The 256,093-nt window shown below is 41.3% G+C and overlaps 9 protein-coding genes across 22 annotated transcripts; 4 read left to right on the forward strand and 5 right to left on the reverse strand.

Annotated features, from left to right (window-relative positions):
• Positions 1 to 8,640: 8,640 nt before the first annotated feature.
• On the forward strand, positions 8,641 to 12,043 carry sec11a (SEC11 homolog A, signal peptidase complex subunit). Its single transcript, XM_018763387.2, has 6 exons — positions 8,641 to 8,813; positions 10,172 to 10,281; positions 10,376 to 10,525; positions 11,197 to 11,316; positions 11,660 to 11,717; positions 11,806 to 12,043. Exons 1-6 carry the CDS (start codon positions 8,763 to 8,765, stop codon positions 11,854 to 11,856), a joined length of 540 nt encoding a protein of 179 aa, XP_018618903.1. The 5' UTR covers positions 8,641 to 8,762; the 3' UTR covers positions 11,857 to 12,043.
• Positions 12,044 to 15,984: 3,941 nt separating this feature from the next.
• LOC114911881 (neuromedin-B-like) lies at positions 15,985 to 17,358 on the forward strand. Its single transcript, XM_029256282.1, has 3 exons — positions 15,985 to 16,268; positions 16,661 to 16,881; positions 17,197 to 17,358. The coding sequence occupies exons 1-3, from the start codon at positions 16,106 to 16,108 to the stop codon at positions 17,236 to 17,238; spliced, it is 426 nt and encodes a 141-aa protein (XP_029112115.1). The 5' UTR covers positions 15,985 to 16,105; the 3' UTR covers positions 17,239 to 17,358.
• Positions 17,359 to 21,819: 4,461 nt separating this feature from the next.
• On the reverse strand, positions 21,820 to 30,840 carry LOC108940773 (uncharacterized). Its single transcript, XM_018763128.2, has 12 exons — positions 30,732 to 30,840; positions 28,385 to 29,051; positions 27,399 to 27,458; positions 27,233 to 27,285; positions 27,002 to 27,146; positions 26,497 to 26,861; positions 26,145 to 26,373; positions 25,032 to 25,149; positions 24,810 to 24,930; positions 24,620 to 24,731; positions 24,081 to 24,193; positions 21,820 to 23,888 (listed from the first exon to the last, which is right to left on the reverse strand). Exons 2-12 carry the CDS (start codon positions 29,033 to 29,035, stop codon positions 23,819 to 23,821), a joined length of 2,037 nt encoding a protein of 678 aa, XP_018618644.2. The 5' UTR covers positions 29,036 to 29,051; positions 30,732 to 30,840; the 3' UTR covers positions 21,820 to 23,818.
• A 292-nt stretch (positions 30,841 to 31,132) lies between these two features.
• tspan3a (tetraspanin 3a) lies at positions 31,133 to 37,664 on the forward strand. Of its 2 annotated transcripts, XR_001966594.2 has the most exons (8): positions 31,133 to 31,574; positions 33,923 to 34,114; positions 34,405 to 34,479; positions 34,835 to 34,936; positions 35,031 to 35,183; positions 35,686 to 35,769; positions 36,118 to 36,261; positions 36,441 to 37,664. XR_001966594.2 is itself a non-coding variant. In XM_018763214.2 (7 exons), exons 1-7 carry the CDS (start codon positions 31,512 to 31,514, stop codon positions 36,208 to 36,210), a joined length of 762 nt encoding a protein of 253 aa, XP_018618730.1. In that variant the 5' UTR covers positions 31,134 to 31,511; the 3' UTR covers positions 36,211 to 37,664. The 2 variants fall into 2 exon arrangements, 1 of the variants encoding a protein (XP_018618730.1); XM_018763214.2 differs by having other exon boundaries at positions 31,134 to 31,574; positions 36,118 to 37,664.
• Positions 37,665 to 39,673: 2,009 nt separating this feature from the next.
• On the reverse strand, positions 39,674 to 50,575 carry LOC108940843 (proline-serine-threonine phosphatase-interacting protein 1-like). Its single transcript, XM_018763243.2, has 15 exons — positions 50,272 to 50,575; positions 47,729 to 47,829; positions 47,290 to 47,364; positions 46,515 to 46,549; positions 46,301 to 46,407; positions 45,659 to 45,721; positions 43,912 to 44,016; positions 43,405 to 43,450; positions 42,738 to 42,817; positions 42,091 to 42,189; positions 41,795 to 41,891; positions 41,159 to 41,264; positions 40,726 to 40,802; positions 40,344 to 40,456; positions 39,674 to 39,829 (listed from the first exon to the last, which is right to left on the reverse strand). The coding sequence occupies exons 1-15, from the start codon at positions 50,308 to 50,310 to the stop codon at positions 39,698 to 39,700; spliced, it is 1,275 nt and encodes a 424-aa protein (XP_018618759.2). The 5' UTR covers positions 50,311 to 50,575; the 3' UTR covers positions 39,674 to 39,697.
• Positions 50,576 to 53,428: 2,853 nt separating this feature from the next.
• On the forward strand, positions 53,429 to 150,688 carry scaper (S-phase cyclin A-associated protein in the ER). Of its 2 annotated transcripts, none has more exons than XM_018763772.2 (31): positions 53,429 to 53,741; positions 62,513 to 62,630; positions 65,180 to 65,256; positions 69,095 to 69,292; positions 75,503 to 75,603; positions 76,020 to 76,136; positions 77,888 to 78,033; positions 78,509 to 78,750; positions 79,211 to 79,420; positions 82,320 to 82,502; positions 82,635 to 82,701; positions 82,946 to 83,063; positions 83,366 to 83,477; positions 84,562 to 84,702; positions 85,687 to 85,842; positions 86,013 to 86,155; positions 86,975 to 87,056; positions 87,143 to 87,295; positions 90,095 to 90,202; positions 94,851 to 94,987; positions 101,294 to 101,359; positions 101,463 to 101,589; positions 113,442 to 113,557; positions 124,438 to 124,561; positions 128,039 to 128,265; positions 131,205 to 131,360; positions 138,529 to 138,763; positions 140,993 to 141,142; positions 147,873 to 148,064; positions 149,759 to 149,810; positions 150,071 to 150,688. In XM_018763772.2, the coding sequence occupies exons 1-31, from the start codon at positions 53,571 to 53,573 to the stop codon at positions 150,172 to 150,174; spliced, it is 4,329 nt and encodes a 1,442-aa protein (XP_018619288.2). In that variant the 5' UTR covers positions 53,429 to 53,570; the 3' UTR covers positions 150,175 to 150,688. The 2 variants fall into 2 exon arrangements, with proteins under 2 accessions (XP_018619288.2, XP_018619289.2); XM_018763773.2 differs by lacking the exon at positions 53,429 to 53,741 and adding an exon at positions 55,477 to 55,743.
• A 4,658-nt stretch (positions 150,689 to 155,346) lies between these two features.
• Positions 155,347 to 161,531, reverse strand: isl2a (ISL LIM homeobox 2a). The gene is made up of 6 exons (XM_018763444.2): positions 161,387 to 161,531; positions 160,385 to 160,574; positions 159,490 to 159,752; positions 157,313 to 157,599; positions 156,543 to 156,710; positions 155,347 to 155,883 (listed from the first exon to the last, which is right to left on the reverse strand). Exons 1-6 carry the CDS (start codon positions 161,442 to 161,444, stop codon positions 155,767 to 155,769), a joined length of 1,083 nt encoding a protein of 360 aa, XP_018618960.1. The 5' UTR covers positions 161,445 to 161,531; the 3' UTR covers positions 155,347 to 155,766.
• A 15,605-nt stretch (positions 161,532 to 177,136) lies between these two features.
• tmem266 (transmembrane protein 266) lies at positions 177,137 to 222,415 on the reverse strand. Of its 2 annotated transcripts, XM_018763801.2 has the most exons (11): positions 220,510 to 222,415; positions 217,580 to 217,698; positions 208,711 to 208,899; positions 189,861 to 190,015; positions 188,596 to 188,669; positions 187,303 to 187,359; positions 186,857 to 186,995; positions 184,518 to 184,633; positions 181,686 to 181,878; positions 179,003 to 179,065; positions 177,137 to 178,825 (listed from the first exon to the last, which is right to left on the reverse strand). In XM_018763801.2, exons 2-11 carry the CDS (start codon positions 217,591 to 217,593, stop codon positions 178,230 to 178,232), a joined length of 1,596 nt encoding a protein of 531 aa, XP_018619317.1. In that variant the 5' UTR covers positions 217,594 to 217,698; positions 220,510 to 222,415; the 3' UTR covers positions 177,137 to 178,229. The 2 variants fall into 2 exon arrangements, with proteins under 2 accessions (XP_018619317.1, XP_018619318.1); XM_018763802.2 differs by lacking the exons at positions 208,711 to 208,899; positions 217,580 to 217,698; positions 220,510 to 222,415 and adding an exon at positions 201,226 to 201,729.
• Positions 222,416 to 232,478: 10,063 nt separating this feature from the next.
• On the reverse strand, positions 232,479 to 245,139 carry LOC108941122 (tropomyosin alpha-4 chain-like). 11 transcript variants are annotated; one of them, XM_018763674.2, is made up of 9 exons: positions 244,756 to 245,127; positions 244,214 to 244,339; positions 239,747 to 239,880; positions 238,987 to 239,104; positions 237,811 to 237,881; positions 237,524 to 237,599; positions 236,347 to 236,409; positions 236,176 to 236,245; positions 232,479 to 232,705 (listed from the first exon to the last, which is right to left on the reverse strand). In XM_018763674.2, exons 1-9 carry the CDS (start codon positions 244,867 to 244,869, stop codon positions 232,623 to 232,625), a joined length of 855 nt encoding a protein of 284 aa, XP_018619190.1. In that variant the 5' UTR covers positions 244,870 to 245,127; the 3' UTR covers positions 232,479 to 232,622. The 11 variants fall into 11 exon arrangements, with proteins under 11 accessions (XP_018619190.1, XP_018619189.1, XP_018619192.1 ...); XM_018763673.1 differs by lacking the exon at positions 237,524 to 237,599 and adding an exon at positions 236,933 to 237,008 and having other exon boundaries at positions 244,756 to 245,117; XM_029256073.1 differs by lacking the exons at positions 232,479 to 232,705; positions 237,524 to 237,599 and adding exons at positions 232,712 to 233,368; positions 236,933 to 237,008 and having other exon boundaries at positions 244,756 to 245,129.
• Between the last annotated feature and the right edge of the window lie 10,954 nt (positions 245,140 to 256,093).

Below are 256,093 nucleotides of genomic sequence, written 5' to 3' on the forward strand. Positions count from 1 at the left end.
AAAAATAGAGCAGTCTGACCAATCCTTCGGAGCACATGGTAACTCCACATAAACAGACCCGGATGGATACTCACAATTCTGCAGCTATGAGGAAATAAAGAAACGTGTTGTGGGAGAGTCCAGTCCAAAGTATGAGTACAGTACTGTTATTTATTTTTAAATTTATTTCACCCAGTCATATAAAAGGACACACAGCAAAATATATATAGTAAAAACATGAAAAGTCCAAAAGAAAAGCGAAATGCCTTTTGAAACATTTAACAGTGACTACACAGACGATATAGTATGTACAGTAGTACAGCATATATGAAATATTGCAATGTTAACCTGTAGCAAACAACAAATTTTGCACACAAGATGTCAGTATTTCGCTACATCAATGCTTCATTTCGGGGTTCCAGGTCAAATGGGATTTGTGCGGAAAGTGTGTGACAATGGAGGCACTACCAGAAACACCAATGAGACTGGTGCCAAAGTTGTATGGTGGAAAACAGAGATATTGAAATGAGCTCATTATAATCTGTGGAAGCTCATTGTACTCGTGTTTTTTTCATTAGTGATACTCACAGTACCAAACACCAACTTGTATTTTATTGCAACGGTTATCTTTAACCTTGCTGACTTTAGCAGTTTCATTCTCTAAACAATCAGTTGCTAAGGAACCATGTGCTAGATTTAGGCAAATTGTGATATGGCTTATTACGTTGGAAGTACCTTTGACAGAACAGTAAATGAGCAGATATGCCTTAACTAAAGTAATAAAAATTTCAACAAGAAAAAATATTTTGTTCACCAACCATCAATATGTTACCCTTTTGACAGAACAAGCTGTTACTATAACTTGGGAAAGCATTGACCAGCTGGATGACCATCACATGTTGACCGGATACATCATTTATGAGTCAATTGCTCTTATAGGTTCAATCAGGCTGTTGGACACATTGACTCAGGTCTGGACCTTTAAGCTGAAGTGTGCTGAGTAACAGCCTTCCAAAGGTAGCAAGCACAACAGGCGGTGGCATATCTGAACCTCTTGGACTTAAGGGACTGAGCACATGGCACTCAGTGTTGACCTCTGTCAAACAGTTCTACTTATGCATGACTTGTACATATTCATTTACCTAAAAGGCCCTCTGATTGCACTATTGATTTGACAGCCTTTTACGTTAAAACCAAATCAGAAGCATCAAAGGAGAAAAACAGTTCCGTTTTGGTATTATATCTTGGTCCCTTATATAGTTCACCACTACACTCTTCAGATCCAACATCACTTTGGCTTTGATTAAATAAAGCTTTAAACATTTCTTAATTTCTTTGTTATATTGTGCATCCTCAGTTATTCCAAGGATTTAGGAAAGGATTGCCTTGCCTTAATTATATTAATTTGTAATCTAATTGTTAAATGATATAGTTCAAGAGGAGAAAACAGCTTTACTATAAAATCTCATGCTACGAGTAAAGATGTTAGTACAGTCAAAGTTTCTTCTTGTAAGTGCCTGAATAACGCCTTAACACTGTAAAACCCATTGTGGATTTTGTGGATTTTCCTCTGTGTGACATGCATCACCAATGGCTTACGAGTCATGACAATAAAACCAATTTATTTTATAATATATAAATTGTCTTTTCGGTTTAAGGTGACGAAGGGAAATTTACTCAATTCATCTTTACATTCATGTAAGAAAATATTTATCTGAGGAACATTTTCAGAAGGTAGAAATGGTGAAACGTTACTAACGGTTAATAGTTTACAAATAAGCTCATACATTTGTTCATAGTAGGACTAAAAATACAAAATGAATCAACCTGAACAAACTCACATGGTTGCAATGTATCACATACCAGTAAATATCATTAAAAGCATCTGACTCAGAGAGGATGGGGTTATCATGAGACCGTGTGTATGTTGCCAGTAGGTTTCAGGTTAAAGTCAAAAGCCTAAATGAACTCAAATTACAAATAATATCACAATTTTAAACACCAGGACTAGTCAGTGCATAGTAAATTTCAGGAACATATAGAGTAAATATTAAAATTTACAAGAGAAAAAACTGAAAAGGTTGGCAGATGAAAAAAAAAATTCAAATGAAATCCAAGTTAATAAGTATATAGAGAGTTTAATGTGATCTCTAAGGGAAAATCACACTAAACTTACCTTAATAGAATATAATTCTCAGATAATAGGTGTGAGGTGAATTGTTGTTGGCAAGGGAGTAATTGTGACGGCTGAAATAGATAGCATGAAAGCATGAAAAGCAGTTAAATGTCACAGTGTTGCTGGCATTTGAGTATGTTTTATCTCCATAACCGTGAGCCTGTCCAGGCCAGCCATTGTCCAACTGGCATCACCACGGTATGTGTCATAGCAGCGATAAACTACCACAGCTAGTGTGCTATTGCTCACTTTAAAACGCTGACATTCTGATAGGGATCTATAGCCATTACAGTGTACCTTCTCAGGAGCGAAACAGACTAAATGTACCTAATTAGAATGAAAACTGACAAATTATACAACAATCAAAGATCAAAGGTTGTTTGGTCAGCTTCATGAATTTTAAGATATTGCGGTGTGCGACGCTCTGGGTTTGGACAGGGCGAAGAGGGACGCACAGGCAGGGTTCACAATGAATTAGAACACCGCCACAAAGAGAAATAATGCTCTCGGTCCAAGGATCCTGTTTTCTCAAAGACTTACACCTCAAGCCAACCTTCCAAACCTCCTCAACATCCTACATAGTGTTTTTTGGCTGCTAGCGAATACAGTTACCCAATTATTTTCCCCATAAGTCACTCTACTGGTTGAACACCTAAATCACATTCTACCCAGAATGCAACTGTTTACAATAAACATTTTCCCGCTTAACCTCGCGGTAACACGGGTCGTTACAATATGCATGGAATCTTCAACACATTAATATGCGAAGACTACTAAAGTAATTAACACTTCTGATACATTGCGACAAAAATACGACAGATTTTCCTACTAAGATAAAATGAACTCCGCAGTGTTAATAGTGCTGAAAATAAAAACAACAACATAATGTTTATTGTATACGTGCAGCAATTGCTGTAGTAATAGTGCTTAACAAAAGAGAATAAGTGAGTAATTAGAAGTAGCAAACAAATATTTTATGCATTTCATTGGCTTTGATGACAAGTGGTTTCAGACAGTGTGTGTGTGTGTGAGTTCACAGCATTTCTCAACATATTTCTGAACACACCTGACATGGGAGATTTCTGTGTTCCTTCAGGATCCTTACTCTTTGCTTGAGAATGGCTTTCTTTAGTTAAGAGACACCTCCTCTTGCAGTGTGGTCTGGGGACTGGTCAGTGGCTGAGGTGCTACTCTCAGATTGCCACAGGTGTTACCAAAGTGGCAGTGTGGGGCTTTTGACACTATGGTTTCCTCTGCTCATTACTCAAGACCACCTAGGTTACACTGAGATCCTAGAGAATGAGAACTGTAGAAAAAGTACCTAACAAAAAAAATGGTACCACAGCGGTTAACGACCGAGACTTCTCACCACCATCCACACACTTCTATAAAAAAGGTCACTCATGGCAGCCTGTGAGAAGGTGAAGAAGATAGCTGACCTGGTCTCGACCAATCATAATTGTTCAGAAGCCTAACAGAAGCTGGCAGCTTTGCAGTGATTTGCAGGTTTTCACATTTAGTGCATACTGAGGGCTTGCAAGCAGCCAACATAGTCTTCGTCATTCCCACCTTTTACCTAACAAAGGGATACTGACAGCTCACCCCTGTTATCGTTGATAAGGAGAAAGTCACTTCGTTTTCTGAGCTTGGATGAAATACATTCTTTGGTGTGGCAGGACATAGCGTAGCGGACTGAGCTACCCGCCTGCACTTGAAGGACCCAGGCTGAAACCTCACCTCTTGCTGTAGTGCCCTCAGGACAGATACTACTTGCCTGAACTTGCTCTGCAAAAAAGTACCCAGCAGTACAAACGTGCAAATCATTGTAAATGGTTTCAACTGTAAGCTACTTTGTACACAAGTCTGCCAAATAATCTATTAACAAGGGATTTAATAATTATTGATAACATTGTAGTTGAGGTCATGCTGGCACAGCAAGTAGTGCATGTGCTAACAGCACTTGGACTGTTCATTTGGATATGGGTTTTAATCTGCTTCAGTCTGTGTGGAGTTTGCATATTCGCCCTGTGTATGTGTGCGTTGCCTCCCAAAGTCCAAAGGTATGTGTTTCAGTGGAACTGGTGACTCCAAATTGTCCAGTGAGCAACAGAGTTACACTACTGTGCTGTATAAACTGGTGAAAAATTAGCACAATAAAATGTGTATTATATCTAGCATTGCAAGCCACCTTATAAAGGGATCAGCAAACACAACTTCATATTAGTTTTCAAAAAAAGCATCAGGTAAATGTAAATGGTGCCTCACAGGTGATGACCGTAATTGTGTAAATGTAGTGTTCTTATTTTGATGTAATAACCTTTCGTTTGGTGTTTATTTCACCTTTACCTTCTGGGGTTTGTTGAGTAATGGAGATAAAAAGTCTAGTTGCTTAGACAACTCTAACAGTAATCATAAAAGTATGGCTGTGCTTATCCCATAATGTCATTTTTCAAAAGTTACTACAAAAATAGGTGGCCTAAGTTTTGGCAGAAACACAATAAATGTGACTGATTACCATGACAGCTTTGTTGACTACGTAATATGGCAGCACCAAGGTATGATTTTTGATTTTAATGCTAACAGTCCATATAAACATGCTTTTTGACAAGGCATTGAGAGAATCTGGTTTCCATGCCAACCTCACATAATGTTTTTTCCAGACAATGAGAAATATAGTAGGGGTGTGCAGTGGGCTTGGCCGGGTCCTGCTCTCCGTTGGGTCTGGGGGTTTGAGTCTTGCTTGGTGTGTCTTACAGCGGATTGGCGTCCCGTCCCGGGTGTGTCCCCTCCCCCTGCACCCCGTGTTGCTGGGTTAGGATCCTGTTTGCAGCAACCCCGCTTGGAACAAGCGGTTTCGGTGTATGTGAACTATAGTGACTCAGCCAAGAAATACAGTTCTCCTACCACTGAAAGATGAAAACTCCATAAGAGGTTATGCAACATTTACTTGTTGCTTTTCTCCAAAGCAACTTACAGTGTCAAGGCACCTACAGTCATTTCCCCATCTATACAGCTGGGTAATTTTTCTGGGGCAATATAGCATTTGTGCCTTGTTCAGAATTAGTTCATCTAGAGGTGGGATTTGAACCTGTGGGTTCAAAGTCAGCAGCTCTAACCACTAAACTACCAGCAGTAGTTTATTTTAGTATTATTATATATATATACACACACACGAAAAAAATGAACTGCTCAGCAAAGCAAAAACATATACATTATATTGGGGTTTAATGTCATGGCTGCTTTCTAAATATGTTTATATATGTGGAATTTGACAGAAATAATGAATAATGTGGTACATCACATTCTTTCCAGGTTCCAAACACTGCATTCAGATTATCTTTAATATTTTATTAATTGCAACACCTTAGAAACAACAGGAACACCACCACATCCAACAGGTTTTCTTCTCTATAAGTTGTATTGGTTTTAAAGTCACTTTGACTTTCAATAAAAATATTTTAAAAATTATATATTATTTAGGAAGGGGGTCCTGCTCTCTGGTGGGTCTGGGGTTCGAGTCCTACTAGGGGTGCCTTGCGGCGGACTAGCGTCCCGTCCTGGGTGTGTCCCCTCCCCCTCTGGGCTTACGCCCTCTGTTGCCGGGTAGGCTCCCGTTCCCCGCGACCCCATAGAGGACAAGCGGTTCTGAAAATGTGTGTGTGTATTTCTAGAATGGACACAAACCACCCCTTGCTAGCAAGCCTCACTTCGAGTCTTACTATATAACACTGTACTACGCTGCCTGCCAAAGAGAAAGTCACACGCTAAAATTTTGTTGGCCACTTTTTGCTTTGATTGCAGCACGCATTTGCCATGGCATCATTTCAATAAGCTTATGCAATGTCAGCATTTATTTCCGCCCAGAGTTGCATTCATTTCTCACCAAGATCTTGTATTGATGATTGGAGAGTTGGATCACTGTATAGTCTTCTCCAGCACATCCCAAAGATTCTCAATGGGGCTAAGGTCTGGACTTTGGTGGCCAGTTCATGTGTGAAAATGAAGTCTCAGACTCCCTGAACCACTCTTTCACAATCTGAGCCCGATGAATCCTGGCATTGTCATCTGGGAATATGCCCATGCCATCAGAGAAGAAAAATCCCATTGATGGAAAAACATGGTCATTCAGTATATTCAGGTAGTCAGCTGACTTCATTTTTTGGGTACATAACGTTGTCGAACCTAGACCTGACCAACTGAAGCAACCCCCGATCATAATACTGCTCCCACAGGCTTGTACGGTAGGCATGATGGGTGCATCACTTCATCCACCTCTCTTCTTACCCTGATGCACTCATCACTCTGGAACAGGGTAAATCTGGACTCAGATCACATGATGTTTTTCAATTGCTCCAGAGTCCAATCTTTATACTCCCTAGCAAACAAACCTTTCTCCCCCTGATAAGTGGTTTTTCTTAAGGCTACACAGCTGTTTAGTCCCAATTCCTTGAGTTCTCATCCCATTGTGCATGTGGAAACGCTCTTACTTTCACTAAGAAACATAGCCATAAGTGCTATAGTTTGTTGAAAAAAAAAAAAAAAAAAAAAAAATCTGATTTCACCAAATGTTTAAGTGATCTCCAATCACAAGCATTCAAGATTTTTTTTTTTCTCACCGCATTTCTTCCTTGAAAATGATGGTTCACCACTACCCTTCCAGCTTTTAATAATGCATTGAACAGTTCTTAACCCAATTTTAGTAGTTTCAGCAACCTCCTTAGTTTTTTGTTTGCTTGATGCAGGCCAGGAATTTGACCCTTCTGAAATAGAGTAATATCTTTCCCACAAGCACAGGATACATCTTCCAACATGGTTGTTTCAGAAATGAGAAGCTACTCATTCCATCAGTTAAGGTTAAATAACTTGTTGCCAGCTGAAACATATTAATCACTGCAATAATTATCCAATGGGAGGCTCTTACCTATTTGCTTAGTTAAATCCAGGTGGTGACTTTTTTTTTGGCCAGGCAGTGTATCTGATGCCTTTTTATGTAACACCAACACCACATAATCCACTGTTCTTTTCTAGTAACACAAATCCTTACAAGTTTGTAAATGGTACAGGTAACAAAATGATGGGTTTCTGTTGTCCTGAGGTGTAATGCACCACACGAGCACATGTCCTGTTGCTGGAGGACAGAAGTGTAGAACATGTGCGGTGGGTGGATGTCGTCAGGGGGGCCTGTTCACGTCAGGGAAGCTTCTCTCCAAACATCTTTTACAGTCTCATCAGTCAAAGTCAACTTTTTGTGATTCTGCCTATAGGTGAGTTAAACATACAAGAGGACAAAATTTTGTTTTCCTTTGTACCTCACTGCCACATAAAACAGTGTTTGTAAAAAAAAAAAAAAAAAAAAAAAGTGAATACAACAGAAAAGTGCAGAAACAAGACACAACAGTCACAGTGCAGTACACATATATATGATACCAGAGTCTGACAACAACGTATACAATATATAATATGCACAATGGTATAAAAGATATACGTAAACACAATACAGAAAAGGCTGTAAGGGACAATGTGATTTAACTGTAGACTAGAACAATTACGACACTAGACAGCTGGCCAGCTACAGGATGGGATATGTTTTAAAACGCAAAAAGAAAATGCATTTATGAAAAAAAAAAACAAAATGAAAAATCGAATGCAGTCTTATGTGGGTAATGCACCCTTCATATTACATTATTGTCTTGAAAAGCGTCAAACAACGTGCTCTCTCACTGAACGTGATTTAAGCTCAGCATGTGCAGATGATGCATAATGATTCTGCAAGTAGCTACGCATGATGATGCATGTTGACTGTGTGTGTCCCTGACAAAGGTGCTGCGGCCACATCGTCCCTGACGCGAATTGACGAAGGCTGCCTGGTTGCCTCATACGAGGCATAATTAATTGCTCCAATTCTCGAAGTGCTGCCAGTCTCTAGCGATGTGAGGGCTCAATGCAAACAACACCAGCGAATTAAAACAGTACTTAAATAGATGTACATTTAAAAACAGGTTTAAAACCGTCGAGCGTTTTCTTCAGATGCTGGGGAAAATTCCATCCTTGACTTGTGAATTCCATCCTTGACTTCGGCAGCTGTTTGTTTGGATCTATAATCTTTCGTCTTGTGTGAAATGCCCTTGCGCTTGTACGCCGCTCTGAAGAAAAGCGTCTACTAAATGAATAAATGTAATGTAAATATTTTTTTTTTTTCTTTTCTTTACAGTTAACGCCATTCACTGCAAGAAACGCCGGCAACATTTGAACAGGCACGCGAGTCAAACGCGTGAACTAACGTGGCAAAGAGCCCACGAGCCACATAATCCCGAGCAACGCCTCTAATGCATCTTATTGGCTATCCTTTGAAGTCTTCCTGAAAAGGAACGCTATTGGCTACGATCTATTTGGAGAGCCAATCATGGGGAACCTTCGACAAAAAAAAAAAAGCCTTCACACTGCCCACAGTGCTCCTCCAATCACATTTTCGTATAAGCGTAATTTCCGGGTGTATACCACCGGAAGCGCGCTGTAGACATTTTTTTTTGTCTTTTTACTCTGCATTGAAATTTTCGGTTATTGCATGTAATTTTATGCTAATAGAAAGTGTTAGAAGAAGTGGAAAATGTTGTCTTTGGACTTTCTGGACGATGTTCGGCGAATGAATAAGCGCCAGGTACGTGGAGAGCCCGTTAGAAAAAAGAGGAAACAGCAGCAGCAGCAGCAGCGATGCGTCTCGGTTAATAACACGTTGCCGGCCTTCACTTTCTAGTGCAAATATTGCACAGCCTGGGACAGTGCAACACACTATATTCTTGTACTACTGAGCTTTGTAAGTGTTTATAAATCAAGTAGCACATCTGTATACCATTAAGTGTATTTGGAGTGCTCACTCAGTGAGTTGTTACATTTTTTTTTATGATTTTTTTTTTTTCACTTAGCAGACGCTTTCTCCAGCGACTTACAATGGATACTGTAGTAGTGTTATCAGCCCACACACCTTCACCAACCAAGGTGACTTACACTGCTAGATACACTACTTACAATGGGTCACTCATCCATACATCAGTGGAACCCATTCTCTCTGTCACTCACACACTATGGGGACCTGAACAGCATGGAGTGTGGGAGGAAACCGGAGCACTCGGAGGAAACCCACGCAGACATGGGAAGAAGTGGGGATTGAACCCACCATGTCTTATTGCACCAGCCAGGTGCTGTGAGATAACAGAGCTACTCGCTGTGTCACTGTACTGTACTGTAGGCTTAAGGAGAGTCCACCTTGGCTTTTTCTTTAAAAAAAAAAAAAAATTAGGAAAAATTGGGCATGTTGAAATAGTCTTTTAAAGAATATCTTCAGGCTGACTTATTGAAGATGTCTTTTTTCATACAACAGTGAAATTGTTTAAATGGCCCTGGAAGGCGTAGATTATCCCACATCAGTTTTTCCTTTGTAGAATCTTTGTATGAACTGCTCTTAAATATAATGTATTTCTCTAATTTGTTTTGTTTTTTTTGTGAAGACATTGAATTTTTTTTAAAAAATGTTTATACAGTGATGTGAACATGTCAAATACTATGCTTTTTGATATAGCACTTTGTTTGCAGTATTTAGTTCAGTCCAGTAGATGACATATGGAAGGGAGCATGTCACTGAATGATGCTGTCCATTAAACCCATTTGAGGGTCCAAGGACTGCTGGCTTTTATATCAGCATGCATACTTGTTATTTACTGAAGTAATCTTTTGAATATCACTATGTTACCAGCCCTTATGCTCCTTTTCAGAATCACTTACTGGTGTTTCCAAAAAATCGCTGCACTTGTCATGGATTAAGGGTTTTGTATTAATCCTTTCTGGGCAAATTCAGAATGCATTGAAATTCTTATTACTGCACATTTTATGGAACTGAGTACAGAGAGACTGGGTAGTTTTCTGTGTGCACAAACCATCATCTGATGGATCAGATGTGATTTTTGAGTACCATGGTATTTATCTTAAATTGTGTGTAATGCTTGATCTCTTTCCATTCAGCTCTATTACCAGGTGTTGAACTTTGGTATGATTGTATCATCTGCCTTAATGATTTGGAAAGGCCTGATGGTTGTGACTGGCAGTGAGAGCCCAATTGTGGTAGTTCTCAGGTGAGTGCTAGAATTATCTCCATGTGACAAAAGCTAAAGAACAGTGCTAGCACATTATGACGTATTTCACTGGTGTCACTGTCGTTGCTCACAGTGGAAGCATGGAGCCAGCATTTCACCGTGGTGACCTTCTCTTTCTGACCAACCGAGTAGAAGATCCCATCAGAGTTGGTGAAATTGTGGTCTTCAGGATAGAAGGAAGAGAGATCCCAATTGTACACAGAGTACTTAAAATTCATGAAAAGTAAGTTACTGCTGGCATCAGTGGAAGAAATGCCTTACGTTAAGCTTTTTAATGAAATTTACTAAGATTAAGTAAAATTTTAAAAAAGGTAAATAAAATTTACTAAATTAGTATACTTCAGTAGGGTCTTTCAGGAATGGTATGTTGTGCTTATCTTTGAAGAAAACTTTTTTTTTTTTTTTTTTTTTTAAATTAAAAAACCTTTTAATTCAGATTGTTGTCATGAGGTGATGCCAGGGATCAGTCACATAAAGCCCAGGCTTTTCACATATTGGAGGTTCTTCAGAGATTTTTATTCCCTATTTTATTCCCTAAATTCTTGAAAACAAGTGGGAACTGCAAAATAAGTTTTTCCGTGCACACAAAGATAAAGCATTCGTAATTTGTGGGATTCTGACTTCCTCTTTGGAATGGCTTATGCATGTATGAGTCAATAATGAATTTGTGGAATATCATTCCAGTATAGAGTGATGGGGAGTTTTTAATGGAAATATTTTAGTACTTCAGTGAATCCAAGTAAAGCATTATGTAGCATCATTTGTGTTACACCTTAAAAGAGCTTAATTGGTAACAGTTTTCTGCTTTTAAATATTATAGTTATTACAATTATGTGGAAAAAATCTGTACCAACATACTGACTAATGTGATGCATATCTGAACGTGATTTGCAGAGAAAATGGAGACATTAAATTCTTGACGAAAGGTGACAACAATTCGGTTGATGACCGAGGGCTGTACAAGCAAGGGCAGCACTGGCTAGAGAAGAAGGATGTGGTGGGGAGAGCCCGAGGGTAAGTGCTGCTGTTGTTCTGGTGCAGAGCACTGCGAGCCAGTTTTATGCATTGCACTCTCACCCAGCAACACCGATTGAGTACATACGTAAACTGTTTAACCAGTTTCCTAGTAGAGATTGATTCTCACTGTTATCAAGTTTTTAATAAGGGTTTTTCAATGAAGTTTTTATTCTCATCAAATGAAGATGGGTGTTGAAAATGTTTGTGTGCTTCTTGCGGGAATGGATTGTTAACTAAATGGTATTATGAACTACATGGAGATTTGGCTGAAATATTAACTATTAAATATTAAAATTTTATGAAATATTAAATATTGCTAAAAATAAAATTTCTCTCTTAGGTTTGTGCCATACATTGGAATTGTTACAATCCTGATGAATGACTACCCAAAATTCAAAGTAAGATTTTAACCTATTTTTTCTTCAATGAAATGCAGAGTAGCTTGAAACATTAGTAGAATTCAACCTTTCTTTTTTTATTTTTCAGTATGCAGTTCTGTTCTTGTTGGGTCTCTTTGTCCTTGTCCATCGGGAGTGAAGAAAGTCAACATCAAGAACAGTGTTGTGAGGCTTACAACCACACATCTCCTGTTAGCTTTCTGTGTTGTTTCTGTATCTATCTTGCCAGTGTACCTATGAATAGGTAAATGGGCAGGTTCATGTCTGTGATATTTTTACTCTTTCACTGGGTTACCACCACCTCAAAACTCAGTCTAAAAAAGGTTACTTTTGCATTTGTTATAAAATCTGTTTCAATAAATTGTGCTATAATTATAATGGAATTTAATCTTTTTTGCCATTACTTCAGTTATTTTTTTCTGCACATAACATCACACATGATGGATTGTCCTAGTAAAATTTAGTAATTTGTGTAGAAGTTAATAAGGAGTCCCCTAAGTCAATAAATAGACTAAATGCCAACACATTAACACTGGGGTCAAAAGATGTTTGACAGTGAATATGCAGGGAGAAATTAATTTTCTTTAATACTCAGTACAGTAATTTTGCCCACATACACTAAATACAATTTAAAAAATGTAAAATGTTCACATCTGTTGTAGAATACTTGAAAATGCTATCTCCAAAAACATGAAAGCCAGTCTATACAGTGCCATCTTATATAATGCATATTTTTTGTACATTTCATATTGAAATGTTTAAAGTCCTTTGGCATTATTTTCAAGTTTACTTGACATGATTGACAGTACATAATTTTTGTGGCATACCAACGCAGAGACAAACATAAGCCTGAATACAAATATTAAAGGTCATGAAAGGAGCTGTGAAAAAAGCAACATTCCTGCTAAGTTTTATAATTCGCACGTAGAATGACGTATGCATTTAGTGAAAACTGTATGAGGCATCAGGGTGACAAGAAATTGCGCTTAATGATAAGAAGGAGGTAATGCAGTGTTCAAAGGCTGAAGTGTTGCGGCCGCAATTAGCAGGTCTTCCTGATCAAAACACAAATTGGCAATGACTCTAATCAACTACACGTGGTGTGATTCACTGCAGCAGTCCAAGCCCCAGGGGGATGGCAGGAGCACTACTGCTGCCCACTGCTTCCCCATCTGAGGAGAAGGTGTGTGTGCTTGGATTTGAGAGGTGTTGTAGCTGATAATGGACTGCATTTGCACCTTTTGCCCTCTGTATAAAGTGAGCTGTTCCTCCTGCGTCTTTGGCAAAGCCAGTGCGTGTGGACAGTATTGTCACTATAATAGCTTTGCTTTATCATTATCCAGAAATCTTCTTGTTCAGCAAACCAGTTTGAATGCAACGTACAGGGAACTTGAGAGAACTAATAGCTGATAACTGATTCACAGCTCCTGAAACCAATGTAGTGCTCTTTGTACCATAAATGATGTCAGTGAAAAGTGCAACAAGTACCTTAATGGTTAAATAAAGTGCCAGATGAACTCAATTACTTCTAGTTACTTTTACATTTACTCATTTAGCATACGCTTTTCTCCAAAATGACGTACATCTCATCTCGTACATCTACTAGTTATGCACTTAGGTTTGTACAAAAAAAAAAAAAAAAAAGTCCCCTCCCTCCGCTTAGTTATTCGTTTAGCTGATGCTTTTCTCCAAAGCAATGTACAATGTTAAGGTTATAATTATTAAAAGCTTACAGTTATTTACCCATTTATCAGGTGGGTAATTTCACTGGTGCAATTTTACAGTAAGTACCTTGCTCAAGGGTACTACAACCAGAGGTGGGGATCAAACCTGCTGTCACTTTTTGATGAAAATATTGTGCAGAAATTAGTTACATTTCTGTCACAGTTAATTACACCAAAAGTGCTCATAAAGCATATCGCATACATGTACTGGTGCGTACAGGTTCATTTCTTAACTGAAGCAGTAGAGTAGTGGTTAAGGCTCCTTCCTCACATTGTGGTGGTGCCTGTTTGGAATCCCACTCCTGTTGTTGTAGCCTTTATTAAGATACCCGGAATTGCTAGAGTAAGAATAACTTGTTGTATAACTAGACAAATCATGGCAAAACTGCTTGTCTATCACTGTCAGAACTGATGACTGCAACCCCTTCCCTGCTAAAAGAGCTCGTTTCCATTTGGTTTAGGTGGACCCTTACCTGTCCTTTCCTACTGTTATTCCAGAAGATTCTTCATGTGGAGGTTACAACTGGTCATTAACATACAACCACTGCTCAAAAAAATTAAAGGAACACTTTGAAAACACATCTGATCTCAATGGGAAAAAAAAAAAATCATGCTGGATATCTATACTGATATGGACTGGGTAATGTGTTAGGAACGAAAGGATGCCACATCGTTTGATGGAAATGAAAATTATCAACCTACAGAGGGCTGAATTCAAGGACACCCCGAAAATCAAAGTGAAAAAATGATGCGGCAGGCTAGTCCATTTTGCTGAAATTTCATTGCAGCAACTCAAAATGGTACTCAGTAGTTTGTATGGCCCCCACGTGCTTGTATGCATGCCTGATAACGTCGAGGCATGCTCCTAATGAGACGACGGATGGTGTCCTGGGGTATTCCCTCCCAGATCTGGACCAGGGCATCACTGAGCTCCTTGACAGTCAGAGGTGCAACCTGGCGGCGTCGGATGGAGCGAAACATAATGTCCCAGTTCTATTGGATTTAGGTCAGGTGAGCGTGGGGGCCATTCAATGGTATCAATTCCTTCATCCTCCAGGAACCGCCTGCATACTCTCGCCACCTGAGGCCGGGCATTGTCGCGCACCAGGAGGAACCCAGGACCCACTGCACCAACGTAGGGTCTGACAATGGGTCCAAGGATTTCATCCCGATACCTAATGGCAGCCAGGGTGCCATTGTCTAGCCTGTAGAGGTCTGTGTGTCCCTCCATGGATATGCCTCCCCAGACCATCACTGACCCACCACCAAACCGGTCGTGCTGAACGATGTTGCAGGCAGCATGACGTTCTCCACGGCTTCTCTGGACCCTTTCGCGTCTGTCACACGTGCTCAGGGTGAACCTGCTCTCATCTGTGAAAAGCACAGGGCGCCAGTGGCGGAACTGGCAATTCTGGTGTTCTATGGCAAATGCCAATCGAGCTCCACGGTGCCGGGCAGCAAACACAGGGCCCACTAGAGGACGTCGGGCCCTCAGGCCACCCTCATGAAGTCTGTTTCTGATTGTTTGGTCAGAGACATTCACACCAGGGGCCTGCTGGAGGTCATTTTGTAGGGCTCTGGCAGTGCTCATCCTGTTCCTCCTTGCACAAAGGAGCAGATACCGGTCCTGCTGATGGGTTAAGGACCTTCTACGGCCCTGTCCAGCTTTCCTAGAGTAACTGCCTGTCTCCTGGAATCTCCTCCATGCTCTTGAGACTGTGCTGGGAGACACAGCAAACCTTCTGGCAATGGCACATATCGATGTGCCATCCTGGAGGAGTTGGACTGCCTGTGCAACCTCTGTAGGGTCCAGGTATCGCCTCATGCTACCAGTAGTGACACTGACCTTAGCCAAATGCAAAACTAGTGAAAAACAGTCAGAAAAGATGAGAAGGGAAAAAATGTCAGTGGCCTCCACCTGTAAAACCATTCCTGTTTTGGGGGTCGTCTCATTGTTGCCCCTCTAGCGCACCTGTTGTTAATTTCATTAACACCAAAGCAGCTGAAACTGATTAACCCCCTCTGCTACTTAACTGACCAGATCAATATCCCAGGAGTTTAACTGACTTGATGCTATACTCTGATTAAAAAGTGTTCCTTTAATTTTTTTCGAGCAGTGTATTACACTGAACTTCATAAGTGCTCTGGTTTACCCCCACAGTTCAAAGACATGCTGTTCAGGTGTCCCCCATAGTGTGTGAGTGACAGAGGGAGAGTGTGTTCCACTGATGTATGGATGTGTGACCCATTGTAAGTAGTGTATCTAGCAGTGTAAGTCACCACGGTGAATAAGGTGTGTGGACTGATAACACTACATAGAGTTCATTGGAAGTCGCTTTGGAGAAAAGCGTCCGCTAAATAAATAAATATAAAGTAGGAAACCCACACTTCTGTGTTCTCGGTTCTCTCCATAGAGGCAAACGGGGGGGGGGGGGGACAATGGAAGGTGGATAGTTCAGGGTGGTCTCGCCAAGGGCTCGTAGCAGCAGGTCGTCGCTTCGTGTCACGGCGCTGGAAAGACCACCCAATGTGCGCGATATAAATGCCGGAGCGGAGGCGCAGTGGTGTGAGACGCTCGGGGGGCGCGGAGAGGAGTCACTCGACACCTCCTCGCTTTGCCACACCAGTCCGCAGCAGCGAGTGAAGTGCAGGAAGCGGAGCACCATGGGGGTGACCTGGAGTCGCGTTTGCCACCTGCTCTGCCTCTCCTACCTGCTGCTGCTGCCCTACCTGTCGGTCACCTCCTCCGTGAGCCTCGATTTAACCGAGCTGAGAAATAAAGTGGCAAAAATTAAGGTGAATCCGAGGGGAAATCTGTGGGCCACCGGTACGTTATGCTGTCTAATTTTTCGCCTCAGTTTTCTTTGTCTATGCGATTGGATGGTATTTGGTGTAGTCAAATGAAAAGACATAAATATATAAGTAACCTTTAATTGTTAATAATAATAATAATAATAATAGTAGTAGTTAGTGACTGAAGTTACGGGTAACCTTTAATGTAATTGTCTGAAACTAGTGCTTCGTTTTAGGTCAGCTGCCGGTTTGTTTTAAAAATGCATTGTTATTGACTTAGCAACTTGTCCGCCATGCAAAAACGTTATCAGAGTACTCAGAGCAGAGGTGTGACTGTAACTTAAGGAAATGCCGCCCCAAGTTATAAATGTGCTCCGAGTCAGAAAACTTGTGAGAAACTGCTTTGGTTTGTCTTCGTGCCTCCAGGTCACTTCATGGGGAAGAAGAGCGTTTCGGAGAGCCGCGTGCCGGACAGCCGCGAGGAGGCGGCGGCGGCGGCGGCGGCGGACCGGGCTCCTCCTCGCGCCGCTCCCGCGCCTCTGAGCGGGCGGGACGTGAAGGAGCTCAGCTCTCAGGAGGTGCTTCGGATAGCGCTGCAGACGCAGCTGCAGCAGGAGCCCTGGGCTCAGGCGGAGCCCACAGAGCGGGTAGGGCGGCAGAGAGGCGAGGGAGGCGAGGGAGACGAGCGAGCAGGAGCGCTGCCTGCTGTGGACAGGACTGTCGCTTAGGCTTATGCCATGCCATGGCATGGCATGGGTGGGGTGGGGTAGGGTGGGGTTCAAGAAGCAAGAACTTTGTTTGTAGGGAGTTACTCTGCTGTTTTCATTTATGTTCTAAATGCTTGCATATTTCTGCCCTGCTGCTATACATTATTATTATTATTATTATTATTATTAATTCTAGGAGGAGGAGGCCACTGTTTATGGGGAATACTTACATGTCAGTATTGTTCACCATTGCAGGAGACGGACCTATTAAGGAAAATTCTGGAAAACTACATCTGAACCAGAAGTGGCCCTCAGCCTGTAAATGTTCATCCCCGTAAGGTATACTACGTGTGCATGATCGTGCTCGGATTAGCCCTTTACAGAGCCACTCCTGCAATGTAACGTAAATGTTTATGTATCCCAAAAAAAAAAAAAAAAAAAACTGCTAGGAAGATGATTAGGAATTGTCAGTATTCTGGTAAAGTTTCATGCAGATACTTGTGTGATGAATGTTGGTGCATGTGGTGAAAGAAATAAACTAACTGTACTTAAGAATCACAGATCTGCAGCTATGTCTCTTTCTCCTAAGATAATGCACAAATTGTTTTTTTTTCTATGAGATGGACATCGCTTTGGAGAAAAGCGTCTGCTAAATGAATAAATGTAAATGTAAAGGGTGTAAACTCGGTTTGCCGTGTGTGTGGCTGTTGATGCCAAACACCTGCATTTCATAAGAGCCGAAGCCTGTAATATATAGTAGGGTTACAATGATCTTATTCTATATCTTATTTTTTAACAACTGTTACTGTCTGATTTATTTTATTTAATGTAAATTGGATTATTATTAAAATATTGCATTAAATCTGAGCAGCAGTGCCTGTATTTTTGTCCTCAAGTAGGCATGCACAACATCGATATTTATTTCCAAAGGGTATAAATGTCCGTTAGTTACAAAAACTAAAAATGCATTTAAACGATTAATTTGTTGAGCAGTGATCTTGTGACTTCAGGTGGTACTGATCTGCCTCTTGCAGGAGTGATGGAAATCCCTGCATATACTTCCAGCCACTGTCTGAAAGTCACACATTTTACCAGAGCAACATTGTCATTGTCAGTTCTTAGTAAGAACTGATTTGTTATGGGGACCTGCTTTCACCGGACCACCATCACCAAAAGCTGAATCTGGATATTTAGAGCATAGCCTGGGGGGGGGTGGGACTCCAGCCTGAGTCCTTTTGAGGGTTAGCATGTGTGTAGATTTGCAACAGCTCTCTAAATCTCTGACAGCCATAATACTGAGAAAAAGGTATTAATATGCTCACTCTTTTACAGGAGAAAATGTATATGTACACCAGCCTGCAGGACTAGTTCTACATCACTCGATCATACCACCCAGTTCTCTTCATTTGATATTAGACTTTCCCCTTCATTCACTTTTATAGATACTTGAATATTGAAATGGGAATTATACTTTTTTAAGAAGCTATTCAACCATATTCTTTACATCTATTTAAATACCAAGTCTTTTCAATATTACAGAAGATGATCTTAGCCATAAAAATAATGAAAGAGTACATTCAGAAGAGAAGGAGGTGAGCCATTCTTAATTTCCACCATCCTGATTCTCGACACCAGTCACCTAAATCCAGATGTTTACAGTGGATTCATGGATCCAGTTTCATTGTATGTGCACATTTATTTCATCAATTTGATATTTTCCTTAATTATCAAACTATTTCCTCTGTTATGTAGACATAACTGTATATATTGTTAATTTTAGATTTTTTTTTTTTGGTGTCAGTTTCTTTTTGTTCCATTCCTTGTATAATATTGTTCCGTAATGTACTTACGCTCATCACTGGATGTTTAGCGTGTCATGCAAGGTTCTTCCTGGTGTTATAAATACACCTTCAGTTATTTAAACTTAATCATACTGTTCCATTTGTCCTCACTTTTGTGCAATAAGTGGCATACAATGAAGCCATATCACAAGTCAAGCATTCCATCCCTACTGGTGTAGTGCTTATGTGTTCCTGTTAAAATTGTTTCTGAAACAGTATTTTTCAACAATGAAACAGGTCTAGGAAGATACACCCCATCAGGAACCCTAAGCCCATGCTTAAGAATATATTATTGGGAGGTTCACTGTCCACACTAAAAATCTGATGTTCAAATGATCCAGGAAGAATGCAGTTTGTTATAAAACTTTGATAGCTTTCTTGTTTTGGGAGATCTGTATTTCATAGCCATTTTACAAATAACTTATGCACAAGATGCCTAATTCGTACATATTTTAATTTCAATATTAGTGACCAAAACATAAAATCTAATTTTTGTAAATCATACTTAAAAAAACAGGCAATAAGTCATATGTGCTTTTTGAAAGACTTTAAAGCAAACCTAATTTGACCCCTCCAGTGCTTGCATTTTGCTTTGTGCCCCCAATACCTGACAAGTTATTATACCGAGATTCAAATGGGTGTTTTCAGAAACTTTCTATGTCTAACAGAAAATATGGCTGATAATGTTCTAACTTTTCTCTCACTATGAAAGGGCAAGCAAAGGTGCTAGGCAAAATCTACATTCAAATCATCTCAAGAGCACCTTCATGAAAGACCTGTCCATTTTGATTGAAGTGCTACCACTACAATGATAATTCTTTAAATTGCATGTGTTTTTTCCCTTTCCGAATGTATTGTTTAATTGATCTTTTGTTAAAAACCTAAAACAGTGACAGACACAGATACACACATTTCAAGAGTAATCAGTGGGATAGCTGGTAGCATAGAGATTAGAGCTGCTGCCTTAGGACCCAAAAGCTACAGGTTTGATTCTCACCTCCAGCTGTAGTACCCTTCAGCAAGGTACTTACTATAAATTGCCTAGCTGTATAAATGGTTAAAATCATTGCAGGTAAACTAGCATTATAAATTGCTTTGGAGAAAAGTATCAGCTAAATGAAAAAATGTAATCAGTTCTTTCTTACCATTCAGATCTATGTTTTTCTCAGGGACAAAATTTAATGTGCCTCTTTAAGAGCAAAATTATTATGGGATTTAAAAGAATATTGCTTTCAGAAACAATTTTCAGAATGACTTGAAAGTATATTCATACATTTAGCTATATATTAGGCTCTTTCAGAAAAACACATATATTTTGTACCACATGATATCAGTTTCTTGTCAGCTAAAAATCGTTGCATTATTTTAATGTCGGCATTTGGTATTCTTGATATAGGCAATGAAAAAAGAGTGAATGCGTAAAATAGGCCTTCTATTTCTTTTTTCATTCAATGCACTGACCAGCACAGCTAGGGGTAACCAGAATAATATTTAATCTTCAGTCTGTGGCTTCAAGCGCAGGGCAATTTATGATGAAGACCAAGTAATTCAATAAGATGTGATTGCCTCCACTGATGACTTCATTGGCCAAGATGTCCTGAGGGACAAATTGAAAGCCGTGCTTTGTTGTTCACCCACAGCATTTATTTGAGCAGGTAAGCATACCAGCAGCCAATCTTCTGGTCTTTCATGATAGTATGGATCAAATGTCTTGAAGGCCAGTTACAGCTGTTTAATTTGTCTTAAATCATTTGTTAGGCAAAAGTCACATATTAAATTGTGGATGCAAGACATTGGTAATTAATGAGATGTATGCCGCTTTGGACAAAAGCGTCTGCTAAATGAATAAATGTAAATGTAATTATAAGACAGTCAGAAATCATGTTCACAAATACCAAGGGTCTCACAAAGGGATAACATTTTGATTTTTCTTCTTCTTTCAGCATAACTTCTGACAGATCTTTCATCTCTCTAAAAGAAAGGTGGACTAATCAACAATTTTTTTTCACCAGAGTTTTTCCTCATTTTATTGTAGTACTGTAAATGCAAGAAAACAGGGTAACATTTTTTCTTTTCTTTCATCTGGTGTCAACTGATGATTTCAAAAAATGTGAACTGAGATGACTATTAAAAATGCGTACTTCAAATAGCATACACTGCCTTCTTAAAAGTCTACTCTAAAATACATAATCATTTGTTCTCAATACATTGGATTAATCAGAAATTAGAAAATAGCTCTGGAGAGCTCAATGAGCATGTCTTACAGTAATATTTTAATGTCTTGCATAAGTCATGTTAACAGTATAATTAACACTTTGATTTCATCTATTCATAGCATGATTAGTATTAAACTTGTTATACATCTAAGATTTTCATCACATTACACATATTCCCTACATAATGGGGTCCTAATTAATGGTGAGCCAATTACACCCATGCCTCATATAATGAGATTAATAAATTCTTTGAATTCACCCCATTAGGGGAATTCTCGTTTTAGGGGTTGGGGAAAATTACCATGATTCCTTAGGGTGAAAAAAATAATTGGTTCCTGAATGAAAAATATGTCAACTGAAATTAAGTTAAATACCAAAATAAATGGTATTTTTGATACATGACAATAACAAAAGCATATTATTTTACAATACTTGTAACAAAACTATCATTTCTAGCTTTTACTTTAATGCTATATTTTCATTCATTCATTAACAATAACTTGTCTGATACATGGTGACACAGGTCCAGTAGTCTAGGAAGCATAGAGCATGAGATAGAATACATCCTGGAGAGAAACATTTGATAATTTGGCTTGAATAGTTTTGCTGTTTATGATACAAAGAAATAAAATTCACAAGATCACTGCCCATGTCTTTCACTCTGCAAAAGATAAAAACACTACTGTGACTGGAGCTTTGTAGCATTACTGAAAATTTTTGAACCCCACAGCTGCTGCAGGACCCTTGAGCAAGGTAGTTTGCCTGAATTTCCCCCCAAAAAATTACCAGCAGTATAAATGGGTAAATCATTGTTAGTATCTTAATATTGTAACTCCCTTTGGAGAAAATTGTGACAAATGAATGAAAAACAATTGTATTAAATCTGCTATTCCATTTGTGATAACAGACCCACTTTTTTTGTGGCGTGTGATCAGTCAATAGGAAGTACAAAGCATTTACAGTGTATGGTATTGTTATGTAAGAAACATATCTGTGTGTTTTGCAGAGTGAAAATGTAGGCAGTGAATAAAATAACCATTGTGGAAGTAAAATGACTGTACCCGGGTAAAAATGCTGTTGTACTGAATAATAAGCCTCTTACACAAAAAGGGTACATATTTTTACAAGCAGTTGTAGCTCTTTTTGTTATATAAGACCCTGTTATGTGAGGGAAAAGTGTACTTGGTTCATAGGAAATAAATGTAATTCAATATCCTCACAATGGGAATTCACCTGATGGGATTATTTTGCAAAATGAATTAACCCCATTATGTGAAGGTTGGTGTAATTGCTACTCTGTATTCTGAAAAGCAATTGAGTGCTGCCATAACCTTAAGTCACCATACACTGACAAAGCAAGCAAAAAAAAACCAATCAATTCAGCTCATTTTAAAAGGGGAATCCTCTGAGAGAAAGCAAAAAACGCAGAGCCACATTCAACTTCTCAGTGCTCAACTGCTCATTTCAGGAAGTGCTAGAGAAAGACATTAGCTTTCCACAGGGAAAACTACAGGGCTGAAATGTGCCAAAATGAAACACTTCATTCCTCAATTTTGTTCAACTACTAAGCACTTATGTTAGTTAAACATATTTTCTATTTTCTGTCATTTCAAAATCACAAGCTTTGTTTTTTCAGTTATTCTGGAAGACATTACAACTGATGAACTGAACCTTTGAAATGCAAGATGTTCTCTATGTATGCTATTAACTCGCTATTGGGTTACAAGGTTTTCATTTTATTTAAATAAATCACAAAGGAAACATCGAATGCCAATAAAACAGGGTGACAAAATTGTCATTAAAGGTCTTACTCAGTTTTCCCCTGCGAACTGACAGTCCCATGGTCTCATTGGATGGTTGGTCCCATTAGCAACTTTTTACAATGCGGTTCTGATTGCAGTCTACTCCAGAGAACAAGCAAGAGATCCATGCATTTGCTAAAATTTACCTGCATGTTACTCATTTACTGATTATTTTGTTTGTTTGCAAAGGCCAAGTTAATGTTATTAATGACTCAATTAACTTATTGTCCATTTATAAACAACTTAATGCTGGAAGGCTGTGACACACAAAAGCTCTAATCCTGTAGACTAAGAATATAAAGTACGATCATAGCTACATGGGACATGAGTCCAACACAATGCACACACACACATATCCATGGGGGTAATAGAATGATGGTAATCAGCTTAGTTACTTGAGGAAAACGTGTAGGGAGATAGAAAAACATATGCAAAACCCACATAGAGTGTAGTTGTACATGCAAATCAGGATGCTTGAGCTGAGAAACACATATTTTACAAACAGTTCTCATACTCAAAAGGACAGCAGAGAATCATTAGAGAATCACAAATCTCTCTATTAAATGAAATGTTACAAAGCAGCTTGATAACACTTGGTGATTTGTGATTTTTTTTTAAAAGCCAAGTCTACATCATATTGTTTCTCAAGATGTAATTTATATGGATTTAAATTTTTTATGTCTCTTGCAGCAATTTCCACAATCAATTCAGAATTATTTTCAGTTTATGATTAGTATTATTGTATGAATTGGTATCTCACCACTTCTTGCAACTGCTTGAATTGAATAAAAAATTTCTCAATGCACTGTCTGTCCATTACTACCAAACAAAGCTACAAATACGACCAATTTTAAAGGTCACTTGCTCTTTGAAAAGTTGCTCTTGTAAAAGCAGACTTTAAGTAATGAAATTCAGCCTCCAGCAGCCCCCTGGAGATTGAAACAACATTTGTTACAGCTGGTGTGAGCCGATTTTACTTCAAAAATCACAAGTAATGAATAATCAGTCACCATTCCTTTCATTTCTTCTCACTCTTCGCCTTCCGTGACACTGTTTTATTTGTGCTGGAATACTTATGGTGGTCATTTCTATTTTAAGGGAGAAAAAAAGACAAAACACAAGACTAAATTAATTATCATAATACAATGCTGATCCTACTGGCTATAGAGAGAGATCAACCTTACAACATCCCAATATAGCAAAATATCATACATAATATATTGTTGAACATTGTAAAGTGAAGTAACCCCGGGTAAGCGCATGCATTCTCTTCAGAGTACCTGCTCATTTTCACTTTGTTCCTGCAGCCCTGGCCTCCTTCCCAGTGATTTGTTTGCGCTGATCTTGTCATCATACTTCCACAGCAGATACAAGGTTTACCGTTGCTGTACGGCTGCACACACAAAACCACACTGAGCCAAAAGACAAGTCCTAGAGCATGAGCAGGGCAACCAAAGTTGAGTTCCATACTGTAGGGCCTGTCTCCAGTATTTGTAATATCTGCGTTACAGACAAGTGTGGGTTCAGTCTGTGGGGAATGGTGTTCAGCTGTATATTAACCACCAGAAAGTTTCTAAAGGAAATTGTATTACTGCACGGGCAGCTTCAACAAAAATCTGGCCTTGGCTTTCTTTGCTTTTCTATTCCTATCATCATAAGATATTTTTTTCCATTTTACTATACTAAAAATTAGTGGAAAGTGCAATGTCTGCCATCTGCAAATCTTTAGTACTAGGAAAGGAAAATGAGCACATGATATCATGGCAGTTGTACATAACTTTCAATTACTGGTCTTGAGCTCTATGACACGGCTTCTCACCTGTTCTTTGGCACAGTAACCACAAAGCATTCGGCTGGCCATCTCCATTGGGTGGTCCTGATCCTCATCGTGGCACAAGTCGCAGGGGTAGGCACGTCCGCAGCATGGGAACCTTGTAGCAGAGATACTTCATGGGAGTTTCCAAGTCACACAAGCATGTGAAATGCCATGCAACTGGAAGTCCAAGTACCTCAGCCAGCGGTGGCTCTGTCTGAAGTGCTTGCAGGTGCCTTTTCCAGGTAGAGGCTTCCCCTTTTGTATCGCTGGGTCTCTGAGATACCGGCCATACGTGTACTTCTGTTCTCCCTGCCCTGTGGGTAAGAGATCAGCAGATGCTTAGATCACAAAGTCATTTTGTAGTGAAAAACAAACTAAAAGCAGACTAATCAGTATGTTAGGTAGGGGCTCTCACCAGTGTTATTTCTGAGGCGCGGCTGGATGAGCTGAAATCGAGTGCTCTCAACAAAGATGCCTAGCTTGGAATGACAGTGCTGGCAGTTCAACTCTTTGTTCTGGCCATATGACAACTTCTACAGAGAAAAGTCAGTAATACCAACTTGTTTTTGCATAATTTACCAAAGAAAACAAAATCATTATTTAATGATAAATATCAGCAAAGTTCAAAATGTTAAAAATGCGTACAACTGGAAAATAACTCTTACTCATTTAGCTGATGCTATTTTTCAAAGCAACTTACAATGTTACTTACAATTATTTACCCATTTCTACAGCTGGGTAATTTTACTGGAGCAATTCAGGGTAAGTACCCTAGAGCAAGGTACTACAGCTAGAGCTGGTGACTGAACCTGCAACCTTTGAATCCAAAGGCAGTAACTCTTAACCACTACACTACTTGCTGTCCCCCAAATTATGATAATGCATACAAATAATGCTGTCCTCCCAAAGATTAACCTATTAAACACTTTTACAGTGGTAAAATATTGTAAACATATTACATGACTTCTTCAGCCCATGAGTTGAAACTTTAACATACACTGGCTCCTCACTTTATTAACATTTGAATTATGAAATTTTAAAATATTGTTTGCTTTTCTTCAAAATTTTCTAAAAACTCCCTATTTGCTGTGGAGTGAATCTGATCCGTATTTATGTGGCCAGATGACAGACATCAGTGAAACACAACTCAACAGAATAGGAGTGGGACCACCTCAAAACGACTCACTTCAACTGCGTTTAGAGCTCATTTATGGTGTTTGTGAGTGGCGGTGATCAGTACCAAGATGAGGAACAATGCATATGTTCATAGGATGAATCGGTTAACAAAAGGCACTGAGCAGCAGTTTGTAGGGACAATGCATTTTTATTTTCATTCATTTTAAATTAGTTTTAACTTTCATGGAAGTCAAAGTTGCTAAAAATGTTAGGAAAAATTTGTATTAATTTATTCAGCTGATGCCTTTTTGGAAAAATACTTCAAATGTTAGGTTTGGGTTATAGACCACTTAATATTATTTTCTCATTTATACTCAGGTTAGTAGAATAATGGCACTGTATTCATACAGACCTGCAGTGGTCCTTCCTGAGAGCAGCTGAGACAGCCCACCACCAGCTCGCACTCCTGCAACACTAGGTCCGAAGGTACAGCGTTGTTGACGTCAAGGTAACCTAGGATGTCACAGAAGCGGTGCAGTACACTGGGTCGGAATGTCACGCTGATCCCGGTGCTGCACTTCTCACACTGGGCAGAGCAGGGCAGCCCTTCACTCACTTGCAGATCTGCTGTCACTTTGCACCTTGGCAGAACATGCAGCAAAAGTTTGTGTCAACAGTTAAGAAGAATTCTCAGGGCCCCAGATGTAAATCACAGCTTTCTTCAAAGATTCTTCCACATGAACAAAACCATAGTTTGTACGTACCTGTTACACTGCAGCGACAGAGTCAGCTGCTTGGCAGTAACAGTGGCTGTCTCCTCCCCAAGCCGTAGGCCAAGCAGCTTTACTTCCGTGCCTTTCCGAGGCTCCGCACTCCTGATATTCTCCACCTGGAGGGAACCCTTTTCCCCCTCAGAGGGCAGGACCTCCTCTTTTACCCCTACCATGTCATTATCACCTTCCTCTTCTGATTCATCATCCTCTTCCTCTTCCTCCTCTCTATCAGAGCAGCCAGTACCACTGAAGTCCACAGCAGTCGCTGGGCATGGATCCTTGCAGACTGCAGCTTGAAGCTGCTGGTAGGAGACAAACTGGATGCCAGATCGTTCAGCATCTATGTCTCTTTTCAACTGGAAAGCAAAAATAGGAGAGAGAGTATAAAAAACAAAAGCATATTTAGTTTTTGAAAACCCCTGAAAAATCTGAAGATCCACTAAATAATCACCTCAAGAAGCTCACAAAGAGCACAGCAGTCTGCATGGAGCCTTACCTGTCGAGCGCCGTCAGTGAAAAGCCGCTCCAAGTTGCGGTCTAGCCATCGCAAGAAAGGCCGGAAAAGTAGCTCCACCTTCCCCATTAACTCATTGGTAGCATGCCTGGCTTGCAACCACTCCTGAGAGGCATGCGCCACATGTCTGTGTGGTAAAAGCAAATCTTTAAATAAAAAAAAAACAAACATATTAAGCTGAAGCCAACATACAGAAAGACTGATTCTTTTTACTTTGCCATAATAGAGGGCAAGTCCTGGTCTTCTGGAATAACCAGCGTAAAAACCTGCAAAGGCAACAGAATATTCTTTTAACATGTCTGACCTCAGTATCTTTCCAATCCTGCACTCTCACTGCCAGAGGAATTTTATATTTAAATAAAAACAAAAAGAAACTTACCTCCTGGGGATACCTCTCTGGAAAGCTAACCATGATGTGAATTTCTTTCAAGTCAAAGGGCTGAAAAACAGAGTCAACAATTTGTGCACTTTTACTGGACAGAAAAACACATATCACTATTAGAGTTACAGGTATGGCACAGAGAACAGAAACCATGATAAACTACAATAAAGTTATCCAAGGCTTGTCAAAAGCTGTGGAAAAAAAAAGGTATCATTTGGAACTATATCAATGTAATTCACTCATGTATTTTTGTCTGAGATGTATACGCTTTAGAGAAAAAGGTCTGCTAAATGAATAAATGTAAATGTAATTATACTGAAATTAATGGCGACATAAAAAACTGGAGAAATACTGCACTGAAAAGAAATTAATGAAATTAGTGCAGGTAGCAGAAGGTAATGCTGGGGTCTCACAGCTCCTGTGCTGTATGTTCAGACATGGGTTCAAATCTGGCTCACTGTGTGGAGTTTGCATGTTTTCCCTGTGTTTTTGTGGGCTTTCTCTTATTGTTCAAAGAATGCCCATAACGTGTGTAATTGTCCTGCGATGAACCTTATCTCATGTCCTGTGATTCCAGAATAAGATGCAAATCGCTGAAACCATGCAATGGATAAGGGGTTATTGAGAACTGATGGCCAAAATAAAACTGAAACCCTCTGGAATAATTTATTCCTAGCTTGCGTAACTCAACCAGCACACAGCATTTCAACAAACTGGGATTCCAAATCTAGTAAACTACAATTTTCAGATTTCAATTAAAAAAAAACCTTCAAAAACAGTCTGTTTTTTATAAAAAAAAACAGATCAATATTAGAATTACAAAAAAAACTGCTAAATCTGTTGACAAATATACCATCAACATTCATACTACATCTTGCATCTACAGACATATATCTTTATACATATTTAAGACAATCACCAAATTTAGGATTATGTGACATAAACCATGATGTTTCTCATTTGGACATGAAGGAAATAATTACCCATTCAGGGTCTGTGGGCTGAACAACAACTCGGTAGAAGGTGAGCTGGCCATCTTCTCGCTCTTGAACAAACAGCTGGTCTTTGGGAATGCGCTTTATTAGCTGGTTGATTTCAGTGTCTCGGAGATGCTTGGCGACATCTGCTGTGAGCTCACTCAGTTTCACATTCTGAACATTGGATGGGTGATCTACAGGTGCTCTTGGCCTGAGGTCACTTCTCTCCTTGGGGCTCAAATTGGGTATAGGAGGCAAGTCGCTTGGATGCCAGAAGTGACACCTCTCTTCCATGGCACAGTAGCCAGAAAGGAAGTAGCGGCACGGATGCCTGATTTGGCCTTTTCTCCCCACCAGCACTCTGGGGTTGGATGGCAAGCCTGTTTCTCCAGAGTTTGCAGAGCCATCATGGTGTGTAGCATTGCCTTCTGGTTTTCCTAACCCCCTCTCTGCCATGCTTTCCATTCCTTTCGGAGTATGCTTGGGATCAGCCCTCTGGTGCAGAAAGCGGCATTTCTTCCCAAACTGGCAGTACCTCCCTTGGGAGTAAAAACGGCACAATCGTCTGTCCAACGTGCCACTCTCTGGGGGTCCCATCGGCCTCTCTTTTTCTTCTTTGGTTTGTGACACTGGCGAAGGATTCTCTCCGTTGTCCATATCCAGTTAATAATGCCTTTAAAACAACGCATGACGAGTCAGTGGCAGAAACAATACAGTCTTATTCCCCACTGTTACATGGTAACCGGTGAACAAGTCAGTCATTTCCCCATTACCATTTCACATGACCTCATGTCTTTCAAGTTGTAACTACTCACAGAATGTCAAGCGGTCATTAAATATAAAGGTATACATTATTACTGTATGTGTTAATAATAACTATGAGCCTTGATGAGGCTACATGTCTCTGGTGGCTTTGGTACTGGCAAACTGTCATACAGTAAAGGTGTCATGGCTGAAGGGAGACTGGGGTATTCAATAGATTTCTTATTTTTAGTAGAGAAGGCAGAGACATCGGTCAGACTAAAGTAACAGTCCGTCACATGATCCCTCTGTTCTCGCCATGTCACTGGGACAGCGAATGGCATTGACTTCCGAGCACCTCTGAGCCAAGCTCTCGGATCGACACCACATGCAACGTTGCAACATCACACACACAGTGTCTACAACCGCTTGTCCCGAGTGGGGTTTCTGCGAACTGGAGCCTAGCCCGGCAACGCAGGGCACAGGGCTGGAGGGGGAGAGGACACACCCCAGATGGGATGCCAGTCCGCTTCATGGCACCCCAAAGCGGACTCGAACCTACTGGAGAGCAGGCCCCGGCCAAACCCGCTGTGCCACCGTGCCCCCTGTTGCAACATCGATAAGACAATTATGCTGCAATAATCTTCCAGGCATGCCTGGACCAAACAAAACTGCTTAATTTGTGTGCATCATATTAGTAGACATACAGTATGAGATAAAACTACAAAAGGAGCCAATTTCAACAGAACGGTACACGACAGGACGATTTTAATGTGATTTTTGTGATGAGCACCCCCAAATCACCGATACACACAAGTGTGTTCGGGAAACAAAATTTTTGTTGTCCATTGTGATAGATGTTACAAAAATGTAACGGGCAACATGTAATTGTTGAAGTGTAATTGCAGATAATAATAAATTAACTATCATTAAAACATCACCACTTGCCCAAGAGCAAAAAATGTCGATGCCTTCATCCTGAGAGCGAAATAACTTGAGCTACATGACATGATGGGGTGAATTAGACTGTGCACCAGTCAAACAGAAATTAAGTTTACCTAAAGTTAGGAAGAAAAAAACTCACGATAAACTTAGGCACTGGTGTGAAATTGCAACAAGAATTATATAATAAGTAATAATGGCAGTGGCAATATTGAATATAATCTTTGTTTTCCCCCCACCCCCGCGGCATCGATACTAGTGGACAGACTAGTACAGTACAAGATTACCAAAATTTGTTGTCAAGAACTCATTTGCTAACACAAAGCGTGCTGCTATACACACACAGTCTGTGTGTTTCATGTTGTCAAAGTAACGACTTGACGCCCGTGTTCAGTAAAACACGCAAACACGGCGGGCGTTTACACGCCACCGTACGAACTCGGTCGTCTCGTCTGGGCAGACTGCGCAGACGAGGGAACACTCGACTCGTCAGCCATTTGCGTTTGTTTGTTTTTGTGTGTGTGTGTGTCACTGACGTCTCAAAGTCAAAGCCAACTTCATTTATCTCGCTGATCATGATCTATCATCGATATGTCGCTGGAATTACTGCGCCGCGCGCAGCTAAAGTCGCCGGCTGCTCTGCACGCGGAACATGAAGGAACGACTGTACCGTCGCTCAGTCCGTCTCGGCCTTGATCTCGCGGTGGCAGCGATGGTCTCTCGCTCTCGCGCAATGGCCGTCACTGGGCCTCGCTCTCAGTTTGTTGGCCTCCACTCCGCCAGCAGACAGGGGCGGGGGGGGGAGGAGGAGGAGGAGGGAGAGACATGTACTTCCGGGGGCCACACGGCGTGCGCTGTTTGACGTCTCCATTTAACGAAGCGTGTGTTTTCAAATGCACGGTCATAAAATAGTGAACATACATAGAACGCAGCACGCACCCCATAATCTTTAACAGGCTCAGAGGAAAAAAAAAAAAAAAAAAAAAAAAACAGTTGGATTGTTACGTCACAGTTCCTCGATGGAAACTGCATTTGCTTCATTTTTATTTACAACAGCTGTCAAAATAATCATGCGGTAGCTTACAATATTTTCCAAATGCTAATGTATTAGCATATGTATTGGTAATCAAAGTGTTCTTTTCTAGCAGACACAGCATTGAGTTTTTGCGCAATGCACAAGACCGAGGTTTCTGTGTAATTACAGTAACCTGCATTAAACTTTATTCTCTGCTGGCCCACTCAAGCTGCGTTTTTGCAGCAGAACTTGTGTTTAACTAAAAGTGACGCGTGAGGCACAGCGGAGCGGAGCGCCGTGCCGTAACGGTGGCGCGTGGCCAGTAAGCTGAGCGAACAGGTTCCGGGTGCCGCGCGCCGCAAAGCCATTTTATAACTAGAGTGCACACTTATGACATCGGCGCGGCGCAGCAGCGCGGATCTCTTGTAGCCAAAAATGGGCCAGTGTGGCATCACTTCTTCCAAGACCGTGCTCGTTTTCCTCAACCTCATTTTCTGGGTGAGTTAGAGTTTTGCTTTGGGAGCGAATGTGGGTTCGGCTCGGAGATTCGAAGTTATGCTTATAAGGCTTATGGCCTACTTTTTTTTTTTTTTTTGCTGTTGTACTACGACGCAGCACAGTGCGTTTAATTGAAGCACATGATTTTGCGGTGAGGCGAGGGGTGTGCTGTCATGGGAATTGAAGGCGGATGAGGGGACGAGTCGCGCGCGTGTATGTATGTATGTATGTATAATGTATATGTGTGTGTCTGCGGTGTTCGGGGGGAGCTGCTGCTGCTGCTGCTGCTCTGCCTACCGCGAAGTGCGAGGGACAGACATTTAACACGGAAAGCCGCGTCGCTCACTGACTCACTGTGGACTGGTCACTGCCTGTGTATGTGCGTTCTGAAAATAAACGTCACCGCGCTGCTGTGTCAGAATTAGATGTGCTGCATGTATAATAATAATAACGCGTGCGAAAAAAGGGGATGATGAAACATTCACATTTCATTTGTTGTTGTGTGAAATGCTCTGCTGGCACGAGTGACGAAAAAAAACGAGACAATTTAAAATTGAATTTTCACTCAACTCTCGACTTTACTGTAAGCGTAAATAATCTTGCATGATGCGTCGATGCACTTCGGTGAATTGAATAAGTCAGTGCGTTTTAATGATATAGTTTCAGCGTTTCGCCGCCTGTTTAGCAGCGAGCGGGTGGGCTGGCAGCCGAGTTACGTAACATTTTTACAGGTTAACTCACCTACTTCAGTCGAAATTAAATACCTTGTTTGTTAGAAAACGGTCAATTTCAAGCTGAATATATTTCAACAATTTCAAGCTGAATATCAGTATATTTCTGCTTACAGACACTGATCAGATTTGACCTACATTTTTTCCCCACACATGATGATGGATATATGGACATCGTTATCAGTTGTCATTGCGAAGTGAATAAAATGTATTTTGCTGATTTGTACGAACAAAAATGGATTATTTTAATGCTTTTTTGGACATTTTCAGTGTATGTGGGGAAATTCTGACCTTTGAATGGGTGAATTGAAGTGGACTGGACACGTTCCACAGCAGTCGATCCCTCCCTCACACTCTTTTACTCTGAGCTTCACTCTGTAAAGTACAGCTTGTCCCACAGGAGCAAAATGTGTGCAGGTTGGTTTACACTTAATGGAATTCAGTCTAACATTTGAAAAGGTGGGCTTTAATACCCCCTTTTTTTTTTTTTTGGATTTTGCTGCATTGTCCTGTTGAAGAGGGGGGTGCGGTGGCGCAGTGGGTTGGACCGGGTCCTGCTCTTCGGTGGGTCTGGGGTCCAAGTCCCGCTTGGGGTGCCTTGCAGTGGACTGGCGTCCCATCCTGGGTGTCTCCCCTCCCCCTCCAGTCTTACGACCTGTGTTGCCGGGTTCGGCTCCGGCTTCTCCCGACCCCGTACGGGCCAAGCAGTTCAGAAAGTGTGTGTGTGTGTGTGTGTGTGTGTGTGTGTGTGTGTGTGTGTGATTTCGCTGCATTGTCCTGTTGAAGAGGGGGGTGTGGTGGCGCAGTGGGTTGGACCGGGTCCTGCTCTTCGGTGGGTCTGGGGTTCGAGTCCCGCTTGGGGTGCCTTGCAGTGGACTGGCGTCCCGTCCTGGGTGTCTCCCCTCCCCCTCCAGTCTTGCGACCCGTGTTGCCGGGTTCGGCTCCGGCTTCTCCCGACCCCGTATGGGACAAGCAGTTCAGACTGTGTGTGTGTGTGTGTGTGTGTGTCATGTTGAAATGTCACAGTCTCGGTTTCTGACGTTGGTGCTGCCCTGGTGAATGAAACCTACGCGCTCATGAGGTGGAGACAGCAAGTTGGAACCATCCTTGCTCGTGCTGCCGGTTTCTTTCATTAAGGGGCCAATTGCAGCTTGTTCATGCTAAGTGTCTTACTTTTATTAATGCCTTTCAACCCAGCGGTTGTTCTGCAGGGTCCGTTTTATTTTTCGCAGTTTTTCCGCAAAAAAAAGAAAAAAAAACTATTTATTTGTTTTGAGATGACCCTAATTTGAATTAATCTGATATACGATTGACTGGATTCATCAAGTAGCTTTAACTGGGTCTGCTGGATGTTACACAAAAGACAGCTTCTCATGAACCACTGGAAGTCTGCTGTTAAGATGTATTTATAAAATGTATTTTATCCTTGTGTTATATGTTGCACATGTTGATATGTTTTAGTTTTCAGATAGTTTTGCACTGGTCTCGGCAACACTTGACAATACAGCTCCGCACAGTTTGGATAGTACACGCTCATTTCAGACATTTGTTTCTTGTCTTGTTGCATTTCATGTCCACGCTACCTGATGCCAAGCTTCTCTCTTTTGCTTTTTTCAGGCAGCAGCTGGAATCCTGTGTTATGTCGGGGCCTATGTATTCATCACGTACGATGACTACGACCACTTCTTTGAGGATGTGTACACGCTCATTCCTGCTGTAATTATAATTGCTGTTGGCACCCTGCTGTTCATCATTGGATTGATCGGTTGCTGTGCCACAATCCGAGAAAGCCGCTGTGGACTGGCAACCGTAAGTCCTGGTTTTATATCATACTTTGGTTGCGTGTGATTTTGACATATGAAGTCTTCGCTACGTCTCAAGCTTGGCAGATGATCGCTTTGTACATGTAGAATGTTATTTAGAAAAACAGGTTAGATACACGGTACAAATTTATAAATTCTGTTATTGTTTAAACATTTATCAGTAAAGCTAACTCATCTTGTAGTCATGTTCACCTTTCAAAAATAATGCATAATTTAAACAGGGTCCTTGCTTTTTATGAACGTTGTTTACTGAATTTATTTCTCTTTGCTTTGCAGTTTGTGATCATTCTTCTTCTGGTGTTTGTTACAGAAGTAGTTGTTGTGGTGCTGGGTTACATTTATAGAGCAAAGGTTAGTATTATTTCATGATGTGAAACTGACTAGATGGAGTAATTTATATCAGGGTGGAAAATTGAGATATCTGTTTATAATTATACCAATTGTGAAATGTAGATTTTATATAACTAAGTTTGCTTAATATGTTTAGATAATGAGTTTGCATTTTGGACTCAGATGTGAAAACCCTATAGAATTTATTAAATATGTTAGAGCATTTTATCAGTCAGAAAACTTTTCAGTAAATACAGTAAGTGCTGCGTTATGTTCAGTGGGTCGCTTCTGAAAAATATGATTGATACTTGGTAGGGCAGTTAATGTCTTACCGATAATATTTAAAGTTATTTAATGCAGGGAAGTGTTTTTGCAGGTTGAAGATGAAGTCGATCACTCCATTCAGAAGGTTTACAATGAGTACAATGGCACAAACACAGATGCACCGAGCCGGGCCATTGACTATGTACAAAGACAGGTGTGTGCATGTTCACATATGTATAGATTTGCGTCAAGCGATTTCTCCGTTTGTCTGGCTGGTTCACATGTTCTTTCTGTCATTTTCACAACAGCTTCACTGCTGTGGAATTCACAACTACTCAGACTGGAGAAACACACGCTGGTTCAAGGAGTCCAAAAACAATAGTGTTCCGCTGAGCTGCTGCAGGCCCAATATCAGCAACTGTACAGGATCCCTTAGCCGTCCAGGAGATCTGTACCCAGAGGTGAGAGACATGAGAGGCCTGTTGTCATGGGGGCCTTGCTGAGTTAGCCTGTTCTCTCATATAATCAGATATTTACTCTGTACTGACCTTCATGACAGGTTGTGTATGAGACCATGTTGTAGAGGCTTTAGAAATGGTGCTGGCTTTGAAAGCAGCATCATCTTCCTTACTTTGGTAGGAGTCCCAATTAAACAATCATCACCTATATATTACTTTAAAAAAAAAAACATGAAGAGCTATGTAAGGGTGGAGATTAGAGAGCCCTTGGTTTGTTTCTGATTACTTGCTATTACCCTTAGATCTTGCGTAATGCATGGAAAAACATACTGCCATACATATATGCCAAAAATGCACAGTTTTTATAACAAATTATTAGATTTTTTTCAGTGTGCTAGTCTCACTGGAAATGTTATAGCTTCTTTGTCTTGAGTCTGAATTTCTTCATTGCATATAATTTTAATCAAATTTGTTGTTTCAACTGTAACTGTTTTGTCTTTTTCAGGGATGTGAAGCTCTTGTTGTTAAGAAATTAAAGGAGATTATGATGTATGTTATCTGGGCTGCCTTGACATTTGCTGCAATACAGGTAAAATATGTTGAAAAGAATTCTACTGTGAAACAGTTTACGAGTTAACATTTCATGCATGTGTTCTGAAATGTTTTTGATATTGCAAGATACTGATTTGCTTTTTTACACCTTAACATCTTATTTTACCCATTTTACAACAGTTCAGCTGTACTAAATTTTTTTTTTCTCTCCACTGTTTTCGATTGAATTTAAAAAGGAAGTGCTGATTTTCACTTGCTTGTGAAAGCAAGAGATGCTTTTGGCCTTTGAACACAGAGGTCCACAGTGGTTTCCATGCCACGTTTGGGTCTTGGGTTTTCTTGGATGTTTTCAAGCTGTAATGATGCTTGTCGCTCTGCTCCCTAGATGCTGGGCATGCTGTGTGCCTGCGTAGTGCTGTGCCGAAGGAGCCGCGACCCAGCTTACGAGCTGCTCGTCACTGGGGGAACGTACGCGTAAGGGGTGGCGGGTCACCACGGGGATGCAGACCTCTGCTACCTGCCTTCTACAGTAAGCTATAAGCACATGTTGCACAGTACAGGACTGCTAATAGTGTACACTGGTGATGGGTACTGTAGCACGGCAAGTACACTATTTAAATACTTCTTAAGTTGGTGTTTGGTTTCTGCCTTTTTAAAGTCCTATGATGTCTAAGTATAAAATGGTAATAACTTTTATTGGTCTTTTAGTGGTCTCTTCGGTGGGGACAGTGGGGAGAATAGGAGCATTTCTCTTTTGGATGGTGGGGACGAAAAACCGCATGGGAAGATACTTGGAATGTACAATCTTTGTTTGAGTTTGCACTAAATGTAGGCTTTTAAAATATTTTATAAGTAGTTAATTATGTGTGTAAATATCAGACATGGAAAATCCCTATTTATTTATTAGATTGCTTTGTGCTACTGTACTTCAAGTCCCTCCCCATCACCAGTCTTTGTTGCTGAGAAGCTGATACCAGTGTAATGTAAGGTCCTTGTATAGATAAAAATATACAAGAGTTTTCAGTTGCACGTATCCAAACTCAGTGTGATTAATTCTAAATTGGAAATTTGATGACCCACTAAACAGGTGAAAGGGTTTTGCGAGAATAATCTATATGCACTACTTGTTCTGTTACGAGTATTTTGTTTAGTTTTGTTTTTTTGTGTGACGTAATGTTTAATAGGGCTCTTCAGTGGTCCTGTTCTGCTCCATGTTAGGTAAAATCTGGAACAATAAGAACCCAATTTCTGTTCTGATTTTACCAGAAAACAGGCAAAATGTGTAGAACCCTGTTTAATATGTATTTTAAGCTAATTTGTGTTTTTTGTGTAACAAAATAACAAAATTCATGTAAATTTAATGTGCATATTTTCTGCTGTAGAATGCAAAATGATGTAGTACAAGATATTTATACTCAATTTATATGGTATTGGCCAGTTTTGTCCTTTTACAAGGAAATGTTTGATCATAAGATCAAGAATGATCAAAACTCCTTCAGTTTGATACCCTGTTAAAAAGGCAATCGATTCCACTTTCAGCATTTGTTTTAGTTTATATTGACCTGTTTTGCAAGGGTAAGACAGAAAACTTTCATCTCAAGTGAAACCAACTGAAATTTGACTAAACTGAACAAAACTTACGTCTTTAATACTGCTGTTTAACTGTAAACATATTAATATTTTAATTTCTGTTATTACATGCCTCAGTGTTCATGTTCTGATATAGTCAGTTGTAGAAAATATTAGACTGTCATTAAACCAAGCATCAAGTGATCCATGTCAGTGCAGTATGGGGGATTGTGTTTAAAAGTTTTTCACTGGTTAACTTCCACAGGTAACTTGTATGACCTTTCTTTTCAAACTTTATACCAAGTATGCAGCATGCTGAGACTTCCAGTGACATCATCTTACTTTACTAAGTAAAGCAGTCTTAAATACTCTGTTCCTTGTTTGACTCATCACTGTGGCTTGTTCTTTTTTTCCTAAAATGGAATGAAACATTTTCTCTACATTGGGAAACATATTAATCAATTTTGTTATTAAACAATATTAATTTATTGATATTAATGATAACATTTCTGGAGGACATTATTTTTGTGTCCCTCTTGTGGTGTTGCCAGTTGAGTGACCTACCTGAATGGGAGACATACAAGTCCCCAGCATCTCAAGCATAAGGCACCAGTCAAAATCAGCATAAATCTCCAGGCACTCTGCATAGTGAATTGTACCTGTTTATTCAGCAGTTATATTGGTTGGCTGTTTAGATATGCTGTGATCTAAAGTTACAGATGTTGAGGTGTTGATCAGGGTCTGAAAGTCTCAAACCCAGATGTGTGGTATGTCGCATGAATTTTAAAATCCTGATCTTATAACTCCACTGATCTCATTGTACATTGTAATTGCCTTTATACCCATATGCTTTTAAATGCATTTTGGTTGCAAAATCATAACATGGGCTTACCATTTGCAGGAAACTAGCAAATATAAGCACTTCTTCCAGATCACAGATAAGGGTTGGATCTGTGGCAACAGCAATATTACATATTCATTAAATGTAAGAAAAAAGTCAAATGTGGTGGTGTAGACAAAAGCATGTTCATTCGTCAGACTGCATGACAGTGTCAAGTACTGTTCTCAGCCTGCACAGTAGTAGTATACAGTATAAGTAAAACAGGATGTTGCAGTGGAGAAGCTGCATATTCGGTTATAGAAGTGCAATGAAATAGTACATACAACTCCTTATGATGTGGAATGCTCAGAAGTTCAAGATACAAGTTGCTTCGATAAAAAAAATTTATTGTATAAGAAAATTCTACTGACATTTTGTTAAGGTCCCATGACTGGTAGGTGGCATGAATTATACAGCATATGCTAATTCAGGCACTAATTCAGCCTGGCCTACCTCAGTCCATATGAAACACATGCTTTTTACTCAGACCATGGAATAAAAAAAAAAAATCACAAAAAAATCAGCACCCATTCTCAGGTTTCAGTTTTTCAGTTTATACTTGCATCAAATGGCTAATAAATGCAAAAGTAATTATTGTACCAAATATTTAAATTAAGGCCTAATTTAAATACCTTTACAGTAGTTTTGTACTCTGTCACAGTACAGTCAACTTGGTGCATTATGATCATAAATCACAGGCAAAAGTGAGTGTAGTGGGTCCCCAACTTTTTGTCATTAAGAACCTTTTAGAGAAGTATTTATTTTTTATGAACAAAGCTGGCATACCAATTCAAATTGTGTGCTAAAGCTTCACACAAAGCACTCACAGATAGCATTCGTGAATAGTAAACACTGCCTTGTGGCTTCTATACCTAACAGTTTTGTGCCCATCAGTGAAGTGCTGTCTCTCCTTCATTTTCTACCTGTATGTAATACATCTAGCTCTGAGCTGATCAGCAGTGGTCTGTACTTAAATAACATGCGCTGTTTTTTAAATTTGTTAGAATTATGCTTTCATTTCTATGCTTGTATTCAATATTATTGAATTATTTTGTGTTGTGCAGAATGAAAAAAGTGATCCTGGAACCATAATTGAGCATAAGCATCCTGGCCAAGCTCTGGAAATGGTTCGTTATTGGGATCCCTTATTTACAAAATGTCATAAATACATCTTCAAGGGGACTCAATACCCAGGCGTGTGCAGGAGCTACCCACCCTGTGGAGCTGTCAAGGCTGCTGACGTTTACATTTACATCTATTCATTTAGCAGACGCTTTTATTCTGACGTACAGAACAATAAACAAAAGTGCATTTAACTAGTAGACAGTAGTCCAAAGAGTTACCACATTTTTTTGGCTGTGCATGTTACACAAATAGGTGCACACAGAATTGATGACAAGTCCCTTGCCAGAATATTTTTGAGTAACAAACTCAAAAATGATCTGAGTGAGAGGCTGTCAGCTGCATCGGTGTGTGTGCTTTCTGTGCTGTGAAACCTTTTTTTTTTTTTTTTGTTTTACACTTTGGCCAAGTAGCTCCCTGGGACTAGACCAGACTGACCATTCCTTTCCACTGTCCACCAGCCATCATTACCCTGCTCTAGGACTACTACCATGTCCCCCTTTGAGACTGACAGTTCATCCTGACCCTGTGGACAGAAGGGAGAGAAGAGAACATCAGCTGGACATGATGACATACCTGCACAGAGCAGGACTGTTCAATTAATATCCTAGGTAGGCGAGGATCTGAGGTTTTGGTTTCAGCTGGGCAGCCGGGCAGTAAATCACATTATTGACTTTACCATCCTGACTGAACTCATTTATCCCTTTCTTAGCAGGATGAGCAGAGCTGAAAAACCTGCTGAAAGTGCGCAAGTTTATATAATACAATTGTGAATGTTGCACTTTAATAACATTTGCTCTCTTGGCAAGTCTAGTACTGGTTTAATGAAGCAGAACCACAGTGAGGATTGGAGTCCTGACTTCACTTTTGTGGTATGCCTTCAAATTAACCAGGGCAGCAGGGCGAGGTTTCCCAGACTGTGGTCCAATGACACGATTTCACAATACAAAACAAATATTAAAAAGAGCTGCAGGTGAATTTAAAGAAATGTTGCCTCTCAGTAGTACCTTCCATAAGTTTCCGCAGCAGCTAAGACAAACCTGAGCTCTGTAGTTGTATAACACCTTATACCCGTCTTCTTCTGCTGCAGTGTCACTAAGATCCTCCTGTGGAAGGCCCGGAATAGATGCGTATACGCTGTCTGACTTGTCAGCTATGGAACAAGAATAGAAAAACGAAAAAGCTTTTGTGTGGTTGAACAAAAAGCAAAAACATTTTTAGTTGCTCAGTGCTGTCTTCACCTGATCTGTGCATTTTTTTAGTTATCTTTCACTTCATAACTGAAAGACACCCGATTACTGGCAAGATGATGTACTGAGTACAAAGTGAATATTCTTTATTGAGCAGGGTTTAAATGAAAATTTGCAAACTTATCTTCCCTCCAACACAACAGAACACAATTAAAATGCTGTCATGACTGACCATTGCAGGATCCTGTGGTATCGCTGACGTTCATCTTTGACCCACCAGAGCTATTGCCTTGCAAAAGATTAGAAAACCTAGATTTGAAAACAACATTAATCAGTACTGTATTCACCACTCAAATAAAAGATAACAAAAATATCTCTTTTTAAATCATAACATTCAAGTCTAACCCATAATAAATCAAGTTTACAACACTTCTTTGGGCTCAAGTACATACTTTTTCCTGAGCACATCCGGCATTAGATTCAATTCTAACTTCATCTGGGCATCTGAATTTGCAGAGTATGGTTAACATTTAATATGGATACCTGACAGCACGATAGCACCACTCCAAAAATTGCTTTTTATATAAAGTCTACCAGAAGCTAAGTCAAGCAGTTTTATTCAAATAGTGTGAGCAAAGCTGGTGTTGTGTGCAATGAAGTCTGACCTCTTCATCACTCCTCCTCCTCCTCCTCCTCCTCCTCCTACGCGTGCAGTGCCATTGCTGTTTCCTGGCAGGTCCCTCTCATAATAACTCTCAAAGACAATGGGAGCTGGGAGAAGATGGCCGTAAAAGACACTGGAGAAACTGAACGTCCTTTTTATTTACTGTGTGCCCATAAATCTGTATCCATGACTGAATGTTACACTCCAGCTGCAGTGAAAAATACCTCCTCTGTTAATTTCTTTCATAAAGTGTGAAAATAAAGTTTGTAAATAACCACCATGTTCAGAGACGGTACAACCTAATTTAAAAAAAGAAAGAAATTTTATGCAATATATACAAGTTATTTGCATGTATAGTTGTGGTCCCAGTTTGGAAACGTGTTCTGTGGCAGAGGTGTGGATGATGTGGTGTCACCTTTTACTCACACATCCTGCAAAATATACCTGCCACAGAGCCAAGACTATGAGTAAAAGTGTTTTATCAACAGTAACAAGTTATTCACCCACACATGCAGAGCTCTGCTTCAGTCGTGCCCAGCAGACATGTAGAGTGCTGTAAAGGCAGCCTCTCCCTATGCTTTGGGAATCTAGATGAGAATGACTGAACCTCCAGAATGTCCACCCAGCAGATGATTACCTGGTGGACTTGATCCAGTCTTCTTCAGTCCAATGAAACAGTTATTATCTGTTGTGATGTCACACTGCTCGAGAGTCTTCCTCACTTCCTCGTAATACTGTAAATACCATCAGGTTAAGTCTTACACTACTACAGCGCTTCCTGATACAGGTTCATGCAAAACACAGGTATGTAATAGCTGCAGTCACAATATCAGTTACACAATACCCTGCTCTTCAGTGTATTAAGTACAGGATTAAAAAATTCTTAAGAGAGCTGAATTGCCATATCAGCTCTGATAACAATAGCCAACTGACCTCATCATCCTTGACACACTGCAGTGAGAAATGGTTGCAGTGAGCCCACATTGCATTTCTCAGGAAATTTATGCGATCTTCTTCTTGCTGTTGAAAAACCTGAATGCCAAAACCCAAACACCCACCACCATCCCCCCACCCGACAAACCTCATTAATTGAAAACCACTGGAGTATTAACAGCAGTGAAAATGCATAACAGAAAAGAAATTCATGAGATTCTCACTCAGTCTGTGCACATAATTCAAAGTAATGTCTTTTTAACCACACATTTTCAGTGCTTCGCATTCTGAAAGGAGAGTGCTGTCTAAATGTTAACTTGCATGGTGTATAGTTATATGAAATACCCTCACGCTGCATCTTGAACATAATGTGTATTCAGTTGTTCTTTCCTCCAGGTCGAAGTCAAAGAGTGGTTCGTACCGTAAAATATTTCATGCTTATGCTGATACCAGGAGGCAGGCAGACTGGTAGGTAAATGGTAAGTTGGGCACTTTTAGTGATTTAGTGACTTGTAGTGATTTTTAATGTTCTGTTTCGTTTTACTCAGAAGTACGATTCTTCTTGTAGTGGTGGTGGTGGTGCTGGTGTGGGGAGGAAAAGGTAGGAAGCAGGAAGACAGTATGGAGAACAGGTTGTTTGCATCTACCTCACAGGTGCTTGTGTGTGTGTTCTCCCAGTCCTCCCGGATCTTGTCCAGCTGGTTAATGTTGGATATGTATTGCTTCTCTGAAAGAGATCAAAGTGGTTTTCCTCATATCATTTATCTTTAGCCAGTTGTCAGTTGCTGCTAACTGTACGTGTGTACTTAAGCAAAGCTTACAGTGAGTCACAAAATATACAGCAGTTATCTACCGTGTTTTTGGTTTTAGCACCTTATATCACCGTATAGATTTTATGGTTCATTGATTGAGAAACTCGGTAAATTGTCTGTAGCAATAAATGGAATGATTTTAGATCAAATAACCACAAGTCAGATGTTAAGATGTGAGCAATCTTTGCAATAATGCAAATGCAAATAAATCTAGTTCTTTCTGATGTAATTAAGTACGTGTGCGAATCCTATGATCAAGCTGTCATGTTTTTCAGGAGTGCCGGTCTTTCTCTATTCTTGCAACAAATTTCACACCAAACCACACATAGTTGACCTCTTAGGGTCATCCCCTCCTATTTTGCCTGCTGTTCGGTGGATTTCACAATGACTCAGTATCAGCCCAGGACAATAGGATGTGGAAGGAACTGAAAATGACATGAATGACACAACATCTCCTGATTGTGCTTCACGGTGCGTTGCTATCTGTACATGTCACACTCACCAGCCTCTTGTGCCGCCTCTCTGCACTGTTTGGCCTTGTGATGCACCTAATTGTCACCGGAAAGTAACAACCAAACACAAAGTTCTCTAATGAAATGCAATTTTGGGAACAAAAACAACTTGGTTCTGCTTTTGAAAGAAGAGCCCCTTGAGGCCTGAAGACTTAAAATGTATGTTGCTTAAAATAAGGATGTAACTTAATAAAACAACAAAACAAGAAATCTAAAAAAAAACATAATGTCAAATTTAAATCCAATTGAAAAAATACTTTATTATTTCACTGAAATGTATTTAATGGAAATATATTTAAGGGTTATGGATAGTGAGTGAATATATTTAACGGATAGAAGATTAATTTGTGCCATCACAAGAGCCTGAAGACACAACGCATGACAACATTTTGTTTTTAGTGTTGTGTAAAATAACTACAGTAAGTAAAATTACACTAATAGATGCTTTCAGCTATAGGCCTCTGTCCTTTTTTAAGTAGTATCAGTAGGGGATTCACCTTTTCTGCCTGCTTGGGAGTGACACTGGTGGTGTTGTTCACTCTCTCAGCAGCTTGTTCAGCCTCATCTGCCTCCCGGCACCTCTGTTCATAGAGCTTTTTTGCCTGAAGAACAGCAAGGGAATTACAGCGTGCACAGCTGTATACATTCCCTTTGCCAGTATTTACCGATAAGAACATGTCAGTAAATGTCATTTTCCATCCACTACTGCTTTGGAAAATAAGGAGAACATAAAACTCTAAAGAGTCTGAAGGCAACAGGGATGAAAATGCCTGCCTGTCAGACATCTCTGCGTGGATGTTGGATCACCACCTACAACTCAACCTCTCCAAAACGGATATCCTCCACCTCTCAGCTGGCCCGTCTTCCTGTCATGATCTCTCGATCAAACTGGACAACTTACTCATTTTGCCTACTTCCTCAGTTAAGAGTCTGGGAGTGTTGATCAACTCAGGTCTTTCTTTCTCTCAACACATCGAAGTCACAACCCAGACCTGCAGACACATCCTACATAACATCCGCAGGATCCGTCCCTACCTCACAACTGACTCTGCCCAACTGCTTGTCCAGGCCGTGGTGACATCCCGTCTGGACTACTGCAACTCTCTCTTGTGTGGCCTTCCTGCTACTGCCATCAAACCTCTGCAGCTGATACAAAATGCTGCTGCCCAAGTTGTCTCTGATTTGCCAAAGCGTTCTCACGTATCTTCCTTACTCATTTCTCTGTAGTGGTTTCCTATAGCTGCCCAGATCAAATTCAAGACCCTGGTTATTGTCTATAAATGCATGAATAGAACCGCTCCTAGCTACTTACAACCGCTACACCCCAACCAGACCCCTTTGCTAATCTACTTCTGCTCGCTTGGTGGTCCCGCGCACGAAAGGTAAAGCGCGGAGGTTCTCAGTTCTGGCTCCGTTGTGGTGGAAGGACCTCCCCCTCTCACTCAGAACTGCAGAAACTCTGCCTACATTTAAAAAGGGTCTGAAAAGTCACCTTTTCCAGATTCACTTCACCCATGATCACTTAAGCTCATGTATGGTGTAAATGTTTATGCACCATAACTTTATGATCATGCCCACATAAGCCTTTACACAGTCGCTATTCCTGAATTGTATGTAAATGTTTGTGTACCCTTTTAAAAAAAAAAAAATTGTAGGAAGGTGATCAGGAATCGTCTATCCTGAGTTTTGTGCACCTACTCGTGCGATGAACATCGGTGCATAAAGTGGAAAGAAACAAACTAGGTTTACTAAATCCCATGTCTGCAACTATGTCTCTCTTTCTGCTAATGTAATGCACAAATTGTATTTTCCCTGAGATGTACGTCACTTTGGAAAAAAGCGTCTGCTGAATGAATAAATGTAAATGTAAATGTAATTAACAACAGCACAGCTCTATGTCCTTTTAAAATGTGTGCATATGTATCCGTGATTGATGACACTTGGTGAAATTCTGCAGAACAATGATAAAATCTTTTTAAGCTTTATAGTAACTCATCACTGAGACTCCAAAGAAGCTTGAATTGTCTAAAAAAAAGATCAATTTCAACGTGTTCAAAATGGAAAAGAATCCTGAGTCACATGCTAATGCTGATATAACAAAATGGTTTTGAAGTGGGCTAAAGTGTGATGTTTTTCTCTTTTTAACTTTACTGTGATATGAATGTACTCTGATTTATGCTTCTAAAGTAGGAGAACAGTTTTCACAAACGGTCCCCTGAAATCATTTTAAAGTAGCCTGCTCACCTCCATGGTCTTCTTGTGTGTGGACACTTTAGTCTTCTGAATTTTCTCTATTATGCTTTCAAACTTAAGCGAAAAGCAAAAAATACGTGATAAACATGCAGAATGGCAATGTCATACAGTTATGTCATCATACAGTCATAAGTTTGTATTATGGATATTCGGGTTGTTTGCATCGTTTTAAATTCACTTACCTTTTGTACTTTTTGCAATAGTATATAAAGACAAATAAGAGTATTTATTATAAACTCACACATACACACATTATCAGAACCGCTTGTCCCTTACAGGGTCACGGGGAACCGGAGCCTACCCGGCAACACAGGGCGTAAGGCCGGAGGGGACACACCCAGGACGGGACGCCAGTCCGTCGCAAGGTACCCCAAGCGGGACTTGAACCCCAGACCCACTGGACAGCAGGACTGCGGTCCAACCCACTGCGCCACCGCACCCCCTAAATAAACTGTTCAAGGTTATTTAAAGGCTAAGACTGATATGTTACATACTTGTAAGTACTGTTAAGTACTTTGACGAGGCAACATGATTCGGTCCCTTCTTAAAACTTAAACTAGTGACCTTCAGTCGGTCAATGCACATACCTGGACAAAAAATTTTGAGACTAGAAATTGACATTTAAATTAGTACCTTCTTCCTCTGTTCTTTCTGCAGTTCTCGGAACAGTTCTATCCTCCTCACTTCCTCCTTCACCATCACAGAGAGCTGGATGTGCAAATTCCCAGCATTCTCAATTTCTGGAAGCATATTTCCATTTTTAAAAATCACAGCAGAGGAAGGCAACACGGAACAGAGAAGAGGGCGTCTCGTGAATACCCAGCTATCGAAGTTAACGTCAACTTACGTGCTTTCAGTTGATCAAACGATGCTTTCAGAGTACTGTTTAAAAAGAAATAGTAGTTATCATTTTTAATATACAACAGAGAGGCTGCTAAATGTTCAGATTATTATGGACTTATTCAGACCAAATTTTCTAAAATAAAGTCAACATTTTCTTTCATTGCTGTCAAGAATGGAACATTTTCCCTGTTATGGATCTGATAATTGACCTCAGAATATTCACCTACAACATGTCTTCATGCTTGCAACAAATATACTTCTGTTTGAGTAGGTCACTGATCAGATAAGGGGCTAATCTGAAAGTCCCACTGAAGCATGTCTGACATGCACACACAAACGCTCCCGTCGTCCTCGTGGATTGCTTTACGCTAATTTTCTCTTGATGGCTCCAGTCAGAGTGATTCACCCACACTGCTGTATATAGCTACTGACTCAGGGCAAAATGAAGCGCCGCCCTCCCAGGAAGGAAACAGCCATCATATGTATTTTAGGAGTTTGTTGTATTTCAGAACTACTGTAATTATTAATAAGTATTTTATATTTGCCATTTGAAAAATCTCTAAAGCAAATACATTTGGTTCTCTAAATATTGTATTTATCACCTGAAATGTTCACATCCTACAGATGAACTGTGGACATGCAAGTCTTACAGTTTTGTCATTATCAGCAAGTTTGTGTGAAACCACTGCACTCCACAGATAATTACAGATAAATGTCACCTCCCACATAGATACAAAAGAATTTTTAAAATCTCAGTTACATACATGCAAACAGTGTACCTGATCTCAGTTTGTCCTCCTGACTTGCGAGCAATTGTCACCAGCTCCTTCCCATACTTCTCCTCTGCCAGTGCCCTGTGCAGAAGAGAGTGCCATACATTAGGGGCCGCAAATAGCATTGTGGTCAAGCCAAAGACTGGAGGTCACTAGTTTAAGTTTCAAGAAGGGCCTGAATGATCTTGCCTTGGTCAAAGTACTTAACCGAATTGCTCTGTGAAAATATCTAACTATGTACAGGGTGAAACTGAATGTTGTTTTGAAAAAATGTGTCGGAAAAAAAATTATAAGGCAGTAATCATGATGCTCTTCACTTTCTTTTTGAAAGACAGTGTAAAACTTGTAAGCTTCCAGCTAAAACCCAAAAATACAAGTGAGACATGACATCTAACTCATGTTTATGCTGTTGATGAGTGTGTGATAAACCCTTGTAAAACAATACCTCATCTTCAGAAGATCCTCCATATCCTTGCACATACGTCGGCCGTCAGTGAGTCTCTGCATCAGGACCTCATATCCCATGTTATCAGTGAAATCCACTCCCTAGAGAAGTGGGTGTAGAGGAACTGGGGTCATACCAACAACAAAATGTAATCATTTACATAACTTATACAACTATGACATTTTAGCGGAATATCTTCAACAAAGTAAAACTTCCTATAAACACAGAATTCTGCAGCACGAGTTGTGTTTGACCTACCAAAGTGTTTCCATGTATCCTATCTCTTCACCTTTCTTCCTATAGCTGCCCACATCAAATTCAAAACTCTGGTTACAGCCTACAAAACCATCGATGCATCTTCTCCCTGATATGTACAGTACCTGACCACTTACTTTGCCTAACCAGACTGCTATGCTCTTTCACATCTGCCAACTTGGTGGCCCCATGCACAAGAGGTACAAAATGAAAAATTCAAATCCAAGTTCAAGTTTATTTGTCACATACACAACCATACTTCGCACGCAAATGTAAATAGCTACGGCACTGGGAGTATGCAAATCACATTTTCGGCCAAGGTTTAAAGAACAGTTTGAAAAATGTTTAATTTTCTAATAATTAGATCCCCTGTATTCGATTAACATGCTCACATATTTGTGGCAACTGAAAGGATGTCTCCCAGAAATCACTAATGCAGAGTGTGGACTCAGGCAACAGTGTGAGCTGGGAAAATAATGAACAACAAGCCTTACAATGAGCAGCCTAGGAGGAAAAAGGTCTCTTACCCCAATCCTCCAGGAGAAGAAAAAAACATTCAAATTTTGCTGTGGTTAGATCAAGATATGATCTCACTACTAGCCCAAGTCATTTTAAAAGTACAACTCAGAGGAATTCAACAGCATTAGGAACTTCTTAAGATTTAAAATGTTTCCAATTCACACTTTTAAAATGACTTTGAGGTTTTGGTCACAAAAGCCAATGGGCACGATATTAAACTGTGTACGTTAATGCTGAAAAATAATGAAGGTTGTTATACAGTGTCTCCAATGCAAATCAACCCAGAAACACCCACTCACTTTACAGATTACCGTTAAGCTAATGCATCATAGTCAAAAGATCAAAGACAAAAAAAGACTGGATTATGGCCAAACCCCCCTTTTACAGGAAGTTCATGTCAACATTGTGGCCATTTTCAAAAGAGCTTCAGAAATTCGACTGTGCACAATGCCATTACACATATATTGTGGTTAATGACACATGCATTTTTCATTAGGAGAGTGAATATGTCATTTATAATGTGATCAACTTCACATCTCTTGGAAGTGATCTTCTACATTACAATGTTTTTTCTCTCTGCTTTATCTATAACAGTTTACCTTCCTAAAGGCACGTAAGACATTATTTTATATTTGTATAAATTACTCATATGATATATAATTTTTCTCCGGTGAAATTAGTACAAGTAAAAAATTAACCCATTCACCTAGCAAATAATTATGTTTAAGAAATTCTTTAAACAGTGATTATGTAACAATATTACAAATGGAAAGTTAGCAGAAAAGACCACGTGTATTGATTATATGCCCCAACATGGATATCAGTAATTATATTATATATCTCAAGTTCAAGTTTTTATGGCCCACAGGACCATCTGCTCCCCAATACCTCCAAGACCTGATTGCTCGCTACATTCCAGCCAGACTGCTATTCCTCTCCACCTCTGGCTACTTGATGGTCCCATGGACTAAAGGTACAAAATCAAAAGGTTCTTGATTCTGGTTCCAATGTGGTAGAAAAATGTCAGAAATCTCAGACATGCCGAATCCCTCTCAACATTTATCAATGGACAAATTCATATCTTTTGAACTCATATCTCTCCTGATCGCCTGTCTACTTAGTAAACTTGCATTACTTCATCTGTTTAAAAAAAAAAACTGCACTCTCTGTCAGTTCTAAACACAGCTGCTTGTGTAACTGAACTGGAAGTCTGCATCTATATCCACGTCTGTTGGTGAAATGCACTTTTGTTTTCTCTGAGTTGCACATTGCTGTGGAAAAAAAAAATCATCTGCTAAATGAATAAACACAATATAAAATATTTCAAAGGGGTAAAGTAGTGAAACTCTTACTTCCCTGTAAAACAAATACAGTACTCTGCAAAAAGCAAGTACATGTACATAGCTACCTACCTAACCACACCTAAAAGTACCATACCTACCCATATATTTTTTGAAAATGTAAACAATATTTCAATCCAAAGGAGCCACAGAGGGCAACTTCAGACAGATGCATGTACATATATATTTATAGACATGACTGTACATTATTAATTAGTGTAAGAAACTGCACATCAATTTGACCGGTCAGGAATAGGAGCTGGTAGTAATACAAATGAAAGAAACATTTTCAATGAACTTGGATCTGAATAAAACATTGAGGTGCTGACCAGTCCACTGTGACTGTACAACTTCACTATCAAACATCAGTCCATTAAAGTGGGAAACTATGCAAACTGACAGGATAATTATAGCCACTCACTTACTTACCCAGAAAGCATCTTTGAACTTCAGCGCTGTCATCTCCATAGAAGCTCCCTGTGGACAGTAGTTCACCTGAAAGTGTCAAACTAAACGCTTGAAGCGGAGGTTCAGAAACGGACGTCGTCGGTCTCAGCTGTGTCCTTAAGGCAAATGGTGAGGAAAGTGTCCCCCGTGTCCTTATATGAGCGGCTACCTGTGGTGGCGCGAAATGAGGAAGGAGACTCGTCGTGTGTCGTCAGTCGCCTAGAGCCCGTTTTTAACAAGTCTGTTCAGTTCCACTTGCTAGTTTGACTACAAGATGAGATTAGGCGCATGATGCGTGTTCGCACTTCTGAAAAAAAAGTGTTTCTGCGGATTTATTACCCCGAAATCACAAAACAGCCCACAACCAATAATTCGTTCAGACCGTTACACTGTGTGTAAAAAAATAATGGCACTGACTGACAACTTTCTCATTATTATCCGACGTTGTGCATTTGCAGGATTATCTCCTAAACATCCTCATCATGTAACACACAGTTTACATTTACATTTAATAAATGATTTATTCATTTAGCAGACGCTTTTGTCCAAAGCGACGTACATCTCGGCAAAAAAGTACAGTTTATGCATTACATTAAGAGAAGGAGACAGCTGCAGACATACAGTGAAATTAGGAGATAAATAATTAAAATTGACAAAAATCGATAATTAAATCAATGATTTAACGGAACAATACGATAGGTATATTTTTTTTTTTTTTGTTTAACATTTATGGTAATATATATGGAATAACACACACATAACAGGTCTTGTTATTTATTGTAAATGGTTGACACACAGTTTAAAGGAAACCAGGCAAGAGGCCGAAGAGCTAATCTGTACAAAGCAGAAGTATTGGTGTGAAGGAAAAGGGCAAAGAAGCAGGGCAGTATTAGTATAAGAAAGCCATTTCACTCACGATACAATAGTGCCCTGCAGTGGAGTGTACAGTACAGTACGGAACCGACCTCGGTCCGGGAGCCGAGGGCCCCTCTTCTACACGATAACTTACAGTTACATACTCCATCAGCGCACCTTCATTACTCACTCATATAAAGTGGACTTTACGGGCCGCATACTATTTATACAAGAAATAAACATACTGTGGCGCCCCCCCCCCCATAGAGCTACTAGAAACTAGTTCGGGAATCAGGGTAAAAGAAGCGTGTTCTTCACCAGGCGCATACATGTCTTTCGTTTTTTTTTTTTCGAAAACTTTATTTCGTAAAGTTATCAATAAAATACACAACCAAAAACAAACATCAAAAAATCCACAGTCAGACGAACCCAAAACCATTTTCCTACAGCTGGTCAACAAAATTACTGAACAGCCATTACATAAAATACATTATCAAGAGTGACAGTCTTTTCCATAACAATCCCCCTTCCTGGCTTCCAAAAATATAACTGACCCATGAATTCCCCATACCAGCATACCCACGAAAGGACTGTCCCCCAAAAGCAGCGCAACCCCAGTCATCATATCACATACATCCTTCAAAACACAGGAAATACTTCCAAATTGCAGTATAAAACCCTAGCACACACCCCCCATATATATATATATATATATTTTTTTTTTTGTTAGCGATCATAATGAAGACACTACAGGCAGCAAGACAAGTACAAAACACTCCAGAATCCGCCTGGGTCATCCCCAGCCCTCCCGCTGCGCCCCATGGTTAAGGGGTTACCCCCGGAACTCCCCAGAATCCCACTCTCGAACACTGAACATAAATTAAACGACAACCAATCAACAGAAGACGCACACAACTCTGTACACACGAACACTAATATAAGCTATTTACACGACGCTGGTACAACTCCCCTAAGCGCCGTTACAATAAATAATGTACAGCTTGCTTGGGCTAAACGGCCCGGGATAAATCAATGCGGCTTATTTAATTAAGGTACATGTTTACAGTTCATTTACATTCCGAGGAGATGTTGTACTGACATTTATCTCATGCTTCTCTCCAAATGACTTCCGACATTGAACTACTTACAGTTATATTTATTTATATTTTAGGTGAAAGCCATAGCTAATCATTATAATATTATCGTTCTTGTTGTTGTTCCAGACGACCGTGGCCCTGCACAAGGTATTATGGATGATACTGTAAATTTATTATTATTTATTTTAATTATAGCTGTTTTCATACTATTTTAAATTGAACCAGCTTTTAAAGTTTTTTTTTTCAGCCCGTTCATTTATGTGCGCATCGTAACACAATGTAAGACGAATAAAAACGCAACCTTTCACTTTGTGTGTATTTCGACATTACTTTTTATTATGGATATTTATTTATTTATTTATTTAAATTAAACGAATAATTCAAACACGTATTAGCACAGAACAACCAAGCTCAATCGGGGGTATGTAAACATATAATAATAAAAAAAGAAACTACAGGTCACTCCAATGATATACTCGTCACCTGTTCCAGACTCACTTCCCCCATCATCTCTTAAATCCATGTGATGTGTAAATGTTTACGCTAGTATATAACTTGTGAGTCATAACTGCTGAACGATGGAAGCCTTCTTCACGCAGCTACTCGTGTAATGTAAATGGTTAACAGGAATGTGATTAGGAATTGTCGATATTCGGATTAATTTCATATGGTGGAAAGTTACAAACTACTTAATCACGCGTCTGCATCTAAGTCTTTCTGTTAGCCTAATGTAAATAATGCACACATTGTTTTTTTTCTATGTACGTCGCTGGAGAAGAGCGTCTGCTAAATGAATAAAATGTAAACGTAAAAATCTTTAAAAAAATTACAATAACTAACTTATTGTCTTAACGGCCTTTTTAATCGAACACACTTTAATGGATTTTCTAGTATACTGTTCAGAAGAGTAGTAGAAAGAAGACTTTTGCAAGCTCGAACCGATGTATCAAGATATTTCGCCAATCACTTGCACTTTAATGCAATAAATGATTCTAAACTCCTCCCCCCCGGAGGACGCACACGTACACGCACACGCTACCTGTTTCCTGAGAGACGGGATGACCCCATTTCAGCCCGTTTAGTCCCGCCTCACTGACTGCTCTTTGGTCGATCCGCGTTCTGGTCCCGCCTTAATTCTCAAGCACAGAGAGACTATTGGCTGGTATGCGTGTTTGTCATCGCGGGAAGAAGACGCTTCCTGCTTCTTCCTGGTCATGCTTATCCGAAGTGTTAATTCTGTTTAAAGTTGTATATAGTCGTCCGCCTTGGATACTCGTTAACTACGGCTTACGTCACTTCAGTGCTTTTTTTAGACCCGAAAGTTATCCGATGTCAAAGGAGGGCCGCAGCGATGGGCGGCGGCGCGGCGCTGCTGCAGCACACAGGTTCGGACAGCGGATGGGCCCTGGAGGGGACGGACGAGAGAGATCCGGGAGCAACAGCTCGGGCTCCTCGCACGGAGGGAAGAGCAGAAGCGCGCCTATTAACATCGGCCTCAAGGTACCTGCCCCCCTGGCTGCCATACACTGACTTCTCTGTTCACTCGTGACGCGCATTAAGAGACTAGACTCACCCGGCCGCTAGGCTGTATGTATCACACATACATAATCATATGTTTGCTTCTGAATCTGTCAGCAGTTTAGACTGACTGGCCCAAGGTCTGCACGCAACGACATAGGTAGGTTTTAAAACGACAGGTAAATCGATCTTAATAACACGGTTCTCCAGTACTGCGTGGCTGGACTCAGGTACGTAGTGGTGAGAGTTGCCGCCTTGCTCAAAAAAGGTCCCAGGTTTCAGTCACACCCCCTACTGTAGTACCCCTGAGCTGGGTATCTGGGTATCCTTGTGACTTTCTCCACTAAAGTTTACACTGCTCTATATATAATAAACGGGTAAGTCATTGTATCTTTTGTAGAAAAACGTCAGGGAAATAAAATGTGAATGTGCTTGAAATATGTGCAAGTTGTACTGTAATTTCCAATCTTAATGTTCCTGAGGAAATGGGCCAGCAGATGGCGTAGCGGTTAGAGCTCCAGACTTTGTCTGTTGGTTGATGCTTAATGTTTTGAATCTCCCTCCCCCTGTAATACCACAGATTAATGCACTTAGCCTGAATTGACTTGGTAAGAATATGATAAGAATACTCTGCTGTATAAGTGGTCAGTGATGGTAAGGTTGCCTTTTTTTTCCCCTAAGGTTGTTAATCACACTGGACGAAGCTGTCATCTTTTTATAAAGTTAATCACAAAAGAAACAGTTAGCAGACCACACTTAAAAATGCCTGGCATTAAAAAAAAGAAGGGGGGTGGCACTAATGTCACAATGAATCCACTGGGCCTGTACCTGACACTGGAATTATGTAGTGGTTATGTCATCTCCACACCCCACACTGTCTCGAGTGGTCAGTATTTATTACACTAATCAATTACATGCTCTGTTGATGTTAAATGTCCCTTTTTAAAATGAAGCGGCTGTCGGTAATAGTTTTTATGTGAACGTTATGAGTGTATCAAGTTCTTGCTTGCAGTGTAAACATGACCGACTCCTCGGCGACGGTGCTACAAGTCGTGTGTGTGTTCAACTACTGGAAATACACCTTTTTCATGGTATATTTTAGTTGATTAGTGTAAATGATCTGTGGGAAAGGGCAGCCGCTGAAGTGTTTGAATCTATTAAATAAATGTTGTTTATTCCATGAAGTGTTGCGCAGTTGGATTATAATGATTAATGGGGTGCATGATGATTAATATTCGAGTTTATTCATTCGCATTGCAGACCTCGTGCTTTAGCTGTTCCACAGATTGCTGTCGTGACATGAAACCATGATTCCTCTGTCTCCCTGTTTAGGGTCTACAGGGTACTGTAATCTTTCACGGATTTCCTCGAAATAATTCTAAACGGTGACATCTGAATAAACTTGGAATAAACTTACGCACAGATGATGCTCATAATTGTACACGAATGGCTGGGGAACGCTCCATATAATACAATATAATATATCGTGGGTGCCGTGTCGGTGGCTGAAGTCACATGTGACATGGTGTGTAAGTGGACCAGAGGAGAGGTGGACTATTTATTCGGCGAGCTTCCCTTCCCTTGTCCCCCCTGTGTGTGCGCGCGCGAAATCCATGTCCACGCGGCCCGCGGCGCAGCCCACGCAGTAACGAGCTCCATGTTGTGTAACCCGCAGCAGCGGTAAAAACGCGGTAGCGGCTCGTCGTGTACGTGAATGGGCCGCCACGGCCACGAGCCCCGCTCGAGCTGCCGTGGCGCGAGGACGGGGCGAGAGAGAAGCGGAGCGGGGAGGCCGGCGGCAGACAGAGGCGGGTCGCGCGCGGCGCGCGAGACCGACCCGCGCGGTTAGACGCTCGGTTCGCGGCGCGAGACGGCAGGGAGAAGCGCGCTCCCTGACCGGCGGTAATGTGATCCACTCCAGGGTACCATGGCGGGGCTGGACAGAAAAGAGGAACCTGCTGCTCACAGACACCACTTTTACTCTGTACGTACCTTCTACTAAATATATAGTTATAATGTATATGGCAGATGTGCAGCATTCATTTTGTCGATGGCGTTTTTTATGAAGAAAATGACTGGCAGCGAATTGTGTGTAGTCCAGCACACACCCGGCAGCAAAGTGTAAACGACTGTGTGTTTTAATATAAGCAAAGTAATATGGAAAGAAATCACTTGCTTGATTAAAATTTTATAAACGCAAGTCGTGGAGTTTCCTTTCGGTGCAGCGCTATAATATAGTATCTTAGGACTGCAGCAGCAGCAGGTACCGCGCGGGCAGTCACGTGATTTAGGGCGACGCTTGTTTGGTAATTACTGATAATAATACCATGATGTGCCGTTTTTTTTTTTTCTTCCTTTTTTCTTTAATTATGTTCCAGTCGGTCGTATTCCACTCCCTGTACACAATACAGATTAAAGAAAAGACCATATGGATTATAACTGTGAGAGAACCGATTCAAAGCAGTCTGATGTGAACAAATTGGAAGAGGTCCCATTTCGTTACTGTTTTTCTGATGCATCTGCACAGTACAAGCCAGCCAGTTTTCGTAATCATACTGATACTTTGAGTAGCGTTTCTCTGTTTTTATTTTTTTTAGCGCAAGTGTTTAATGGTATTTTCAAATGTACAGTCGGTAAGTTCTAGGACTTGCCCCTGTGTGGCGCTGCTGCGGTTACCATGGCGCCCTCATGGCGTTACGTGTAACACTTGTGCAGCAGTGGATTATATTCTGCGCATTTTTTGCGTGGCGGTTGCTGTTGAGTCGCCTTGACCGTCGCTTGTTCCGTGGTACCCATGGATGTAATGGCAAAATTTCGGATGCTCAGATGTGACCGTGTTAAAAAATGTCCTGATTTCCCCCTGCCGTTTTGACTTTTTCCACATTGTTTTGTCTTGAATTTTTAGGCTGGATATCACCTAAAGTCAGACTAAGAAGCCTGGTAGTTAGAGTAATAAATATTTTCATGTTTCTTTTGAATATGAAGCTGTTAGGATTTTGAACAAATAAACAAAGATACTAAGTGGGTCAAAAGTTGCGATATGATTAGTAAGAATTAAAATGGTGAAAAGCGCAAAACTGAATATAACAAACTCTTAAAATTTTTAACGGAAACGTATATAAACTCTGTAGAATTAAAACTTATTCCATGCCACTAAACACACTTGTGAATTTAGCCAGTCTTCGATCAACTTCACTTAACTTAGTAGTGTTTGACTATGACTAATAGACATTTCAGTCAACTAAGAATGATGGGGGAGGGAACTGAAAACTAAATAAACTGTTCCTGATTTTTGCGTAGACCTGCATCCAGGGCTTTATTGCCGGTGACCTGAATATGGACGGGATTCCTGGAATGATGGACACTCGTAGAAGATGCTTCTCACAATGCTAGCCTTTGTACCTGGTATGAAAAGGACAACCACAGACTTTCTGCCACAGATTTTTTAAATGAATAAGCAGCTATTTATGAGGGATCAGGATGACCTTGCTGTAGCTCTGCAATGCCTAATGTGACCAGACCAGTGAAGCATCAATCAGTGGAGTTGCTGTCTATACTCAAAGCCAAAAGTGGTCAATGGCAGGTCAGCTGCCAAGCACCAGATACAAGCAGTAAATATTTACTCTGTGAGTGACAGGCGGACTGGGACTTTCTGTGTGTGTTTACACACCGGTGTTTTTGTGTGTGTAGTTGTTTGTTGTGCGTCTTGTGGAGCTCGAGAGTGACTGCGCGCTGCTGTCCCTGTTTGCTCTTTGTGGAACACAGCACAGCATGCTCCCTTGCGCCTCATAAGTAGGTCAGCTCTATTAAGCAGTGGAACATTTAACATTTAAAGCAGAAGCTTGAAACCAGACAAGCGCAGCGTGCTGGCTTTTTTAGTTTACATCCTGATAAACGTTACGAATCTTCAGTGACTTGTTTCGATAAACCGCCGCTAGAATGACTTGCCCGTTTATGAAGCCGGTTGTTCGTACTTTATCCGTTGAGAGTAAATGGCTTGATCAAGTCTGCTAAAATGGGAGCGAGATGTAAACCAAGGACTATTCGGATTTCAAGGGACGATCTGTAAACGCTGCACTTTGTACAGTAGAATGGCATTTTCTTTGACCATGCTTCAGTTTAATCAACAATGTGTTCCTAAGCGAACTAATGTGGCTTTAATGGGTAGCACTACAGAGTATTAAAGTGAACATTTATTTATTTTCTCCTTTTGTTGTCATTGCATTTGAATGATTCTCTGGATCAGGGAAAGCTTATATACAACACCAGCCCTTGACTTTGTAGCCAGTGGTTGGTAGAATATTCTCACTTGTGCTGTCATCTTTCTTAGCAGCCTTAGGCCAGTAGAAAAGTAGCAGGGATTGCGTGATCCAGCAGCAGTTAGTCAGTCAGAGAATCTTTTTTCTTAAAGAATGCGGAATCTGGTTGTCATGGTGACAATAACATTTCATCGACCAGCAAAAATGTGTTTTATATAGCAGCGGCAGAGAAACTGCAGGGAACATTTTTGTAGATGGATCATAAAATAGGCAACTCTTAAGGGATTGACATGAACACTTTTCCAAATTTGCAGGACTTGTCCCATTATGGGTGGCGCAGCACTTTGCAGTGATTTATGGTGATTCTATAATGGTTTGAATGTAGCTCAGTTTGTATCGAATTTGCATGGGTTTCCTCCCATTGTTCGGAGACAATGTGTTTCAGCTAAACTGGGGGTTCTAAATTGCCCTTAGTGTCTCAGTGTGAGTGAATGAGTATGTATGATTGCCTTAAAATGGACTGTCGTCCACTGTGTATCCTGGAATAGGCACTGGAGCACCACAAGTCTGTATTGTACAACCAGTTATTGACAGTGGATATCAGAAAGGTGGATGTGTATCTCTATTAATTTTTTTAAATAAATACCATTGTCCATATTTTGTGCTTGAATCTCTTTGTCTCTGTCTCACAATCCTGTAATACCAGGTAAACACTGAACTCTTTTGGGTATGTTACCTTTGTTATTTTGACTAGCGGTATGCTGAATGCTGAAACTGTGATATTGTGTTTCCTTCTGATAAAGTTTTCATAAGTTCACCCTTTATGTTTAAGCTGATGCTTTCTCCTAAGCGGCTTACAGTGATTTAATTATCATTTGTACACCTGGGTAATTTTTACTGTAGCAATTCAGGGTAAGTACCTCTTGAAAAAGTATTGTAGGGGAGGTTGCCTATAAATCCAGGTCCTTGAAATTCGAGGCTGCTACTTTAACCACTATGCTCCCTGCTGTCCCCCCAAGGTGCTTCCTTTTTTTTTTTTTTTTTTTTTTCTCTCCTCCCCCCTTCACTTCTCCTTCCTTCTCTCTCATGTTTATGAACTGCTTGCCCTTGTGGTCTGGAGCCTGTCTTGGAATCACTGGGTCGAAGGCTATGCGGGTACACCCTGGATGGGACACCAGTCCATTGTGGGATAGCCACACACGCTCACATGTACACACAGAGAAACTCTACAATGTAAGCATATAACATTTTGTAGTTATAGTACTGTATTGTCTTTCAGTTTTGCAATATTAGATGCCTCTAGGAGATAATGCATAAAAAACCTGCTTATGTAACTCATGAAACAGTGGTATGTTGAAGAAGATGGATATGTTTACACCACTTAACTGGCCAAAACTGTTTTGTAAAAAGGGCAGCTGGTAGAATAGTGGTCAGAGTTGTTGCCTTTGGCTCTAAAGGTTGCAGGTTCGATCCCCACCTCCGATCCTAGTACCCTTGAGCAAGGTACTTACCCTAAAAATTGCTTCAGTAAAAAATTACCCAGCTGTATAAATGGGTAAATAATTGTAAGCTTGTAACTGTAATAATTGCAACCTCAAGATTGGAGCCTGTTTTGAAGAAAAGTGTCAGCTAAATGAATAAATGCAAATGAGAAGTCATCCTGTTAGCTAGGGAGGTTGGGGGTATTGCATCTAAAAATCACAGAAAACCCCAAAGAAAGACAATAAAAATAATGCAGTGATCACACCAGTATGTCTTGAATTGAATGGAAGATTTTATTGTCATTGTACTGCTGTGCAATACAACAAAATTATAGTGGTATTCCCTGAGTTCTTTAGACAACAATATAAAACACGTAAGTAAATAAAATTAAAAATTAAAGTTTAAACAGATAATACAGTAAATAGATAATACGGTATAATAAAAATCAAGCAAGCGTTCAGCTGTTTTGCAGCTTTGGGAGAAGATGCTGTTTTTCATTCTTGTGGTGTGAGAGTGAATTGTCCTGTATCGCCTTAAAGAGGTGTTGTGCCAGGTGAGTGGACTCCCTGATAATTTCGAAGGCTCTGTTCTGACATCTGAACAGATAAATGTATTCGACTGCCGGTACCTGTGTGCCAGTGATGTTCTGAGCCATCCTGATGACCCGTCGCAGACCATTCTGTTCTTCTCTTGTGCAACTGGCGTGCCATGCTGTAATGCAGTACATCAGTACGTGCTCCACCGTACATCAGTAGAAATTCACGAGAAGATCCTAGGCCCCTTCAGTCTTCTCAAGAAACAGGGGCGTTGGTTGTTGTGCCTTTCCAGTGACAGTAGAGATGTGTGTGTGGCCCACGAGAGGTCTTCTGTGATGTGAAACCGGGGACTCTCTCCACAGCCTCGCCCTACGGTATCTTATAGTTTGTTGCCCTAATTATGGCAAAGTACCTAGATGGATACGTTCTTACATGTGGTGCTCAGGAGTCTTGCAATGGGGGCTGTGTTTTAAACAGACTACATGTAAAGTGGACTCCAGAAATGATGTTGAGCTCAACTCCTACAGTAACTAAGGTGGGACACCCCAACATCATAAATTAATGTAGTTTAGCCCAATAAAAAATGTATACACTTGTACCTCGCGATACAAATACGAGTTACACTTTTTTGAAGATGCAAAACGTTTCCGAGTTTATTAATTTTTAAGTTGCATTTTCTTTGTTGTTCCATTTTCTAAAATTTGTTGCTGAGCAGAAATGGCCTGCATTTCCATTTTCTCCCACTAGTGTGAGGCAGAGACTCTTTCTTCCTCTCACAGATTTCATAGATGCATTTAATCCAGTGTTTATTATTATTTGAAACCACCTAGAAAGTTTAAAAAAAAAAAAAAGGGGGGGGGGGGCACTTGTCTGTTTTTGGACTCTAAAACTGCTGAACATGACTAAATGCTGACAAACATGTTTATGTAGTCATCTGGTGGCTTCCTTATGGCCAGTAAAATTTAGTTGGGTTATTAATGTTCTTCAGCTCACTCCTTTTGTTTCCCCCTTCTACTCCACTGTTTCATTTTAAAATAGAAGCTTAGTGATTTACCACATAACCAGTCAAGAAACTGAGGGATTAAGCTCTATTTTTAGGCTTTCACTGGTGGTGACATAGTAGGAGTACGGTGCTTAAGAACAGTTCTGGGCTACAGACAAGACTTCTGGTCCCGATTGTGTTCATAAACTGAGATACAAGCGTAGTCATTTTGCACAATGTTAATCTACCTACAATTACTTACCCATTTGTACAGCTGGGTAATTTTTATTAGAGTAATTTAGGGTAAGTACCTTACTCAAGGGCACTACAGCCAGAGATTTGATTTGAACCTACAACCACTGGGTCCAAAGCCAGCAGCTCTAATCACTTTGCTACCAGCTGAACCAGTAACAGCCTGTATAATGGCACAAATCCTGCTGTGTAGAACCAGAAACCCATCATGTGGGCTACTGGGTATTTATTTTCTTATGTCACCACAGTCTTTCCCCACCTTATTAAAGTAATACAAAACCCTTCGTAAGGCGAGTTCTTCTCAAAGACATAATTAATTTTATTTTTCGGGGGAAAAAATTATTGGGGTCCAATATTTGACTTTGGTTTGTGCTAAAATGTCACCAGATCCCATTAAAATGGACAAAATTCAATAAATAACATTTGTTATCCTAAAACAAAGTTTCCCTTAATGACTCTATAATACTCTATGAATATCTGCACTCATTGAGCTCTCTCATAGCTATTGTATACTTAACGAATGCTCATGAGCAAAACATACACGATACTCAATATTTATGTATTAATTCAGCATTTAGTAACAAACAATGGAACAGTAGAGCGAAAAGAAATTGGTGAAAACGATGCAGATGTCACTCAAGTCGGCATGGTGTCTCGCAGCACCTGTGATTGTTTGTTTGCATTTTGACTGTGGTTTTTATCTGTGTCTTTCCTCCCACAGTCCAAGGATGTTTCAGCTGCGTTGGTGACAAAATTGCTCGTACTAGTTGTCCGTGTTGCTTTGCTCAACTGTATGAATGATTGTAGAGTTCAGTGTATGTAACATTGTAAGTCATCCTTGGATAAAATTGTCAGATGAGTATTGGTCACTGTGGGCCACTCCTCTCTCTGGAATTGCATGAAATCCATATTTTGTCCTTGAAAATACAAGAAATGCCCTTTAAGGCAAAGTAGGTGTTTTCAGTGAAACTCTTTGTAAAGTTGAATGGTTGTAACTGAAGTAGGCATATCTCAGGAGATAAAACTGTATTTAATTTTTGTTATTTGGGACTCTTCTGGGGTAGGTGAGTTCCTTTAACTGGTTCTGGTGTGGATGGATGATGAAAGAGGAAATTTGATTGCCATGTGGTGGGGCTGCTGACTTTGTTAGTCAATGCCCAATTTTATGCCGTAGAGGAAGAACAAATGAAGTGCTGTGACTGTCATTGCATAGCTGTAATATGTACCCCATACTTTACTTAGGCCTCATTCCAACGCTCCAACAGCCATGACAAGGTGAGGAGGATCGTGGCCGAGGAAGGGCGCGCTGCTCGTAACCTGATCGCCTGGAGCGTGCCGCTGGAGAGCAAGGAGGAGGAAGGTGAGCACTGCATCTGTGGTACAAATTTACATGTGCAGACTTACTCACTTTTGCCAGGCTTCTTTCTACCTCCAGCCTGTCGGCAAACCCGTGTTCCCCCAGCCTCTACATTCGTTCTCCTCTACGTTCTCCCAGCATCTGCCAAAACTCACAAGCCTCCATCTGCCTTCGCCCAAAGTTACACCCACAGTTGCCCACTTTCTCACACATGCAAGGTCAGATTCACGTGGTCCCCAACCACATTCGCCCCTACCATATTTACTTCAATCGCACACTAATTTTAACTTTTTTTCTCAGGTATTCCTAGTACAACTTAAACTAACTCACCCTTTTCAAATGTATGTATCATTTGATGTTTGGATATCCTACATACAATTATTTCGAAGCTGGTGCAACAGTTTTTAGACTTTTTGAAAAGAGGTTTTATTATGACTGGATTTATTAGCATAGCATGGTCTGTTTTAAGGCTAACTGCTGAATATAATTCATAAGTACATGTTGAAACAATTAATGTTATCCTCAGGTTGCAAATGGTTAAGAATTTCTGTAGATGCAAATGGTTTTTTTTTTTTTAATTGCATTTTGTTTGTTTTGTTATATTTATGAAAGAGCAGACATGACTTCTGTTTTGTTTCCAGCGACAATTTCTAGCAGCACTAGTAAGAAGAGGAATACCATTAAGATGGGGGGTAAAATTGTGGTGAGATTTCTAGGAGCCCAGATCTGTAGAGGAGGCACACAAGATAATTTTGTTATTATAAAGCAGGATTTTACTTCAAGGGGAACATTGTATATGCTTATGGGATGAATATTTCTCTAGTCCTGGCTATATAGGAGTTGTGGGGGGGTGGTGATTTTTTTTTTTTTTTTTTTTTTTTTTTTTTTTTTTTTTTTTTTTTTAAAAGTAATTTTGACTTTATTCAGATGTTGCACAAACATAATAAAATGATTTTATTTATTGTACATTTATTTTTATTGTAACACAAATATTACGTTCAAAAATTGTATCTAGCAGTGATAGAAATTGAGGGATGTTTTTAAGAAACTTTTACCGATTGTGACTTGACTTCTAAACAAAATGGTTTACAAGTAGCTTTCTGTTCCCAATTGTTTATATGTTGCAGAACCAGTATATACTCTTCATCTGGCACCAGAACCCGGGACTTTCCGCTAGGGGAAAGCCTCTTGTTTTTGTTCCGTGGACAGCAAGTGACCCGCTGCTTCCTTATATCGTTCTGCCCCAGGCCCTAAGAGTGTTGTCATAACTGAAGGTCAGAACAGGGTGAGACTCAACTTATTGACACTAGGATGTCAGCCCAACCCTTGGTATGCAGGTGGTCCAGTTACACATTTGGATGCTATTAAATCAATAGGTCCCTTCAATCTCTGTCGCCTCTACTGAAGAAGAGTGGAACAGGGCCGGGTTTCTGGTCTTGCCTTCACCATCCTCACAACTTGGTGGTGAATGATAAGACTGATCGGTGAAGGCCGCGTATAGTGGCCTGAGAAACCCTCCTGAATCCACAGGAAACAGACTTATCATGATTGGACTCTTGCCCGCAAAATGAAAGATTTTTACTCAGATTATCAATTCAGGTCTACGAAGCCGAGAGATGACAGGGATGCCATATGTCAACTGCCGATCAAGTAACGCCAGTGGGTGGACCACAGGCCGTGGCGGAAGGAAAGCACAGGATATCTCACACACACATTGACTGAAACCACTTGTCCCGAGCAGGGTCACGGTGAGCTGGAGCCTAACCCGGCAACACAGGGCGTAAGGCTAGAGGGGGAGGGGACACACCCAAGATGGGACGCCAGTTCGTCGCGGGGCACCCCAAGTGGGACTCGAACCCCAGACCCGCCAGAGAGCAGGCATAGGCCAAACCCATCGCGACCCCCCCTATAGCACGAGATATGAAATGGCTAAAGAACCCCCAATGAAACATTGAAAGTGTCAAATTTTTTTATTATAGTGTATTCCATGAATAAAATGATGTTCTTGTGCTATAATTTTCCCTTCCTACAGTAATATACATTGGGGCACAGTGAAGTGATACAGACAGCAATGCAGGACAAGATACTACAGGGCAGTCTAGTAGTGTGAAGACCACAATACAATAGTACAATTTACAGTACATGGGGCATATAATTTATGAAGTGGATATTTACAACTTCAGTTCACAAAGCTGCCTTGAAGTAAACCTCGGACTATTCTAGAAGGCATGTTTGGCCTTTTGAAGAGTATACCGTAATAGTTTTGTCAAATGCAACACCGATGCCGTGTACTCTTGCAATAAGCCAATTACCGAGTGTTGGAGGAGTGTTGGAAGCGGAACAGAGGCCGATACCTTCCAGAGCTGATGCCCGAAGAGATCATTCGGTGCTTTTTGCTCTTGTGTGTACCTTGGTGTTGGGTTAGCGCTGGGGAACTGCAGGCAGTAGGGCTGTATACAACACATTGATTTAATCCCAGAGCTGGAAGTAGTGGAGAAACTCTCCTAACTTTTTTTCCCCCTTACTCTTTTTTTTATTTTTTATCTCTACAGGGAAGCCAAAGTCACATGCTGCAAGCAATCCAAGGGCACAGAGGATTAACTCTGGACTTAACAGGAGCAAAAAACGGGTGACTTCAACTCTTTCAATTGCCATTTTAAGCCTAAATTCAGAGTAATGAATAGGTTATGTTTTGTAAATATGCGCCATACAGTAAGTGCCACTGTGTGGCTGCATGCTACTGGTTGTTTTTAAAGGTAATCTAGTGAGTTGGCCATGAGAGGGAGACATAGACCACTTGAATGAGAAGAAGTGTGTAGCCCGTTGACCAGGTGTCACAACTAGCCTGTGGGCTATTTGCAAAGCCACTTGCCCCTTAGATGAATAACAGCCCTGTAAACTCAGTCCCCCCCCCCCTCAGGTTTACCATTAAACATTAGTTACCAGGTTTGGATTTTCATGTTACTTGAGATTTATTTTATTCAATTAAGGTTTCTATGTATCTATCTATCTATCTAAATGGTTGCTTTTTTAAATTTTTCTTTTAAATTCATTCAAAAGCTCTTTCGTAGTCATGTAACACTATAAATTGGCTGCTTTTGCTGTTGCCTAGTATTTCCCACTTATAGAACATGGTTAATGATTTTAGGGTTACTGAATTATAGATTAAATGCAAATGAATGCGTTTTTGTAAACTAAAGGACAGCATACACAGGCTACTTCTAAACTGCCTGATGTTATGACACACATGCTGTGACAATGAATTTTAGTAGGTGTCTTGTAGTTGTGCCGTTTTCAAAAACAGATTCTTAAATCTTTTTTTTTTCTTTGTTAGCACTCATTTCTATTTTTTCTCTTGTCCTTTTTTGGAATGTACTATGTTATATTATGCTGAGAATGTGGGTGGAAACAGATTCGAGAAAGCATGAAAACACATTGCAGAATATATGTTGAGATCATTTGCTGCCAGTGTTTTCATTCCAGAATTTATCCTAACAGTTTCGAAAAAAAGGGAGGAGAAAATTCCCAATCGCGTTGCTGAAGAAAACATTTGAAGAACTCTTGAGAAGCGTTTGATTAGATGTAACACTAGAGGGCTATATATCTTTATAGGATTTTAGGTGCGGTGCTTTAATATGCTGGGAATACTGGTAATGTCCAAACCTTTCAACAACCAGTATTTATAGTGCACCTGTTCATAAGAAAGTCCATAAAATTGTTTTTCCCCCAATCAAAGATGAAACACTGTTCGAGCTTCCCCCTGCGTTGCCCTAACAGGCAGCACTTTACACCACATAAGACCTCCCCTGCTTTTCATGGGGAAAGGAGACTGGGGGATGCTGCAAGTGTGACCCTGTTTGAGGGAGCTAATGGAGGATGAAATGGTGGGAATCAGCTGTGCAGTCAGGGTTTGGCGGCCGGGGGCCGAGTTGGGCCCATCGTCCCCAGAGTGGCTGTTATTGAACAGTGACAAGCAAGCCACTGGGGTGGGTTCTACTGACCTTTCCATTACCTAGCTGCTGGCTTATTCCGTCTTCATGTATTAGGTTACACTGGCAGGCTGTTGGTCCAGCCCAACCCCCACCCCGAGTGTGCATGCGGCTTTCCATCATTACGTCTTTGTGGCAGATGACTTTTTTTCAAATTTTTTTTATTTTTTTTTTTAATTTTTAATATGACTGATTACCTTCAAATCCCCCCCCCATCATTTAATGGTTGTTTTAAGAGTGATGTCTTTTAGTGTTCATTATAGCGTTCGGGCTGAAAAGATAGTGTTGAGTGGTGACTTTTATTTCTCCCTCTGAAACAGGGGCATTGCTTCCTCAGTGTCTAATGTTTAGTCCAGCGCTGGCACCAGGGACCTTCTCCCCCACCGCCCGTATGTCTGGAGGTGGCCGGGGAGCCCCCGGCCCTGAGAATGTATGAAAGCTCTGAGAAAAGGTGAAGCGGAATGTGGCGAGGTGGGCGCCAGGCACATTAGTGCAAACCTGTTACCATCCTGACAGATGGATGGCTAATTACGTGTGGGCTGTAGTTGTTACTGAGATGATCCGTAGTGGCTGTCAGAGTACAGTTGAAAGCCAGCAGCTGGGGGGGAGAGAGCAACAGAGAATGGGAAACTGGGGGGGGGGGTGAGGGCATTAACAAAAACAAAGCAGAAAAGCTGTCTGTGGTGTTTGCACATTCTCAGATTTTTTTCTTTATTTATTTATTTATTTTTTTGAACTCCAAATGAAACATTTATAAGCAACACCCAGGGGCTGAGGGCTTCATCGATGTCATTGTTGCAGCTCAGTCCACCCTCCGCTGAGACATGAGTTCATCGCATGATGCGGTGTGTTGATATGGATTTTCTGTTCTATGAATATTTTATCAGAGCTGATTTCAGAGGGGAATGCACACAAGGCAGAGGGCTGCGTGCGAATACACCTGCCTTTTGTGTGGCGCATCGTTGGCGGATTGGACCGGTTGCGTGGAAGCTGCCGTGGCTCCGAGGCGAACGCTGGTGCCCGGAGCCTTCGGTCCGGGTTCCCGAGTGGTCGGCCCGTTTGTTAAAGTGTCGTGCCGCCGTCCTGGGCTCCGCTTCCAGGATTCCTGCCGCGTGTGGGAACCTGGTGCGGCTGTCAACCTGCTAAGTGGGTTCAACCAGTTCGCGGGCAACAGGCTTTTCGCTGGGCTGCGCACGCCGCTGTCTGCGAGAATGGTGCGCGGGCAGGTCTCCGCACTAACGTGTCCTCTGTCATTTCCAAAACTGTTTTAGTAGTAATGATCTGCTAAATGGTTTATACCCTCATATAAACTTTGGGATCGTATTTATTTTAAAACTTGATTTATTTGTGTCGTTCATCAAATGTTTGTTTACTGCTCATATTCAGAGTACTTTTTGTGGTGAAGTCGGGCTCTGTTTTCTGTTTTCTACAACGTCTTCCTTTCCTTTTGGCTTTCTGACCTTGCTTGTTGAACTTTAACTCATTTCAACCTCTGCGCTTCCTTGCTGCTGAGCTGCCGAGCAGCTTGTAATGGCATGCATTTACATTGATTTATTTAGCTGAGGCTTTTCTCCAGAGCGACTTAGTTATATAATGATTTACTCATTTATACAGCAGGGTCATTTTTACTCTAGTTAGGAAAAATAATACATGTTCACCACAGCTAACAAACGTTAACTACAGAAGGTGCAGCATCCTATGACAACACTGCAGTAGTCTACTTTGGACAGCGCTCGAGTTTTAACCATATTTATTACAATTATAAATTTTATTTGAAACTTAAACACGTGAAATTTGACCACGATTGTGTTTCTGCCGCAGACCATCAGGGTGTTTATCTCATCTTCCTGAAGTCTGTGGCCGAAATGCATTCGCGTTTAAATTTAATATCTTAATAAATGTGGTTACAACTGTTCGTGTCATCCTAAGCATGCTGTAGTTATTACTGGAGCAATTCAGGGTAAGTGCCGTGCTCAAGAACGGGGGGGTGTGGTGGCACAGCGGGTTTGGCCTGTGCCTGCTCTCCGGTGGGTCTAGGGTTCAAGTCCCGCTTGGGGTGCCTTGCGATGGACTGGCATCCCGTCCTGGGTGTGTCCCCTCCCCCTCCGGCCTTACGCCCTGCGCTGCCGGGTTAGGCCCCGGCTCGCCGCGACCCTGCTCGGGACAAGCAGTTTCTGCATGTGTGTGTGCCCTGCTTAAGAGTACTACAGCAGGAGGTGAAGACAAGACAATAAAATAGTACGATTTACAGTACAGAAGACATGTAATATATGGAATGGATATTTACAGCTTCAATTTATGAAGCAAATTCAAATCTTCATACCTGTTGCCCCTATAGATAGAGTGCAGTGTGTATGTAGCATAGAGATGGAATGGACAGAATTGTACAGGACGTAGAAAAATTCTAATAGAACGTACAGATCCGTACTTGGCCCTGTCTTTTTATTTCTCCTCACCCTTTTATGTGTGTGTGTGCAGAATGCAGGCCTGGATGCCAAGCCTGTGGGTGGGGCCATGTTGGACAAGGCTGCTGAGAAGAGCCCCACAAAGGCAAGGCCACCACGCAAGGTGGACCTGCGAGCACGCTACTGGGCTTTCCTCTTCGATAACCTCCGCCGGGCTGTGGACGAGATCTACGTCACGTGCGAGTGGGACCAGAGTGTGGTGGAGTGCAAGGTAGGTCTCGTGCTTTTTGCTGGGCCGCAGTGTTTCGGGAGAAGCCTAAAGAGTGCCACGCAGATCCTTTCCGTATGAAGCCGAACACTGAGGGAATTGGGTTGTACCGGTGTAAATAACAGGCGTAACCTTACCTGCATCATTGGGTACGCTGACACAGCTCATGCATAAAAACGTAGTCTAGCTCATGGTACAGATGCCTGTTTGATGGCCAGAAGACGGTGCTGCTGAGGCTTTAGGATTTTACCCCGCCCCCCTTTTCCTGCACACATTCCTTTTGTTTTCTGGTTTGTGTCAGAGGGAGCTTTGAAGGTGTCCTAGTGAGAGAATTATCACTGGGTGCTCCCCTGGACATCCTGGAGACAGGGGAGATGGATGACTGTGTTTAAATATTGTGGCTGAGTGTTGGGGGAGCTGGTTGAAAGGTTAGGACAGAATGGCTGATTACGTCCTTCCAGACTGGAGGGGAGGCAGTGGCCTTGTATCCTGGGTCAGTGACGAGAGGAGCGGGAAAGGGGCAGACCTCAACAGCGTGACACCTTTTAATTAATTAATTCATTGATTAATTAATTAACAGCAAACACTTTTGAATTTAAATGAGAGTAGTAGAGAAAAATCGAGAAATTTGGATCACTGATTAAGTTCCCCTCAGCTACTCCTCTGTATGTCTTTACTGCCTTAAGCTGGGGTTAGGGTACCTACAGTTATTTCCCAGTACAATACAGTTATTTACCCCCCTGCTAGCCTTCAGTTTACCCACAAGGAACAGTTAAGTGAAAGCCTGAATTTTGAATCCTGGGAAACTTTTATTTCCGTAGAGTGTTTTTGCTTTGTTTTCAGAGATTTGCATTCCAGCAGTTGGGAGATGATTTGTTGCTTTGCCTATGATTTTGTTGAAGGTGAATGCGAATAACAATTTTTACAGTTTTACCCATTTACACAAATGGACTTGCTGCATTACCTGAATGTGATGGCTGCAGCAGGATCCAGAAGTCAGACTTGAGCCAGAAAATTGCGATTGCATGTCTGCCACATGGAGGCACATGGATCCACCTGTATTTGTGTGTAGAGCAGGAGATGTGCCAGTACGTGCGTTCAGAATGCCCGAAAATGATGCTCTTAATGCATTCCAGGCCCGTGTGTTTGTTTATTGTGAGACAGCTGTATAACCAGTACATCTGTGGCAGACTGTGGAGCAGTGTGCATGAGTATTGATCGCTGTGTCATGCAGGATAACGCTGAGTGTGGCTCTGGTGACTGCTTGCGGTCGCCGCCGCACGGATAGGTCTTGCGGTCAGACTTCAGACAGCAGGGCTGTGTAAAAGGATCGGCCGCTGTGTATGCCCCCTACCCCCTTCGGTCGGGTGGAACCTCAGGCCGTACCCCAGCCGGACGACGTAATGGCCTCCGCCGCCGCAGTGGCTCCTTCGCTGCAAATGCATCCCGGCTGCCTGTGCTGGGCTTCGTGCTAATGGAGGCTCTGATAGATAGCGGAATTTGCTTAGAGGGGCGGGACGGGGGGGCTCTGATTCTGCTTGTTGACGACACCCTGGAGCTTTATAAACCCTGCATTCAGCACTCGCGCATGGCGCGCGCACACAAACATTATCTGCTCGTGGTCAGCCGCAAGGAAAGATAGAACTGTTCTTACATATTGGCCAGGATTTGCTCTGAGCTGCCCTAAGAACTACATTAAGCTAGTAGATTTCCCATAGTGCATTTCTTCATATCTATTACAAGTCCTAGTTGCAAACCTAGAGTTTTTTTTTTTTTTTAAAAAAACATGCAAAGATCTTGTCAACTTTATTGTGTACGGTGGAAGACTGTGGCAGCGTAGAGGTTGTTTTCAAACCGATGCAGAGTGCGTTTTCTGTGTTCATCGTGCGGCTCCGTGGGGACACCAAAGATCCAGAATGTACAGGCCTTTCTTGGCAAATGTTATGAGAGCCCAGACCAGCCAATCAGTGACACGATGATGTGCTAATGCTGTTTGCAGTGTTGTTCTGAGGCTGTCAGGACCCCTCCCCACCCCACTGGGATGGTGGAAGATTGAGCCTGTGGAGGGGGGGTGGGGTTCTCTGTGGTCTTCTAGGATGGATGAAAAATGTGACAGGGTGGGAATGGTTTCCTGGAGGTGTGTGGTACTGAGCTTCTTTGTGTATTTTTTGGTCTCTTACTGCACCCCCCCCTCACTCCCATTACCAAATGAGCACATGCTTGTGGAGACTTGGGATGTTAACTAGCTCCAGTGAGTATGGGTGGTTCGTGACACATCTTTCACTAGCTGACTCCTCTATTAACTAAAAGCACTGCAGAGCTTTACTCCCAATTACCACTCCCTTCAGAGCAGTTGTAAATCATACCCCCCGAGTCCAGCTTCCGTGGGGGGGATAGGATTCGAGCCCTGGTGCTCTTGCAGGCTCCTGCATTAAGGAGATTGTACTTCTACTCCCAGCAGGCACTGCTTTCTTTTATGGCCACTCTAATGTATGTTCAAACTCCCAAGTGTGGGCAACCAGTACATGGGAAGTGGAACGTAATGCATTTTTATCTGTTGTCTTGTTTGCTGCATTGTTGAGGAGGTTATCTTATACATCCGGTGTAATAACAGTTGTAGATGCTCTAATGATAAGTCTGCATGTGTTTGAGCTGTTTGCTCAGTTTGAAGAGGAAAAAACTGAATCCCCTGTATTTTTATCTTGGGATCGATCTGGTCGTCCACGTCCAGCGGGTGCCAGCCACGACCTTCAGCAGAGGGAGGTATCGGTGAGCCATGTGACCTCGATGTTGAGCCGCCACACACGGCCACAGGGCGGGGCTCCGGGCTGTAGGCTGGAGAAACACAAGGTTCTTGTTGTCTTTGTTTGTCATCAGCACCTTCTCAGGCGGTTGAAGTTTCTCCCTGTGGAGGTGGGCCGCAGGCCGCTATTGATGTCCGGAGCCCCCCTGGGACCTGGCTCCCCGGGATTGTGTGTCAGTGGGACAAAAGGATGGCGCCATCCGTCCTGCTCTATGCGCCAGTAACTAGAATTAATTACAAACCAATCGAATTAGTTGCAGCCAATTGATAAACTAATTGGTAATTTCAGCTGTACATGTAGATGCTGTGATCGGTGGGATGAGGGATGCCTTCTCTAAGGCAGTTTTGTTCTTCCTTGTCCTGCTCAAACAGTGTGGCCTTCATCTCGATGGCTGCACCAGCTTTGCTCGGGCTGTTTGTCCTTCTGGCATTTCCTTGTTCGTGTCATAGGGCTCAGGTTACGACTCCGTGCCTCTCCCGACTCACGGCTGGCCAGGGACAGCACCATGATTACATCCTCCCAGCGCTGCTGAATGCCTCCAGTCTATAGTAGGCCTGACTGCCACTAAATTAATGATGACGTCGGAGGCAAGGCAAAAGCCGCAGTGTTGCCAGTTCACTTGTACATCCTGACAATAACCAATTTTCTGTTAACAGAACTGGATAGAGCAGTCAAAAGCAATATTGTACTCAACGAACAATTTCAAGAACCGCTTGTCCCGAGCGGGATAACGGAGAGCTGGCGCCTATCCTGGAGACAGTGGGCGCAAGGCTGAATGGGTGGGGGGAGGTGCACCCTAGACAGGACGCCAGTCCATCGTAGGGCAGTAATATTGTAATTAAAGTAAAAGTAATGTTTCTTAAAGAATTACAAGTGTTCATCTAAAAATCTGCTTAAGAAGAAGAGTGTGAAACTAGTTGCATGAATTAAACTTTGGCTTTTCAATGTTCAGAATAAACAATTTTCCAAGCTTGAATACAGTAATACCTCGCTCTACATTGTTAATTGGTTCCAAAGTGAGTGCAGTAAATTTGTCACATATCACCCTCTATGCAAGTATACATTACCTGAGTAGCCATGCTATATATTGGTTTTTCCATTATTGAACAAATTATTACATTTCTATCACATTTATTTATCTTTTAAGTAACTTGGTGTTAAGCTACCTGCAGTTATTTACTCATTTATACAGCTGGGTCATTTTATTGGCGCTATTTAGAGTGACTTGCTCAAGAGCTGCACCTGGAGGTAGTAACACAAAAAAAACAACCTGGAAACATTTGGTCGTACAACTATTCTTTTTTGACACCCTAAAAATACCTCAGACATGTATTTATGGGGTAGAGTGTCTCAAAATGTAAAATTTCATGTTTTGTTTGCTTATTTTTTTATTTATTTATTTTTTAAACATTTTTTACCAAACTTACTCCGTAGACTGCCAAAGTGGGGTCAAAATGACTGTGATGTGATTTAATGTATTCATGTAGCTGATGCTTTTCTCCAAAGTATCTTGCACTGTTGAGGTGCTTACAATTATTTATCCATTCATACAGCTAAGTCATTTTTTTTTTTAAATTTTTTTTTTTTTTTTTTTACTGGAACAGTTTAGGGTAAGAACCTTGCTCAAGGGTACTACAGCTGGAGGTGAGACTTGAACCTGCGACCTTTGTCATGTTTTGCAACACTGAACTATAGAGAACTCTATGTATTTTAGCAAAAAAAAAAAAGGCACGACATGGGTCAAAAATAAGCCATATATGTATATATGCGCCAGTTCATAAAATGGGTCAAAATGAACCATAAATCTGTAACTGTATGTTTTGATATACTAATCAGAATATTAATGCCACACACAACCCCAGAAATGAATCATTCTTCTTTAAAAGAGCATAGCTGAGACTATAAACCTTTTATGGGTAATTCTGACCAATCTTGGACATTTGAAGAACTGTAAATATTTTTTTATTTTATGTTGTCTCAAGTTTAACTTTGACACAACTTTCAAATTGTGACAAGTAAACATGTTCTTAAATCTTCATCGTATTGTTCAGCCAAAATCTCTTTCAAGGTATTATGTTCCACAGTAGTGTGTGTTTGTGTGTGCGCATTCTTGGGAGAACTAGGTATCTTGTGCATAGTAGGGTTATGGACTACTTAAGCAAAAAACATTCTAAGAATTATCTGAATTCTAATGGTGATTTGCATTGAGTATTTAAAACCCTTAATCTTTTTCAGACATGCAACATGATCAAAAAGACAATCCATAACTGAACAAAAATAGTTGTTGGCGGTGTTTTGTACGCATCCCCTGACAAGTGTTACTTATCTGTCATACAACCCCTGAGTGCCCAAGTCTCTCCCTTTTCGGACAAGCAGCATCCTCAGGTTCTAAAGCATGTGCCTGGTCACGTTGACCACAAGTTATATCCCGATAGCTGTCGCCTTGTGGGTGCCAGGGTTCCATCTTTTTAAGACTTGGTGTATATGAAAACCATCTGCGGATTGATATTCCTGCCCAGATGGCGAACCAAATAACAGACTTCCCGTACCTGTTCAGTCACAAAAGAATGAATGTTTCGTTGTCACTGCACATATAAGCAGTTGCTCAGGGAAACTGACACTAAGATAACTCATTACTACCCACCTCTGCCAATTTATTCTCCATTCACTGCCTAAGAGCACGTTAAACTGATGTAAAAGCTTTAGCTTTTAAATCCAACCTGTAAAGAAGTACAATGATAAAATTCCTAATGTGTAGCAATAAGGACGTGTGTCTAAAATGTGTCACGGTTTTGTGCTTGCCGAACATCTCTCCTGGCCCTCTGAATGAGACGAAGACCGCATAACAATAGCAGGATGATGTTTCTTGGCTCTATTATTATTTTTCCAAAATAAACAGGGTCTAGATGGGGTGTATGTGTAGCTATATAAATTTGACCGTTCTATTTTAATTGGAGCACTGTCTAAAAAAAGAAAAAAAAGAGCTGCTTTTAAATTTATTCATTTAGCAGACTCTTTCCTCCAAAGCAACGCACATGTCACAGAAAAATACAAGAATGCATTACATCAACAGAAAGAGACTTGGAGACATGTGATTCTTAAGCACAGTTAATTTGTCACATTCCACCACATGAACCAAACTAGAACTAGTAAGCAAATGTTCCTCAGTTACTAATTCATATGCCAAGAGAACTGGTGTAATAATTGGAAGTATCTGTGAGGGATAACTCTTTTATATCATTTCTGATCAATAAAAAAAATCAGTGACACTGCTTAATATTGCATTTTTAAGTTAAAATGACTGTCAACCAAAAGCAGAAGGAGGAAATTCACTACAGTTTACCCAGAATATGTCACGTCTTGTAACACTCATCTGAGCTGTGCCTGAAGTATTTTCATTGTGTTCCAGGAGGTGTTGATGATGTTGGACAACTATGTGCGTGACTTTAAAGCCCTAATCGACTGGATCCAGCTACAGGAGAAGCTTGAGAAAACAGATGCCCAAAACCGGTAAGACTGAGTGCCCTGGATCCTTGTAACCACTAAACCACTCCACCATCTGGCCATTAGCCTCTTACAAGTGCATGGCGTCGTAAACGGAGCAGGACAGTGCGGCAAGCTGTAATTCAAAGTGGTCTTCTAGTTTATTTGCTTCTCCTTAACGGAACATCACAGCTGCTATATATTGATTAAGGTATAAAAAGAAAAGCTTTCAAGTGGCTCTCAGTTTGTGACATGGGTATGGATCCTGTACTGATTGACTTACCTTTCTTTCTAGTACTCATGCTCATTTTGCAAATTTCTGGAAAATTTTTGGCCAAATGTTACATTTACATGTTTACCAGCAAGTAAAGCAGCATCAGGCCCTAAATTTACAGTGGGTTTTATCACCAGTTTGCTTTTGTGGTGTGTCTGTGACCTTTCAGACCAACGTCATTGGCTTGGGAAGTGCGTAAGATGTCTCCAGGGCGTCATGTTGTCCCTAGTCCCTCCACCGAGAGAATCCTCTCCTCACCAAATGCACGCAGGTCCCTCAATTTTGGGTGAGTCTGCTGCCATGAGTCACCATCTCACTGAAGGCCCCACATGTTCCTGCAGGCGTTAAGTTGGCAGCCGGCTTGTGGCATGGTGTAATATTTTAAAATGACCAAGAATTCTTCTGTGAATATAGCTTGGATAAAATACTTTGATTTTGGCTGTATTCTTTGAATACTCTTGCCTTTGAGCTCAGTAGTGCATAAGGGCTTTTTCATCAGTTGGTATTAATGCAATTAGTCAATTTTACTACTAAAATAAATTTTAAATTATTTTGTTAAATATTCTATGAAAATGATGTAAAGGCACTGCGAGTTCTTAGATAAGTGTCTCAACAGTAAATGTTAAAGTACCAAAAACTTGCTGCTATAAGTGTAATTGATCTAAAGAGAAAAACAATGACGCTGTGCCTCTTGTTAGAAGACATAGCAACCCGTATTCTCAACCTCTCGTTTCGATGGTTCTCACTTTGTCAGCTTTCCCTGAATTTGAGTCGTGTTTGTAAATGATGAAAGGTCAAACCACATGATGTTCACTTCCCGCTATTCCCTGAGATTTGTGGAGCAAGGGCATTTTGCTGTGCTGCTTAACTCTCCGCTCTCCCTGAAGTGCCCCGAGTGTTCGCACCTATTAGATTGTTAAAACTCATCCAGGAGGAGCAGCATAATTGCAAACTGTATTAAAGGCACATTAACTGTTAAGGAAATCCATTCTAGTTGAAAAATGTCCAAGGTCTAATTTGCTGGTGTTTCCTTGGTTGGTTCTGCAATATATGCTGTTAAGGAGGATCAATTGCTGCTGGAAAAGCATTTGTTTAATGTAATTTCCACAGATTTTGTTTCCTTATACACAGAAACGGTGGATGGTTCAGATAAAAGTGTGGTTAAAGACTGCTGAAGCGTTGGTTCAATATGCGCATTACTCTGTAATACAAGACTGCAGGAAATAGATATCGATTATCATAGAATGCTGTCGCCCGAGATAACCATTTATTCTAACGGAGCAGATGAAGCTCATGATTGCTCAAGAACTCAGGATGGTGTGTGTGTCTGTGTCTGTGTGTGTGTGTGTGTGTGTGTGTGTGTGTGTACGCACACTGATGTTTTCCTAACCTTGCAAAGACATTTATGGGGACAATTTCCCCGCCTAGGCAGAATAAATCATGGAAACAGTCTGGGGATGTTTTCCCAAGGTAAAATAGTCTTTTATTCATTAACATGGATTAAAGTTATGGTGCCAAAAAGTTTTATCAGCCATCTTTTTTTTTTTTTTTTAATAAATTGAATTAAGATGTGCTTGAGAATAAGAATACATTATCTGTTTAAAATTGGAGTTGTGTCCCCACTCTGGATAAACAGTTTTGGTGTTTTTACTACACAGTGTTAATGGGGTCCCCATTTTCTCTTCGTTGGTTTCTTAATAAGGAGACCCACGTTAAGTGATTCCAGAGATACCGCTCACTTGCTGTTGCGCACAGCCCAGATATTACTGCGCCTCTTTACATTTCCTGTAGCTTGCTGATGCTGCATTTAAGAAAGTGTGATGGAATGTTGTTTCGACCGTATAAAGGAACTTAGTTTCCAGAGCAGTGTTAACCCTGATGTTTTTTGTCAGTACAGTAACAGTATGGTTGTTTTTAGGTTCTCTCTTTGGAATGGCTTACACTTCTACTTCGGGTTGAGTTCTTTTGGTACGTCGCACACTTTGTCTGGAATATCCCAGTAACGGCTACGTTTCGGGTGTTTCTTCCCCCCGTCAGGGGTCCCCCTCCAACACTGGCAACAGCCCGCCTCCCCCTCACAGGACCCAGCTGGGCAGACCGGGTCAAGTCATCCCAGACCCTAGCTGTACCCACCCACGGTGGTGCCGGTGTCGGCCCATTGCCTGGCCCCGCAGAGAAGCCGGGTGAGTAAACGGCGTTCCCCTCGTTTGTCTCCAAATGGATATTGTCTTTTACTTCCACTTTCAGCCGCAATTTAGTCATTCTTCATATTCAGACCAGCGGTTGTTATGGTACATTAGGAGGAGAACTAGATCTTGTATAGTCCTGCTTCAGAATCTCAAGAACAGTCCTGTTGTTGTACTCACAAGGAAGGTTTTAATCAAGCTTCGCTAGGCTGGATGAAGGGATCAAGTGTAAGAATTTGTAAGATTTATACGTAGTTTTAGGTTTAAATTTCTCAGTGATGTTAGTGTTAACTTTTATGACAAACTTAAGAGTAAGTATTCAGATATTAGTGGGTATTCTGTTGCCAAAGGTAATTTTCAAAAACTGATAATATCATTCAGCCCTGGGAGTGTATTTTTTCCAGTTTAGCGTGACTGTGCCTGTGTATGTATAGAATAACACTGCTGAGCTGACCTTTCTCTGTCTGTTCAGAAAAAGATGCCGAGGGCTGGGAGACGGTGCAGAGGGGCCGACCTGCAAAACCCCGCTCGGCTGCCATGGTGGCTAAAGTGAGCCCTGTACTGGCCAACGCCTGCCTTCGAGATGACAGCAATATGGAAAACCGATGCCGGGGGCACGCCCCTAGGAACGAGGACCCACGACCCATAGGACAGGGCAAGGGGGCTGATCTGCTGGAAGAAAGTGGGGAGAGCGAGAAGGCTCAGGATATTGAGGTGCTTGTGTGCACTGACATTACCCAGCAGTCACTGGGCAGTTAATTATTCACGTGGAAATCTTCAAAAATACGGGAACTTTTATAAATCAGTTTTCTTCTCCACATTATGTATTTACACATATCTGAGAAAACGGGGGTTAAAGATGATCATTGATTTCAGAGCGGTTTGTATAGTAGCTATACAAACATTGAGTTCTGTACAATATTGATTCCTGGTTTTTCTTTTAAAATTTATGTATTTGCTTGCCATTTTTTATTTTGATGTGAAAAGTTTTGTATGTAGTTTGTTTTAACTGTGCATCCCTCTGCATGCCAGGCCCCTTGATGTTTCAGATGAATTGCCTGTTTTGAATGCAGCTGCTAAGCAAAGGCAGTATGTGTGCAAGGCCAGCTGTGTGCTGCTTGTCCATTGGCAGGATGCATGAGTGTAACTGTAACCGACGCTTGTGTTGGTGCAGCCACCGTGCAACAGCGAGCAGGACTCGGGGCATTCTGTCAGCATGCCCCCCGAAGACGCTCCGCCCCCAGCCCCCGTCCCCAGCATGGATGTGGGAGATGTGGGGGGGGCGGAAGCGACATTGCCGGCCTCCGTGGCATCTGCTCCAGGACAGGCTCCCGGTGCAGCGGTGAAACTGGAGAGCATGCTGGACCCCACACAGCTTTCCACTGTGAGTGCTGAGAGGTGGGGCGGGGCGGGGTGGGAAGCTCAGGGTTTTTCCGGTGTCTTGAAGCCCTAATGAAATCAGTATACAAAGTCAGGTCCCCTCAGTGTTGAACTTAGCTGCGGTTCTCCTACCTGCTTGTGAAGCTGGCACACGGGTTAAGACGATGTTACCCCGCCACGTCTCCTTCAGATGATGGATTGACAGGTGCTCTGTCAGGCTCACAGGCTGGGCGGGTGCTCTCTGGTGAGAGAACATGCATCAGCAGTGAGGAACACTCGGTACAGACAGTGATGAACTCGGCTCGGGTTTCTTGTCCCCTCCTCCTGCTCGGGGGCCCTGTGGCTTGAAGGTCTCAGCTCCATGCCGTTCACCTCTTGCACAGTCACAACAACCACTCAGGCCCATCTGCTCATACTCATTAGTGTTGCTACTCTTTCACCTCCAACCATTTCAGAGCACAGTTTTGCTTGCGTGTCATGCATCTGTACAGCTGTGCACAATCAACTTGTAGGTGGCTGTGGCAGGACCTGGTGCATTGACATATCAGGTTATGTTTATGAGGAGGTCATCAACAGTGTTCAGTGCGTTTTCAAAATACACTGAAGTAAATCAAAGGTGGAAATTTTTTTTTTTTTTTTTTTTTCTTTGCTCTTCTAATTTTGTGTATTCCACTAAAAACTGGAAGTGTAGTCTCATCTTTCAGGACATTTCTTCAAGTTGATAGTTAATGTCTCTGCGATATTATATTGTCTGATAATTTGAATGTTCTTTTTATAGTGCAAAGTTAGAACTGTCTCCCGAACACCTCAGTGTCCTGGCTGTGACCAGTAGTCATTGATGTCACTTTTCAGATGTGATCTGAGATACCCTGTTTTTAACTTAATCCTGGTCATGGCTTTGAAGTCAACCAAAGAAATATTAACAGAGAAATTATAGTTATCCTTGCTATTAGCTTTTTGGTTTTGGGCAGCTTGTACAGTTGAAATATATCAGCATGCATGCCTAGTCTCTGTGGGAAGGAATAAAGTGTGTTTTCTGGTAGACATGTGATTTTTTTTTTTTTTTTCTTTTCTTTTCTTTTCAGATGTCTGAACACTTTTCAGGTTAATACTGGCAGCCCCAAGTACAGTTTGAAACAGAAGGTTTCTCAGAGCAGCTAGAATAGAGTGATTCAGCAGTAAAAACTGCTAATTTAATGGACTGTCAAGATCTGGATAAGTGTATGAAGCTTTCTGTCATTTATGTTGGTGCTCAAGACACATTTTGGGGGCAGCTGATAGCGTAGATCTTATTGCTGTTGTCTTTGTATCCAAAAGTTGCAGGTTTAAATCTCGCCTACTGCTGTAGTACCCTTGAGCAAGGTACTTAATACTAAATTACTCCAATAAAATTACCCATCTGAATAAATGAGTCAATAATTGTAGATAGACAAACATTATAAGTGGTTTTGGAGAAAGCTGTCAGCTAAATTTAATAAATGTACAATTTTCCCTCAGTTCTTTTAATGCCTTTGTTTTCTCATGATGGTACATGAGATAACGATGGAAGAAGTGAAGTACACACCACATTGTGCTGATTTAACTGTGCAGAAAAACAGTGAATACCACAGTTATGTTTACCTCTATTCAGGTAAACTGTGTGGTGTTGCCTTGGAAAAACTGTGTGGAACATCCTTAGGAAAGGAAAGGATACCCAGGAAAATAAGCAGTACTGGCATGTAGATAAGCTAGGAAATTGCTGTGTGAGCACTTCAGATTGATCATCAGTGTGTCTTGCATCTAGAGGAACAAGCATATGTTGGTAGCAGGAAAAGTAAAGTTGGGTGCTGGTGACCAGTGTTTTTGAGGTAGATGGTTTATAATGGCGAAATCAGGTCTGACTTCTTAAAGAAACTATCAAGGTAATGATGTCAGTGAAGACTCACTAATCAGCACTGAATCAGGTTTTGCTATGAGTAACCTCATCCTATCTTTATCCATATCCAAGACACAGCTGATGTCCTGGTTGCACAGAAGTGTCCTTTGGCTTGAGCAGTGCTTCAGGGGTTAATTAACCGTGACCTCGGTGGTTTGCATGGCTACCATCACAGATTTCTTGGCAGCACTTGCACTTCATATGCCAGCCTGCTTAAAATATTGAGACGAATGGCTTTTTAATGGCCTTGCGGGAGTGTTATCTAAAGCTAGATCAAACAGAGGTGGGGGTTTGCCTCGGAGTGGTCAAGATGGCTTGCTGGGTGGCTTAGATAAGCCTCCTGCTGTTTAGACTCCGCAGCCAGGCTTGTTAAAGACAAACAGACACGGTGTTGAGAGAAAGCTTGAGAAAGCTCGCTTGCCCACTCTCTGGCTTCCCTCGTTAGGTGAATTTGTGGTGCTAACCCCTCCTGAGAATTCGGTGGGCTATTGTTAGCCATTACCTTTCCTGGGCATCTCATTGCAATGGTGGAATCACTGCCTTGTCTTCTGAAATGCAACATAGCGTACAAGGCTGTATCTTGGCCAACCCCCCCCCCCAATCAATGCCCATGACCTCACTGATGGCAAATGTCACCAGCTGTTACCAAATTTGTTTTGTGTTTCTACATGACCTGTCCAGAGTGTACCTTCAAAAACCTCCTTCACCATCTCTTGAAACAGTGAACATGTCCTGCATGAATGCTTGTGTGCTTTGTGACAAAGTGTTTTTGGTATGTAGTTTTGAGTTGCAATTTGTGTTTTTTCTTACTTTAATGAACATCTTTCCCTCCTATGTTTAAATGAATTTCTATAAAGAATGAGAATACTTTTACAGTTGGAAGGATCCCTGATGGGTCATACCTGTACAGTCATGATGTTGTCAAATGTAAGGTTTGAGGCATTACTATGAGAGGTGAAAGTATGAACTCTGTACCCTTTCCCTGCAGTCGCAGTCCATGGCTGAGGTGCCCATGGCCGAGGTGTTAGCCAAAAAGGAGGAGCTGGCGGACCGCTTGGAGAAGGCCAATGAGGAAGCCATTGCCAGTGCTATTGCAGAAGAGGAGCAGTTGACTCGCGAGATCCAGGCGGAGAACAATGACCTGGAGGCCGACAACGAGAGCGACTTCTCAGTAAGCAGAGCTTAGTTACAGACTACAGTCTGCTCTCCCTCAAAACATTTTCTCTGACTCTTTCAGTTAGTACTATGTTTATTTTTGAAACAGTACAACTGATGTTTTATCACCCCCCACCCCACCCTGCAGACTAGTATCAGCAGTGGTACCTATGGTCTTAACATGGATTGGACTGAAGTGCTTGCTGATTATGAAGGTGTGTCTCTTATCTCCTTGTCCCTTGTATTAAACATTCTGAAAACTAAGGAACGGCTATAAAATGAATGGAAATTGTACTTTGAAGTCTTTTGTACTACAGTTTTAAAGGGGACTCTTCTGGTAGAGCTGTTTTTCTGTGAGTGGCAGGGAAGGAGATTGAAGTGAACATGTTTGGGTCAGAATGAACAAATCACACTGTTCCATTCTCTCAATCAAACCTTAACATGGGTCCATCTCCATAGCTCGTGAACCCTGGCGCCAGAGCACCTCATGGGGGGACATAGTGGAGGAGGAGCCAGCCCGGCCCCCTGGCCATGGTATTCACATGCATGAGAAGCTGTCCTCTCCATCACGCAAAAGGTGACGTGTATGTGTGAAATGGACAGAACTGCAGCCCTTTTTAAAATGATCTTAGGGGTTCAATATGATAATCAGGTTGTGTCATTTAAACTTTGTGTGCAAACCACATTTCACCTGCGGAAATGGAGCCGTTTTAAGCTCTGACAGGACAAGTGAAAGTGATTAGTCTCCTTAAATGTTTATCCGTTTCGCAGCTTTGTGTACGTATGCCACCAAGTGCGTATGACACACTCAGTCTTGTGCTGTTGATCAAACTTGTGTTTTTTCACTCAGATCTTAGGCTTTCCTCTGCCTGTTGACAGGACCATTGCTGAATCCAAAAGGAAGCATGAGGAGAAGCAGCTCAAGGCTCAACAGCTGAGGGAGAAGCTGCGTGAGGAGAAGAGCCATAAGCTGCAGAAGCTGCTGGAGAGGGTAAGTGCCTTCTCTGACACGGGTAAAAGTCGCAAGCATAGTGGTGAATGGGGTGGGAAGGCCTTCAGCCAGGGCTCATAGTACTGTGCAGTGCACTAGACACTGAGGTCATTTAAGCAGCAACAGGGAAGGGACAAGGAGCAGAGCCCAGGTCTTGCAAGTCTTTGAGAAGTTTCTTTTTTGTGCTTGTGGGTGGTAAAGAAGAGCATGTTAGCTGCACAAATAAATCCATGGAGTGGCATTTACAGCCAGAGTTAAAATGTGAGCCGGAGAGGACCATCTCCTGGTCAGGCCTGTTTGAGTGTGAGAGGCTGAGAGCCTGAGGGCCATAAGTTTGCTGGACTAACAGTAAGGAGTCCATGTCCAATCCTGTTTCACTCCCATAATCAGCTGGGCTTCAAGGTCAAAGTCCCACAGCTGTATTGTAGACTATGAACATTTTTGCATATGTCTGCTTGTTCTGTTTATTATTAGTGTTATTTACTTTCTGGTTGAACTAATATAGAATTCACTTTTTAAGATTATATTCTATGAACGTGAGTACAGTCACTTTGCTGAAGTGGTTCAGCTGAAATGCTTCTAGGCACTCGTGTACAGTGTGTTGTTAACAATGTTGTAAATAGACTTACTTATTATTTTTTTAAATCTAGAATGTCCAGAAAGGATGGGAAGCCAGTGGCCCTCAAAGGTGTTTTTTTTTTTTTTTTCTTTTCTTTTCCTCTCCCTCCCCTGCCTTTCAGTTGGGAGTTTTTTTTTTTTGTTCCTTTCGTCCATGGCCAGTAGGCTTACTCATAGCTTTAATAATTGCATGGTTATAGTAATTTAATATATAGCCAACTATTTGTCTTATGACTTTGTTTAGTGCTCTGTGTTGCTGTCTGAGAGGAGCACTCCATAAAAATGAATTCTAATTGAAATACTTAACTGAGTGGTCAGCCAAAGCCAAAAGCTTCCTGAACCTTCACATCTTGATTAAGACTTCATGTGTTTGTGTGTCCATGTGTGTCACTCCAGTGCCACCTCTTAAATAAAATAAACAGTTGCTTCTAGTGGAAGGGTTAGTCTTTTGTTCTGCACCTTCTAGGAAAAGGAGGTGCGTAAGTGGAAGGAGGAACTCCTTGATCAGAGGCGTAAGATGATGGAGGAGAAGTTGCTGCATGCAGAATTCAAACGAGAGTTGCAGCTTCAAGCCATTGTGAAGAAAGCGCAAGAGGAAGAGGCAAAGGTAAAGACCTTTTTAAATTTACTTGTTTTATGATAAACTGGATTTTTATGAATAATTGAGTTGTTTAGCTGATGTCTTTATTCACTGCCATGGTGTCTATTTATGCAGCTGAATACTACACTGAAGTAAATAATTTGAGCCTGTTTCAAGGGTACAACAGCAGGCTTCTTCAAGGGCCTGACAGTCCAAATATGTTAGCCATGCAAAAATTGTCATAAACGAAAATTAACAAGAAACTCAGACTCAATAGTGAGTAGATTGTATCACTAATGTGCCTTTGCTCCCTCTCATCACTTTTTAATGCTGATGTGTGTTTAGTATGCTGGGATTAGGATATTCACACCTGGCCTAGGCCTCTGAAGCAGATGTTTGAAATCTTATCTGCTCCACCTTGGTGCTTAGTGCCTCTAGCCCCATTGGGGGAGGCAGGATGAAGGTCTGAGTCCATTAGTTCCATACGAATTGAAGAACCCCCCTCCCAGCTACAGTTGAGCATGTAGAGCTGTCGCATCAGAGGCTGCCACCAGTGAGGCTTGGCCAGTTCCGACATGGAACCAGTGAGCGGAAAAATACAGCCTGCTAATGTGTTCTTCTGGTGAAGCGGGGCAGAAAGTTGCTCATATCTTACTGTAGCCAGATGTCAGCTCTCCTCTGCTCTGGCCTTAGCAATTATTTTGTGTGTTTTTCCTTGATCACAGGTTGGACATTGAATCAAATTAAACCGCTTTTTCCCTCATACCTTGATGCTACACCTGGTAAAGAATGAAAAAGCTACATATATAGTAATGTCAGAACAATGGCAATGTTTTGCATTTGTAGATGATTAACATTTCTTTTCAATAACATCAAACAGTGTAGACACCCAGGATGGGACGGTCCATCTGAGTATTGGCATCAGCTGCATTGTTTCTGATGAAATCTTAAAGGCTGGAATCCTGACACACACAAACAGCCCTACCTGAAGCATATTTTATGTTCATGCAGGTGAATGAGATTGCCTTCATAAACACTCTGGAGGCGCAGAATAAGAGGCATGATGTGTTGGCCAAGCTGAACGAGTATGAGCAGCGCCTCAACGAGCTGCAGGAGGAGCGACAAAGGAGGCAAGAGGAGAAGCAAGCTCGAGACGAGGCAGTGCAGGTACGCTGTGGTCTAACGGAGACTGACTGGACAACGTACTCCGTCCGTGCTGCAGTATTCAGACGCACTGTGACTGTGTGCTGCTCACCCAGCGTCCAGCCAGCCTTTCTGTAGCTGAAAGGGATGCTCTGTGCAAGATGACAGGTAGGTGTCTGTAATGTTCCTCACAGGAGCGCAAACGGGCCCTGGAGGCAGAGCGGCAGGCACGGGTTGAGGAGCTTCTCATGAGGAGGCGTGAGCAGGAAGCACGTATTGAGCAGCAGCGGCAGGAGAAAGAGCGTGCGAGGGAGGATGCGGCACGGGAGCGGGCCAGGTCTGGGTTCTGGGTTGTGGGGTTCCTTGGGGTACAGAGGACTGTGACTCTGTAGCAGGCTCTCCTTGTGTCTTGCACATTTCAGAATGATTAGAAGCACGAGGAATCCACACTCTCCAGTTCCCTTACGTCAGCTGACGGGGTATTAACGACCATGGTACTGGATTCACATATCTTTTTTTGTGATGATACCTCCTGGTTCTCTGGAGGCAGGAATGAGCCGAATGGAGACTTTGTTTTAGAACATTATTATTCTGTTACCAAAACAACACGAATCTTGTGCTCCAGTACACACACGACCTACATACTGCAGGTACATCCTCTCTTTTATATTGTCAAACTACAAGCATTTTTGTAAAACTGCTAATCTTGTTAAAAAATGAATGTAGGAATAAAAGAAAGCAAAAGAACCTTTCATAGTTTCCCACAGCAGTGATCCACTTTATTGGTTATTGTTGTGCTCCGTTGCTCATATAGATCACTGTCAGTAATGACTACGTTCTGTAGGCACTATATAGACAGATACCATAATACTTAGATGTGGTTCCAGAAACCTGAAGTACCCAGGTTGTGAATCTCATCTTCTGTACTACCATTGAGCAATGTCTTCAACCTAAAATGCTCTAGTAAAAATTTTCCAGCTGTTTAAATGGGTAATAATATTTAGCTGTAAGTCACTGTGGTAGAAAGCATCATCTTAATAAAGGTAAATGTAAATTAACTGCAAATATGTTAACCATGTAAAGGCCCAATTTGTCAGTCTAGGCAAAGGTCCAGCAATTCTTCTCACGAGCCCTGTTCCCTGCATCTGCTCCTTAGAGACCGGGAAGAGCGGCTAGCTGCTCTGAGTGCTGCCCAGCAAGAGGCCATGGAAGAACTGCAGAAGAAGATCCAGATGAAGGTCAGTGGGTCAGGGCTGGATGGGACAGCGTGACAGCCCGCTGTACGGCAGCGAGCTTCATCCTCCGCTGACCTCTCTTCTTGCAGCACGATGAGAGCAGCCGCAGGCACATGGAGCAGATGGAGCAGAGAAAAGAGAAAGCGGCTGAGCTGAGCAGCGGCCGCCATGCCAACACAGACTATGCCCCCAAGCTGACACCCTATGAGCGGAAAAAGCACTGCTCTCTCTGTAACGTCACGGTACGTGCGAGGTTCTGTCTGTCTACGAACATCTGGTGCCTGCACGCTTATGGTTAAGGCTGCAAGCAGACGTCTTTTTAAATGATTCTCGGTGCATTTGTCCCATTACTTTATACGGACGCCCCTCGACTTGCACAAATAGATTGTTCAACCCCTTATGTAAGACAAAAGTTGCTTATGTCAAATTGCCCTCCTCCCCCACCATTCAACATCATCACATGCTCCTTTATACATGCAACATCCTTCACTATTGTATTTCTATTCGATGTAGCTAAACCTAGTTCCTGTGCTATAGACGATAATCTTTGTCCATTCCTTCAAGTACGCGTTTACCACCAGGCATTGTGAATATGAAATGGGTAAAAAAAAAAAAATTGGCAAAAAAACACTGCATTAACAAGACGAGATACTTTCATAGCTCAAAACACGCGGGAATTAGGGAGATGTATCTTCCTGCCTTGTCTGGCTACCCTGACTTGCGCTTAACATATTTCAGATATTTTGCAAAAACGCTCTCTGTAAATAATGTGTATGCCAGAAGTTTTTTACATAAATCCAGATTTCCGTAAATCAGATTGCGTAAGTAGAAGGATGTCTGTATTGTATACTGAACAAATTTGGTAGTCATCATGTATTAAGAAAATGCTGTAAAGTCTAACCTTTTTTTGTTATTTGTCTGTTCTACTTGTTATATTTGTTTTTCTTTCGCCAGCTTAATACTTGCTTTCAGATAGACTTGGCAGTATTTAGACAACAGTATGTTCAATGAGTAAGCCAATGCAAAACTCCAAGCAAAATTCAATTTTATTTTAAACCATGTATAATGCTTCATATGAGTACAAACAGGCATTCATCTGTTCTGCTTATAATTCTTTAGCAGCAAAGTCATGTGTGTTTGCTCAGTCTAACTGCACTTCAAGAACCACAGTTCTTCCCTCCTCCAGAATAGATGCATTTTTTTCCCAGTATTTGCTCGAGTCTATAGTTGTGATGCAGAGCGTTACTGTCTGGGATGATTCTCTGTTGTTGATAGGCAGGAAACACCATTTGAGTTGTGAAAGCATTTAAATGACCATATAAGTGCATTAATTAAACATGAATTTCAGTAGATTAATTAAATATGAGTTTGGAGATTTACAGCCTGGCTCGATCGTTCGCATGGAGGTGACAAGCCACAAATCCATGGGAGGCACATTCATCCGTGATGAACCTGCATGCATCCACAGCAGCGTGGCTGAGGCACCTTGAAGCTTTGTGCTGGCAGGAGATTAAAAGGAGGCTGCTGGGGTAAAAGTGAGGGAATCAAATCTCGTTAAAAATGTCAGCTGCCCTTGGCCTCTATCTGACACTGCCGGTCATCTTTAGGTCAGCTACAAGCACTCCATTTAATGACATTAAGGTGGCCATTGTGAGCCTGCTTCTTCTCTATTGTTCCTCATCTTTAATGCCTTATACTTTTCCACTTGGATTTTATGATGTTTTAAATATTTTTCTCTTATCTTGAGTACAAACAAAGCAAATTTCTAATGATCCGTAAAGGTGCTATATTATGGATCTCCAGATCAAACATTTAAATAAATGTGCTTAATATTTCATGGAGTGGCCATATAGCACGGTATCTGTCATTAAGGTAATGTAGAACCTGTGTGAATTTAAAGCAGATCAAAGTTGTCGGAACAGGATGACTCTCTACCACAGAGCCCAGACAGTTTGAGATCCCTTTGCACAAACTGGACTGGGACAGGCCGCCTGCATTGCGTTCTCTGGGTGGACACCAGACCGTACTGTAGAAGTACAAAGCTGAAATCATTCTGTAATAAACTTCTGAAAGGTAAACTTATTTAAAAAAAAAAAACATTTAAGCTTCCTGGTGGAGTGGAGCAGAAACAAAACAAGACTGCTACATTTCCAGTGTTGGAATGTATCCAGCCCGAGGATACATTTTGAGAAGTACGCGGAGTACTTCTCAAAATGCGATAATTGTAGATGACTATAACTCAACAATAGACTTCTGATTTCTTCAGACAACACCTTTTGATTTTTATTTATTAAATATTTTTCTATAATTTAAAAAAAAATGGCATGAAACAGTCCCTACTGATTGCAACTGCCCATCAGATAGGACCTCATATAGTACTGCACCATTGAAAAGCAGTACTGAATTATATCAATGATTCTGTATTAAATATGCTGTTTCCCATGTTTTAAAGTCCACATCTGCAGCTCTCTTCTTACCAATGAATTGTGAAGAAGTTTATACTGTATGAATCACTGGTTAAAATAGTGCAGACTTGCAACTAAACTTGAACCCCGGGGGAGGCTGGGGTCTTTTTTTTTTTTCCCCTTTTTCTTTGGAAGAACACAGGTTGCCAAGAGCATCAAGTGTAATTCACAGTGTTTGAGCTCCAGTAAGTGTTGCTCAGGCTCTGAAGTGAAAGGTCAAATAGGGAGTGTATGACTGCAATGTCTCAGGAATGCTTAACCAGTGACACCTGATTTATAGGGTGGCTTACCCAGCACCATGACTGGAGTAGATTTCTTTCTTTCTTCCTTTTTTTTGTAACAGTTCAATCCAATGTTTGAAGTTTTTGCTATGAGTCTAGACTTTTTTTCTTCCTATGGATTCTTGAACAGCAAAGTATCACTGTAGTTTGGATCTGCAGCCTTGTCACGATTAGTTTTTGGCCTATGTTGTAGTTGTAGGAGGGGGTTGAATGTTCATGAGGCTTTTCCTTCATTCCCAGGGAATCTTTGTCTTTGGCCTAGTCTGACTTTTGCCTGCGCTGCTTGTGCTTTCAGATCACTTCTGAGGTTCACCTTTTCAGCCACATCAAGGGCAAGAAGCATCAGCAGGCTGTGCGAGAAAGCAGCAGTATCCAGGGCCGCGAGTTGTCTGATGAGGAAGTGGTACGTAACCTCAGCTTCTTTCCATTGATCATGTTTGTTTTTCACTTTTTTTAAAACTAAAAATGTCACCCCCCCAACTCACGAAAAAGTTGAGTTTAAGGAGTTGAGTTGAGAAGTTGAGTCACCTAGAATTCACCCGCTGCCTTAATCTAAAAGTCTCAGGTTCAAATCACTATGTTGGTTGTACTGATCATTTTTCTTAAAATAAAGTGATGCAGTAAAAGCACCCTGCTGTATAAATTACTTTAAAGCTGATAACTTGACATTGTAACTCACCTTGTAAAAAAACGGTTAGTCAAGGTGTGACCTTAAAGACAAGGTGTTTTTTTGGTTTATTTGGGTCACAAATTGATAAACATCTATGTCCAGTGATCTTTATCCCTTTTAGAGTTCTGCAGCTTTTGTGTCAGTGGTCCATAGATGAATGTGTTTAATGTGAATTGAAGCCATGCTCTCTTTGCGTGCAGTACTGGATTGCCGCTTCAGCATGCTTTGTGTGCCTGACAGAGGGCTGTGGAATATCTCTCACCTTTGACCCTAGCAGCGTCCTTTTTCTAGCCTTTTCCTAGTGCCTCTTAACTTCCACTCAGTTCATTAGCTTGCCTTCCTTGGGAGTTTTTTTTTCTTTCCCCCCCCATCCCCATTCTCTCTGAAGAATTACAGAGTAAAGAACAACTTTCCTTTTAATTCCATACACATTCAATCTACAAGTGTACTTATGTTGAATCAGGATAAGTACCATAAGAAACAAATCTTGGAGGAAAAAAAAACACTGGTCCTTGGTGGCTTTCTTTGCTCTGTAATGCTTGTGTAAAACATGTCAGTTAATAATTAGGCATTCATAAACCTGTATAACTGCTGAATCCATGTCTCAACTTATCAGGTGTCATAAATCATAGCTACAGATTACTCGAGTGTGAACATAGTCAAATATATGGTGCTTCTGTTTTATTTGTTTTTTGTCCTATAATATTGATTCTGTACTTATGTTGTTGATGTTGAGATATACTGGCTTTTCATTCATATCCGCAGGGTTTTAGTTATGGTTTTGGGAGTGTCTTTCAAAAAGCCTTTCATTTCTTTCACTGAACCAAAAACTTGATGAAATACAGCGGATACAATTTGAACAAATAAATAATTGCACTGTATGATGATGATCTACTGTGTCTTATTAGATTGTCTCATTAATAACAAAAATGCTTGCAAACTACAAATGCTCACATTATTTCTGTTGCAAATCAGTATGAAGAGGTGCTTTATAATCTAATGCACTGTCAGCGTTTGCTTTCATTATAAGTGCATAATTGATTAGCACAGTTTTCAGGATTTATGATTTTTTTTTTTTTTTTTTTTTTTTTTTAAAGGACCAGCAAAACCCAGACAAAAAAATTCAAAAGCAGAGCAATGAATCATTGTTTAGTCTCACCCACTTAAGCCATATCCCAAGTTGTTGATTTATAATATTTATATCTGCCTTCAACATGGTTTTTTCCTCAAAATTGGAAGGCAACGGACAAAATAATTCTTGAATGTATTTTGGAATGTGAAGCTACTTGATATCGTCCCAAAATGGTAACAGAAGCACTTAAAGGCATTGCAGAGGTAATAAAACAAAACTTTTAAATGTTTCAAATAACATCAGTTTTTGTCTTTTTCTCCCGTTTTATGGCGTGTCAACTGAGCTGAATTGCAGATTTTACTGTCAAGTGTTAGATGCATTAAGAGGATACAAAATTTGAGTAAACAAATTCATATACTTATTGGCATTTCCCCTGCTGTAACTTGTGGGCCTTTTGTATTCAGTACTTTTAGTCCTCTCTCCACCTAGTATGAAATGTTTCTGCTGACTTCTCAGCCCAAACTACAGCAGGTCCCTCAGTCTGGCTCTAAGGACTGAGCAGGTTTCTGTACCCTGTTGGGATTTTCATCTGGCCTAGGGGCTTGATGTAGTTGAGTTGGGAGATGTGGTCACGAGTGAAACTCAAGGTCATATTCATAAATCTCTGCGGGCTGCCCAGATTGTATCTGGAATGGCTAAAATGGGACCAGGACACTTGACCTGTCCTTTCTCAGACCCTAACCCCTGAAAACCCTTGGGTTTTACCATGTACAGGTCACAGATGTTCATACAACAAATGGGTACCTTGCAAATACAATTAAAGAAATTTAGATCAGATATTCTCATTCTCCACCTTTGGTGTTGGAATGGTGGAAGTGGAGTTCAAAATAATAGCAAATAAGAATACAGTGATACTGATAAACCTATAACCTCACTTGGCACATATCAGCATGATTGTAGTCTCCGGTAAAGGCACAACATCATAAGCTGCAAAAGAAAACGGGTCTGTCTTTTCATACCACACAACAGGTCCTTAGCTCTGGCCTTTGTCCCAGGAGATAGCTGATGGAGGAACCCATGTTCAGCTTTACTTCTGCTGTAGGTGGGATGTGCTGAATGTTCAGTGTGTGCTGGGTGACTTCCTCAGTATTGACTTGCTTTTGCTATTCCCTTTTCCTTATGCTGCAGGAGCACCGATGCTGATAACATTTACTACTATATATTACAGATATATCTACTGCAGCCATTATGGCAGATGCTGTTGGAAGCTTGGTTGTTGGTGTTCTGTGTGGTAATGAATGCGTGTTCTTTGTCCCAGTAGTTTGGTTGAGACCTAATTGCTTTTTCCTTTAGCCCTGGCTTATTTTGACATAAGTCATGTCTATGTAGTGTGGGTCTGAAATGCTAATAAAATAAGTGCCTCTGTCTGTACCCTCATACAGCTAAGTAGCAGAGAGGTCACAAGGGTCCGAAGTGGTATTTTCTTACAAACCTGTGTCCAGCTTTAGAATGACTGTTTTCTTTATTGTGTAATAGAAGTAGTTCCTTTTAGTTAATGCAGGAATAGCTGGATTGCCTGTCAGGAAGATCTTGAAACATCTGCCACCCTAGGAAAAACAGGGCAAAGTCCTGCTGTCAAGCCAGAGTTCTCAAGTCCTGTGGGAGATCACAGCCAGAGGTACTCAGCTTTTCAGGGGATGCAATATGGTGCAAGGATCAATGTCAGTGGAAGGCCCGGCAATAGCAGGAGGGGAGATGCCACCACCGAGCAGCGTTTTGTTGGGCTAATGTTCTGAGCAAGGGTAACAAGTGTTCCATTAAATGTTTATTGTACAGTAAAACCTGTCTGTTCCTTGTAGTGCTGTATTTTGCGGTTATCACTGTACAGGCAGGATTGCCCGACCTAAGTTTTTCTTGATTAAAAAAAATCTGATCGATATTCATTTCAAGCCTATAAATTGGATGCTAACAAGTCAAGACATTTAAAGTCATGTTGCTTGTAGGAAAATTTGTATTACATGCCCTGTTAACACAAATTCAGCATTACCAGATGGATCATCTCCCTCGCCGTTTTCTGTGTTGAGGATCTGTGCTCATTTTGTTGGTAATGAGCAAGTACTGTTCATTTCTGCTCAGTATTTTCAGTTTATCCTGACACTATACTCCAGGAACTGGTTACTAACTTGGATTGTAAAATGGAAATACTTTAAAATTACAAAATGCTTTCAAATATTCCTGATTTGCACATCAGTAGTGTCACTTTTATGCTCCACACCCCCATAGTCTAAGGGAAAATCCAGGTTTTCACATGAAGTTTTTGCTTTTTATCCGAGTCATAGTGATACGGCCTTATCCATCTTTGCTGAATGGAATTTCTTATTCAGTCCTCCCCAGAATAGGGTTTTCATGGCAGTGAGTAGGTAGTGAGGTAATTGGTGACTGGTACAAATAGCAGTTTTTTTACAAATAGTTTTTGAATGATTTCATCATGTCTTTTTCTCATGGGGTGTCGGTCAATAACCGATAACCTTTGTGATATAATTTACCCAAAGCATTCCTGCAATGATATGTATTTAAATAAGCATGTAAAAGACGCAAGGTAGTTGGTGGATACATTTGCTCCTCACATGACACCGTAATGGAAGCAGGTGCTACTTAGCGCAGGTACTTTTTATTATGTTCACAGGTCTGATTCTTATGGAAATACTCCAGAAATGTTTTTGGATTCCATTTTAAGTCTTATGCTCTCTTGGTTTTGGTTTAGTAATTCTATGTGGGAGTTACACATTCAGGTTCGTCTAGTGTAAATCTTATTTTTTTCAGTGTGAAAGGGGGGATCGCTGGCAGCTCAGAAGTCTCCATCAGAGAGCGTAATCTATTTTCTATACAGGGACTAGGGGAGATTAGCAGCTGTCCAGCACCTATGTGAGGTTGTACCGGCTTGAGAGCTGGGTTTTGGGTCAGCAAGGGAAACTCTTTCAAGTGTTATGGGTGTATCAAGTGTTTAGCCTTGGTTATAGGTAGGCTACAAGTTCTTGGCTAAACAAAGAGACCATTGGCAGGTCTCACTATGGTGTCACCTCCTTTTATCAGACCTTTGGGCTTTTTATTATTAATTTATCAGAGGCTTGAGTCTTTGAAGTTGACAAACACTCAACTGGTGAACTGAATTCACTAAAACTTGGGGGCAGGGGGGGTGGTCTCTTACTGGCTATTGGGTCATGAGGGTTTTTATTGTGTGTGAAGAAAAGAGACAGCAAAACAAAGAAAAGATTTAGTCTTGGATTTTCATTATGCTGTATATTGTAGGAACACCTGTCCCTAAAGAAGTACATCGTGGATATTGTGACAGACAGCTCCATTACTGTGGAGACCACCAAAGATGGGGAGGAGAAGCAGAAGGCGAGGAGGAAGGCGAAGAAGCTCCGTGCCCGGATGAACTCCAGGTGACACGCCTGTCCTCTTTTTGTGCATCAGGGATGTCAATCTTCCCCTGGGGGCTTGAAGGATGCCACAAAAATGTAAGGGTTTTACGAGGATCGAGCTCACGGAAAAGCAAAAAAAAGTTATATGCCTCACTGCTGTCTTGAAAATAACACTGATGAGTCTAATTTATAGCCACTTTCTGTGATTGGGGAGGAAAACTGAAGATCGATCTGAGGCTCCTGCTTTCACCTGTTAAGAGCTTTTCTCGTAATTGGCTGCTAGAGTGCTGCCAAAATGGCAGCCTCCTCCAGTGTACAATTGTATGTTAAAGTATGTGTAAACCATGCCTATTTTTCTTCCCCTGGGTTTATTGATTTTTAAATGAAGTATCAAAGAAAATCAATAGTAATCAACAAATAGAAGGCACCACGCTCAGGTGTCAAATCCTGGGGCTTGGCATAATCAATTTTGTTGCCTGCCACGACACAAGTGGCAGTAGGTTGAAGTGGTGGGAAGTAAAATGTTGGAAACTGTGGAATGGAAAGTGAGTTGTGGGATGAGCTATTTGTCACTGATGGAGCCAGAGCAGAGTGTGCTGAGACCACACTGGCTTGTCCCTTGCTGGCTCATCTGACGCACACTCACTTTGTCTAACCTGTGGAGGGGAGTGTGCCAAGACCATGCTGTCTTACTGCGTCCTTCTCATACTGTGGGCAGACTCTGCTCGCTCTTGATGCCGCAGTTGCCTAATTTTTCCCAGAGTTTAAAGTCGCACGTCTTTGAGCCTAGATCGTTTTACCCTATGATCGCTGCTGGCTTGCATGTTTAATGTAACCTGAGTGAAAGTGCACAACATGTGGTCCAAATGTCATTTCCCATACCACGTTTGCCTGTCTATCATACCCAGAGGCGTAGTTACACACTATACTTGGCTTTAGCTGTTCTGTGGCCACATTACCGTACTAGAAATATTTTTCCACAACCAAAGTAAGACAACGTAGTAACTGTGCAGTGATGATCATATTTGACACTGTTAACACTAACAACACTAATTATTTCTAAGACTAATACTAACTAATAACACTAATAGTATTGCATACTAACACTAATTCTTTCGAAGAAAAGATATGCCATACTTCAGGCATAGGCTCCAAACTACTGTGACGGTGTATTGCATGAGGTTACAGATTGTGAATGAATTACAATTATTCAGATACTGAAAATGAATGGGTAGATTCTGTCGTTCTTTTTTTATAATTTTATATTAATGTAAACTTTCTTTTTTATTGAAATAAAACTGCAAACAAAAATCACACAAGGCCATTCATAATAATACTGCCTTTCATTCTATACATTTTATCATTAAAGTTTACCTATTTCTTATAGGTTAAATTGCCTTTTACTGTTTTGGTTTAGCAGGGGGGTGCAGTGGAGTGGTGTGTCCCCGCCCCCTTCAGCTGTACGCCCCGTGTTGTCGAATTAGGCTCCAGCTTGCCGCGAACCCACTCGGGGTAAGCGGGTGTGTGTGTGTGTGTGTGTGTGTGTGTGTGTGTGTGTGTGTGTGTGTGTGTGTTTCAGCTTGTTTTAGCTCTTGCTTTAAAACTTCTTGCTTTACTTCTCTTTAGAACTGCTAATGGCAGACACGGTTGACAGCTTGGATGAGAGTTGCTAGCAAGTGGAGACATGGTTACAAGACAACTAATGTGCATGTAGTTGGGAGGCTGATCACCTTCTGTGGTCCTGAACAACATCAAGACTTACATACTGGCTCCTTACACAATTGGGACTGTGTTCATAACATGATTAGTTCTTAGCTCTAATGTTACTTCATCCTGCCCTAAAATGATGGAAAATAAAAATGTCACCTCCACATCTTCCTGATTAATCCTGATTGTTGAATGATTAGTCCTGTAAAGGTGTAGCATTGATAGTCTTGACGACCACTGACACTCAGGAACACCAAACGGGACCTGTAAAGTTTGGAATGGAAACAGTCCTCCCATTCTTCTTCTGCTTCAGTGCATATTACTGCCAACTAGCAGCTGGATGTGAAAACATGGGTTGCTTTTGCTTCAGAAAAGATGGAAATTTTGGAAAATGGAACCAAAGAAAATGGATAAATAAACTGGACAGTGTAATTTTTAAAATAAAAAAAAAAAAAAAATTCATAACTCAAATGTTTGTAGCTCAAGGACCCTGTATTTTGAATTGAAATTTCTGTTCTTATAAGGCGCTTCTTCATAGCTGATTGCTCGTTACATAACTTTTAAGGTACAAATTACATGTTCCTAAGTACAAGTTCTTGTAATATGAGTTTACATTCTTAGAGGAGAGATTGTACTTCATCATAATTACTGTAGTCTGCAATACAGTAATTTTACTGCTAAACTGTGTGGTGCGCTCTAACCCTAACCCAGTGTCCATTTCTTACTCTGCATTTTTGGGGTTTTACTGTGTTGTCAGACTACACTGCGAACCACAGCTCTGCTGCCAGCTCTCTGCGGAGTGCCTTGCTATGAAGCAGCCTCAGGTTCACTCTAGCCCTGCTTGACATCCTGAGCCTGGCTTTTCTGTCTGCGAACCTTAAAAGCTGTACTGTTCTCTATAAAACACCCATTGCTCTTGAAAAAAGTTGGAGAACTACCTCTAAATACCAGACCCCACGTTCGGACGCTCATGGCACTATTGTAAGAAAAGGGTGCTAAAGAGGGGTGCTCTAGGGTTACTATCATTCACTGGTTTGTACGAGCCGTGAGAGGTAGGGGTCCACATCCACGCTGGCTAGATCCGAGCATCTCCAAGAACACCGTCGGCTTTATGAAGCTCCTTCTGACAAGTCTTACCTTCTCATTGTTCTTATAGTTCACTGAGAATAGCCCAACATTTAGCTTTTTCTCATGCTATTTAGCAAATTTTCTTAAAACTTAGATATTTGAAATTAATCTCAAATGTTACAAGTTGCCATTTCCTTTTGTTTCCAGCAGAGCAGGTTTCTTGGAGCTCTTTAGCAAGTAACGGAGTACCCTATGTACTGCTTCCTCTTAAAAGGATGCAGTTATATAGTTAGCTTTGTGGAGAACGAGGATCATAGCGTTTATGTACATGTTCCTAAATGTTGATGTATGGCTTCTACATGTAAGGTTCCAGGGATGTTGTTTTCCTTGAATACTATAATTTCTTCCTTGTAGTTCCAGAGTGTTCAAACATAAGTATATATACTGTATATATGGATGCTGTCCCCCACAGTTTTTTTTTTTTTATTTTATTTTAAATATTCATTTAACTTGACTTGTTTCTCCAAAGTGACTTGGTGTTGTTATCTACAATTATTTCCCCATTTATATAGCTGGTCAATTTTACTAGAGCAATATAGGGCAAGTAGGGTACTACACCTGGAAGTGAGATTCAAACCTGCGTCCTTTAGGTTGAAAGGCAGCAGCTTTGACCGCTACACTACCAGCTGCCTGATTAGAAGTGATAAGACTTTACTATATAAAACAAGTGTTTACGTAGTACGACGTTATGGGGATGCAATGGATTGCTCTTCCTCAGATCAGATTTTAATTTAAATTTTCCTGTTTTTAATTACTTATTACAGTGTTATCCTCCTGCTTTCTAGTAAACATGGTGTTGTAATGCCAGCTTCTAGCAACACTACTTGTATGGCTATGTAACTATTAACGTGTTCATTTGGTCTTTGCATGTGCATATCCATATTCTCAACTGTGTGCAGACGATTACATGGACTTTTTTTAACAAGCCATTTTTTAATGACACAAGATGTCTGCATTCTCCATCAGTAGAGGTGAATGGAGGGACAATTTATGATAAATGGATTACTGTATTACTTATGCATTGTATCTTTGTGTTTTTTTTTCCCTCCACATACTGATTACTAATATTTATAACCATAGCCCATTTAACTGGGGCTGCTATTGCAGGTAATATATTGCTTAGCAATTGCTCCTCGTTTAACCCCAAGGAGCGTAAACCTGTCACAGAGGAATACGGTAATATCTGCATTGATTAAGGGGCAAATATAGTGCAGGGACCGTTACCGTTTTATCCATTTTTCTCTCTACCGATCTGATAAATATCAGAAATATGGAAGAGCGCTCTTGATGCATACTTTAGAGATTTTTGTTCTCACTGGGTGCTGGACCAGCCTTAATATTAATTTTAATTTTTGTATTCTTTCATGTAGCTCTAATGCGACTTTTTTGTATGCGTATATACAGTATCTCCCATCACAATGAGTGTACATTGTGACAGATACTCCAGAGCCTCCATCAAAGTCTTAAGCCTCTCTTTTTGTTTTTATTTTCACTGCGATGAATTAATGTATCCCCCCAACCCACCAATGAAATATTCCTCAAATGTACATAAAATTATTTTTCACACACATACATGCTGTAATAGGGGGGCGCGGTGGTGCAGTGGGTTGGACCGGGTCCTGCTCTCCAGTGGGTCTGGGGTTCGAGTCCCGCTTGGGGTGCCTTGCGACGGACTGGCGTCCCGTCCTGGGTGTGTCCCCTCCTCCTCCTCCGGCCTTACGCCCTGTGTTGCCGGGTTAGGCTCTGGTTCACCCCCACACTGCTTGGGAGCAGTGGCTTCATCCAGTGTGTGTGTGTGTGTGTGTGTGTGTGTGTGTGTGTGTGTGTGTGTGTACATGCTGTAATCTACTAAAACCAAAGGTGGATGTAGCTTATCTCCTTGTTGGAAAATGCCTTCATTAGTGGTTTGATTTTGTCACTCATGTTCATAAAGCATGACGGCAGTAAAAGTGTACAGTGCTAATATCAGTTCCTCAGAGGTTTCTGTAGCTTAGGAGGGTTGTAGACAGCTCTGAGCTGTTCCACCTGGCTTTTCCGTTTCTGAGCTCCAGTCTCCCCTTCCACACACCCTCCAGTGTAAACACTGTCCACTGCTGCTTGCGTGGGGCCATCCATCACCGCCCTCTGCGTCCGGGAAGGGGAGTAGACGGCTCCCCCTGTTTCCATGTCATTGCATCACCTTTTGAGGTGTGCTGGGGGTGGGAGTGGATTAGAGGGAAGAGAGGGGGCTGCTGACCACAAGTGCAGCCAGAGAAACCCCACCTGTTAGCCTGGAGTGCCCTGAGCTGTATTTTCCAGCGGCCTTTGAACACAGGACAGCTCCTGAAATGTTTGGGATGTTGTTCTCAATGCCTTCGTTGTCCATTTAGTCTGTGTTTAGAGTAGGCCTTGGTTTACGGTCTTTCTGGAGAGCCTCTTTAGGTGTCATTTCAGATAATTCAGTTTTTCCCTTGTTATCAAATACTAGGTGTCATTTATCAAATACACATCAGTTGCACACAAACTCTTGTTTTTGGAGTAAGTGCTTGGAAACATTGCTTTGTTTAAATCCTTGATAAATATACATACTCTGTTCCCTTACAATGTTTGATATGAATGAGCTTGAGATGGGTAACAAGCACTTTGCATGGCATGTTACAGAACATAGTTCTTTGATAGGTCATCACCTTATTAGAACTTCAGATTAGGATGTCGCCTTAATCTCCTAGTTGGCACATACTTGTAATGTTAAGGAGGCTATTACAGTATGTATCAGTCCACTTAAGGAGAATGTTCCTGTACTTTGATTGACAGTGCTTAACAGGGTTCATTGAAGAAAGCCAGGGCTGCTTATTAGGTTGTGGTCAGCATTTAGCAAAGTTAACCCCCTCTTCTGAAAATACTCAGTTTATCTGCTGGCTGTTGACAGTAAACTCCCTCTCTAGTCTGGTAGCATCTGACTTGCAGTTATCAGTGGCATGTAATTAACATTGGTCTGGTCTGCTTTGCTTTGCTTGAGGACTAAACTCTGAAGTGTGAGGCTTTCACCAGGAATAACTGTCAAAGAAATTCTACAGTGATGTACAGTGAAATGACTAGATTCCTCCCATGTTCCTGAGGTTGAGAATCATGCGGTTTTTGGTGGGAGCCCTTGAGAGTTTGCTTTTTAGGATGCCAGTGATTTGTCTTCATTGGCAGCTGTAAGTGTAGTAAGCTATACATATGCCACACTTTTGTTGAGGGTGGAGTTATTTATGGAACTGCTGTGACAGATTGGGAAACGGCTGTCCTTGGAAAATAAACAGTTATTTCTATTGTGTTGTCGTGAATAGAGAGGAGAAAGGTCTATGTAGAAGCCAGGAAAGCAAGAACAGGAAAAATAAACAAGAGCGTCAGGGTTAGTTTGGCCTAATGACCCTGTCCTGTCTTCTTGGTTTTCTTATCTTTTCCAACCTCAGTGCTCCAAATGCATGAGACTCTCACTGAGCCGTTTTGTTTATTTCTCCTCCTCAGGGCTAAGGAGTATGAGATCTCTTTGGAAGCCAAGACGCAAATCCCTGAGTCCCCATACAAGGCCAAGTAGGTTCCTCACACTTACCTCTGCAGACGGTTATGGTGGTCTGTAGATACTGGTATTGTTCCATTCAGCAGCTCAGTTTATAACAGGTGAATTCCTCCCCAGGCTGCAACGTTTGGTGAAGGACCTAATGAAGCAACTCCAAGGGCAGGACAGTGGGCAGTGGGGCAACAACCGGGTGTCTAGCCTGGACAGAACACTAGGGGAGGTTTCCCGCATCCTAGAGAAACAGGTACTGTAACTCAACTTTCTCACTCATTATCCGTTGACTGTTAACGGTAACTGGTCATTTTTCAGCATCCTTTTTGAGCCAAGGGCTCAGCAAGAGCATTAGCTTTAGGTGCTGTATTATGCACACCTCAAACAGAAGTGTTTCAGTAGTTTTTGTAAATGTGGCAATATTATTCTATTCAACACTTCTGACCTATTGCACAAACGCTCAGTACGCAAAGGTTTCCGTGGTGTGGTTGAGTTTCAGGGAAGGTCAGTTCTTTGCATGCTATTTCTTATCCTTGTCTTATTTTGGAGATTGAGTCTTTTTTGGGTTTTGCCAGTGAGCTCATTCCTCTGTCCCTCTCTTTCTGCTGAGTGAGAGCATTTTTCAATAAAGATGTTTGCTATCGTGAGTCACAGGAGAGCAGAATGAGTCAAATCTACTGCCATGCTCCCTGGAAGAAACAAATTTTGCCTCTTTATTTGTCTATAACTCAAAGTCTTAACATATGTATGATAGGGTGGAACTTCTAGTAAAAAAAATTCAGTGTTTAGTTATTTGTAATGCAAGCTCGGTTATGTTTGCAAAGCACATATGTTATTGATTCGATAACTCCCAGCTTTCTATCTGACTAAGGACAGGCTAATACGTATGCTTATATTACCTGTGCTCTTTGTGTCAGCGTAAACTGATTTATAGTATGACTTTTCCTTGTAAAAGAAGCGTTTCTAGCATTAGTATAATCCAGATTACCAGGAATAATAGAAACCTGCGGTTGTTTTAAGATCCCCTTAAATAATGCTTTATTCATGGCTGTTAGTGAGAGGCCTTTGTGTACTTTACCCTTCGCTGCTCTGCTTCTCATCACTGTGAAGAGCAAGTTTCCCATAGTCTACCGAGCATGAGGGACTGCGCGTAAGAAGGAAGACTTGTCCATTTGATATAATTTCAGAAGAATCTACAATTGTCAATAATAGAAATTGATACTATCAAGTTTTCTAAATGCATGTTGTGAAATTTAAGTTTGGAAAAAATTAGCTGTCTTTTTAATAAGAAGAAAAGTATAAAAATGGAAGAAATTTGGTTTTCTACTAAATTGATTGCCTGGCTTTAGTAATTCACTGGTAAAACTTGATTTTAGATGTAAATATTAAGTGAGGTTGAAAGGTTGTCTTTACTTTGAGCTAGTTTTAATTTTCTTTTGAAGTATTACAAATCACTCTGCATTTACACTGCTATTTAAAAATATGGTCTTTAATGAAACTGACACTGAAGGGTCCAGTGTTGTGTCCAGCCTCCTAAAGTGTATTCTGATCAGGCTATATTTGAATGACCTTCTATCATAAATTTACTGTTGGCTTTTTTTAATAGTGAATCACTTTACATAATTGTCTTATAACATCTGAATGAGCTACAGGAGATTATTTTGTTGTATGGTTATTCATTTTCACGATTCCTCATTGACAATGTGTGCTAGAATGTTAAATGCTTTATAACCCCTTGCCTCACATCCTTTTATGTTATTACATGTTCACTGACCTTACACTTTTTGTTCATTAATATATTTTGACTTGATGGTTTTTTATGAGCCTGTGTGACACATTATGTTTCTGCGTGCTACCTGAAATTAGCATCATAATGATAAGCAGTTTGTCTACCAATATTCACTAGGGCTGGCTTCAGCTCAACACCTGGTCCAAAGGTGTGTCCAGTGTCAGGCTGCACTGAATGCGATTGGAAAACTCGTGAACCCTTGAGGTTAGCGCCATCAATCAAGCAGGTCCAGTTCAGTGGAGAGGAATTAATTTCTACAGCACCCTCTGCTACTTCACTACTTATTTGTCCACCAGTAACAAACTGTTTGGTCTTCCCATTCTACTCCCACTCCCGCTTCCCTGGGGAAATTCAATTAACAGCCTTCTCCCCTCCCTCATGTCAATGATTGACACAATCAACTTTCTATCTGCCACACCTTCAACATGTGAGCCATGTCCTATGGCTTTTATTATTTTCTTTATGGCTTATTGCTCTAATGTAATAATATACAGTGTGTGTATACAAACATGCACTGTTTTTATAAACAGAAACAGCTGCCCATTCAGTCCCTCCATGACCTTATTGATCAGGCAACTGGTAATAAAGAGACGGCATGTGGGCAGTTCAGCACGTTCCTCGTCTACATGCCTTACCCCGTATCACTCTGAACTTGCATCTCTTAGGGGATAAATAATACTCCTAAGCACCCAGTTTCTGTCAGTGGCTCTTTGACGCTGTCATCGATATGATAATGTTTTGTATGTTTATAGAAGTGAAAACTTTTGTAACTGATCACCAGCTATCAATATGTGCTCAAGTTTTTCCCTTTCTGCCCTTCTCTTAAGTATTCGGGAACATGATTTTAAACTCATTCTCAGAATCGTTTACTTCGGTACGCACACATTCATGAGCCATTTCCAGGGAGTTCTCAGGAGAGGTAGAGTAGTCAAAAATGCTTTGCAACATTGGGTCAGAAAAATTCACGTCACTTTACTGTGACTAAAATGAGGCTTTTTAGTGAACTACTCCGTTTTCACAGCTTCAGTATACAAATACAATATATATTCACTCATGAAAAAAGTATGTATAATGCATGTATATCTCTGCCAATAAAATTAGCTGTCGTCAATTAAACTAATCAGATACAAATGAGTGACATTTTGCATTGTCACACCTAAGACTTAGTGACTAGAATGCAGATTAGTGTACTAAACTACTTTCGAATATATATACCTATTTATACAGCTGGGGTACTTTACTGGAATAATTTAGGGTAAGTACTTTGATAAAGAGCAGTACAGTTAGAGCACAATTTCAATCTCATGTCCTTTGATTGTAAGCCAAAGGCTCTACTCACCGCTGCATTTTGCCTCAAACAAATAGTATATTAGTGAGTAGCAAAACACACTTGAAGATTGTAAACTCATGACATTCTGGTGAGGGCAGGCAGCTTCACACATCGATTTGTCACTGTAATTTTTTTCCATTTTATATTATTTCTGAGTCTTTACAGAAACTACCCAGAGAGTAAACAGACATTCCTGTCTATTATTACACTTTTTATTCAAAACTGATAGTAGCCAGATGCTAACAAATGTATATTTATGTGATGAATCAGTCACTTCCTGCAATTTTGGTGTCCTCAGTGGCAAATGAGACATGTAGTTAGTGTTTGACCTTAAACACTTAATTTGTTCTATCCACATAATCCTCCATTACTCTCAAAATCACTGTCCTTTCTCTACTTCACTCTTTTTCATTCACTCGTGCCAGTTGATGCACAAGAGAATGACAGCGTTGCATTATGGGTGTAAGGCAGAACATGAAGATATTGTAGAAATACTTTTAATTTTCAGTCACTTTCAAGTAGGTTGAACTTTAATGTTGTTTCATATTAATAACAGATAAAATAAACTGGTGTCCTGTCCAGTGTTTTATGCCTGTGCCATGTGCTTCAGGTATAGAGTTACACTTAGACCCATTTGGGCTGGATTATCCACACGACCAGACGGCTGGTTCCAAAGGAATGTAGTAGTGCGCCATAAGGAGGGCAGTACGAAAATGGAAAAACTAGTCATCCTTACATTAAAACTAGGAAAATGGGTTCATGGTATTCAAAGTTACATTAAATTACAATGATGGGGAAGTTCAGAGAAAGTGCTGAAATATTTCTTTAAAAAAAAATAAATAAATAAATAAACATTTTGCCAGTACCACAGCATTCACACCCCCGCCAATGCACAATGCCTATATCATACTCACGCTCCCTAGGTAAACATAAAATATACTCATTATTCAGTCTCCTGATTCCCAGTTTCCTTGTATCTAGTGTGAGATTATTGGCATTACTTGCTCTAATCTGTTTGGATTTTACATAGAAAAAACAAAATGGACAAGTACCAAAAAAAAGGAAACTCCGTATTCCATTATTTTTCAATTTCATTTTTTTTTTTTTTTTTGAAAGTCTGTTGCTTATAAGAAAGAAATTAGGACCTGTTAACTTGGAATAAGATATTTCCAAACTTTCTAGCACTTAGTTCAACTAGATTTGTACTTGCAACTCTTCAGGAGTGTTTATAAGCAAACTAAAACACTTCAGGCTAATAGTCCTTTGAGTGTATTAATAAAAACAGTAATTCAAAAGATATTGTTTCTAGTTATTTTCAAAACTTTAAGCCATTACCACGTTAGGAACGAGTAATTATGGTCCAAACACCAAAAAGTGTATCGAGTAAGGGCACCAAAAACACTGCTGGAAAAACATTTAAAACCATCTTAACTCAAAATTTCACACTTTTTAAACAAACAGAAAATAAACATAGATTTTCCTCCTTAGAGTTCACTTCCCCAGCTCATTAATGAACTGGATGGTCCATAAAGATGTACCAAAGCTCAACATTTTCCTCATTAGTCAGCACTAATCTCTGGTTGGTCTCATTACACAGATTAATGTTAAACCTTCATTGTATTAACGCTCTACTCGTATGTTCTGTTGGTTACACGCGATCAGCGGTCTGATGTACAGCTGCTAATGGTTCACAACAAAGGTGGCTGTGACTACTGACAATGACCAGTGGAAGCTACAGAATCCATTAGCTGACAATGAGGCAGTGTGACTAATAGTTTTCAATAAAAGTGATTTGGTTTTAAGGAGAGAAATTCAAACATTGCAAGAGAAAATATTTAGTAATAACGATGGTGTGACAGAAGTCCCCCCCACCCCCCCTCCACAAATGTACTTGAGTAAAAGTACAAAGCTTCAATGTCAAAAATCACTCTTAAAATTGCTAAATACTCTTAAAATGAAATTTTCTCCAGAAATTAAATTTAATACAAGAAAGAGAATAAGTACATCTTGTTATTGCCCCACCAGAGCCACCTATTTGTTTTAAATGTAGTGCCAGTTTGGCATTTCTGCCTAACAATGTAACTGTTACATTCCTGTATTCACTTGTATCTGTCAGCATTTGTATTTCCTTATATACTGATTGTTTCTCTGTTAATTTTTTTTAATCTCATAGGTTGGTGTGGATGGGAGTGAAAATCAAAAAAAGTGCTCCCATAGGTTGTGCTGAAGAATTGTGTTACCGCATTAACTGTTCTTTTAAATGATCTTTGTATTTAAGAGTGATCAGCCCAGCCCTTTAGGGTTATAATTGCTGTTCCAGGTCACCTAGATTTTTGTCTGAGTCACCTTGGGGAGCCGCTACAGTTTGGGACTCTGATTGTGAAGCAGCATTGTGTGTATTGTTGACTCGCGCTGCTCAGATTTGTTTTCTCTACAATATCAGATTCATTCTCCCCTTTCTCCACTTCTCTCGTGGGTAACACCCAACACCCCATTCCTTCAGTTCATCCCACCCACTCAAGCTCCAGCCACTCTTTATTTTTTTTGTCGTCTCTGACCCCAGCATGTAACTCCCTCAGCATCTGGTCTCTGCTAATGGTTTATTTTGTGTAAAGCCGGTTTTTTTTCCCCCCCGTCTATCTTTTTCCTCTGAGAATTTTCAGGAAGACTTCTCCACCCTCCCCTCGTACAGGTGATAAGCTTACTTATTTACACAATGACCCTGATGTCTGTCACAGCTTTCAAACGGAAAGTTTCCCAAGACTAACAAAGTGTGTCCGGAACACTGCTGAGCCACTGTTGAGCTGCGGCGCAGTGCTGCTTACATTTATATTTGCCTGCTGTCAGGGCCTCACTCCCTGTTGTGGCTGGAATGTTGTACCCAGTCAGGGGTTGTCCTTCACTTAGAGGTTCCATCAGCCCTACTGGTTGATTTGTGGGTCTGATGGTTATTTATTTAATTTATTTATCCATCCTGTCGCTATGTTCTTGTATTTTTTATTAGTTATTTGTTGTGAATGTGTTGCATAAAAGTATATTCCATTTTTTGCTAACCCTTTGTGAAATGCAGGGTTGCAGTGATTATCAGAGGCTGTTCTCCTAATGTAATTACTATAAGTAGCCATAACTGTCATAACCTCGCTGTACTGAGCTGTTCGTAAAATATCATTTGCGATAAATTAATAGTAAATCAAAACACACAAGGTCAATCATAATATTACCTTTCAAGAAAATTATATGCATTTTATCACTTCAAGTTTTAAACTGACAAGTCTTTCCGCTACCTTTCACCTGTTTTAGCACTTTCTTTGGAAATTTTTACTTTAGGTCTTGCAGAAAAAAGGATAAAGAGTTACAGGATTTCTGGTTGACACTCAAGCCAGCACACAGCTAGAAAATAACTGAGATACGCAGTATAATTCACACAGAATCCCGTGTAGTGCTGTGCTCAGTGTCATAAAGGCTCGTTTTTAATAGAAATTCATGTGTGTGGATAGTTTGCTGTGTGAATTTTACAAAACCAATTATACATTTTTGTAAGTGCAAAATCATCTAAAAATTTTTTTTTTTTTTTTTTTGAGAGAAGTATTTATTTTTCAGTATTTAATATTTGTTTTTTTTTTTTATTATTTTTTTTCCCCCCCAGGAGTTACAAAACTAAGTTTATGGTCATTCCTGAAACTGTAAGGGAACCTTTCTGCACTCTGCGTATTGTTCCTCTCATTCTCATTTCTTAATTCAGACAAATAATGGTAATGTTCAGACAAGACTGCAGCTAACATTTCCCATTGTTTCTGGCCAAATCAGTCTCACCAGGTTATGAATACAGTCATTCATAAGAGACAGCGGAGACTGTCAGCCAGCAAGGATTCAACAGCTTAGGCTTGTTTTGACATTTTCATGAACTCCTGAGTGTTGAAGTTCATCAGAAGAGAAGATTCACTCGCTTACCTCACACACTTGGAGAATGCTCAAAAAATGCCTGCTGGAGAAAATGATTGGTTCTGTTTAAAAGCAGCCACTAGATGGCAGTTCTGATGGTGGTGCCTCCTTGGGAGTCTTCCCTGTTCCTGTTTAGCGTGAAACAACTCTTTCTAGTTCTCACACTCCACATTGTTAGGATTAAAACCCTAACCCCACTTTCCCACCAAAGGGAAAACTGGACAGTGTTTAGGCATTCCTGAACTCTCTGCTTTTGGTCTCGTCATGTGCTCAGAACTAGTTCTTAACTGTGGTAAGGACTTGATAATATTGCTGATATTTATTGTATTCGCATTCTACATGTTTTTATAGAAGCATGGAGCACATCCTTGTTTCCAGTTGTAAAATGGATCTATCAAGGGAGGAGGGTGTAGAAAATAAACCATAAATTTTGTCACTCTGCGTTTTAAATCGCAGTCAGACCATGGCTCATGGCTATGTTCCTAGCTTGCAGGTGCACATCTTTTGTAGCTTGATGTTGTTGCGGTAGGTAGTAGTTGGTATTTTTTTTTTTAAAAAAAAAAAAAAGCTCTAGTGAAAGTAATGCATTCACTCATTTAGCCCTTTTCTCTAAAGCGACTTCCAGTGAATGCTTTGTAGCTGACACATTTTCACCCAAGGTGAATTACAAAGCTAGATATACTGCAGTAGACTACTTAGAATGAGTCACTCATCTGTACACCAAAAGAACACACACTGTGATACACGCAAGAGGAAATCTGAAGTCACTAAACCACATGATTTTTACCCGAGCAATTTAGGGTACATGCATTGCTCAAGGGTACAACTGTAGGAGGTGAAATTTTAACCTAGGTCCTTTGAGTGCAAGGCAGCACCTCTAGCACTACACCATCTTCTTCCCTTAAATAATGCTTACAAATTTAACAGGATTTTTTTTTTTTTTTTTTTTTTCCTTGACGTTAGCATGGGAGCAAGTTTTGCGCGTATGGTGTGAGCACGTTCTAAGGAATTTCAAATCTTGAAGTCTCATATTAAAAACTGCAGGATTAACTTCTTGAAATCAGTTTCATGGAAATCATTCCATGCAGAGATAATGTTGTGTAGGAATCCTGTATTTTGAATGTAAATGTTTTTGTAAGATACAGAGTATCGTTACAATTTTACTTGCATTTAGTGCAGTTTTATATTTCATCTTGTACTTTATCTTAAAATCTTATGACTGTTGCACAAAAAGGTGCATTCCTAATTTTGTGTTGAATTTATGCCTGATTGACTAGTCAAGTAACCTGTGGGTAACTGCAGTTGTTTTGAATGCAGTGTTTCCTAGAGTGGCTCAGGTGAGTGTGACAAGAGTTTCGTTAGCATTGGAGTTGTCTAATGAGCTAACAGGGTAGGTTGTTCGCAGTAAATTGAGCATCAGGGTTTTTTTTTTATTTTATTTTAAATAATGACATTAATGAATGCAGCCAATTTTGAAATTCAATTGTAGGCGCAGGACCAGCAGGAGTACTGCAGAACATTTATCTGTTTTTACCATAATTTTTCAACTTGCTATCAGCTTTCAGGTGAATCTTTCTTTTGTTTTAATCTACAGATGCACCTACCGTTTTAATCCATATTAAGCTTTGCCCCTTCAGCTTAAGTTTGGTTGTTGGGATGATGTTTTTTTTGACTCTGTGTGAATGCTACCCGTTCTTGTGCACTTTTATCTGTAAGTCATAAATTATAGGGTTTACAACAATAAGGCATTTAGGAATGTGCTATATTTATTTTTGAAAGGGCTAATGTCTGTTTTGTGATTTCAATTGCAGTTTTGATTACTCATAGCATTATAGGATATGAGGACAAACGTACATTGAAAGTTTTGTGTTTTATACCAGCTGCTTTGATAAGAATGGCCTGTTTTTATTGTGGTCTGTTTGATTTTGAGCCTCAGTAGTCACTATTGAACCCAGAATTTAGAATAAACTTTGCCTGGGAATCATTTTTCTGAAGTAATGTCTGTTCTTGCTTTTACGGTGTTCTAAATGTTCTGCCATTTAGCCCTGTAAATATCTGGTCTTTCAAAATATTTAGAGAAACCTGTTTGATGTGGTTTGTCTGTATAGCAGTGTTTTGGTTTTTTGTTTGGCAGGCTGCTTAGCTATTTTTTTGTTCTAATAGCCCAGTTGGCTGAATGTTGAAACTCGCCAGCCGTGGCCACAAACGAGACAATTGGCATCTGAGAGCATGGCGGATGGTACAAAGATCCCGCACTGGCCCGTGACACACTGCTCCTCCCTCCGTCCAGTTGTTCCCCATTTGCGGATTGTGTGCTGAGGTCCAGCTTGTACTGCCACTCCCCATTCCGCCCTGCTCTGCTGTCAGATAATTAGAGTGCTTTGTGAGAATTGAGAACAAAGGCCGGTCCGGCCCACATCTCCACCTCCTCTGTCATCTTTACACATTAGCAGCTGTCTAGCCTTTGATTAGCCAGCATAATAACACTTACACAGAGCAGTAATTGGATAAGATTCTGTGGCTATATAATTGAAGTGTGGTCTGTCTTCTTGCCTTGTTCTTCTACCTTTCCTCAAGGGTTTAATCAAGGCTCCAAAAAAAAAGTCTTCACTCCTGTCATTCAGTCGCTAGTTATTGGGGCAATAATGTCCACGATGAGTTGGTTATGGCTATAATAATGGCTACTTGAGTTTGGATTTCGGTGCGTCCTATTGAACAGGTTTAGTTTTGGTGGTACATGAGGTATGAGACAAACTCCTCTTAAGACAAATAGAAATCTTAATCTTATCAATGTGGGTTTTTAGAACAATGGAGAGTCACCTTCAAGGAGCTATCATTAAGGTAATACCATATGGTTAATTTGTCACTTTTTAATTGCCAGTTTTCTGCTGTTTCCATGGTTTATGAGGGTAAATGGTAGTATTTGAATTATTCCAGACGGAAACTTGAACTTCTGCAGACTTTCATTTTTATCTTTCCCGTAGACATGCATACGGGCCTCACGTTAATTTCATGTTTGTTTACATAAGTCAGCGTGTCTGATGTTCATTATCTGCCTTTCATTAATGTGGACACTGAAAAGGACTTCATGGAATTCAAATGTTGTGATGGAAATTGGAAGTAGATCTGATAAGTGGAGTTGATACTATGGTGCAGCAAGTAATGCTGTTTACTCATAGTGCCTGAGGGGTGCAAAAGAACATGGGTTCGATCCTACTCAGTCTGTGTGGAGTTTGCATGTCCTTCTCATATCTGCTTTTGTTTCCTCCCACAGTCCAAACACATGCAGTCCAGGTGAACTGGTGACTCTAAATTACCTGTAGTGTATATGTGTTCAGGTTCTCCAGGGAGGACCCCCCCAGCTTTGCGCCCAATGCTTCTGCGATAGGCTGTGGATCACCGCGACTGTACTCAATGACTCTACTCAAGACAAAGCAGTTATTGAAATTGGATTGATGGATGCAGATCTGATCACTGCATTGTGGTCAACGGTTAGCTGCAATAGACTTGTAAGGTATAATGTGACAACCCACAATGGCTTTCAGGCATCACCTCAATGATCTTATGCAGTCTACAGAAGTTATTTCACAACGCAGCTCTGTTGTTCCTCCTTTGTCATTGTGCAGATGAAGCATCTTGAGATTTGTCTGTGCTTTTGCATACAACTCTGAAAGTGTAACAGCGGCAGCTCGCTGCGTTTCCTGTCATCATCTTAAACGTAATCTGTGAACCTTGCTAGAGCTCCTTGTTTTTATTTTTTTTTCTTCTATCAGACAATACTGAATTCAGAAGGTTGTGTTTGTGATTGACAGGCCTGGAGCTTAAAGGAGGCTTCCCTCACTTCGGCTTGAATGCGTTCAGGCTTGTAGGTCAAACAATGCTCTGAAGTGCCCGACTTTGTCTTCTGCCACACACCGTGGGAGAAGCTGACCCTGTGAAATTTGGGAGCATCTATCCCCATGAGACTAAAGAATTTGAGGAGATTCCCATTATCAGCACCTCCTAGATGTTTGAACCCCCTGTGCTTCATAGCCATCCAGACAGCCATGCAAGACTGGAAAAGTTCACCCTTAGTTTTTTAACAGTTGATTTATTAAGACTTCTTGGCTACAGCCTGTGGCTCTGTGCTGAACTTCATAGTTCCTTTTTTTTTTTTTTTTTTTTTTTTCTTTCTTTTTTTTTGTTCCCCCTCACTACAAAACAAAATATGCTGATGTGTGTTTTGGGGGTCACACTTTAATTATACCACTTCATCTGCTTTCTCTTAATGATCATCCCTTGATCTTGAAGGAATTCTACAAAATATATAAATCTCATTGGTGTAAATTGATCCCTTAAGCTTATCTGTTTACCACTGACAAGGCTGGGGACTATTCCAGTAGCTTTCAGGCTGTTTTTTGTTTTATATATAGATTACATTTACATACCTTTCGTATGGACTAATTGGCTCTTACCATCATGTATAATCTATCTGACGCTGCTTACATACATACCATATAATAGCAATAATGGCTTAATTAGTTTGGATTTGCATTTCTTGTTTTACCTAGCCTTAATATATTTTAAGGTTAATGTGTACCAAACAATACTTAAGATTTGAAGGGTTTTATTATGGTTAATATTAATTATCTCAAAGAACTCGATGCTTAAGGCTCAGTATAAGGCTTTTTTTATTTTACCTGATGGACGTTTGATCATTTTGAGCCAGCAGTAAGTTTGTTTAGGTAGATGATTATCTCCTCCTTGTCATCTCTTTTGGTCTTAACTCTTTGGTACTGGAGCAGACCTCCCTGGCTCTGTAGGTAGATGTGCAGGTTTGATGTATTGCGCTAGGCCCTAACTTGGGGGATGGGGTCGTACTTTTGAGATTTACCAGGAATGCTTTGGGGATCATTCTGTTTCAGGTTTCACTTGTAGCTCTACTGTGGAAATGGCAGGGAGGGGAAGGGGGGAGGAAGAAGAAAAATCTTTCCTCTGTGAAAATAATTTGATACCCCAGTCTAGCTACCCATTCCTGACTGTGTTTCTTGTTCTTCCCTCACAGAACAATACAGATCAGGTGGTGTTTCAGGTTGGAGGGGGACTCTCAGCCCTGGAACAGATTCTGCAGGTAGCAGCGGTGGCCTCCTCTCCCACTTCTGTCTTACGCTTCCCATTGAAGTAAGTACTGGCTGCTTGGGTGCACCTTGTACAGTGTGCGTAATGCCTGCAATGATTTGTGTCCTCTCAACCTCCTCAGCTCAGAACATGGAGAGGTCTGTATAGTTGTCTAGTAAAGCACGATCCTCTAGACCACAATAATGAAAGAATTGGAACAAGCTGAAAGACTTGCGTGTTTTTCAAAGTGGGTCTACTCTTGGTGATGGCAACAACTGATTTGCTTTTTCTTAAACCACCTCATAGTATCGGCATTGTGTTGTCAGAGTATATACAAGCATTTCTCTTCCTTAAGCGATTCATACTTTTTTTTTCCCCTCATATACTTTGGCTCAATCATCAGCCAGAGTTTTTTTTTTTTTTTTTTTTTTTTTCCCCCCCCTCCTCTTTGTTTTTGAATAGGGAGCTGCTGTTGTGCTATGATGCACTCAGAAAAGCCATCATTCCCACTCATAAGAGACCTTAATGGACTGAAATAGTTGTCTGTAGACTCAATGGCATTTTCCCTTTCCACTTCTCCATTAAGGGTATTGATAATGCTTTTAGGCTTGTATCTCATTGCTCTTGATTATCTATCTATGTATCTGTACTGTTAAGAAATATGAAGTAAGCTTTGTCATTGAACCAAGTATCTCTGCTCAGGGTGGGGCCTCCTCACACAGAATTAAATTCTGTTTGCATGCTGGGACACATTATTTCCTTTTCACTCAAAAGATGTTCTTCTGACATGTCCTGGACGACTGTACGAGGAGAGAATCTTCCTGAGAGGCATTTCTTTCATTTTATTTTGCTGTATTCAGTCAGATCCTGGAAAGGTCCTTTGTAAGGATAATGGAATGGCCTTGGAGTTACCTCCTTTCATGACAAAACAACTACCTTGCCTTTACTTGTTGAAAAGTGCACACTTGGCATTTGCTGAAATATCCTGCTTAGGGGGGTTATTTACTTTATTTAGAATAAATTAATGGCTGATTTAAAAAAGAATGTGGGGAAGTCGGTATCGAGAACAAAGTCATTGAGGAAATAATTCATAATGAACAAAAAAGCGTTTTTTTTTCCTCTATTATGACACTGCCAACAAAAGTTTCCTTTAACGTGATAAAGATGCCATAAGTTTGAAAGGGTGAACAGTTATTTAATTTCTTGCATTCCCTGTTATAATATAGTTAATTTTTCAGTTTTTTATTTAGTGATAATTATTTTCTTATTCCGTGTAGATTATTGTAAAATGTTTCAGTCCACTGGCAAATTTTTTTACCTTGACATCAGGGTGGAAATTAAAAAAAAAAAAACTTGTTTACTGTGTACAGTGTCTAGTAAACTCTACTTTGTTTTTAACCAGGCAACATCAGCAATACATTTGTCAATTCTATTTATTTGTATTAAAAATGTTGCATATGTGACACACAACTTTAAAGTGCTGATAAAATATTCATAATTAAGTAATTTTCTAGTTAATGCTATAATTTAGTCAACGCTTCACGACTGTTGTAAGTGCTGCTGTACTCAATGTCACTCTAACTATTACAGAATTTGGAGATCTCAACCCCTGCCGTAGGTTGCATTACACCAGAGGATTACACTGCCATTTCATGTTACAAGCACTGAAGTTACAAATTTTCACAAATGTTTGTATATTGTTTGTATCATATATTCTTCATCCTTCTATTTTATAACATTTCTGTATGTTGTGAACAAAAACAACCTGAATCTCTGTTACTTTGCAATAAAGTGTACACAAACATGATATGACTATAGTACCCTTGAACATCTTTATAGAATGAATTGGCCAAGAGTTGGCACTTACTAGGGATTTGTGGTGAGACTGTATTTTTATGTTTTAATCATTTTAAATTTAAAAAAAAAAAAAATTTAAAAATTTTAAAAAATTAATTAAAATTTAAAAAAAAAAAAAAAAATTTGTAAGACGCACATTATCTGTTATAGCTATATCCAATACACAGTTTAGCCCATAAATTTTGGGACATCTCCATTTGTAAGCTTTTAATGATTATGTTGATAATAGAGTGCTGAAAGTGCCCCAAAGATGATGAATCGGTTAGCAGGCAGTGTTGAATAGGTGTATGCAGAGGTTATGTGTTTCTGTACTTTTAAATTAGTTTTTTTGTAGTTTGAAGTTACTTTTTTTACTTTTTTTTTTTTTTTATAAATTATTTCACTGCAGTTGGCTAGCGTTCCTTGCATGATGTACTATCTCCGACCTTGTGTTTTCACAAAAGGCTTCAGAATACTGCAGCCTTGCACTGGGCAACTGGTTATTCTATGGATAATGTATGTATGGATAGAGTTATTAGAGTATTTTGTGTTTCTGATAATTTTCTAACTTAAGTCATGAATTAATTGAAGGACACCCTTATTGTGTAGCTTTTATTGATTGTTACTTAGTGGTAAAAGTGACTTTGCAGTTACCACTACAGAGATTTTCTTTCCCAAAAGTGTCTAAGTTGAGAAGTTAATGTATATGCCAGGCTATGCACACTTTGGAATTTTGGGCTGTACATGTCATCAAGTTGCCTTAAAGGCACTCACTTCATCAAAAATATTTTATATGCATGATGGTGTGTGTCTTTGGATTCTAAGCATAAATCAGCCTTTAATAAGCTTGCTTTCTTCTCCCTGCCTGTTCCTTACTAATTATTATTACCCATCTGATGCTGTAGCATAATAAACTGAGAGACTGTAACCTTAGCAGACACAAGTTGATCTGTGTGCTGCATATTGATTGTCTCCATGCAGATAATTTGAGTGATTTTGTAAAACAAGCTGCTGAGATTATCTGGAACATTCCTTTCCCAAACACTGGTTTCCATATTATCATTACATTAATGAACTAATTATTCTGCTGCACAATGTTAGTATTGCAAAGAAATGGTCGTATGTCTATAGTTGGAAAGAGACTGCTTTGGTGTACATAAATAACCTGCTTGTGAATGTCCTGGATTATGCATGGACTGACTGTCTTGTAGGCACTGACCCTTAAAGTCCCAATGAATAAAGGTAACAAAATTTACCAACAAGTACCACCTTCCTCTGTGGCTTGAACTGATTTTTTTTTTTTCTTTTCTTTTCTTTTAATGTTATTCCTCTTTTTGGTTCTTTTTGCAAATAGTTATTACATGTTCCAGTAATACATTTAGACCTGCACTGTAGAACTTTAGGACATGTAGTGATGGATGACACCATTACATAGAGACAGGAATTAACTTGTTAAAACTCATTCATTCCTACTTAAGTAAATCTGGAACACTCTGTCAAGAAACATATCCGATAAGGGGAGAAGTGTTTTTTTTTTCTTTTTCTTTTTATATGTGGTCTGTAATGTGACTACATGTATAAAGGTAATAGCATTGAAATTCTGCATTCACTAATTGCATCTAGGGTAAAGGTAGAGTACTGTAGTCACTAAACTTGGCCACTTGCCTGGCTTTTGTGGTAAGGAAGGCTACAGAAGTAGTATACCATTGCTGCCTTCTGTGCTCTGTCATCCGTGTTACCAATATGCTACAGTACTGCACTGAATCGTTAGATTCATTATATGAAACTGATAAAATGTTAAGGCATTATAGCTGACATCTCTGCCTCCCAACACCTTAAAGGGAAAAAAGTGTAAAAATGTTTAAGGCACCATTTTAGATGTCTCATCTGTCTCTTTTTGGGTTTTTTTTTTTTTTTTTTTTTATATTAAATTTCAAAAAACATGTTTTAAGTTAAAGCAATGTTGTACAAGGTCACCATATTGTTTCAAAATGTTGGTGTATTTGGCGGTTTCAGACTGGAGGTTTTGGCTCATGTCTTAGCTTGCCTGTTTTTTCCTCACAGCTGCCAGAAATGAACTGCATGTAGCTATTCCCAGTGACTTAAGGAATGGTCATTCTCATGTTCATCATTGATACTGTTTATCATTGTCTAAAATGCGTTTGAGCTGGCCTGAGTAGTAATCTTTCAGAACTTCTAAGTACACCTGTGGATAGGTTGATGGTCTCATGCCATATAAGATTCCTGTCAGTGTGTACAGCCCTTTAACTGATCAATTAGGACAGAGAGCAACCATGCCGAAGACAAGATCCTCTTCTCTACAGTCGTTCATATATGATGGTAACATTTACTTGGTTTGAAGTGTTATATTAAGTCTTCACATTGTTCATGATGTCCCCCTACCCAACCAACAGAGCAATTCTTTTATGACAGAGTAGATAAGTGATGTACAGAAGAGGACCTTGTCTTGTGGACAAAGGTGTGTAGTAAAAACAGTATTCAAGTACTTTTACTTTCAACACCAGTACTCAAGTATAAGTGCTTGTCCAAAAATTTAAAAGTAAAAAAAAGTATGAGATAAAAAAAAAAAATACTCATTACTTTAATTCAAATTGTTTTTAATGTTCCAACTGACTAGCAAAGTTAACACCTTAAATATATGTTTGATTTAAAAAAGATTTCAATAAATCTACTGTTCCAGCAAAATTTGGTTATGTCATTAAGACAAAAAAAAAATTCTCACCAAACGTTGATGTCGTAGCTAAGCAGTTCATTAGTCACATTTTGCGAACTTGCTTTAGTCCATCAGTCTTTCTAATATGATATCTGTCTAGGCAATGGCGCATCTCAGATTGACTTCAAAACAAGTTATAGTTAACATTTAGCTGCTGCAATAAAGTATCTAAAAGCTGTGTGAATATTTAGGTGTTAATATTGACAATCAAGTTGACTCTAGGCAGAGCTTATTTTGTAGGTGGTGAATATTTCACAAGCTTGCTAAATAACAGAAGAAAAGCAGAAACTTTCTGTAACAGTTTGTTAGATTGACATCTTTTGGCAGAAAAGGGCAGGTGAATGTAACTAGCCAGCTTCACTAGGAACATATTCACAGTATTCACATTACCTTCTGCATTAAATTGTTACACTGCAAGTTCACAGAATCACATTATTATTATTATTGTAATATTTTTATTTAAATGTGATGTAACCTTTCTCTTTCTCAAATGAGTCCATGCACACTGTCACAGTAAGTATACTTTATGAAGTCTTTTTTTTTTTTAAAAAATAAGTATTTTGTATACACTGGACACTTAATGAAATTTCTGCAAATAGCTCAGCGTTCGGGGATCTGACAGTCTTTATCAGCAGCAGTGTGAAAGCAAAAATGAAAAAATTGCAACTGTAAAATTAACTGATTCTCTACTTATTATTCATAAAGTAGAAGAGAACAGAAGTTAAAATTAAAATGGGGCAGAATTGTTTTTTTGATATAGCCCCTTGTTTGCTTCTACAACTGCACATGAAATTTGGAAAAGGCTTCCCAAAGGGCATGCTTCGTTCAAAAAAGATTTAAAGTTGGGTGGAATTAAAAAGGAAACGATTACAAACCACAAAACACCGTTAATTGTGTTCAAGCTTTGCAGCCCTTTTTGAATATTAATGGAAGGTTTGGTTTTGTTTCATAGTACTGGTTAGTCAGTTGGTTAGTAGAATGAAGGATTATTTTAAGGATCAAAATAATTCATTCCCCCCCAATATGTAGGAGCCTTAACACACTATCTACAATCCTTCATTTAAAAATGTTTGCAAACCATGAAATACAGTGAACAAAAGGCATTTATTTGTGTCTCAGATTTTGTTTGCTTCAACTGTATAATCACATGGTATTGTCAGCAAATAAAATGCCTAAAAAAATTTATTGAACAATATAACCCATATTTCACCTTCGAGTCTAGCTTACTCACACACCATGCCAAATGCATTTAGTTACCATACATCCTTTGGGTTTCTTCCCACAATCCAAATATATGCATTACAGGTGAACTGATCACTATATTGCCTGGAATAGTGTAAATGTCTGATTCACGTTGTGTGACTACCATGGAGAAGGTATCCTTCCTAGCCTAGAACCCTGTGTTTTTGGGATGGGCTACAGGCCACTGTGACCCTACCTTAGCATGAACAGTTGTCGGTAGTGAGTGTGTAAGGGTGCCTTAGTTAACAATTCAACATGTTAACTGAGACTAGAATTGGTATTAGGGGGTTTAATTAAAACTCATCTGGAGTATAACTGGAAGAAAGTAAACAATGATAGTAAAAATGGAACAAATGTTTATTGAAGGGTTAAAGATGTAAACAAGCCATAAATGTACAATCCAGTGTAAGAAAGCTCCATTTCTGTAAAGAAAAGTTGTGTTTGTAAATATAATTCTTATACAGATTTTTGGTTTTCTGTGAAACAAAGTAGAAGTAAAATAATGTGGCAACACTATGTATTTTTGTAACCGCTATAACCAAAAAGGAGACTTTGGACTGGGTGAGCCAAGGGTACACACATAGTTTTTTGCACCATGTTTGCTCAGCTTTCACATTTCTGACTCCCACTGAAAGCAGCATAACATTTCATACCTTAGTTACTGGAACATTTAAAAATGTTCATGCAATTCGTACATTTTTTTTATTCCTTGATTTTTCTCAATAGGAACACTACTGATGACATTTGAGAAATTGATATGTCAAGTTGAGAATGGCTCTGCCATTACTGGCACACACCCCTTACAGTCAGTGTGCTGGGTTTGATAGTAGTGCTGGCTCTCTTTGTGTATTTCCAGTGTCACTGAAGCACACCAAATCACGTCGTGTTGGCACAACATTCTGCCCGCTTTTGTGTTCGTGTGTTTCGCACATTTTTCTGTACAAGTATTTAAAATCAACGTGCGCACGTGTTTAATAAAGATTGAGGACAAAACGGGCATAACCTATTAGTTTTTACTGGCTAATCATCAGTTATTCCTTTCTAACTAGTACCCTTCCTATATGGTTTCTTCTTGAAATCACCATAAGTCCTGTGTTATGAAATTGTGGAAATATGGATTTCTCCTTAAGAGACCTGAAGAGATATGCTCCAAATTGTCTCTGTGTGTGTGTGGTTCCTCCCCACCTTGCCCCCACCTTATTCAATCCATCCCTTGCAGCATTAACTATTTGAGCCCAGCCTAACAAAGCAACCGGTCTGTTGCCACTGACAAGGTTAAGCTGTTTAGAGTAGGTGAGGAGATTACACAGCTTATTATCCGCATCTCTCCTTCCCCGCTGGCTGGCAGCATGGGCCACCTCGGAAACTTAATCCGATGTCTACAAGATAAGGCTTTATAATGGAAAGATTAACAATGTGCTCGTTGTTTGTGCTCAGTGCAGTCTGGCAGGCTGTGGCACCACGGGCCTGGGGTACTGGAGTCAGGTTCTGTGAGCGGAGCCGCGTCGGATGTGAACTTTGACAGAGAACTCCGAGTCCCTGAACGGGAGGAATGCTGATGCGGGTAGGCTGGCACGCTTGGGTCAGCCTTGAATACCATGCTCTGGTAACTTGAGATGGAGAAGCCCTGTCACTTTACCAAATTGCTCCTCAAAGTCTTTGACATTGACTGTCAGCAAGTGGGGAAAGAGGTGGTGATTTCATGATTCGAGGTACGGCTGGTGTTGCGTGTCCCGATAATCAGGTGCAATTAGAGGAAAGGCGGCATTATCAAAGAACTGCAGTGGATCCATGTTGAAGCTCGAGTGGGCTTTTCAATGGTGCTGTGTTAACAGGTGTCCTTGATCAAGCTTAAGGGTGTTGCATCACAGCAGTGCCGGTGTGCAGCGTGGTTGTGATACAGAGCATGGGTGTCTGACCAGCCGCTGCCCTTTGAGACTGTGTGCATTGAGAGAAGTGGGTGTGATGAGTGCAGGGTGACATCACTGCCAGGACCTGTCCAACACACTACAGTCAAGCCCTGGGCATAAACTCGAAAGTGATGCCCAATATTTTACTTCCATTACCTCTTCTGTACATTTAACAGTTTATCAGTGTAAAGAAAATAAGATGCCTCTTAAATTTTCATTTAAAAGCTATTGTGGGATTCTTGTAATTATGTATTTTCAGCACTACTTTCATTGTATTTTGCTGTTGGTGAGTATAACCCATTATTGCACTGAATTATAATAACCCATTATTATACTGATTTATAAACACTAGCTGGCAGCAATGCAGTGATGCAAGATAATAGGTTATAAGAATGCTCTTTTCGATCAGACTGTTTTGTTTCTCTTTATCGTATGAAGTGTTATTTAAGCCCACACTGGCTCTGATGCCACCCTTCAGCACCGTGGCTCCTGCATCTCGCTTCATAGCAGCTCTGTTGCGCCCTTGTCACAGAAGGCCTGCCTTCAGACGGTGACAGTCGACAGCTGTTTCCCCCTTAATAAGATTAGGAGAAAGAAATTAGTTGTGCTCTCTTTAATCTGCCATTTAACGGCACAGGCCACCTGGGGCGTGCCTCCACCCATACTCTGCAGATTCCTAATGAGATCTCCTAATGATTCAGCCCTGGGACGAGGATGGCCAACTCACCCTGACTCGCTCTGCTCTACATGCCTCGTACAGATACCGTGAAGACGTTGATTGTTTTCACTCTTGCGTACATGTGTGGTGCATTAATTTTCTAAGTTTTTCCATTTATACACCACATAGAGAGTAGTTTGTTGCCTTGACTGCTGATGATCCTGCTCGTCCGTTGCTAGGACATTAACTTCTCTGTGCCATCCTTACCATATATATTTGACTGTGTCCCACACAGTGTTTGCTTGTCTTTCTACCATGTTTAATTCTTCATATTTAAAAATTATTCTTGTGGCCCGCTATTCTACGTGTCATACCATCATTCCACATATGGAAATCTGATTGCCTGCCCATTGTCTGGGTTTCACACTTTGATATGAAAATTTTCATTAGTTTGTGGTTGATATGTTGCATGGAAACTGAACATCTTGATTTTGCTGACTTTAATTGTCAGTCTTCAATTAGTCATCTGTCATGTTCTGTTCTAACTGGGCATGGGTCGCATATACTGGACTTCATGTTACTGGAATTGAGGCTTTGTTTCTGGCACTGAAGCTTTAAATGAGCTTTTACTTGAAATAGCCCAGTGTTTCCCTTTGAGAGGCAAAGAGTTTGTTAGCCTCCTGTGTGCATTGATCAACCTGTAAAACTGAGAAAATAAGGGAAGCAGATTTTTGAAAGGTAGCCCAGCCAAGGCTGTGACTGTCTTGTTTTAGCTTTTTTTTTTTTTTTTTTTTTTTTTTTTTTTATTTTTTTTTATTTTCTTATTTTTTTAATTACTTGGTAAAATCAAGCGACAAGACAGAATTTCTTACTGGAAAGTAAGCTTTGGCCAAGTTACACAAACGTTTCTTTTTTTCAGGCAAATCAATCAGCCAGTCCCAGTGCTGGTCAGCTGCCCAGAAAGCACAGTTTGGAGCGCGTCTCATGTTACTTCTGTACTCTGCCTGAATGGAGCCAGTATTATCTCTCCACTCAAGCATGCTTCTTCCTTTTTGCACCATTCTTTTTTCAGAACTGGACAGATAAGTCTCTCTTTTTTTTTTTTTTTTGGTAGAAAAGAATACAATATGGCGTTCATCTTTTCTTCCCCCCCCCCATCACCACATCTCATATAAGCTGGTCTTACTTCATTTCAGAAATGTTATGTTCCACTGAAGCATGATGCTGTTTTCTGTCCCAGATGCCTGCGTGAAACCTTATCGCTTTTGATGATCTCAGTTTATTTCAGATTTATATTTGATATGCCTTATGCAGCAGTCGGCACTACCAGAGAGCGAGAGTACCTGACAGTTGTAGACTATGTACTTTTTTTCCGCTGAATCAGTGTTTCCCTAAGATGGCTATACTTCAGTCCCTTTAACTCTGATTTACAGTGTGTGTGTGAATGATGGCATCAATATCATATAAAATCTTGCATGTGTGTCTGTGTATACACGTATATTGACAGATCTAGATCTATATCATACCATACCGTTTCCCTGCCAGTAAGGTTTTGCTGAAAATTAATAACAGATGTGAAAGTTATAGTTGATATCAAAATGTTTAAAACTTAAATAAACAAAGTCTACTTCAGATGCCATTCTTCCTAGAGCCAAGAAGGCCGTCCTCTGTGTTTTGGTTAAAATATACATATGTCAGAAAATATTAGCAAAGAGAGAGGGAGATAAGGGTGTCTGATTTGTTGATTTATCTGTTGCATTTATCTCCTCCTAGTTTAAAGCAGCTGTATGAAGTTGAGCCTTGTTGCATCTGTTTGTTTATTTTCAACATTTACCCAGAAGGGCTAACTTGCTGGTATGAGTAAAGTTCTATGTTTGCTTAGTTGATTTGTGGATTGAAGGTTTATGAGTTTTATTGATTTATTTATTTATTTGCTGCTGATGATGGTTGACTGCATGCCTTTTTTAGTGGTTTGCTTATAGTCTTGAGTGCTGGTTACTGTGTCAAAGACCAGATTGCCCACTGAACACAGAGGAATTCCATGCCACCTACATGTGCCTGGAGTTTGCTGTTTAGCTGTCCACTGGGAAGTGTTTAACTGACCTTTTAATATAAACTCAGTTTAAAAAAAAAAAAAAAAAAAAAAAAAAAACCTGTAATAAGGCCAGACACAACAAAATATATCAAACCCAAGACTTTCAATGATAAGACAACAGGCTTAACCACTATGTCACCTTTTTATATAATGTATGCATACATAAAGAGATGGATGGCAGGGGGGTAGCATAGTGCTTAGACCTGCTGCCTTTGTACCTAAAGGCCACAGGTTCAAATTCCAGCTCTAGTACCCTTCACCAAGGTACTTACCATAAATTACTCAGCTGTATGAATAACTGTAGGTAGCTAAACTTTGTAAGTGGCTTTGGAGAAAAGCTTCAGCTAAATGAATGTGTCTTAAATGCCTCCATCTTCACACTTAAGTTCACCTGTTTTTTCCAAATCTGTTTCCCATGATTGCCTTTGTGTGTTTGTATATGTAACATATTGTTGTGTCCTGTTACAGATCCCTGTGTGCTGCTGTAAATACCTACTACCTGGCGTGTTCTAACTGCTATGCAAACTGCATCTACATCCTCTTCAGCAACAAGATCACCTTCCTGATGGATGTCTTGTTACATCAGCTTACAGTAGGCAACAAGTCCTAAAATTAACTTTATTCAAATGAGATCTCACTTTGATTTAAGGTGTGTGTTTATGGCTCTCATCCTGTACAGTTAATTAAAAACCATTAAGCTCATTTTGTTGTCACCATGCAGGACATTACTGCCTGTCATGCTCACCCCCATGTTTAGCCTTGAACTGGCAAAGGTTTAATCAGCTTCCCTTTCCACTTTGACCTTATTCGGTCCTCCTCTTTTGCTTGACTGTGTCAGGGAGAATTAGAGAGGTAATGCTTAGAATTCCTTTTCATTCCTTGTGACAGGTCTATCATAAGAAATTCAGAGAACAGTCCTTGAATCCCATGGATAGGCAAGGAATCTCCTGAGCCAGGCAATTTGTTAATTGAAAAGTGATGTACATGTCGTGAATAATTCAAGCACAGCACTACTTGAATCACCAAAACATTTTGAGATGCAAATGAGAACTTTAACATAATAAAAGGATTGCAGCACTGTGTTGAGGCATAACTGAAAAGATTTTCATAAAATGTATCTGCATTTTCCACAAATACTATAATTTACTCTGTCTTTAAAATATTGGTTAACAATAATATGTATTCAGGTATTAAGGTCCAAAAGGTCATATTAAGGATTACACAATGAAAATTGTAGTCAAAACATAATAATGTCATCTCCCAGCTGCTCTTGTTCCACACAGGAAAAGACAGCACTTTTTAATTTAGCCCTTTGAGTTCTTTTTCATCAGTAAATTTTCCTGTCAACATGCCGCATATCCTTTGCAGCTATGCCTTGGTTCTCAGCCATCCAGAGGGACGGGCTCCATAAATTGAAGTTGCACTGCAGGACAATGAGGGACTCAGCCAGGCTGACACAGCAAGGGCGGGTGGGATCACACGGTGTCCTTCAGCACGTTCCTTCTGGCTGTAAACATCAAGGGGATGCCGGAGAGCACTGTGGCATGAAAGGAACAGACAAAGGCCTGGATACCTGCGCAGACCTGCGACCCTGTGCCCACCTTCTCAAGTGTGCGCATAGCAGGCCACAAGAGACCGTGCTGTTTAGTAAATACACAGCCTTTACTGGGGCTGCATTCTCCGGTTTCCAGTTTCAGCCCACTGCAGTCAGATTACCTTCAGGGCAGAGGGGGAGTCAAGCTTATACGTTTTGCACAAAGCATTCTTCATTGGTTATACTGACGAGTGACATATTTAATAGCGCAGCAAAAACTTTGTTTTGGGTCGATGGATATCCACAAAGCCCAAGGCTGTTTAGAGAAGCTGTTTAAAGAGTGGGTAAAACTTAGCTTTTTACAAAAGTGTTTCTTTTAAGGCTGGGATAGATAGTAATTTGTAAATGGGGCATCTCCATGATTCCCCCCCCCCCCATTTTTATTAACTGTAATGTAAACTTTTCCCTTTTGCTGTATGGAGGAGTGGTCTCATTGCACCGTTTCATGGTGCTGGGTCCCAGTGTTTAACACTCATCTCACCACTAGTGTGTTTGCATTTGTTGGTGTGTGAGAGAGTGCATGCATGCACATGTGAGTGACTGTGTGGGCGGCATGGCCATACTACCCTATAATTAGCATAATGTAGAATTCCAGAATGCTCACACATGCCGTAAGCATCCTCTCCATACAGCGGTATGAGCCATGAAGACTAAATCTTGTTGTTGTTCCTACCTGAGAGATTTTTTTGTATCTGGGTTCCACCCTCTGTCTTTCAGGAGCTAAACTTTTAACCCTGGTTATAGGAGGAAACCACAACATTAAACGGCTCTTTTACCTGTCTCGTTATTCCTGATGTTTATTGGGTTTCTGACCAGCTGGGTGGAATGTTGCTGTTCCCTCTCTGCACAAGAAAAGGTGCCCATCTAAATCTTTACCCATGAGACTAGCTGAACATGAATCCTAGCTGCTTATCAGACCTTCACTAGCCAATTGTGACTTACAGCTGGCTCCATATCACCTTCGTCTTGTTGGTCCTTGCACTCTGCTCATTTCAGATATGCATCAGATAACTACACGTACAGAATTCCCCGAATAAACCTGGAAGTTGCCAAATGGATGTCTGGAGTGTAAAGATTCTCCTTATTATTTGGCAATAATTTCAGGGACTTCTCAGTTGCCCATGAGTCTATACCACTAACTTGTGCCCTCTGTTAAAGCATAATAAAACCATGTATGGGCAGTTTTTTATGAAGCACCATTACAAGATCCCTGCTACATCTGGGCTAATGGCCCTGGCATGTGAGGGAAGGTGGCCATTTTTGTTTATTTTTGCCATTCAACTCCACTGGGAATGCTTTACAAATGTAGTTGGAGTTCAAAATGAGAATACCATTTTGTGAACAGATGTCATGGACTTGTCATATGGGTTCCATAGCCTAAAGTGGCAGCTGTGTCAGGGGCTAATGCTGCTTTTTCCATAATGTAGCATCAAAGTAGGTACTTAGTTTTTTTTCTTCTTTATGTGTGTGTTTTTATGCAATTTGATGCGTACCTTTCTGTTTAGTCAATATTATGCCTGTTACAAAAGTTGGTATCGAATATTTGCTAAATTAAAGGCTCAAATGCACAGAGATCATAACTGCATTAAACTGTTCTCTCAAAACCACAGTGCTACAAAGCACGTGGTTCTTGCTCAGAAAAATTCACTTCGGTCATTTCAGATAGTAAGACACTGGACTGCTCGTTAGGTATATATTAAAATCTCTTCCGATATGGTGCCGTTGTGTTCCGCTGCTCATTTCCGCTCATCTAAAGCCTTCAGTTAAGCCTCTTAAATGTAGATGGAGGATGGGATTGTGCTCGGATGGAAAGTGAATGGAAAAAGAAGGTGTGCTCTTTGACATGTTCAGTACACACATAAGTACTTGTGTCCCCTGATTGTCGTGGTGCAAATGCATGTCTACATTCTTCTAAGCATGCAAAGTTTTCTCCAGTCATTTGAATGACTCACCATAGGAATCTCCCAAATGCATCATCCATGACAATGAGAACATTTTTATATTAGTCTTCTCTGATATGCTGTGTTATCAAGTTGCCTGTGATTGAAGGCAGACCTTAAATTACAGTTCTCTGGTTTGTTGGGCAAATCATCTTTCCTTAGCTGTTTGCTGTAACTGCCGACTCTGAAGATGCACAAGCTGATAAATCACTCAGTATGTGACGTACAGTGTTTATGGCAGATATGTGGTTAAATTCACTTTTCAGCTTGTCTTTGAATTGGGCAGAGGAGTGGTTAACCCCTGGAGGAGTTCCTATTACCTATGGGGGGGGAAGCAGTAATGTGAAAACTCAATTTGGCCTTTTGGTCTTCTGAACAGTTTCTGTGGCATGGAAAAAATGGCCACATTTTAGGCAGACAGGAAACCCTCTGTTCTCTTCCTTAGCTTCTCTTTTGTTTACAAACTGAGTCAAATTATTTCAGCCTCAGATGAAGTCTGCCTGCCAGCGCTGACGTCGCTGCGTTTTCCCCTCAGCTGTACATCCCAGATGAGGACAAGTCTGTATTTGGGCGCAGTTTGAACAAGCAGGTGTTTGAGGGGCTGACCACTGGGCTGCTCCAAACCAGTGCTGCGGTGCTCAAGTGCCTGCTCTCCCACCCTGCTGAAGAGGCCCTCAAAGCCCCCAGGCCATCCGTTCCGGTTTCCAACAACCAGCTCCTTGCCGGGGAACCCTTTAACAGTCGTGTGCAGGACCTCATCAGGTATTTTCTACGCTCATCTTTCCCAACGTCTGCACAGCACTCTCTTTAACAGCCATCTGCCTGGGTGTCACACTCCTGCTGCCTGTCTCTTCTTTTCCCAACACATGTCTCCCACAAGCCCAGGCCACAATTTAGCTGCCTCTCACATACAGAGGTGCATCCTCTGCATTTTTTCTTCTAAAAATATCTCCCTTAAAACTTGGTGCTTTTTTCTTTTCTCTGCATTTTAGTGGATGAACTTAAGATTTGTGGCCAGATTTCTTGGCAGCTTCTCTAACCATTTATTATGAGTGACATTCCTTGTCTAAGAAAGGGTTTTCTGTGCCTAGCTAATAGGAAAGACTAAAATAAGAAACATAAATGCTTCAAAGAAATCTCCTAAAAGATAAATGCTCCTTGGTTCACATCCAAGAATTTCCTCTATTTATTTATTTATTTTTGTTTGTTTATTTATTGTATTTTTTCCTTTTAAAAGCGTTCACACAGTTTCTTCTGACTACACATGCTGTATAGGCCTCTCGCTCATGGATCAATATATAACAGGAACTGTGCGTTTTGGGGCCATACATCCCGTTGTATCCATGTTAGTTACACAGAGCTGCACATACTGTATCTAAGGCCGGAAAGCAGGAGTCAGGCCAGTCTTTCCATCCTGCACATGACAAACAGTCAGCCAAAGTCCACCACAGAATTCTGGCACCTGCTCCTTCATCCTGATGGTTGAGAGGAAGACATTGCAGTCAGTGGACAGATAGAGAAATGAGGCAAGACTTACAGCTTCCCAGTGTCCTCTCCTGTTGCTGCTCAGCAAAGTGAGTCATCTGACTAGCACAGCTGCAACATCTCAGGAGCTCCAAGTCCAGTCCCTCAGAGTAACAAGCCACAGGAAAACTGCTTCAAGCAGCCTTGTCCATTGCATATCATAGTCCAGTTATAAAATACAAATCAGTTTTTGCACTACTATGTGATCATCTCTTCTGGGCAAAGAATGTGTTCTTTAAAAAATTGGAGAGAATGATTAAAGTTCAGTTCTACTGCATTTATGAATACTTAACAGAGCAGAAAGCAATCGGTGATGTGCAGATTTTCAGGCATTGCCCGTTACATGATGGTACTGAATGTTGAAGTAGAGACACACAGTGCTGTGCGAAATGGTTATACCAGCTTTACAAATGAGCTTTAAGCCACATTGTGATTGGGGGGGCAGTTTTCAACTCATAACAAGGAGCTTAGGTTCAAGTGACAAGTGACCTGTTAGAGGGGTGAGAGAGGAGATGGAATTGTAATTACAAGCATTTAAAAGCACCTCCTTTTGAGTGACAAGAGCTGCAAAAAGAGCACAAGAGAAAGAAGTAGGCAAGGGGGCCACGGTTTGAGTCGAAGGCCAGCTTGTTACAGCAGAGTCATTGAAATGAATGGGAAGATGTTAACATTCCAGCAGGTTTCGCACGGTGGGTGAGGCTTAACCAGGGGCCGGCATTAACACAGACGCACCTGAGCCAGACAGACGGCGACAGGGGCACAAATCCAATGGCTCCTGACACCAGGAGACACGGCGACAGAGTAATGGCGCAATTAGCCATGATTAGTTGTCCGGTGGGCGGACAAAGAAGGTTCCTCAGGCCTGTCACTCACAGATAAATTAGCTCTCTTACAACTATAAGTCACAACAATCAGCTTCATCAGAAAGGTTGAGGTATCAAGGGTCTTCAGCTGTTTGCTGCAGGCAAGGACTTTGCAATATTTTTTTTTTTTTTTTTTTTTTTTTTTCTCCTTCATTTTCCTCCTCTTCAAAAACAAAAATTGTGGGTTGATGTCTGTTATTTAAGTAACAAGCGAGTTGACCTGAAGACAGTTTCACATTCTTACCTTATTTTGTCGAAGTGTGTTTTACTGTCAACTAAGAAGCAGACACGTAGACACGTTGCAACTAGGGCTGTCACTATTGATTATTTTGGTAATTGAGTATTCGGATAATGATTTTGGCGAGTACTCGAGTAATTGTTTTTTATTCACAATAAAAATAGAATCAAGTGAACAATAACATATCGTGCTTTGCATTTCAAAATTGAAAATAAAGCCATGGTTAATTTTTGTAAGGGTTATAATTCCTTGATTTGTGTGATTAGTAACCATCAAACATACTAACCCAAGCTGGAGTTTATGAGTTATGAAATCGCAATGAGAAAAGTAATGTGAACATTTGAAACATGGATATATTCACGCCTTAACTTCACATTTCGTCAGTTTATCATCATATACGTTCCATTAAATTGTGCTCTCTGACAGGTGTTTAAGTGGTGAAACTCTTTATAATGCAAACGTATCATACATATATCATGTTCGGTCTTGTGTTTAAAACGGCGTGCAAATTAAGAGTATTCAAAATGATTAAAGTAAAGCTAGTAGTGAACTTACCATGCTGGCGGAGCATCTGTTACACCTGGATGTCGCCTTTTCAGGTGCTGTAGCATTGCAGATGTGCTGTTATTGTATTTAACTTGGTTTTTGCACAGACTGCAGACAACCATGTTATTCTTTTCTTCTAACGTGAAGTGTTCCCACACCGTTGACATTTTTTGCCATTTTTCACACGGACCTTCGTCTGTGCACCGCCTCCTTTCTTCCATTTTGCCGAGTACTCGACACGGCAAATTGTACTCGAGGATTTTTTTTAACCGGGTACTCGAAATTAATTGCGTAATCGTGACAGCCCTGGTTGCAACTAGCAGAAATTTTAGAAAATGGAATGGTTAAGAAAATGCAATTATCAAAAATACTTAACTTGAATGTTCATAACACAAGGAGTCCATGTATTTCTTTTGAAGTTCTACTTAGCTTAAGTACAATACAATATGACTGACAACATGAAGGAATTGATGTTTTTCTTCTACATTCTACAAGCAGTTCTCATGGTTTCTTGCACTTGTGTCCTCCAGCTATGTAGTAAACATGGGATTGATTGACAAGCTATACAGCTGCTTCCTTTCGGTCCAAGGCTCTGGGGATGAGAACCTCAGGATGACCAACTTCCTACACCAGGCAACAGAGCTGCTACACGCCATGTGCAGACTGTGCTACGTGGTGACCGGCCGGTAAGTTGTGCACCTAGGGTGATCAGAGAGCCTTCAGCCCTACTGAAGTTCTCCCTGCCATTCTTCTTGGTCCTGCTAATTGAGCATCCATTATTGCACTAATGGGTTATAACCGTTTGTGTTCAAAGTGCAAGTGGCTCTTTGCTAACTACGGCCTTAGTAGGGTCTGGATGTCATTACCAGTGTTGTGGAGTTGGAGTTAGTCGTGGAGTCGGAATTGGAAGCAATTATTGGGTTACTGGACTCGGAGTTGGTAAAAATGTACCAAATCCCAACTAAATGTACCCTATATGCTGGCGTATAAGACAATCCGATGTATAAGTTGACCCCCTAAAATTAGAGGTGTAACATAGCAATTATTGGGTTACTGGAGTTGGAGTCGTAGTTGAAGGTTTTGTGTACCGACTCTACAGCCCTGGTTATTACACTTCTGCACATTGGAATTTCCCTCTGCTCCCATTATGCTGAAATAGTTTGTTTACTGTGACACTGATCTACAAGCCTCTGAATCAGAAAAAAAATTGTGACACCGTCTTCGGCCTTCAGCAGAAATGAACATTTGCAGCATTCCCCCCAGTATTCGTATCTCAGAAAATTAAGGTTGTTTTCATCATGGGGCGTGCTGTGGCACAGTGGGTTGGACCACAGTCCTGCTCTCCGGTGGGTCTGGGGTTTGAGTCCCGCTTGGGGTGCCTTGCGACGGACTGGCGTCCCGTCCTGGGTGTGTCCCCTCCCCCTCTGGCCTTACGCCCTGTGTTACCGGGTTGGCTCCAGTTCCCTGTGACCCCGTGTGGGACAAGCGGTTCTGAAAGTGTGTGTGTGTGTGTGTGTGTGTGTGTGTTTTCATCATCAAGTAAGATGTGCCAAAGAAAATTTTATGAAATGCACCTTGAACACAGAACTGTCCCTGGGTTTCCTGATAAATCTCAATTACACACACACACATACATATATATATATATACACACACACACGTGGAACATCACACATGACAGAAGCTCTTACCAGAAATGCCAAGTCCTTAGCAGGAGTATTCTCACTGCCCAGTGTAGTTGTTCTTACCTTTGAAAGATATTAATGTATACACTCCATGGCAGTACAAAGATCCTCGTCTGCCAAGTATTGCAACTGCTAGCTGACAGACTCACCGGAACAGCATCTCTTGACATTCAATGAATCATTCCCTAGTCCACAGCTCTCTTCAACAAAGGTCTCCCTAATCCTTGTCAGGTAACTGGCATCAAGCAAATTATAAATCGTACACTTTCCTGGGTATACCTGAGGATCTGCTTCCAGTGGGGTATGCCTGGTATAGCTCCAGCAGGGGCCAACCAATGGGCTTTCTTATCACATACTCAAGCAAGCAGTACTGACCCCTCTTTATTTGGAGCTGCACTCCAAGGCTCTCTCAAATTGTCAAATTCCCCACCCTCTCATGGAGACAGAGCCCAGTGTTCCCGGAGAGAAACCTCGTATTGGCCGCATACATCGGTGATCTCGTTGTTTGTCGTTACCCAAAGCTCATGACCATAGGTATGATCTGTACATAGATTGAGTGGCAGACTGAGAATTCTGTCAAAAGCCTCAGCTACTGGTTCATCACCACAGGTTTGTGGAATGCACAGAGAGTTGCTGATGTTGACACAGTCCATGTATCAATCACCCATTTACAGTGCATTTATTCATTTAGCTGATGCTTTTCTCCCAAGCAGTTTATAGTGTTAATGTTACAGTGATTTACCCACTTATAAACAGCTGGGTAATTTTACTGGAGCAATTTAGGGCAAGTACCTTGCTTAAGGGAGCTACAGCCAGAGGTGGGGATCGAAGGTGCTGCCTTTGGATACAAAGGCAATATCCCTAAGCAGTACTCTACCAGCTGTTGTTTCCCGTTACTCATGAACGATCCAAGGTACTTCACCTTCTTCGCAAAGGGCAGTTGTTTCTCCCTCACCTGGAGAAGCAACCCATTTTTTTCTTGGAGACAACCTTTGCATCAGAATTGGGAATGCTGAGCTCCATCCCATAGCAACCCCCTCAGTGCATGGAAAATACCACAGTCAAATGAGGCCAAAAAGATTGCCACCCCAGTCCCTTCTCAACTGAACATCCTCTGAGCATCAGCTTAATGTCCTGTACATGAAAATTGTTAACAGGAATGGTAATAAAATATAACGTTACCAGAATCAGACTCCCATATCAAACAACCCATATTCCGTAGTACTTCTAGTCTTATAGATTGAAATATCATATTCCCATGCCCCCTCAAACAACTGTATCAAGAAAAATCTGTCCACCGTTCCACAACTAGAATGTAAGTCACATTGTGCCTGCTTAAACTCAAATCCTGGGCAGAGTGTCTGGTCCAGTACTTTGATATAAGCTTTACCATAGAAGTTGAGATGTAAAATTCTCCTTCAACTGAAAAATCTTCTGGTCCCCTTTCTTAAAGGTAGCGGGGTACATTCCTTGTCTTCATTGTCCCATTGAACAGGCAGGTGAGCCCCTCTACTCCCATGCTGTCCAGTGTTTCTAACATCTCCAGAAAAGTCTTATCTACCCCTGCAGGCTTACCACAGCAGAACCCTTAAACTACCATAGTAACTACAGGAGCAATGGTGGTTTTCAGTCTGCTGGAGGTGCAAAAAACTGCTTCCTGGAAGGACAGCATGTCTACTAAGTTGAGGTGTTCCTTCCAGCACCCAACAGTCTCCCCAGGAGTTGTCAGAAATTCTCCACCCTTAGTACAGCCTGGGGAGGATCATGCCTTCCCTTCCTAAAGCACTAAACAGTTTGACAGAACAACTTTGAGTTCACCCGACTTCTCTCCAGACTTCTATCTCCCTGCTTTTGTCTCAAAAATACCTTTTTTGGCGGACGGCATGGTGGCACAGTGAGTAGCTGTGAGCAAGAGGACATTGGTTTCATCCCTGCTCTGTCTGTGTGAAGTTTGCATGTTCTCCCGATGTCTGTGTGGGTTTCCTCTGGGTGCCCCGGTTTCCTCCCACAGTCCAAAGACATACTGTTCAGGTTCACCCATAGTGTGTGAGTGACAGAGAGAGTGTGTTCCACTGATGTATGGATGAGTGACCCAGTGTAAGTAGTGTATCTAGCAGTGCAAGTCACCTTGGTGAATAAGGTGTGTGGGCCAATAACACTACATAGAGTTCTTTGAAAGTAGCTTTGGAGAAAAGCATCTGCTAAATACATAAATGTTGGTGTAGTCCTTTTAACCTGCTAGTACATCTCAGGTATATCAAGAGATCCCCTCAAAAGCATTCCCTAAAAAATCTCCTTTTATTTAGCTACAAATCCAAGAGTTGCCATCATTGAAAACACTAGCTAGCCCAAGGTACTCTCATACCTCGTACACTTGCAATATAAACCTCCTTGTATTTAAATGTGGTGCGCTTTATGTATAGTCCAAAGCTATAAAGGAGGACAGAAAATTCATTCCTTGAGTTCACATGCAACAAACTGTACTTCCCATTTACACCCTTTCAGACTTTTTTGTCATTCCCAAAGTGAGTGTTGAAGTCTTCTAGCATGACTACAGAGTTAATAGTCAGCATCCTCTTGTACATTTCTGACATTTGCTGGGAAGGCTGAATACTTATAACTGTTGTCAGTGGCATAATCAGCTGTCAAGGTTTCTGTGACTTGCAGCTGTATTGAGGTAACCCTCTCATCCATTGGGAAGAACCCCAACTGAACAGCCCTTAACTGAGGACTTGTAAGTATCTCCACAAGCACATGGGGACTTTCACAAGAAGGAACTCCATGTAAGACAGAGACTATCCTGATGGAGAATTTTGGTTCCAGAGTGTGCAATGCATAGAGCTAAAACCAGTTACATGTGCTTTTATCTTCCACATATTCCCTATCAGATAGATGACGTTACATATTCCTCGAGCCAGTTTACATTGTAAGGATCCAGTCCACTTATTTCCACGCTGCTCACACCTACCACTTGCTTGGCATTGCACGTAACCCTCTCCTTACTTGCAGGGGGTGAGCCCACAAGCTCTGTATTGTCATTCTGGGCTGAGTATGACCAGGTTATAATGGCTGCACAACCATCAGGTGCTCACTTAGCTAATTCCACTTTCATGCTTGACTCCATGAGTTGGTCCAGGTAACCCTGATTTGGGCAGGGTGTACTCGACATTTACTTGTGTGTTCACTGAGGTCTTTAAGGATCATTCTTTGTCTAGTCTCACCCATCAGAGCTGCTTCCCTAGGAAGATCTTGCCCGGAGCACAAGGCTCCAGATGACACAAGTCACACAAGCCCCACCACCATGTCAGTATGATGGTGTTTTGGTGGAGGTGGGTGTATGTTTTGTAGGAAGATAATGCTGTTGTAAGTCCTTTAACTTGGAAAAATTTCCACATCAACATAAAATTTCACTTCATTATGTCACTCTGACTTGCATGCTGGTTTTTCGTCAGTGAAATTCTGGCTAACTCTCATAGCCCATTATACCTTGGATATTAACAATCTGTCTTTTGAAGGAACCTGCCTAATACTTGATGAATGCAGTTGGTTTCCGACTTATGAACTTTATTGAGACCGAGAGTTGATACGTTACTCAAAAAGTTAATACTGTATGTTGAACGTGACACAGAGTGGGCCTGGGGCTCAATTAATTTTATATGCAGCTTCTTCTGTAATGTATGCCAGCTAAAACAGCAGTATTGGACTAAGTAATGGTACTTCAAGAACTTGATATAAATCTCTCCGCCTGTTGCAGTGCACTTTTGTTTACTGAGTTATATTTTGCTTTGGATGAAACTGCCTGGTAAATGGTACTTCTCAAGAAATGTTATATTAGCAAAAGGTTTGTTACTCAATTTAGGGTTCAGATGTATACTGAAATGCATATAATATATGTATATGTCAGGTGTATTTACTGTGAGTAAATGCTGCTTTGTTCAAGATTGACAAGAATGTCTTGTCATCAGGCCATACCAAATATGCTCTGTATGGTCATGAATTCAAATTTGCCTTTTAATGAAAATTTAAAGGCAAAACTTTGATTTTTAGTAGCATTATGGGCATGGTCTGCCTACAGACAGATGGATTATGTTGAACACAACAACACAACAGGTATGTTTGAAAACATCCTTAGCTCTTGAAACACATTAGCAAGTATTCTCAAAGAAGGGGGAAGATGAAAAGAAGATGCACAAAGAGTTGACTTCTGACCTGTGGTCTCTTATGAAGGGCCAGTTGGAAGCGCTGGCAGGGACCATATGGTGGAAGACACACTGATTAGCTGCAGAACCAGGGAGACAGAGATGCAAAGGACAGCTGGCTTTGACACTGGCTTCTGTTGGCAGGATTGCAGACACGCCATCTCAGCATTGCGTGAAGTGTGACCAGAGATTCTGGGACACAGTCAAGGCTTACTGTTGTTCAGTTCCTGGCATGGACAGAGTAGTGCTGAACTTGGCAAGCAGCAGTGAAACGGATACCTATAAGTGGCGTTTGTGATAGGAAATTGGAATTAGTGGTGGGAGGAGGCTTGATGTTCTAATGAATTTTGAGGTATCGGGGAAAGTTTTTAAACTTCAGCTTTGTATTTACTGTGGTGTGAGAGTTGAGTGCCAGTGTTGAATGTTTGTACCTGAGCCATTATTAACATTTCTACAACTTATCTTTAAGCCCAAGTTGACTCATGTACGTATTAATTATAGGGGTAATTATGCTTATTCAAGCCTCACATTTTTTGATACCTTTCATCTTTTAAGGCATTTTATCCACTGAGTAGCTGTAATGTTGCTATGTGCAACCAATATCGAAGACTTGTGTTCAGAACTAGGAGTAATAAGGGGAAAGCATCTCGATGTGAAACAGCACTGTCATCATTTGGATTTTAGTAAGTAAGGGATTATTTTAATCCTTCTTGAATAATAAGCACTCATTTTTATTAGGCAGCATGGTGGTTCCACAAGTAACTCTAGCTCAGCTTTGGACTGTGGAATCGGACGTGGGCTTGAATCTGGCTGTCTCTGTGGAGTTTGTGTGCTCTCTTCATATTCAAAGAGTTTCCTCTCATAGTCCAAAGAGTTTTACGGAAGAATGTAATGGTAAACCACTTATAAACCCTCACTTACTGTATAAACTATTCAAGCAGTTGGCATAAGCCAGCCTTACCTTATTTTTATTAAGCAGCTCCTTTGTTCAGTAGTGTTGGGTCATGTCTCTGCAGCTACTGCATCAGTGCATTTCATTCCGTAGCTTAACATGGCATACACTGTTATACGGTATAAACGGCTGCTTTAACTCTCAGTAGGAATCTTGATTGAATCTCCTGTATTACACGGTGCCCTGCCAGCAACCTGTTTGCATAGCAATGGAGCCAATGCCATTAGCTGTCAGGACAAGTTGCATTCCAGCTGAGGTGATTCCTGTCAGCTTCTGTTTTAGCCTTTGGTGTTGGTGGGGGGGGGGGCAGTAGGGGTGTGTGGCAGGAGTACAGGGAGGGGGATCTAGAGCTGAATAAGCACACTGTTTCAAAATCTCACAGGAAATGCACCTTGCGCAAGTTTCCTCAGTTTTGGCATTCACATCCCTACTTAGAATACAGGTTTGTCATGTACAGGGGAGTAACAGTTTTTAACCCAAGAGGTTAGGTCCACTCTTTCCTTACAGTTAGAAAAAATAATTAGCTAAACCTGATAGACCTGTTGTGCAAACCAGTAGTACCAAACTGTTGACATCTAGGAAGAGAGTACTGGTCAGCATCAGCCTGGACTTTCCACAAATTAGTACAGGGCTCAGAATTCCAACAAGCCAGGCTCTGCTGTTTGTGGTTTGCATTGCAGCTAACACACCTTCAACATTTGTGGGCTTGCAGTTGGCTGTGAACAAATCTGCATTCACCAGGTGCAAGACCAGCCATTGTTGGTTGTATTTCATGTAATATAATGACAGTTTCTTTTAAAGTTCTCCCATTTGCTTTGTGTTTATTTGAAAGGAGGTTTATGTACTCCTGAGACCTTTTATGCCCTCTTAGTACAGATTGCAAAAAATGTCATGACTAACAGCATGGTTCTAAGCAGTAGTTTGTATCTTACTCTATCAGTTGTTGGTTGTGAATGTTTTAATTGAAGTTCTCCTGGAATCAGTGCCTTGGCACTCATGCCTGTCCTTTGCCCCCCAGCTCACCTGGAGTTTTTGACAAGCGGCAGGACCCCACGGGGCTCACATCTGTGCTCCGGACCACTGACCTGGTGGGCGTCCTTCACATGCTGTATTGTGTGCTGCTTCATGGCTCACCCCCCGAACCTGCCCCCACCGGACCCCCAGAGGTGTACACTACGGGTGTTATCCTTGTGGCTCTGCAGAGCGTCCGCTTCCTCAACAGCTTTGCCCTGCTGGATCTGCCTGCCTTCCAGGTGCTACTTGCCTTGAGCATCATTCTGTACATGCCGTGGTTCAACAAGACTGCCTTCTTATCGGCTAAATTTCTGCCATAACTAGAAATGTTTGTTCAGTTCAGTGTTCCAATACATGTTTGTTTGTTATGTCTTTTATTTATTTATTTGTTCATTGATTTAAAATTTCTATGTTTTGTGAAAATGCGTTAAAGTTTTCTTAAACAGTAACGTCTGATTTTAGAAAGAACTGTATATTGTGCGGGGGGGGGGCACGGTGGCACAGCAGGCTTGACTGGGTCCTGCTCTCTGGCAGGTCTGAGGTTTGAGTCCTGCTTGGGATGCCTTGTGACGGACTGGCGTCCCGTGCTTGGTGTGTCCCCTTCCCCTCCAGCCTTACGCCTTGTGTTGTCAGGATAGGCTCTGGCTCGCCGCGACCCCTCTTGGGACAAGTGGCTTCAGCAAGTGTGTGTGTGTGTGTGTGTGTGTGTGTGTGTGTGTTACACTTTAATAATACAGATTTGATGTGGTGATGTAAAGTGGCTGTGATGAAGTGTCCTTCCTTGTATTATCAGTTTTGGAATGTAGGTTGGAATGATTGCAGGCTTGCAGGCCTGGTGCATCTATGCAGCACAAAGGCTTCAGTCTGCAGGTATGGCTGTTCCTCAAGAAGGCCATGTTTGGCGACATTTCATGCTGGAGCAAAGTTGAGTTAAACTAAGTGGTTGGGGACAGATTCCTGATAGATATATACAATTGGCACTGGAGCCATAGCTGTCTACGAGGGATTCTGATGGAAAGGAAGAAAGTCTCACTGAATTGACTTTAAACTAGCAACTACTTGAAAGGAAATGGACAAGGGGGTGGTCTTGTGTCATAATGTGTCGCTGTAATTTCACTGGACCTGCCAATGACTAGTTTGAGCTCTCCCTATTCAAAGCAGATGGTAGTCAAAGAACCTCAATATACCTCTTTTATGAACATTTTAAATTATGTAATTTATGTTTGGAGTTATAACCAAGTGGTTTACATTATCTGGCAGAGCAAGTTAATAGGCGCTCGTAGATGATGTTCAGCTTCCTTCATTTATCATGAAAAATCACCCAATTCCTTTGGCTCAGGTCATCCAGTCACTGGAACAAGGGAAACATTAAAGCAGCTTTAGGTTTAGAATGCACTGGTAATGAAGAGCTTCTTTTTCCAGGTATGCTCAACTTGTGTGTTCCCCACTGCAGTTATAATGGGCTGGCTTCATTACAGGTGGGCTTAAATGCACACAAAATGTGTGTTATCAGATGGGATTGGGTCCTTTACTGCAATCTTAAAACACGGTTTGTCATTCCTCTGTCTGCTGTAATTGCTGAAAAAACTGCAGTGAAAACATAGTCTAATTCTGTACTATGATTGAAGAAGACCAAACCAGCAAGGTAAGTGTCTCTTGAAGGTAGCCAGGTACACTATTTGTCATTATTGGCTGTAGATGGTGTTTTGATAATGTACTTTCAAAAAAGGCCATGTCTTAATGAGGTTGGTATGTTGGGCTGAAATTGGAATGTAAACAATGGCAGGCTTTGGCCTGGCAAAAGGTTCAGGTATTGTTGTTTATGTCGCTGTTTAGATGCTCTTCTCTCCCCTAATTTAATTTCCTTCCCTCCCTGACCTTTGGCTGCTCTGTCACTCTTGACATGTTTAATAAATACTGTCTGCAAGCGCTCTGATAGCATCTCTTGGGGGATCGAGGTCCCTCCAAAAGGCCAAGTCCCTGAGCTGGACCCTGGTGCTGGCTCTTGTGGGTCTCACAAGCACAGAGCTTTCCCATAATGTTCTCATTTAAGGCACAGTAATGCCACACCACTCTTGTTCTTCCATGACTTCTGCTTTTTTACAATTTTGTGTGCCACCAGATATTCGAGGCATGTTAATTGTTTGCATTGGAAAACACATCTGGACTAACCGGATTTTACGTAAATGATTCTGCATAAAATTCTTCTCCTGTAATGGTACCTTGTTCATGTTTTCTCCATAATTCAAGTATCATCCATCCTTGTTTCAAGAAAACATGCAAACGTATTAAGGTATATGCATGGCTTCCACAGCTGCTGTTCGGAACAGTTCTATACTAATATACTAATGCAGCTGTTCACAATGAAAGCTATGAGTAGTTGTCATGATGTCTTTATTCAGTTGTACCAGTAGTTTGGATGTTGTTGGTTTTTAGGCAGGGGCCTGATGTGGCTTTGTTGTGTCTAGTCTGTCCTAGGTGCTGAGGGCCTGTCCCTGGCCTTCCGCCACATCATCAGCTCCCTGCTGTGGTACTGCTCCCAGAACCAAAATGAGGAACTGCTGCATGAGGTCATCATCTGTGTGGGCTACTTCACCGTCAACCACCCAGACAATCAGGTACCTCATCAGTTCAGTAGTTTCAAACCTGAGTCTTAATTCATGCACTCGCTCACTTTTATTAAATACTTGTCCAAGTCAGGGCTGCAGCAGCTTGGAGCCTATCCCGGAGCCACAGGGCCCTAGACTACCTAGGGTACACCCTGAATGGGACACCAGTCCGTTGCAGGCTAGCCACACATTCACATACAGTTACACACTATAAGCAATTTAGATACCTCTGTTCACCTGAAACACATTGGCTTGGACTGTGGGAGGAAACACGTGCAGATATGGGGACAACATGCAAACTTCATACAGACTGGGTTCGATCCATACCTATGCAACAGGTGCTCTGAGACCGCAGTCCTACCTGCTGCGCTGCCGTGCCGCCCTTCTTAATTTCGTACTAATAAAATAAAAGGCCAGAAATTACAGTACAAATTGCTACTAAACATTTTGTATTTTGACATTTTTTCAGAAAATTATTTTGTGCTTGTGTCTAATAACTGGTTTATATCAGGTTACATCAACTGACATGGTTCCAGCAGTACATGTGTTTGAATGTACAAAGAGACAAAAACATTGGCAGTGTGTGTCTCTTTTCCTCCCTTTTATTTTTTTCAAATGGCAAACCATAGAAGGAACAAAAGGTGCCTGTTAAATATTTAGGAAGTCCTGGCACCTGGACTGGGTTTTTCGGCGCCCTGCTGGCTCTTTAGCGCAGTGACGTGCTGTTTCCAGCTGGGTGGGCAGCCCATGTTTCGCTTGTCGGGCTCGTGTTAGGAGGCAGCGGAGCCTGAATGCGTGTAGCATAGGTTAGGGGGAGGTGGGGGCTTCCCCGCCCACCCAGCCGTTTTGCGCACTCTGCCGCCCTGGCACAAGAGTCCTTCGCCAAGGACCCTGTGCCATGATGCCCACGTTGGGCCTCTCAAGGGAAACTTTGCAATAAGAGTGATGTCCTTGTGTGATATGGCTATTCCACAATTTACGGGAAGATTACAGATTCTAATAAAATTTTTGCAGTCTTAATTAAAGAATCTGCTCTTATTTTATGACAGTTCAGTCCCCCATCCTTCTTACTGCTCCAGTCCAATTTAATTATTCTGATGTACATAATTAGCATGTGCTAGCCATTGTTCATTTAATTTGCATATTATATTGGGTAATTGAATGAGGGCTTGTAATTAAATTGGGGTGGGATGACAAATGATTCAGCTTTGTTCGTACACAGAAAAGTTAGTGGAATGACCAAGCTGGGAATAGTTGCTTTGAATATTCATTTACTCCCAGCACACTGCTCATTTAACAAATGTGTTGCTGCAAAGTCATTTAGAGTTTGTGGCAGTAGCCACAGTAAAAGGGCTGCAAGGCTCCTTCACCTTTGGTTGCTTCCTTGTTCGCAATCAAAAAATGCAAAGGCCTTGCCAGGTGAAGGAGAAAGCTGGAGGAGTTGCAGGTTTCAAATGTCTCATCAACACCGAACACTTGTAAAAGTATGAGATCAAGTCAGCTGGTGCAAAGTATTTCACTTTAAATCCAAACATGCCTCATCGCAGCTCACCACCAATGATGCAAAGTCACGTGTTAATTCTAAGTTCTTGTTCGGGAATTCAGAAGGTGGTGTGTTTATACTGAACATTTAATTTTGTTTATTTTTTCTTCTGGTTAGGATATGTTTCTGAGTTAATAGGTTAAGAATGTATCATATATATAAAAAAGTAAAAAAAAAAAAAAAAAAAAAAAAAAATTCCCCCCCCCCCCATTTTTAAAACTTGGTGATGCATGGACATTTTATGATTAGCCCTTTTTTCCCTCTGATACACCCAGGACAGTTCTGGACAATGTTGAGTTCCTGGAATTTTTCCACGCTGGGTTTAGGCAGGATAAATGTTTAGAGGGGATATTTGGAACAGCTTTAGCCTTTCACATGTTAATGTAAGCACTGGCGGCACACAAAAGCGTTACTGACCCGCCGCCCGATTCGCTGTCCACAGCACTGGCTTTGTTTATGTGTACGAGCAAGAAATAATGCAGGTTGTAAAAAGGGAACTTTGAAGGGGGGACCACTATCCAGAGTGATATATGTACACCCTGTTGTAGGGGACATAAATAATACCAAAAGCACAAAAGCCATGGCAGGGTGACTTGCACAGGATCACTTGTACAATTACAGTCAGCCATGTTTCCTCTCCAGGAGCTTATGGTTGTATGTCACTGATGTCTCCTGGGTGATCTGTGGGAATACTCCATAACGGAGAAATAATTGGATTCCTCAGGCTCAAAAAGGTAGCAGCTTCAGGTATATCCTGCCAAACGTATGACAGCGATTTGTTTTATGCCACGTTTCCTCCGTCTCTTCCACCAGGAGTTCGGAAATTGCAAGTGGCATTCTCTTGTGTTGGGTACTAATCCTCTTCTACCAGGGAGCCCACAAACTATGAAGAGTGGGGGGGGAAAAAAGACCTGTGTGTTTAACAGGATAAAGGTGACCAGGAGGCCTTTTTTCATTAGCAGTGATTATTAGATAACCCCGAGAATGGGTCAGATGGTGCTGATAGGAGTTCGGCGGAAGCTAAGCTGTTGCCCAAAGAGTGACGGCGTCGCTGTGTTAGACAGCTGACCCTCCAGGCCGCCAGACTGGAGGGAACATGGGACCTGAGATCTGGACCGCAGCCTCGCTGTGTCGGCCTCCTCCCCTTCCTAACTGGTATGTCGCTTGGCCTGCACACAAACCCAGCACGTCGCCTCTAATCCCCATCCCCAGTGTTTACAGTCTCCTTCAGCAATTCCTTACAGCAGAGATAACCAAACCCTCATGACCTGTAGGGCAGATAGGACTGTTGCCCGCCAGCAGCTCCGAGTTACTCTTGTTACACTTTCTATATTTGTTTTTATTTTGCGAGAATAGATTGTATTACTGTGTTTGTTTTTCAGACTGATTAAATATACTACGAAAGTTGATTTAGAGGCTTCATAAGTATGTCCCTGTGTTGCGGAAGCCAGTTTCTAAGTACAGTTTCATACAGTTTCTAGGCATCTGCGCTAGTTTTTGCAGTAATTACAGAAAGCTAGTATGTTGTTTTAATTTAAATCGGGCCACACCGTACCATATATGGCAAGGTTAATGTTGTGCTGTATTCCTTTTGTTTCGTTATTTTATGGTCTTGCTGTATTTTGCTGTATGATCATGCACATTTCCTTTATGCTGAAAAGGTCTTGCTGGCTAGTTACTGAGTGTACAGCCGTCTAATTGCTTAAACCCAGAACCATATTGGCGACTTGGAAATGCGCATAGCGTTTGCACATGTCTGAGTTTGTGAGTGGGTGGTAGGAGTTGTTCAGATAATGTCCTTTCAGCAGTAACTTCCTTTCACGGGGGGCTGTCTTCCTCCTCAGATGTGGTGTGCCCTGACCCTTATCAGTAACTTGACCACGTCTCCTCTATGCTAATACAAACTTTAAGAGAGAAGGGGTGGATCTGTTTTGTATTTGGTGCCGAGCCTTAGATTTGTGGTTCTGTTTGAAGGCTGATTTACCCTAGTCCCAAAGTCAGGGATGCTGAGGGTGTCCAGACATAGAGAGTAACAGGAACTGTCCTGTAGTTGTTTGAAGATGGTCTCTCTCCTTCCTCCCCCACCCTTTTGCCTTTCTGGCCAAGGGCTAATATAGGCGGTACAGTGAGTCTTCCGTGTCGATGCCGAACCTACCGACCCCCCAGGGTACAGCCGTGCCAGAGTGGAACTCAAGTTGTGTCAACCTTTTGCGTGTTCAACTTCCAGAAAATTGCCTTTTTTTTACTGTAGCCTGCTTGACCTGCATCAAATCTAACCCATCAAGAAATACTTATATGGCTCTGAGATTTACATGATCTCATGGAATGGCAAGTGAAATAATTTCTCATGCACTTAAATATAAAATTTAAAAATGAATCAATTCAGGAATGCCAAGTACAATGTTGTATTTGTTTTTTCCCTGCCATCAGCAGCAGGGAATTAGCATTTGACTGTTTTATTTTTTCTAAATGATGAAATTCTTCCCAGGTGAGGTGAATGAGTATTGTTCCCATGTTTAGAACTGTCGATTGCATCAGCGAACATGTGGTTTTATTAGCTTTTTGCTATCAATTCAATAAATGTGCATTGAGCATTATTCATTATTTAATGTATTTAGCATTGTCTTACGTTTAATCTGTCTGTGGATTTAGTGGCAAATCACTTAAATACATCTCCCCTGAACGTGATTTTGACTACTGTAGGCAATTTGAAATTTTCTTACCATAAACTATTTTGACTGCTGGGAAATACCCATACCACACGCATACACATAAATGCTTGGAAAGGGGCTTTGTGCATTTGGGATATATGATTATTTTCCAAATCCAGGGATAGAAATTTGGACTAATAAGCCATGCTAAACTGGAAATTGATTCTTAATGTCCATTCTTGTGCTGACACCTACATACATAAGATCATCCATACATGATACCGTTTTTTGTTTTGATTTATTAGTATTTATAATTTTAGCTGCCTGTGTTCTGTGCTTTGTTTACTTCTGAATAGATATGTCCTACCTGTGCAGGAGTCCAATTTGTGCCTTACATACAAATTGCTGCTTCTTGTTCAGTTCATTAAGCAGTTGTCCTTGTAAAGGTCCACCGTTGACCCTTACGATCACCACAGCCGGATTTCCCCTTCTTATTTGCGTTTCACAACACAAACTTTACGTTCTCTTTGTTTTCCCAGAACAACGTGGGAGTTATGTAATGGAGCGCCATAAAAGCGCGGCCCGTTTGTAGCTCAGACGGGGCCAGAGCTATCAGACACTTGGGTTCCCCCCCCTTTATTGGTCTCCTTGTAGTTTAAGACTGATTCATTGTTTCAAAAGCTAGTCATTCTGTTTATTACTGAAGGACCCGAATGGGCTATACTGTGAATAGCGAACGACTTGCTTCACTGTTCACCCCCACAGAGTACACTGTCAGTGCGGTGTTCTGATGCACCTAGGAAGTGGAAGGTCACCGCAAAGCTGGGCAATAGCAAACTTTGGGGTGTTTTTTGAGAGCCTTGTTTTATGTCTTCCCTGCAGTGCATACTTGAGGGAGGACAATTTGTTTAGATGTTTGAAGATCTAGCACTGGATGGTGCAGGATTATGAGATGGCCTCATGTGATTTGTGGCGCTATGCAGATCCTGTCCATCCCATCTCCAGCCAGACACACGTCACCTATTTCAAACCCTTTTACTTCTTCCTTTTTTTTTTTTTTTCCTTCCCCTCTTTAAATAAAAGATCCAATACTGAATCCCCACACTGTTATTACACATTTCTTAAAGACTTTGCTATATATTTTACCATTTCTGTCTCAGAAATGGCTACCGTCATTACATAACTGTCAATCTGCCTCACTCGTTCAGCCTTATTTATTTAACTATAATTACATAATAAGACAAATATGCCTTGTATTTATTTTGTAATATTTAAAGTGTGTAAAAAAAAAAAAAAAAAAAAAAAATCTAGTCTGCCTCTTTAACCTGGAAAGAGTTCAGTAGTCTTTTTCTTCAGGGGAAAAAAAGAAACTGACTACTCAGTTGTTTCAAAAGAGTCTTAAAACATCTTAATATGATACAACATGGTTAAAGAGCCTTTGAACGCTGCTGTAGAACATGGACCAGAGGGGCCTCACCTTGAAATGATAAAAATGTGAATTATTGGTTTGTTTATCATGCTCTTAAACCCTAAAGTGCATTATTAAACAGAGAATGCATTGGAAGAGAATTGTTAAAAGTGTTTTTAAAATCTTGTAAATCCCAGTAATTTATGTCACTCTGCTTGAAGAGCTTCACCCTGGTCTTCTGGTTTCAATTTGGTTAGAGCTGTTCTCTGTGTGTTTGTACCTGGGAAGCTTTTTTTTTTTTTTTTCTTTCCCCTCCTCTTCTTTTTTCCAGATACAATTTACTGTTGTGACCTCCTGGTTGTCCCGTCTTTTCCAGACTGACCACAGCTTACCCAGGCTCCAGGGAGGGAAACCAATAGTTTAGATCCTCTGTCCTGCCACACAGCCACTTCTTGTGTATTGTTTCACTCTAATCAAACTAGCCTGCGAGTGATTTGATTTTAATATTGGTGAGCCGGATATAATGGTGTGATTGAAATGCCCTGTTGCGCAGGGGCATGGCAGCAGCCGGTGAGGATTCCATTAACGGTATTGCTTCATTTCTTAAAGTGGCAATGACACACCACGCATGGGTGGGAGCCAGCCTGGCGTGGAAAAACCTGCTTTCAGCCTCTGGACCTAGGCTAAGTCTGGCCTGTCTGGACTGAGAAACCCTTAAAGGTTATCGATTTTTAAATTATCCTGAATTGTTTTATACTACATTTCCATTGTAGATACTGTATCAGGCTGACTGGGATTTTGAGCAACTGGCCTTAATGAGTCTCACAAATGGACAGAGCAATGGTTGGTTGTGCTCTCTACTGGTTCCTTTTTTCTTGCCAGCAGAATTTCACAATTTGGTAATATTAGTAAATGTGGTAATTAATGACCAGAAGACTTCCATCATTCAGACTTTCATACCACGTAACCATTCAGTGGATGACATTGACCTCTCTGTTCCCCTTAAATGTGTGTTTTTGTGTTGTTTCGCACTAGATTTATGTATAGGCGGAGCAGTGTGATTTATGGAGCTCTGACAGGGCTCTCAGCGGGCCTGGGTGACTGACTGCAGTATGTGTGTGCGTGTGTGTGTTCCAGGTGATTGTGCAGTCTGGCCGGCAGCCCAGCGTACTGCAGAAACTGTGTCAACTACCCTTCCAGTACTTCAGCGATCCGCGCCTCATCAAAGTGCTCTTCCCCACCCTGATCTCGGCCTGTTACAACAATCCACAGAACAAGGTCATCCTTCAGCAGGAAATGAGCTGTGTGCTGCTGGCCACCTTTATACAGGTACCTGGCTTTAAATGGAGCTCATAACTCCTGCCGTTCACTGGTCTTCACCCTTAACCCCTCCAGTTCTGTTTCTGCCCCTCACCCGTTCTCATTGTTAACCTCACCGGGTTTGGTCTTGCATCCAACTAGGTGTAATTTGGTCTCACCTTCCGTATTTCTGTACCTTACCAATGGTGCTGTGTCTTAGACCGTAATGTAACTTTTTAGTATTTAGTTTTTTTTTTTTTTTTTTCCCCCTGATTCCACATTTTCCTGGACACAAATAAGCTTTGACACTGTGTGTTTCAATGACACATGGTTTATTTAGAAAAATCAGATCGCTTTATTCCAAGCTTACTCAGAAGCTTCAGACGAATCTTTTTTGTTTCGTACTATTTTGCCGAAATTCCCCCCCCCCCAGGGTGTGAATATGTGCAAATACATATTTTACATTTACATTTATTTGTTTAGCAGATAGGGGGTGCGGTGGCGCAGTGGGTTGGACTGCAGTCCTGCTGTCCGGTGGGTCTGGGGTTCGAGTCCCTCTTGGGGTGCCTTGCGGCGGACTGGCGTCCCGTCCTGGGTGTGTCCCCTTCCCCCTCTGGCCTTACGCCCTGTGTTGCCGGGTAGGCTCCGGTTCCCCGTGACCCCGTAAGGGACAAGCGGTTCTGAAAATGTGTGTGTGTGTGTGTGTTTAGCAGATGCTTTTCTCCAAAACAACATGCATCTCATAGAAATACATATAATAGGTGAAGCTGTTGCTTCCCAAGTCTCCTGCTTAGGTGGAGAGGCACCTAGCTTAACTTGAAGTTCATGGACTCATTTATGCTTCCCTGTTGGATTTCCTTTTACAAGAATGATGTAATTTGTTTCAGTCAAAATTTCAAAATTGAAGGAGGTCATATTTTATGTTACATAAGTTATTATGAAAGTATATTTTTCTCTTCTGCTTCTTGCCCATTTCCATGTTAAAACCACAAACTTTATTTTGCAAGTAGTTTGAACTGAATGTATATTAAGGGTAGAGTCATTTACTGAAGTACAAAGCAGTATTAAATTTTCTGGTTGTTCATAAAGTGCTATAGTGTAGGTGTGTTGGAAAGTTAAGACTTTCCTTGTGCCGTTGGTTTTGCAAAGATGCACATGTTGTGGTGTCAGTTTCTTACAAAACTGCCTTTGTTCCACAGATCAATAAAACACAACTTATGTGCCATTCTAAAGGGATGTTGACACTGGCCCTTCATTATGTGTGTAATTTAAGATTAGAGATGATTCATTTGTTGTCTCTGCGTGTTAACTCGCCCATTGTCAAAGAAAGAAAAATCTGCTTTAATGTGGCAATTTAGCTGCTCGAAGGGAGTATAGTTTGTCTCTGAGAATACAAGAGACAAAACAAAGTTATTCTTCTTCTGTGCATAGTATGTCGTTTTCTTTTTTTACAACCTGTATTAGAATTACATTGACAGTTTAGCAGTTAACTTCGGTTAAAGTTTGCATGGTAAGGAGAAGCAAAGTGATCCCCCCAACATCAGAAGTGTGGTATACTGTGTGTGTATACTGTGAACAGGTCTGGAGAGGTATGGTACCCCATTGCCCAATCACAGGACAAAGCCCTTTTTCAGTTAGTTGATGGCTTTGGGCTCACTTTCCTCTCTTGTCAAACATGAATCCATTATTAATCCATTATCATCAACTTTTTCTTCTCCCTCTAGGATTGCGCACAGAATTCATTTCAGACCACAGCCAGGACATCCCAGGAAAGAGGTTGGTTCTGGGTTCTCTTTTTTTCAGAAGTTTGTTTACCTTTAATTTTCCAGTTATGCAGTGAGATCTCATGTCTGATAAGTCATTGATCCACACCAGTTGTTAACAACAAAGTCTTAACAAATTGTTGTCTTTGCATTTTACATGACAATTCCTTTATGACCTTATGCATTGTGTATGTGGCTTCGGAAACGTTTTGATGAACACTTTCAGCATGTTCCTTAGCGTGTGATCTCTCCGTCTCATTATTTTACCCTCAGAAAAAGACTCTGTGTGTGACGATGTTCTCGAGCTGCCAAACCGTTTCCCTCGAGGACAATGGGAAGAGGCACTTCAGTTTTTCCTCAAGAAGCAGGATGACTGACTGCTGAATAGACCAATGGAATTGGAGTGAAAAGGGAATGGCTAATTATTACACTAAATAGGTTTATCGACTTTTAATTTAATGAGCATTTTTCTTTTCAGAAGAATTTGAAGCTGAAATAGAAGTCGCCAAAATTTTTGCCACTTACATAATGCTTTTTCTTATTGCTTCTTTTTCTTAAAAAAATAATATTTCAAGTGAGTATAAAATGTTTGTGAAAAGGTTAAGAAATGGACATTTACTGAATGATAATCACGGACACAAAAAGCTCTCTTAAAACACATTTACCAGCTGAGAAGTGACTTTAAGTGTATTGTAGCTCTTTGATAACAATAACAAATATTGTTCTGATAACTGTGACCATTGTCTTGTTTATAGTTTCTATATAACTGTTTTGTACCAATTTATTTAATTTGCACTCTTTGTTTGATTCATATGTATATTCTTTCATTAGTTTGAGCCATGTTTCCCAGTGGTATATTTATTTTTGGTTAAAATACCTTGGTTTATGAAATACTGCAAACCCTTAATTTATTTAGTTACATATACAGTACATTTAATAAAGTTATTTATTACTGTCTCCCGTTTTTTTTTTTGAACTGAAATGCATAATAAGAATTTAATTCTCATCTATGTTTTTAATACAAATGAAAACAAGTTGTTGGGTATATTTAACTTTGTAGAATACAGCATCATTACTGTGTTTCTGTGGCTTCGAGATTTGTAAGATGCAAAGAGTTCTCCCTTGTCCTCAAAAGCGCACAACTGAAAGGTCTTTCTTTTATCAAGTAAGCAGATATGCTTAATTTGTCACCTACAAGACTTTGTTGAAACCTTGGGACCTTCTCCTTGCTACATTAAACTTGAGTTAGATGTAGAACCTTTTAAAATACAAGGCAAGCCAGATTTAAAGTTCATATTTACTAGTTGAATATATTCATTGTGTTGTGACATGGACGCGGTGGCACGGTAGGTAAAGCCAGCGCTGCACTGTGAGTGTGCGGATTTGACGTGTCTTCTCACGTTGGCACCCCACACATACTCATGGAGAAGGCATTGGCCAACTACTTCTGTTCCTATTTTGCCTTGGAAGCCATGCAAGTGGTTGAGATGAGTCACGTTTTAAGGTACTTCCTTCCATCAATATTCATTATATCATTATATCTGCATATTTTCAAAAACTTTTCCCCTGTCTCTTCTGAATTCTAATTTCCTTATACTTTCAACAATGCAGATAAGTCAGAAATCTTAGACGCAGTAATCCTGGTTCTTAAGAACCTCTGCTGTGTGTGTGCATGTAATTCTAAAAAAAAAAAAAAAAAGTAAGGAGGACAGTGGGGGGGGGGGGGATCAATGTGAAAAATGAGTACAGTTTACACAGACTGAATTTGGGAGCCATTCGTCAAGATAGAAACAGGCTGCTATGTTTTTGACTTCCAATGCTTTGTCTTCCAGACTTTACAACCTTTTTTTAGTCTAAGTAAAAGAAATTCATAAAATACTTTGGTCTGGTTCCTAAAAGCGTTTCCATTCTCCTAAGATTTCTAGTCTTTTAATGAATTCAAGATTTTTTTTCTCTTACACAATCTTTTTAATGTTGACCTTTCTCACACACGTACATATATAATAATTTTGAAATTGCAAAATGTCTGCTAAAAACTTGTCTTTGTTTTGTTTAAAAAGAAATAAAACAAAGGGGAGGACCTTCTGACCTTTCGTTTAAGGAAAGTAGATCCTGTACACATGCATTTGGTGTATAAATTAATATTTTGGGTGGAGGGAGTATATTTGTAGTATTACTTTTGATAATATGCTATGTAATGACGAAGCTCTGGGGGGTCTTCCCTTGGTTTTGGAGACCCCTGAGTGAGGATCACCACTGTTTGTTTTTCTTGGAGATCATGATAACTACAGATACACACCACTGAAATAGCTGCTTAATGACACATTTCTAGCAGATGTTATTGGCGTTAACTGAAATGTTGTCAAAGCCTCTCTTGCATTTCATAATGTCTAATCATTATGACCCGTTGTGGAATTTTCTCCGTCTTAAGCCTGGATTTTTTTCTCTCTCTCTCTGTCGCAATCAGTATTGTTTTCACAAGATAACCCTTTGTAAAAATGACAACAATGTAAACAACCCAAATGAAGTATAATACGTACTTTACAAACTAAGTACAACCCACCATCATGACAAATGCACGATATAATTAAATTAAATTAACAGTGGGGACGGGGTTAGATAGGATCTGAATGTGTGGTACAGAGCTGAGGGATTTCGAGGTAAAGCAGCGAGTCACATTCCGATCGCTGCGAGTTCAAACTGTTAGACGTTGCAGTAACTGGGAAAAAAAATAATGGACAATTGGGTGCACTTATTTTTGAGTCAAACGATAAAACCAATATTTCTGTGGGGAATGGGATTTCGGTCATGACATGATAATATCATTTTACTATCACACTGCGATAATTTTGGTCAGACATAACTTTATACTTTTTAATACATTTTCCAGTTCCGTTTGTCATGTTTCCTTTCAGCATTGCCGTACATTTACTCAGTGAAAAATATCTGTTTATATTTAGAGGCGCTGCGGAGATAAATACGTTTCTAATTTGAAGTAAAAAAAAAAAAAAAAAAAAAAAGAAAGAAGCGCACGGATTTTTTGCGGATAAAAGCTCCAGTCTTTTAAAAGGCATCGGTGTGGCGCGAATTTATGTGTACTTTTGGGTAAGAATATATATTTTTACCTTTAACTCATTCTTCACATTTCACTAAAACGAATATTGGTCACTGACTAAACGACTTTTAAAAAAAAAAAAAATGACAAATGACAGTGATTGGAGCGCTATCAACGACCACGGTTGTGGTGGTGACACTGACACCGGTCCAGTGTGTCGGATTCCCGTCACGGTCACTCACGGTTCTTTCTTAATCTCTTCAAATACGACATGTATTGTTTTGATTATTACACACTGTTGAATTTTAACGTTCATCAGTTAATGAGAATGTGTTCTTTTTCAATCAACGTGCTGCACAAACCACCCACTTAGAAAAATCTTTATATACGTTGGTGATTCGCTAGTATTTATTTAATTAATAGCTACAAAGAATCGTCATCTGGTGTCTTTAATTTACTGCCACCTTTTCCGAAATAAGAGAAATTTTCCGCAGTCGTTTAATTTTTACTAATAACTTCCTAACTCGGGAAAAGTTGACGAAGTGAACGGGACATGCATGGGCTACCAACTGATATCGTTAAAAACGCTTTTATTAACGAGAACGTTCATTTTTAAAAGCATCCAGGTGGAATTATTTCTTTGTATTTATTTATATGCATGCAATTTTCATTTTCTAAGCCTTAATGTGCGTTTTCAACTTTTTTTTTCCATGAAGGAGAACTTGAAGATGGAGCACAGCCAAGATGCGGAGGGAGTAACTTCAGAGATTCCTTCAGCTGTACAGCGGATCAAGTCCCGTCGCATTACTGCGCACTTTCATTTACCTCATTCTCGTCCGAAGGGACGTACGGTGCTGGATAATCCTTTCTGCAAATGATTTGCCACATTATACAGCAGGTTTTTTTTTTTTTTTCCTGTATCAGCTCAGGGCAAGAATCTTGATCGTGAGCAGGCCTTTATCACAGCAGCGTGGGATTCGAACGCATAACTTTCAGACTTCCAGGCGACGGCCGCGAATGCAGTCTAGCTACTATCCTTTCAGAGACACCTTAGATATTTCCTGCCATTAAATTTCGGGACAGACTAAGGTGGCAGGTCCTGTAGTGTCCGGACACGAGTCGAACGGACGTGACGGAGCCGAGCAGCAACGTTGCCAACGAGCCACCTGGTCCAGGCCGCGGACACGGGCGTCTGCCGGGGAACCACGTGTGTGTTTGTCGGAGCTCCTTTTACAGGTGATTCCGGGTGCAGATAAGACTGAGGTGGCCGGAACTCGTCTGTCTGGACTGGGGACCTAACGAGACAAACTGGACTGATGGAGAGTCAGAGCCGGCCGACCGGCCGAGACCACCAGTGGGTATCACTGAAACACGCGTGACCATTCCACACATGCTGCTCTTATCATTATCCGAGGGCTTGGCCGCAGTGATTGAGTCGACACGTTGTTTGTTCTCTTCTTGGTTTTACCCACCAAGACTCACCGAACGCGTCTAAACACAGCCCCCTTGAAGCATTTCGTTTCGCGTTTGTCAAAACCAGTCGCACTACACATTAATGGATTACCTAACCCATGATGAGGTTCATGTAATTTTAACTGTTTTGGAGATCCGCGATGGCTGGTGTTTATCTTTTCCCATGGTAATAAAACTAGAAGTAGTTCGCTTTTGATGCGAGCTAAAGATGTTGAAATTCAGAGAGAATAATTGTGACCGCTTTTATTTTAAACTGGATTAAATTTACTTAAATTTACGGTCCTGTTCCTTCCTATTTCCTTGATTCACAGAGATTAATAAATATTAATTACATGATTCACATTTTGGAAGCCCTTTCCCCAGTGCAAGGGAGCTATCCAATTAAACCAGAATTAAATATATAAATAAAGGGCATAGACAGATATGCGGCAATAAAAATAAAGATTTAGAACAGGAGTGGCCTTCTATTTGTTTGTTTTTGACATCAGTTTAAAATAGCTTGATGTTTATCAAAGAACCTTAGGTGAAAAGCCTTGTCACAATAATAGTCCTCAAGGCAGATCGATTTAATATGGAAAAAAGGAATGATTCACTTTGATTATGAGATAGAAACACGGACCTTTACGGTTTCTGCGAGATAATGCACACATCTTTAGCGCAAAAAGTGTATCAAGCATTAAACAATAATAATTATTTTTCTTTTTATTATTATGATCAGTTTTACTGTTGTTCTGGCAATAAATAACAATAACTTAATTTTTGTTCGAGAGGCACAATATGTCCTTCGTCCATTAAGATAAAATATTTTACAACAAGAATATGTTTTATATCATCTCCGGAAACCATGCGCATGAAGACAAACACCAGGACCTCGACACTCATTAACGAAATATAGCCTATATATATATATATATATATATGTACATATATATATTTATATAAAAAAAAAACTTTTAAGAAATGAGACACAATGATCACCAACGAATGAAAATGTTCAACATGAAAGAGTCAGTGGCTCCAAATCAATATTAGAAAGAGAGACTGCTTTGTATATCCTTCACGATGTCTTCAGTGGTGTTGGACTCAAGTGGAGAGACTGTTATATTTGACACCGGTTTTTGTCACCCAAATCCTCACAATTACTTGAACCATCTTGCTTAAAAATCTTATGTCGGTAACGCCGAAGATCATGTGGGTTAACAAAGTTCTCATGTGGGTAACAAAGATCATGTCGGTAAGGTTGAAGATCTCATATAAGTGACGTTGAAGACCTCATGTAGGTAACGATCACAAAACAATACATCTTCCACGACAAATCTTCTTTTGAAAGATGTATGTCCCTTCGACTCTGTGGTAAACTTGTCTGTTGTCATGCAGGAGGGCGGGAACATGCCGGGCCTGGGGTTGATGCCAGTGGGCCTGGGGATCGTGTCGCTGGGCCTCACGTCTCCACAGGGCTCGGCACCATACTATTTGGAGTGTCGGGTAGCTGCGATGACAAGGAGGTCACATCACTGCCCGAGGAATTACCCAAGGAACCCGATTCTGAAAAAGACACCTGGATCGAGGAAGAGGTACGTGTAAGTATTTGTTCAAATACGGTATACCGGCATATTCATCTTATGAAGCTGGATGTTTCACAATAATATGCATATGAACAGTACAAGTGTTGCATCAGTTGTTATATTTTGCATTAATCTGTGGAAGCATTTTGCATTGTGTTAAAGTGTCCCTTATAGCGGCAGTGGCTCAGAGAAAGGTATCGAGAGTCTAATGATGGGCCGTCTTCTCCGTACAGTGTAGAGCACAGTCAGGGTCTTTCACAAAGCAACATAACTCATTTTACCCTGGTGCCATTTGTAAAGTCAATATTGTCCTGTGGTAAGAATTCTGTCCTTGTTGAACAATGCTTCCTGTTCTCAACATGTTTACTAAATTTATCCATCTGAGTAATATCACTTCCTAAAACATACCCTGGCGAAAACAGTTAGTTATGGAAACTATTTAAGGCACAGGGGAGATATATGTATTTTTGTTGATAATTTGTAATGAACTGTTTTCAACCAATGACATTTGATCTCGTATTCCTATTATGTTGAACAGAAATCAAAATTTAGTAGGGCAAAGAAATATTACATGACACTGATATGAGGTAGGGGATTATTATCGTCTTTTGTTGTTGTGGCCTGTATTGTTTCAAAGGATCTTTTCCCTCACCAGTTGCTGGAAGGCAGGCTGGTCCAGGTCACTCTGCAAGGCAAACTCACTCAGGGCTTTCCAAGGAGGCTGGTAGGTTTGTACCTCCACTGGGTTCCCTTGAACGGTGTTGTCATGTCTGATTGGACTACCTGCTACCAGCGGAGTACCTGTGAGTCCCTGGAGGTTCTAAAAGGAGACAAAAATGCAGATTTTTACGTTTATTAAACGTTACGCAGTTCAGAACTTTAAATCTCGAGACATCAAATGTACAGTCCTATTAGATCTCCATCCGAAATTCATTTTTTCTGCAAGGGTTTTTTAATATGCAACAAACTCGGGGCAAATCTGTTTGATTTTTGTCACAATATTGTTACCTATGCAATAGGAAGAAATACTGTTATTGAAATACCTTTTTCATTTAATGTACCCTAACCTTTCTAAATTATACAGCTGTATGTAAGACCCAAGAACGTTCAGAAAACTATCTTAAAAGAAGTAATATAATGCCAAAATTTTATACATGAAGAATATATACGACATTCGGTCTCTCAATCATAGGGTCAAAGTCATAGGGTTCAGGTCAAGAATAACAGAAAATTTTCATTTTCTCTCTCAAAAGGAAAAAAAAAAAAATCACTGAAATTATTATTATTATGCAGGGCATACAGTGCTGGCTACAAATGACCTAAGCACATGGACAAAACTAAATGGTAAGAGTTAATTTTTCAGCAGTGCAGCGCGCTGTGATGTAACATTTCAACTTTTTTTTCAGTGCTCTGCAGCCTTACGGTTTTGTCGCTGTGCTGCTGCTGCTGCAGCTGCTTCATAAGGATGCTCCTCTTTTTGTCCTTGCAGCGCTTGTTCTGGAACCACACGCGGATGACCCGCGGGCTCAGGCCCGTCATCTCCACGAGCTGCTCCTTCATGAGCGCGTCCGGCCGCGGGTTCGCGTTGTAGCACGTGCGCAGAGTGTGCAGCTGCTTCTCGTTGAGCACCGTTCGCACGCGGGTCGTCTTCTCCGACTGCTTGTGCGCGTGCGTCCGGTGGGGCGCCTGTCTCACGGACACCGGGTCCGCTGCAGGAACGGACAGCGCGCGCGCGCGCGCACACACACACACACACACACACACACAAATAAGTGAACGTTTAGAAAAAAATTCGTTGAACCAACTCCTGTTTCACAGAAAGTCACAAAAGCGCAAAAGAATCATTTAAGATGAAGCCGCTGTGGGAGAGATGTTATGACATGGTGTAAAGAAGATTTCCCACCAGGGTTAAACATGTGTAAAGTGTAATTACAAAAATATTAAAAAAGTATTAAAGATTCTCAGTGTCTCAATTTAGCCTATTAATAATAATAATAATAATAATAATAATAATAATAATAATAATGCTTTATTCATTTAATATTATTTATCAGTATTTATATCAACATTCAGTTTTGACTGAAAGGTTAGTCACTGGGATATAAGCTTATTTTATAAAGGTTTCCCGTCGTAGAAATAGATAGTTTTTATGATTTGGGATAACGCTGAATTATGACAGCTGTCAGTGGATGAATGGCCTCTGTTGGGGCCAACAAAGGATCACGCATCAAACAGCAACTTCACAGGCAAAGGCACATTTACACACTGATCCGAGTTCGAAGCGGGACGCTGTCAGTCCGTGCTGGACATTGTACTGCACTCTACCAATACTATACTAACACTGTGCTATAACACTGTTATTTCTGTCTGCAGTCATTCGAACCAGCAAACGCAAATTCGCTGCTGATGTTTTTATACGTGGTTCTCCTCTCCCAAGATTATAAACTGACTAGCGAAGTTCCTACATCTCGCTATAGTAAGTAAATAAAAGAATTAAAAAAAAAAACTCGAGGTATTTTCTTACATCGCTTCCGAGTAAGTACCTTGATGAAGGGTTGTGTAGGAGTGGGGTTCGAACCAAAGACCGCCGCCCCGCTTTATCCGCGAAGACAAAGAAGTGTGTTCAGAAAGTGACTGACAACTGAACCCCCGACGTAACGCAACACCGCTGCAATATTTAATTATAAGAACTGCATTTACCAACTTTACTTCTGCGCGTGATCAAGCAAGATTTCATTTGAAATCTCTGAGTCGACAAACAACATAATATTTCAAATATTGTTCATTGTTTTGACGAAATATTAGGTTAACATAACCAAACGTGCTGAAATGAACATTCAACTACATGTTTAACAGAGAAAAAGCCTAAAGACAGACAGTCATTCTGAGAGTTGAAACAATAAGTTAGCCTGAAACAATATTGCCATAATGTTAGTACTTACGACAGGCTGACTGATTAACTGTCTTTAAATCAAGCCGAAAATGTCCGAAACATTAATATGATCAAAGGAGCACAAACTTTTCAAACACTCATATTTTCCAATAGGCTTTCGTTTAACTAAAGTACTTTCCCAAAAAATCCGCATCGATAAGAAAAACTGTAACAGCAATAGATTAAATACGTCCGAAAATTCCATGTATATTGATATTATTTATACTTTCTATGGATTCTTTGTCAGAATGAAATAGAACTTGTAATAATAATGGATCATACGTAGGATAATAATTTTTTACAAGGGTGCTTTGTTGAAACAAAGAAACGAATAATAATTCATATATATGCTAACATTTTCTATGTCTTTCATATGTATGTCAAAATGAAATAAGGAAACAAAGAAACGAATAATAATTCATATATATGATAACATTTTCTATGTCTTTAATATGTATGTCAAAATGAAATAAGAACAGCAATGAAAATAGTTTAAACGCACTAAAAGCAGTTTGAAGAGATATATTGTGAGAAGTATTGGAAATAACAATAATAAGAAATAATAATAATAATAATAATAATAATAATAATAATAATAATGTCGGTTTATATTGGTTATGATGATGATGATGATGATGATGCTAAAGGAGTGAAGAGACAGCCGTACCGGCCATGTGCAGCGCCCTGTGCGGATGCACGTGTCCCGGGCTCTCGGGGCTCCCGGCCCCGCTCCGCTCCAGCAGCAGCCCGTGGTCAGCACGGCATAGCAGCTCGTCGTCCCGCACCGAGAACTCGTCCCCGGGCAGCAGCTGGCGGCTGCACACGGAGCAGCGGAAGCACTCGATGTGGTACACACTGTCCCGGGCCCGCATCACCAGGTCACTGCTGCTGAAGCCCAGGCCGCACGTGGCACACTTGATACCGAATAACCTAAGAGCACATGTATGGATACTTACATTACTTATACAGTATGTGAATGGGCTCTATATACTACATTTTTATTACCTATCTCTATAGATATCTATATATGTAAGATTTTTTATTATATCTATCATATAGCCTCTTCATATAAATATTGGGTTTTTACCTACTGACAGTTGTTTCGTTACAAAATAACGAATGAAATTACGAGTACCAGAGCGTCGTATATATCAATAAAAAGTGCCGTTCGAGAAAGCGAAATATTATTGAGACTCCACGCGTCAAATTACTTTTGACGCTACACGCGGTACATGTGTGTGTGATGTGTGTTTTTTTGCTCACGACATGATGTTTCTCTCTGTAGTTATTTAATTATGTGTATTCTTCGTGACAGAAAATAAGGTTCTTTATTTAGCACGACAATTATGACCTTTTGATGTCTTTGCCTACTACTGTGATTTAGAATGTGGGATATATTCCGTTTTACAATTCTTACCCAGCATTGTACAACAAAGTATTTTCCCTGCCTCAACACGGTAAAAATTACCTTGAACAAAAGGGATGCTGTATAACGACAACGAATGCTGTGCTTGTGGCTCTGCCTGCGTGTTAAGTGAAAAAAGTTGTTCGCCGGCTCCTACCGCACATAATCCCGCTTGCAGTACGTCTTGCCGTCCCGCACGAAGCACGTGCACGTCTCGTCCAGGTACTGACTGCACTCGGCGCACTTGAGACAGGCCGCGTGCCACTCGAGGTCCGGGGAGACCCGCAGGATGTACTGGTCGTGGATCTGACTTCCACAGCCCACACACATGGCGATGCTCGACTTCTCTGCGGGAGAGCAGACGGGGGGTCCGGGTGTCAGTCATCCTGCCCACCTTCACGCGCAGAACAACGCAGACCCACGAAAGCCCCGCACCGTGCCCCACGTTATGTCCACGCAGAGAAATACACGTTTACGGCACTGTTCATTGTTCGCTCGGAACAACTCGGCCGTGTGTTTTCGGCGCTAATTTGCGTTTTGACTAAACACTGGCAGTAGGCAGTAGATGGTGTGTGTGTGTGTGTGTGTGTGTGTGTGTGTGTCTTGTAATTTGAGGATTCCAGCTCAGAACCCCCCTCCGCTTCTTCAGTTCAGTACCCTTCATCAAGGTACTACTTCTGACTCCGAAGTGATTCAGTAAAACAGCACGCCGCGCTAGTTTAAATTACAATGTTGTTTATCCCGCATGCTACGACGACGTCACCTCGAACAAAAGCATCACACTGAACTCAGGTCAGAGTAGCAATTAATCTAATACTTTTTCGTAGCATTTTTTAAGGAGGAGGCGAGTTTCCGCAGTTTTGCCACTTTCTTTCTCTCTCGTCGCGCCGCGAAGAACGCGTTACTTAACAATCACGGCACATTTCGCACATTGTCTGTCCAGCAGTTCCACGCGCAACATGTCCCCGTTCTTGAGATCACACGAGTGTTACAATCCAGCCCTGCTTGCTTGTGCTAACAGTGTAAGTGCACACAATCACAAACAAATGCGAGACTGACTCCGCTGGAAAACAGCCTGCTGCTGCCGCTGTGTGTGTGACAGATGGTGGCTGAGGAACGCAACAAACACGGTAGTACTACGGTACAGCACAGTACTCACTTTTGGAATGATCCCCCATATCACCCAAGAAAGACGAGCTGAAGATAATATCCACCATACAGGAAGGAGCGCGGACAGGCGGCGCTGCGCAAACGGAGTGAGGAGGTGCGTGTCCGGTCCCCTTTGCAGCCTGACAACTTGTGTCCTCGCGGCGCGGCGTCCGTGAGAGGCTGCGGTGAGCCGCCAGCGCTGCGTGACGTCACGCGCGTGCACACACGCGCACCCGGACGGGTCAACAGGGGGCAACAGGAGACCCTCGGCGTGACTTGGGCTGGCGAGGAGGAGGACTATGCATCATATAGGTGCGCTGTGCACGCGACGTGCGTGACACCTTCAGAAAGACACCGCATGTGACCCACGTTCTTATCTTATTACTGCCACATTTCAAAAAAAATAAACAGTACAAACATTTATAAAATTTGTCGCATGAATGTAGAAAACCTCACGTCGCCGATTCTTTCTGTCTAACGTGGACATAAAAATCTTTTTCATATACCAATCGTAGAAAATATATCGTTTTTTTTAACATCGAAATTTGATAATGTCGCTAGACATGATGTTGTATTTTAATCCGGAATCAAAAAAGCAGTACGAATGTTCATCACTAAGGGTCTCTTTAGATTTTTATTATTATTTTAAAAAACTTAAGGCAGTACAACATGTTCTATGAAAAAGATCGGAGACAAATCCAGTGTGTAACTGAAGTGTAAACTTCTAACACTAATCGTTAAATACATGCAGCATATATATCCTCTTTTCCTTAGCAATGAATAATTGGCACTACTATTCTTGCGCACCTATACACACATTTCTAAGAAGTTTTTTCTTAGTGTCATACACAGTCTATGTAATAAATGTGTGTGTGCGCCCAGGTGCTTTTCAGTGCTGTACCTGAGGATGATGGACCATGATGAGGGGGGTTTCGCGCCAAAGACGCTGCGCTGATGATGCGACTCAACGTGGTTACAACACAAGTGACCCGTTCTGGAAGCGAGCCCACGCTGGGAGATGTCCTTGCGTGACGGTTTTGTTCGCGATCAGACGCAAAAATGGAAAAAGTGCAGCTGTTGTGTTGTCAGCAGTTTGAGTTTGAATGAATGCTCGCGTCGAAAGACGGGGAATGACCAGTATACAACAACACCGTTCGCAAGGGGGCTCGAAGGAAGCCCACCTGGCTGATCCAGCTTTACTATGGTATGGTGCACCAAACTGCCGAGAGTTAACAGAAAACGTAAAATTCACGCCTCAGTTTGGAATTAATTATCAGAAACTCAAAATACACAATTTAACGGCAACTACTTTTTGTTTTTTTTTTTTTTAAATGACATTTCAGCATAGTCCTTGTCTCATTTCTGATTAACCTTCATAAAACAAACGGCGTATATGTATTTAATATTTAAGCAGTAAATATTTCTGGTATTGCATTCATTGGAAATGAATTTGAAAAAAGCACCAAAATTCCTCGGAAAGGAAAGTATAATATTTAACGACTAAAACTGTAATTAGCATTTAAAATTCGGAAATTAACACACAGTGAGTTAAATATAATCCTTGTAGAATTTTAGTAACAGATAAATTCAGGAACCTGATTTCCGGGAGTAAAAAGTGGGCGTGAGACCATTAAACGTGTGAAGAGGGGAGATCGAGTCACATTCCAGGTTAAAAGATAAAATTACCAGTTAAAATTACCAGTGAAGTTACACCATAATTATAACTATATGGATGAGCTACATAATAAAAGACACCTTTAAACAAGGTCTGTTTTTACTGCTGTTTGCGTTTCTTAGACATTTAAATGTCATTTTACGTTGATTTTTCTTACAAACAATACAATATTGCACACACACGTGTCTCTCTCTCGTCGCCGTGGTTTTATTATCGTACTTTACCATTTATTTGTTCGTTGAAATGAAATGAATGAAGAATGAAAACGAAGATGTTTACACTTGCAATAAAAAAAATTCGCATTCATAATCTGTCCCACACGTGTTCCTTTAACATATGTCGTGTCAATCGTTTCATAATATGCTACTGAATAAGGGTACAAATTAAATTAGCTATCATGTGATGACACAAAAATAATATTTGCGCATTCGGGTATGTGAGTAACGTTATTTCAGTGATGAAGGGGATGAACCAACATCTCGCTGTTCCTCCATTGACCTCCTCTGAGTCCTGGCAGATGTTGTATCGCGAGAGATGCTGATGAAGATGATGAAGATGACGAAGATGCTTATGACGACGATGACGATGGTGGTGGAGGTGGTGACTGCTGAGATCAGTGAAGATTTTGATCCATCATGGTTCAACATGCTCCACCACGGTTCGTCGTTATTCGTCATTGTTCATTATGGCCTATCGTGGTGTGTCATGGCTCATTGTGGTTCATTATGATCCGTCATGGCTCATCACAGTGCACTGTACACACACACACTGAACGCAACAGATGCCACACGATGAATATGGCTTTACTACATTTGCTCGATAGCAGTAACGCTGTCACAGGGACCTTAGTAATGTAACTATCGCTAATGTAATTGGACCAGAAAAATGCTGCTTTTGCAACAAGGAAGAGGATGTGAACTTTTTAAGGCAAACATTTTTAAAGGAATTCTCTTTATATTATTCCTTTATCTTATAACCTAATTGTCATCTTTTCTCAGGTACCTCATTTAGATGTCCAGTATCTTGAGTAACCCTATGCTTTTTTCTTCCCTGCTCCGACACTGTACCTCTTGTCCGTAAATATGAAAGAACAGTTCGCTATGGTACTTGTGTACCTACATTTTTATTGAACAAGTTATGTGTACAGTACATCTGAAAATAACACATTTTAAGGCCTTTATCCAGATATCTTCTACAAAATTAGCCATTCAAATGCCATCCAGTCACTAGCAGTAATCACTTATCCTAAGGTAGAGTTTGCAATGGTCTGGACCCTACACCAGAAGCATAGGGTACTAGGCTAACATGAGTACACCCCAGACAAGACGCCAGTCCATCCATACACACACACACACACAAGTCATATTTAGCATCACCAATTCACCTGAAACATCTTTGCATTGCAGAAGGAAATCCATGTGTACACGGGGAGATCATATAAACTTCACACAGACTGACTGAAGCTTGAACCTACACTTCATGCAGTCATGCAGCCCAGGTCCTATGATTCGCCTGTATTATGCTGCCATACTACTCTGCCACCTTATTCCAAATTCCAAGGAATATTATTGTTATCATTATTTTTGTTTTTTTTAAACAGTTCTTATGAAAATCCAAATAGTTACATTTTATATGTATCGTATATCAGCATTCATAAAACAGGTGTGAAACAAGCAACATGTGGACCCATGGGTCAAATAGGTGCCTTACAGCTCCTCGGTTGTGTGAAGTATTCATGTTTTCCCCTTGTTTGCATGAGTTTCCACCAGGTGCTCAAGTGTCTTCAAACAGTGCAAAGACATGAAATGGTATCTCTGAATGTGTGTGATTACTCTGTGATGGTTTGGCGTTGCATCTGGTGTGTACCTTTTCTAGGCTAGTGCCCTATGCTTCTGGGATAGGTTCTGGACCACTGTGACCCCCGCTGGACAAATTGTGGTCAACAGCAGATGACATGTTAATAACCGAGCCTGGCCTAAGGTGCAAAGGCTTGAAAAATGGCTTTGAAATTCTGCTATGATTGTAAGTAAATCAACGGTCATATAGTAGGAGCAGAAGGCAGTGGACGTTTTAGGGTCATTGCCTGGCAATTTGAAGGTAGGGCTCAAATCCTGTAGCTGCAAGGACTCAGCTACATTTAATAATTATGATCTCTTTAAAAATTTGGTGAAGCATCCTCCATCCTTTATGGAATATCATTCAACAGTATCCCAATATTCAGTACATTTGTGCAGGAGCCTCCAGCTTTGGGAAAATTTGGTCAAAAATGTCACTTCATTTAGCTGAAGCTGAAATCTCCTACGCAAGGCCTTTGCTTTCTGACACCTCTGTAATTGTATATCCGATTTAAATGTGTTTATTATTTGCTGATTTTGAAATAAACTGATGCCTCTTGCAGAGTTTAGAAGTTGTGCCCTTTCATCCCAAGAGGCTCTATAAACTCATTCAGCTGAAAGTGAACAGTCCCAACATATTACACCAAACAAAGCTTTTAGGTACATTTAAATTGTGGCTTTGTCTACTTTATGAGGCATACTTTAAAAGTATGAATATTTCCTCTGAACATATCAACAAAGTACACTATTACTTTATTCCTTTTACGTACATTGTGTTTGGTGCATTTCTTTAACAATTTAAAGAGAGAATTTACATTAAATGTACGACTATCTTCAATTACAAGTTTTGTAATCTGTCATTCCGCAATAGAACTGTCATTTTAGTGATCTAATGGTATTTAAATTGAATTACAATGCATTAAACTGTATCTTCTGTATTATAACCCAACTGATATTGACTAAAGCAGGATATTAGTCTCGATTTTCCTGAATAGCCGAATGCATTTCACATGATGCATGTCAATCTGGTGTATTCGGTTTCATTTTATTAATGAAATGCTTGGATTATCATTTATCAAAGAACACTTTTGATCTCCATATCCATTTTTAAGTTAATTTTCGGTTTGTACTTTATTTTATATAAAATAGTTTTGATCACAGCACAGTCAGATAAAAAGGATCTTTTACTGTTTGGTTGTTTGCAGTGCTTAACTCTAAATTCACTTGATAAATAAAATCTGATAGAATACTTCCTTCATTTATTTTTTGATATTGTACCGTCTGCAAGACAGTCATGCGATTTTGTTATTATCATAAATTACTTTATACTATAGTATAAAGTAGTTAATTAATTAATTTTAATTAATTTAATTAACAATTAATTAACTTCATTGAGAATAGAAAAAGCAGAAATGATTTGAAGAAGGTGAAGCTTTTTTCAGTGGAAATATCATGTCACACCTGCTCTCATGTCTTTTATCTAGCTTTAAGCAGCTCAACATTATAAGTAAGTTTGCTGTAAAGGATTAGCTAAGTAAATATAAATGTATGTAGTTTTGGGTGATTATATGGATAACTGTTTTGTTAGTTAAAAGAAAGGTGTTAGTGGATTTTCCAACATTAGTGTCAATTGCAGAGATTTGAAGTGAATGGATAGACAAAGTATTAAATGTAAAGAGAACAACTTGTTTTTCTTTTATTTTGGTAATAACACTTTGAGGATCACAACAACAGTCCATCTGTCCCTTCATTCTCAAGGTCTCCCAGAAGAAACATTTAAGCATCATTATTATTTGGATCCTGTTCATAACATCATGAAATATGAATATGGTGAAATGAAATTAGCCACTTAATCTCTGGCATGGACTGAACATTGCATGGTGAAAGTCACCTGAGATTTTCTATAACCTTTGCAGTGAACTTTTAAAATCATGAAGCATCCTGCTTAGATACTTAGACATCTAAATATTTTGTTTGCATTTTTTCAGCATATGGAATGCGGTGGTTAACATTGGCATCTTTCGTATGTTCATCCATTTCAAACTGCTATTGAAAGTTAATATTTCAGTTTGTTTTTACATTATTATTTACCTGATGCCTTTGCACTTTTACATTTCCATGTCACAGTCAAGGAACTCCAAGAGCATAGTATTGCAAGAGCACTGATTCTTTAACTTGACCTCAAAGTAACTGCAGCTGGCACAGTATGCGGAATGTTAATTGCATATTGTAACCTAAAATCATACGATATTATTCAATGTTTTTAAAACATAACAGTGACTCAAGTCAACCCTAACCAAGAAAAAAATGTACATATAGCGTCTTGTACGCTAATTTCACATATCAGTGTAGACAACATACCTCCAAATAATTATAGCCCTTTTTGATGTACTTCATAATTTATAGGTCATATTATTTAGATTTATTATTACTTTCGAGCTTTATGCAGTTGTACTACATTTGAAAGCTTTTGAAGCTCATCCGAGCAAGTTTCTTTAATTACTCTTTTACCCTCCAGTTCACTTTCTGGCTCAAATCAAAATAGCTACCCAGGTGACTGCATAATTGTCAAGAGTTTTGCTGTTCTGGACCGGGCTGGTTCGGTACAGAAGCATTAAGTTTTCAAGAATGGAGGAAAAGCATGTAGCGAACTGATCTCGGTGAGTTAATACAGAACGTGCAGTTATTTCACAATGGAGTGCCGCCCACCTCCTCTAAGGCCATACCACTTGAAGCCCTTGTTGTTTTGGAACAAGGTATGCTTCTGTCCCTCTTTAGTGATCAGTTTTTCCATAACACAAAAAGATGTGTAGGAATTTAACGTTCTGATTCGAATGTCTTAAAACCTCCGTTAGAACACATGGAGCCTTTTCAAGTTAATACACTTTCTAAATAGAATTGAAAAACTTGATTTTTGAGCACACACACACACATTTTCAGAACCGCTTGTCCCATACGGGGTCGCGGGGAACCGGAGCCTACCCGGTAACACAGGGCGTAAGGCCGGAGGGGGAGGGGACACACCCAGGACGGGACGCCAGTCCGTCGCAAGGCACCCCAAGCGGGACTCGAACCCCAGACCCACCGGGGAGCAGGACTGTGGTCTAACCCACTGCGCTGAGCATTCAGTAAAATGTTTAGATTCAGGTCAAAAAAGAAATGAAAAAAGTATTTGTTGACACTTATGTGAGAAATGTGGAATTTATCTGATGTATTTGGGTTTTGTGTAGTCGAAGCACGGTGCCGACAGTTTAGGCCAGTTCTCTCAGCTCTGCAGCACGAGTCTACAAGTGCATGGGCTGCATCGAAGGCATGTGAAGGCATATGAAGACTGATACTTCTTAATACTAGGAGAGGTAAAGATCAACAGTGACATGTGGCACTTAATAATATACCCCAGATTTTTTGATGCATGTATCACTAATGAGAGAATACATTTTTTTCAACATGTACCTGTCACTTTCAGTTTTTTTGCCCATATTCTATACTTTTAATCATCCAAAGTGAAGCATAATATCCTTTGAATGTTTTGCTTATATTGATTTTATATTGTACTTGCCTTTCACTGTGTGCGGCTCCGCGTCATCCTAAACCCCACATCATCAGCTCTTAGACATGAGCTCTGCAGTCAAACAAATAGGATAACAGTTTGTGGTGCACAGTAAATGTTTTGTTGTCATGACTCTGTCCATGCATAAAGACAAAAATAGTTGTTTTACTGCATACATGTTATACTTCAAAGGCACAGCATTATTTCAAATTGAATAAGCTTAAGAAGGTTAATTTGCCATTATGCTGTTTAACTGAGATATACCAGCTGTCATTATCCACACATTCGGGGAGTTTAAACCTCCTGAAATTTAGTTAATGGCTGATTTAAAGTCCTAAATGATTTACTACATCCATTAGAGAGCCAACTTAAATTGCAATGAGAGTGCCCAACCCCCAAAACATGCAATGTTGCCAATGTTACAGTTTCAAAGGACTTCTGTGATTTTGAAATCTGCATAATTATAGATTCAAATTCAAGTTTATAAACCAATCCAGATGTAAGTTGTATGGCATTTTTCCCAATCTTTCATCAAATGTATGTAATAAATTAAGACTTTGTGCACAAATGTTCTGAAAGTAGAAGCATGTTGCAGATGTATAATTAATAGTTTCAAGTTAATGCACAATTCTCATAATAATTAATATTAATTTTTGATTGCTGCCTCCGGGCATTTTTGCATTGCTGGCTGATGAACTAGCTGCATTATTGCTTTATTAATGTAACTGTCTGTCCCCTGCTTTATTTTACAACTGCCTAACTTGTATTCTTTTTGTGCATAATAATAATCAGGACAACATTCTTCTGACTTATAGTGCTTTCGTGCATGTCAGTCTAATGAGGAGAGCAACAATTCATTTAGACCCTTTCAAAACCAATTATAGCATACTTGATGATGGCGTTTTCACTGCTGCTGGAAATACTGTTGCACATTTAATTGTAAAAATTGCACATGCATAGCTGCACACTTAATTGAAAAAGTTAACTACTGTACCAAGGGCAATGCTTATGACTAATGTTTCTTTACCGTAAAACATTTTCCTTCATTATAGATATTTTCATAGTATTTAAAAATACTTTTTAATTTGTCACCTTTAATTTCGTAATTTGATAGATCATTCTATTATGTTTTATTTTTTATTTTAAAACATATATATTTAAATGTATGCTTTTAAGTAAAATCTGGATAAATGTATCATTAACAAAGAAGAATAAAATTCAGTTCAATTCAGTTTGATTCAATTCAGTTCAGTTCAACTGATATTTATCATATTCATCTTATTCATATTATGTTGATCATGCCGACATGCCTTTGGGCATAGAAGAAGAATATGGACATCGTGCTTTATTAAGTTGTTCTAATTAAGGCGCCTCCCTGTGCCGTTTTTGAAATAGAACCTCAGCCAATGTCACAGCTTGAAAGAAGTCTGAAATAAACACCTTTTCAATCCAGTCATTAATGCAGAAAAATGCCTCTTTGTTTCATGAACTCTGTTTACGCTGACCAGGCCAGGGGCTTGATGCTCTCGCTGCATGTAGAATATTTGTGTTCTCACACCTGAGAGAAGGCGCTGTGTGCATGAGGGTGGACACTCCAGCATCACTTCGGGGTATTTTGTTACGAGGCAGACAGCTGCCCCTGTACCCTGCCAGCAGCTGGGATGGACGGGCGGCGGCGGGAGAGCCCTGGGAGAGCCGACAGAGCTTGGCAAATCGACCGGACGCCGGTCTCCCCTCTCCTCTGTGGAAGAGTGTGTTTTGAAGCACAGGGCTTCCCAGAAGTAGTTTGTAGAGGAAAACTTTAGAGAGATGCTCGCATGCAGCTGGGGACCAGGGGGATACATGGCTGATTTTAAATTTTGTCCCCCCCCCCCCCCCCCCGGCTTGTATGTACTTCCCCCGTTCAGAAAAAGCCCTAGATTGACAGCCGCTTTCATACTGTATTATCCGGCCTGGCTTTTAACTCCAGGAGAGCTGTGTTCACAAATTGATGCTCTGTTCCTCAGGGGCTACTGCAGAAACATTAAATTGTACTAAAATATTCATATGTGAGTGCATTTAGCTGAAAGCAATTGATGTGCTTCTCCCAAGGGGGGAGATGGAAATGCTGCTGGGCCCCTTGCTCTGGCAGACACCCTAAGCGCTCTTCCTAAGAGTAATTACAGAGCCGCCTGATGCACAGAGTCCGCGGAGCTTCGGCGGAGGCCGCTGGGGCCGCTCTGTGTGCGCCCGCCTCTCTCTTCGCCTCCAGCCCGCGCATGGGGGTTCTCTTCTGGACTTCAGGAATGCTCATAGTCAGCAAGAAAGCTCGGAGTATTTGCTACTAGAGAGTCGCAGTAATTTAGAAATGTGTTAAATAATTTGAGAAGAGCACCGTCCCTCGTGCGCGGAGCACTGTGTACACATCCTGCGCTGGGGTTCTTTTCAAGAAAAATTGACCCCATGTGCTTCCGATGCTGGTGCCAGCTACCGCTGCGCAGTTGCGTGTTTTGCGTTTGCAGACGGCTGCGGCTGCATTGCATTTGAGGTGTTTCATGTACTCAGCACGTGCATCACGACCAATCAGCGGCACGGCTCTGTTTAAAATGTGAATTTAGTGAAAAACTGCAGTCAGCAAAAGTTTCTGTAAACTGTACTTTTCTGCGATGCATTTGTTTAACCGAAGTAAGAAGCTGTAAACTTCCAACCAAAATAAAACATGCCTGAGAGGATTTTGCTAGATTAATGAGCCATTCCTAAGGGTGCCGTATATCACGAATATATGGGAACGTTATGCTTTAGCAGTATTATTAAAGTGATTGGTTGCATAGCAGGAATTTGGATTAATGTTTTATATTTAATAGAATTTGGTAAAGGCCTTGACCGAGGCCATTTAGGCCCTGACCAAAGGGAACGAAGTCAGATTTCTCATGTCATGTTGAGAAGCCTTTCAGCAGGTAAAGATACCCTGTCGTTCACGGGTGAGCTCTGCTCCAGGAAGGATCACGCTCTAAGTCATGTTCCCGAAGCAAACAAAGACGTCCCTTTGAAATGTTCTTTGTGTCCGACACAGGATCCATGGTCCAAAATCAAGTTTCTGGCCTGAGGGGGTGGACACCTACATTGAGCCATTTCCTCGGGGGGTTCCTTCAACCTTTGTGTTCGTCCTGTTCTTCATTTTGCTTTCTTCGCTTGACTCTTCAGCAGCCCTTTTTTCGTTTGCTGTCCTCCTAATTTGTTCTACTCGGTCGCACAATTTGTTTTCAGGTTTTTACCAATTCACATTCAGTTCAGTTTATTTTATGATGTTAATTTTTGTTCCACCTTATCAACCTTCATTTTCTTTCTCTTTCAGATGTTTTTAATTTACCTTGTTTTAACTAGGTTTATGTTGGTTTTATTTTATGCCTTTCTGATAAATTCTTTTCTGCATGAAGCTGATAAATAACTTCTTACACTGCTAACTTTTGTTGTATATATAAGTTTATTAGTTATTAGTAATTTGTTGCCATAATTTGTGTTGTGCTTTACAAAAGAGTGATGATACCTCCATCACTAAAGCTGCCTTATCAAACCAGAATTAGAATGATTCAAATGAGCATTAAAACTGTTTTGGAGTTAGAGAAGAAAAAGAACTTAGTCCAAAGAACTAATAACAACTCTTTTGTACCTTCCTCCATTTGATCTTAACATTGAAGCGTAACAAGTAAAATCCTTGTTGCAGTTATCCTTTGATATAATTCTCTTTTTTTTTTTTTGACTGTGGGAGGAAACCAGAGAACCCAGAGGAAACCCAGGTGAGCAAAGGGAGAACATGCAAAATCCACACAGACTGAAGAACAATCAATCTTATGACTGATTATAAAATCTAGGTGCCGTGAAGCACCTGATCTACCCACCCTGACACTGTTTTTGCCCATATAATGTTATTAGTATTTAATTTTTATTATCATACGACATTATGATATTAATGATATGTAGTGTAGCATCATAACAAAAGGTGCAGGCAGTATGCAGAAAGATAGCCTTATATAAATATTAAAGTGCATGATCAGCTTTGTAAAACCAGTTACATTTTTATTTGTCAACTCTGTAGTACGTCATGCAAAGACTGATTTAATAAAACCTGCTCTAGTATCTTTGTGTCTAACTGAAAACATTGTTGGCCCTTCTGTGCTCTACTTGCCAGATAAGCCTTTAAACTCACTGGAGAGCACAGTTCTGCCTTCCATAGCAGATCATCCTGAACCCCTTTACAGTATCTTGAATCATTTAACTGCTGTTTAGTCAAATTGTTGACTTTACTGTATGCGGAATGTAAATACTATTTGGTAGTTAACATTCAACTGAAGTTTTTTCACAAATTTTAAATTTTTCTTATAATAAAACATTTGTACTCACTTTGTGCATATTATTTTCAAACTATTAATAAATCATTTATTATTTTTTTTAATCAATTTGTTCTTATTTTGATTATGTCAATGTGGTAGCCAATAGAAAGAAACAAAAGAAGAGGTGATTTTTTCATATTTTCTGAAATATCTGAGTGAGATGAGGCTTGGAACTATGGCTTTTTTATTTTTTAATTTTAATTTCTCTTTCCTCCTTGAAGTGACCCACTTTCAGGAGAAGTATAGAGCAGAATGTCACACCCTCCATGAAAAACACAGCCTTATGTAAATGCAAAATGTAAAAACTCTTCCGTAGCCATGACAACAGTCTCCTGAGTAGACTTCTTCCACCAAGTGAGCTATCTGTGCCGGGATCACATGCACTTAAGAAGTATGTTTTAAAAGGGGAACCTGAGAAGCTTTTTAAAGAACTATGTATAATTTATTTGTATTTTTGCTTCAGAGAATCTAGAAAGAGTGTTTTGCCCTGGATGGGTTTTGAATATATCAAACAACCAAATTATGCAGAGGCATCTTTCAGAGTTTTATTTCTATTTATTTTTTATTTTCATTTTACTTAGCTTCTTGCGTTTTCGCAAATTCTTGATATTTCTGGAAGGGGCAGTCGCATTTAAAAAGTACGCTGGTCTGGATAAACAGTTTTTGACATTTTACTTTCACTGATAATTTTTGCTCCCTCGTGAACGTGCTGCACAATGCCTCTCAGTACTGAACATAAATAGGAATGGAGGGGTGATTCTTTTAGATATCATTTTCTCACTTGCTGCTCAATAAGTAGTTTCCTAATGGTTTCTTTAATTACTTTTAACTGGTTAAAACCAGTTTAGAGTAGTTGCACTTCTGAGTCATATTTTCTTTTTAAAATATACTAATTATTAATCTTGACCTGCATTTACTGTTTAGTATAAAAAACACTTCAAATGTATTAAAATATTAATTTTTATCATGGTAGCTGTGTTTTCCCTTAGTGCAGTTTATCCATCTTGTATCGTTAATGCTTCCGAAGCATAACTGTGTGATGAAAATTAATACACCATAGTTTTCATGAGCCAGAATTAAAAAGGCACTCTTTTCCAGGCTGCAGCCCACAGTTTAGTAACTTCTATAGCCTTTCTAAAGTAAAATAAAAAAGGTTTTCGTTTGTAAGAACTGCTTACGTTACAAACATTACATGTTTTGATAATGTTTGTGTTTGATGTTTGTGGCCATTTAATTGTTCAGAGTTTCACTGTAATAAGAGGAGTGTTAAGAGCATAATGAATATAACGTATACAGTATATCTATATATATAGAACTGAATAAACAGAATATATATATATATATATATATATATGCAATATGTATAGATTTTTTAATGAATTTATATATTTTCTCATATATTTATATACTGTATATTGTATATACATATATACAATAATTTGAAAATTATTACAAAACTACAGTGGCCGGGATACATTATAAAAACATATAAAATTTTTCATATTTTTGTCACAATTCATTTTGTCTGCATCCCAGTACAGATGTACAATTGCTATCCTTTCGAGTATACATATTTCATAACTTTAGAGTAAAATAGAAATTTAACATTACAGCAGAAGTTCTGTTGTACCATACACCATTTTCTATAATCTCAGCTTTTATGGGAAGTATCCAATTCTCGTTGATAACTCCTGTGTACAACTGTTACAATGTATTACTAATTCATAATTACATTTAACATTTCAGTGTTTACTTCTTTTTGATTTGGGCATTTATGAAAAGTAAATTGTGGTGAGGCCTTCCAGCAGAGTCTATTGTCTTAGGGTCCATAATGTATCATGTATCATCTTTGATCAAGGTCGGCACACTTAGCATTTATACACATCTATAGAAAATGTAAAAACAATTAATAAATTTATCGCATTATGTGGCCTAATGTTATCAAAAACTCAGAATATCAGTTAAGTAATTGAATGTTAATTTAGGGTAATCATTGAGTTACTCAAGTCAGTGATTTACATCCAGTGTTAATTCACCTGACTCATTCTCAGATTACTCTTCCTGGTTAATAGTCCAGGTCCCAGAGGGAATCCTACACTTTTAGAGCATTTGAAATGCGAAGTCAAGTCCCAGTCTGTCGCCATGAAGGGCAGAGCAAGAATGAAATGCATATTAAAAGTCATCTGGTAGAATATTTAGTAGGCAGCTGGGTTCGTATGAAAAATTGAATTCTCTTCAACAAGAATTCTGCTTATATTCCTTTCCTTTCAAAAGATGTGTTTAGACTATTTTCTCTTTAAAGTTACACTGTACTGTAAGTGGTGTTCGGATAGAAATGATTATCTTCGGCAGACTAAATAATTAGCAGTGGTTAACTTTAAATATAGCCATCTGTCGTTGGTAGCATTTTGCCAGAGCTCAGTTACTGAGATGCTTTTGTCTCTGGGATTGAAATGTCATCTGGTTGTCTCCTTGTTTCGGAGACACACTTCAATGGTGCTGTTGTAGGTGACTCATTTGAGGAAAGAGCGGACGGGCCACCGTCATATAGTACCGCTCTTCAACTGAAGACTGAGGTTTGCCCAGTAAACACAGACATTTCCATGACCGAGAGACAAAAGCAGCCATCAGGGTGAACAACGTGTACACCGTTTCCCTAATAAATTTTGTAAGATGCATTATTCCACCTAATGGAAATGCGGATCTGTTTAATTATTGAGCTCCCATATTCATCAGCGGGGAGATGGGCGCAGGTCCTCGTCCAAAGAGAAACAACTGGCCCCTTGAACCGTAAGAGTAATTGATAGTTCAACACAAGTGACGGGTGTTGGTTTCTCACTTTATTTTCTGTTACCTTCCACCTGTAGTTTACATGCTCAGGTGGCTCGGAAGGCCGCCAAAGCACACTAGCGGACCTGGCGCTCCTCAGATGTGGCGCGGTGGAACAACATGCCCGAGGCTCAGCACACACAGAGGAAGATGCCTTTGTTTGCTCTCAAAGAGCAACGGCTACTTTCCATCGCTGCGGTCCTGCTTCATCATTTATTTACTCGTTCTCTCATGCATGGTAACGACCGGTGTTGTAGCAAACTGTAAAAGTGATCGGTAATAACAGCTAAGAGTGGAAAAACTACGATCTAGCAGCCATCACTGTAAATGTGGTCGCTCCTCAGGTAAGTCTTGAAAACTTAAGTTTGCATTTGGTCATAATAAACCATGGACCAAATTTAAATGTACGTGCAGTTTCGTCAGATGGTAAAATACTACGCACTTTCAAACTGTTCCACAGTTAAGTGTCGGTTACCCAGCTGCTTGATATTAACACAAACTGTTAAGATTACAAACCTGTTGAGATTATGGAGAAATGTAGAGATTTTCACATTTATTCCAAAATATATTTGCCAAAGTTTATTTTAAAAATTCGTGAAGAGTGTTGGTAATTTCATTTGAGAGACTGTTTCCGTGCAGAGCGGAGAGCCGCACATATGCATATGCACAGAAGCTGTAAAGCTGTAAAGATGGCTTTTCTTTCAAAACAGCAGGCAGAATTTATTTGATTTTTGTAAAAGAAAAATCTCTGGAATCAAAAAATTTTAGGCAGTTAGAGATTAATCCTGTTCCTAGACTAAAAGGGATTCTCAGCAGTGATGCACAGAAGTGTAATTTACCCCGGTACAAGGTTTAATCTGCACCCCAAGAAGCACAATTTCTCCTGTCTGGAGAACCACCATGGTTTTTGCTCCTTTACTTAAAAACGCAATCAGATTAGAGTTTGTGTCTAATAATATAACACAATAAAAGACAGAGCTGTTTACCCGTTTTCTTTGTTGTTTACCTGAGTTGCTGTCTCCATGAATGTGTTGATTTCAATTTCCTTTTTTCTACAATACGCAATAACAAATGAGAATACTGCCAAAATCTTCAATTAAAGATCTGATTGTTTCAATAACCACTTGTTTGTAGCTCATCGTTTCTTATTACACGTGAATTTTAAATTAGATAAGCATGATGTGCTGCATTAGGTATGCAAGTTCCTTTATGAAATAGTTATGAAGACAACCGATATTAATTAAGAAGTAAACTACCCTATTGAATAATATAATTAGCATTGAAACATATTTTAATTACAGATGCTAATTTGGATGCATTATCCTGACCACTAAAGACTCATTTTGTCTAAACAAGAGAATTTATGCAGTGAAAGTTCCTCAAAAGTACACAGCTGTAAATAATTAATTGGTAAAATGCAAAAAAGATGAAAATGCTTAATTCAATACGGTTCTTCTCAATTCTGTCGTTCCCATAATAACTTCTGTATTAGCTAGTCTAGGGGGAAAAACTTCTGTCTGCCAAACAATAAAATCCTTGTGTGATACGAAAGAACCGTCAAGATTTGCATGTATGTCTTCTTGCCGGAATAGGCTATAAGTCATGGCTGTGTGCTCAGAACAAAACTTACATGGAAATCGTACGCGCTGTTCAACATCAATGTTTATAATCAATAGAAAACAACTGAGTAGTTACCATTTCCCATTATTTAATAAACTTAACTTTTAATCAAATGACAACAACTGCAGTCTTCAATTCACTCCCTCCATGGTCAGTATATAAAACGTCTGTAAACATTAAAGTGCACAGGATTAGTTTGCCATATTTAGAAAGCTGATCTTTTTAAAGGTTCATGCTACAAGCATTCCATTCCAGAACATCATTCGGTTTTACAGTATTTCTCCAACAAAATTCAAGAAATGTTTTAAGTCATTCATCGCAATCATCTGCTCTCCTGGTTTTAAAAATACCGAAAAGAGCAATTTCCTTCTATACGAGTACAAACGTCCTCATCTTTAATGTAGAAAGACAAAGGTAAGAAATTTACAGTGAATACAACTCATCCAATCAAACAACCCTGCAGTAGCCATGTCAGAGAAGACTGTATATTCTCATATTTCTTACAAATAAAAAAAGAATCCCGCCCGCTGAACCTCTCCCTACGTAACAGTTTTAAACCCACGTGAAAGAAAAATTATTATGTGTAAAAGCAGTCTCGTTATCGTTCACACTGTTTGAATACGATGTTGTGTAAAAGCTCGAGCAGGTCCCCTGCTGGTAATATGATTTCCACATTGGGACTATTTCACATTGGAAATTCCTGATGATTGTTCAATGCTGGTTCTTAAAATGCCTCTTCCTGTTGTCCGCCACAGGGACAGTTGTGCGATTTGGCCTCGGAGCACCCTATGCGGTTACCAAAGAGTTTCAGAGACGAGGGGCGGGTGGGTGTGTCTATAGCTCCACGCGAAAGGATGAGCGCGAACAGGTCAGCAGGAGTACATCACTCGCATTAGTTTCTGACGCAAGATGGTTTGATAGTGCTGGCTGAAAGGAAGGCTGCTTACGCTGATGCAAGCGCAGGTTTCCGTCGACTATGTGTCGGGTAGGTGGCCGACCGGAGCATTGGCGGGCTCCAGGAATCTGTACTTCTCCTCCAGCGAGGCCTTGCGGCCCTGCAGATGTATCACTGGCTTGGTCTGGAACACGCTGTGGCTTTCCTGGTTCTTCTTGTTGTAGATGTTGACCCTGTGATCCAGCTCGGGGCTGGTTTTGGCCGAGCCAGCGGGGCTGGGCAGCTTGAGGTTGACTGGGTCCAGGCCCTTCTGAGTTAGGCAGGAGTCCTCAGACAGGGAGGAGAGCAGCTCCTGCACCACGGTGCTGGGGTGGCGCAGCTCCTGCGCCAGCGGAAAGGGGCAGTTGGGGCTGCCCGCTGAGGCCTCGCGGGCCGTGCTGTCGGTGGAGGAGCCCAGCGTCTGGCTGCTCGCGCTCTCATTGTGCGTGGTGAAGCTGCATCCTGAGTGTGACACCGTGGTGGAAGCGTCACTCACCGAGCTGCCCACCCGGTCCAGGCGGCCGGGGGGCTCCACGCTCAGCAGGGCTGACGACAGGTGTTTGGGGTTATTGGGCAGGTGCACGTCGATGGCTGTCGTAGTAATGATGTGCGCACCTGCATCCGGAACTCCCACATCTACAGAATCGAGAAAGTCATTCCTTCGGGAACATCGCATGGGCTCTTCATATAATACCAGCTATATTTTACTAAAAACCCGCCGAGCTAGAACATTAACAGCACGCAGCAAGCAAGAATAAGGGGAGATATGAAAATGCAGAGCGATGGTGCAGTCATTGCTCACAGCCCACTTACCACTGCTGGGCTCACTATAATACTGGCTGATGTAGTTGTTCATATCATCTCGAATGACGGGATCTTAAAAAAAGAGCAAATTAAGTATTAAACACAATTTCACAGAATGCTTAATACGCATAGCAAATGCCACATAATTAAAAAAAAAAAAAAGCCTTTTCAGTCCCTTTTTCAGTGATGTGTGCACAACCCACAGGAAATATAGTAAATGTTTTTGCTGGTTTAGCGCTGAATAAATGCTGGGTTGTAGGTTCCTCTTGCCAACATTCTTCACGCAGAAGCTCTGCACATTTTTCAAGGCAAAAATACCTACGCAGGTATACAGGTATTTTCGCTTCAGGACCAACAGGTGTACTGCAAGCTCTGAAATCACGACGAGCGAGTGCACAGTACAGGGGTTGTCTGCGGGGCCCCGTGGAGGAAGGGCAGGTCGCGGATGGCGGTGCGGTCCGCAACGCGCTCCGCTCCCTCCATTTGTCCCGATTGCGGGGCAGAGAGCGCGGAGCCCGGAGTACCCTGAGTGCAGCTCTGCTCCTCCTGGGAACAGCGCAACCAGCTCTGACGGGTAATTTCATTTATTTTTCTGCTTTAAATATTAATTCTAGTCTGACGCAGGGGAGGAGGCATTGCACTCACTAAAACACAAGCAAGACAATCACTCTGCGATTAATAACACATGAGTTTAAAAATGCAAGTGCATTTTTTAAACCTTTTTGATATGCTAGTTGTTTCTTCAATAAAGTCTAATGAAAGCAATGATACATTGGATGGTTTTGGATATTTTTTAATCAATATTGTCTACATGGCTTAAGACAAACATAGAGGATGCTCTTCATATTAGTCGGAGTATAATGTAATTGTGCTCATTATCTATCCATTTCAAAGGTAAAGCATTTATCATTTTAGTCTTTGATAAATGTTAATCTTAGAACAAGTGCAACAATTTAAAAAATATTCTGAAGTTCTGAAAAATTAGAAAAAATATAGTAAATATATAGAATATATAGGAATATTAGAAAATATATAGAAAATATATAGCTAGGAGTGCATTTTCAGTATGTATTGCTGAATTATAAACGGAGCATTTCATTTCTTTTTTTAAATCTAATTTTGTTAACATAAGGACAATATTAGTTTCAGCTTTTGTCCCGATCCCTTTGGTTGCTTTTGTTTCTGTAGACCCCCAGCAGCACACACCCCCAAGCCAGCGAGGTTCACTGCTGGCCTGTTGACCGAGACATTTCCACACTAGAAGTCATGCTGTAGGTGGCAACCTGAGGATAAGAGCTGCAGAGCTACAGTCAGAGGAAGGTGTCAGCGCTGTAAATGTTTAGTAATTCCTTAGTGCCAATGGAGGTGAGCACTGAAGCAGTACGGTATTATGATGTTGAAAAGTAAGGCCAGTGCATTCTTTAACATCGCCGGGGTGCGCCGGTCTCGGAGTGGCCGTTCAAAGTGACCTCTCACCTCTTCCTTACGGTGCACTCGTGAAACAACCGCAACAGTTTTCCAAATTTTTGAAACCTCAGTCCCATCATTGTAAGACATAAAGGAACAAGAGACATCTGTACAGTTAACTGAACAGTAATAAGAATGAACAGCTAGGTGGTACCCAGTAGGTGGGGAAAAAAAATGAGGCAGCCCAGCACGGAAAGCCCTGAGCTCCGTCCGCCCAAAGACGTACCTTACGCTAAAAGCTCTCTTTCGATGCCATGTTTTGGACAAAGCCACACTTGTTTGTGGGAGCCAGATTTCCCACAATCCCCCAGGGCTGCTGCGCGGCCGCAGTCCCGGCTCTACTCTGCCTATTGTGGTTTCCAGGTAAAAGGAACAGATGTTTGCTGCAGAGCACTCTCTCCGCAGAACAAGGCCCAAAGCACAGAGCACTCTGTACCTGAAATAGCCGTAGTTCCGAGATGGCCCATCAGACCTGACGTAGTGTGGACAACATGCTTATACCCCCGTGTTCTATGGGACCTTAAAAGCTTTTTTAGCCTCTATTGATCCTGAAGTGCCCGCAGGCAGAGGAAGCTTTGTGCTAAAGCCACAGTTTAAGCTGGGGTCTCGAAGCCGCCCAAGGCTACGCCACCAGAAAAAGAGAACACGGCTCCCATGATTCGCTGAACTGATGTTACACCATTTGTCATTTTTTTTTTGTCCGTCCACAACCACGTACATGTCACATACATCTATTCATCAGCTTTTTTCCCTTTTTTGGGTGGTTGTGTTCTTTAGCTGGGACTACTCCGTTTTTAAGTTATTTTTTTTTAGGAAATTTCAGCTGTACTGTCAAATATCATTATTTATTAAATAATGTATTTTCAGTTATGTATTAAATGAAGAATTAATTATGGATGATGGTTTCTCTCAATGTGAAGGAATAAAACAACTCATACTAGGGAGATTTTGCATTCCACCTCTGTAGCTTTAGAAGAGCACAAATAGCAAAGTGTTGGATGACTAGCATCTAATTTAAGAACTTATACAACATTATTTAGCTGCAACACCCGAGTGCCTTGCAGTACCATGGGTATTACAGTGTTTGCAGTACTGAGAGCTAACAATGCAATAATCATAATTTAAATAGTGGTAGAAGACAATGTAATGACTGAAAAGAGTCTCATGGAAGTGGAAGGGATCAGCTCAGAGTGCGTAGGGCTGCGTGTGTCGTCGTCTGGCCTACCAGCCGGGGGCGGAGCTTCTCGGATGTTGCCGTGGCCCTCATCGTCAGACTCCCCAGGGGGCAGACCCTCCACCACCTGAAAGTTACTGCTCTGCTTGCCCCACACATGGTGGATCTGCATGGCTGCCTCTCGCTCCGCAGCAAGGTCCAGGTCCTGCTGTGCCAGGTGAGCCCGCAGCTGGCGGATCTCAAACTGATGGGGAAACGGGACGCCGTCAGGCAGGAGGAGTGTTTCTCCCTCCAGACACACACACACACACACACACACACATACGTGTATACAAAACACAAAAAGCCCTTGCAAACCTAACCCAAGAGCAAACATGCATTCACACACAGACTTATAAAAATACATATATAACAGTGCACTGAAAAAACTCTACTTTTCCCTAAAACATGTACATACTCATTCAGGCAAAAGGGATGTGTGTTGGGGGAAGGATCATTTCTGTATAACTCTAAAACACACAGACACATGACAATCTACCAGACTATAGACATAGTCAAAATACACTTTTTCCACTGAAAAAATTAGACTCCTGGGTATTTCTTCACCTCTGCTACTGAACAGTGTGACACCAGCGCGCCATTCGCCTTGAGGCTGCTGACTGCATCTGATCAATTCTATTACTGGTTTCCCTTTACCCCTTCATTTCTGATATTGACAAACACACAGTCAAATTGCTGCTGAGCTTGTTTGAACATTCTTGTCCATATTTAATCGTTTCTTTTTGGAGCTACAACAACTTGCCATGATGTACGGCCATCGCTTCTTTGAGTATTGATTTTGGGGGTCCCGAGGCCTGGTGCAAATGCAGTTGTAATGTTTAGTAGAATGGAAACCCAAGAACGTGCAGAGTAGAGACATCGTAGCTTGAATAGGCTTTGCTGTTTCAGGCAAATTCAAATCAATGACAACACTTTGGTGTAACTGCAGTAAGAAATACTTCTACTAAATATTAGCCTAATTGCATTTCTATTCATTAATTTTTGTTTTTTTACATTTAAATTCTTCAATGGGGGGGTGTTGTGGCACAGTGGGTTTGGCCAGGGCCTGCTCTCTGGTGGGGCTGGGGTTCGAGTTCTGCTTGAGATGCAATGCAGCAGACTGGCGTCCCGTCTGGCGTGTGCCCCCTCCCCCTCCACCCCTGCACCCTGTGTTGCTGGGTTAGGCTCCGGTTTGCCGTGACCCCACTTGGGGCAAGCAGTTGTAGCCATTGTGTGTGTGTGATTTTGCAATGATGCGTTTTGCATGTTGCTCACTTTAAAACAGAACTTTATACTTTTCTTTTTTAAAGCTTGACGCATTGTTACTTTGACATTATATAAATCGTAACTGTAGGGTGAGGAGCTGACCTCTTCAATTTTTCACATATTTTTCTGAAAATTATTTCCAAGGAATTCAACTGAATGGGTGATGGAGAGAGAAAAGGAAAAGCCTTAAGTTGTGTTTTACTGACATCTGCTGGCTAAGAGTGGAACTACAGGTTCTTAAAAAGATGCGCAATACCCAACTGTACAAAGAGTCTCAATAAAAGTGTAAGCTGTCACTGTACGTAGTGAAAATATATTTTCCCGGAAAACTGAATTTACTTGTCTAATGTGAGGGCAAAAATGGCTGTTGAAGATTCTATACAATATATACATTTTTGTGCATAAAAATTAAGTCCTCAGTTTTATGCAGCTACTTGTGTGATGAACATCATCAGTGTATATTATAGCGGAAAGACACAAACTGAGTTTACTTAAGACTCACTCGTCTGCAACTATGTCTCTTTTTCTCCTAAGATAATGGACAAATTCAATTTCTCTGAGATGTACGTCGCTTTGGAGAAAAGCGTCTGCTAAATGAGTAAATGTAAGTCCAGAATCGACGACATGATTCATTCATTTAGCCGACACTTTCCTCCAAAGCCACTTACAATGTTGATTGACCTACAATTATTTACCGTTTATACAGCTTGGTAAACTTACTAGAGCAGTTTAGCATAAGTACCTTGGGTAAAGCAGGTAGAGGTGGGAGCTGAACTTGTGACCTTTGAATCCAAAGGTAGCAGTTCTAACCCCTGCACTACCAGCTGCTCATTACAAGGGCAAGAGCAGATTGTGAAGGTGTTAACAGAAGCAGTTTTTTTTCGTTATTTCATTGTGGGCTGAGAAACATTGGGTGGTTTACTGAAACACCTGATATTCATTACCACATCTCTGCAAGAAAAATCTTTAAAAGCAGAAGTGAATGTAAAAGCATTCAAAATGTAAAGGCAGCAGTGACTTTAAAGCAGGGGTTTCCAGTAAGTGTCCTTTACACAAGTTTTAATCTCAAATGCTCCCCAGACAACAACCCTACAGAAAAAAACTTGTGCAACTGCCCAGATGGTGCTCTTCAAAACAGGCTATATATAGATAAGGATGTACCTGAATAAAATTGTATATAGAGACATTTGGATGCATATGTATATGGTAAGGGGGGTGCGGTGGCACGGTGGGTTGGACCACAGTCCTGCTCTCAGCTGGGTCTGGGGTTCAACTCCTGCTTGGGGTGCCTTGCGACGGACTGGCGTCCTGTCCTGGGTGTGTCCCCTACACCCTGTGTTGCTGGGTAGGCTCTGGTTCCCTGCAATCGTGTATGGGACAAGTGGTTCTGAAAGTGTGTGTGTAATGTGAAAATGTAACCTATGGTAAATTTCTGGGTTCCACCATCTTTGTGTTCCCTAGTTAAGTTCTTCAGGGTGTCATCTTTCAAACTCAACCACACTCATCTGTGCTTGAAGTTCATCAGCTTTTGCAGCACCGAGGGGGTGCGGGGTTGCACCACCTGGTGCTGCGACTCACCGCCTGTTCCTGACAGATCTGGGTCAGGCGTTCCAGGTGGTCCTCCCGCACAGCCTTGGCCTTCTCGTACTGCTGGATCTCCAGCTCCATCTCCACCTTCACCTGGAGGACATAGGCTACAGGGGTACAGTAGCATTAGGAATTTATTCAGGCCGTAAATGACCTGACTCAAGGACCTTCCAGTAAGGAATCCTGAATCTTAAAGTTCACATTTTTCAAGCACGTTTCAGCTCGGATTTTCTCTGCCCCAACGACATTAATCTTGCTTTTTATTTACAATTTGCAATAAGTACCAGTGGAATAGTGCACATAAGCCAAGTGCACTTTTTGGGATGTTTGAGGTCCGAGTCTGCTATCGAACGATCTTTTTCTCTCCTCTGAATATCTCTGTAGAAAGGTCACGCAAAATAACTGAATACAATCAGTGTGGACACTGTTATGCATCGGGATCATGTCTAGGGATAAAAATCTGGTCTGGATCTCGCCTCTGACGGAGAACAGAGAGACACGTGGAGACAGACCTTGTCCACCCAGCAGCACATTCGGCCCCGCTGGTGTCCCCGCGGTGATGGGACAGGAGTGTGCCCTGTGTGAATGCACGCTGACCGCAGGCCAGAAGACAGAGCATCCTGGGCTCTGTTCAGGAAAGAGCGGACTGCCTGCTGACGGAGACGTATGTGTGGAGGGCACACAGAGGTCACGCTTCTGCTGTCTGGCGCCACGTCAAGGTGCAGACTGGCAGGTACAGCCAACATTCCACCTGTCAAAGGGTGCCAGGCCTCTTTTAGTTTACTTAGTCGTAACAAAATAAACTGTGCTCGTACGCCAATCGCTGACACATTGCTGCTTTTTAAATCACAGCAGTGCAGAATGAGTCTGTCGCTGACAACTTCACGGTCACGTAGTGTACCTGGCGCCCCCGGTTCTCGGCGATTCCGGGTGACAAGTCTTCGGCTCCTTCGCCGCAAACGGATTTGTTCCTTTAAACGCTGGGTAGCCGTTCGCTTTGCCTCGCTGTGCTTTGCCGGGGAGTCGCTCTCTTTGAGCAAATGCATCCTTGTCTGGGCCGCGTTCGCTCCGCATCCTCCCACCACGCCAGTCCGTGTGCTTTCCTCGCTCACATACGATGACTCAGTGCCGCAGAGATGCCAGCGAAGGCCACATTACTGGGTCACGCTGAGAGAATAAATAAGGCTGTCACTGCTATGCTGGGCTGCAGCTGTGACAGGAGCGCCTCCAGTCATTTACACCGTGCTCGCAGGTCCTATTTATAGAGCCCCCTGATGTGGCGTGAGCTGGCAGGGAGGGCGAGGGCGCAGTGCTGGGCTCTGGCACCAGAGGGCAGCGCAGAGGGCTGCCGTGTGCCTCGCTCAGCAGACGGTAATTGTGGTTGTGTGAAAACGGGCCCAGCATCTCTGCCAGAGGTGCTGTCCACCACGCTGGGCCACCAGCATCGACTACTCGGGGGGACGCAGCCGGACCATGTTATTCACACCACGGCCAGTTTCACGGCCTTTCATTGCCACCGCTGCCGGTAATTTGCTGTGCCCATCATCTGAGGACAGGCGCGCAAGCAGACCTTTCATGGTAGCCAGTCGCACATGCAGAGCTGTCTCGCTGCTGTTGCTTTGCCTGGCTGGTTGGCTCTGAGTGTGGCACTGTGGATGGGCTGTAGATCTCCTCTAAGTACTGCCACCATTGCACTGCTGCACCCACATTACCAGCAACTAATAGAGGCCGGTGCTCCAATGTGTATTCGGCTCCCCGTTTTAATGTGTCATAATGATCTGTACATTTTTACAATTTGCTCATCAGAAGAAATACGAGTTTCCGTGATCCTATCTGGGAAAAGTGGACGGAAGCTGACTGTATAAACATAACTTCATCCTAACACTTCTACGGTAAATAGGGCTAGCAGGGAGTATAGCATTTAAGGACATGAAGTTAAGGGTGTGGGTTCAAGCTCCACTTCATGCTACTTCTGTAGCACCTTTGGGCAGGGTACTTTCCCTGAACCACTTCAGTATGAATAAGTGAGGTAGGGCCATCAAGTCAAAGCCAACTCTTGGTGAGCGCTGACTCGAAAAAGGGACACCTCAAGAAGGATGGCTTTCTAATGGAACAATTACAAAGTCAAATTTATTGCTACTGGGTTTAATGATACAAATGTGCAGGAATCCCGTGGGTGTACATACCCAGAATGTGGGCTATTGCGGTATTCTGATCACATCGGAAAAACATAGGTGTGCATGTGTGTATGTACCCTGTGTATCAGGTCACTTATTAGTTTCCACTTGGAATACAGTGATCATCCTCATGGTTCAGCAAGGAACTCTCACCATCAATGATCCTTTTGACCCTCCAGATGCGCAGGGTGATGATGAGACTGATGGCATCCCACGGGCTGCTGGGTCCATTGGCAACGGTGGAGGCCACCATTGGGGCCAGGGAGAGGACGATGACTGCGCCATCAAACACCTGCAGCGAGAACAAAACACGGTCAGTTGAACCTGTGTCAACCAAGAAGAACCAGTGGAATCCGTGATAAAGAATTAATGCACCTTACACCTGAAATGAACTTTTCTCATTAGGGCTTGTGGAATGGATTTCATTAAGTATGATCTAACTACCTCGTGTTTACCCTCAGCCAAGAGATCAGCAACTGGGCAATTACAGCCCCTGCTGTGCTGTATTATATTTGGACTTGGGTCTCGCTCTCAATAGCCCTTCCAGCTCCGCCAGGCTGCCGTCAGTGCTGGCCTGATGTGACCCCAGAGTGACTCACCTCAACTTTGTTCTCAATGTAATCCCAGATCCCCAGGACAACAATCCTGAACACAGTCTGAGGGTGAGAGAAGAGAGACACATTTTTCCATGTGAAAAGACTTTGTAACAACATTGCACTGCATTTTAGAACAGAAACAGACATTTACATTTATTTAGCAGACACTTTTCTCCAAAGCAACATCCACTGAACTCTATGTAGTGTTATGAGCCCACACACCTTATTCACTGCAGTGACTTACACTGCTAGATACACTACTTACAATGGGTCACTCATCCATACATCAGTGGAACACACTCTCTCTGTGTCACACTATGGGGGAACCTGAACAGCAGGTCTGTGGGAAGAAACCAGAGCACCCAAAGGAAACCCACACAGACACAGGGAGAACATTCAAACTCCACACAGACTGAGCAGGGATCAAACCCACATCCTCTCGCACCACCCAGGTGCTGTGAGACAGCAGCGCTACTTGCTGTGCCACCCAGACATACCAGTATAATATTACCAACAAGCATTAAATATTCCCAACTTCAAGCCACTTACCCCCTGTTTTTAACATAATGACAAGCAAACTAAAATGAAATTAGACTGGAAAACAGAAAAACCTTCTATTCATCATTTATTTAGAAAAATCTTTTCTGATCTTCCTCAGTAGCAATACATATGAGAAACAGAGTAAAGAGGGCAGGGCTCAAATTCTAACAAGCAGTACTTTATGTAGTCATGTAGTTTATTCTTCTGAAGCTTACTTGCTTATCATTTGCATTTCCTAATTTGTTCTGCTTAAGTAGTGAATATTTTTGTTTACTTTTTGTTACAAAACATGGTACAAAGAGTACCAAAAAATCATTGGTACAGTAATATATATAATACCCTCCACTTGTCATTTATCCGCACACATAAATCTTCATGTTGCATGTTATTTATAAAATGTCACATATTATCTATAAAACTATCAGGCTGGAATGAGAAGCCCTGACACACTTGCAAATGGGAAAGAGAAGGAGCGAAACCGTGGTTTGGTTTTACACACCAAATGGTCAGCTGAGAGCAGGTGGTGACACAGCAGATCCATTCCGGATCCATTATTCTGTACAGTATCTGACACCAATCATACTCAGTGTCAGAGAGCAGGTCACCTAATGTCTCTCATTACTGTAAACTGATAGCATTTTTTCATCAGCACACCTTTAATTATTACTTAAACGCTGTCAGCTCAGTTAATGTTTTGACTGTATTGCATTAATTGATCCTGTCAGAGTAATTATTCCCCAGTGGCGTAATCCTTACCTCCGAGAAGAACACCGAAAGGATAACAAGGCTTATCCAGTGGATGATGCTGGCAAACTGGGAGGCGTTCGTAACTGCACACATAACAAAGAAATACGAGTTGAATCCACTTAATTTAAAACTGGGATGCTCAAAATTAAAAGACGTCATGATGGCAATCGACAGTGGCTTATGTTCGGTTTATTTTCGTAAAGAAATCTGTGACGTGTACCGTATGTGCAGGTTCCTAAAGATGTTATAATTACCCGCTCAGCACTTAACTGGCTGTTTATGGAAAGCTGTCTGTGTTAGAGCTGTGTGTTGAGGGTTAGAGACATAGAGACACAGTCCGGATTTTAGCTCTGCCCACGCACTCTCTCGACGACGTGCGCGACCCACCCAGGGCTCTCTGTTCTCATCCCGCATCCCAATCACGCATTTGGCTTCATGTCCAAAGCCCCAGCCAATCCGTCACAGTAACCCCACTGAGCAGCCTGTCCGCTAGCTAATTTATTCATCCCTTTCCCTCAGTCCATTAATCCATACCCTACCGTGAATCTCTCTGTTTCCTTGTACACTAAAACCACTTTGGCCATTTGTCTAATTGTCTTCCCTTCCTGTCTTTAACCTATTGAAAGGGACTGGTAATTACACACTGTAATGAACCCAAAGTGACTCACAGTCTTATAATTCCAAAAGCAAGCCTCTGATATCGTTATGGTCAGATCCCATAATCAATGAGGACATTTGTCTAAAGCCAGCGAGCACAGGTCATTGCCACTTCCCATGTAACCTGGTTAAAGGGTAATTTACACCACTCAACACATTATGCTGAAGAGTACGGATGTCAAAGAGTGGAGCACTGCAGATGCGAACTTCTTTCGTCTGTGTTTGCACACTGCACGGATATGTCCTGCAGATTTTATTGTTTACCAAAGGCTTCACGTGCATATGATTTGATGCACTTATTAAAATATATGAGGCATCATATAATCACAGGTCAGACCCAAGTTACTAGAATTACGTTCTGGAAACAGGAACATAGTTGTAATTAATGTACTGTATGCTTCCTTCTTAACGGCATGCATAAAGTAGACATATCCCGCTTTCTGAGTTTGGGTCACAATCACTTTCCAATGCCTCTGCTTAAAACAGAGGAAAGAAAGAAACTGCAAAAACAGCAGAAAGGAAGACGAAAGCTGGATTTGTACTGCTATCTTCCTATCTGCTGCCAGAAATCCTAAAAGCTGCGGTAACTTGGTGTCTGCGGGTCTATAGATACTCACACTGGAGAAGCTTGGTGTCTATGAGAAGCTCCAAGGCCAGGAACATCACCACAATGACCACACAGGCCACCAAAAAGCAGTTGAAGCCTGCACTCAGCAAACAGACTTGCCACAGTGCTACCCGTCGCCCGCAGCATGGCTTCAGCCAGTTGGACCTGGGTACAGATAAACGTAAAGAAAGCATTCTATCATTAAAACAGGCTTTAACTGTGTGTATCGCACATCAAGACAAAACTAATCTTGTTCATACGGTTGGGGCACGCATTGCCCTCGTCAGAAATATCAGCATTTCGCAGAATATGCTGCACAGTTCACTGATCAGACTTGCAAAATACATTTCAAACTTCAAATAGTCTGTTTTTGTGACCATCCTGCTCCCACAAAGAAAACACAGAGACATAAAGATGAGTGGATGACATTGCTTTCCAAATGAAATCTTAAAAATTCTTATTATGGTCTAATAAGTTGCATAACGCTGTTGTATTCAGCTGCAGTTTTTAGTAAACACATATCTTTATGTTTTACTTTAAAATATTAAACTGTAAGTGTCTTAAGGAAAAGATCTCTTTGCTTCTTAATTTACTGGCTTTAAAAATCTTCATTCCCAAATGTGACCCCTACAGTTGTGGCCAAAAATATTGACACCTGTGCACATTTGTCAAATAATGCAACATTTCTCCCGGAAAACTTTTGAAATTAAAAAATCTTTTGGCACCCACATACATATTTCTTTGATTTGCAGTGGAACAAAACAAAAAAGTTGAATAACTGTTTTAATCTTAGCCTGTTTCACAAGAAATCCTAAAATAACCAGGACAATATTATTGGTATCTTCAACCAGTAGTGAGAAACAGATTTCAAGCAGGTGATTCTCCTTTACGCTGGAACTGAACTCACTTAGGGGGAATAGTTTGAATATAGAAAAGTAGTCATTGTCTCTTTTTTGTGGCATTGTGTATACCGCAGTGAGCATGGAGAAAAGAAAGAAAACAAACAATAAGTCTGAGGAGGTCAGCCACAAGACTGTAGCCAAGCATGAACAATCTGAAGACTACAAATCCATCTCCGGAGACCTTGATGTTCCTGTTTCTGCTCTACATGAGGTTATCAAGAAGTTTAAAGGCCATGGTACTGCAGCCAACTACTCTGGATGGGGTTGCAAAAGAAAACATGAAAAGACTGCAGCAAAGGTTGGTGAAACCACCTTGATCAACTGCCACACAAACTCAGTGTGACATTAGGACAACAGTTTCAACTCACACCCTCTGTCATCAACTCAAAGGAGGCTTCATAGTAAGAGACCCAGAGGGACTCCACTGGTGAGAGAGAGAGAGAGAGAGAGAGAGAGAGAGAGAGAGAGAGAGAGAGAGAGAGAGAGAGAGAGAGAGAGAGAGAGACATAAGAAAGACCAGCTTCAATTTGCCAAAAGACCATCCAAAATGCACCCAGGAATTGTTCAACACTAAATACTGGACTGTTCTGAATGAGTCAGCATCTAAATCCCATTAAAACAAGAAGAGATCTGAAAAGAGCAATTTGGGAAAGAGACCCTTTGATTGTGGGAGAACAGTAGCAGTTTGCATAAGAAGAGTGGCCCAAAATGCCAGTAGAGGGGTGCAGGAAGTTCACAAGCGCTTCATTGCATGTATTTTGACCAAAGACTCTGCTGCCAAATATTGCCTCTGGGGTGCCAATAATTTTGCCAGTGCCATTTCTGTTTATTCCCTGATTTAAAATGATTATTAAGTTCTTAAATAAGAACAAAGGTTCTGTAATATTAACAGTGAAATAAAGAATTGTCGAGACCAAATATTTTGGCCAGTTTCAACAAAATTTTGAGAAAATTTGCAAAAAAAAAGCGAAAAAATGCCAGGACTTTTGCCATTTGTCACTTGATGGTTAGCGTGTTGATTGAAGGTACCGCAGCAAGAGCCGGACCTGATCCGTGAAATTTCCAATTACAGTGGCTCCCCCGCTTATGAACTCAATTGGGACCGAGAGTTAGTTTGTTAATCCAGACGTTTGTTAGCAGAATACAGAGTGGGCCAGGGGCACGTCATCAGTTCTATCATTCTTCTCTAATTCTGTGTACAGAAACTAGTGTAAGGTGTGCCAACAAAAACAGTGGCTTTGGACTAATTGACTGTACTCTGAGAACTGCATAGCTGAATCGCTCTCTGTCTGTTGGTGAAATGCACTTTTGTTTACTCAGTTGTGTATGTCACTTTTGAGAAAGGCGTCAGCTAAATTAAAAAAATGTAAATGTCAGCCATGTGACAGTTCCACGTTACAGACAGGAGCACAGCAGTGGATTCTCTCTCTATCTGTCTCTCTCCTCCACTGAGCAGCTGGTGGAGACCAGGCGGGCAGACAGCCCTTTCCTCTGGTGAGCAGGACGCCTAGTGCACAAGCTTGTATATTCTGAGTCCCCTGGGAGTGGTTTTTAAGACCCATTTTAAATAAGAAAGCACAATAAAGAACTGTGGTGAGAGCAGGGTGCTGAAAAACTTACTTAAAGCAGCACTTACTATTCATGATTGCTGTCTGTCTGCACGTCAGGTGAAGCTTTGGCACATGGTTTGAATTGCATGAGATCTCTATTTATGAAAAAAAAATCAATATTAAACTTCCCTAAAAATTTGTAATCGTGTTTATTACTCAAAAGTTTGCATATAAAGGACCCGATGTATAATATACAGGTCTTGCCCCTTTTAAAAGTGGTCCTTTAAGGTGCAGAAGGTCCATGTGAAATGACTGAAAAACCATGATGTGTAACAACCCGGTTACTCTATTATACCAGGTCGATGTATGGAGTGGATTCTTGTCTGTCTCCTTGTTCGCCAAATCTGTTTAAAATAGTTACCCTCTGCCTTAGGGTAATTCAGACTTTTGACTGGTTTTGTAAATTTTCATTTGACCATGTAACACAGCAGAAAAACAAATAAGAGGTTGGGATGAGTACTTTCTTGAGGCCCTGTAGGCGGCTTCGGGCAAAGGCTTCAGCTAAATAAAGGTTAATAATGTCCAACATAACAGCCCACATCATATTAATAGTATGTACATTTTTAAACAAAAATCCACAAAATAATTTTACAGCATATGAACTGAACTCGTTGCAAAAAGCATAAAATGCTCAGTTCAGACTACATGCAGTCCCTGACTCATACAATGACTGAGCCAGGATATCTGTCTGAACATACATAGTCTGAAACCTCTTGTCCCATGAGGGGTCACCGGAGCCCAACCCAGCAACACAGGGCGTAAGGCTGGAGGGGACACACCCAAGACGGGATGCCACTCCGTCACAAGGCACCCCAAGCGGGACTCGAATCCCAGACTCAGCGGAGAGCAGGACCCCGCCCCGTCCACTGTGCCACTGCGCCACTATGCCCCTGCCAGGGTACCTATTCTGCTCTAAATTTAAGTTCCCTTTGTAAAGTTATGCCCCTTCACAAAAGCTTTTGTCTTCCAGAGGACCGATTTGGTACTGTTGTGCTTAACTTTTGGTGATGCAGGTTTGTTAAATGCATGTAGACCACCACTGCACAAAATATGTGTCTAGAATCTGCTATTCTGTGTCATTCGTGAGCTTCCTCTTATATCAAACTGTGCTCTTTGGCCTATATTTTTGCAATAGATACCATTTGTTGGTACCATTGTCACTTTGACTGTGTAAATCTTAGGTGTGGTAAATGTAACACTGTCGGTCACCTTGGATATCAACCAAATAAGAGAGAATTATTATTTCTGAATGGACATCTCTGCTTTATTCTGTCAAATGCAGTCACATTGTATAGTACAGCACATGCAGTATATAGTAAACTTTTGCAATAAGACAGCGATGGCCAGATTATGATGTACATAACATTTTAAGCAAACCTGTAAATATGTACACATGGATATTTATAGAGATGTCAGCAGAGGGAGCTGTTTTACAGTAATGGTAGAAATCTTTCAAATGAACAGGATCTTATTAATGGTGATTTACATTTATTCACTTGGCTAACACATTTCTTCAAAACATCTTACACTGTTAAGCAATTTTCAGTGACTTACCAGTTTAAACAACTGGCGAACATTTACAAGAGCAATTCCGGGACAGCACCTGGCTCAGGTGTATTGCAGCAGGTGGGGGATTCAAGCCCACCACCTCAGATAGCAGAGACAGTGGCTGATACTTTTACACCATCTCAGAATCAATAAAAAGCTCTAACAAAGACTAGCAAAACATCCTTAACAGCAAACTACATACGGAACATATAATTCTCCACAGGCATACCATGGAACCATTTAAATTATTAAAAATACAGAGAAAAGTTTTGATTTTGAGATGCAGACAGTTCAGATAAGGAACTGTTGAAGAGGGATCTATAGATCACTGATAACAATGAAGACTGAACAAATGTTTTCCTCAAAAGAGAAGAGAGTAATATTAATTTTAGTCTTCCCTTTTAAAGCGGGAGTGCGGTGGCGCAGAGGGTTTGGCCTGTGCCTGCTCTCTGGTGGATCTGGGGTTTGACTCCTGCTTGGGAAGCCTTGTGACATATTGGTGTCCTGTCCTGTCCTGGGTGTGTCTCCTTCAGCCTTGTGCCCTGTGTTGCTGGGTTAGGCTCCGGCTTGCCGCGACCCCGCTCAGGACAAGCAGTGTCTGTCTGTCTGTCTGTCTTTCATTTTATTAACATCAACAAATCCCTTTACAGACAAACTCTGGGAGGTCTGTGCTTGAACCAGCCTTCCACCTCCAGGGACATGACGGGTGGAAAACGCTGTTATTCCCCAGGACATGTCACCGTTTGCCTTGGCCGAGGGCCACAGAAGACATGCACCGAGGGTCCAGCTGGAATGGAAAGTTGGCTGCTTGCACAGAACCCTCCTTTCCGCTCTGTGCCTTGGCTCTCACCTGACTTGGCAGAGCTCCTATACTTTTTATATCGCTCCTTCTTCTCCAAACATACCACCAGTTTCTTTACGAAGCACAGTCTACGTAGGAGCCATTTTAAATACCTTTCATTTAAATATCCTGCTTTTTAAACCAAGCATTCTTCAGAATTACAACTGCTTTCATGCCCATTGAACTCTAAATATTACATTTAAAGGCAGAGTTTATAAACTACTGCCCCCAACCACTTTACTGATGGCCCTCAAGCCAATTAAATATTTCCATACTGTAATGACCTTATAAGGACCTGTACAGATCCAGTGAAAAGCTTATTCGTCAGTTTCATTAAAAAGCTTCTTAATTAGCTTATTTTTCTTTTTGAACTCTGTTTTTAACTGATGAAAACAGCTTAAAGCGATATGGGAAAAGTAAAATATCTGAACTTCATAAATTCTGATTTTTTTATTTAAATGCTTTTTTTTACTTCATTGTCTCTTCACTTCTCTTTTAATTTTCCTACAATCCTTACTCCCTTACTACACCTTTATACAAAGTGCGTTCACTGTTACAGGGGGCACGGCTAGTAGGATATTTTGTGGAAGTTAAATTTGCCTGAGGCTGCCATCACAGTGTTGTCTAATTGTCATGTGTACATATTTTTACCACTTTTAGCTCCCCAGTTGCCAGCATCCCAGGCACCATCTGGAGTGCACTTGTGTGTAGAGCTCAGCAAGCCCTGGACTGCCTCCCCCTGATCCACTGAAGACTACCTGCTCAGTAAGCAGTGGGAGTGTGGATAACCACCTGATTACCACCTTGACTCTGCTTTCTGAGCACAAACATTTCACCTTATCTGAATACTGCTGGCTGCCCAGAAAGGGGAAGGGGGTATGGGGACAGCCAGCTGGCCTTGGACCTCAAAACTTATTTTGTCCTGCTCCAACCTTAGGAGTTTTCTTGCTTCTCGTCTTTTAGCTCTACTGCTTGGTGTTATTATTAAAGATACACTCAATGAGAAATTTATTAGGAACACTATATTAATACTGGGTAGGGCCTCCCTTTGCTCTGAAAACAGCCTCAATTCTTTGTGGTATGGATTCCACAAGATGCTGGAAACATTCCTTTAATACTCTGATCCATGTTGACAGGATTACATCATGCATTTTTTGCAAATTTGTCAGCTGCACATTCATGCTGCAAATTGCCCATTCGACCACATCCCAAACATATTTTACTGAATTCAGATCCGGTGACTGGGAAGGGCACTGAAGTATACTGAACTCATTGTCATGTTCATGAAACCAGTTTGAGACAACTTTTGCTTTGCGACGTGATACATTATCATGCTGGAAGTAGTCATTAGAAGATGGGTAAATTGTGGCCATGAAGGTATGCACATGGTCAGCAACAATACTCAAATAGGCTGTGGCATTCAAGCGATGATTAATTGGTATTAAGGGAGCCAAGGTGTACCAAGAAACATTCCCCACATCATTACACCACCACCACCACTAGTCTGGCTTATTGACACAGGGCGGGTTGGGTCCATGGATTCATGCTGTTGATGCCAAATTCTGACTCTGCCATCTGTGTGCCTCAGTAGAAATCAAAATTCATCAGACCAGGCTACGTGTTTCCAGTCTTCAACTGTCCAGTTTCGGTGAGCCTCTGCCCACTCCAGCCTCAGCTTTCTGTTCTTTTACTCTTGCCTGCACTGCTTTTGCTAACAGGAGTGGAATCCGACATGGTCTTTTGCTGTTGTAGCCCACCCTCCTCAAAGTTCAATGTGTTATGCATTCTGAGATGTTTTTCTGCTCAGCATAGTTGTAAAGAGTGGTTATCTTAGTTACCGTAGACTTTCTACCAGCTTGAACCAGTCTGGCCATTCTCCTCTGACCTCTCTCATCAACAAGGCATTTCCGTCTACTGTTCGCTGGATATTTTTTGTTTTTCGCACCATTCTGAGTAAACTCTAGAGACTGTTGTACATGAAAATCCTAGGAGATCAGCAGTTACAGAAACAGTCAAAACCAGCCCGTCTGGCACCAACAATTATGCCACGGTCAAAATCACTGAGATCACAATCCTCGTGTTTGATGTGAACATTAACTGAAACTCTTGACCTGTATCTGCATGATTTTATGGATTGTGCCACTGCCACATGATTGGCTGATTAGATAATTGCATGAATAACTAGGTGCACAGGTGTTCTTAATGAAGTGCTTGGTAAGTGTATTTTTGCATGTCTCTGTGCTATTTCTATTATCCTCTGTTAGCAAGTCTGAGGTACCCCATTGGGAAGGATACTATACAAAAATAAATCACAGTGAGTTGAACTGAGGGGGTGGCACAGTAGTGCAGCAAACAGTTTCAGTTCTGTCCCCTCACACAACCTGGATCGGTCTGTATGGAGTTTGCATATTCTACCTGTGTTACCTGTGTCTGTGTGGGCTTCCTCTGCATGTTCTGGTTTCTTTCCATAGTCCAGAGACATGCAGGTCAGGTGAACTGGACACTCTAAATTGCATGAAGGGTGTGTATGGGTGAATGTGTATGTGTGTGCGGCTACCCTGCGATGGACTGGTGTCAAATCCAGGGTATACTGCCCCAGCTTTATCGCCAGTGATTCTGGGATGGGATAAAGACTGCTGTGATTCAAACCAGGAGGTACAGTTAAATGTTCTCAAATATAGCTGAAACCAATCTAAGACTCCCACAGCCACTTAAGTTCATTTTTATCTTGTTACAGCAGTTTATTTCCCCCAACTGGATAGGTTGCTTTATTTCTGCTGACACAGGTGTATTGGATCAGCACTACTTCCAGCTGCCAATAATACAGTAGTGTCTTTCTTGCATCTTGGATATCATTTCCTGGAACAGAGGTCACTGAGGGCTTACCCTCACATAAAAACAATATTGTTTTGTGTTTCTTGACTGCAGAAAGAGGCCTGCGTGCGGAATATGACACAGTGGACACAGTTATATGCTTCAAATAAATGCACCTCTGAAATGTTTCACCCCTTACCTAGGCAACTTTAATGCCCTTCTAACAGCAAAGCCAACCTGGGCTTCTGTCACTGGAGTTTCGAAAGATCTGCTCCTGTGCAGTGTCACAAGTCAATGGAATACAAAAATGCACATTAAGCATACGGTGCAATTACATAATGATACCTCTTTCAAGAGACAGAAGTACAATCCTACACTACACTTTTGAAACTTTCAAAAATAAGACCAATTAAAAGTTTGCTTTATTTTTTATGGCTACAAAAACCGAAATACATTAAATATTGCGCTCCTGTATGACCTTTCAAAATGAGGATGCCAGATAGCGTTGTAGCATGTCAAGATGTCCAGACAGAACTATTGTGCTGTTAAACATGATTCTTAATCCAGTGCACTACTCACTAGATGAAATGCCATCATATCCAATGATATAAGAAAAGAAAACACGGTGGTTTTGAGCCCTGACCGTGGCCTGATACTGAGTTGTGACAAGTTTCAAAGTGTCCATCAACCGTGCTTATACTTTTCATTATTTAAATACAGCAAATTCCTAGGAGGCTTGTTCAGAGTGTTGCCACTAACCGGAAGGACAAAAGGAAAAGAGGGACAACAGACAAAGCACAGAGTGAACACCGAGTAGATGTTATAACGTCAGATGCTTGCTCCTCAAGATAGGTTAGACAAGAAAGAGTGAGCCCAGTTCACACTGGTTACACAGCTGTGTGTATCAGTGTGTGCTTGTGGGAGAGACATTGCTATTCTAAGAGGGGCAACATGTTTCTTGTCTAAAAGAGATATTACCAGAAGCACCCCCCCACCCCCCATTGTTTGGGTTCTTGTTCTGCTCTTTGTAGGGAGTCACAAACATGCTTAGCAAGGACAAACCCACTGGCCTGTGGACAATGTCAGAGTAATCAAATAAAAGCATAATCATGCTGTTAGCAATCATCTTTTTGGCTAAAGATAAGGAGGGAGTCTGCATTCTCCAGATGGTGCTGGCTTGGCTCAGCCGTAATGCTCTGGGCATTATAGGGTGAAATCACAGTGCCAGTGCGGATGTATCCATTCCATGGGGAATGAGAACGGGAAGAGCTGTCAGGAAGCTGAGGGTCTAGAGTCTGGAGCTCATTCCATAAAACAACAGCAAACAGTTTGTGCTGTTGGACTGTGGACTCGCTATGCTTAAAATTTACTTACAAACTGTATCTTTGCCCATTGGTTTTAAAGGGGTGTTTACAACTACACTAATTTCTCACCCATTCATTTCATACATTAGGTGAATTCCCATTGTGTAGTGGTTGAATTAAAATGATTTCTTACAGAAAAATAACCGTTTCATAGACAAAAAAATGTCACCCTTTGTTAAAAATATGTTTTTCACCCTGAAAAGCACATGAATGCTATGCTGTTAAAAGGCACTGTGCAGCAATGCTAGTAAATAATCTTGACATGATCACCAGATTAACACTTTATCTAGGGGCACCTGATAGTATAGTGGTCAGAGCTGCTGCCTTTTGATCCAGAAGTTACTGCTTCAAATCTCACCTAAAGTTGTAGGACCCTTGAGCAATGTATTTACCCAAAACTGCTCTACTAAAATTACCCAGTTGTACAAATTTATAAATAATTGAAAGGAGCTTAACATTGAGAAAAGTTTCAGCTAAATGTAATATTATGTTAATATTATTTAATTTGCTTCAGAGTTACATGTTTACAGAATATTTGCAAAAGCTTTTTTCATTTTATTTTATTTTTTAAAGAGGCAGCAGGCAGAGTAGTGGTTATAAGACCTGTCACATTACACCTGAAGTATCTAAGTTCAATTCCTACTCCTTCTGTATTCCCCTTGAAAAAGGTTCTTACCCCGAACTGCTCCTGCAAAAATTACCAAACTGTTTCAGATTGTAAGACACTTTGGAGAAAAGCATCAGCTAAATAGATCAAAATAGTAATGAAACTACTATTTCAGTTGTAATTTATAGCTACCTCAATCAATGATTGTGACTGGTAGTTATTTGTCACGTGACAAAAATAAGTAGGGAGAACTTTTCTTATGGAAGATGTGCAACCATGGTAAAAACTGCTTGAAGGGATATCTGTTTCCATGCAGGGCTTATATTAAAAGAAAGGAGTCAAGCCACCAACATTCGATCCCTACTTCTACATTAGTGGTCATTGTTTCCAGGGTAATTTAGATATTAATAAAGCAGATACTGAACTAAAAACAGCTTGACTGATATTGAGAGCACTGTTTTTGCTGTATTACAGCGGTTATGATGAAATTTTTAAATAAATTTGAATACTTGTTCCTCCAGTCCAAAGACATGCGTTTCAGGTTTCTTTCAGTAGACATCTGTGTGAGTGAATGACCATGTGATTGTCCTGCAACAAGCCGGGCTCATACCTTATACATCTGGGATAGGCTACAGACCACCATGACCCTGCACTGGACAAGCAGTTATTGATAATGGATGGTGTATTTGAATGTGAAAAATGCCTTTCCATTCTGGTGTCCTCGTTTTCTTCGTTAAATTTATGGGCTTTCATAGTTATTGTAGTTTATCCAGAGGAAATACACATGCATATTTGTGCATGGCTGCACTTAAAGGACCCTGAGTCCTCCTGGATTAGAGGTTTTGCTATTTACAAGGCACAGAAAGCAAGAAAAGGTTTTGATTAATCCCAAAAGCCTTTAGTGTCTTCATTTTTCTTTGCTCTGTCAACAGTTGTAAATAAACCATTCTGCTGGTAATTGTGTCAACATAGTATTGCAAAAGCAGTCTTTTTCACTCAAATTCCTTGTGGAAGACACGGAAGCCATCCATGCTAATAAGTCTGTGTCTTCAGACAGGCTCTATAGAGAATGAATCTACTATTCTACTACTATCCAGCACCTGAATTCCAGAAAATTCTCAATCTGCCCAGCTGCATCCCTGGGGCCAGCACTGAAGGGCAGTAAGATCTCATGCCCCTGAAACTTGTCATATGCCCCACATCCCCACATTCAGCACAACACGAGGTGTGAGCTTTCAAACAAAAGCAAACCTTTCCACTAGAGCCATAAAGACTGGAAAATCACAGAAGCACAAAATATGTGTTTATTATTGCTGAGACTGTTGTAACTCTTATAATTAATTTTGCAGCTGAATGCTTCCTTATAACAAATGCCTTTGGAGAACTAAAGACCATTTCATGGAAAATTACACCAGAATAGGTAATACAGAGTAAAAATCAATTAAAATATTTAAAAAATAATAAATTTAATAAAAACAACCTTGTCTGCAGTCATTACAGAAAAGTGGGGTTGCAAGCAGTGGTGTTATTTGCACCCAAGGTAAAAAAGCCTACAGAAAAGAGTACATTTGCTGTAACGGATTGTGAAGCCATATAATTGTTTTACTGTTACCACAAGACTACAAGGATCATTCTAACAAACATGTAACAATGGTGTGAGATCTAACAGAAAATACCAAGAATACATACCTGCACAGGGCTACATTGACAAGGACACGTGAATCTGAACTGACTACTGGCCTCTGATGCGAAAATGAGTCACTTCTGAGAAAAATCGAGATCAAAATAACAATTCAGTATTCCCTGGTTTCCCCACGGTGCCCAAGAAAGGCATCCTGTGCTGTTAAATCCCGAGGCCTGCTAACAGGACACAACCACCCCAAGTGCTGAAAGAAGACTTGGCAGAGTAGAGAACAGGTCAGCTTTTGCAGGTCATTACGATGAGATGATCTGGGTGGAGGTTGAGGGTGTTTTTTCCTGGCTCAGCATGCAGGGGAAGCTCCTGGCATGTGAGGGGAGAGAACCGTGAGCGGAATCTGCAGGAGGTTCAAAAAGAAGTTCACTTGCATAACGGCACCGCAGCAAGAGCAATGAACAAAGGCACGGATGCCCATACCACTTCAGTTACAGGGAATTAATTACAACTTCCTGAGTTCACCAACTAAGTTCTTCCAAGAAAATTTTACTAGTTAAACTTTGTGAAATGAAAGTTTAAACTTTAAGTCCTTGGAAAAATGGAGAAGAGTCAGTCAAAAGTCCTCACCAACAGAGAAAGAAAGTGTCCCTGACCACTTTCCCTCCTGGCCAGCGATACAATGTCACTCCTCGTGTGTTCGTCAACAATGAAGAATTGTAAAAATGACATCCATTAATTTACTGTTTGCTCTTACAAGCAACATTCTGGGCATGAGTTGCATTACATAAGCATAAAATAATATGAATGGTGAAGTCTAATTTCACATGTAAAATATGATTTTTGAATAATAATACATTCTATACAATACACAATTTTCATACACATGTACATATTGGAAGAGGGGACCAGCTGCTAAGATTGTCTTTAATTAAGCTGTTCTTTTACAAATGTTTTGACTGATCATACGAATGAAATGGAAAATTCTCCCTTTCTCTGAAGACACTCGAAAGCAGTACTGCAAGAGTATGTATTTTTTAGTATTGGCAAGGCACTGAAAATAAAACCTAGAAATAACACTACCGAGTGCTGATAATGGGCCCTAAAGCCTATTGTCCAAAAATACAGATTAGGAGATGCCAACAACAAAAATGTTCACAGTACCTCCTAGGTTGCTACCACATTCTGCTATTGCCCCTCTACAGTAATTAATTCTCCTCAATTTGTATGGAACAAGCCAGCCTTCTCAAAACATGCCCAAAAATTCCCTGACATTCTCAATTTTTTTGCTGCTAAATACAATACACTTTAAGTAATAACAGCCATCCACAAAATAACAGAATCTAAATATCAACAGTCATTTATTGGGCTGACTCTTTCCTCCATAGTGACTAGACTGTGAATCATACAAGAGTGGTTACAGTGCTGTGGAGTTTACCATAAATACAAATGAGTCTCCAAGGGCTGTTGAGTGGGTTTCCAGTGAGCTAACTGCTTCGTATTTAACATCTTTGTGGCCGTCAAGGACATCAGGTGATGTTCTCTCCACAAGGGCAGTAATAGTGCCATGACCTGTCTACATAGTTATAGGAAACAGGGGAGCAGCCGCCCCCCAGCCCACAAGAACAACTAAAATTTAGGGAAAATTCTCTGAAACTTGGGCAGAGAGTGGGTAAAACGTAGAACGTAAAACAGATAGATAATGACACATGAAGGGGATAAATAAGGAGGTAGTGAGCAATAGCACACACATGCAGTAGTAGCTGCATACTGGTGTACACCTTCATATGCGAATCACTACGAAAACGTATTAATTTTGCAAAGCTGCATGTAACAGGTTTTCGAATATACACGGAGTAAAAATGGTCAAAAACACGGCAACGAAAAATTCGCAAATCAAAGTTCAGCAGCACAAAACCTCACTTGCAGTGTTTCGTGTATCAATGGAAATGTACTGATTTGCAAAACTGTGCGAAATTTGCACTCATCTGCACAGCATTACAACTGTTTAAAAAGAAGTTAGTTTTGGTGTTGTTACATACACATAATGTTTCTAGCATAATATTGTTATACCAGACCATATATCAGAATAGTTTCTAAAATACCAAATTCTAAAAATAACTTAGAATTTCAAAGTGTAATTTACTTTTTCTAAGGTTCTAAGATTATTATTGTTTTACTTAAATTAGAATGTACCAGTGTTGAACTTTTAGACAGTTCTTAGGTAATCCATTAACTTTGGTAATCTAAATTGATTAAACTTCATTTAGTGTTTTATTTGTTCAATTTGAGCAAAACTGCTTGAATAAAAAATTTCAAGAAATATTGTTTATTGTTACTGATATGACATTCGTAAAATTCGGGCAAAAGGTACTTTCCTCCCCTGAAAGAACTGTACCTCCTACGCTTATGCCTGTATACCTGCTTAATGTTACAAAAGTGCAGCTTTAAAAGTCAAAGAATAAAGGAAAATGATTCAGCTTCTATTTAGCATAATCAATGTTAAATTATTCATAGAAATAATTAATTTTAAATTATTCATTGAAACAACACCCTCACGCCTGTTACTGAAGTGGAAACTAGTTTGTCATGATTGTCATGTTTTGACCCTGAGTATAGGTGTCCTACAGCTCCAGCGCACCTTTGGAGGCACACTAGTACGAAAGCTTGAGTGTGGCTTCCAGACTTCCAAGCAGCTCCACTCCTAAATCTGCATGCAAAAGCTTATCAACGACTGCACACTTTGTGATACGATTTTGAAAACGAAACATAGCGTGTGCGAGGATGGCCGCAGTGGGGTGAGGAATGGGAAGGGGAGGAGCCCAACTCCTGGTCCTCCTCCTGACGCAGCAGGAGACTGACCTAGTTGAACCATCTGTCTTTCGTGTGGAACACCAGCCAGCTTTCTCACATTAGTTAACACTATGATCAGCGGCATATGCTCCATCCTCAGCTCCTGGCAACAGGACATGGGTGTGTGAAATGACATCATCTGACAGGGTTGTGTGGACCTCAGAATGGACTCATCAGGGCCTAGTGGAATCTCAGCACTTGGTCATCTGCAAGAAGAGTGAATGTGACTAGGAGAAATCTGATAGGGAATGTCCCAGGCTTCCGTCAAGTTAATCCCAGTAATCCTAAAGCAATCCCTTCTGAACATCTTATGACGTGAAATAATTTATCAGGTCATACCTTGAGTCTGCTACTGAACCTAGGAGTGAGAGGCTGGGAGTGAGAAAACCGGAGTGAGATGGCAATGAGAGTGTGGCATTGAGGATGCACATGAGGATTGAGAGAACTGGAAAGGGAGCCTCTGAGGTCAGGGATCATGTGCAGTTGTTTCCCTTCACTCCGGCAGCTCATCAGCTCAGCTCTGTTGGGACCCAGAGAACACTATCAGCAGGCTTCTCCGGCTCCCTCACGCCTCTGTCTGCACTTTGTAATAGGGTTAGCCATGGTCATTAATCACACAGTTTACGAGCCAGAGGTCCTGATTATCATCTCATACAACTAATAATGAGGACATTAACACCATTCTCAGTATGGATTGGTGTCTCATGACAACACGCTGTTTGCGATTAATAACTTGCAGCAAATGCTAGCTGAAGATACACTACCGCGGCCAGAACAGATTAACCAAAGCTAACTAATATAAGTTAAATAAATAGCATATTTTGTTTTTCCACAAACAAGCCATAGCTGTGGTAATAAAATAGCTTTGGTAAGAAAATGCCATGAACCCCAAACCCGGCACAGTGCACAACACTGATTCAACAGTGCTTCAGAGGATTACATAACTGAGAGAAAATTCTCCCATTTTGGGAGCTAGGCAAAATTTCAAAGGCAGAGAGAAAAGGTGAAATGTACAAAAATACAGTCAACAAGTGCAGCACAGTGAGAAGGAAAGGAGGGAGGCATCAAAACTGCTGAACGCAAAGTACGCCACCTTGGGCTCCGCTGCCACTCGGACAGCAAGATAGATGGTCCGGAGCTCAGCTAATAACCGCACTCCACTCACCGCGGCGCCGAAACTGCTAACACAGCAAGTGCCCCCTGATGTTTGCAAGAACAACCAGCTCCCACAGAGTTGCCCGCTGCTGCTGATGGGCAGGCTATATTAAGCAACAGAGCAGGGTGAGCCCGCTCAGACACTCCAGCGGCACAGCGTCTTTTCCATGGAAACCCCGTGAAGCGTAAGGTGATAGCCAGACCTGTATTAGAAGCGCTGGAGCATTTCACAAGGCTGCATTACAGGAGATGTCAAGGTTGAGGCTGCCGAATTCTCCCATTTTGCTGCCAACATTCAGATGCGGACTGCAGAAACCTTTACTCGCTTTTCGCTGCAAATATATTTTAAACATTAGGATAACTAACACAATTTTTCTTTCGATAAAATACACGTATAGCAGGCCATTGACGATCTTCAATCAATATACAGTACAAAGAACTAAGAAAGTATAATTAAGAAAAATTTCATGATCACAACTTAATTTTCAAAGAAAAGCAATATCCATAAGAAAAATAATAAAGATAACTGCAATGGGACTACCATTAACATACTAAGAAAAACTACATAAATCACAAATACTGCTAGGTGGCTTGATGACAAATATTTATCCACTTTGTTCAAACATTCTTCATGTGTTTCAAAACTTCTTATCAACGGACTAACAGCACACCAATGAGGAAATTAAAGTAAAAAAGAGCATTCTGCAGAATCATTACCTAATTTTAGACAGTTCCATTCAACAAAAAAGAAAATGAAAAGGAAATGAGATCAAAAACAAATTGTGTTGTATCGATTCATTGTAAAATATGTTGGTCAGCAATTACATCTCACTGAAAGAAATAACAACAATATGAATCTGGTACATTTTACTAAATTATTCAATATGCGAAAGATTGACCAATAATACACACACACTGGCTGGAACCGCTTGTCCCGAGGAGGGGTCGCGGCGAGCTGGAGCCTAATCCGGCAACACGGGGCGCAAAGCCAAAGGGGGAGGAGACACGCCCTGGACGGGACGCCAGTCTGCCGAAAAGCACTCAGAGCAGGACTTGAACCCCAGACCCACGCACATAGCAGGACCCGGCCAAACCCACTGCACCACCACGCCCCCTCAAAAAATACACGTAGCAGCTATTTCCTGCAGACTTGAAGTAGTACTTAAAGATGTAACCTCCACAAATGGGTGATGACAGCCACTCGGGTCATATACAGCTCTAGATGTGCCACATGGCAAAGCACTCTTTGGTAATACATTCATTGTGATGCTGATTCAACCCTCAACTTGGCAGCATTTTCTTTTCTGCATCATATATTGAGAGTTTTAAAACACTCTTCTCGTGCTTGTCAGGTGTTCCGTTGCACAGCCCTTTCTTTGAAAACACACACTGTTAAAGAGAGTACTGGTCCATCAGAGGTAAAAAATGAAGCTAGCAAACACGGCGGCAGCCTAGTTTACTGGTCTGGGACATGTCAGTATGATACGCACTATGTCCTACAGTTTACTACGCAAGACTGAAAAACACAGAAGTTAAAGAGTCATCAGAAATTCTCTTCAAAGCAGCAGCAAAATTCTAGGCTGCTACATTTACTGACTGCAGAAAAAGTTAATATACTTAAGCAAACAATCTCTAGAACAGCATAATAAATATCAATAAGACTGCATATTTACTGTAGTAGGATGTGGATTGTGTTTTCTTGCAGCTGCTGTTCCACGTCTTTCATGATGTTTTTACCCAAAGATTTAATTCTTTTGTACAGCTGGATGTTTTATTCAAGGAATTTTAGATTCAGTTCCTTATTGCCTAATTCCTTATTGATTACTTCTGTACTGATTATCTGTTTATTGGTGTTGTATTTACTCTGTCTGTATTCATTCCCTGGATTGTATTTATAATTTTCAGTCTGTAGGAGACAACACAAGAAATAATTTCATTGTGTGATGTACACCCGAACTGCACACACGACAATACACTTCACTTGGCTTGACTTACTGTAGCAAGGACCATCTGAGGACTTGAACTACCAGGTCCATGCTATTATGTACCACTTTCTTGTCCTGTACACACATCGTGTCATTTTACATATATAAATTTATATAGCAGCTAAGCAGAATCTTCTTTAATATCCACTTCCAGCGCTTGAAATTTCATGCTTTGCCCTTCAAAAAGCTAAAGAAAGCTGAACCCTGGTTGAGAACGAGCTACCAACCTTTTGGCCACAAGTCCAGGGGTCTCATTTATGAAGTGATTGTATGTATGGATTTATAATGAAATGTACTATTTTCTATTCATTATTCCCACAATGAGCACAGTTAGTGAACAAGTGCAGTGAACAAATGTGACTTGCTGGAATGTTTGCAAGGCCTTTTTGTGCAACTCATACAGCACTCAGTTGTCAGTGCTCGCAACTTGAGAAGGAACGCTCACTTTTCCCTCCGCAAGAACCTGGACGCTCCACCATCCGCTCATTGCTATGGGCTCGATAACCATGTTTCCATGAAAGCCATCTGCTTCATCGTGGCACATAAACAAGGGGGGCGAGGGGAGCAAGGCACGATTTTGTGACAAATGGAGCACTTGGAAGGTGTGCTGGGTCGTGTAATTAAGCTTATGGTGTTTATCAAATCTCTCTGTGTGAAAAGGAGGATCTCGCAGTGGCGAAGGGTCTGAGTCACGTTTCCTGGAAGGAAGGACATCACACAGGCCACTACAGCTCAGCATCAAGCTGCATGTGTTGCTGTATAAGGATGTATGTGGTGGGGTAGTTGCAGAGACAGACCTTCTTGAGGGTTGGATGCTGAGTATCTCAAAGTCAAGACTCTGATACCTGGTGACCACACAGTGAGCCAAACAGTGGGGGTTTCGGCCAAAACAGACTGTGGCAGGAGAGTCTATTAATATCAAATGCATCTAATTGTTTTGGGTACAGTAACATTAATACAAATTAAAATCCCTAAAATTACACAGGTATGTTCCTTGTTAAGCTGAAACAAATGCATGTACATTATATACTCATTGCAACCATGGGGGCAGTGGCTGAAGGCTAATATACAGTAAGATTATCTATATAACTTATGGGAGACAATACACATTCCACAATATTTAGCAGTTATATTAAATTTGCAAAATATCTAGCTATATCATAATAGGAATAAATTCTACCCTGAATGCCACATACACTACCCTGGACAAGTTTTTACAAAGTTTCTTTGTGCTATCTGTTCAAATGAGTTGCATGAGGTAAATGACTGCACTGCACATTTATTAAGTATAGCGCATGCAGTATGTACCCCTCAATCAAGACTGCTCAGGAGAACATAGATTTACTTCTTGTCACGAATAACTATGGATCACAGACTCAAGATAGTGCAGTGTACATACAGACAAACTATGTATGTGCTGCTTTCTCAGGACAGTTTGTGGGTACCTGGTCTACATAAAGGTGTTCCAAAAGACAAATAAGTCTGTTGAGCAATATATAGGTGTGTGCAGACAGATGTGTGACGGGATAAACATGTGCCAGCCCCTACCCTTCTCTGGTGTCCTCTTCATCAATGTTGGACAGGAGCTGGGACCCTGCAAGGGAGAGGTCCAGGCCTGCTAGCGGGAGGTCCCTGTAGGCAAAGCTGACCAGCTGGACTGGAGCAATGCACTGGTTCTCATCCTCCACCTGCTGTGAGATGATCTCTAGGTCTGACACCCCAGGCTGCTGGGAGGCCCTGTGAAGACAGGTAAAAAAGATTATAATCCCTCCTCAGACCACCTAACCACCAGGACAGAAGGGCCTTGAGCTCATGAGACCATCCCTGAAGCTCAATGTGAGAAAGGCCTGCTCACACACTGAAGCTCCAGGACTGGGCAACATGGCCAAAAAGAGTACGAAACAAGATTGTGAAGCACTGAAACCCAGCACAGATCTTCTTCCTTTTGGGTTTTGGAGCATTATTTCCATTGATTTTACATGTACTCTATAGAACAAATGTTTCAGGTTGCCTGCATTCAGTATTGTTTCAGACTTTTGTTGTGCATACCCATCTTGGATAAGTGATCAAGAGCAATAAACGAATTAATAAAGAGTATGCAAAAATGCATTTGTTTGTACTTCTAGCAATCAGGTACGTACATGGTGCAAAAACGAGAAAAAAACTAAAGAGAAACTGTTTCCCTGACTAGGTTGAGGTACAACAGAAAACCCGAGCTGAAACGTTTATGACATACAAAAAAAGAAAGAAACACATAAAGAGCTTATTTCCTTGGCTATGCATCACAGCAAATTATAAAAGCTACGGGAAAATTAAAGCCATTTTCACATGGATTATTTTCTTATTTGGGTGTATACTTCTGTTTTTGTCACACGGGAGATACGAATAGTGGCAAAAAAACATAGCAAGCACCCAGACCCAAATTGAAAGTTTTGGGAAAATTTTGCGAATCCTGATAACAGTATCAATTACAACTACAACCCTGATACAGAAGGGGAAATTGTGTTTACTTCTGTAGGAGAAACGGCTCTGTAAAACGTCACATTAGGCAGACTGCTTATATACATTTGTGTGCTGCTCTGTACTTAATTTGGATGATTTTGTGTTGTCTGTGCTATAAGCCAGAAACAATTTTAAAAGTGGCCATTAAAAAAGAAATGAAAATGAAGAATTTAAGATCTAAAGGTGAACTTGTTAGTATTCCGCATAATTAATTTGTGGAACGTCTGCTGTTCCCTGCTAGAAGCGCAACCTCTAAAGCAGCGTTACGCCTATACGACACATCAACAATGGGCGACAGACGTACGGAAAGAAGAATTCATTCCTCTAAATTATAACTCATAACTGAGACTCGCAGATGACGAATGACAGTCGGAAGATATGGCCCAACTCAGCGGCGCGAACACGCCGGTTTCATGTCGGTTTTCGGAGAAGGAGACTTGGTTCGGGAAGATCAGCCTGCTGCGTCCCTCTGTCTGTCAGGAGACACATCTATAGGGCATTGAGTGTTTATAACACCTGCGCCCTAAGCTGCAAACAAGAAGCTGACATCTCAACAGCTTCTGGAGGAACAGCATCGACAAATGAGGCCTGCTGTCACAGCAGCTGCTACCCCGTGGCACGTATTTTTAGACTCGCGCAGATGCTGGTAGTGTGTCCGCAGGGAAGCTGCTTTGCCTTTGCCGTGCTGGCTGAATGGGGCTGAAGCAGCCAATCAGGGAAGAGGAAAGAGAAGAGAGGGCGGGGTGAAAAACAGGAAGTACCTCACAGGCTCTCCATCTTTTGTCACATGCTGCATGTCTGCAGTTTTGACTGAGCTGCGCCCCTCAAGCTCCTTTATATAGTGTAATTTAAAGACGGGCCAAGTTGAGGCCCCTGGGCAAGAACGTCAAAGAATGCTCTACTTCCCAGCTTCCCCATTGTCCCCATTTTGGAGACTACATATACAGTTGTGACAAGAACAAGATGAGATTATTTGTGAGGAGCAGAGGCTTCAAGTAATCATTACGATTAACAGTAGTAATTAATATTTTAAATTCATGTACACAGAACGTATAAAAGCAAGCACTCTTAAAAGTCTCAGCTGTACTCGGTTCAAACTACGAAGAAGCTGCTGTCATCCTGACTCTACAGAAATATTCAGTCACACACCGAAAATACGCGGTCTGATACACAGCTCAGATGGTTACCACGTTCCCGAGAAAGTACTGTAACTCCCAACTGGGCTTATGAACAGTTACCAGGACTGCCAAAGTCTTAGTAGGTCAATGTGAGCTCAGCAGCCATGCCAAGAGTAAATGCCCAAAGGCAGTCTGCATTCTTCAGCAAGATGGTGTCACGCGCACGACACCCGCACCTGCCTCTCATCAGAGAGGCCGGGATTCCACGCCTGCTCGCGGAACCTCATTTCGAGCAAGCGCAACTCCCGTGCGCTTTGCGTTCCTGCCTCTTTTCTGTTCCTGGTTGCCTGACATCCGACCTTCGCTGCGTCTTCGCGACTACGCCCCTCGTCTCACCTACGAAACCCCGACAGCTCATCGCCTGACCCACGCCTGTCCCCGACCACTGTTTTTCTCTTGCCCCTTTTGGTTTTGCTCTGGGTCCAACTCACCAACGCCTCGGCTTCCCTTCTTTCGGCCTGACAGATGGCCTCAGAAGAACACGGGTAATCAAGGTTTAATCTTCCCAAATCTAATAAGCACGCATTATCAGTGCCATTGTATGTTACCATAAAAGTAAGAAGACAACAAACTTTTTTTTAAGAAAAAAGGTCACGTACTGGACTTTGAAAGTGGTAAACTGAGTGTTTGCAGAGGCTGGTGAGAGGACCCTCAGTCACTCGCATTGCTTTGTCTTGACACTCCTGGCTAACCTTCACTCTCAAATGTTAATGTAGTCGATGCCTGAAAAGCAACTCCCGAGTTAGTCTGGGTTTATGACTAATCTCTTCATATTCCCTTTTAAACAGGACTGTCTTTTCTATTTCTGCGAACCACTAGAAATGTCACAGTCATTTTACTTTCGCCTGTTTTGTACTTCAGAAGTGCATTTTGGTGGGCATGAGAATTACATTCCAGGAAAGAAACTAAAAATGCCAAAAAACCCAATCTCGCATGACCACAAGCCCGATTAGCATCGCATTACGTTGAAGAATTTTCCCTGTTGGCAACGATGTGAGGACGCAGCGGAGAGGTCAGCTGAGTTTAGCACAACTTAGGTGTCAACACCACCGGCTCCGCTACGAAGAAACATCCTCCTTCACTCAGCGCCCTCAACACCCTGCTTCGTCATTCCAACTATTATTTGTAGATCTGGCCCCTTCGCTGGTAATCAGGACATGGCAGTTAATCAGTCGTGACAGAGACAGACTGTTCCCAGCAAAAAAATTACATTTCCAAACAATCATATGCAAAGCTGAGGCCCATTATGGCCAGGCCTGAAGAGCAGGCTGGCTGACTGCCACCGAGGGGCTGAGGCCTACACTTGAACACGAGACAGCTTGACCCAACACGGCAGTTTCAAGGCACTGGCAGCCAGTAGACAGGAAAGCTCCATGAAGAGAAACAGGAAGTCTTGTGGTTAAGGAAATATTATTATAACATGAAAGTTCATAGGTATCAGAAGTTATTCTCCCATTTTACCGTTCAAGCAAGTATAAACAGTCACCTAAATTGCTTCAGTTAAAAAATTTTTGCAATTTTTTATGACCAAAAATAGGATTGTTAATTCTATGCGTAGATCAAATTTTAAGATGAACAGGTTAGTGGATTTTTTTTTTAATAGTAGAGGGGCTGTCAATGCATTTCAAATTCCAGGAAGTCATGGCTGCAAATGATAGGGCTGCGTGTTTTACTGGTCAGGCATAGAAGATATTTCTCTAACCTTAACAGACATTACTGTAGAGAAGGACAGAGTGGAGCTGACAACTGAATAAACTGCAGCTTCTTAACACTGCAATGCCTGCAGCCTTCAGTCCTGTGGACGATGAAGACTATGGACTAATGTTACGAACAATGGTAACACTGTATGGTTACCATTAAAGTATTTACTGGATTTACTGTGAGCTGTTGCATGGCACAGTTGCTTTTTTCACATAGCATTTGAAAAATAATTCATCCTATATACTTTACTAATTTATCGTCTAATTACACACACACACACACACACACACACACACACACACACACACACACCATCTGAAACTGCTCGTCCCAAACAGGGTCGCAGAGAACCGGAGCCTAACCTGGCAACAAAGGGTGCAAGGCTGGAAGGGACACACCCAGGACAGGACGCCAGTCTGTCGAAAGGCACCCCAAGCGGGACTCGAACCCCAGACCCACTGGAGAGCAGGACCTGATCCAACCCACTGCCTCACCACGCCACCCGCTGGTTGATGACAAATAATAATAATAATAATAATAATAATAATAATAATAATAATAAAAAAAACACTCCAGCCTTACATAAATGAAGCAGCAGCACAGCATCACAGACAAAAATATCTTCTTTCTTTTTATTTCAAAGTCCAACCAAAGAATATTAACCTAGTATTGCTGATGTATATTAGCTTAATTCAGCAATAATGTTCAGCAGAATTGTTTCAAAATTACAATCCAAAATTGTGGATTGTATTTGTAAGACAGCCCCATTTCAGATGTCACAGATTTTTTCCTAAATGATGTTCTTTGAATAAAATACACAAAGGCCTTTGAGAAAAGTACAAAAAAACAAGATGGAAATAATATCTTGATATGCGTTCACAAATGTAAATTACAGTACTGCATTTTGCCACTCTCCAAAATGTGCTTATTTAGAGCCATTAAAATTGTGCTGACACCTGCTGTCAGAGACCTGTGATAGATCAGATCACAGTCACAACGTGGGGAGGGGAGATGTGCTCAGAATGTGGCATTTTGAAACCGCCCAGAAGACAGAAACCGAATAGGTCGAATCCAGCACTGCAGGATAAAGAACATTAGTGTTTCGAAAATGACATTTTTTGTGACACAGGATTTTAAAGGTACATGTGGTTAACACATGACTTCTAAATAGGTGGATATGTGTTTGCAATTGACTTGCTAAAAACGCCTTATGTAAACCGCACTGGCAACCTTGAAAATACTGCTAAACTCAACACAAAACAAAAACACATTAAATGTGTTTGAGCGTAGATCTTATAAAAACAAAATTCTGACCTTTGCAAAGATTCAGGAGTCAGTGCTCACATGGATAGTGGGAGAGAAGAAACAATTGACTATATACACAATGTGCAACATGCTTAAAATGCGGACAGTATAAATAAAGATAATGACGGATTTTACATTCTGATGTGCACCTTTGCACCTAATAAAATGTTTATCATGTGAACTTTTATCATATAATAAACAAAAATATACTGCAAATGACTCTTACAGTAATCGTGACTTTTAATCATCCTCAGTTTGGGTTTGCTATTTGGATTCACAGATACATTTATTCATCCAGGTTACACTTTTCTCCAATGCAATTTACAGTTATTTACCCATTTATACAGCTGGGTAATTCTTACTGGAGCAATTTAGAGTAAGTACCGTGCTCAAGGGTACTACAGCTGAAGATGGGAATTGAACCTGCAACTTTGAGGTCATAAGGCATCAGCTCTAACCACTACATTACTAGCTGCCTCGACTCCAAGGCTATAGCTACATTACTGTAGCATTTAAAAGCAAACAATACAACTTGATAGGCACTACACAAAGTTAGTTTTGTTTAATTCCTTTACATTTTGCTGGTCAGAAATCATCACAGCTTTGAGCTCTGAAACTAACGAAATCAGCTACTCAGCATAACGTAACGTAATAGTCGAAAAATAATCATCGATAAACTATGTTCCATAGAAATTTTACTCCATCAGCTTACACACCTCTGAACAGAGGTAAACTGATAATTTAAAAATTCAACTGCTTTATATTCCAGATTATGACATATACCGGGGAAATATCATCACAGTTTTTTCTACGGTCTTAAAATCATCCCAGAGGTTTAGCTTCCCGCATTAAACCTTCGCTGATATTGAATACACTGCATGTAGCAGATGAACAAATGGAAAGTGGGAGCATATGTCTTTGGGATTTTACTTACAGAAGATAGACTGAGGTGTGACATTTCTGCACTTGGAAAACAAACAGCAGATGGCTAAATGATGGCATATTTTTGCTTGCTACGTGACATGAGTGATTATGGTCACATGCTCGGCAAAAATAACCACAGAAGTCGACACTTTTTAAACGAATTTTAAAATAATCAGTTTCCTGAGATGAATGAAGGCTAAAATTCGGCAATGAATTGTATATACTTCTCTGAGCACGTATATAAATTACAGATCTGACTGTAAGCCACAACTGGCTGTAAAAGTATTCTTGAGACCTCAGTAAACAGATGCAGTGTTTACCAGTAGAATAAAACATATCATGTTACTGAGCTCTCAAGTTCCTCTCAGTGTTGAGAAATGGTGAGGTGATGCTATGGTGAATCTGCAAATGGAAATTGTTAAGTGCAGAACACACTGCTAGGCATTGAACTCCCACATAAAACCCAAGACTGATATAAGGGGGCATAACGGCAATCTAGAAATAGAGAATCAGTGGACACAGCCTGACATATGAGCAAAGCAAGGTGCTCCATCTGTCAGGCATCACACAATAGCATGTAAAACTACCAAACTCTAGTTTCACCACTCTGCTTTATTTTTATTCTTTACTTGGCCAGATATGAATTCATAAAGCAATACTGGGATAAAACATCTCTGGTCCCCGTCCTGTGTTTACATGTTCTCTCCTGCTTAAATAAGTTACCTCATCCACAATATGTTCAGAAATTTTGAGCAGATGAACTGATGAATCTAAAATGAAAATGTCCTTGGTGGGGGGGGGTGTGTGTGTCTGTGTGTGTGTGTGTGTGTGTGTGTGTGTGTGTGTGTGTGTGTGATGGGTTGATGTTGCCTCTGGGCCAAACCTTGACTTAAATGTTACCCTTCCCTGGATAATATTCAAATAACCACAACCAGGGATAAATATATGCTAATATATTAAAAAAAAAAAATTATAAAATGCAAGTCCAGTTAGAATGAAGGTGTTTTTTGGTGCGGGGGGCACGGTGGCGCAGTGGGTTGGACCTCAGTCCTGCTCTCCAGTGGGTCTGGGGTTCGAGTCCCGCTTGGGGTGCCTTGTGATGGACTGGTGTCCTGTCCTGGGTGTGTCCCCTCCCCCTCCGGCCTTATGCCCTGTGTTGCCGGGTAGGCTCCGGTTCCCCCGTGACCCTGTATGGGACAAGTGGTTCTGAAGGTGTGTGTGTGTGTGTTTTGGTGATGGATACATTTTCTCAAATATCAAGTGTACTTTTCAAACACCAAGACCCCGGGTGCCTTTCCCATAAAACACTCAAAAATGCCAGGCACTGCTCATTAGTACCCATCCATGCACAACGGAGAATATTGTCGAAACAGCAACTCTAAGCAACTGTGAACAACCTGTGTCTACATTTACATTTACATGTATTCATTTAGCAGAAGGTTTTCTCCAAAGCGACGTACATCTCGGAGAAAACAACTGATTTAAAATCTTAAACAGATTTGTGGGTACATTGTTACACGGACAAAAGTGTTGTCCAGCTGCCTAACCCATCATGTCCCGTCGAACACAAAATAAAAGTTTAAAAGTAAACTGCTGAGGTTGAAACCACTGCCAAAGACAAAGTGCACTGTAGCACGGTGGCACAGTGAGTAGCGCTGCTGTCTCACAGCACCTGGGTGGTGCAAAAGAACGTGGGTTTGATCCCTGCTCAGTCTGTGTGGAGTTTGCATGTTCTCCCCATGTCTGTGTGGGTTTTCTCTGGGTGCTCTGGTTTCCTCCTGCAGTCCAAAGACATGCTGTTCAGGTTCCCCCATAGTGAGTGTGTTTCACTGATGCATGGATGAGTAGTCCCTTGTAAGTAGTGTATCTAGCAGTGTAAGTCACCTTGGTGAATCAGGTGTGTGGGCTAGTAACACTACATAGTATCCATCGTAAGTAGCTTTGGAGAAAAGCATTTGCTAAGTGAATAAATGTAGCTGGGTATTCATGCACTGCCATCTGTTTTTATTTATTTGCACCATTTTATTTTTAATACACTACATGCTTTGTTTACAATGTTATACGTCTTTCTCCCGGAAGCAACTAATACTCACACCTCTACATATCTGCAGAATTAAGGTATATTTTTGCTGATGCTCACGAAGGAATCTATATTAAGAGATTGTTCTCATGCAGTTTAGTCTGTATATGGTCTATATAGCCCTAAACCTGTGTAGGTGAGGAGCATAAGCGGCACTTTGCAGGCATGGGTAACGTCCGATTTCTGTAGTGAAACAAAATACTTTACTGTAAATCAAAAAACACAGAATGTATTGCCCTAGGACAGTGATTGTTCACATAACTCACATATATATGTAAGACAGAAATTCAGTGGAAGAGAGCTACAGAACTACGCACATATTCATCTCGCACCAGAGAGTCCTGTACGGCCAAGGAGATGCTGTTCACGTTGCGCGCATCTCACGGTATTTCTGTTTGTGTGGGTGGGTGTTTTTGTGTGTTTACACTTTTAAAGTTACAGCCAGATGAAGACAACAAACAGACTGAGATACGAAGTTCAGACACGTTTAGAAATCCTTCCCCTCCCTCATCTATAAGTCATCCTGCCAGAGATGCGCCTTGATCAGAAATGACAAGGTAAAGTGCAATGTGTGACAGAGGTGAGGGTCGCCGCATGTCAAGCGAAATGACCTGCTTCTCCCGGGAGGCTATACCAAGCACCGGAGAAGCGTGACGGCGGCCGCTAGCAGCCGGCGGACAGCGGAGAAGAACGGGATCGGAGACTTGCTGCCTGGAGCTGTACTCACTCTGGGTTGGTCATGTTGATGGGTGAGGACAAGGGCTGATGTTCCACACAATTTCACCTGATTCTAACTCCAGAATTCGTCACACAAGAAAGACGCATCATACATTTCACAAAATGGACCTGTGGAGAAAAAGAGAGGAACATCGATTACGATTCGGAAGAAAATCCGAGGAAAATCTGAACAGCTTACAACACCTTTATACTAGACAATTTTTCAGTCGTTGAAACAAAACAATTTTCAGACTTACAGTTTTATTAAATATATTGCAACAATGATCTGCACCCGATGTGGAGAAATGGATCCCACAAAGATTCTGCGACATGGCAAAATTTATCCAGATACGCTGCATATAATTTTTCCAGTGCTGAGACAAACTGCCAGTTAAATATGTACACGTCGGCATGTTTATACATTCATATCCAGGCTGCTGGGCAACTATGTACAAACAACATTTTTGGAGATTATATTGATATTAGTTTAATGCACAGGGAAATTTCAGCGTTACCACTGCGGACACTCATGATGGCCTAAGAAACTGAGGCCATGTAATTTGTCTTTGCACACCGTGAACCCCATTAAAACCCTGTGTCCTGTAAATGTGGACACTGTCACCCGGAAAGACACTCCCCGATATGTATAAAACACTCCATCGCAAAAGACAGTTGCGAAGATCAAGGAAGAAAAATACAATGCAGAGGCCTTCTAATGAAAAGAAGTTCTAATTATCACACGGTGTTCCACTGCAGCTCAGCTGTCCAGTGACAATGCTGTCTTCGCAGCTGGACAAGCTCATGGTGTCTCCTGGTGGGTTCTGCAGGACACCTTGGCTATAGCAGCCAGTCTTCTCAAGTGTGCTGATTGTTTTCCTCGATTGATGATGCCAGTCAGAACCATTCGAACTGCACCGTGCCCCATGTTCTTTCCCAGTGTTGCTGTGCATCCTCCCACACCTCACATCATCACACACGCATCGTCTGCAACCACTTGTCCCATACGAGGTCGCGGGGAGCCGGAGCCTAAGCCGGCAACACAGGGCAAAAGGCCGGGGGGGGGGGGGACACATCCAGGACAGGACTCCAGTCCGTCGCAAGGCACCCCAAGCAGGACTCGAACCCCAGACCCGCTGGAGAGCAGGACTCGGACCAACCCACCGCACCACCGTGCCACCATGCCACCGTACCCCTCTCTGTGCATCCTCTCTTTCCACTAAATTATGTTTCCACTCATTGAGATTCCGTCTCGTGACTGTGCCACATGACAGCATTCTTGTGTCTCTGAAGCCTCTGTCAAATACAAGGACTATGCCCTGTTCAAAGTGTCTTCTTCCAGCCTTGCTGGCACATAATCGACTCGGAGAACCTCCTGCTCATATATACATAAAGAGAAGACTACTGAAAAGATGTCTGCAAATTTCTCATTCCAGGCACCAGAAAACTGCTATATATTTTTCAATCACATTGTACAAAACGGTTCTTGTTTCTCTTTTCTATGGTGATCAGCTATATTAATGTTCAAATAAATGTACGACTCAGCCCAATCACTATGCGATAGTAAAGCAAGTTATTAGTTTAATTTGTGTAAACCCTTGCTTAAAACCCTGAAATGCATAAAATACAGTTTACAGAAAGGTTCTGTGACAATAAAAATGGCATATAGACATACATTATGTACTTATACAAAGTGAGCGGAGCCTCCGACAAAGGTAAAGAGCTGCGTGAGTAATGTACTGTATCACTGGGGGAATTTTTACTGTACTGTCACTGAAACACCCTGGGAACCGAAGCCTTCCTCAAAGCCTTTTTATAAATTTTGTCACTAAAACTTGAATATTTCATAAGGCCAGTTGTGCGAACCGCAAGATTCCTGCTGTTATTCGAACTCCAGAGCGTTTCCAGTTTTTTTCTTCTCAGTGTACATATGATTTGCATTAATAAACAGCGTTTGTCATAACTGGTTGTACTTAAAGTAATTTCTCTGTGCAAAGCTTTAGCTAGGCAGAGGTAACAGTTTTGACCAACGGAAAAGCTAAGTATTACTCAGGCATAAAATTGTCAAGAAAATGAGGAATCCTTGCAGATGTTACCTTTTCCAAAAGAATAATCCTGTATGAAGTGCCTGGCAGCAAGCACTGGTCTATACCTCCAAAATGCAAACATTAAAAGTACTTCGTTATAATAGTTCTTTTTTGAATATGAACACTGGATAGTTGTTACAATTCGAATTGCTATTTTGAGAAGGTCAGTTGCTAAGATGAACTGAGGTAGTAGGGCTCTAAAATAAAGCGCTGAGGGGAGGAACGGGGGGCTGTGAGTGTGAGGGGGGCTGTGTCGCGCCGGAGGACAGAGAGCCCCTCGGAACACAGTCATTATGGCCCATCATCGTGGTCCCTCATCATCAGGCCCCTGGCCTCGTGGGCCGCGTGTCAGAGCAGACAGATCAGATGTGATGGCACTGCACTGCACGCCTGTCACTGTCACACGCTGCCGTCTCCTTACACCTGTGCTGTGTCCGGTGAACCATTCGAGCGCTTCTCTTTCCCACGCAGTTAAGAGTCCACGCGAGACAGACAGCCGAACATCTCCAGATGCTCTTTCGGGATTTTCCACCACGTCCGTCCCCCTCTTATTATATAAATGTCAGTTTGCGTGTCGCGTTTAGTGTGCGTGACTGTGAAGGCCCCGGACACGAATCCACGCTGGAGCGCGGCGGACTGAGCCACACAGCCCATTACACAGAGTCACATCGCCGGCACAAGCACGCACACACACACACACACACACACACACACCTCGACGGGAATTAACACAAGTAGGAAGCTGTCCGTGGAAGTAAGTAAAGGAGGGGAGGGGGCGGCTCGAGGACTGTCACGCGAGGAGGATGGAAGAGCCAAGTACCAATAATCAGTTATTAATTGAAAGAAGCACACCTACCTTTCGTGATTCACATTGCTGAGTGAAACGGTGCTCCCCCTCGCCCAGTGGCGAAGATGATGATGATGATGATGGTGATGGTGACGGTGATGATGTGTCCCTTGCGGTGTGCAGACTGCTATCCTCGGCAGTGTAGCAGTGGACGCGCACCCACGCTGCTACTACTCGGAACAGGACCCGCAGCGCGAGCCTCATCATTCGCGCGAATGTCACCGAGTGTCCCCGACTAACGGGACGGCGAGAAGGCAGCGCCGCGGCAAGTGAAAGGAGACATCGGGGGTGACGGCGGGCTTCCCCGCGCGTGCGGCGGGGCACCGAGCCGAGCCGCGCCGAGCCGAGCCGAGCCGAGTCGAGCCGCTGTCCAGGACCAGGGTGCTGAAAGCGCGCGATCAGCGCCGGGGCCGGTGAAGCGCCACCACACAGCGCTTTACGCTCGACACCAACATCTCAGCCGAGCGGAGACGCCATCGGACGCACGGTGCTTAGCAAATCCACGATGGCTGTGTGAGCTCGAGTGTTTACTTCGTGTTCGGGGGGGCTCCTGCCGTGACAGGGTCCGAGGCGCCCAGCCAGCCAGCCAGCCAGCCAGCCAGCCCACTCTGGCAGTCAGTCAGTGTCCCCGGATGAATGCGAGAGCCTCGCGCTCGGGTCGCCGCTCTCTACGCGCTCCGGCGTTGCGTCCTCTTATTCTCCCGAGGTGTCGAAAATAAACACGGTGCGGAAATGCATCTCCTCCTTATTGCAATTGGCTTAACGGTTTGCCATTCAAAAAAACGAGCCACTAGGTGGTTAAAGCACGCATCAGTCAAGTTCATGGCTTAGCTCTTCGCAGTCACTCGGAGTCTTATAACGAAAGAATCCTGCTGACCGTGACGACTCGATCTCACTCTCAGGCTTTCTCACCGTGCGTGTCCCCCTGGACCCCGGCAGGAGAAGAAGGGGCCGCTGCTCCCGTATCGCAGCCTCGATTCCTCCTCCTCCTCCTTCCTTGTCTCACCGCGTGACGGAGCGCCGCTCGTTGTCAGGAAACGCAAACGGCGCTGCGCGCTGCGCGCTGCGCCCCGAACCGTCATGTCCGTCGCGCCTCTCTCGACATGATTCACATGCGAAGCAGGACGTGTCCCTCTAAAGCGCCCGTTTCAGCCATTTTCTGGAAGTAGATGGCGCTGGAGCGAAAGCAGCGTGGCGGTTTACAGAGCGACGCGCTCCGTGCAGCCGCGTGATTGTGCGCCGCCGGTGAACGTCGTCGTGGAATTCTCGTGACTTGATTTGCTCCAAGATCATTCCAAGGGGGAAAAAAAAAAAATCCTTGAATGCAAATATCCAGGGTGGCGCTGAGCTAATGTGCAAGAATGCCAAAGCTAGGCTAGTAGGCTCAGACGAAGATGGATGGAGGCATGATGATGATGTCCATGTCCCAGTGACTCCAGCATAGCATGGTGAACTGTGGTGGAGTACTGTGTCGCTGTCCACTGTCCCTTAGGCAGTACAAAGTGACACAACAGTTGGGCCTTACAGCCGCATTTGTATCAGAAGTATTATTATTATTATTATTATTATTATTATTATACTTCAGCTAAGTTAGTACCTTGAAAGAGTTTCAAACTTAATTCAAACTTAGAATCTATTTTGCAAGCCACTGTAACTGGTACATATTTCAAAACTTTATACCTGATCAATATTGATACTTTGTGTCACAAAGCCCCCTGTAATTTAAAGGTAAGTCAAATGAAGGGACCTGACATTCAATAAATCATTAAAATGCCTTGAATGCAGAGCAGTGGCAAGAAAAACTTTTACAATGACGGTGCTGCACAGCTGGAACATGCAACTACAATGAGCAAATGACTAACAGATTTTCAAATACAATCAACAACACAATGTTTTATTAAAAATTGTAAAATGCTGAGGGGGTGTGGTGGCAGAGCGGGTTTGGCTGGGTCCTGCGCTTTCGTGGGTCTGGGGTTCGAGTCCTACTTGGGGTGCCTTGCAGTGGACTGGCATCCTGTCCGGGGTGTGTCCCTGCGCACTGTGTTTCCGGGTTAGGCTCCGGTTCGCTGTGACCTCACCTGGTACAAGCAGCTTCAGACACTGTGTGTGTGTGTGTGTGTGTGTGTAAAACACTGTTCTTTGGATTCAACAAAAGCTAAATAAACTGTAGTCATTACATGTACACCACCTATCCAAATGGTAAATGTCTTCTTCAGGATGTGCTTTCAATCACCTTAATTAATACAATCATTTTACAAACAGCATTCATGAACAATTTCCACTGTGTTTTCCTCCATTTGATTGCAGAGTATTGGAGAGTGAATTGTGTGATCTTGAGCATTTTGAGGATGAACACCTTTCCCCAGTATCTGCAGAGCTGTAATGTTGATCACTTGGAAACTGAGCTGCACTGAGATGACAAAAAAATCTAATTTACTCATGCAAATGACTGTAAACGAATAAACACTCTCCTCAGTACATTAAAGGGCAGATTATTCATCTCTATGATACCTGCAGGACAATCCAATTGTCACTGAAAGAAAATTGCTTATGGTAATTACGTTGCTTAATATGTGGACAATACTTGGGAGCAAACTTAATTACAGTATATTATTCTTGACTACTGCAAAAGTAATTTTACTACTTGTTGTCTTATACCTGTCTTAACATTACAGAGTGACTTGAATAATGCTGCTCTACGGCACGAAATGTATTCTGCCTCATTTAGCGGTACGGCATTCATATACACACATTTAGGATTTTATTTTTTTAATGATTGTTTCTGAAAAAAGGGTATTTTTTTTAAATCAATTTTTATTATAGGTACCAGTTACTACATATATCATTTGTGCAAAGAATCAAAATAGTTTTACCCTTACTGCAGATTTGAAACAAATAATCACATTGTAAATCATTTATAGAACATAGAAGTTCATTCCACAGGACACATGAGCAACTGATACTAAACCTAAAATGTCACAGGTGTTCCTTTATAGTTTCGGCTTTATTAAGGCAATGACAACTGTTATTAATTTGATCCAGTTGACAGCATACATTTTACGCTGCATTTTACTCTGCATATAGCTGTGCATAAATGCAGTCAAGAGCACAGAAGGAAATTTTATGATGGGTAGCATTTTCAACAAACAGGTTTTTATGTATTTGTCCTTAAAGGTCTCACTTTGGTCTACCTTTCATCTCTTTTCTGGGACAACTTCAGAAAAGCTATACTTATGGAACTTATTGCTTCTGAAGGTTGTGAACGGGTGCTGATTAAGTTTTCCATCATAGGTCTGCATACGTTTTGTAAACCCCGGAGGGGCCTTGGACAGATCACAAAGCTAAGGGACTGAAGGACTCAAAAGATGCTCCTTCACCTGAAAGGATCTGCTCAAGGCGCCTCCAGGGCTGAACTTTACATCACACAGCATGAACTGCGCTCAGAGAGGTCCAGCCTAGGGACTGCAGCGATTAGGAAATAGTCTCTGTTCAAGGGGCACAAAAGTGTATGATTTCCCTGGACAGCAAGTGGATGCAGGGCAGCTCCCATTGCCAGCTATGGGTGGGCAGTTCCTTCTCATCACACTCAAGTGCCCTGTGGCAGCCCAGAGTACTCCATAGCTACATGGTTCCCTGGTGAAGAGCACTCATGCTAAGGACTCCATCCACTTACCTTTCACAATAATAAAGACCTCACCTGACACAAACGCTTCTTTGATGGACAGCACAAAAATCTATAGAGTGCCAGAGAGCTGTTTGCCCACAGCCCAGCCACCTCTGATACATTCTCAGCACAGAGTATTTCATCCATTATCGATCCATTATCAATAACCTCGTGTCCAATGGTGGGTCGCGGTGGTCCGAAGGCTACATAGAGTGATGTTTTCGTAAAAGACTATCAAGTGAAGCACGCAACCTGCCAACCAGCACCGACAGCCATTTCCCCTATGCGTCTGTTCATGTGAAGACTCCTGATAGTTGATGATTTTAATTGTTTTCCAATGTTCATCCAGCAACATGGACCTTACAGAAAGGCTGGTCACTGAACAAAAAGACTCACACACACACACACACACATTTTCGGAACCGCTTCTCCCATACGGGGTCGCGGGGAACCGGAGCCTACCCGGCAACACGGGGCGTAAGGCCGGAGGGGGAGGGGACACACCCAGGACGGGACGCCGGTCCGTCGCAAGGCACCCCAAGCGGGACTCGAACCCCAGACCCACTGGACAGCAGGACTGTGGTCCAACCCACTGCGCCACCACACCCCAAAAAGACTCATTTTCTCATAATTTGTATGCATGCTGGTTGACTGCATGAGCCGATCTGGTGATACTTTCTGTCTTTGTTTCCACATGGCCTTCTCCTGGGTCTTGTACTCAGCGGGCTTCTGTTACAAAGCTTGGATCTGCAGGGTAATTTGTCTTCCAGGTAATAAATGAAGAGCCATACAGAAGGCAATGATTAACACAAACTGCTATTGGAGACCACTCACATTTTCACACATCGCACATTAATAATGCATTATTTTGCATTCATGGGGTGGTCTTCAAGTCTCTCCTTCCATTAATCATTGAAAAAGATGCCTTTTCAGCATATAGACCATTAAAGTTGTCATTAAAGACACAACAGGGTTTGAATCAACTGGTGATCTTATGCCTGGGCTTTGAAAAAAAAAGTGAAGGCACACATTCAAACACAATCACTGATCTCATCAATCATCCTCAACCAGGAAGAAAAAAGGCACATACTGTAGTTAAAACTTATGTGGATGGGTTTAACTTGTCTTTACCGTCATTTGCATTGCACTAAATAGTTACATTTATTACAGCGACTACCAGCTGATCATTGGAGACTTATTAGGAAAAAATGCTCATTTCAGTACTTACACCGTTGCAAATCTGGATTTTGGTATGCTGAGTTGTACCATTTCTCTGATGGTTAACCTTTACTACATATTTTTCTACAGGAGTTAGCTGGGAGAAATGGAAACTCTGCACTCAAATATATCCGTGCACTGTACCTATAACTCGTCTTATCTCAGCTTATCTCGAGCATCGGTGAAGAGCAGATTTTCATACTGTTTTACTCTGAAAAGGAACTTAAAGAGTACACTCTGAAGAAAAGGAAATTTCAGAATTTTACAGTCCTCTCTGCACCAACCTCTTTAGGTTCATGCTAAAATGTAGTAAATATCAATACGCCACATTAAAACCACCTAGGGAGCCATTTCATGGAATTACTTATAAAATATTGCACATTTGACCCTCAGTGCTATAAAGCTCCACAGAGAACTTAAACCCAATTTAGAGAGGACACAGGACCCCTTTTAAAAACAACCAGCAAATTTCTGCCATTCCAGAGGATAATGTGCGATGACGAAATTCCGAACTTTTTTTTTACGGAACATCAGGTGTGGTGATATTTAAAGAATATGATGTCACCTAATGCGACGAAAACTGTTCTAATCTCACCAGGCAGGTTAGGAGTTCATCAGTGAACATGAGGAAATGTGACTTTCTTTGGAAGGTGACCCTTTGGGAAGTGTTTCTGTAAGAAGAAACGTTTTACCTCTTTATTTATATATGAGACACGTAGATGCTGGGTTTTTTTATTAAATTATTCTGATCTGTAAAGCAATAAAAGCTGAATCATTACTGCTGTGGCCTTGGAAAGAGCGCAGGAAGAAAGCACAAACCCGCAGGAGCAGCGTACTGGTCAGTGAATGGTGTGGCATATAGCCCGAGTCTCACGGCTAACCCTTGACTGCATGCTAACAGTTGAGAAAGTGCTACACCTGCACTGAACAGTTTAAAGAGGGGTAAACAAACACGGCCAGCTGAATCAATATTTAAAACAGACTCAGGATCAAGTCATAGTCTGTCACAGAAAATGCCGTCAATAAACGTGCAGCAATATACGCGATTTAAAATGCTTTGGTGCAAAAAAGAATTGTTCAAGCAACAAAATATCCATCTGAATTTTTATAGCACACAGTAATATCACCAGTCGAATAGGGACAGCTAGTAGTATAGCGGTTATGGTTTCTGCCTTTAAGTTTAAGTTAAGTTTCAAGTTTATTGTCATAGGTACAAGTACCGTGTACAAGTATAATGAAATTCTTCTTGAATGCTTCTCCACAAGGGGGTGTGGTGGCGCAGTGGGTTGGACTGCAGTCCTGCTCTCCGGTGGGTCTGGGGTTCTAGTCCCGCTTGGGGTGCCTTGTGACGGACTGGCGTCCCGTCCTGGGTGTGTCCCCTTCCCCCTCTGGCCTTACGCCCTGTGTTGCCGGGTAGGCTCCGGTTCCCCGTGACCCCGTACGGGACAAGCGGTTCTGAAAATGTGTGTGTGTGTGTGTGTGTGCTTCTCCACAGACTATGAAGAAAAACAACAGAAATACTGCACAAAACAAAACAGTAACAATGACAATGAGTAATGCTAATAACAAGGACAATAAATAACGGTAACAATAGTAACAATAAATAACAGTAACAGTAATAACAATAAATAACAGTAGTCAGCCAGAGGTCACAGGTTTGAGTCCCACCTCTGGCTGTTGTACCCTTAAGGAAGGTATTTCCCATAAAAATTGCTCAAGTAAGGGAGGGGTGGTAAAAAAAGAGAAAAAAAACCACCCAGCTGTATAAATGGGTAAATACAATAACACTGTAAGATGCCTTGTGAAAAAGCATCCCATAAATGTCAGTAACATGAGAAGAAAGAAAATCTGGCATTCCTTCACAGCTTTAGCTCCAGTAAAATATTAAATGCGTTAACAATGAAACTTGAGGCCGATACGCAAACAAGCACCGCGAAAGAAAGCTCGGCACAGAAAATGCTTTTCCGTAAATGATGTTTGTGGAGAGAGTGGTCAAGTCAGAGGCAGGCTCGCATCCAAAAGGACACGTCCAGATCCCATTTCTTGGCTGGGAGCTCGATGCCAGATTCGGCCAGGGACTAACTGGGCCTCACTAATCAGTGACGACGTGACGCGCGGTCGCGGTGCGCCACTCGAGGACGCACGGCCGCACCCGACACACACAAACGCCACGCGCGCAGCGAAGAGGTCAAACTCGCAATGTTGACGCCGCGATTCAGATGAGCCGATTCCCCCTTCGGGAGCCAGGTGCTCAGTGACGGATCTGCTAGCGTGGGAGGCGTCACGCACGGCAGGCCAGATGACCCGGATGCTTCGGGGAGCAGCCGTACACCGCCATACTGATGCTGCCCTGGTAATCAGGTGTGCCCACCATACATAGCCAACTGCCTTCACTTTCGAAATTAGACAACCAGAAGGATAATTTCCTCGGTGAAAATATGTTTCTTCAAAACATCTCAGCGAGCTGTAAAAACTGGCGAGGGGAGGGTAGCCCTTTGACTATTACGTGTGAATACTGGCAGCACATGCAGGTGGGATTTACCCTGCTGAAGAGTCATTGTTCGTATGAAAACTCAGATGTTCTCCGCAGAAGAGCCCACCCTGCAATGTCACCTTGCAATTCCACCAGCGGCCCTTGTTTCATGACACCAGAACACCCGGGAAAATGATAAATCTTAATGGGGCAGAAATACTAATTAAAATCAATATCGGGCCGCGACCAAAGTGAAACTACCCATTACAGCGAACAGAGATTTGGACAAAGAGGAGGACTGGATTCTACTACAACATTGTGACCACAAGATGGTGTCTTGAGTCCCTCCACCCTTACCGACCTAGGTACAGAACCATTATTTAATGTTTTATTCCACTTTTAAATGATTCAAGCCAGCAGTTGTCCATCTTGGTCCGGGTGGACTGCTGCGTTTTCTGCTTTTTGCTCACATTCAGGAGCTCGCTCACTCCACCAAGGGCTGGAAATCCCTAAACTGGCAGCTATACATTCAGAGACATTAAAACATGCCATCCAGCTTCTTCAGGTGCTGTTTTACAAAGACGACGTATGCAGAGGTCCAGGGGTCAGAATAACTCCATCTTTAGCGAGGGCCACGAGATCAAACCAGCTTCACATTTTCATTATGCTGGAGAGGGCTGGGACAGGGTCCGCTGGGAGCTACGAGGAGAACAACAGAGCGAAAGTGCTTTTGTTCCATCCTCCTAACCGAGCTGCCCCAGGGACTGAGTCGTATTAAATCATGTTATTTGTAGTCTAAGCACACACATAAGGGTGGGCTCAAGGCTGCTGGTGGAGGGGGGTGACATTGAGAGCATCCCATTCTGCACCGCGTAATACATTTCGCTATTGCAAGTGGTCGGTACTTAACACAAAGCAATTTGTTAATAGTCATTTCATTCTAAGCACTAATTAAAAGAATTAATAAAATAAATTACTTTTATTTATCAAATAAACTCAACCAAAGGAAATTAATCAGCATTACAAAATATCCCTTGGTCTCAGATGACAAAGCCTCACGATAGCTTTGTGTATCACAACTTTTTCCAAACTAGTTTCATCTCCCCGCAACCCAAAACTTGACCAAATGTAGAGACAAAAATGAAAATATGAAATCATAGCACGAAAACAGCAGCTCTAAACAAAAGTGACATTCAAGGAGATGCATTTAGTCTCAGGTACATGACATTGAATGCTTTACAGGCACTTTGTATTTCTGCTGAAATCAGACATCCTCCACTTGGACTGCGCAGGCTCAGAACCGAGCGTAAAGCGGGATTCGGAGGTAAAGCGGGGACTCCCCAATGCTGGCCGTTGGCTTCATGCTGACGCTGGCCGTCAAGACATTTTGTTTGCTGGATAGCCAGTTATGCTGTAGTATTTAATCTTGGTCCTCATCATGGAGATTGGCACTAGTTTTCATCCAATTCTGGAAGAGTGGCCTGGCCCAGCTGTGACCCTGCCATTCTTAATATCAATAAAAGCAAGGAAGAGGTGAAGGGCTGCACTCTCTGCGCTTGTAAATCAAAGAGGACGAGCAGAGACACCGACACCCTGCGTCTACTTCCCTGTATGAGTGTCCGGTGAAGCAGAAGCCTCTCTAAAACACGAACGGCTGCATAGCGAAAAGAACTAATTCCCCATTAAGAGTCACGGTCCACGATGGCAGGGAACCGTCAGCACATCCACGTGGGTCTCGAAACGAACCCTCGGCGCTTTCAAGTTCTCAGCTAAATTGTTTGAGCAGCGCCACCTGGTGGTGTAATGCCCATCTCCTCACAAGTACCCCATTTTTACTGCGGCACCAGTTTTTTGATTCCTTGATGACATCCACTGGTCTGCTTAATGAGGACGATCAGCCTTCCTGTTTAAATGCATCTGAAGCTATTAGTGGTTCTCGTCTTACTAGACACTTGTCTGTACAAGATCACACTTAAGGCAGATGCCCTTCAGGATCACCTGAGAAAATAAGAGCTGAGCTGGTAAGTGTGTTAACTTTATTAAATGTGCTATTTGTAAGCACTGATTTGAGCAGGTGTGAAAAGTAACTGCAATAACCTCTATGAAATATTAGTAAGAGGAGCCTTCGCCAACTGTGCAGGCATCCCAGGCTAAAGCTTTGTTGCAGTGCTGCAGAAGGACACAGAAAACATTATGTGCGTGTGCCAGTATTTACAACTTCTCTTCTCCTCCTTACTATGTGTGGAAAATACCTATTTGCACACCACATTGCTTTAAATAAGGGTATTTGAAGCAGCGTCCTGAAGCGTACCGAAAATAACCTTAAAAAGTTAAGGTGTCCTCTAGGGGCCTCCAGGGAGATATCGTGGGTTGGAACCACCATCCCAAATATAACGATGGGTTGGAAACAACTTGCCTGAGAACGCCTGTACTAGGTTTGGATTGATATTGTGTTAAACACCTACTTTGCAGGGGAGATGAGAGTGACATTCCGATATTTACAGTAACCAGAATGACAAAGTACACGTTCCGGATGACGCTGATATGTTTATGCTTCCACTACCCGTATCCAACGTCAACACCTTAGAAAGAATCGGGAAGGGCACGGGTCCGTTAGCACTTTGGCCCAACTAGACTCGAAAGCAGAAGGCGAACATAAACAAGTGCTCCAGTTCCAAAACCACAAGAATCTCACCTTTGCCTGCTTCACATTGATGGACTAATTAATAACACTGTCAATATCAATAGTGTTTAGGGAGCGTAAATATGATTGACGTATTCGCTTCTGTATGTTGCTTCTGATTAGCGCATGCCGTCGTTTCACTTCTCTAAAAGAGTGCCTCCAGCTCCAGCTCGTTCTTACCTGTTCACTTTTAATACTTTCCATTTACATTTATTCATTTAGCAAAGCGACGCACATCTCATAGAAAATACAACGCGTGCATTACATTAGCAGCTCTGTAGTATTTTTTTGTATGTTGCAGCAGAAATCTGACACCAGCACTAATGCTGAAGTGCATCTGATCATTGCCACACTCAAAATTGTCTCAATAGTTTAGAATGCTGAATACTTAAATGTCCAGAACGGAACTTTTTCCCAGCATAAGGAGTACGCCGCTTTCTGTGTAACAGTGACACACCGCAGGAACAGGGGTCTGTTTGCTGTACACAAACAGGTAACTCACCTGGCATCACAAGATGAGCTGCAGCATTAGGATGATGTGCTCCAGTACATGGTAGAAGCAGGATTGAGTGCTTATTTAATACTCCACACATTAAATGCAGTAAGCATCATTAGTGATTAGTATTGGTAGTTGCACACTTCCTACAGTTTGTAGTGAGTGATGAATGAAAAGCAAATGATTTTGTTTGAGAGGGCAATACAATTCCTGGCAAACAAGTTTGGTGACACAAAGTAAAATTTTGCCTTTGAAAAATGTCAGCTTTCAGGACAGCATTGAACACCACCAAAAAGGAAGCGAGTAATGTTACAGGAATAAAAAAAAAAAAAAAAAAAAAATAGGACAAAGACATATTTGTTGCTAAAGGAAAAAAGGTGAGAAAATTAAATCGGAAGCTAATTAATAACACTGCACTTAAAAATCTCAAAACTGTGGTTTTTATTTATATTGTTTGTACATTCAAAAAGTGGCATATATTTAAAACAAAAATTGTACAGAAATGAGGCAGAACCAAATTTGATAATCCTTAACAAAATGGGAAATTAAATTAAAGAGGGCAGAAAGAAAGGAAAAAGTGTTAAGACAATGTCACTAAACTTTTTGGTGTGAATTTTAGGTTCTTAAGGTAAAATAAATATACACTAGAGTGCAGATAAATCCTTTTTTTTTTTAATGGGTAAATATTGGCACAAAAAGACTTCTGAAATAAGTGCAACACAAAGAAAATGACCTTTGGCCTGCGTGTCTGCAAGATGTCAGAGCTTCAAAACACTCACTTTTTGTTCTTACAGTAGCATGTGCATGCATGTGAAGAGGGCTGTTTGACTCAATGTACATTATTCCTTAGAATAAAAGTACAAAAGTGGAAAAAATAAACTTGCTTCTAAGGGAGCTGCTGAAGTCAATGAATTAATACTAAACCAGTGTGCAGTAGAGAAAGCAGGTCCTGAAGCACTATGAACTGCAAAATGCCACAGGCTCCATCTGCAGAAGGAGACAAGTTGCTTCTGGGCCAGTGATCACCCAGGTTTCCCCACATTTGGTGCTTACAGCTTTCAAACATAAATGGACGTATTTAAAGCATGGTCACATAATGCAGCATTTTGTCTATATTTTGACCAGTTTCCTTTTAAAGCAACAACTGGCAGACTAACAAGAGCACAGATAAAGGATTTAATCTGCAATTAAGAATTCCATCACAATTTTTGAAGACTGGGGGCTACAGATCGACTAATGTACAACATAAAACCTGAGTGAAACAGGCCTCTTTATTAGGTATTGCGGGGAAAAAGGTCCTTGGTAACAAATGGAGCAAGTTACTTTAGTTGATAATGCACAATAAAATGCACTAAAGGTTAGAAGATGGGAGTTTGGCTGAATGCTGGTGTTGATTATGTTCAGCCTGTCAAGAAAAAGCTGTTTCTTCCCTCACGCTTCTTCCTTTGGTGGTTCATTGCAAGTCGCATGGTGCAAATCTGAAACTTTATTTTGTACTGACCATGGAGGGGTGGGCAAGGTGGGTGAGAGAGGGCTCAGGACAAGCAAGGCGCAAGCATTAAAAATAGATGGGGCGTAAACTGGGCTTTCACATGTTATTTAATTCCATTAGAGTCTGATCCAGCATCTGGTGCATTTCGAGGTTCTCTTCTTTAGCTTGCGAGAGTTTCTCTGTGAGAACACCAAACGGGAGACATTAAAACCACAATGCACCATCAGCAACACAACCAGTGGCATATAGCACCAAGCTCCATTCTGATTACATCCAAGTACAGAGCATTCCTACTGTAATAGTCTTCAAAAACTACTCAGGCACAATGGTACAGTCACCAGACATGTGAATGGGAGCTGATAAACAGGTGACTTTTTATCTGGATATACATGCACCATGAATGGAGCACAGCAAGAATGTTCACTTTTAATTACACAGTTAATAAGCAGAGCCACAAACCATGAGTACACACATCAACTTCTACTGCGCAACAGCATTCATATTTGGGGCATGCAACCATTCGATAAAAATGCATGGATCGTGCTGTATTGCATAATGTATTCTGATTACCGGAAGCCATTTCCAGAAATATGCAAGATAATCCCTGAATTGCATGGAGTTGTTTGGTACCCCTCACTACCCGAGACTGTATGACACTATATTAACCTATGCCATCAGCTTCTTTCGCACAGTTTTTACCAAAACAGGGAAGCACAAAGAAAATGCAAGAAGATTAAGTTCACTAAGTCAAAACATCCAGATGTATCTCTAATCCTCATTCAAGGCCAGTCTTAGTTCATTAGAAAGAATCCGATTTTTCTCAAGTTGCTGGTAGAGGTGGTCTGGAGAGCCAGAAAGCAGTGTAAGGAAAGATAGAGAGAAAAGAGAGACATCAGACCAGTTTTACAGACAGAAAGGCACACAATATGCAGCAAAAGTGTATATTATGGAACTTTGGGGGGGGTTCCAATATTTTTGCAGGCATCACCCATGACAACTCTTATTGCTGAACAAATTACAACATGGTGAGAAGGTTCACAGTTCTGCCTTAAAATAAGTTCTTTTTGACTGGCATCAGCTACAACAGTTTTTTTTTTTTTTTTTTTCTCCACAAAATTGACACACCTAGAACTCACTTCAGCTGGTCTTGTGTTTCTCTTAACCTTTTCAGGTCAAGTAGAACAGTTGCAAACAGCGTGAAGTCAACAACAGAATCTCTATGTGAATACAGAAAAGATTCCTTGAAGCAGAAATGCATTCCTTAGTTTAACACATTAAGGGTTGGGGTAGAAGTAAATTACTTATTAAGCTCTTGAAAGATTCTCCTAAAAGATATCTTCAAACCTATGTAACTATGCTTTTATTAAATGTACTTCAAATGAGAAAATATTACAGTACTACAAAAAGGTGTACTCAGTGGGTACTGTGTGCATGTGTATTTTTGTATTAAAAGCCAATTTAAGGCTGAAACGGCAGCAGTGAGAAAAAGCTTTTGAAATGCCAAGAATATACTGCAGCTAAAGGAACTTAAAGGCTAGTGTTGAGAAGTAAAACTAAACAGAAATAAAAATGGAAAAAGTGAGGACATTTCAGAAGACAGAACTTTGTGACAGAAAATCTCAGCAGGACACCTGTTTTAAAGTTATTCTACAGAGAAGCTCCTTTTATTAACGTCACTCAAAAAGTTATACAGAGAAAATTTAAAACAGACATACAGCTTAAACAGACAGAAAGAAGAATACTTTCCATAAAATGTTAAATTGTTCAGTAGAGGAGAATAGATTAACGGAAAAGATGGCTCTAGAATAACGGGCTGAAGAAGGTTAAGTGAAAACAGGAGTGGGTAGTTGGGTACCACATGCTGCTACCTAGTCGAGAAGCACAGACTGACACAAAGAAAGACAAAAACAGAGGAAAGGGCGTGATGTGCCAAGTGATGCGGACTTGCAGCGACATTCAGGAAATCAAGCCTGGCGTCTCTCAATGGCCACATCTTTGATGCTACTGTACTACAGAGCCGCTGCAGAGCTACACCTCTATGTACCTATCCTGTGCCTAACTGTTTCCATAAATTAAGAAATACCACAATGTACAGAGTCTAAAGACAGCACTTTCAATAACAATAATGGTGCAAAACATTGTTCTTGTAATGGGCAAACGCTAAAATGAAATCAATTTAATGGTGACATCAGATATAACCACTATTAGGAGAAAACAGAAGCACGTTAATTAGTATAATCGGGAGGTTATGCCAACCGTTAACCACATAAATGAGAAAACACCACATAAGACATTAGTAAGACTTACCAAAGTGTCCCTCTATTTAAGGAGTGATCAAGTAACAAAGCTTTTGAGAGGTGAATTAAGAAAGAATGAATTTAAGGCACCTATTAAAAAGATTAATACTCATACCAGATTAAACTCAGACTACCCACTTTCAGTTAGAAACAAACATAGGATCTTTTTTACTTTAATAGCTAAATCTTGCCAATTTAACTGACATTTGTAACTGCATTGTGTCAAAAAGGAAGCAGCCATCACTGAGTCAGTGAGTGAGTGATGCTCCAAATAGACCCTGTGGCAAATGCCTGAAGTACCCACTTCCTCCTGACCTTGGTGATTGGCAAACTAACATAAAACCGGGGTCAAGCAGCAGTCAGAAATGTAATTAGTATGCTTCAAGGCCATCTTCTACTATACGAAGACAACATGTGATAATAGATTAAGGTGCAGAGATGGAGCTGGGTAAATAATGGAAGGGCAGCAAAATATTACAGCAGAAAAATGGAACAGGATGATGGGTCTCAGAAAAAAATGAGGTACAGGGTAGAGGTGTGCTGCAGTAGGGGTTAAGGCATAAACACATTCCACAGATTCCACACATTCCACAAATCACACTGAGGTCATGTCACTGAGGGCATGGTCCAGCTCCTCGCTGACAGTCCTGTACTTCACTTTCTGGGCATACAACTCCTCTATTGTGGGTTTGGGCGTAGGAAAGGCCAGAGGGGTGGATGAGAGATGGAGGACAGCAATGGTCATGGTACAGAGTATAGTGCATCCATTCCACCAGTGACAGGTCATGATGCGAGGAGGGACAGAAGACCAGAAATCAAGGAGTGAGAAAGTGGAAAAATGACACAGAAACATTCAGCAGGGAACACAAAGAGCTGAAAGCAGGAGAGTACCATAACTGAAATCATGCCGAATTTCCTGGTTAGCCTAGGAATGATAGCTATTCAAATACTGAAAATTCATCATTTATGCCTGCGGTCAATAATAATAACCACTTGAAGCTAATGCCTAAGCAATCGGAAACATACAATCAGCTCCAGGCGAACCATTATACACAAAAATTTGGTGCGCAATAACTAGCTATAATCCCAGTGAGAAGTGTGAATTTTCATTTGCTACAAAATACAAGTCATCAGTGTTCCTCTCAGAAAGATAAAATCCTAAATAGTGAAATACAGGAAATGTGAGACAAACTGCCATTAGGACACAAACACAATATGAAAGCCCAAAAACAAAGGAATCTACTAAATGTAACAGTATGCAGCAGTAATTCTGGGATGAAGCACATATTCTGGATGGGGTTCATAACAATCTATGTCTACTTCATTCCTATCAAAGTGAAAGGTGACCATACCTTCAAGGTCGTCAATTGTTTTCTCAAGCTTGGCAACTGATCTCTCTGCAAACTCAGCACGGGTCTCAGCCTGGGGATGAAATTCACAGTGTTGCGCAACCCACACATAAAGCCCCAACAAAAAAGCCAACACACTATACAAGGTTGGTACAGTTAGCACTGCAAACTTGCCTCCTTCAGTTTATCAGCGAGCACCTTGATCTCCTCCTCATACTTGTCCTCTTGCTGTGAGTACTGTGGGAAGAGAGCAGGTACCTTTATTTGTCTACTGCACTCTTTAAAGACCATGGGAATCTCATCAACATTTTTTATTGGACCAATACTTCAAACGAGAAGCACATTTCCTCTGGACCATGTCTAACTTGATCAACACGGCAATGGTGATTATAATCAATGGTAACTACTCACCTAACAGTGTACACAGCCAAAAGTTAGACATATTTCACTCCTTAACACTAGTGAAGAAAGATTAAAAGGCAATAGAAAATGGTTTTTTTTTTTTTTTTTTTCCTGCTTGGGGTGCCTTGCGACGGACTGGCGTCCCGTCCTGGGTGTGTCCCCTCCCCCTCTGGCCTTACGCCCTGTGTTACCGGGTAGGCTCCGGTTCCCCGTGACCTCGTATGAGACAAGCGGTTCTGAAAATGTGTGTGTGTGTGTGTGTGTGTGTGTGTGTACTAAAGACTTCATCCATCAGCCATCATTTTTTCAGATGGCCAAAAGTTGGCTTCAGTGGGCCTCAAACTGGAGACAGACCTACCTTGTCAGTTTGGGCCTCCAATGACTTCAGGTTGTTCGTCACAGTTTTCAACTCTTCCTCAAGTTGAACACATTTGCTGGCGTTTTATGTATAATTTCAGAGGAAAGGACAGGGGAGAAGGGGAGGGCAAATGGGCAGAAAGGGTAAGGATTTAGAAAGACAGCACACAGATTAAGGGAGCAACCGACTGAAGGCACAAAATGAAGCAAACACAAAATCCAGGAACACGAGGTGGGCCAGGAAGTCCTAACAAAGCAGGAACGAGATACAGCAGCCCTGCCTGAAGTACTGGAGATACATGATTTCAGGTGCTTTAGTAGATTCATTTAACATTCATTTAAGATTCATTTAATTAATCAACTACCATGAGTCACTCAGTTCCTACTGGGTTAGAGCAAGTCTTGGACACACGGGGGGGGATACTTATATACAGAAGAATGCAAAAGATGTCAACACTGAAACAGGGCTTCAGGATCAAGGAGAGAGCAAGCAAGCAAGCGGTGAGGGTTAATAATGCAAAGTGTATGAACCTGAAAGCCGACGGTCTGTGTTAGTCTCAAAAGTTACGACGTTAAGTGTTACTCATAGTACCTTTGCCTTTGCAGCAAGTAATGATTTTAAGGTATGGTCCTTAATTCTTAGCTCCTCCTCGGCCTTCCGTGCTCGTCTGTTAGCGAGTGTGACAAATGCAGCATCATTCAGAAACGTGCCAATCGTGTCAGCCAAATCTCCATGCAGTGTCTGGAGACAAGTGGCAACTTATTGACCTCGCATGTTTCAGGCATTGAGGTATCAGGCCCTTGCGTAGGCTGAGTACAAAAGGCATGCGTGTTACTGTGAATTGTCAGCATTCATGCAGCGCAGAGTGAACCTCGTACTTTTCTGCAACCTCAGCACGCTCTTCTGAGCGCTCCATATCGCCTTCGATGATAACCAGCTTGCGGGCCACCTGCAAACACCACAGAGTCACACATTAGTGTTTTGCCTGCAACTGACAGGTTGCCAGCTGTCAGCGCTAGTCTGGGACTATATTACTGACGAGGTATTTAGCAACAACTTAACTGTTTCAGTATATGTACTATACATATTATCTATCAACAGGGTTGGTGATTTTTATTTTTTTTAAATCTTTTAATTTTACACATAACTGAATATTTAACAGAAATGTTAGCAAAATATGTGTTTTCTTCCTGAAAATATTTAAAATGTTTAAAAGTGATGTCACTGATGCAGACATTCTCTTCAAGGTCCCAAATAAGAACATTGAGCCAGGTGAGCTATAAGTATCCCATACTTTCAGTAAAACCGTCGGTGTCTATGAATGAAGGACTATAAACATCATCATTACTGAAAAGTTGTGGTGTAATTTAAATTTTTGACATGGTTTTTAATGTGTTATAAGCTGTTTAAAGCTGACTTGCATATTAAACACTGTGGCTTCATTATCCTAGAGTCCTTGTCGTTATTCATATAATTCGTTCATTGTATTCATTTATGTATTTTGTGCTGATAGTTTCTTGCAATTTAAAGCTGTTTTCAAGTGCTTCTAACTATGTTAGCAGACAAACCTTCCAAGATCTGCTGAAAAATAAATGTAGGGGGGGGGGGGGGGGGGTATAAGGGCGGTAAACTTGATTTAAATCAATGTTTAAGGAAAAAAATGATTTAAATTGGTACAACTTCAATCTGCCAACCCTGTCTATCAGTGTTTTTGCAAGCTTATACAGTGATGGACAGGCAGCTAACAAAGTGTTATGTAAAGTGTCCACCACCCCACCTGCCCAACAATATTCAAAGTTCACAGCCATGCTAGGAAATATTCCTGCAGCAGACTTAGCCTGCACACAGACAAACTAAAATTTTGATACATATGAATACATAAATAACATAAATAAAAGAAAATACATATATACAAACAAGATGTGTGCAAATGTCGGTACTAAATTCTGTACTTGTCTCACAACACAACCCAACCACACTTTAACCACACAGCTGACCACACTTTTCAAGCTCCTCCTGCATGGCCACCAAAGAGTGGCAGCTGTAAAACCTGCCTCTTCATATTTGCGGTCGGCCTCTTCCGCAATGTTTTTGGCTTCCTTCAGCTGCACTTCCTGCAGCTCCATTTTCTCCTCATCCTTGGTGGCCTTGTTCTCGATTACCTTCATACCCCTATAGGTGGGACATGTATGATTTGTATGACTCATAATGTCTAATCAATAGCTTAAAACTCAAAGCGAAAAAAAAAAAAAAAAGACTTCAAGTGAATTCACTGGGCTAAGAAAAAAAGCTGTGATAGGAAACAGTTGCTTCGAATAACTGAAATTATAAACATTTCTCTGTGTGACAAAACAGATCTGACACAGCATCAGTCTCTGTTCACACGTCAGGGGCAGCCAAACAGAGCAACTGTTTATGGAAGAGAGTGATTCAGGTGAAATAATGCTGTGTTTGTACTGCTTTTTCTGTTTTTTTCAGAATCGTGTTTTTCTTCAAAACAATACTTTATTGTTCGTTATAATAAAGGCATCATTTGTACTACAGAGTGAAATTTGACCCTTACTTTCTACTGAAATGTCAAAAAAAGTTGTATTTGTGTCTGAAATTAAAGGCTACTTGACACATGTGAATTATTATTTCTAGGAAACACTAAATTAAAGAACAACTTTTTGTTCTTATTTCCCCATCATAGGTGAAAACTAACCTTAGACTGCATCCTGTACTTCTCTAACTGTATGCCATGCAAACAGTAGGAGTGGGTGATCACAGAGCCTCATGCTCCAGCCCCCCCTCTCAAAATCCCCGATCTCTCACCTCTCGCTCTCATCAGCTGCCTTCTCAGCCTCCTCCAGCTTCTGCAGCGCCGTCGCCAGCCTTTCCTGGGCTCGGTCCAGCTCCTCCTCAACCAGCTGGATGCGACGGTTCAGACCGGCCACATCTCCCTCGGCCTGGTGTACAACAAAATGCCAGTCAAGCCGGTGAGGGACATATTTACTCTTGTGTGTATAACTGACACCGCATGCACAACTCACACAGCATGCAAAACATCAGCGTATGTAACACATAACAACCCGAGGCTCTAAATTTTCATGTTTTGTTGCAGCAATTTCTTTGCATATCGATTAGTGTAAGAATGATTTGTACTGGCATCCCATCTTGGGTGTGTCCCCCTCCCCCTTTGGCCTTGCGCCCTGTGTTGCCGGGTAGGCTCTGGCTCACTGTGACGCCCACACGGGATAAGCGGTTGTTGACATTGGTTGTTTGGTTGATTTGTATTGGTTTACACTTGGAAAAAAAAAACAGCGTACAGTATGAAAACAGTCAGTCTTGGTTTCCGGATGATATTGGTCTACATTAACTGAATAGGAAATCAAGATTATGCACAACTGAGGCTATTTGATGTCTTTGATGATAGCCACATCTTAAAAGAAATATGCATGTTAGACATGGTAAAACCCTTGCAGGCCAACCTGTGAACCTGAGCTTATACGTGCTGCTGAGGGCAAAGCAAACTGAGCAATTTTGCCAAAATGTTTGTGGGAAAAGAACAACGAAGAAAAATTCACATCAATTCAATTTCAAAATCGGCCTCATATTTTTCCCCACAAACCACAAATAAGACAAACCATATTACTTCCTTAGCAGAGATGTTGACACATAGTTCCGTAAAAAAGTGAAGGATACACTCGCATTTCCCTTTTCACTAACTGCTGCTGCTTGATCTGAGGCTTGGCTGGGTTTCCCCATTCAGAGCGGAGTAGACTGTCTCACCAAACTACTGTTGTCCTTATAAGGTAAAAAAAAAGCTTAAACTATTTGCAGTAAAAAACACAGACTTGCTCTGACTTTTTACACAGGAAACCTTAAGTGAGAGCCAACACACTTCAACACATTTTTTTTTTTGTCCCAAATTCACTTCTCCATGAAACGTGAAATACAAAGCACGGATGAAAGCACGCATTGCAACTGTTTGCAGAACAAAATGAATCTAGGCCTAATGCACTAAACACTGCTGCCATACCGTTTCACTTTCATTTCTTATTTTAAAAAATGCAAAAAAAAAAAAAAACCACAGTGGTACAGTTTTGAGACCCAGTTTGTTTGCCTGGTTTAGTAATTCAGCATATGAACTTTCCACATAGGCTGTTTGTTGTGGATTCGGGACAAACATTAACTATGATGAGTGTCCTCAAATTATTCAGCAAAATGTACTTTCATAACTCAGAGCAACTCATCTAATCATATCATAACTGAAAATGCAGATCAGATGTGGAAATCAGCTGGGCTAAAAAAAAAAACAACCCTTAACTGTGTTAAGATTAGTTAGAGATATTTAAATGGTAGACAGCTAAAGACAAATACATTAACCGTGCTCCTAAAAAAACAACATGCCATTCAGTTTCATTGTTGCATGTTTATGTTATTCCACTGCTTTCGATGATGCAATGCATTCTATGCCATACTTCAGCAATGACTCCATACATGGTTTGTAAATTTTAATTTTACTCAATATATTTTCATAGCAGGATAGTACATCCGCAAAGCCAACAACTATAACAAAACCTTAATTTTACTGTTGCTTTCAGATATTAGAATTTTTTATATTTACCTTCGAAACGCCACATTTATGGCTTACTCGCAGTCTAAAATTTAGAGAACATAACCTGATGCTCCGCACCTGTAAACCTCTGTAATGAAGCAAGCCTGTGCAACACGAAGAGGCCAAAACGGTCAACAACACGACCTCAGACACTTTGTCAGCTTAAGCAGAAGCAGGCGGTGGAGCGATCACTTGCGTTGCAATCGGGCTCCTGGTTCAAACCTTGCACATCATGCTGTGGTGCCCCTGATCAGGGTAATTACCTTAGAATACCCTACTGTTTAAACTGGTAAACCACTGTAAAGCTGACTACCTAATAGCATAAATTATATCTTGGAACAAAAATTTCAGCTAAATGAAGCATACTGCTTAACCTGTCACTTAACATTGTCTGTCATCCTGTGTGTTGTATACAATGTGACACATTGTTTTTTTTTAAAAAAAATAAAATAAAATTTAAAAAAAAAAACAGAGCAAGGAGGAGGTCTCCTGCCATCAGCCGATCAGGTCTGCCTGCCCCTTTGGACTCCTGACATCATCATCATCATCACCTCACAGAGGGTAAGGAGTGTAAGATGAGAGCCTGGTTTCTAGGCCTGGCGCACAGACAGACAGAGTTGACCCCCTCGCGCAGCACCATCCATCATGTCGTCCTCCTGTCACGTCACGTGCAGCGGGGCTCGCGCCGACGACGCTGCTGGTGCTTACTGATTCCCTCGCTCTCCTCTCCACCTCCAGCTCCCGCTGCAACCTCTCCGCCCTGCCCTCCGCACTGTCCGCCTGCTCCTGCAGCGACTTGATCTTCCTCTTCACCGCTTCCAGCGACGTCAGCCCTGCCATCGCGTTTCACTGCAGTCCGACGCGGTCGCCAGGCGAGTTCTGCGCGCTTTTCTTTTACTGTGGCACAGGCGAGCAGTTCCGCCCCGTTGCGCTCTGCACCGGTGTGAGAACCCGCAGGAACTGCACGCAGCCCGGAAGTGCCGCGCTCGGAGTTTAGGCCTCTGACCATAACAGGAAGTAGAGGGGACCGTGCCGCGGGCAGCCAATCAGGGGCCAAAAACCGGGCCAGGAGTTCGAAGACACGCCCATCCACCCAGCTATGTTGTGACGGTAGAAAAAAGAAGGTCGAGACGAAATGATGATGTATACCGTTTGTTCCCAACTGTTGTTAAACTGCTGTAAAGAAACGGTGTGCCTAAACTTGCTTTACTAATGTAAGCGCCAACTAGATTGGATAAATATATTCTTAAGTATTGTGTCTGTGTGAAAATAATTTCCGTTTCTGAGACTTCATCATCCAAATTCGATCGATGGACATCATAACTGCATGATGATTTCACATTAATTATCTAGCAGTATTACGTACAAAAATGTTACACGACTGTGGTGAGCACAGAAATTAAGTGATTTAAATGTGACATTTGACGGCAAAAACAAAAAGACATTGGACGTGCGGTAATGAATGAATACTGTATACAGTATATTCACTGTATATAAACCTAAACTCTGTAGCAACGTACAGTGTAGTTACCATCTCTGACCTGCAGGTGGCGCCACACGAGTACAACATTCTGTAGGCACAATTACCGCACGTACAGTTAACTAAACATTGTGTTTATTCCCATCTTACAAATGAGGGTTTCGCATTTTCAGTAGATTGTAAGATATCATCCGAGAGTCACTTTTGTTCTAAAGAACTGGGCATTAAGTCTCAGTTTCATATAGGATTGTATAATATGTAAGTTAGTTTTTACACGACGTTGCGTTGGTCAAGGAATTTTAACAGCTTTCCTTTTACTGGGTTTTTACGCTGTATAAAATCTCCACTCATTCTATAAAACCAGTACATAGTACATTTTTGGGGCTAGGAATCTGTACAAGGAAGGAACCAGGCAACGACACCGTTAAAACGGAGCTCACTCCATTCAAGTTCACGAAAAGCGCTTTTATTTTAATTGGTTTTCACATTCGAGTGACATTCTGTATTACTAACATTCATTTCACGGAATCCTTTGCCGAAGGATTTGTGATTTCAGTGACAGATCGTCAACTTTACAGTCAGTGATTTTTCCCGTTTTATAGAGTACGGTATTTTACTGTATTCATCCAGGGTAATTTGATGGATGATTATACTGCAGGAGGATAGTGGGATTCGAGCACAGACCCTTGAGACTGCAAAACGACCCTTCTGAACGATTCTACACCACTCTATTTTATCTGCCATGTATGTCTGCTGTCTCTGCCCCCCTAGTTCTGGTTAAAAACAAGATTTAGAAATATGGACACAGACGTATTATTTAAACAGTCGTTACAGTAGATAACTTATAACCGCGATCACCGCTGGAAGCAGCCGCCTTCGGAAACGTCATGATTTTGACGTATATTTACACACCAGCAGCCGGGTTGAAATCTCCACTTTAGCGCTGCTTACACTGACACGTCACCTTTGGACCACGTCTACTCTCCCCCTGCCCTGCACACCAAATAAATGATCCCAATCCAACCGATCTGCAGAAACTTCTACTAGGAATCGGGAAGCAGGGGCGCGCGAACGCGGAAGGCGGAGACGGGCACGCGCGCCGAGGCGCGAGGAGCTCGGATCCCGGATCCCGGCCCGGGAGAGCGAGGCGGGCGCGCTACGCCGAGCGAGCCTCTCCGGGGTGGACGCGCGTTGCCGTTACCTTGGTGGCGACCTCCTCGGCGTTGAGCAGCTTCTCCTCGGCGGTCTGGAAGTCCTCGAGCGCCTTGTCCCTCTCGTCCTCGGCGATGCGCAGCTTCTTCTCCAGCTGACTCACCTCATCCTCGAGCTGCGGGGGCACACGCACATGATGATGGTGATGATCACCAGAGCTCTTCACACCGCACGCACACCGACTCCGCACTTTCGTCGCACTTCCCTCATTTCAAACTTTTACACTATGCTCTCAGATGTTGCCATTTTCATACACTTAATCTCAACTGAAACGTACATATGATATGTGACATGATCATGTCTCCTTTTAAACGCTGAGCATTCAAATTATTACGAGGACAACATAACATAGTTGGCACCCAGTCCTCTGGCTTCCTCAGTGTAAGTTTATTCTCCTTACTGTGCATTCGATTCCATAGCATGGCTATAAATCCACACGGAGGGGCTGATCCACTACATCTGGTCTGCACTGAGCTTCTCCATCCCATCTCCATCCACACCACCATCCCTGGCCCTGTTAATGATGCACACCTCCTTGCACCGATCCTCTGCTGCTTTCTTCTCCACCTCGGCCTGCTCCGCTCGGTCCAGGGCATTCTCCTTGTCCAGTTTCAGCATCTGCATCTTCTTCTTGATGGCATCCATGGCTGTTGGTTCTCGGTGTGCCTGTTCTCGAAAAGAAACTTCAGCTGATTTCCTTGGTCCGGCGCGGGCTGCTTTGGGTGGTGCCTTCTGAAGTGGACCCGAAGCCGATGTGCGATCTCTCTGCTCCCTGTTCCCAAATATGTGCCTGGAGCAGAGCGCATTCCTCCACACTTCCCATACTTTTATGGAAAGGGCTCCCGCTGGCTCCCAGCCACTGTGGGACCTTCTATACAGGATCTGTGGAGCGATTCGCTGTTTCCCACACGTTTCACTGCTCATATGACTATATATGGGATCTGATGGGCAAAAAGACAACCCCCACAAAGAAAAGGTCCTCATGGCCAACTTCATACAAGGTTTTGCAGACCGAGAGCCGTAAGGAGACGGTAAATGTTTTACCCGAGTTTCCTCCCCCACAGGTTTCCTCGAAGTTTTCATGCTATGTAATTTTTAAGATTGTGACTTTTATGTTCGGTACAGAAGTTAAGTAACAGAAATAAAGATGAAATGCTAACATCTTAAAAGACATAAGGTGCTCATGTCTTCATGGTGGATGTTATGCAGCTTGTCCGGTGTCTCTTAGTTTGAGCGTGAGACAATCTCTTTAGCATTTAATGAGTTTACAGTGATGGCATGTGTAATCGCTCACAAATACTCTCAAAGGTCTTAATCACTGTCAACAAGCCCTGTGCAGCTTCTGTCTCCAAGTGTTTGCAATTTCCAGTGACATTAAGGAAAGTGGAAATTTTCTCAAATAACAGCCTCCTCTTCTTTTCTCTGGATTCACAGCTCCGTGTGTCCCAGTGTATCCTCCTGTATTCGGTTCTGATGACCGCTGTTCTGGTCAACACAGTCCTTGAGCAGGCTGTTTGTTATGGAAAAGTGTCCATGTGTTAAAAGTGGTAAAAGTCAAAGCTCTCGACAGCCACTTTCTGCGTAAGATTCACCCAAGGAAACTATAAGGTATGTCTTCATGTCACATTAAATCAAAGTCAACCTTATTGTCATTCCCACGATGTGTTTAGGACATACGGAGGAGCCAAACAGCATTTCTTCTGGACCACGGTGTGAACACGGAGGACAACGTGTCCTGTTACCACTACAGAAATGTACAATAACAAATTGCAGAATTAAAAACACTCTGGCACGAAGTGCAGTGAAATCTTCAGCGATATGAAATGTAGAAAGTCGGGAACACGGAGCACCCAGAAGGAGACACAGAGGACAGTACAGACTCTCCGTCGATCAGTTTTTTGATCTTGAACATTTGGGGTTTCCTGTGTTTACAGAAAGTTTTACTGGCCCTTCAGGGTTATACTGGGAGGAGCCCAGACTTCCTTGCCAGCTTGGTTATTCAAGCTCACAAGGTCTTCAGCTAACTTTGAATAGAATACTCCCAGGATTAACAGTTTTCCTTAAACTGCTCAAGGAGTCTTTGAGATCCATTATAAGTCTGCATAATATTTACATTGGTTTATTATGCTCTTTGTCCTTAACTACATCATTCTGTCAAAAGAGTATAATTGTACACTCTGTGTGTGTGTAGATATGCTATTCTATTTTTATGGGTTACAGCTAACATAGCCATGAAGTCAACTAGACTAGTCATACAGTTTACTGATATTCAGATTCATAAACGGAGAGTATTTGGGGAGGGGAATATTAGTAAAGTTTAAAACCGTGACTCTAATAGACATTTTGATTCCTCTTTGGAAGAGAATAGAAATTCCTTGCAGCTGTTTAATACTAAATATCCTGCTTTTGAGTGACAGTCCAAAAAGATAATGATGAATAATCTAATGTCCAGGACTGAAAAAAAATTAAAGCAATAATCAGAACACTACTTTGGAAGGCTCTATATCTTCACTGATTGACCTTGACACTGGGAGCTGTAACTGTGACTCCCACAGCAGCATTCTGGGCATCGGAAAGCACAATTCCCACCATATTCGTTTATAATTATTCAACGCAGCTGTTGGCTATATCATTATAGTGAGCATTCAGCATTTAGGACAGAACATTCTGCAGAAGCACGCACTATCTATACGGTCGCTAAGAGTCAACCCTGACTTGACGGCACTTAACAACAAGAAACATCGAGAGTCTAGCTTCACCAAAACTGGTTTAGCAGTAATGCACCAGTCAGAGTTCTAAACTAGCATTCATTTCAAAAAAGCTCAGCAAACGCTGTTTGAAGAGGCATGTTTCGGCCGACGGTGAGAACAGCTGCCAATAATAAGACACCTGTATGTACTGTAGATGGTTGGCAGGTGAAACCAGTTTCAAGGAGAGGAAGCACGCTCATGGTAATGCTTTAGGATACTGTACAAGCATTAGTCACATTCATTATGGTATCTCTTTTTATTTGTTGAGCCAATCCCCTCACTGAGATCCTTCCTTTTGTGTTGTTCCACAAACCAGCAAAATTATCCAAGAACGGCCGAGATCTCAGCGACACACCTACAGACGGCACGAAATACCTTCTCAGTACACTAACTATTTGGCTGGAGTGCAAAACATCACATAATTGATGGTACACAATTGCTGTGCTTGTGAACTTATTGTCCACATTTCAAGAAGGTTCATTTTGTTTTACCTATAATAAATAATGTCGTGCAGCACTCACATTCTTACTGCTACCATAACATGCCTGTGGTTTTATTCTAAACCTCTGGAGCCAATTTAGGATCATTTTCTACTGCCACAAACATCTCAACACATGTCCGTAATCAATGTTTTAAGTAAATTAACGTGATAGGCTGTTGTGTCTGAACTCGGTTGTTCCCCTTCCAAGACTTTAGGTCCTTTCTATAATGACACTGGATTTCCTACAAGTCCTTTATTTTTGTGTTTCTGTGACACACAGCTGTAAACATGCTGAGTCATGGTAATTTGAAACCTTTCTAATGCAGTTCTGTCACCATGGCGATGAGGGTGTATTCTTAATGACGGAAAACCAAAGAATGTGCTTTATTCATCCATGTTTTAATACAAAATATAGAAGTAAAACATTTCAAAAACTTAGAGAAGAAAGTCATCGAGCTCAGTGTAATGACTAAATTCACGTAACGTTTTTAAGAAGTTCTATGTAATAGGAAGACTAAAACTGTACTGTTTGTGCAGAGCCATATCATGGTAGAGAAACTGTTGGTTCTCCATATTTATAAGTTCTAAAACAGCACTTTATCTTTTCTGTAATGGGCATTTTCCTCACATACAGTGCCACCAGAAAAATGCTCTCGAAATTTATCCTCTTTAAATATACACATATATTTTTATTTACATAAGTTATCATTTTTTTGCCATTGGCATTTTAAGCAAAACCAAGTCATCGAATGCCAAATGAGTCTTAATGTTTAGAATATCTCAAAATCACAAGGAAGTCCACTGTACAGATGTTCTAAGCAGCAGAAGAATGTCAGCACTGCAGTCTTGGCAGCACAAGTAAGATGCCACTGTAGACAGTTTTTACCGAGGATATAAAAATATTTATTTCCTGCCAGGGGTTTTCAGATGATGCATTTGGGCAGACTTGAGATCTAAACACATTCCAGCAGAAAGCCTGATTATAGAGGGTTGCATCAGTCTGCTGGAGGCTCCAAATGACTGCTTGGGCACACTCCAGCATGGTTCTGATTCGCTGGACCTGAGCCTGTCTGCAAACTGTTCTGTGGTTCATTTCACTGTGCGAACCCAGCCGCACCCTGCTGGCCTGCAGACATCTGGCAAATGCTGCTCTAATCCAACCGCACCCGACCCTGTGAGCGCTCCGCCTGGGATCGCCTTGCCTTTAGTCACATGGAACAAGGCCCCGATTGCTACCTTGGCATCATTTACACTGGGACTTCTCAAAGACACTCTCTGTCACTTTACATCCCAATAGTAATGGTCGCAGCTGAGAAAGATCTGAACAGCCCAGTTCTGCTGCTGCTGCAGGGACGATTTGACTTGAGGTCATAGCGCGTGTTATGAGGACGTCTAATTAGCACCATGATGCTGTGTGCAAAAGAGCTTACCCGTTATATCGCTGAGGTGCAATTTTTTCCTGTCTCTGCAGAGTGGAGGGCAGCGGACAAATGAGCGAGACACCTTGGCATAATCCCAGCCGTCTTCTGAACGAAATGAACATACCAGCAACAGTCTCGCCCATGTACCCTGTACGATGGGAGAGCTTCATTAGTCATATTCTAAGACAACTTTATCCTGTTACAGCTTTGAAAAAGAAATTCGTTCAGGGGAAAATAAGCATAAAGGAAAAAATCTGAAGATTGTCATCAAATAATAAATTAAGATTTTTGCTGTATTGTTTTCTGGTTGGAGGAGGTGCGGTGGCACAGTGGGTTGGACCGGGTCCTGCTCTAAGGTGGGTCTGGGGTTCGAGTCCCGCTTGGGGTGCCTTGCGGTGGACTGGCGTCCCGTCCTGGGTGTGTCCCCTCCCCTTCTGTCCTTACGCCCTGTGTTACCGGGTAGGCTCCGGTTCCCCGTGACCCCGTATGGGACGAGCGGTTCCGAAAATGTGTGTGTGTGTGTGTGTGTGTGTGTGTGTGTTTTCTGGTTTAGGGTGGGGAGAGCACAGTTTGGTGAAGAAAATTCTTGCTTTGGAGCTTCTCTCTGGAAATCTCTAGGTTCGTTTTTTTATTTTGCTAAAATCCTCTTTCTGTGGATTCTCTTCCTGTAGTGTGAAGAAAGGAATGGAGCAGAATTATATTACACCACAAACAGTTTGCATCCCACGGCGCTTGGAGCAATTCCAATAAGCAGCCTGCCTAGAGATTCTGCCTTCTTCACAGCCCATTACAGGAGTAAGTGGTGAAGGGTCTCGTAAAATCCTGGGTACATCAAACGGCAGGGGGGTGAGAATAACAGGAAACGGAGTGTGTGATTATTATTTAAATCAAACCAGCTGTGCCAGTGCAATTTACCTCCCTAGTGTGAAAGCTGTCCCGAATGTGGCTCCTCAGTTTGGCTAACTTTGAGACGGGTCCCTTAATGCCAGTTGTTTTTAAAAAAAAAAAAAATCATGCCTTTGCTTCTGACACACGGCCAGTACTCCTTCAAATCAGGGATTTGATCACAGGCCAATATAACCAAAAAAACAGATTTTTTAAATTCACACTTTTCCAATGTAGTCTTAATAGAGACAAATTAAATAGTCAGTTCTAAATTGAGCCGTTTTGTTTCATTGATTAAGAACTAACGACAACGGGAATAATTTACGATGAGAATTTAAATATATACATTTTTCAAATCTTTGCTCTGTAAATACTGAAATGTTGGTACAGTTTAACAGTCACAGTTATGTTTCAAACTAAATCAGCGATGCAGTGAGTCGTTCTGATCATTTATATATGAGATGCAGCGAGAAGGATGAGTATTGGGACAATGAAGTAATTGTTTTTGACAAATAATTATGAAATTTCAGTTTTACATAAAATGATGAATATGAGAGTAAAGCACATAATGTCAGCTTTTATTTCTAGGTAATGTTTTTTACACAGGTTAAACCATGCTGGAACAATGTTATTTTTAATGCTCAGGCCTCCCAATTTCAGTCAAGCATAAATATTAGGACAAATATATTTACAGCAAATCAAAGTTGTATAAAGTTAATTTTTTTTGTCACATATCCCCTGCCTGCAAAAACTGCCTCAAATCTGTGACCCATCGACATCACCGGACTTTTCAAGTCTTCCTTTGAGGTGCTCCATTAGGCCTTAATAGCAGCCTCTTTCCTTTGCTGCTTATTGTTGCAATTTTCTGACTCCAGTTTCCTCTTCAGCAAGTGAAATTCTTGCTCAGGTGGATTTAAATCAAGAGACTAACTTTCCCTGTTTAAAACTGCCCACTTTTTCTTTGACAGACTCCTTAGTTAACAGTGCACTATGTTTTTTTATTGTTATGTTATTGCATTATGAACTTCTACCCAGTGAATTTGGAGACACTTTTGAACATGGGAACACAAGATGCTTCTGTTCTTCAGAATTCATTCTGCTGCTACCGTCATCACTTACATCATCAGTAAAGAGCAGTGAGCCCTCCCACAGGCAGCCCCAGCCATGACACTGCCTCCTCCATGCTTCACAGATGGGCTGGTGTGCATCTGTAGTCCCTCCCTTTCTCCATAGTTCCTCCCTTTTTCCTTTTCCGCCATTTTCGTGACGACGTATATTCATTTAACACCTCATCTGCCCATAAAGCTTTGTTTGTCTGGCCTTGTTGGTGCTGATGAGGCGTTTGCATTTTGCAACATAGCTTCTGTATTTCTTGTCTTACAGTCATCTGTGAACGGTGATTTGTCATACTCTCTACCCTGTACTCTGTACCTTGTCTACAATTTCTTTGGCTGTTATTTTGGGATTTGTCTTCACAGTTCTGATTTGTCTCTTGTGGTCTTCTTTGAATGACCCAGTGATCACTCACTCTTACTTCTCCATTAGTTTCTTCCCACACTCTTGATTTTGGAATAGCCAGTTGCTATGCAATGCTTTTAACCAGTGTTTGCCAGATCTCATTTTCAAAATTACTTGCTTTTCCCATCATGGTTAATTCTGTAGTTTTCATTTCGGTTTATACCTTTTGGAACACCTGTGAGCTGTTTATCGCAATACTTTTTGGGCAATTTTGGGGACTTTACACAATAAACAAAGCCGCTGTGAAAAATTTTGCCAAGAAATACAATGAGAAACTGGGTACATTAGCCTCATATACATCTTTTGATCTGAAATGCAAATTTCCTAACTATGCAAGAAAAATAACCAAATGATTATCACTGTCCCAGTATTTTTGCTTGTCACTGAATGCATTCAGACAGTTTTGGAAATTTCAACAGAAACTTAAGCAAATTATAAAAATGGCTGCAGCTTCAGGGTAGGCCATCCATAAGGATTACATTAATGTGGCTTAATTTTTTGCTTGCACCATAAAAATAAATGTTATGTGAAAATCCCTGAAGCAAGTTCTGTTCTGAACACGCATGTTATTCCAGGGAAGCATTCATATTTCATTATCTATTGTACTTCAACCCAATTCACTGTTACTTAGTAGGAAATTAATCAGCAGCTGTATGGTTTAAACCCCAACATGACAAAAGTTGTGCAGATGTGATATGTTTCCGGTGTTTGTAAAGACGATGTCTGGATGGACAAACATATATAAGAAGTGCTACTGAGAAATGGAGGCTCCTCTGCATTTAACATTACATTTAAACATAGCTATGAGGTTTGATTTGTGTACTCAAGGCTGAGATGTTAGGTTTACTGACGTCATAATGACAGAGGTTCTGCAGCAGTCAAACAGTGCAGTAGGATGTGTCCTTAGCATTGCCATATATGGTAAACTCAAGACATGCAAGAAATGGATGTGTACTTACACCCAAGATCCCGTCAAATTCCATCCTCCCTTTTCAGGAAGAGAAAAAACATGCTACAAAATAAAACTAATAACTGAAAAAGCCTTAGATCTGAGAATTTGCATGGGCTTGAGGGGAAAATTATTACACGACCAAGAACATCACAAAGACTTATGTGATATTATATGGGGATATTCAGTATAATATACCACACATATTTGCCTGATGCTTTTGTCTAAAGCATTGTACAGTGTTACACTATTTATAGCTATTTACATATTTAAACAGCAGGGTATTTTTTTTTCCTTCACCAATTTAGGAGATGTACCTTGCTCAAGGGTGCCAGTGAAGTGCAATTCAAACTCAGGTCCTTCAAGTGGAAGGAAACAGCTGTAGACACAACACTACCCACTGCCACAATGAATACTTTCAGCTGGTTAAGATGCACATGAGCCTCTTTTTCCAGCTGTTTTTGTGCTTCACCTAACCCACAATGCTGAAACTTAAAGAGGACTACCATGCCCTTTAAATAAAAAGTTGAAATAAATCAGTTGACAGCTGTTTGGTCACTTCTTTAGTTCAGCTCCCTAAAATAGTCATGTATACTATAGTAAGAAGGATGCCTGAGAAAGTTCTGTTAGCTGCAGGTTTACATTAGACTCATCCCCCTAAAAGGATATTCCACCGAAGGCATGCTGGACACTCTGGGATCCAAGGCCATTGCACTTCTGGAGTCCACCAATGCCTGCAGGCCTTATTTGAATGCAGGTAGAAGTTCTGACTACGTGCTATTTGTGGGTAACACAGTTTTGCCATGTACCTTGGGGTAAAGAGGGAATCCCATAGAGAGATCAGCAGAAACGGACAACGTAACGTTAAAGGGAGGAATAGTAGGATACTGGTCATCACGCTGCGACGGCAGCCTCTCAAAGTGTGCAAAAATATCAAAATAATGTTTTCCCCTCCCTCACGGGGTTTTGGAGGCACAGTGAAAGTAAATACACTGTACCTCCAATCACAGTTCAGATGGTGTGGCCTGAAAGGGAAAAGTTTGAATCATAGAAAAGAATTACATAACGTAACACTGTTTGCTCTTTATCATTTCCTTAATCCAACTGTTTAGTTTTTTGATATGTGAACATGACTGTTTTGCAAGTTTAATATTTTTAAAATTCAGAATACTGACTTGCGGTAGCAGCCTTTACGCCACAAAGCACGCTTAACAGCTTACCTACATCTCATCAATTATGAACATCACTCGAACAAGGTAACGAAGTCATTACATGCCTGCCTTTATCTTTAAACTCAAATTTGACTGCTGCAATTTATAGCTTGAAAGTCTGTTAAATAAAAACCTGATTCATCACATCAGTTGGGTGAATTCTTCAGTGCTCATTTGTTTCCAAAGAAAATGAATGCAACAACCCACGTTATGAGTTTAAGTGGGAAAATTTTTATTGTACATAGTTGCATTATGGGAAAATTGGAAATGGTGTTCAACCGGCAGGGGCACTTTCAGAGAAAATAAAGGGGTAACGGTGTTTGCTTGGACAACACTAACCAGGCTAGGAAGGCTGGCTTGAGGTAAAAGTCCTTGAGGAAGTGAGATCCTTGGCCCAAAGGCGTTATTTCTCTGTGTGTCGGTGTTCTAATAAAATATTCACAGTGAACGCTGCCTGTGCGTCCTGCTTCCCCTCATCCAAACCCAGAGAACCGCGTGTCGTGATATCAATATAAGAACGGAAGGATTTCATACAGGTTGCCCAACATCTCAGGTAAGGCCCTCTTTGGTGTTTGAGGGGTAAATATTTTTAGTGTAAAGAGTGGCATGTAAGAAATTTGTAGAATGCATGGCAGTATAATTTTATTGATCTATAAGAACTGTGGTTCAAACGATCTGTGTACTATAAGGCACGCTTGGTTGAGGTGAGGCTAAAGTCAAATGATCTTGCTGCCCTAAGCCTAACCCCCCCAGTTCAGTGACTACAGAAAGCCACACAGAAGATCACATGCGCCCGCAGCAGGCATCTCGCTAATGGCATGTTTCTTCATGCTCAAGAATATAGGCTTCTGAAGCCTCCAGCTGAGCTACAGCTGGTTTCCACAACCAAGCAAGACGAGCCCTGTGAAAAACAGTGCAGTCTCCACGGTGACCCAGCTGGCTAATGTCACTAGTGAGCAACAATTCTCCTGATCACAGGACTAATCGCACTTCAAATGTCCCAAAAATCTTGAGTGAGCAACGGAAGACGTGCAAACAGTGGCGAGGAAACAGAACGTTAGCGCCACACAGTCAAGACTGGCGGCTGCAATTATGGAGTGAAAATCACGCTGATTAGCTAAGTGACACAAATATTTTGGATTTTCTAAAAATACAGAGCTGGTGTTGACAGACACCAGAGGTTTACTAATCACATCACGCTATTGTATTTCATGAGATTTCCTCCAAGCTTAACTGCTGTGATTGGCACAGCATGCTGCAAAACTTTCGTTCTTGTCTCAGAAATTCATCACAATGAGCTAGAGAAACTGTAGGCAGTTTTCATCGCCATGCTGTGTGAAGAGAGGGGCCCTGCCTGCCCTTTAAAGACTGCTTGGCCCAGGCTCCTTCTCCCACTGTGCGTCCAGGGATGTGTCTGTCCCCTGAACAGAACCAAATGTCCAAATATGGAGCCATCTGGGGTCTCACTGGTGCGCCTCCATTTCCTTAACCAAATTCATTTAGAAAACCCTCAACACTGGTGTCCTACAAGTAGAGGAGACACAAAGACATCACAGGATTTGGACAGCAAGGAAGACTATAGAACCTAATCACCAGAACAAGTGATTTGGTCTATAGTCTAGACACCCTTGTTGCAGAGAAACTTGAACATACACACACAAGCAGGCAAGTAGAACATATTAGCCATTGCATAGGAGAGGACAAGACTTCCAGGGAAACAACAAAATTCAAATCAGGATGAACTGGACAGAATTGAGTCTTGAAAGAATTTTTGGATTGTTGACATATGGATGGAAAAGCATTTCTCCATATTTGGTAAGGCAGTCTGGATTTTCACAACTTGTACTCAACAGTAAATGAACTCTTGAATGAACGAAAGGTTTAACACTGACATCTGCTGGGGAGAAATGCCTCTGGCTAGCAGACCAACGCCAAGCTACTTACAGTAATGGAAGCTTACAAACCCCGATTCATTCATTCTCCATCAATAAACAGTTATCCAGTGCCAGGTCATGGTGGTCTAAAGCATGGAGGTGATGCAAGGGAAACTATACACAACACAATCCATCACTGGACAATCTCACTCAGGCAAGAGTGGAAATTTATGTTTCCAGACTCACCTGAAACATTTTTTGGACTGTAGGACTGGCATGAACACCACATCCAAATCCAGTGCAAACTAAACTATCTTATGAAGCCTTTGTAAATTTACACAGACATGAGGCAAGGATCATTTGGTGGCCACAAAACCATCATCTACTAAAGTTTCATGGGGGGGGGGGGGGGGGGGGGACAGGACACACACACAGACGCAACTTAATATACTTTGAAACCCTTTATTTTCAGTGAATACAAAAAATAATTATTTTTTGCGGCCAGATAAATAGTATACATAAGCCATCACTTCATGTCCTTATTGTAATTCTTCCATTGTCACTTTAGTTTAAGGGAAAAGCAAACAATATTAGAGTAAGTTTACACATTTCCTTCTGCTCCAGTAAAATGCAGCACACTAAGTAGTGTTGACCACAGATAAATGTGTCTTCATTACAAGTATTTTTTTTTTTTTTTTAAAAAAAAAAAAGACTCCATAGTGGCTTAAAGAGAAAAGAAAGTCAGTCAAGCCAATACCACCTCTGAGACACACATGTAAT

The sequence above is a fragment of the Scleropages formosus genome, chromosome 11 (genome assembly GCF_900964775.1).
Source record: "Scleropages formosus chromosome 11, fSclFor1.1, whole genome shotgun sequence".
NCBI classification, from domain to species: Eukaryota; Metazoa; Chordata; class Actinopteri; order Osteoglossiformes; family Osteoglossidae; genus Scleropages; species Scleropages formosus.

Coding starts and splice junctions, on each gene's coding strand:
- LOC108940843 (XM_018763243.2), bottom strand. CDS start 50,310: ATGGAGATGACAGCGCTGAAGTTCAAAGATGCTTTCTGG. Junction 43,451..43,911: donor CTCCCAAGCAGGCAGAAAAG/GTGAATCCCCTA, acceptor GGTGACAATTAG/GTGCATCACAAGGCCAAACA. Junction 41,265..41,794: donor GACTGGATCAAGTCCACCAG/GTAATCATCTGC, acceptor ATCTTCTCCCAG/CTCCCATTGTCTTTGAGAGT.
- LOC108941122 (XM_018763674.2), bottom strand. CDS start 244,869: ATGGATGCCATCAAGAAGAAGATGCAGATGCTGAAACTGGACAAGGAG. Junction 244,340..244,755: donor CAGAGGATCGGTGCAAGGAG/GTGTGCATCATT, acceptor GTGCCCCCGCAG/CTCGAGGATGAGGTGAGTCA. Junction 239,881..244,213: donor CCGAGGAGGTCGCCACCAAG/GTAACGGCAACG, acceptor GTTGTACACCAG/GCCGAGGGAGATGTGGCCGG.
- scaper (XM_018763772.2), top strand. CDS start 53,571: ATGTCAAAGGAGGGCCGCAGCGATGGGCGGCGGCGCGGCGCTGCTGCA. Junction 75,604..76,019: donor AAAACAGATGCCCAAAACCG/GTAAGACTGAGT, acceptor GTGACCTTTCAG/ACCAACGTCATTGGCTTGGG. Junction 101,590..113,441: donor CCCGCATCCTAGAGAAACAG/GTACTGTAACTC, acceptor CTTCCCTCACAG/AACAATACAGATCAGGTGGT.
- tspan3a (XM_018763214.2), top strand. CDS start 31,512: ATGGGCCAGTGTGGCATCACTTCTTCCAAGACCGTGCTCGTTTTCCTC. Junction 34,480..34,834: donor GTTACATTTATAGAGCAAAG/GTTAGTATTATT, acceptor GTGTTTTTGCAG/GTTGAAGATGAAGTCGATCA. Junction 34,937..35,030: donor TTGACTATGTACAAAGACAG/GTGTGTGCATGT, acceptor TTTTCACAACAG/CTTCACTGCTGTGGAATTCA.
- tmem266 (XM_018763801.2), bottom strand. Junction 186,996..187,302: donor ACATTGAGAACAAAGTTGAG/GTGAGTCACTCT, acceptor TTCTCGCTGCAG/GTGTTTGATGGCGCAGTCAT. Junction 181,879..184,517: donor AGATCTGTCAGGAACAGGCG/GTGAGTCGCAGC, acceptor TTTCCCCATCAG/TTTGAGATCCGCCAGCTGCG.
- isl2a (XM_018763444.2), bottom strand. CDS start 161,444: ATGGTGGATATTATCTTCAGCTCGTCTTTCTTGGGTGATATGGGGGAT. Junction 159,753..160,384: donor TGCAAGCGGGATTATGTGCG/GTAGGAGCCGGC, acceptor ATGTGCTCTTAG/GTTATTCGGTATCAAGTGTG. Junction 157,600..159,489: donor CAGGGCGCTGCACATGGCCG/GTACGGCTGTCT, acceptor CCGTTCCTGCAG/CGGACCCGGTGTCCGTGAGA.
- sec11a (XM_018763387.2), top strand. CDS start 8,763: ATGTTGTCTTTGGACTTTCTGGACGATGTTCGGCGAATGAATAAGCGC. Junction 8,814..10,171: donor GGCGAATGAATAAGCGCCAG/GTACGTGGAGAG, acceptor CTTTCCATTCAG/CTCTATTACCAGGTGTTGAA. Junction 10,526..11,196: donor GTACTTAAAATTCATGAAAA/GTAAGTTACTGC, acceptor CGTGATTTGCAG/AGAAAATGGAGACATTAAAT.
- LOC114911881 (XM_029256282.1), top strand. CDS start 16,106: ATGGGGGTGACCTGGAGTCGCGTTTGCCACCTGCTCTGCCTCTCCTAC. Junction 16,269..16,660: donor GGGAAATCTGTGGGCCACCG/GTACGTTATGCT, acceptor TCGTGCCTCCAG/GTCACTTCATGGGGAAGAAG. Junction 16,882..17,196: donor AGGCGGAGCCCACAGAGCGG/GTAGGGCGGCAG, acceptor TCACCATTGCAG/GAGACGGACCTATTAAGGAA.
- LOC108940773 (XM_018763128.2), bottom strand. CDS start 29,035: ATGGACAACGGAGAGAATCCTTCGCCAGTGTCACAAACCAAAGAAGAA. Junction 26,374..26,496: donor CTGTCGCTGCAGTGTAACAG/GTACGTACAAAC, acceptor TGTTCTGCCAAG/GTGCAAAGTGACAGCAGATC. Junction 24,732..24,809: donor CAGAGCCACCGCTGGCTGAG/GTACTTGGACTT, acceptor CTCTGCTACAAG/GTTCCCATGCTGCGGACGTG.